The sequence below is a fragment of the Mytilus galloprovincialis genome, chromosome 4, assembly GCF_965363235.1.
Source record: "Mytilus galloprovincialis chromosome 4, xbMytGall1.hap1.1, whole genome shotgun sequence".
NCBI lineage: Eukaryota > Metazoa > Mollusca > Bivalvia > Mytilida > Mytilidae > Mytilus > Mytilus galloprovincialis.
The window spans coordinates 23,204,053-23,492,410 of record NC_134841.1 but is presented as its reverse complement, the minus strand read 5'-3'; the positions used below and the strand labels follow the sequence as shown (position 1 = coordinate 23,492,410).

The 288,358-nt window shown below is 31.8% G+C and overlaps 6 protein-coding genes and 2 long non-coding RNA genes across 11 annotated transcripts; 3 read left to right on the top strand and 5 right to left on the bottom strand.

The window, feature by feature from the left end:
• Nucleotides 1-35,505: 35,505 nt before the first annotated feature.
• LOC143070996 (semaphorin-2A-like) lies at nt 35,506-100,272 on the top strand. Its single transcript, XM_076245090.1, has 20 exons — nt 35,506-35,543; nt 42,017-42,057; nt 48,657-48,974; nt 50,138-50,219; nt 51,889-51,940; nt 52,711-52,773; nt 54,165-54,348; nt 55,558-55,683; nt 56,437-56,558; nt 57,076-57,196; nt 64,638-64,686; nt 70,937-71,078; nt 78,612-78,792; nt 79,068-79,174; nt 80,687-80,886; nt 84,361-84,422; nt 85,848-86,150; nt 87,217-87,360; nt 88,439-88,695; nt 100,027-100,272. Exons 2-20 carry the CDS (start codon nt 42,021-42,023, stop codon nt 100,270-100,272), a joined length of 2,796 nt encoding a protein of 931 aa, XP_076101205.1. The 5' UTR covers nt 35,506-35,543; nt 42,017-42,020.
• Nucleotides 100,273-103,253: 2,981 nt separating this feature from the next.
• On the top strand, nt 103,254-106,160 carry LOC143070539 (uncharacterized). The gene is made up of 2 exons (XR_012976571.1): nt 103,254-103,420; nt 105,895-106,160. It is a non-coding gene; the product is annotated as an uncharacterized LOC143070539 (long non-coding RNA).
• A 28,954-nt stretch (nt 106,161-135,114) lies between these two features.
• Nucleotides 135,115-156,278, top strand: LOC143071662 (semaphorin-2A-like). Its single transcript, XM_076246135.1, has 16 exons — nt 135,115-135,234; nt 135,821-135,942; nt 137,881-137,989; nt 139,252-139,303; nt 139,501-139,642; nt 140,344-140,524; nt 142,564-142,673; nt 143,492-143,685; nt 144,694-144,755; nt 145,599-145,901; nt 146,486-146,593; nt 149,746-149,790; nt 150,229-150,284; nt 151,011-151,131; nt 152,600-152,671; nt 153,385-156,278. Exons 1-16 carry the CDS (start codon nt 135,201-135,203, stop codon nt 153,429-153,431), a joined length of 1,758 nt encoding a protein of 585 aa, XP_076102250.1. The 5' UTR covers nt 135,115-135,200; the 3' UTR covers nt 153,432-156,278.
• A 4,480-nt stretch (nt 156,279-160,758) lies between these two features.
• Nucleotides 160,759-199,128, bottom strand: LOC143071661 (uncharacterized). 4 transcript variants are annotated; one of them, XM_076246131.1, is made up of 23 exons: nt 199,034-199,128; nt 196,019-196,327; nt 195,249-195,330; nt 193,340-193,394; nt 192,745-192,807; nt 190,892-191,078; nt 189,037-189,180; nt 188,428-188,549; nt 187,229-187,337; nt 186,468-186,516; nt 185,551-185,692; nt 179,560-179,737; nt 178,766-178,872; nt 177,885-178,045; nt 176,913-176,974; nt 176,057-176,377; nt 174,148-174,450; nt 173,509-173,823; nt 168,727-168,771; nt 165,107-165,220; nt 162,676-162,774; nt 161,959-162,108; nt 160,759-161,215 (listed from the first exon to the last, which is right to left on the bottom strand). In XM_076246131.1, exons 1-23 carry the CDS (start codon nt 199,089-199,091, stop codon nt 161,151-161,153), a joined length of 3,240 nt encoding a protein of 1,079 aa, XP_076102246.1. In that variant the 5' UTR covers nt 199,092-199,128; the 3' UTR covers nt 160,759-161,150. The 4 variants fall into 4 exon arrangements, with proteins under 4 accessions (XP_076102246.1, XP_076102247.1, XP_076102248.1 ...); XM_076246132.1 differs by having other exon boundaries at nt 189,037-189,177; XM_076246133.1 differs by lacking the exon at nt 168,727-168,771.
• Nucleotides 179,758-183,998, bottom strand: LOC143070916 (uncharacterized). The gene has a single exon (XM_076245013.1). It carries the CDS (start codon nt 183,996-183,998, stop codon nt 182,673-182,675), a length of 1,326 nt encoding a protein of 441 aa, XP_076101128.1. The 3' UTR covers nt 179,758-182,672.
• A 5,429-nt stretch (nt 199,129-204,557) lies between the features above and the next one.
• Nucleotides 204,558-211,418, bottom strand: LOC143071660 (uncharacterized). Its single transcript, XR_012976941.1, has 2 exons — nt 211,313-211,418; nt 204,558-208,790 (listed from the first exon to the last, which is right to left on the bottom strand). It is a non-coding gene; the product is annotated as an uncharacterized LOC143071660 (long non-coding RNA).
• A 6,011-nt stretch (nt 211,419-217,429) lies between these two features.
• On the bottom strand, nt 217,430-264,874 carry LOC143071659 (uncharacterized). Its single transcript, XM_076246129.1, has 23 exons — nt 264,788-264,874; nt 260,187-260,504; nt 259,539-259,620; nt 253,953-254,007; nt 253,359-253,421; nt 252,447-252,633; nt 250,590-250,733; nt 249,662-249,783; nt 248,200-248,308; nt 247,896-247,944; nt 246,806-246,947; nt 245,976-246,153; nt 245,403-245,509; nt 244,813-244,973; nt 244,274-244,335; nt 242,712-243,032; nt 240,928-240,987; nt 239,352-239,432; nt 238,298-238,420; nt 232,795-232,881; nt 230,216-230,317; nt 229,044-229,145; nt 217,430-217,715 (listed from the first exon to the last, which is right to left on the bottom strand). The coding sequence occupies exons 1-23, from the start codon at nt 264,837-264,839 to the stop codon at nt 217,573-217,575; spliced, it is 2,850 nt and encodes a 949-aa protein (XP_076102244.1). The 5' UTR covers nt 264,840-264,874; the 3' UTR covers nt 217,430-217,572.
• A 4,141-nt stretch (nt 264,875-269,015) lies between these two features.
• Nucleotides 269,016-285,770, bottom strand: LOC143071658 (uncharacterized). The gene is made up of 12 exons (XM_076246128.1): nt 285,592-285,770; nt 278,757-278,945; nt 278,132-278,260; nt 277,812-277,875; nt 277,306-277,451; nt 276,593-276,667; nt 273,916-274,065; nt 272,795-272,864; nt 272,299-272,351; nt 271,697-271,878; nt 270,732-270,886; nt 269,016-269,198 (listed from the first exon to the last, which is right to left on the bottom strand). Exons 1-12 carry the CDS (start codon nt 285,677-285,679, stop codon nt 269,138-269,140), a joined length of 1,362 nt encoding a protein of 453 aa, XP_076102243.1. The 5' UTR covers nt 285,680-285,770; the 3' UTR covers nt 269,016-269,137.
• Nucleotides 285,771-288,358: the final 2,588 nt, after the last annotated feature.

Below are 288,358 nucleotides of genomic sequence, written 5' to 3'. Positions count from 1 at the left end.
AATTCGGTTGCATTTACTGAACAAGAATCCTCACTGTTGGAAACAAAAACATGTGAATATGAAAAGGACAGTGAAGACAAAGCTTACATGCAAAACAGGATAAACAATTCGAATGAGGAAGACAATCATTTATCGCTGATCAACATAAATCCGCAAGAAAAAGATGTGGAATACATTAACTTGTCACTTAAACAATAACAGTTTGAATGTTATCGCAATGCTATCAGTAAAATAGCTCAATGACATCTAATTGTTTTAAAGATGAGTCGATGTTGTATTATAGATTCGCATGGCGAGTCATGCATGCATAGTAACATACGCTTATCATGTAGATACCTCTGTTCTCGATTTTATTTTTATTTTGTAAATCACCTTGATTAGACACCCTGCTACTTCTGTTTTAATGTGTAACAAATCTTTCTCAAATTATCCGTTGAGAAACTGAGAAATCATGAGAAACTTCGGCTTCAACTCACTCAGGCAAAGAAGACTTCATATTTTCTCCTTTATGGTTATATAAAGGAATAAAAATCTAACCGGTTATCAGTTTGAAGGACTGATTATCGAATACAATAAAACGCTAACCTGTTAAACAGGGCTTTTTTCAGTTCAAATAGATTTGTCATAAACATGTATTGACATCAGTATAAATACAAATGTTTAAAATAATAGGTGGGCTTATTAATTTGACTTATCAATTGTCCAGTATACTGATTACTACATGTATTATTAACCATGATTACACATTAAATTTAATTAGCATAAAGAAAACTTGTCTACCAGCACGGGTCGAAATCTAAAGTTAACAAAATAAGCTTACAAGTATCTTGAACTGTTGTAAGCTGGCTTAATTTCACGATTTACTTTATTATTTTGCTTCAATACAATATTGCCACCTCCACCGTTCAAGCAATTTGTCTGACTTTAAACGTAATGTCGATTCAAAACCGGTAAAACGCAATTAAGGTATAATACCGTGCTGTACGTTAATACGAGTAACAAGCTTAATCAGCTCTAATTCAATTCATCAGAAAAAATGTACGTTTCCTTAGTAAATAATTGTTTACCAAGTAAAATATATTGTATTAATAAACTGCGGTGATGCCTTACTATGTTAATCATGTACGAGCAAAGTGCACGACTGGGTTCCTAAAGAGGTGTTTTCAATTTTTTTCAAACCACTCGGTTGATGCCATTGCTGGTGGAGTTTTCATTCCCCGAGGGTATCGCCAGCCCAGTAGTCAGCTCTTCCATGCTGACATTAATTTTTATTGATATGTTCATATGTATAAATAAAATGTTTACAGACTTTTGAAGTTTTGAAATACTAAGGTATTTCTAAACCAGGAATAGATTACCTTAGCTGTATACGTATTTTGCAAAACTTTTTAGGAATTTTGGTCCTTATGCTCTTCAACGTCATGCTTTTTTGGCCTTTTTCTCTTATTTGGATTCGAGCGTCACTAATGAGTCTTTTGTAGACGAAACGCGCATCTGGCGTAAATTCAAAATGTTATCCTGATAACTACAATGAGTTTATTTACAACCACTGGTTCGATGCTATTGATGGTGGAGATTTCATCCCCCGAGGGTATCATCAGCCCAGTAGCACAGCATTTCTGTGCTGATATTGATATGGTCAAATTTATAAATTAACTGTTTACAAAACTTTTAAAATACTAAGGCTTTTCCAGTATACTGATTACTACATGTATTATTAACCTTGAATACACATTAATTCTTATTAGCACAAGGACAACTTGTCTATAAGCTCGGGGCGAAATCTAAAGTAAAAAAAGTTTTAAGCTGGCTTAATTTTACGATTCACTTTATTTACAAGCTCCAATAGATTATTGCCACCTCAATAGTCCAAGCAATTTGTCGGACTTTAAAAACGAAATGACGAATCAAAACCGATAACATGCACATTATGTGAACGCAATTGATATAATACCGTGTGGTACATTTATATGAGTAACAGGATTAATCAGCTCAAATGCAAGTAGACAATTCATAAAATCTAGTTTAGAACGCCACACAACCATTATAATATACTTTATATATTACTATATAATCTTTACCCTTTATTAGCCCTGAACACGATGTTTAAAACAATGTTAACTCGCCCCTTTGGCCACTCAGCCCACACTAAATCGCCACTTTCTTAGAAATCGCCAACTCTTGTTTACCAGCTCGCCCCACTTATGAAAAGGGTAAAATCCCAGTGAACATTCAGTCTGACAACTCGCCTTAATTATGAAAAGGGTTAAAATCTCACTGAATAAAGGTCTCCCCACTTATGAAGATATCTTGCTTCCTTTAAATTTGTTAAACTACTGAGAGATGGTATCCAGTCGACCTGTTTTAATGATATACTAAAGGTCTTGACTTCGAATCCAAGTATAGATAATGTTTTTTTTTTCTACATAAAGTGTTTCTTTTCTCAATAAATATTTCTAAGTTCTAACGTTATAATTCGAACGTTTTATTGTGGATTAGGCATTCCCGCCAAAATGTTACAAATTGTTCTCTACTTCAAACATACTTTTTTATATATATATATATCTGTATGTTTTGTTTTTTAAAGTATAGTTAATTTTAAGCTATTTAAATTGTTATGGAAAATCCAAATTGATATTTCTGTTATGGTATATAGTGTTATTTTATTATGTCGTTATAATGTGTAAATTACTAACAAATACTAATATATGCATATATATGTTATTTACTAATGTAAACGAGTCAGGGATAAGGTACCGGTATTCGATGTATTCCACTAACAAATGTACAGATTTCAATAACACATTTTTTTGGAATTTTGGATCCTTAATGCTCTTGAACTTTGTACTTGTTAGACTGTATACATGTTTTGATATGAGCGTCACTGATGAGTCTTATGTATACGAAACGCGCGCCCGGCGTACTAAATTATAATCCTAGTACCTTTGATAACTATATCATCACATATAAAAAAAATATGTAAAATTGATAATGCTGATAATTTCTAATCGTATCGAATGTCTTATAACCATTGATAACATTTCATCTCACAGAATAATGACTGAATCTAGGATTATTTTAGAGACCTCAATAATCGTCTTATGGATTTTGTATATAAAAAGTATGACTGTTTCTTATTCTGACGATGCTTATTTTAGAATAAGGATGTAAAATTCTTATTTTTATACATGTATGGTCATTAAGAATAATGCTGGTAATGAAAAAAAGCTCTTTTCAAAACCCTCCCTTGCTATATATACTGTAATATTGTATTGCATTAATTTTCTTTTAATATGTAATATACCGCAGTCTCACTAGACCACGATCGCACTACGATTTGCGAAAGAAACGAAAATCTAGGCGATCGTCGCAGTAATGTCGTAGTACGGTCGTGGTGAGGTCTTCATCATCGTGGCCAGCTTTAAACCTGTTCAAAACAATCGGTCGTGGCGAAATAATGTCGTAGTAGAAGCGTATATAGAGCGCAGTAAAGTCGTGGTAAGATCGTAAAGGTCGCTATACCATCGTTGCGACAGCGTAGCGAAAGTGCGATTCCAGTCGGGGAGACTGCGCTACGATCTCACAGCGACTTCAGTACGAACTCACTACGATCTCACAGCGACTTCAGTATGAACTCACTACGACCATCAAGTTCTAACTGCGATCAAAACACGCTACCACTACGACTATACCACGTTTATACCATGCTGTTCAAGACCATAGTACGCTTTTAGTACGCCCATGTCGTCCTTGTCATGCTGTTCTTACGATCCGACTACGTTCATATTACGATCATCAAGCTCATTATCATTGTCATATGAAAGTTATAAAAGCTCTCCAGCTTTTGTTTGTCTGCATGTAATTTAGACCTCTTGTCATTTATCTCCAACAGCTTAATCATTCTTGACACATCTGTATCATCCCTACTGTCTTTCACGAAACCATCGTCATTTGATCTTGATGTACCAGCAACTAGTAGTGATTCAGGTTGGATTGGTCGGTCCGACATATATCATCTAGGTCATAATTCGTTACTATCATATCTCCCCCGCCTCTACCTCTACCCTACGTAGATTTTGGTTGCATGACTGCCATATTTCCGTGAAACTCTACGAATCCATGGTAAATAGAAGGAATGATACAGTATGCATATGGAACACGATGTTGATGTTGTTCCTTGGAGCGTAGTAAGATCATGGTATACACGTGGAATGATCGTAGTATGGGCGTGATAAGAGCATGCTATAATCGAAGGAGAAGCGTGGTAAGATCGTGTTGCAATCGTGTAAATCGTGGTATGGTCGAAGTGAGGACATGGTGTGCGTAAAACGATCATTATTATCGTAGTGAGGTCGCAGAATAAGCGTAGTGAGAACGTGGTATAATCGTAACGGAATCGTTGTAGAAGCGTAATGAGAACGTGGTATAATCGTAATGGAATCGTTGTAATAATAATAATAATAATAATAATAATAATAATAATAATAATAATAATAATAATAATAATAATAATAATAATAATAATTAAAAACCAATTGTTCAGAGAACAATTGAAGGTCTTTCCATCAAAACAATGTATTTTGATATGAAAAGTTGTGAAACTAAGTTTAAAATGTCATTTCAATTGTCAAATGATAGCTCCTAGTAAGCTGATTCCAAAAATATATTGTTTCCATACATTTTTTTTTAAATAAGGGAGATAATTTGTTACTTCCGGTTTGAAAAAATGTTACTTCCGATTATATTTGAATATTTACTTGACACTGATTCCAAAAATATCTGGTTCTATATACTTTTATATTAATAAAGTACAAAAAGATAGCTATTTCCGGTTTACAAAAGGTCACTTCCGGTTGTTTTTTACAAGGTTAAATGGTTTGATACCTTTTTCTAAAAGTTGTATATCTTTATCATGTATACATATAGAATAAAAGCAAAGGTCAAAATCTAGAACGTCAAATTAAGCTATGACCTTGAGATCAATTTCAAGGTCATAAACCAAGGACCTCAAATCAAAAGACCATAGTTCTTAATTATATTTAGTTAATGAGTTATATCACCAAACGCGTATTTTTAAATACAAGAGGGGAGAAAACTCCCTTTTACATTCAACGTACGCTTGCAATCAAAATTTACATCTTACGACATGTCGCAACTAACAATTTAGTAAAAATAATTTGTTGATATCTTATACAGTCTTTGGATATAAGTGAAAATAAGCCAAATTCAAATATTAGAAGATGACCTTGACCTTTGACCTTGACCTAATTTTCATTTTTTGGGACCAAGGACCTCAGATCAAAAGATCCTAGGTCTCTATTACTTATGATTTATAAGATAGAAATTCATATCACTTATATCAGATGCATAAGGGGAAATAACTCTCATATGGAGCGGTCATATCGCTTCGGTCAAAATAGGACAAATCATGCGAAGGATATAACGAGCAATTTTGTAAAATAAATTTGTCATAATCTTTTACGGTTGCGAAGGAGATGCGCTAACAAGGAAAACAGTGTTTGGGGAGATAACTCCTACAAAGAAAAGTATTCGTTTACGCAGGGTAAATTTCAAAAGCGCATAAACTGTTCGATATCATATACCAAATATCTAAGCGACATATTGCGAAACAAATGTTTATCGCAAGAACAAAATTAGGCGGAAGAAAAAAAAAAAAAAATAATCAGAAGAAAAACAATAGGTCTTTCCACAGAAAAGTGGAAAGACCTAATAATAATAATAATAATAATAATAATAATAATAATAATAATAATAATAATAATAATTAAAAACCAATTGTTCAGAGAACAATTGAAGGTCTTTCCACCAGTAAATATCTATTTTGATATTAAAATATTAAAAATCAGTCTAAAATGTCAATTCCTATGGCTTTATGATGTATAGATATGAATTTCAAGCAAAGGTCATAATCTAGAACGTCAAATTTACCTATGACCTTGACCTCAATTTCAAGGTCACAAACTGAGGATCTCAAATCAAAAGACCCTAGGTCTCTAATATGTATGGTAAATAAGTTATATGACTTTACGCATAATTTTAGATATGATAGGGGCTAAAACTCACGTTTATTGACTACGCACCCTTTCAACCAAAATTATTAAGTTACGACATGTTGCAACTAACAATTTAGTAAAAATTATTTGTCGATATCTTATAAGGTTAATGAAAATGAGTGAAAATAAGCCAAAACCAAAAATTTAGAATATGACCTTGACCTTTGACCTTGACCTCAATTTCAAGGTCACAAACTGAGGATCTCAAATCAAAAGACCCTAGGTCTCTAATTTGTATGGTAAATAAGTTTTATCACTTTACGCATAATTTTAGATATGATAGGGGCTAAAACTCATATTTATTGTCTACGCACCCTTTCAACCAAAATAATTATGTTACGACATGTTGCAACTAACAATTTAGTAAAAATAATTTGTCGATATCTTATAAGGTTAATGAAAATGAGTGAAAATAAGCCAAAATCAAAAATTTAGAATATGACCTTGACCTTTGACCTTGACCTCAATTTCAAGGTCACAAACTGAGGATCTCAAATCAAAAGACCCTAGGTCTCTAATATGTATGGTAAATAAGTTATATCACTTAACGCATAATTTTAGATATGATAGGTCTAAAACTCCCATTTATTGTCTACGCACCCTTTCAACCAAAATTATTACGTTACGACATGTCGCAACTAACAATTTAGTAAAAATAATTTGTCGATATCTTATAAGGTTAATGAAAATGAGTGAAAATAAGACAAATTCAAAAATTAGAATATGACCTTGACCTTTGACCTTGACCTAATTTTCATTTTTTTGGACCAAGGACCTCAAATCAAAAGATCCTAGGTCTCTATCACTTATGGTGTTCCAGTTTAAAATACATTTCAAAATTTCAAATACAAAAAGGGAAATAACTCTCATATGGAGCGTTCATATTGCTTCGGTCGAAATTGGACAAATCAAGCGAAGGATATAACGAGCAATTTTATAAAATAAATTTGTCGTAATCTTTTACGGTTGCGAAGGAGATGCGCTAACAAGGAAAACAGTGTTTGGGGAGATAACTCCTACAAAGAAAAGTATTCGGTTACGCAGGGTAAATTTCAAAAGCGCATAAACTGTTCGATATCATATACCAAATATCTAAGCGACATATTGCGAAACAAATGTTTATCGCAAGAACAAAATTTGGCGGAAGAAAAAAAAAAAAAAAAAAAAATAATCAGAAGAAAAACAATAGGTCTTTCCACAGAAAAGTGGAAAGACCTAATAATAATAATATCTTTATTTAGAGAGAGTAACTCATTTGGATTACACCAATTTTCAATAAGGCTCTCTTAATACAATAATAATACATTACAAATAAACAATGCATCAATAATAATGATAAATAAAGATTATGTACAATTTAAAATCCAATAAACAATTATGATATGTCATTACAGTAAAAATATGATGGTAATGTTAAAAGTACATGTATTTGTATTTATGTTTAAATTTAGATACTGTATTTGATTTTTTATTGAATTAGGAAGAGCCTTCCACACTTTTGGTCCATTGTACGAGAAACTAGACTTATACAACTCTGTATTTGGTTTTGGAATAATAAAATTATCTGAGGATGAAAATCTCGTATTATATTTTTGGTTTGCAGAAGCTGATACAATAAGACTGGACATATATTCTGGAGCTAAGCCATGTTTTGCCTTATACATTATTAATGATTTGTGATAATGTATTCTTTATGTGATTGGCACAATGTTACATTCGTGAAATAATTCTCTTGAAGGTTTGGTGTAATCATGTTCGTCTAAAATTATTCTTGCTGCCTTTTCAGTTTTAGTAAACTATCTAATAGAAAGTTATTACAGTTTCCCCATATTGAACAACAATAATCTAAGTGAGGTAAAACGTAAGCGTTATAGTACATTTGTCTAGCTTTGTGATCTTAATATTTCTTCATCCTTTTTAGTAAATCTAAGGAAGAGTTAACTTTTTTGATTATGTAATCGATATGAGAAGACCAAGATAGAGATGTATCAATAAAAACACCTAGAACTTTTCATATAGAAGCGTAATGAGAACGTTGTAGCAACGTTAACGTGATTGAAATAAAAATTAACATTTTCATGCCGCTCCTACTGCGAGCTCACTACGATCTGAATTTATTTTAAATCGCGGTGAGCATGGTGCGATCGTGGGCTTGTGTGACTGGGGCTCAATAACATGAGAAACGTATACTTACTTCAATAGAGATATACCAAATTTAACTCAATTTAGACTAGTATGCTACATTAAGGAAATATCCTTTTAAGGTGGTACCCAACACTTTCACTAAAATTAATTTGGCTTGTTTAATTTTCAAAAAAATTTGTCAAAGTAAATAACAAAAATATAAACCGTTTTGTCAGAAAAAATACACTAGTTATATACCAGTTTGACAAACACCAATTTTGATCATTGAGAAGCTTAATATTCCCTTTACAACACAACGTAATTAAAACGTTAAGATGACTTTACAGAGTTATCTCCCTGTAGTGTTCGGTACCACCTTAAATAAGAAAAAAAAATAACCGAACAGCTCTTAAATATGTCATCAATCGCCATTCAAGGAGATTATCCGTCAGCAAGAGTCGTCTCGTACTTACAATGACAATTACGAAGATATAATTAGTTATTAAAAGTACCATTCTTATAATTTGATACGTCACACGTGCGTTTCGTCTACACAAAACTCATCAGTGACGCTCAGATCAAAATATTTAATAAGCCAAGTGCAAAGCGGAATTGCATTGAGGACCCAAAATTTCAAAAAGTAATGCCAAATACGGATACGGTAATATATGCCTACCTTAGATCCTGTCTGGTTTGTTCTGTTTTATCCATAATGATTTTCAAGATTTCAGACTAATCATCAAGATCTATGTTTAGCCAATGTGGCCATGTTAGGTCTTTAGGGGACAACACACACATGTATAATAAATATCCGAAGGACCATGGTTTGTGTAAACAAGATTGGGTAGTTTCATGAGTTTTACAATGACGACAGACTCCTAGTAATTGCTACTATGGCTAAGATAGACTAAGTATTTCGAAACAACAATTTACGCTGTTTATGTATGTATACATGTGTCTAGGTTGAAATAACTTGGTCTTTAAAAAATACATGCCCGAAAAACATACTAGCGTCTGATGAGTTAAGCCTTTTTCAACTGATTTTTTATTTAGTTCGTTCTTATGTTGTACTGTTACACCACTGTCCAAGATTGGGCAGAGGGTTTGAATCCCGCTAACATGTTTAACCCTGCCACTTTCTGTATGAATGTGCCTGTCCCATGTTAGTAGCCTGTTATTCAGCAGTTGTCGTTTGTTGATGTAGAACAATATTTGTTTTTAGTTCCTTTTTTTCTTCAACATAAATTAGGCCTTCAGTTTTCTCGTGTGAATTGCTTTTACATTTGTCATTTTGGGGCCGTTTAAAGCAAAAAATGTGGTATGGGCTTTGCTCAATGTTGAAGGCCGTAAGGTGACCTATCGTTGTTAATTTTTGTGTCATTTTGTCTCTTGTGGAGAGTTGACTCATTGGCAATCATGCCACATCTTCTTTTATATATAACAAACAACTGATTACAAAATAAATATTGTACAAGACCACAACTATAGCTGTGAACCCTTGGTCGACAAAATGAAAATTATAGATATTATAGACAATAAAACTATAACTTTTGTACTTAATTTGGCTTTAGTTTTATTTAAAACAAAAACACTACAGACTTTTTTTTAAACACAATAAAACATACGCAGGTAAATTCAAGAAATCGCCCGAAGAAAAACGTTCTTGCGTAAATCGTTTTCCTTTTCACACTTATTTTCTCCATAAACACACAATTATTAAAAAGACATCCGACAATATCAATTGTTACATTTTTACATCCAAAAAGGTATAAATTTCTTAAATCCGGCCATAAAAAAGACAGTTCTAATACAGAAAAATTATTGATGGATGTGTGGTCATAATGGCAATGTTGATGATTGGATATTGAATACGAGTTGTCGTTCGTAGCACGTTCACTTACAGTCACTAGTTCGGGTCGAATGGTGTCTTTACTGTCCAGTGTTTTATTTTTGTATGATATCCCAACACGTGATTCAGGGAATTTCAAGTCTGTGATTCCACCACATGAAGCACTGTTCAGTAGTTCCAGCCATTTACACGACTGTAAAAGCGAAGATATTCTTTTAGAAGTAAATTTTCCGTTATTCCAGATGTCTAACTTTTGGAGGGATGTACAGAACCTAGAGATGCTGAAAAAACTGTGATCTGTTAATTGTATACAGAAGTTTAAAATCAACACATGTAAATGTTTGCATTTCACACCAGTGATTCCACACCCGCGTCATCCATTTGTGCACATGCAATAACCGACAGCCGCTGTAGGCTTGGGAAACCTTTCTCTATCGCTACCAAGGTACTACCAGAGATCATATACGACCTACAAATATGAATTTGTTCGAGAAACATTATATTCACAATGTCTGCAATATTCACAATGTCTTCGTCTGATATATCCCCGCACCTGACTACGGAGAAAAACTTCAGATTCGGAACGTTACTTGCAATTAATTTTAAGCCAGCATCATTCACTCTTGTGTAATCTAGGCTTAAAGCATTAAGGGATAACAAACGCTGCATCGACATGAATGTGTCATTCTTTAAATAAGAACTAGTCACATCTAATGATTTTAAATTCTGAAAATTCCCCAAAAGAAAACGCACGGTGTTATTTTGAATAGTGTTACAATGTATTGATAATGTCTTGGAATATTTGTTTCGAGAAAGTTCTTCCAAAATAAAAAAAAATATTTAACGTCATCTCCACTATAGTTTATATGTAAATCTTTCAGATTTAACTTTGACAATGTTTGAAAAATATCACGGAATAAAATGCTATCATCAAATCGAACACTGATTGATTCCAGATAAGAACATTCGGAAATAAAATCGGAAATGACACTCGTTGTTGCCAGATATACATTTGATAAGTCCAAGTTTCGAAGATTCTTGAAATGTGGCTTTGGTGTTCGATGATTACAAACTTTCATTAAAAATTCCTCATCTGTAAGAAGATGCTTTATATGAATGCATATTAGGTCAATATTCTCCAGATATAACGATGTCGTTTCTTCACTGCGTCTAACGTCCAGTTTATACCATTAACGAGGTGCGTGTTTCAATTGGTTCCAATACTTGGAAACGTTTCTAATTCGTAACAGGAGGTCATGTTGTGGTAAGTAGGATAATATATTCAAAATGAATTCCGGCGGTAAAGAATCCATCCTGAAAAATAAATATATATATTTATATATAATCACCGATTGCCAGTTTACCCATAATATTATTTTTTACTGATTTTCAAATATTGATTGATTAACAGTAACTCGAATATCATAGATTGATTGTTGATTGATAAACGTTCAGTGGGAAATATTTCTTGCGTGTTCATGATCAGGACGAAGAATATCATATGATCAATGGACACAAACTGAAGGTTAAGCTTTCGATATCCGCTTTGTATATGTTTCCATGAGTAGAGGTTTCCGCTAGTCTAGGAATAAGCATACTAATCCTTAAGCAAAGTAGTTAAAACGTTATGAAAACAAATGAAGAAAACAAAGAAATACAACAAGAACTACAGAAATACAGAATCTTATTCAATATCTAAAACGAATAAAACACTTTGTTTATAATTGCACAAACCTTGAACGACAAAGATAGAGGGAACTTCAAGTCCTAAATTCGAAGCGCAAATAAACATTTGAGAAAAGAAATCTCAACTGAAAAAGATAGTGAACCTCCTTCGACAAAAAAATGTAAAATACCAGTGTAGAGTTATTTTTTATAGAGAACGTTCAGTATCTAGAATATTTTTGCCAACTACGTACTATTCTATATAAGATGTAATTTACTAGAAAATGACGATGAATGACGTCATTAATCTTACTGTATCTAGTGTAAGACATTCAATTTGGTCCAATTAGGTTGCTCTTTTTGTACTACAATTGGTATGTATTGTCTAAACTGATCAGCTAATATCAGTGGTTATTTTCGTTCGTTATATCTCGTTCTAACTTTATACCAACCGTTGTGTTGTTGATCGTGAAAGTTTTTTTTTTCATCACCATGATGACCGAGTATTTATTTAAAGTACGAATTATTTGAAAAACAGACATATTTACAATTCCAGGTCACTCTGGAATAATTTTATTCTGTTTAACTGATACACATTTGAAAATGGTTCCGAAGAACTCTGTGTCTCGGCTGCAACTTTTAGTAGAAGGAGTGTAAATGCATTTTAATGTTGACTAGTGACATAAAAGTCAGTAAGTCATTTAATTATTGTAAAACATATTAAACTTTAATCTACAGGTGTTTTTTATTTTTATTTTAAAGAATGTGCTGTCCTTGTTTTATTACATTTCACGAAAGTTAAAAATAGCAGTTGATGTCTGAAAATATTAAATACCATATCTAACAACAGACTTTTTGAAAAGTTAACTACCAACCAGATGCTCCGCAGGGTGTAGCTTTATACGACCGCAGAGGTCGAACCGTGAATAGTTGGGGCAAGTATGGACACAACATGCAAGCTTGATACAGATCTGAATTTTGATTGTGATTGAATAGGTTACACAACATAGGTTTCTGACACAGAATGAATGTGGTCTAAGAACTTAAACTTAAAAACTTAAATTTTTTTAATTGGACATATACTTATTATGGTCCAATATCCAAGTCTAAATACATGGTTAGATTCAGCATATCAAAGAAATCCAAGAATTCATTTTTTGATGAAATCAAATAATGTTCAATTTTGGACCCTTTATACCTCAAAATGGACCAATTTGATAACCGGGCCCAAATATTAAAAATCAAAATCCATGGTTAGATTCAGCATATTGAAGAACCCCATATATTCATTTTTTGATAAAATCAAATTAAGTTTAATTTTAGACCCTTTGGACCTTAATGTAGACCAATTTGAAAATGGGACCAAAAATTACGAATCTAAATACGCGATTAGATTTGGCATATCGAAGAACCCCAATAATTAAATTTTTAATAATTACTTAACTGTTGGGACCAAAACTCTCAAAATCAATCTCAACCTTCCTTTTGTGGTCATAAACCTTGTGTTTACATTTCATAGATTTCTATTTACGTATACTAAAGTTATAGTGCGAAAAACAAATGACTTCGGACGACGACGACGACGACGACGCCAACGTCATAATAATATACAACCAAATTTTTTTTAATTTGTGCGGTCGTATAAAAATAAAAAAAATAATGTACTATATAAAATAATAATTACATTAGATGTATGTTTCATTATAATACTTTATTCTTCAGCAATTGCATCACTCAATAAAACTTATCATACATGATAACACGTGGTCCCACAATAAAGTGCACATGTGAATTTAATAAATTTAAATCAATATAAAATTCGTGTTTTCATAATCATAGCTAAAAAATGTAATTATAAGTATTGAATGCTTCTTTTTGTAACTTCATAGGGTTGTACTTCGGTCAACGCTTTTACACCCCAATGCAGTTACAAAAAGAAGCTTTCAATTCTTAAATGAAAAAAAAAATATTGTCATTCAATACTTAGCTTTAGATATTATCTCTTGGTCATCAAATTAGATTCTGCTTAATTGAAATTCATTTATAATTCTATGTATATTTAACAAAGTTGAGTTAAATTGAAAAAAGTTAAGCATCAGATTGTAAAATGCAAACAGAACAAAGTCATTGTATCAGTAAAAACAGTGCTGTATTGATCAAAAGAACGCTTCGCCCAAGTTTTCTGTGTAGCGCTTCCACTACTATAATAAACATAGGTGATTATTACATTTGTGGTGTTCCATATAAAATAAGATGCAAGAAGCTTGTATTACAAAATAAAACGCATCAATAAATATATTATTTAATGAATGGCTATTATTTATTTTGAATTTATTGAACCATAAAACTAATTTTTGACTCTTCACATTGAAAGCGGATTATGTAAAATGTGAAAAGTCAAAAATTAATTTTATTGGTCAATAAATTCAAAATAAAGTATTGCCATTCATTATAAATAAATTTCTATGAAAATAAGGCTCAAAGATTTTTTTATATTATTTATATTAACAATAACAACGTACGTACACGCATGTTGGCGTATGAATACACAACGTCAGAGTGAGCGTGTCGCCATTAAATTGACAACATTGAAAATAAAACTAATACTTTAAACCAATCAGAAGACAGTAAATACACCAACTTTATTTATTGCAAAATGTGTCCTTAACGTATAAGATTCAAATTACATGACGTGATAATACATGCATCACTCACCTATGTAATGTGATATTTTACATTATTGATTTAACAATCGTTTAACCGTTCAGGTAATCCAAAGTTAACTGATTATTATTATGAATAGTATAAGCTTCTTCGTTCGGACCTCGTCGTTCTCTATACTTTCTCAACGGGTTTTGATCAAAAACCGAAAATTAGGAATTTGAAAATGAACTACCACAGTCATATAATTTAAAAAATCTATACAATCGGTATTTGAACAGAAAACTAAATGGATAACTGATTACTTTTATAATACTGAATGAAAAAGAGTGCTATACTAAATTCTTCTTTCTATTATGTATTCTCAACTGTGAACATTTTAAATGATCGATCATTTTACCCTACTTCGAGTAGATTTCTAGATATATCTACAGAGATGAGGATTCTCGGAAAGTTTACGCTTACAGTTAAATGTTATCATAAGTCGAATATTCTCAAGTTATCATAAGTCGAATATTCTCAATTTATACTATGTGGAATAAAAATAGATTTCAAATTTATTGTAATTATCAACAATTTGATGTTGCGTTAAAACTCAAAATTGAGAGACATAATATAAATGATTCATTATGACTTCAAGCAAAAAAATATTTTTCTAAAAAGACTTGAACATGGACATTGCGCGTCTCTTTTAAATTAATTATATTATAATGTGATGCATCTTGCAACCGATGCGGTAACTCATATATGCAGTTTGTTAACTCAATAATCATGGTCTAAATGTCTTGGTATCCTTTAGTTAAAATTTCTTCAGGTTCATATCCAAAGGAATAAGAGTATTTTCTTGAGATACAAGAATGCTTTAAGATCTGATTATCCTTCATGGTAGGAGTAAAACAAGTCAGAAAAACACTACTTTACATTTTGTCATGTGGGTCTTTTGTAAAAGATTACTTTACGGTATGGATGTTGCGCAGTATTGAAGGTCGTGTGGAGATCTTCAGCTGCTAAAATAGATGTCATTTTGATTTTTGGGAGAAAGTTGTCTCCTTAGCTACCATACCACGTCCAATTTGATTTTCTCCTAAACAAAATTAGAATAGAAATGGGGAATGTGTCAAAGAGACAACAATCGAACAAAAGAGCAAAAAACAGCCGAAGGCCACCAATGGCTTTTCAATACAGCGAGAAATCCCACACCCGGAGGCGTGCTTCAGCTGGCCCCTAATCAAAAATATGTACTAGTTCAGTGATAATAGATTTGTTGTAATTTGATAAGGTTCATTATAATCATTATGCGTTATTTAAATATGCCTTTATATATAAATTCTCCTTATGTTCTCTTTCAGGTTGTAACCAGTCAGATGTATCTTGATATTTTTGTGATATTATCACAAAGAAATATTATAGATAAAAGGTATTTAAAGAAAAGTATTCAATGATTTTAAATAAAAGTTACTTCCTTGATCAGATGTTAAACTGAATTAAAAAAAAATATATACACATGTTATAGCGTGTCTGCATTGAACTACTGACTGTATAATGATATAATATTTATAATTTTAATTCATATTGAAAACCTTCGATTCATGCTCAGTGAACATTTGATTCATATTCATTGAAGGAAAATTCAATGCATTCATAAATGATGTTTGATGCTGCATATTTAATTTTAAACTGTTTCATTATTTTTCATTTAAATATTTTTGCTGACAAGATTACTGATTGTTAGATATTCTAAGTTTGGGTAACTTTTTATATCTTTGATAAAGGATTGCTTTTGAACCAAGGACACCTATCAGTAAAAACAAAGTTGCCCCTTCGAAAGTTTTATTGACACAATATAATTTGGTTTACCGTTCAAAAAGATAAAATATGTGTGTCCAATGACCATAGAAATGTTCCGCTACTCGAATCCACAATCCCGACATCTCTTCTTCGATTTGGATATCACCGAAAGTGGCATTTGATTAAGTATTAATGTTCTTAATCTAGGGCACGACGATTAAAACTAGATACCAAGAACTTTAAAGTATTTCATTTGTTTTTTGTTTTTTTTTTTTTTTGCTTTTGTTTTTTTTGTATTGCACAATATGTTTAAAGTGTTACAGTAGTATTTTGTGAAAGGTCTTTCTGACATTTTTTTCTTTTCGGTTTTGTTGTATTTGGGTTTTTTTCTTTGACGTGGTTTTGTATTATCCCTTTACACTCTCGCCACTTTTTATCCAAAATTTTATCCGTTACATTCCAAATACATATTAAAATTTATCTTGCCATCAAATTCACGATTATTTTAGATTCCTTTAGCTTTGATATTATCTTCACGTGAAGAGGAGGGAATGTGACCATAGCTCTTAGTTAGCAAGGGTAATCAGTCTTGTGTAAATAATAAAACATATCAAAACGAAACACTATCATTTTAGATTTTCTTGAATCTACTTTAATGCCTTGATTAATATGATTGATGATGATTTATACATTCCTACTAAAATGATTTAAAATATGATTTATTTTAGTTCAGATGTTATTATTTTTAATTTTTTCTGTCCCTGTTACTGTACATTAGAAGTAATATTAATATATATGTACAATCTAAACTTGAAAATGGCTGTCGATAATTATTTTACCCAGAATCAACAACTTCTTTTAGTATGTTATATTTTAAGTCAGAACATCATAAATTACATGTATATGATCATGTCAATAATACATGTACAAAAAATATATATTTATAACATAAAAAAACAAATGCATACTAAAAGGGATTATATGAGTGTAAGTTAAAGTGAGAAATTAAATTACTTCAAGTAATGAAACCACATTGACAATCGTATTTGGTCATGGTATTTACAATCAAGGAAGTATCATTTGCGTTTAACTAACTTGATGAACCATTAAAATGGACTTTATTTGTGTACAAAAATAGCCCAAAAACATGTGATGTGTTAAGGTTTTTCCGGGTTCGAATACATGTAGTGTGTCAATTTTAAATCAGGTAAGTTCTAAATATATTTTTTCCCCTAGATGCTGTGTGATTTTAAAAAATACATCATTTGTTTGTATCTCTAGTATGAGTGCAAAATAGTGCGATTGTATCTAATCAAAATATTATAAAGTATAATAACATGCAAAGCACAAATCGAGAAGTGGTCGACATTAGTAAATATTTTTTTTCCGTGTGGTTAGTCTAGAGTTGCGTTTAACCTAGACCAACTTTAATAGTATACTGATCGTCAATAGAACGCGCCATTCTAAATTAATTTTGTCAACACATTTTTAGAATTAAAACAAATCTGTCCACTTTTTCGACTATTCCAACAGATAAAATGTAATTCTCATGTAGTTTCAGAAGCTAAGGTTTAAACTACCCTAGGCAAAGATTACCCAACATGAATTTGGCTATTTTTTTTGTTTTTTTTTTTGTTGTTCCTATTATTAAAATAGCTTTTTAACTGTTTAGGTCTGATATGTTCCAAATGCTTTGGTTTAAACGTTCCTGATGAGAGCAAATATTAACAACCAAAAAAAAAAAAAACGCTTTGAACGGAGGTTAATAATTTAAAAATGTTATTTTCGTTTTTAAATTCAAAGTTTTAACCAAAAAAATGAAATTTAGTCTTATTATTTCGATTAATTGTGGTCATAAAGGGAAACTTAAATGCTTGTTAACATAAACCAAAATCAGGTTTACACGCGTTACACTACAGGACAACTTGATAATTTAATCTGTGGACTATTTTGAATTTTTATTTTGACCTTCCGGGGTCTTTTAATAAGACTTTTGAAAGTGAAAGCAAACAAAATCACGACTTTATATGTCAAAACTTTAATCACATGGTCGACGATCATTTTATTTAATAGGTTTTGCTTTCTATCCATAAACAGGAAATCGATATATATGATTTATCCTTATAAGTACAAGGCCCAGGAAAATAATTCTTCCGTTAACAAAGAGGCGAAGTGAAATTCAAACAAACATTTGTTATTAGTACATTTTACTCCCAGTTGCGATTTGTACTTTCTATACCATCTTCTGTATTCAAATAAATGTCTACCATATCTTCTGATATAGTTTATGTCTTGCCAAATACATAGTAGATTTCATGCGTCTGCATACCATACTTATATTTACCTTCTTGTGAGTGTCTTTTACCTTTGATTGCATGTTGGAATTTAGGTAACCTCTAATTAATGCACTTTAAATTTTATACATCTTCTATATATTGTCATTGATTTATTATGTAACCTTTTTTTAAATCTTGTTGAATCATTATCTTTTACAAGTGATTCTTCAACACAAGTTTGCAAACTTTTCCAATCCCTTTTCACCATTATAATGAATACAAGACTAAGTGTTCTCTTAACCACTTATGATAAACGAAATATCGACTTTTACAGCAGATTCCATTGAGTGTGTAGCGAAAGGTAATATCTTTGGTTAGCTTGCTTGTTAGCTGAACCGTGAAGTCATTGTTAGGTTAGGTAAACTACCCTCCTTTCGAAGTAGCCTAGTCCAACAGACAGATTGATTTGTTTTCTGTAGGACTAGTCTATTCTTTAAGCACCTAACAATTACTTCAAGGTTCAGCTAACAAGCAAGCTAACCAAAGATATTACCTTTGGCTACACACTCAATGGAATCCGCTGTAAGTAGATTCTATGCTTACATGTAGCTGTTATTATTCTATTTATATATTTATACAATTCAAAAGATGTTTTACTGTCACAATATTTAGGTTATGTATGTATGAAGTTATTGTGAAAACAGTAAAAAAAAAATACATGTATATAATGTACGATTGATCTTTCTTCGCGTTTAAAGACTTTACACTTTACTAAAGTATCTTCATTCTAAACGTCGGAAGACTGATTGAACAAATATGGATTTCATATAAAGTGAATTGCAGGCGTGGATACAAGGTTTTTTCTAAGGAAGGGGCAATCGTACTTTCCATTCTGATATCTGCAAATTTTTATGAAACAGTGTGTTCAGTTTTGATTTAAATTCAATCATGAGGAAATAAACAATAATTGATTTTATCGAAACTTTGACTTACAGATACATGTATTTTGTTCTTTGCAATTTGTATGCCGCTGTTTGGAATCATTTGTCCTTATATTTTACTGTTTATAATACCATTTGTTAGAAGAGGGTTGGCATCCCGCTAGCATGTTTAACCCCGCCATATTATGTACATGTATATATTCCTGTCCAAAGTCAGGCCTGTAATTCACTGGTTGTCGTTAAACTTGTTGCTGTGTTACATATTTATTTTTCTGTATTTTTTTGTACATCAATTAGTCCTTTAGTTTTCTCGTTTTTTACATTTGTGATTTCGTGGCTTTTTATAGCTGACTATCATGCGGTAATGGATTTAATCATTGTTGAAGGACGTACGGTTAACTATAGCTGTTAATTTCTGTGTCAGATGATCTCATGTAAATAGTTGTCTCATTGGTAATCATACCACATCTTTTTTAATAAGCCATATATTTTTTTATGTCAGTGCAAGTAAGCTACATGAATTAGTTGACACCAGTAGTGACTAAAACGGTAGCAGATGATCATATTTCTTATATGGAAGAAACGAACAACAAACACAATACTTTTTGAATATGTATAACTTAAGTTAAAAGCTTCGGAGGCCAATTTCGTTTACGAAGATTACTTATTTTACTTAACAAAGGTATTTGCCTATCAATATATGATCTTTTTTTGTTCTCTAAACAATCGATTCTCAATTAAGTAAAAGTTTTCCTTTTAAAACACATATACCACGTAATATTTCTAGTCGTGTATCTAGGTAATGGTAAGGTTACTATTTGGTTAGTTAATTTCGAAAATGAATTGTTTTATTATGTCAAAAACCGATATACAGTTCATCATGCATTATCAGTGTATGTAAAGTGCGGATCCTAAAATACCATTTTCACTGTATATGCCATGCATTTCTGATGTAGAATGGTAAATAAACAGACGAAAAAATTATGATTTTTGAAGAAAATGAAGAAAATTATTCACATGTATTATATTAAGTAATAAATAATACAAGTTATACAAAGTAAAAGATGGAAACGGGTTTTTTTTTCGCGCCGAGAGCCATCCATACGTAAAATATATACCGAAATATGTGAATATTTAGGACGTTTTACGAACAAATCGTGCAGGTGATTAAAAACTGGCAGGAAAGATGTAGTTGCAAAAAAATATTCATTACAACACAATTATTAATGTTGTATAACGTAGAATAGCTTTTGTTTTTCAGTTTGCCCATATTGTATTGAATTCCACTATGATGCTATCTTTATGCGAGTCATGTTCACTGTTGAATAATGATACTTTACTTTCATTTTCACTGTAGAGCGATTCATTAGTATTGTATATGCGGTGCATTTTCACTGTATGAATTTTATTAGTTTTTATGCATTAAATTCCAAATTCAGCCGACTTGCTCAAACAATAATTAAAGTAAGAAAAGGATTTGATAGTGCCGACTTTGAGATGAAACGTTTGATTGAACACTCCAATAAATTCAATAGAATTAATATTTATTTCAAATAAAACACATCGTTGTCATAATATAACAATATGTGGATTATTTCAGAGTTGAAAGTGTTTTTAGATTCATGCAAAATATTTTCAAATGCATGCCAATTTGATAAAATTCATGTTTCTGCAGTAGTCATTATACGCATGTGCAAACAAATTTTAACATACGATTTCGAGTATGGGTCGATTTACCAATCGGAAGAAGCATGTCATAGATTTTTTTAAAATTCATCAGAATCTTTATTTAAAGTGTAGTTATAATTATCCAAAGCATTGAAACTTCATCACTGAATACGTACATCTCTCATGTCTATCGAAATAGAATGGGATAAAAAGGGATAAAAACAACAATACTTTCTAATATTTTTTTATAAATCACTTCTTGACCAATTTCAATGAGGTTTTGAAGTAAGATTTTTGATTTTGGGTCTGGTTTTAAATTGGCCCACAGGGTCCAAAATAAAATTTGAGGTTCTTTGGTAGGCTGAATCCATACATGATTGTGTTTATTATTATTTTTTTAATTTTTGGCCCATTTAACAAGTTTGTGGGGTCCAAACTGTCAAGAAATAAAATCTTTTGGATTTCATCAACAGTTGAGTATTTGGGGTACTTTGGAATGCTGAATCTTACCGTGTTTTAAACTTGGTATTTTGGTATTTTGGGCCAAGTTATCGAAATGGTCCACATTTAGGCCCAAAGGGTCCGAAATTCAACATTTTTTTATTTCATAAAAAATGAGGTCTAGTTTGAATGTTGTGTACATACCTACCCAAAACTGTTCAGGGTTCGACCTCTGCGGTAGTATCAAGGGTGCTCTACAACACGTACATCATGTTCCAATGCAACTTTATCAATATACGTTTTTGACAGATAACGTTTGCCCTACACAACTTGACTTGCATTTCAAGCTTTAATGACTTTGGATAATTATGTGTCACATTGTCGTTTCATTTTATACAGTAAAGAACATGCAAGCAACAATCGAGCTAAAAACTATCTTTCCTTCAGAATATGGATGTTGAAGCATTTGGGGGCTCAACAATAGGGGAGGCAAGTGAAGATGAATCACAAAAAAAGAAGAACTAAAGTGAAGGAGGGGTCTCCATACCAATGCACGTATTGTCCTTTCAAGACAAAATGGGTTGCTAGTTTTCCCAGGCATAAGAAGATCCACACTAATGGGTTAAACAAATGTGACAAGTGTGAATTAAAATTTTAAGACTTCTCAATAAGCATAACAACTGATAGCATGGAGAAAGCCTGATTTGTACTCATTGTTCCAAAAACTTCAAAAGCAGAACTGGGCAGTGGCGGATCCAGAACTTTTTGTAAGGCGGGCCCGATAGCTGATATAAAAAGGAGGGGCTAAAGTCATGCTTCAGTGATTCCCTATATAATTAACCACATTTTCCAAGGCCCCCTGGATACGCATAGGCTGGCATAGCTTACCATATGAAGAAAGTAACAGGAACTTTTAATCACATCTGCTCGTTTATAGTAAAACATTAAAAATGTTTCGCTGACCGCAGAGATTGAACCCTGAACAGTTGGGGCAAATTTTGACATAATATTAAAGCTTGATACTATCTGAATTTGGATTGTGATCAAATTTATGACGTTATATAGGTTTCTGACACAAGGTAAATGTGGTCGAAGATCTTAAATCGTATGCGCAATACTGTGCACCTGAAGGTTTCTTCCCGCCCATAACATTTTGTTTTCCTTCTAGGATAAATAACCATCAAACCAAATCCCAGTCTTTCCTTTCTGGTAATGAACCTTGTAGTACAATTTTAGAGAGGTCCATACACTTGAACACAAGATATTGTCTGGAAACTAGAAAAAATGTTTGTTTTGCCATTTCTTTTGCCCCTAATTTTTGCATGTTTGGGGCAATTATCCCCGAACCAAATCCCAGTCTTCCCTTTGTGAAAATGCGAAAAAGATCCAAAAACGTACACACATTCAAGTAATTATCCGGAAACTACAAACATGATTGTTTTTTGTCCCTTTTTGTTCCTTTATTACTAAACTGTTAGTACCATAATCCCAAAATGAATCCTAACATTCTACTTGTGGTATTGAACACTGTGGTACAATTCCAGAACAATCAAAATTCTTATACACAAGTAATTATCCTGAAACTAAAAACATGCTTCTTTTATGCCCCTTTTTCGTAAACGGTTGGAACCATCATCCCCAACATTATTCCAACCTTCCTCTTGTGGTATTGAACCTTCTTTAAAATTTATATAGATCCATTCACTTAAATTAAAGTTGTCCTGAAACCAAATGAGTCTTCGGACGACGCAGACGATAACGACATCATAGCAATATACGAACCGGAAAAAAAAACATTGCGCGGGGAAACATTTCAGTTTACAGTTCCAAATGTCAATACTGTTGGAAAACGTATAAATGGCCAGCCAGTTTCTATAGACATATACAAGTTATAAATAGATAAAGATATTAAAGTAATCAAATAAGTTTTTTCATTTGTTGCAAGTCTAATTATTACATTAATCTACAATAAAAATTCATCGCATTTTCGAAAATTCTACATCAGAAATGAATGCCATACAGTGATAATTCATCGCATCTATAGTGAAAATGGATCGCTTTTAATAACTGATATTCTATGTTATGTTGCTTTTATAACACATATTTGAACTTTAATACTGTTATTTTACATTAAAAAGACACATCATAATGAAAATATCTTAAAATTTAGTTTCAAATCAATTATTTTGGTATTTTCAAAACGTAAACAAATAAAGTTTTCCCATGATCCTTTATTCTACAACGAACATACTCGCATACAACAGTGAAAATGAACTGACTGGATTCGCACTTTATACATGTATACACTGCATTATTTAGAGTTAATGTTTTTAAATGGTTAAAGAATCGCAAATTATCTTTCATTTAGAAAAATACAATTGACATTTGATAGTATAATATAACAAAACATTACTATCGTATTATATGTCATCATTATTGAAAATTTATTAAATATTTTATGAGCCATCAACTTTCAAGTCGACATTTTTATTGTGCAAATATCACCTAGTATTGATCAGTATAATCTCAAGTTGTATGAATTTGTTTTTATATTTCTACTCACTTTCCGTCGAAATTTTCTGTTGTCTATTGTTCTTTCAGATTTAAAAAAAAGAAGTAAAAAAGCATATGTATCTTATTTCGAGGATGTGTTAATTAATATTAAAACTCAAACCGGTTTTTTCAAAACATTTTTTAAAATGAAAACTGTAATCATCAAAATCATGCTGTTAAAAATAACCTTGAGATAAGACCGAATTGTTTTTACGACCATTCAATTCTATTTAAATCAGTTTAATACCAATGATATATATTTTTGAACTTTATTTACCCTATTTGGATTCGGGTTTCTATGTTGTTCGTGTCAAATCCAGTGACAAATAAGCTTTAGATCGCATTCGGTGATGTATTATATTTGGAAAAAAAGAGGGGATTGTGAACGATTGTAACACATCCGCGGTTATCTTTAACTAAGATCATATATTCAATGAAGTCCACACAAATCCTGATGTCATCTAAACTACCAAAGGAGCGACTTCAGTTAATTTAATCATGTTATGATAATTAGTGTTCATCGATTTGACTCAAATTCTCATATTTGATTTGTTTCAATGTAAAACATTTACAATGTATATCCAAATAATTAAAAGTCTGAAATAATCAATTTACAGGGCATGGGTCCGATAATATGTAGCTTCGTTTCGTGTGTATTTTAGTCTTCACGTCATCTAATTAACTATCGAGTTGACCTCCAAATACATCCGATGGCAATTTAAGCAATATACACATAAAAATAGATATAAAATAAATCCCGTCTCCTGCAACTGGATTTTTCTAGGTCTGTTTAATTTCAGATTTAAAATATATGTTAATCATCGTTTTCACCTGTATAATAGATAAAGGAAGATGTGGTATGAGTGCCAATGAGACAACTCTCCATCCAAATAACAATTGATAAAAGTAAACCATTATGGGGTCAAGGTACGGCCTTCAACACGGAGCCTTGGCTCACACCGAACAACAAGCTATAAAAGGGCCCCAAAATGCCTAGTGTAAAACCATTCAAATGGGAAAACTAACGGTCTAATCTTTATAAAAAAACAGGAGACACGTAAAAATTACATGAACAAACGACAACTACTGTACATCAGATTCCTAAGAATGTTTGTTTTTGTGGAGCGAATCAGTTATTCAAATTATTTTCCTTTGTTTCACAATCAATGTTGACATTCTTTTCCTTTAAATAACCCAGCATGCACGATTCATGCATAATGAATCTCTAGTGGGTTAAATTAAGTATAAAAGTGTACATATAAAAACGGATTCAATGAGATCGAATTATTCACTTGCAAGTGAATATATAATTAAAATTTATCATCAATGTTTCTTAGCTTACTTTGACAAAATTGAACCATACTGGTGTTTTACAAGTGAATGATTATTTCATTATTATTACACTTTCATGAATGATTGGACAAAAAGAATAATTTTTGAATTTTTTATATATCTAGTAGCTAGTTAAATTAAGTAAAATCTGTTTTTAAACCAACTTGAATCATAATGTCCGCATCAGAATAAATTCTGCGCATGCTGTGCTTGGTTTTACATATATGCTTCGAAAGTTATATTAATATTATCCGTTTTATATCGTGTAATGTTACTCTCTAATTAGTGGCATACATTGTTTGCAAGGCCTTGAAATATATCTTTGTTCTAAAACCTTGTGTTGAAATCTATGCATGACCTCACAATGACAATGCAAAATGCAAATGACCTTTCTGTCAAAAATACATTTTATTCAAATTCATAGATTTGAATCTTATTAAATGATAAAATTATAGATTTATAACCAGTGAGAATGAGATATCGCTTGATATCAACTCGAGTTGTCAAACCCATCTCTTATGATTAACGCTCTCATTGTGTTAAATTAAATAATTCCGCAAATCGTTGATCTAGTCTTTTTGCACATGCCAGTATGACGTCATATGTGCTTTTCGCTGTCAAACTTCTACATCAGACATTATATACCCGGTATAAAAGGCTTTTTGTACGCTGCGCAATGTTATAAAATTAGAAAAAAGAAGATTGTCGGCTGAAAAGTGTGAGTGTTTTGTATATCATTTAAGTAATCACATATGTCCACTGCCATGGACGAAATGTACGTTGGTTTAACCTTGTAAGTCATCAATGATCTAAGAAATAACCAATGCAAATGCCGTGATATCGTCTGATGATGCTGCATAAGTCAATCAAATTAACGCAGACTTGTGTGTCACTTTGTATCTGTACGTTGTGATACAACATAATATCTTTATTGTATCTTAACGAAATTTTCACTTGATCCTACTGGCTGATAATTTCCATTCTCAGCACAGTAGAGTGACAAAAAATATCGTTAGTACCTAAGGCGCACGTGCCATTGTCCAAAGATTGAAAATATCGCCATAAGTAAAATAGCGATAAACAGATTATCATTGGTCATCTCAACTGGATTAATTTTCTCACTTTCGCCGTATCTTCAAGCGAGAAAATCAATCTAGTTGAGATTACCAAAGATAATCTTGAAATTTATACAAAAAAATCTATGAAAGGCCACAATCACAAGAGAACATTTAATAACATTTGAGAAGGAAACAATATAATTATCTGATTAGTTGTGCGGACTTCACAAATTGCGTTTCATGTGTACGATGTTTTGCATCCAGAAGGCAAATTCATTTTCGTCAACACAAAGCGCATACAAATGTTTCCTATAAATCATCTACACCCTCGATGACATGTTTTATACAGATCAGGTATTGAACAAGTCATGTGCTACCCTGATATAAAACAGTACTTTTGAAGTTTTATCATGTTTTTTCCACACACAGTGAAACGTGTTTTATATTTTTTTTGACAGGTTTGATAATAAAGTTTAAATCTACTCGCCTGTATTTACCTACTGTTTATCTGATTGGCAATTATACCACGTCTTCTTTCTTTATACTTGGTATATGATAGCCAATAAGACATATCTCCAAAACATACCAAATCACTGAGAAGTAAACAGCTATATGTCACTATATGGTCTTTAACGATGAGAAAAAAACCTACTGCATAGTAAGCTATGAAAGATTCCTAATGATAAATGTGGAATAAAAATGAGAAACATATAACAATCTAAAAGACGAAGACACCGACGCCATTATTATTGACGACTGCATAACTATTTGCTTTGTCTCACTTCAACGAAATCGATTTTATCGAAACTTCGACTTTGTATGCCGCTGTTTAGAATCATTTGTCCTTATATTTTACTGTTTATAATCCCATTTATAAGGTTAGAAGAGGTTTGGGATCCCGCTAGCATGTTAAACCCCGCCATATTATGTACATGTATATATTACTGTCCAAAATCAGGCCTGTAATTCACTGGTTGTCCTAGAACGTATTGCTGTGTTACACATTTGTTTTTCTATATTTTTTTGTACATTAATTAGTCCTTTAGTTTTCTCGTTTTTTATCTTTGTGATTTCGTGGCTTTTTAATAGCTGACTATCATGCGGTAATGGATTTAATCATTGATGAAGAACGTACGATTAACTATAGCTGTTAATTTCTGTGTCAGATGATCTCATGTAAATAGTTGTCTCATTGGTAATCATGCCACATCTTTTTTATAAGCCATATCTTTTTGATGTCAGTGCAAGTAAGCTACATGTATAAGTTGACACCAGTAGTGACTAAAACGGTAGCAGATAATCATCTTTCTTATATGGAAGAAAAGAACAACAAACAAAATACTTTTAAAATATGTATAACTTAAGTTAATATCTTCGGAGGCCAATTTTGATTACTTATTTTACTTAACAAAAGTATTTGCATATCAATATGCGATCTTATTTGTTCTCTAAACAATTGATTCTTAATTAAGTCAAAGTTTTTCTTTTAAAATTCATAATTATATCACGAAACTATTCTAATCGTGTATCTAGGTAATGGTAAGGGTACGTTTTGGCTCGTTGATTTCGAAAATGAATGTTCGTCATAGATTATTTAGAGTTCATGTTTTTAAATGGTTAAAGAATTGCAAATTATCTTTTATTTCGAAAAATACAATTGACATTTTATATTGTTAATAAGTATAACAAAACAATACTATCGTATACTATTTCATCATTATTGAAATTAATTTTATTAAATATTTTATGAGCCATCAACTTTCAAATCGACATTTTTATTGTGTAAATATCATCTAGTATTGAACATAATATTGATCAAGTTGTATGATCTGTTTTCATATTTCAACGATCCTTCCGTCCAAATTTTCTGTTGTCTGTTCTTTCAGATTTAAAAAAACAAAAATTAAAAAAACCTTTGTATCTTATTTCGAGGATCTGTAAATATTAAACTCAAAGCGGATGTTTCAAACGGTTTATTCGAAATGAAAATTGTAACCGTCAAAATCATGCTGTTCAAAATAACCTTGAAATAAGACAGAATTGTTGTTTCGACAATTTAATTCTATATTTATCAGTTTAATACCAATAATATATATTTTTGAACGTTATCTTCACTATTTGCATTCGGGAACCTGTGTTGTTCGTGTCAAGTCAAGTGACAAATAAGCGTTTAATCGCATTCAGTGATGTATTGTTTTTCGAAAAAGGGGACGGGATTGTGAACGGTTGTAACACACCTGCGGTCATCTTTGACAAAGATTGATATAGTCAATGAAGGCCACACAAGTCCTGATGTCATCTTAACTAACAAAGGAACGACTTCAATTAATTTAATCATATTCTAAACCTTTTAAATGAAAAAAAAAAACATTAAAGGGGCATTAGCTTTCTAATTCGTGTTCACCGATTTGACTCAAATTCTCATATTTGATTTTAATATAATTTTGAAACAATATAAAACATCTATCCAAATTTAAAAAAAAAGTCTAAAATAATCAATTTACAGGGCATGAATCCGAAAATATGTAGCTTCGTTTCGTGTGTATTTTAGTATTCACACCATCTATTTACCTATCGAGTTGACCTCCGAATACATCCGATGGCAATTTAAGCAATATGCAAATAAATATAGATATAAATAAAAACCGGATTCCTGCAATTGGATTTTTCTAGGTCTGTTTAATTTCATAGTAAAGATTAAAAATATATGTTAATCATCGTTTTTACTTTTATAAGAATGTCTGTGTTTTGTGGATCGAATCAGTTATTCAAATTATTTTCCTTTGTTTCACATTCAATGTTGACATTCTTTTCCTTTCAATAACTCAGCACGCACGATTCATGCATAATCCATCTGTAGCTAAGGGGTTAAATTAATTTTAAAAGTTCACATAAATAAGGATTCAATGACATCGAATTATTCACTTGCAAATTAATATATAATTTATAATTTATCATCAATGTTTCTTATCTTATTTTAACAAAACTGAAACATACTGGTATTCTACAAGTGAATGATTATTTCACTATTACACTTTCATGAATGTATGGACAAAAAGAATGATTTTTGCATTTTTTATATATCTCGTAGCTAGTGGACCTTTAATTAAGTAAAATCTGTTTTTGAACCAACTTGAACCATAATGTCCGCATAAATTCTGCGCATGCTGTGCTTGGATTTTTAATATACGCTTCGACAGTTATATCAATTTTATCCGTTTTATATCGTGTAATGTTACTCTGTAATTTACGGAAGCCGTAAGGGGACACACAAAACATAGAAAATATTTTTTTAATTCGAGATCACGATAAAACATTACCGTTTTACCGAGATATCGATGAAACATATATCGTTAACTCGATCAAACGAAATTGTTATATCGAGATCTCGGATTTTTAAATCGTTATCTCGATTTATTATATTGTTATCTCTGATCTCGATATGACAGTTACGTTTTATCGAGATAATGATATATTTTTTATCGAGATCTCGGTAAAACGGTAATGTTTTATCGTGATCTCGAATTAAAAAAAATAATTTTCTAATGTTTTGTGTGTCCCCTTACGGCTTCTGTAGTAATTAGTGGCATACATTGTTTGCAAGGCTTTGAATAATATCTTTGTTCTAAAACCTTGTGTTGAAATCTATGCATAAAACATTTTTATGACCTCACAATGACAATGCAAAATGCAAATGACCTTTCTGTGAAAAATACATTTTTATTCAAATTCCTAGATTTGAATCTTATTAAATGATAAAATTATAGATTTATAACCAGTGAGAATGGGATATCGCTTGATATCAACTCGAGTTATCAAACCCATTCCTTATGATCAACACTCTCATTGTGTTCAATTAAAGTCATAAGAAACGAGTGACTGGTGAAAAATAATGTTTATCCAATTCTTGAACCAATGCATGTATATATCATAAACTTAGTCAGAGGACTCTGTTCACGATTTTATCATTTTATACGCAAATATATCTTATAATCGTCAATTTTTTCTCTCTCTGTCTGTTATGATTTAACAAATATGGCTACTCATTAAATGCCGTGTTTTGAAGCCGAAGTTTACCGATTGTCACCTTATAGTAAAGAATCAACAAAAAGCATGGGTATTTAGCACGTGTTTAACATATACAATCAGGTAATTGTTTTTTTTAATGACAGATTCATGCGTATTGCTATCACCGGATTTTTACGAGGAGGGTCACGCTTAGGTCACTATGCATACGGAAAATATGTCGGCGAATTGCTTCCTGGCAGCAAGCAATTAAAAATAAGTAAACTTCTTCTAAATGTGGACACATTAAAGAATTTTCCTCAGAAAAAAGTATATGTACACAAGTTGTATAATGAAAACTATCCATTTAGTTTTAAAAAAATATATGCATAATTTTTTTTAATTTGAGGTTTCATATGACTTTAAATAATTCCGCGAATCGTTGATCTAGTCTTTTTGCCCATGCCAGTATGACGTCATATGTCCTATTTGGTGTCAAACTTCAACATATGACATTATATATATACCCAGTATAAAAGGCTTTTTGTACGCTGCGCAATGTTATAAAATTTGAAAAATGAAGATTGTCGGCTGAAATGTGTGAGTGTTTTGTATATTCTTTAAGTAATCGCAGATGTCCACTGCCATGGACGAAATGTACATTGGTTTAACCTTTGTAAGTCATCAACGATCTAAGAAATAGCCAATGCAAATGCCGTGATATCGTCTGATGATGCTGCATAAGTCAAGCAAATTAACGCAGACTTGTGCGTCACTTTGCATACGTACAGTGTGATACAACACACTATCTTTATTGTAATTTCTATGACATTTTCCCTTAATCCAACTGGTCAATAATCGGATCAGTTTAGCGTACTTCACATATTGATTTAAACATGTACGTTATTTGCTTTTCATAAGGCAAATTCGTTTCAGTCAACACAAAGCGCCTACAAATGTTTCCTATAAATCATCTACACCCTCGATGACATGTTTTATACAGATAACTATACAGATAAGGTGTTAAACAAGTTTTGTGCTACCTGATATAAAACTGTACTTTTGAAGTTTAATCAAGTTTGTTCAACACACAGTGAAACATGTTTTATAATTTTTCTAAATTGATTAGTTTAAATCTCGCCTGTATTTACCTAGGCCTCTTCGCAAACTAACAGGTCCAGTTGAAGCACAAAAACTATTTTTAATTTCCGTAAAAATAGATCCAAATGATTTAGGCAATATTTACAATGATATGATTTCATTATTATGCCAGCTTAAGTAGCGAAGTTGTCCCGAACATAAAACCAAATATTGCTTTCACACAGATTTCTGTCCGAATTCCCCTTTTGAAATTATTTGGAGTCGTACAATAACATCGAAATATTTTTTAGAAAAGCCTTCCAATAACACATTGTAGCTATTAAGATATTAAGTTATGTTGGTTTACTTATCCAAAACTAAACCTATCCCTAAAACCAAATTAAACAATTAGTTTTACAAAGATACTGATCTTGAATTTCGAAATGGTTTGTTGCAATGGTCAGTCCTAAGATGTGAAATGTTTTTTTTTTTTTTCGAAACACCTTTTACCTTAGCCCATTTAAACCAAATAAAGATAATTTTATAATGAAAATTTCAATTTTCACTTTATTTTAGACCAAATACAGTCCATAATGACACGTAACCTTTCGTTCTTTACATTTCACTTCCAGATTGGATTTTACACCGTAAACAATCGCTTATTTTTTTATAAATTTACAGTTACGATTTGTTTAATAATAACGACCTTCGACAGTGTTTGAGGGCAAAATTCATTTTATTTGGAGGGAGGCGTTTACAAATTAAACTGCAACTGTTGTATTTAAACCAGAAGTGACATTTTTCAAACTGGAATTAGCAAAATGTCTCCCTTATTATTTAGGGAAATTCATAGAAATCATATCAGGGAAGTGTAAGCTATCAGTGACACAAGCAATGACTAATTTAAACCGGAATATAGCAGTTTTCAGACATTAGAGCATACGCTATACATTCATTTGATTTGGATGCCAAACGGCATATTTTGTTGATAGTGAGCAAAAAAGTAAGACATGCTACACAAGAACAAGTGATCAGTGTGCTCGAGTGTCTTATTGACAACATATTTGCTGAGTTAGAAGGTAAACTTTTTCAACCAATTTTCGGCATTCCTATTGGAACGAAATGTGCATCTCTCCTTGCTGACATCTGTTTATTTACACATATGAGTTCCTTCAGATACTGGTAAAACGCAAGATATCCTGCAGAACTCGAAATTAAAGATACAATAGACACGCCTTTCCAGCCTTATTTTTAGACTTTAACCTCGAATTTGACATAAACGATAATCTCAATATCAGACTCTATGAAAACAACAGTTGTTTCTAAGGGCTTGCTTTCCGACTGATTAGCTGACCGTCTCTCTTATTTCGACGAACACAATTACAAAATTTCTAATTTTAGAATATGTGCAATTCATTTTAAATAAAATGGTGGTTGTGCTTGCAATTGTTCTTGGTCAGCACTTCACGATTTTTTGCATTACTTTGGTTGTGAAAAAGGAAAGAGGGTGTGCATCATGATTTGAATGCATACGTATTATAGGAACATTCAGCATTCTCTAAATTTGAAAAGATGATCTGATAGTCTACATAAGATAACCATACGTATCAATCTAAATAAAAATCTTGACGTGTAAATATGTCGACGAAGTTACAAATGCATGAAAGAGGACAGGGAATCTTGAAATATTCATAGATAAAACGTTTATTTGACCAGAGCTTACTTGTACGGAAACTAGAATGAACAATTCGATTTTCAGTTTATATCTGAATGAACGGCCATTGTGTTGGTCTGCAATTGACTATGTGTTATTTACTTTTCCTTGAATTTAATAAACAGCCTAAAAATTACATAAATAAATGTCTGTATTAAGTCAGATATATGACAGTTGAAATCAAATCTGAGCTTTTGGAAATATCCATTTGATATTACGAATATGGTCCGGCCCGTAAATAACCAAACGAGTATATACTCATATGGTTCGACCATACACGTACGGTCCTAATATTCATAAAATCCTGAATATAAATATAATGCTTTTATCATGCAACTTACACCAGACAGCAAATAAATAATTAAATAAATGCATTTTTAAAAGTTTCAAATATAATATAGAAGTTACTTTTAAAAAGTTGACTTTTCCAAATAGTGTCCATTATGTATACTTGGGCGTTAGTTGTTTAAATCCAAAAACAATCTGCTTCTAATTTTAAACTTATCGTCTAAGCTGAAACAATGAGGACCCCAAAATGAACTGTTACCCAGAAAGAAATATCCATATAACCGGTTGCTTAAACATGGAAGCGGGTAACATGAGACTATTTGTACAAATTTTGTATGAACCTTTTATTTTTACAATTGTTATCTGATTGCAGGATACATTACTCATTTTAATTGACATTTGAATGCCAATTTCCCAATCTGTTTGAGAGGTTTTATAAAAGGTTGCCTGTGAGTATTCCAGTATTTGACAGCTTTTTGATCATATGTTTGTCTCGACATCAGTTGCAATAAATAATCTAAATTAATGTTGTAACTTAAAAAAAAAATTCAACTGAACTGTCATGCATTGGAAAAGAATTCTAATAGTCCTATATATATATATGTATGCGAACATCCCCTGCCTCTAGGTCTTTTGAACGCTAAGATTGTTTTCAAATGACAACCTGTGCTTATTTTAAAACCAAATCAAAATTTCTTCTCTCCTTCTCTCGTTAGCAATTTCCTCCAAAAATGTTTATAATTAAAGGTTTTACATATTTGTTCGTCTGCACTTCTAAGGCTTATCATGCTCTTTATGAAGATAAATACCACTATGCATATTTGATTTTGTACATTGATATGTTTTATAAATAGTTCTCATTTACGATTACTATATGTATCAAATTCTTCTGTGTTCTCATTAACTGGACTACCACAAACCTATTTTCCCCATCTAACCTCGTATCCAGAAAATGTCTCTCACATTGGGGAACATGTAAAGATATTTCAGATCTCACATTGATATCAATGTTTCAAGAAAGCAATAGGCGACCAAAATCATGACCCTGGTTTGGTTCTAGTGATACAACTAGCATTGGGAGGTTAAATTTTTATAATTGTAATCAGATTTGGACAAACTTTACCTATTCTATTCGCTAGATGCATACAACTCAACAAATTTGTCAATTTTATTTTTATTAAAATAGTCTTTTTTTTTTTATTCAGTGTTCACAGTCTACGCACTTTTGTTGCCTGATTTTGGAAGCCTAGTATCATTTCACCTGTTGCCTTCTTCTCTAGTTCTAGAAATGTCTTAAAACTGACCTTCCTAGACTGTGACAAAAACATATTTCTTTCAACGTTACAAGGCCTAGTGAAACAGGTCCCAGCTTTTCAAATATCTCATCCATGTTGATAAATAACGATGGATAGAACAATTTATCGGTACTCAATTATGTACTTTTGATTTTGAACATAACAGCCATTCAACTAAATGCAAAAAAGCCGAACTTTCCTTTATTAGAGGTGAGTAGATTTCATGCATCACCGGATGTTTGAAATCTCGATCTATTGAAAATGGTTTTGCGATTTGTAAATACTAAAGAGCAGAATATGCTATATTTTAATCATTTAAATCAAAATTCATGGTTAGTATGTTTAACGAAATTTATATTAAACAAAGTTTGTTCGAAGTTCCGATATTTTACCTTTTCGCTTTTTTTCAATTTTAACTTTCGTAAAAATAAAAATCGTATAGCACAAGGTCAAGCACTTACAATAGACAATGTCTTGACAACATTCACACTGAAAAAACTTTTGGTACTTGCGCATCAAAACTTGTCACAAAGCATTTCTATTGAATCACATAAAATGCTTATCCGGAAATGATAGTATATACAATTCCATGAATACACGTACTATCATGAACTATATCTTTTTAAATTATCTTATAAACAATCAATGACTTTGAATAGATTACTCGTCTATAAATACATTCTTACTTGGTAGTTAGATATAGTATTATGTGCCGTTAGGACGAATACAAGGTAAGACAATGTTATTGTAGTGTTTATAAAATTATTAAGATTAAGTATAGCCATATATATTTTTATACGAAAGTGTGAATTCTTGTGTATAGCGGCTCATAACACACTAGTCAAACCTACTTCAAGGTCAAATAACACTATAATTTCTAGCAAAAGGAGACAATACAAGATATAAAAAGGAAAATGTGTAATGAGTTCAGATGTCACACATCGGGTGCTCCATAATTTAAATATGCACCTGCGTTTCGTACATTATGTGTTGGCTTTCAAGTAACTTAAAATTACACGAAACTGGTAAAAAAGGTGGTTGGACAAGCATTATCCACGATAATTTCAAATCAAAAGACTTTAGATGATCAAATTGCAATTCGTAATTAAAAAACTCCAGAAATATAGTAAAATTTATTGAGTAAAACATGACACGTATTTACATCTTAACATGAATATCTTTAAACTACAAAACCGAAACAAAATAAAATGCATTTTAATAATAAAAGTATATTTTTTAAAATAGGAACAGAAATCAACTTTTAGTGTAAATTCACATTGCGTTAAGACGTGTCACGGTACTTGACTATCCCAAATTCATGTATTTGGTTTTGATGTTATATTTGTTATTCTCGTGGGATTTTGTCTGATGCTTGGTCCGTTTCTGTGTGTGTTACATTGTAGTGTTGTGTCGTTGTTCTCCTCCTATATTTAATGCTTTTCACTCAGTTTTAGTTTGTTACCCCGATTTTGTTTTTTGTCCATGGATTTATGAGTTTGAACAGCGGTATACTACTGTTGCCTTTATTTAGTAATGTTTGCATCACTGTTTACATTCAACAGATTGAAAAAATAGTATGTTATTATATTATTGAATAAATACAAACTCACAGTTTTTGTTCATGTAAACATGTTATTTCTATCTATATAGCAGACTTTTTTACTCAGATAAATTTATCAATGATATAGATTTCTCTTAGAGGAAAATTAAAGGTCCCATTGAATATACTACTAGAGAACAAGAGCTATGGTATTTGTTCAATGGGACAAAAGAACTGCCAAATGTTTGAATAAACAGGTAACTATCAAGTGAATCTGTGCAAATGTATCATTGGGTTCGCAATAAGGGGAGAAGACAGGTACAAGCCGGTAAATAAATGTCAAATATGGAATATGACATTTTATAAAATGTTATTCATCTGAAACAGTTTTCAGAGTTACTCTTATTCAGGAACAGTAAATACTTGATGAGAGATAAGTTCAATAGGAACATAAAAATGGCAAATCCATTTAACGTCAATTTTTGCTAAATCGAATTTGTTTCAATGCAACAATTATAAAAAAGTATGATGTTATGAATAATTTTAGTGTGACACCATTGGCTATCGAGCTGAGGAGGTCTATGGGGATTATCAGTTAACCTTCAGTAGTAACGACCTAGTGATAGAATATGACATTTTTACTTTCTTATACACAAGTTGCGTTTAACCTACTTTGCTGGAAAATGTTTATCTTTTTAAGAGTACATATTAATCCCCATACTGTACTTCAAATTCATTGATTGTATGTTATCACGTTTTCATTTTGTCCATTCAGTTCTATCATGACACGGGGATATGTATGGTATCAAGCTGAAGTGAAACATGTTGGTTGTCGATAATAATATAAGTGGTCTTTTGCGTGTTCTTGTGACTTTTAAAATGTGTTTGGTATACGCTACATTTACAAATACGATTTTACTTTATAATTATACAATAAAGAATAATTTAAATCGGTAAATAAGCCAACAACAATAGTTCTATTTATACATGTTATAATGAATCAATTATTACCATAGACAAAACAAATATTTGTATGCAAAACCAGTCTTTAGAATACATGCCATATTTGCGATTGACAATTAGATTTGTCTTTTATTCCAAATATCTTTAAAGTCTCTAGTTTTTGTTACGACAATTTGAATGTCAAGGCATAACAGGTACACGATGAACTATTCGTAAAGTCCTTAAATCATTCGATATTGAACAGACAACTTGGTATCCGACGATGAGAACATTTTTTTTAACGAAAACGATTGCGTTTTATGAATATTTCTTGCACATCGTCTAACCATTTGAGGTTTCCTGAATAATTTAAGATAATTTACTCATTTTGGTCGTCGTTCACCTGTAAGAAATTTAAAAAAACAACAGAATTTTGGAAGATATTTTCAACAAATGCATAACTCAACATTAAAAAAATAGACAGCTGCAGTAAGCTATCGTAGCTCCCTGGTCATCTGAGCATGAGAGCACAGGGTTTTCAACCTCTATGCCTATGTTTTGAAGGGAAAATTATCTGGTATATGATTCTTACTCAAAGGGTTAAAAACGAAGAAAAATCTGAAAACGAGCATATCAAAGATTTTCAAAAAGGACTTGCATGAAGTTGCGAGAGAAAATAAAACAAGCGAGAAATAGACAAAAACAACAATACAACAATGAAGTATATTTGCAACAATAACGTGTCGGCGATGTTGTATGAATCGTTAACCCATTAACAATAACAGGGTTAAGTCCAAAGTTACAGCCACATTGGATATGACCACATATCATTATAGAAGATTATCCAAACTTAAACTAAAAAAGTATCGCGACATAACGGAACAATTGAATAGTAATTCAACATGACAGGTAGAAACTCTATTTTGATTCTCTATATACATTTCATAAGTCTACATCAGAGTTAATAAATAATCCTGAGCCGGATCTACTATTGTCACGACCTATGAAAAAGAACCAACATTAAAGATTACGTGTAATTTAATGTCTAAGGGAATAAATCTCCGACAAAAACTATAACAATTTGTAAACAAAAAAATCTCAGAGCCACTGATGAGTTTAATTTACACGAAACACACGTCTGTCTTGTCAAATTATAAGCCTGGTACCTTCGATAACTATTAATATAAAGCAAAATAATTTAAAAATTTAAGGGTTCAACTTATTTAGACCATTTCAGTCATATTTTAAATATAGTCTTATTGATCGGTTTTATCATCGAAAATTGTCCCGATCTACAATGGCACAAAAGGCACAAAAATGTGTTAAAATCAAAAGATTTAGCTTATATTTGTTGTAGTTACATGTATAGATATTTGAATTATTGAACTTGTGTGTAGCTCGTCCCCTCATCCCACAAATATATAATGTTAATGGTTATTACATGTAAAGTTAGCTAAAAAAATAATTATCTAACATATTATTAGTCAACTTAGACTTTAAAACCCTAATTTAGTCAATTTTTTTTCAAATTGTAGTACAATGGCAATTAGGAATATAAAATGTCTCAATGTTATCACGTACCTAGTTGTAAATATTAATGAAAGTGTAAACAAGGGCCTGCATGCATCATGAGTAACAACATATTTTTGACAAGAACTCACCATCACTAGGTAATACTTCATAATAATGTTATCAACGGTTTTATCATTTTTAACGAATAAAAATCAATTGATAAAAGATTTCCTTGTTCCCTGTCCATAATTGAAATTACTAAATATTTTGAGTGTTCTCTTCATAATTTATCGTGGTGCTTATAGTAACCTTTCAAATGTCACAATAAGTAACATATGTAGACACGATTGATTTTTTTTTAATGTTTAACCAAAATGAAAGTAGGCTAGAGGGTAGCTTTTGACATTTTATTGATGAATAAAATCATAAACTAACAATGACCCTAAAAAGAACAGCTCCGACATATTTTACATATTTAAATAGATTAAAAATTGTTTGTCAGCAGTTGAATTTATTATATGTTTAAACACTTTTTGAATTCAGTTTGACTTGAACTAAAATGTAAAGTGCAGTTAATTATGATAATCATTGTTTTTGACTGAAGCCTATGATGAATTTGACTATCACGCAGATAAAAATATCATTTACAGTTATTTTTTCAAGGAGGAAATTCCAATGAAACATATATAGAAATGAAAGACTTTTTGCCACTTTTGGGCACTTAAACCAGAAACTGCCAGGAAATCATATCACATCTTCTGACTGTATTTTTAACTTTAATCTTATACAATGTTTTATACTTTGTAGCTGGTCACATTTCGTACCAAATAATGCGTTAATTGTCAGGGAAACATTTTGAATGGAAATAGAAATTCTAAAAACACTTTTGCTCTTTTAAAAATAAACACAAAAAGCTTTCGACAGCTGCATACAGAATGAAAAATAGTTTAACATTTTTGTGAGTTTGAAATCCTCAATTTACTTTTTATTGAGGTTTAATATTACATCAGAAGAAAAACATGTAAACCATGCTTGTGATTACGTCTCCGTCTGACAAATACAAAGGTCTGGCCAGATCTTGTATTTTTTTCTACATCTAAGGTTGGAGTGGCTTAAAGCTTTTCGCTCGGAGGAAAACACAAATTAAAACACACCAAACGAATGGACAACAACTGTCATATTCCTGACTTGGTATGTGCTTTTTCAATTACAGAAAAGGAAGGATTAAATCTGGTTTTATAGCTAGCTAAACCTCTCTGTTATAAGACAGTCGCGAATAAATAAATTTCTTGTGTAAAAGAAACTATTGCAATGTTAATTTTGGCTTATCTAGAGGCAAACCAGAGACTTCAATTTCTAGATCTGCGAAAGGACTTATGCCTTCCTGTAGACTTTATGAAATTACTTTGAATTTGTTGTTGGAATATTTACACGTACATAACACAAGGCAGAATGCATCTGCATAAATTGATGGAAAAACGATGAGAAATACGTCGACAATCATGCAATTGTCATTATATTTTCCAAGAACGCGATATATAACCAGCCTTTATTATCAAAGTTGCTATTTAAATAAAGACAGTAGTAAACCGTTGTTCGAAAATCATAAATCGATTGAGAGAAAATAAATCCAGGTTACAAACTAAAATTGATGGAAACACAAAACAACGTGACAACTGAAACACTCATGTGCAACAAAAACAATCAAAGACAATGCAACGAACACAGAAACGAACTATAAGATAACAATTCCCATTTTTCTGACTTGGTACAGGGAGGGTTTTAAATTATTTGACATGTAATTCATCAGAGGTTAAATTGTTCATCCACATTAACCAAAATCAAGAGTTTAAACACACTTTTAACTGGATATATCTTCAAAATTTGTGTCTATCAAAACGACTTTACAGTTTCATCAGTGTCCTGCGGAAAGGAATCGTGGTGTAGTTGTTAGCGCATCGGACTACAAACATTTGAAGTTTGGTCTTGGAATCGGTCATTACTGTTCTATGGTTGATTTAAGAACGTAACAAAAATTTAAAAAAAATTGTAGACTCTCACGAAATGTTTATTGTTTATTGCGTATAGTGAAAAGTATATGCACACTGTATGACCAGCGGTATTACTTCTCGTAGAAGTAACCTTGTGAATGTTTTTACTTTCAGTTTGAGAATAATGTTCATAGAATGTCTCTGACAGTTCCTGTTAATTCTAAGTGCTACTTTGCCTAATTGTGACGACTAAGGACCTGTTATAATATATAATTTATATGTATATGAAGCTGTCTATTGTTGACAACCTTATTCTGAATTGAAGACATCTGTGTATTTTCTGCTAATGCATTGCTCTCTCATTGATGCATATGCCACATGTCTGTTCATTCAAATAAATGATATAAAAATAGGCAAAGGATTTGCATTTTACTTTTGAAGTAATTTTTCTCCGCTGTAATTTTGATTCCAAATGGTCAGAGTATAATGATAATGACAAACACGACCATTTCTTCTTTCTGTTGACTTCCGTATATGTTCAAACTTACGGTATTCTAAAAGATGCGTGGTACTCAATATATAATATAGTGTAGTTTTTTTTTATTGTTACCTTTTGTTGTCTATTTCATTTTTCTCTCTTGACCTTTTGCTAATGGTTGCATGCTGGTGTTTCCTCCATGCAGTTCTAGTATCAATGTCAACTATATTCTATATTTATTATGTTTCTTTCAAGATTATGATTTGTGTTAATGATTAACGAGAAAGCATCATATGTTTTGATTTATCTTCTTTTATCTATTCTAAAAAAAAACACCGGATTATTGATTGTATGCCATCGATGGTGGTATTTGATAGTTTTGATCTCTTAGGTGATGTCAAATTGACTTATGTGAACACCAATAAGAGATGAATAGAATAACTTAATGATTTAATAAACTCCTCGACGCAAAATACATAACTAAAGAGTAAAAATGATGAGACAAATAGACAATTCAGTTTTTATGTAAAATCTAACTACCAAAGAAATAATCCGTGATGTTACAACATTATACTGGTACATGCTGTTCATGGATATTTTGTTTACCTTGGCTTTATATTTAAATACATTTCAAGCACGTTTATTTACATTAAAATACACTGTTAGTATTTATCGATTGGAAAATGAAACATACTATTTATAAATGATGTTTTAACTCGTTTTTTCTTGTTTAAATTTTAGTGCAATGTGGAGATTAACTGTCTCATGTTTATCCATTTTAGGTAAGTAGTTATTTATTTGTAAACAAAAAAGACAAAGGGATACATGTTATATAAGTATACAAGTTAACGAATCATGGACTCTAAATTATAAAGTACTCCTTCTGAATTGTACATGCAACGCAAATAACGATGTAAAGAATAACTACAGATCTGAACATTCCGTGACAACCTTATTAACACTATAAACTCTTAGTTTATATGTGATACGTTTTCAAACAGCAGTTATACAACGATTTTATAAATAAAAGTATTAACTGAACATGCTGAAGATGACATGTTCATGGTCAAACAATGTATGCAACATTAGAGTTCTTTTTATGGTGTGCAATGGCAGATTAAAATTTATGAAGACAATAACAGGAAACTCTTTTTTACAATAAATCGTCTTTTTTTCTATGATGGTTATTTCGTTGCATTTGTAATTTTCCTTCTGATTGCTTCCTACGTATCTGTGGATTTCAGTTTTACACGTTCCGATTGAATATTAGTACATAGTGTACATTAAACACAACAAGAAATGCGTTTTTGTGCTTTCATCTAAAAAAATATGAATATGTTTCATTTTGTTTACCCTAAATGACTGATTGCCCCAGAAAATATCATTCCCTTTGTAGTCAGGTTTTATTATTTAGGTCACATTGTATAAAATACCTTATAATTTGTACATGATATTCATTTTTCAAGCTTAGGTTACGGATTAGTGTTGGTTGCTTTTAGGTACAAACCTTTCATTGTTATAATTAGACACTAAATTAATATGCACGCAAAGAATAAAATACTTTTTTCGAAAAATTCACTCACTCATTTTTCCGGGAAATTCTAGAATTCTTCTCTACATGCTTTATGAAACGTAACCTTAATCATGTTATTTTCGATAAACTACGTTTAAGTTAACATCATCGAATGTTTTGTAAGCAAACACTTTTTTGATTAATTATCAAAATACATTACAATTGTTTACTGAATGTATCGTTTTGTCAAACTGTAGCATGCTCACTGGTTATCAAAAGAGTCAGGTAATTAAATCCGAATCAATAATGCACAAACAATAAAAAGGTATCGTATTCATTCGTGTTTGTAAATTTTAAACGGCCATAATTGGCCAAGACCGAAATGTATATTTCGAACGTGTAAAAGAATCTAACCAGTTATGTAAATATTCATGGAAATCGTCAAATATACCCGGCATTATTACCTAGTATACAATTATAAATATGGCATAACACTAAAAGAGTATGATGAATTAATTTTCATTATCAGGACATGTATTGATTCAATAGTATTTGCTGGCTGACAAATATCAACGATTACATATTGTTTCTGATATAGTTTGTGCCTTAACGGCTGCCTGTATTACAAGTAGGAATTAATAAGTATTCAGTTTATGAATATGCAATATTAGTCAAATTTATCATAAAATAGCAACATATTTAAATTTTGTAAGTATCTTCTATAATGAGTGACTTAAGTTTGTTTATCGTCAATCAACTAAATTAAATTCTGATGGCAAATGGGAAGTATCGGTTCCGCTATACATTAATTTAATAGAAGATGTCTTCAAAAGTATGAATTTTTATACCCCCGCTTTAAAAAAGGGGGGGGTATACTGTTTTACCTCTGTCTGTCCGTCCATCAGTCCGTCCGTCAGTCAGTCCGTCCCATGAAACTTTCGTCACATTTTTCTCAGGAACTACACATCCACCCTTTCTGTAATTTGGTATCAACATTTATATATGTCAGCCATACCGTGTGATGCGTTTTCAGATTCATCACTTGACAACTTCCTGTTTACCGAACACTTGCATATTTTTACACTATTAATATTATCCAATTGCGGCGGGGGTATTATCAGTGAGCAGTAGCTCGCTGTTTCACTTGTTCAAAATACTATTGGATTTTCTTATTCAAGGCATAGATAACCTTAACGGTATTTGACACAATTTTTTTGGAATTTTGGGTCCTCAATGCCCATCGACTTTGTACTTGTTTGGCTTTATAACTTTTTGTTCAGAGCATCACCAATGAGTCTTGTGTAGACGAAACGCACGTCTGGCGCATTAAAATATAAGCCTGGTTCCTTTGATAACTATCAATCCACTTGAAAAAACTCAATGTTCGGAGACTATGTTGAACTCAACTATTCTATATTAAACTTAAGATCAGAGATTTCATAGATACAGTTAATTATGATTCTTATCTCGATTTACATCTTGATATCAACAAAAAGGGACGATTAATAATGCTATTTATAGACATAAGTGTCGATTTCAGATTTTCAATTTCAACTTTCATCTTTTATAGAGAAGAGCCTGTATATGGAGTACAATTGTATTGCATACATATTGACTGGGTATGAGTAGAATAGTAAGTTTATTGTCCCCAGGGTGCAATTATTGCTCTGAGGCGACGATGATGACAATAAACTTACTATTCCACGAAAATACTGTCAGTAAATGTTTTATTATATCGAAAACGACAACAGACAATAAATTGCAGGGACAAACCAACTATCGTTATATGCAACCATACTGTTGTTAACCTTTTACTTCATTTTAAATATTCTGAAATGCTAATGCTACGTTCTGCAGTGAAGTCGACCTTAGATACAATATGTAAAACGGAACGTCGAAACTCTAGCGGGATTGTAAAAATCCTCAAATCCCGTAGCTGCATTTGAAATTCCGCAAAATACTTATCAACGAATGTGCATTTAAATGAACTAAACGACGGGTGACATCTGTGGGGCATGATCGGCTTATCCTACTGGACAACTTTCGAATAATCTTGCATTTTTGGTGGGTCTCGTGTATTCTTAATCGTTTTCAATATGGTTTTTGTTTGTTTTTGTTTATCGTTTTTGACATGATATTGTCATTTTGTGACTTATATGTTTGAATATCTCTTTAATATATTCCGCATACTTTTAATAATGTTGAGTTATAACTGTACTCAATTTACATTTTCTGCATGACGACCGCAGTTCATTTAATTCTAAGATGTAATTGTCTATGTATATATTATAAGGAGATCAAATACACAGAATTTGTACTTTGATGTTTGTTGGTATTCTCTTCATTGAGAGGCCACTTACTATTTATTATTTTTCAATCAGCGATATATAATTCTGCATACTAGTATACCATATTAAGGGGGAAATATGAAAACTATCAATAATTTAAAACAATCATCAAAGATACATATATATTTGTAGTTGCACAATCTTTATGTTATTTTTTCTGAAGCCCACTGGGATAAATGTTATATTCCAAATAAATGAATTGAAAGAAATATACTAATTTCAACTTATATCATTTCCAAATACCTGTTGTAGTGCCTCACCTACAGGCTCATTGTTAGATGTTTATTTATGGGTAATTCATTTAAAAGGTGGGAGTACCGGGAAGACTAACTTGTTACTATATATATGCCAAAGGGCTTATATTTCGATCATTGTAAAAAGGCTAAGAAATCGATACGTAAACGAATTTGTTAAATTTAAATAGTCGGTCAATGTAATCGACAAATTGTTAATAGTTTGAAATGAAATTCATACTTGATGGGTTTTTTAAAATCTCTACCTATGGTGTATATGTATATTTTCAAACTCTTTCATTATGATGGTTTGTATTTAACAGGTCGAGAACTCTAGATTTCCTGACGTCAGAATATATTTGCATAGTAATTTCCCAAACACAAGGCCAATACGGCCTTGAAAAACTGAACAATCGACTCAATGAACTACAATGCATTGTGGGATACTACGAGTTGACTACAACTTGAAAACACGTGGAATTAGTGGAAAAACTGTCCACTAATATAGTGTCTGGGACTCTCAAAATAAATGTTTTTAATCTGCGAATATTTCTATTGTAAAATGTATAACATACTCTTCAATTTGCATTCTCAGATTAGAAAAATATTGTTTACGGGCTTCACGATTCGACGTTCTTTTTCGCCTTGGAAAAGTAGTTGAACAGGTTTTTTTCATTGTTATGCATTGTACTTGTGCAATAATTTCACGGCGTGAAACAGTGTAATTTTAGATAAATTGACCACTGTCTAGTATGAACAATTTTTGAGCTCTTTTAAACCTGTATATTGTCATTCCAACAACATTTCTTCCTCGAAAAACACGAAAACTGGCACTGATTAAAACATCTCTCTATACTGGATGTGTAAACGTATTTTTATCAGGACCTGAACTAAAAGTAAGAGCACCATAATATTCAGTATGCTAAAAATCAGTGTTTTTAAAACGGGGACGGTAAATAGCTTATAAAAAAAAAGAAGATGTGGTTTGATTGCCATGCAAAGAGAAACTCTCCAAAAGAAAACCAAAATGCCTGACACAGACATTAACAACTATAGGTCAGCGTACTGTCAACAATGAGCATATCCCATTCCCATTCCGCATAGTCAGCTATAAAAGGCCCCAAATGACAATGGAAAACAATTCAAACTAGAAAACTAACGGCCTTATTTATAAAAAAAAAAGAAGAGACCAAAATGCCTGCAAAAAAAAAGGAACAGTCCCAAATACTGAATTATGTCTAAAATCAATTATACCTATTTTGTTTACATTGTCAGATAAAAATCTAAAAAGGTCTTGTTCAGTTTTGTTGAAATATGATGGATGATATAGGTTTTGTCCATGTTCTGTACCTTTCAAATACTCAATATGAAAATATTACTTAGTGTTCTACAGACGTCAGTAAATATTTTATACTGAAAAACCGAACTTTCTGAAAGATGTTTGTATACAAAAATAAGGAGATGTGGTATGATTGCCAATGGGACAACTATCCATTTAAGCTCAAATGAATTGGATGTAATTAGTGTCATCATCAAACATATTAATGGCTGTATATCGGGTAATTCAAACACTTATTTCTTCGTATAGAAACATTTATTCGTTAATCTGAGCATGGAACGAATACTTTATAGTACGAACTATAAATGTGGATACAAAAAATGAAAAACCAAGCGAAATTGTGAATCCCGCATTGCATGAAAAAATGTGTTGTACTTCAGTAAATAACACGCGTGTTTGGTTGATAGTAAACACGTAGTAGTCCATCATGCATTGTTACTCATTTCGTGGATTGGCCAAAAACCCAGCTAAAAATAAATTGCGTCACACGTAAACAAACAATTACATGTGCTAGGACATAAGTATGCTAATTCATGCATTTCCATATAAGGTAGTGGTCCCGACCTGTTTAATCAGTGTGGAATCACATGGTGGACGCTGTATGCATAGCTGCAGACACTTACGATTTCTAAGAACACGTATGCATTCTTGCTATTTTCAGGCTCCTCCTAAAATATACCATTCGTCTCTAATTTGCAGTGACATTTTAGATTTCAATAAAACTAATATATATACATATATATATAAACGTATACAATATTTTTTATAAATATACAATACCTGTAAATAGGTTATCATATCACCCTGTTTACGGTTATGTTTTCTTTCCAATGTAGATAGTAAATTGAGATATTAAGTGTATCAACTAATTGTTTCTTTGGATAAATACATTTCAAATTATGGGCTCAATCACATATATATTTATCAAACCAGTTTTTTTTTATTCCAACCCCAAAGCAAGTAACACTTTATCCAATGGTTATTGTCTGTCATGTTTCTCATGTTGGATTTTATTTCATAAATTGTGATTTGAGTTTTGCTCACTGTTCAACCCTATAAGTCGACATTTATTTGTTGTCTTTTGATTCATTGCATTTTCAGTCGTTGTATTGGTAGCCATAACACATCTTCATTTTTACATGGCTAGACAAAAAACACAAGCACCAATCAATCAACCTTAACATATAAGTAAAAGTTTAGCAAAATGAGTTCCTCCAAATATAGAAGGGATTCAGATGCTCCAAAGTTCAATTAATGCTTGCACCACAAGTGAATATACCTGCTTTACCTGTTTACGTATATATGATGGTATACCGTAACCGTCCGTAAACAAGTCGGACAATAACTAAACCATGATCTAACAATTTACCTTAGCCGTATTTGGCACAACTTTTTGGAATTTTGTATCCTCAATGCTCTTCAACTTTGTACTTGTTTGGTTTTATAAGTCTTTTGATATGAGCGTCACTGATGAGTCTTGTGTAGACGAAACGCGCATCTGGCGTACTATATTATAATCCTGATACCTTTGATAACTATTCTAACAATTTGCGCTTTATTATTTCTATTTTAAAATTTTGCAGATATTAACGCACAACACAATAATTTATTGTTAAATTCCTCTTACATAGTTCGAGGACTTACCATTATTATGAATCAACGGTACAAGTCTACATTTTTACCCTAAAAGCTAGTCGAAGTTGAAAACTGAAATCAAAACAGTTTAATGTGAACAAATGATTGAAACAACCAGTACAGATAAATGCACTATGGGCATTGAACAGGTAAAATGGCATTAAGAAAAGCCCAAAAAATTAAGATGCAGAATAGGGTGTCAGTTAAAACGTGAAAATAAAACACATCATTAGTGAGACATGAGTCATATAAATTATAAGCTTTAGTTTATTAACTGGTATACCGTGAAATATAAGCATTTTGTGTATTTTAGGTTACTCTGTATGTAGCATCATACCCAGATATGAAACTCAGGGAACTTCCGTTTTGTTAGACTGTAGTATAGCTTCAATAGAAGTTAAATCAGTGGAGTGGAGAGGCCCATACCAAGAAAATACACTGTATGCGGAGTCAAACTATTCAAACACTAATTTACCGGATGCTCTGCATGATCGTATATTTGTAACAGGTGACCATAGTAACGGACATTATGATTTAAGAATTGTGAATGCCCAGATAAGTGACGAAGGATTATACCGTTGCTCAGTTCAGAATGGCGACACCATACGAATATTTAACCTGACATTTCCAGGTATAGAGCATGTAAAAATTATATACCTACATGTAAGACTTAAAAGATCATTATTAGGCTTAATTATAATGGCGATAGATCACAAAAGTGTAAACTACTTATGTTGAGTTGTATCCTGTCCGAAGACCTACGGTCAAAATTTTATTTTTTCTGATTAGAAATATGGTCAAAAAGGTTAATTTCATATTCAAATTTGTATCAGTGCTTTTATTGATAATTGTTTAATCTTGATGATTATCCCTCAACTTCAAACTTCAGGGTGTCTTTACTTGCATGGTCTAGTTACAAAAGTAGCCAGTTAAAAATGAATTGTTATGCATGTGTCGGTAGAATATTTAACATATTTCATAGTTTTAAATTTGCACATGCCAAATATTGAAGAAAAAAATGTTTGTAAACAGTTTTGCTACTGGATACTGGGAGAAAGTGAATATCATTAACAATGAGACAGACAATTGCAAAGAAAACATAGTCGAGACTGTAACCATAGAATACATTCTAATTGTCAACATAGATGGCCCACCTTCAATTGATTCAATGTCCCATATTAATGTAGATTATTTTTGGTTATTAATATTTATTTGACATGAATTCGTGACCATTCATCGAATTAATCTTCAAAAGTATTTTTTATTTTATTTTGTTTTATTGTAATATATTGAACTTAAGTCTTTATTTATTTTTCGTTCGTGGTGTCTTAAATGAGGTTTGCAAAGCTACAATATTACAAATAATTATACACCTACACACAGGTCAATGAGATGAATCATGGTTAAAATTGACGCACAAGACAATCTTTACTGTGTTGCATACCTGCATTAACAAATCTAGCATCAAATTGTATATTGCTACTAGTTAGAAATTAATTATCATGATATTTTCCATCAGAGCGCCATCCTATTTGATAAACACGTATTTTAACATATTCGATAAACATAGTTGTCTTGTTAAAATTATCCCTGTCAGAGGTATAAGGGGACAGGATAATTTCGTTTGAGTCCTCCCCCTTTCTTCCAAAATCCGTTACTCTGTTTTCTATGGATGTCTATTATATTTCGCGCTTTTGTTTTGTACTTAGTAATATGAAGTTCTAATATAATAATTGGTTTATCCTTTCAGTAAACTCACTATTTCAAACCATTTTCTGCATTTGCTTATTGCAGCATTGTTAACATCAACAGATGCTAGTTATAACAGATACATTCTGATTGATCCCGAAATGGAGAAACTTTTCATAGGACAAATGTAAGTAAGGCACACATTGTGAAGTAGAGTTTGTTGCTTTTTATATATCTATGTTGTACGTGTGAACATGAGGTTAGATTGAAGACTTACATGTAATTTATTACATGAGTCATTTCAGTATCGAACCATGATGTTTTCTTTAATATATGAATATTGTGCTGTGTGTTACTGGGGTCTAAAGCATTACCGATCTCTCTTCTTTATTTACGTAACCATAAGGGTTGATAGTATAATTACACTACTTCTCTTCTGTGGCAATTATACCTTTGTTGAAACAGGACAATCATTTTACTGTGTGCGATGTCACGGGTGTCATTCAGTATATCAAGAAAAAATGATCGCGAAATAATACCTAACAGGGGTCAAGTATTGCGATTGGCTTGTGAAAACTCTGGTATATGATCGTGAAGAAAATCGTATCAAGAAAACATATGCAAGGTCAACTAATTATATAATTTGATTAAGTATATCGTCAAATTTAAAAAAATAATTGTAACCGTCTGAAAAAAATGATTAACCATTAAATTCAGTATAAGAAAAAACAGATGTCTCCTTGACATTTTAATAACATGTTTAAAACATATAAACAAACAAGACTTTTTTCATAATTCAAATGTCGTGACTAGCAACTTTTCTGGTTTTTAAAGTTAATTTGTGTTATCATAATCCGAAATACTGCAAATATAAGGAAATATTTATAAAAAAATAAATCGGATCGTGAACGTTAGCGTATGACTTTTTGCAGAGAGAGAAAATTAAAGTAAAAAATCCGATGCTAAAACTTTCAAATGATATTTTTAATCATTAAAACATTCACTTTTAACTCCATGTTATACAGCAAATACAGGATTTGCATGATTCATTCCGGATCACTTTCATTTGTGAATAGAGCTTTAATCGGTCAATCCCATTCGTTTGATCATCTTATAATACCATACCGACTATCATCCTTACAACAATATCAGTCTATTTGTCAGTGTTCCGCATACGTTCTTTTAATGAATCACATATATTTGTTTTGCATCTTTTGTACTACATATCTTTTGCACAATTGAGAAAATTGAATTTATAACATACATATTTGTTTTCGTCGGATTTGTTCAGCGTTTGAAAATACAGCATACGTTTTTACAGATTTTAATGTAAATTTACAATTCATGAGAATCACAATCAGATTTGATCGAAATGAATGACCGTCGTTAGACATTTCTTTTCGCCCATTTTTCTCGATAACCTTAATTGCAGCCGTGGGTGTGTCAAATGTTAAAATCTAAACATAGTCATATATTGTAACTATAACAATGTCATGTATTGTCTGTTATAATTTTTTTAACAATTCATTGCATTTAACAAACAAAAAAGTGGTATGATTACCCATGAAGTGACTTTTCAACATAGAACATTATGATTCCCGAAGAGTAACATCATTTTTTAAAAACTTCCGGTTAATGAAACGTCTGTTTTAATAAATACAATGATATTCTGAATGATATTTTGTTTTTTCCATGTACCATACAACCCTATAGTTAACATTTCAAAATGTACGCATTATTATACCATTGGAGGTCTGTTGGTCTGTACCTTCAGCTAGTATTACAATGTACATGTAAAATGATATGTCCATATGATATTATCAGCTGTTTTGTTATTGGTGTTTCCTCTAATTCAGGAACAGACTCAGCATACTTGAACTGTCAGATATTGTTAATCCTGTCAATTCCGTACGTATCACAAGATTCATGATAGATAATATATTAGTACTTAACATTTTAACAAATAAGTCAAAGGATGAAAAAAAAAACCAAGTAAAAACGACCATTTAGTTAAAGGTCAGTAATATTTATATACACAAGATACACAACCAGTATCATACACACTTGAAGGTTAATCCAAAATTGGTTATTTCAGGTATGAATAAACTTATAAAACAGTTTTTTTAATTCACATATTACATATATAAATGAACCATCAGAAGTGTTTCAACTCTCATCTAAATGAGCTGTAAAATGAACCGTAATCGGAGAACATATGAAAATATCCATATTGCTGTTCTCGGGGTACACATGAAAAAAATATCAGACTACAATTTACATAGATATAAAGAGATGTGGTATGAATGTAAATGTCAAAACACTCCATACGCGACACAATGTGTAAAAATGTAGGTCAAAGTACGGCAAACGACACGGAGCCTTGGCTCACACCGAACATCATGCTATAAAGAGCAATAAAATAAATAGTCCGTTTTGTACTAGACCAACACAATAATTGAATATCAGCATGTTACAAATTGTAGCTCATGGACCAACAATCCACAAGGCGAACAATCCGATAAAAGATTGATGCAAAGCTATCTTGAACAAGACGCTGCTTAGAAATTCTGTATGAATCAAATCACTGTTTTTAAGCCAATACGTTACTTCGTAAGAACATGTATTTCATGTCTTTGTCATGTTATTTAATCATATAAAATGTTCATCAGTTTTTTAAGAGAATCATTGATTTTCAACCTGAACAAGATAAGCTGGATTACTGTGTTCTTTCAAATTCGAGGGTAAGTTTTTCTTATTCTTATAATAACAGCAAACAGTAGCGATCTGCTTGCATTGTTTTGTTTTGTTTTGATTATCAAGGATCAATAAGGGGGTATGGGAGTCTAAATTAAAAATGATAGAATTTGTTCATACTTTGCCAAACCGTATTATATATTGATATATGTTCAACATATAATACAAATGATAGGTCACCGTGCATTTTTTCAAGCTATAGATTGTGACAAAATGACAAACTCTGTATGAATTATACTGGAAAAAAACGTCATAATGTGATTAGAAGCTAAACTAAATGATAGAATTTTAAGATAAGATACGGGAAGATAGCTTTTAGAAAATGCTGTGAGAATATCAAAAGTACGTTATCGTACGTTTTTTCGGCTATTAGAGTATTTCATAGTTATCTCCCCTTAAAATGCCAACTTAAAACATTAAAAATCAAGCAAAATTATCTATACTTGATTGAAAATCTGGACCTTAGAGTCTCTTTTTTTACAATTCAAGATGGCGAAAGACACATAAACTACCTGCAATGTTATTTAAGATACAAATTAGTAGATACATGTATAAATTCGCTTATGTTACTCAATCATAGGTTTGAACATGGTTTTCAATTTAAGACTTGTTTATACTTTTTCGTGTATGCTTGTTTATATTTTCCTTCAGGTTTATTTCATTCGTTTATCCTATTTCGACTCTAACGAATTTCAGAGTCTTTCCTTAACTGAGGTAAATTGTATGGCGTTCCAAATACCGTTTCGATTGCTAACATCATTAAAAAGTCATTAATTGTCGAAATCCGGATATGGCGCACTAGTATTTGCACCTCATACCTTTTCAACAAGTTAATTGGTTTTTTGTGTGGTATCAAATTATCAAATTCTGCCATCGCTGTTTTTACCATTACTCGTTATTAAAATCTATAGTTGTAACACAGTATATGATATATTAGTTATGAAGATGAAATTGTTTGTGAATTAACTAAATTGTCTGTCACAGTGGTGGTGTAGATCTAGTAGGGCATATTTGTACAAAGTAACAAACACTGTTTCTAGTTAAGGGTTGTTTATACCTGGAATATATTTAAATTTGTTAAAATTAATCGAATTTACGTTGTCGTCTGCTCATGTAAATCACATCTTCAACACAATTACATTTTTACAAAAAATATGTTCATATGCTTTGCCGTGAATTACTTTATATTGAATATTACTCCATCGCATTCTACCCCCGTTTATAAAGTTATGGGGTATATGAGACTCCTTCTATCCAACCGAATTAGGACTTGATAAATATTGATGGAATTTTAACAATTCTTGAGAATATGATGAAAGAAATGTAATTCAGGGAAGAAAACCTTGAGTATATAGTTTACATTTTTTTTTTATTTTAGACACCCTATTGTCAAAATCATATACGATTTATAACTAAGAAGTCTACAGACAAGCTGATTTTGTGTGGAACAAATGCAAATTCCGCAAAAGGCTATGAACTCAATGTAACGGACATGACGTATAGCAGCTCAGTTGTTCCTTGTTCCAACGATCCATTTGACAATTTCACAGCTTTATATGCTAGTGAGTTCATATTGTATACCTTCGAAAAACGAATTCTAATATGACATGCTTCATTCGCTTTGTGAATACACCCATGCTCTAAATCCTATAAAATGTATTTGCACATGCGTCTATTGACTACTGCAGAATAGTGAATTTTATCAAATTGGCATACATTTGATATGTTTGATTAACTTAAAACACTTCCAATCTCTGAAATGAGGCACATTTTGTTACTAATTCATTTATTATGACGTGTTGCAATTCAAGATACGACAAAAATTCCTGCTGGCTGTTCAAAACTTCTTCTTCGGAAAAATCACATTGCCATTCCTTCGCTTGTTTACAAACAAAAAGGGTGGTTCATGGAAGAGCCTACACAATCGCTCCACATTCTACATATCGGACATAGAAATTAACTTATTTGTTCCAATCAGAATCGAAATAATTGATGCAAGCTATAGTTTATTGTAGTTTTAACATGGGTACAACTAATTACTCTTTTATTATTCTTTTTTATTCAGATAGATTTAATCTGATTCTGTCCTACAAATTGCTAAAGAGCCTTATACCTTTATTTGAAATGCAGTGTCGAGAGAGGGCTCTAATCTTTAATGTTAACCGGATAACATTTTCCCCTGAAAGAGTATGCAACCTGACTTTTGTATTGATGATTTATGCGTTTGACTGTTCCTATGGTATCGTTCGCCCCTCTTTTTGTATCAGTTGTTTATTCTACAATATACCAATTGAAAAGACTAAAACACTATACACAACACAATATACTAAACTAAGCACTCAGCAAAAGGAACCATACCAAACTAAAGGGGTGTAGGCAAAATAACTGTTAGAGAACAACCGCGCATCAAACATAACTGGTTTTGACGCACATGTGCACGTTAACATACAAACATGCCAGATACTTCCTATCGCTTGTCTAATCTAAAAAACAAAAAGGGCTGCTGCTTCAACCTTTAACTCATTTTCGGATCTGGACACTTGTTATCTTGTTTTGTATTAGAGCGAATCCTATTGTGTGTGTATTCACCTTTTCCTTCATTAATTAAGATACAATGTATAGAAAAAAACTCGTGAAATCGGCTATCAGAAGATGTTAGAAAAAGCAGGCTTTTTTTACTGACATCACTTGATTATTTCACATTGTTTTTGTGTTTATTCCGTTATTCTAGTAATACATTGTCTTATAATATTTTTAAAACTTCCATCCAGAAAGTCCAAATGGTGGGGAAATAATGTATTATGCTTCGACGTCTCACACAGAGTCTACTATTCAAAGGCCAATACCTGGTACAAATGATTATATGAAAGGAGTTATAAGTAATAAATGGATGAAAGGTAAGAGGACACAAGTTTGGTTGACTGTACATATTTGCATTATATTTGCATGCATTAGCTATGTATACAGAACGGAATGTTGGGACATATTTTAAAAGTAAATCATTATTTTGTTTTAGTGATAGGAGTGTTTTTCTGAATTTAAAAACTGAATATAAGGTAATAAAAAAGATATTTTAGGCAACTTCTGAAGACGCTAGAAAAGATCTTTTACATGAAATGAAAATGAAATATGAATTAATGCTTTCCAATCATCTTTAAAAAAAAATCAAAATCAAAATACGTAAACAATCTGATGTGATATTGATATCTCTTTGTTTTGGGGAAATTGAATATGAGATCACACATTTAAATGTTTTAACGGATTATCTTAACGTTTTTATGGTCCGCTAAATGCATATAACAACTTACACACATTAAGATAATGCAGGCCAAAAATGTACCAGTAATATCTTTAATGGATTATGATTGATTGTCCCCAATTGTCTGTATGTTTTTCCTTCAGCAATTTTTCTAGATAAATGCTGCATATCAAAACATGTGCCCAAAGTAGCGCCTCCATAACAATTACAAAATTCCGAAAGTTTCGTTTAGGATTAATACTTATCTACTACACTTCTTTCTACATAAGTGCATTATCATTTACCATCAAATATGAAATACAAATTTGTACGTCATACAAATGGAACAAATGTAATGATCATTGCATAATCAAGTCACTTATGTTGCTCATAAGTTTATTTACATTTATAGATCCACAGTTTGTTGGCTCTTTTGACGTTGATGATCGAGTGTTCATTTTCTTTCGTGAAACTGCAGTAGAAACTGATCCAGGCGAGAAGAAAATATATTCACGAGTAGCAAAAGTTTGCAAGGTATGAAAAAGATAAACAAATATTCATTTCTATACATTAAATGAACTTCATTCATATCAATATGTTGTAAACGATCTTTGTCAATGCTTTTCTTATTAATATGTATACATTAAAGGCTGTTTATGACTTATTAAAGGAAGCGAGATTTTCCAGAGACCAGCCAATTAAAATACTATAAAACCGAAATATACTTTACGATTTGTGTTCATAAAAACATAAAAAAAAAACAATTGTACTGTTTCTTTAAATCAGTTGACAACTACATTTTTATACCTATCAGATTTACACAAACTGGAGAAGAAAATGCTTCCCATTTGGAGAGTTTGTGATGGATTTTTTTCTAATATTTTTAAGGTGGTAGAAAAAAGCAATACCGTATATCACTGAATTTAAATTAAAAACATCATGTAGGTCAAACAATTCCGTTTTATATATTTCTTTCTTTTTTCTATATGATAATTGTTTCCAAAATAAACGTGTTTTTTTGTTTTATGTGACCCATTAATTTACCGTTTAGGATGATATTGGTGGTAACTCACTGTTAAGAAACAAATGGACAAGCTATCAAAAAGCGAGACTAGATTGTGTAATTCCAGGACACATTGCAAAAGACATACCAGTGAGGTTTGACTCTATACGTAAGTATTAATAGTTTATCATTAAAAGTTGAATTGCAACCAACGTCAAAAGTTTACCGTAAATACTTGCGACTCTGGGTAACCTTTACAGTTTGGAAAGTTTTACGGCCTGGAATCCACTAGATAGTTTTAATTCATGATTTATTTCAGAAAGGCAAATTTTTTTCCTTGAATTTGATTTGCATTTTTCTATATTCCTATACAGGAAAAGGTCAGTTTTTCTTTCCGAAACACAAAATGCATTTCTGAGGGTAGTTTAAAAGGTGTTAATAAATCCATGTTTGTCCATTTGTTATGATGAACCTTTAATTCAATGGAAATAATTCATTTCGATATAAGTTAAACGGGAGAAATCGTAAAAAGTAGTTTTTATCCGAATAAAAACTGCATTGAAAGCCAGATAATCTACCAAACGGAAAACTACAAAGAGGTGTTTGAGAAAACTGGGCACTGAAAAAGTCTGCTTTCGCTAGCTGGAACCAGATTATGGTTTGGTCCCTTCCGTGCAATCCGTTATTTGGTACTAATTATTCTCTAAAAAGAACATTTGGCACTTGAACTTACCTTGGTCGTTTTCCCCCACTTCAAAACTGCCTCGCCCGTGTCAAACTTAGCCGACACTTCACATGTGGCGTGGTGTTCGTCAAGGGAAACTTTTTACTAATTTAAGAATTATTGGGTTGAAAGTGCGATATTAACAATGTTGGCGTCTATGACGTTTATTGCTGAAGCTTAATTTCAGTTGTGGTAGAACAATTGTCATTATCAACATATCTTCGAAAAATATAATGAAACTGAAAAAAGAATCCCCATGAATCGTTGATAATAAACGATGCATATTGTTAAGTTAGTTTTATACTATTTTTTGTAGATCCTTTTAAGTGTAAAAGAATAAAGTATTGACTTAATCTAATATCGTACCATAGAAAACTACAGCAATAATATGACACATACACCCATGTTGATATATTTGTTTAAACAATATTTTATTCAAATTAATTGAATTGGATTGGACAACAGGCATAGCCTATGTTAGCCCTATCCACAAGATATATTACAATTGAATTCAAAAAGATTACTAAAATAAAAACAACAGAAGTACAATGTATACCAGTGTTCAAAAGTAATAAATCGATGGAGAGAAAAGAGATCAAGGTTACAAACTAACTCAGAGAGAAACACATCACCTATAAGAAGAAAACACAGGAACAAAAGGAACACTGTAGTGCGACAATAACAAACACCAACATACACAGAAACGAACTATTTGATTACAACTGCATTTTCCCTGCCTTGGCACGTTATTTTAAGACAAGAATGGTGGGTTGAACGTGTTTTAATAACCTGCCAAACATCCCACGTTATGACAATATTAAATAAATATCACTTAATTGACAACGCTTCAGGACAGAACTACAGCACAAAAAAAAACACGCAAGAATATTCATCACAGCAACGCACAAACAAATAAAACAACATGCAAACTGCAGAACAACAAGGAACATATAACATCAACGACAGATACCACGGGATATCACAAACACTGACGCCTACGTAACTAACATGCAATCTAGAACTTTATATAATTATTTACACAAAACTTGTCCAAACAATTTTCAGGACAATAAACCAAACACCGAGAAACGTCGTAGAGCAATGAAAATTCACATTAGTATAAAAGTCATATTCCTTATTATGATCATGATGGTATTGAAAGTTAATTTCATTATTATCTGGATAGCAAACGAAACGACATAACACGTTATTTAATCGATCCATAAAAGAAATATAAAAAAGATATGTACAAAATACCTCGAGAATTATAGCACATTTCTATTTTTTTTTAAATATTGATGAATACAGTTCAGACCTAACATGAGTTTGAGTATCCTTAGACTGAAGATAACTCGTTTTTATTGTCTATATCTCAAATGAATTGAGAAAAAAATTAAGGACACCACTATTTAAACTGATATGCGTAATTTATAGTCATTCTCGTTTAATACAGACACAAGAAAAAAACTAATTTTTTAATGTTGTCATATCAACGGTGCAATACTTAGTTGACAATATAACATTACATTATATGTAGTATACTACAATAGTATTGCAAACATGAACATTGATACATAGACCAAGTCCTCATCTAAGGAGAAACAATGATTTTCAAATCAATTAGTGAATGAAAAATTCTGATTTTATTAGGATGAGAGCCAACATTCTGTATAATACAATTGAGAATGTAAATAATTAATGTGTCAAAGAGACAACAACCCGACCATAGAACAGACAACAGCAGATGGTCACCAGCAGGTCTTCAATGCAGCGAGAAATTCACGCACCCGGTGGCGTCCTTCAGCTGACGCCTAAACACATATATATTTAGGAGTCTAAAGTGCGATGGTACTCTAAAGTGCGATGGTAACGCTAAAGTGCGATGGTCTATGCTAAAGTACGATGGTGTCTCACGCTAACATGCGATGGTCTATGCTAAAGTACAATGGTGTCTCACACTAATGTGCGATGGTTGTTTGTTCGCTAAAGTTCGATGGTATTGCACGCTAAAGTGCAATGGACCAAACGGGTATTGTTAAAGGGCTTAAAACGTTAAGGAACACGGATGTAATAAATAGTCTTTTTGCAAAAGCTAGTATGATAAGGTTTTATAACATATGTGATAGGCTTTATGGTAGGCTTAAGTGATTATTTCTAAATTAAGAAGAATGACCACTCCGTAATAATTGCTAAAATGGTAATTTTGGTGTGACTTTTTAAAATTCGGGCCGGTATCAAATATTTGGGTAGATGGTGTGGCTTGCCGTTCACACAGTCTATCACAAATACAAAATTCGTTCATTGTTGAAACATTTACTTGTTTGAAACATTCTTAATTTAAATAAGAGAGAAATGAAATGTTCTCCGAACTTTTCCTTTTTCGCAGCGAGTACAAATACAAGTTGTATTTTCCTACAATGTATCTCTATTTTACCGACGTTACGTTTATAAAAGTCGACAGCATTTTAACGGGGATCGCAAAGTAAACTGCCACATAAACAATGATGTAAATGTTTCCGTTTGCTCCAAATAGAAGCAGGATAAGTATTCGTATACTATTTTGTATTTATATAGTAAATGGTCGCCTTGTAGGATACAATTCCTTCTTCCAGCACTCGAAAAAATAAACATTGTGCTTCAGCCGATAAAGAATGGTTAAGTTTAAATCAATTACTAGTAAGTCATTGACATTTGGTTTAAAGTTGTTAATCAAATATTCTACATTTATCTTTCGGCATGTTCATTTTTGGTTTGTATGTACGACTATTAGCGTGATTATCAAACTAAGTTTCTAACGTCTATATTTTTGCAGACCATCGGACTTTAGCGTATGGAAGCATCGCACTTTAACGTAGACAATCGCACTTTAGCGTGACCATCGTACTTTAGCGTCCCCATGGCACTTCAGAGTCCTACATATATACTAGTTCAGTGATAATGAATGCCATACTTAACTCCAAATTGTACACAAGAAACTAAAATTAAAAACAATACAAGACTAACAAAGGGCAGATGCTCCTGAAAAGGGATAGCCGCAAAAATGCGGCGGGGTTAAACATGTTCATGAGATCTCAACCCTTCCCCTATACATCTAGCCAATGTAGAAAAGTAAACGCATAACAATACGCACATTAAAATTAAGTATAAGAAAAGTCCGAGTCTGATGTCAGAAGATGTAACCAAGGAAAATAAACAAAATGGCAATAATACATAAATAACAACAGACAACTAGCAGTTAACTGACATGCCAGCTCCAGACTTCAATTAAACTGATTGAAAGATTATGTCTTCATTATATGAATATCAGGCACAATCCTTCCCGTTAGGGGTTTAGTATCATACCATCATAACATATATGAGAAGAACATAACCCGTGTCATGCCAACAACTGGTTCTTAAATAAATGTGTTATGTTCCGATGCAAAGACCCTATAGGTTGAAAATATGCCGCACAGCCCTTAATTTTGACCTTTGAAAAATATTGTAGTGCATATGAACTCTCAATTCTAGGATAAGATTTTCATATTTACATATATGTAAATTAAATTGTGAAGAAATGCTTATGTTTACTATTCGCAGTCATTGAAACTCATCGATGCTTCCTAAATATTATATATATATGGGGTGTTTGTGTCCTGTCGATAACACAAAAGTAAGTCGTAATACCTAAATCTGCTTTTTTGTCAGTACAGCATATAAAATACAAGCTAGGAATGCAAAAATATCTCAACAAAACTAACAATAGTGTTTTCTATCCTAAATATGTACTAAATATTCCAAATTGATAGAAACAGCAGTATAATTCGAAGCCCCAGGGTCAAAAACATAGAAAATTGCCTAAACCTTGGTCATAAAACAAATAATTTAACATGAAAATGCTATGAATTTATGATTTTAAAGTTCTTGATATAGAAAACAATAACTATGCTTGAAAGTTATGCAAAAATAAGATGTTAGCAGTCATCTCTATAACATTTTAAGTGAATTTATATCTCAGACTGGTTTCTGCATACATACAACTTTTGCAAAAATGGCTTTGTCTGAACACTTCTAGTATATTTATTAGCTAAATTGTGTCAGATATATGGTTATAGATGATTCAGTTGTGACAAGAATTTTAAATTGACCATTTGAGGCAGAAAATGTGAACTTTGATTGACAAATAGGCATACAGTAAGATGGCAGGATTGGATACTTTATATAGACTGCTAAACATTACATTAATAGTATTTTGATATGCTTTCAATATGTCATCAAAGCAGTTTTAAACAGGTTCTAGGCATTTTATATAAGAAAATATGCAAATAGGGTAAGCTGGCAATAATTGAAGTCTTGTTTTCAAATTCTTTTAAAAATTGAAACTGGAGAGGGGGTTTAAAATATACAGTAAAAAAAAACCTTAGAGTATCCACAGTGATTTCTTAAAGGCTATAATTCTGATAAATGAATATTTATGTAAGAAAAACTGATTTTAGAGAGTTTTCTATTTAAATAAATGTTTGAATAAGTGAATAAATGCTAACGCCAAAATATGCAATCTTTAATGACCTCACAACAGTATCGTAACTATATCCCTTCTTAATAAGTCTATTTAAAGGTTTTGTTAGTTTCTGAGGTGAATACTGACATTTTTATGCTTTATAAAGAATATTTCCCTAAAAAATTGGATGTGAAATACCTGAACGTATAAGAAGTCTGAATGTTGAGCTATATTTACGAATGATCTCCTTATACCGATGATAGAATTTAGTAAATGTTTTGACTAGTTTGTGATAACGAAAACCCTGGTGTAATAATTTTTCAGTAATACATAAATTTTGTCTCGTTAAAATCTAAAACATTGTTACATACACGAGCGAATTGTACAAGTTGAGATATATAAACGCCGTAGGAAGGTGAAAAAGAAACGTCACCATCTAATAATGGATAATTAACGATAGGAAATGAAAAATCATCTCTTTTATCATATATTTTAGCATTGAGCTTTCCGTTAATGACATAGAAATCAAGATCAAGGAAAGGGCAGTGGTCATTGTTAGTACTAGCTTTATTTAAAGTTAGTTCAATAGGATAAATTTCTTTAGTATATATACTGAAGTCATCATTATTGAGAGCCAAAATATCATCCAAATATCTAAAAGTATTATTAAATCTGTGTATCAGATGTTGTTTCGATGGGTCTTTGCTTATTTTTGTCATCAATTATAACTCATAGCAATACAAAAAAGGTTCGCATTAAGTGGTGCACGGTTAGTCCCCATTGTTATTCCGATAATCTGACGATATACGGAATCTCCAAAGCGAAAAAATATGTTATATAGGAAAAATTCAAGGGAATATATAATATCAAAGCATGTCCAATTGACATTGTTTTTTTGTTTATTGCTACTAAAAATGTCTTAAAAGAGGGACAAAAGATACCAAAGGGACAGTCAAACTCATAAATCTAAAACAAACTGACAACGCCACGGCTAAAAATGAAAAAGACAAACAGAAAAACAATAGTTCACACGACACAACATAGAAAACTAAAGAATAAACAACACGAACCCCAAAAAGAGTTTGAACATATATATTCACTATCAAACATTTTAAATGCCCATTTAATTAGTTGAGTGAATTTTTTCTTAAAAACCACGCGTGAGGCAATGTGGTATATAGGGTAGAAAAATCAAAACTTTAAACAGATTCAAAATCACCAATATATCCATGCACTTTATCAAGTACTTCAAACGAGTTCTTGAAACTCCAAAAGTAACTAATTCCACTATTTTCGAAGGCCTTATTTGAACAATTTATTATCAGGTTTTTAATACCAAGTGAACTGGTGAGAATAATAGACAGTTTAGTAGTGGAATAATGGCTTGAAGACGAAATGAATCTATATTTGTAAGGTGTTTTGTGTAGCTTCGGAAGCCAATACATAGTTTGGACTCTCATTGTATTTGATTCTGCTTGTAAAAAAGGGACGAAAGATACCAAAAGGACAGTCAAACTCATAAATCGAAAATAAACTGACAACGCCATGGCTAAAAATAAAAAAGACAAACAGACAAACAATAGTTCACATGACACAACATAGAAAACTAAAGAATAAACAACACGAACCCAACCAAAAACTCGGGATGATCTCATGTGCTCCGGAAGGGTAAGCAGCTCCTGCTCCACATGTGGCACCCGTCGTGTTGCTTATGTGATAACAAATCCGGTAAATAGTCTAATTCGGTAGGTCACATTCATGAAAGGGAAAGGGATTGTAGTTACGACGTAAGGAACATATCCTATATCATTTGTGAAACAGTTATTCTATAACGGTCAACCAACTCGTGATGGCGTCCGTAAAATTTACGAAGGGATGATTTCAACTTCACCATTTGGAACTCTTGGTTTAATAGCTTCCTTGTGAGCAGCAACCCTCTATCAAGAAAATCATGATAGGAAATGCAAGCACGGGACATGCATAAAAACAACCAAAAATAAGAACCTTTTTTCATGATCAAACATCAGTTATTTTTTGGTAATTTGTTTCTAAAAAACATTATTGTCTTTTATGAGTTATTTTTTGCTGAAGGTAAATTTGTTAATAACTAATCCATTATATAAATTCAAATGTTTCATTTCACTGAAGTTATGCTTTTGGTTTGTCAATCTACATAATTTCCCCTTAAGCATCTTTAATTTAGTATTAAAAGAACACTGAATGGACGGTTTTCGACAGTTGAATTGTAATTTCAAAAATCCGTCTTGTTTTAAATATTTTACCGATTATTAAATCATTATACCAGTTTAAAATGTGATCTTCTTTATATGCAACTAGTCTAAAATTTAAAAAACGACGACAGCATCGTCTGTAATATCGCAATATATGTGTAATTTTCGTTTCCAGAAGACGTAACGATGAAAGAAAACGTGTTCTATGGTGTATTTATTACCACGTAAGTATAGTTATTATAGCTAAGCTTATCCCCTACATGGACATCGTACAAACAAAAATAGAAACGACATTAATACTGAAAAGATATGAATTGCATCCCAATGGGAACAAACTGTGCCCCTCTACTTGCCGACTAGTTTCTTTATAATTATGAGGCTGACTTCATGCAGGAACTTCTTAGGAAGAAAGATAAGAAGTTAACAATATCCTTTAACTCTACTTTCCGCTATATAGATGACGTTCTTTCACTAAACAATTCAAAATTTGGTGACTATATGGAACGCATCTATCCCATTGAATTGGAGGTAAAGGATACTACAGATACAGTTAAGTCGGCTTCATATCTTGACTTACATCTAGAAATTGACAATGAGGGTCGGTTGAAAACAAAACTTTACGACAAAAGAGATGATTTCAGCTTTCCAATCGTGAACTTTCCATTATATAAAGTAGCAACATTCCAGCAGCACCTGCATACGGGGTATATATCTCCCAATTGATACGATATTCCCGTGCTTGCATTTCCTATCATGATTTTCTTGATAGAGGGTTACTGCTCACAAGGAAGCTATTAAACCAAGAGTTCCAAATGGTGAAGTTGAAATCATCCCTTCGTAAATTTTACGGACGCCATCACGAGTTGGTTGACCGTTATGGAATAACCGTTTCACAAATGATATCGGATATGTTCCTTACGTCGTAACTACAATCCCCTTCCCTTTCATGAATGTGACCTACCGAATTAGACTATTTACCGGATTTGTAATCACATAAGCAACACGACGGGTGCCACATGTGGAGCAGGATCTGCTTACCCTTCCGGAGCACATGAGATCACCCCTAGTTTTTGATGGGGTTCGTGTTGTTTATTCTGTAGTTTTCTATGTTGTGTCATGTGTACAAATGTTTTTCTGTTTGTCTTTTTCATTTTTAGCCATGGCGTTGTCAGTTTGTTTTAGATTTATGAGTTTGACTGTCCCTTTGGTATCTTTCGTCCCTCTTTTAATCCTGTTTGCGATTTTAAAATTTTTGATATATAATATAAATATACTAAACACATGCTTGTTTTAAAAAAGCACACAAAGGGTCCTCTAGTTGATCAGGTACTGTTGTTTAGTCAGAATTCACTACGTACAAGTATATGTATGGGTTCATGGTGTTTACTCATTATCTTTCTGTATAATGTTAAATAAACTCGGGTTTGTCCGTCATATTTTCCGATTAGCCACTGTATTGACTGTTTTTCGTCTTCCTATGATTGTGCCTTAAGTATATACTTTTGCCTTGGCTTTTTTGAATACGATTTACTTCTTTTTAAAACGTCTTTCGTTTGCGATTTCTCAAAAAAATGTTTTTAATGCAGACTGAATAAAATATTTTGATTTGTTTTGTCTTCCGAATTTATGAATTCAATTCACAAGTTTAAAGTAAGGATGATTTTTTTTTTAGTTTTGGACTTTTGAAAAGATCTGTAGGTTCTTTTACAGCAACTGTAATGATTGTATCTTATTCATCATGAATGACCTTTAATTTCCCTTATAAGGTAGTATAAAAGCAGTAGGGTTCACAATACTCACCGTGTTGTAAGAGTAAAAATATATAGTAGCAATGAGTTTCACAAAACTCTTCATTTATCGCTTGATAGAAGATATTTATGTATTATATTTAATAAAAGTCCCATTATTGTTTGTTATTGTTGTGTATAATAAAACAGAATATTTGGTATGCTGATTCTTATCAGATTTAAGATTGGCTCATCACTATTCCGAATGTTTTTTTCTTCAACAAAGCTATGTAGAGACATTTTTTTGTTAAATAATGGTTCCATTATGCTCTTCGCGATCGATTAATTGTATATATATGTCGTGTACATTTTATTATTGTGTACAGGTTATTACTTGTACAAAATTTTCATACAAGTAATTACTTCTATGATGCCATCATACAGGTTATTACTTGTATAAATATAATTGTACAAGTAATAACCTGAACAAATTTTGTGGAGAAAAAGATAATAACTTGTACAACTCCTTATCTCTCGTATTTTTTAAAATTTATATTGTGTTTGTAATTCTGTTCTTATTTTCAAGTGTTTATCAGTATTATTTTTGAAATGTTAGAAGTTTACAGATGAACGAAGGACGCAAAGTAATGACATGTCGCCTTTGCGAATGAGTTTTTCAATGCCTGCTACACTCAAAAAATCATATTGCCTTAAGAAATATCTTTGAAGAGCAGTCTTTTTGGAACTTAATTTTGCTTTCTTTACATTCCCAATAGTCTCTCTGTATCTTTCACGTGTAAATAATGAATTATTAGAAGATTTATTATTGTCATCACACAATTTAATTATTTCATCATTAAATTTCTTTTCTATACTGTTTTCCATCTCTTCACTTTAGTTTTGACTACTTAAATGAATAGTTTTGCTCATATACTTGATATATTAAATGTACTTACATATTGAGAGTGTTTACCTTTAGGCAAAGTAATGAATTATATGTTAAAAGGGAAACAATTTATTGTGAACTTTAAATAGGCCAATGTAAAATAATGATTTGTACAAGTTATTATCTTTTTCTCCACAAAATTTGTACAGGTTATTACTTGTACAATTATATTTATACAAGTAATAACCTGTATGATGGCATCATACAAGTAATTACTTGTATGAAAATTTTGTACAAGTAATAACCTGTACAAAATAATAACATGTACACGACATATATATTGTTCACCCGTTACGTGCCGAGCAACTATTACAGCTTAAGTTAAACATTTGATCAATCTCGTTTCACTTTTTTCGAAAAAACATTCTTGTTTCTTTTGAAATACTGTGAAATAGTTTTGATTTACAATTTTGTATTGTCTCTGAAAAGTCTAATGACTGCTTTCGGAACAGGGTCGATTTGGAGTTTGCAGAATTAAATAGACACCTGTATTTCGTTGCCGATTCGATGCGGAGCTTAGTATATTAAATAAGCACCTCTATATCGTTTACAATATCCTTGATATAAGGACTTCCTGATTCGCTTTCGATTTTGTCTAGTTAAAATTTGGTGTCATTGATTATAAATACCCTACACATACAACTCATAAGAAACTGAACTCATCAACGCAAACGGTATCGGTTTTCGAAATTGATGTGTTTCCTAATTGTTAAACACTTGAAGTACTAAAAAGGAATTAGTATGATAACAAATGTTTTTCGCTGATCAATGCAAATAATGAAATGAATCTGGGACATAACGTGTGCTGGATATAAAAGGTAACTCACACTCAACAGATACCGATTTACCCTTTTTCGATGGCGAGTGTCAACTTTCTTAGTGACAAGTCATATATTGTTTATGCGTCTGTCAGCAATTTCTAGATTTGCTCTGTTAAAAAAATTATTAGGGATAATTACAACAAAAGAAGTCAACAAGAGAATATTATAATTTCCGACCATATTAGGGGTCAAGATTCTGCTTTTCATTTTTAGCTCAACTGGCCCAAAGGACCAAGTGAGCGTATCTCATTACTTGGCGTCCGTTGAAACTACTGGGCAAAATTTAACCAAACTTTGCAACAATCATCATTGGGGTATCTAGTTTACAAAAATGTGTCCGCAATGGCTATTAATATATCATAGGGTTTAAATGTAGATTTTGGCTTGTATCTCTGAAACCAAAGCATTTAGAGCAAATCTGACATAGGTAAAGTTGTTTATCAGATCAAAATCTCTCTGCCCAGAAATTTGCAGATGATTCGGCCAACTTGTCGTTGGGTTGCTGCTCCTGAATTTGTAACTTAAAGGAAGTCTTGAATATTATTATAGATAGAGATAAACTGTAAACAGCAATAATGTTCAGAAAAGTAGGATCTACAAATAAGTCAAATCACCAAAATGCTCATATGACCCCTTAAGCAGTTATTGCCCGTTATGGTAAATTTTTTACAATTTTTTGTAAAATTTGTAATCATGACAAACGCCATGATTTTAATTTCCCTATAGTCAACTTTTTATTTCTGTGCAGCAACATTCCAGTGCCCAGCATATTGAATAAATATGTCTCAATTGAAACGTTACTCTAGAGTTAGCTCAAAGTACGTTGATTTTGTTAAACGAGGAAAACTGCTTTCTCAAAAGTTGCTAACACAGGGCTTTAAATCAATCAAATTAAGGTCATTACTAATTAAAATTTACGGACGGTCGCCATCATGAGCTGATTGGCCATTATGAGAAAAGTGTGTCAGAAATCATATCTGATATTCTTCCTTAGTCATGATAACCTTCCATCATTACTGAACTGAACAGAGAAAAAAGTAAAATCAATTCGGAAAGTCCATAATCACATGGCAAAATCAAATAACAAAACGCATCAAAAACGAATGGACAAGAACTGTCATACTCCTGACTTGGTACAGGCATTTTCAAATGTAGAAAATGGTGGATTAAACCTGGTTTTATAGCGCTAACCCTCTCACTTTGATGACAGTCTCATCATATTCCGTTATATTTACATTGATGCGTTAACTAAACAGACACAATAAATGAAATAGTCAGAATATGGGTACACCAGTCATCATCATATAACAATTTAAAAAGGAACAATTTAACAGAACACAAATAACAGAAAACTTCTATCTACAAACACATTCATTGTTTTGTGTGTCTGACATCAGAAAATTGTATACGTCACATAGGTTTGTCGTTCAATGTGCATACAAACAATTCAAACATTTACCTAGGCAATGTTAGCATACAGGGTTAAAAAATCAAAAGTATGTAAGAATACATTTCAGAAATAGACCGAGATTTAAATAACACGACGGGTGCCGTATACGGTGCAGGAAATGCTTACCCTTCCGGAGCACCCGTTTTCACTCCCGGTTTTAAGTGGAGTTCGAGTTGTGTCTTATTATTAATTGAAACTGTTGATGTAAATGTCTTTTGGTTTTATGAATCTTTGTTTACTCCTTGGTTTTGATTGTTATTGTCTCTACACAAATCTTCTTCTCGGAAAATCCAAAGACAAATTTAACCAAACTTGTGCACAATTTTCATGAGGGTATCTAGTTTTAAAAATGTGTCCGATAACCCAGTCCTTGAACCAAGATTGTCGACATGGCTAAAAAGAATGTACATAGGGTAAAATGCAGTTTTTTGCTGAAATCTCTTAAACCAAAACATTTAGAGCAAATATGACAGTGGTAATATTGTTCAATAGGTCAAGATCTATCTGCCTTGAAATTGTCTAACCAATCAGGCAACCCGTTGTTGGATTGCTACCACTGAATTGAAAATGTTCAGTACATTTTGCAGCTTATGGTTATTATTTTCAATATTATTATAGATAGGGATAAACTGTAAACAACAATAATGTACAGCAAAGTGAGACCTACAAACAAGTCAACATGACCAAAATGGTCAATTGACCCCTTGAGTAGTAATTGCCCTTTATAGGCAATTTAAACAAAATTGAAAACAACACGTTTAATAATTTCTTGCGTCCGAAGCGCTTTTCTGGATTTACCTTCATCAGGACCGCTCAAAGCCTAATATTTGAAATCCGAAGATGTATAAGTACCGAAACAATTTTCATAAATTTTGTAAATTTTTGCAAAATATTTTCCCCTGTATCACTGGGCCAAGTTCAATATAGATAGAGATAATTGTAAGTAGCAATACTGTTCAGAAAAGTAAGATCTACAAACACATCACCATCACCAAAACACAATTTTGTCATAAATCCATCGATGACCTTTGTTTAATATGCACATAAACCAAGGTGAGCGACACAGGCTCTTTAGAGCCTCTTGTTCATATGGCTCCTCTTATTTATGTATATACATCTGCTTTGCCGACTATTCCCTTGTTCCAAAAAACGAAGCTTAATTACTCCCTCAGTCTATCATTTTCAGGGACGTACTTTTGATTTGTGTTCTGTATTCTGCGAAAATGTTGCATTTTCTGACAGCCATTATGACAAATTCCCTCCAGGAATTCTTAAAAAGAATTCAAATATGTTTAAAAAGGCAGTTTGTTGCATATAAATAATGTATGATGTTCAATTAAACTACAACTATGACATAGAAATTGCCACCGTAAGACTGGGTCAGTCTTGTATTTCCATTCTGTATAGACTTCTCTGAGACATCCAATAACACAAGAATGCTTCATTTTATGATATCTGACTTCTGGGCAATCTCAGACTTGATATTAATATACTTCTTATAATTAATTAATGGGATATAAATTATTTTAGAACTGGAACACCAGCATCAGCAATATGTGCATTTAATTTAACTAGTATTGAAACTGCGCTTGAGGGTTCTTTCATAGAGCAAACCTCTGCAAATGAATTTTGGAAAGAGGCTACAACTGTCCCAACTCCAAGACCAGGACAAGTAAGCTAATGATGTATTAAGATATGGTTTCGATATAACTTTCACGAAATAACGAATGAATTATATGAATTCACAATAATCTGTATCAATAAGTGTGATATATATTTATAGTTATCTTATAAAAAAAACATTGAAAGGACATGTGTATTCAGTTTAACAAGTACATAAAATTTAGGGGTTTCAAAACTTCGGAATATACATTGAATAATAACGAATGTATTTCAATCCGATAAGCTGATAGTAATCTGTGTTCTAAAATTCAAAGCTAAAAACATTTTTAACATCTTTTTAACGTTCGTGCTGTGATTGTATGACTTTAATAATGAGATCGCTACAAAATTAAAGTCATTTGAAGCGACCTTTATATGTTTTACCCGGACGTATCACCAAATTAAACGTAGTAATATTCGAATTTCAGTAAGAGCTTCTTGTTGGGACTTCTGTTTATAGACACAATTAATGATCTGCATTTAAGAGGATAATTTGAAACATGATGACAATTTCTTCAAAACAGACAATGAAATTTTTGTGCAACAATAAGGAGTTTGATTACATATTATCCTTTGCATCATAAAGAACTTTAACTGAAAATAAATAATTGCAGCAGCGCCTCATATCAGTAGCTTCGTCTAAACTTTAGCACCGTACGATTTCATACGAGTTCATTTGACCTAAGTGACAGTTGCAGTTTTACTTGCCAAACTACATATCTCAGTCGATGCAGTAATCAAGCTATACGGACTTTATTCTACGAACAGATCGTATGGCGGTCATGCATGTGTAATATAAGACGCCATACCATCTAGTGCTTTTTGTAGTTCCTTCGATTTCGTAATATGTTTTGTGATGTTTTTCATTGAACACAAAGTTATTCATAGACTTGGAATAGGGTTTACACAGAATGTATTTGCATATCAATTCAACCTACACTGTGTCTAAACCACACCAGCAAAATTTGTTCGGACTCGATGGTATCTAACATCCGGCACAATGACGGAACATTAATAGACAGAAGAAAGCTAGGTTTCTCCTTATTTTCTTATTTATTTTATGATATCGAAGAATACATATACATATACAACTATTTTCTATTGTGATATGTAATATTTTCTACAACCGTTCTATATTAACGAAGAAATAAGTAAAAATGCATGTCAAAATGACGAATTGAGTGAACCTTGCCTCGAAATTGTTTAATTTCTCGTTAAATTGTTCACATTGTACGGAATGAAAGGTACGGGAAGATAAATACTGACGCGGCGATTGCAAAACTAGTCATTATGAGCATCTCAATACTTGTATTTCTGTGTATGGAACGAAATACATGGGTCATGTCAAATTAAAATACACCGGTTTCGTCATTGTTGTTTACTACCAATCACCCGGTTTCGTCTCTATATATCACCCATTTTTTGATGTTTTTTTTTTTAAACCAACAATTTACGAAAAGCAACGTTAACACGGATCTGAACATTGTCTTCCGAAAGAATTTAAATATATATTTATTATAAAGTAAACTTGGCGTGTTTACATTTATTTACATGGGTAATTATAGTACTACACATTTTCCTAATGAAAGGCGTATCCGTTATTTCACTGATCTCCAAACTAATTTTAATGGAATATAAATACTCAATAGCAAACACTGATATCTAATTACTTTTTTAACATTAACATTATGATATTTTTTTATATAGGTTTTGAGATACATTGCAATATGTGACCCCCCTTTTTTTTACAGAAAAAAACTAAATGATGCTTAATAAACAAAATTTAAAACATAACCAAAAAGTATTAAGATTTATATTACTAAGAAGTGTGTAAAGTTTGATGCAATAATGATAAATCGTTTTGAGATATGGCGCGACATGTTAAAAAACACGCTCCTGTTTTACTTAAAGTTCTGTAACTCAAAAAGATTAAATTTGATTTTCACTAAAAGGTTTACAGATCGTTTGACCATTTCAAGAAATAACTTTGTTAAGTTTCATGAAAAATAGATAAGCTGTTCTCAAGTTACGGTGCGACATGTTTAAGCTGGACAGAAGGATAGACGGATAGATAGACGGACGGACAGAATGACTGATAGATGGAGGAACGGACGGATGGAAGGGAGGACAGACGGACGGACGGACGGATGTATACAATAATACGTCCTGTCAAAATTGTGACGGGAGTGTAAAAACGCAATGAAATGAAGAAAACAACCTCTAAATTAAAGGTGAATAAGTTTTATTAGATTATCGGCCAAGTCGATTTATTTGTATATCTTCTATTTTTGCTTTATGACTTTTATATATATGTTTGAAAATAATAGATAGAAATTGATAAAAAGAACTTCAAATTCGTCATTTAAGGGCAATGCAATAACTCATTTAAGAACTAATGTGAGAACTTTATAGTAAATTGACAAATGGTGGAGCTCAACATTTTGAAGATAATAATCTGGCCCTTTCGAATTGTCTATGTCTACGGCTGTTTTTAATTAATTGACATCATGCACTTGCATGGCCCCCTTTGTTTATTTCTTGGTTGACAAGCGGGGTCACAGTAAACTTTTTAAAACTAGATACCCTAATTATAATAAAAAAGACATATGATTTTAAATAAAATTTGTTAAATGCAGCCTAGTGATTTTAGATGTGAACATTTATGTAAAAAATTGTATTGAAAGATAATGAACGACGGTCGACCGATGCCAAGTGATGAAGAAAAACAACTTTTCCTGTTGGGTCCAAGTGAGCTGAAAACAAGAATTCCAAACAAAATTACACCGTTCTTGAATTAAAAAAAAAAATGTGTAACAACTGAAAATTTAAAATTTCACGAACCGGACCGGACATAGCAAACAACTTCACTGGCGGTTTTTTTTTCAATAAAAAAAAATAAGGCATATTATTTATATGTAAGTGTACGCACTGATATGTCACAAATGCTTAAATGGTCGCAATTCAATTTATGATGAAGGTCTGTGGCCGAAGGAAAAATAATATAGAATGAGGTCAAGGGCAAGGGCAATGGACATATGGCAAATAGGAAAAAAATCGTTATATCTGTGTTCCATATTTGTATATGTCACAGTCAAACCTTCTAACTTTTGACATATGCAGCTTTATACAAATAGTTCAAAACGCTAGGAAATTCGAATCACTTAGTGTCGCTTGTTTAAACATATCAATGAGAATGTTTATAATAAACATAATCAAACTCACATAATCCGATTTCGCGAGTGTCCCTGTTTTCTTATTTCTTATAATATTTTAATTCGGTATACATTTTATAAGATAAGTGGCGAATCTAGAAGACGTATAGATCCCCCCCCCCCCCCCGATCCCACCTTTGATGCATGGAAGTTGTAATCCTTTTCTTCCTATAAACATTCAATTTCCATGTCGATTATGCATGCATAATATACATTTGTCTTATCATCAACGTTTATCCTTAGGAAGATTTATTTTTAACGATCATAGAAAAGTTTATATACATAAAATGATTAGATTACTTATAAAGGTGCCTATCCTATTGTATGAGAAAATCACATATCAATTTTGTGTTTCGATTTTTTAAGACCGTAAAGTTTAACTCTAATTTCAAGTTTAAACATATTTTCCATAATTCATATAGAAAACGCATATTTGAGAGCTTTAACCTCAATTTTCGTTATAACCTTCGTTTCTATCTATTCTGCTGTTAAACATTTTTGAATGCAAAGTAAAATTAAAATTATTTGTGTTCTATAAGAGTAGGAATTCTAGTGTTTGCTTATTATTTATTTGAATCTGTGACTAATCATATAAATAATAAGCCGTTGTCCTGTGAAAGAACTTGTTTTCCAACGACCCGGTCACAAAACTCCTTTTTAACACTGACGTTAAATTATCAATTATAATGCAATGCGATTATGATTTTTTTTATTTGACTAAACCGGGTTATGCATTGTGAAATCTATGACCAAACCGGGTGGTAAACATTGACGAAACCGGCCAGTTCCATTTTGACATGACCCATTTCTTTCGTTCCATACTCAGAAATACAAGTATTGAGAAGTTCATAAAAACAAGTTTTGCAATCTCTGTGTCAGTATCTATCTTCCCGTACCTTTCTTTCCGTACAATGTGAACAATTTAACGAGAAATTAAACAATTTAGAGGCAAGGTTTACTCAATTCGTCATTTTGACGTGCCATTTTACTTATTTCTCCGTTAATATAAAACAAGTTGTAGAAAATATTACATATCACAATAGAAAATAGTTGTATATGTATATATATTCTTCGATATCATAAAAAAAAAATAAGAAAATAAGGAGAAACCTAGCTTTCTTCTGTCTATTAATGTTCCGTCATTGTGCCGGATGTTAGATACCATCCAGTCCGAACAAATTTTGCCGGTGTGGTTTAGCCACAGTAACCTATATTACTCATAAAATAAAAATAGAAAAGCAGGGAAGGCTGAAATCGTCCTACTACCAAATAAATGCGCTCGATTATCAAAACATTAAATCCATTTGAATCACCAACATCGACCATACATTATTAAGGGATTCGAATAAGAGGAACCCATTAGCTCCTCGAAAAACACAGAACAATTGTTCAATGTAAAGAAAATAACATGAAAGATGTAATATTATATTAAAAATGGGTTACATCATAGGAATAACTGTAAATTGGATTTGCTGAGATATTTTCAGTCGGAGAAATGAGATTTTATAATTTGAAACGTACGAAAAAAAACAATCGGAACCTACAACTAAGATACTTCAAAATGTGAAAAGATTGTGGACATTGTGTGTGTATCACATAAAAGAAACTTAAGAATAATATTACACTTAGTGTTATTACTTTTTTTCTCAACTGATATGAAAGGCCTTGGGTTTTTTTTTACTGTTTGTTCATCATCATAAACAGATCTGTCCATGGTATTGAGAAACGATGATTGTCTGTCACATAGGGGTCGTTAAATGGCTGGACCGTGTTTCGAGAGAGCAATATCTCTGCACGAAAAAAAACACCCTTGTAGATTAAAAAAAAAGAGCAGGCCAATGCCGCCACAAGGCAGCACTTGACTCGTAAAGTAGAAATGGATTTATATAAGTTGCAATAACATGTTTCCCATTCCCCTATGGATAATTATGTTTAAAACTACTGTTAGTCTTTTTTTCGTAATATCAATTTGTCTTAGCTCGGTACTTATGTATCCTGTCATTGTGTGATGGTGCTATGGTTATTTTGTATTCTTGTCTCTCGTTTTTGCTTATTTGTCTATATGCCTCTTGGTAAAGTTTTGTTGACAAAAGTGTTTGTGTTGTAGTGAATAAGATTATTACACGATGTTGACTGCTGTACCCTTGTATTTCACATTTTTACCTCGTATGTGTGTTTCTTAAGTATATATATTGTTGTCAATATAAGAAAATTTTAATCGACTGTCATACCAGTGAGCAGTTCAACTAGCTAAGAAACAAGATTCAATCAACCATGTTCTACATCAGAAAATGTCTGTACCAAGTCAGGAATATAACTCGCTGTCACCACATATAGAATTTACTGACCCCTTATATACCAAATTAGGTGACTAGCACACTAGGTAACTAATTATATCACCCATAATGTTGCCCTTGTATTGGCTATACATTATAAAGGTAGCAACACCCATACCTTGGATGTGTCGCTCACTTACTGAAAAAATCGCCAGTTTTCTAAATAGGACTTTTATATGTGTTCCAGACCATATGAGTATTTGGACTGTATACGTATACTCGTACGGTCGGACCATACGCATACGGTCGGACTGTATGATTATACGCGTACGGTCGGACTGTATGATTATACGCGTACGGTCCAGTACGAGCTGACCATACATGTTATTTCATCATATGGGTTAAATTGAAACAAGCATTTATCACAATCTTTATTTTTAGTTTTACATATTGTTATTATGATAATTTATTACAATTCGATCGATAAAATGAACAAACGAACAATTGAAATTAAGTATTTGTTTACATGTTTATTTTAATCCTATGTAGGTACTCTCGCCCAAGGTGACACAATTCAAGTAACGTAATTCATTTTCATGTATGCAGTTCATGCATGTTCCTTTGCATTTGCATTTTTTTGGTAAAGTTGCTAAATATTCTAAAACAATTTTCCTCCCACATTATGTTTACTTCCGATATCTTCAATTTCAGTGATCATAATTCAATTAAAGTATTACTGATCGACATGCTTAATACAAGAGATTAACAGATTTAATAAGCGTGAATTTAAAAAAAGTTAAAATATAATGCTTTTGTTTCAATAGGGCTCCTCACGGCCATATTGGATAGGAGGCAGATTTTTTAGAAAGAGGTGGAAATAGAATGAAAGTATGGGAAATCCTATGTGTGTTTCCAATCAACTGCTCTGTTTTAATGATGTTTTCCCGTATTTTTCACACCATATTTACGTCCATTATGAAAATCTGTCCCTAGCTAATATGGCCGAACTAACCATGAAGAGCCCTATTACAATTGAGCTTTTTTCTATTAATTTGATAGTTCAGTTATGTTGATCTGCTATATTCATTTGTATCTAATAAACTTGACCAACTTTTTAATATTAGTCAGACCGTACACGTACGGTCCAAATACTCATACGGTCTGGAACATATGCACACAATAAAGTTATTATTTGTGTTGCTGACCTTTTTTACTATTCACATGTTAAACTTATTTCCGACAGATCATAAATAATAGCTAAAATTGAAAATAAAAACTGTACAAAATCAACATGTCTGGACAATAACTAAAGTCTATTTATGATTTATATATTCTGTCCTGGTAATTATTTTTCAATTTACACTTTAAAACTAGCTTCTATTTTTTTCAAAAATATGCATATTTCAGCAGCAATAACTCTAAAACAGGAAACTCGATTGTTCTCCTAATTTTAGGATAGAAGCATCTTGTCGTGCTGAACCATTTTGTTATTTGTACATATAACCTAGATCTCTCAGTTTTCAGGATAACAACCAACTACTGCTAAAATTTAGAAAAAAATATCTTAATTGTATGCGCATATAATACTAATATTTCAAATTCCTGACTGCTGCAAACTGAATATAAATGTAAAAAACAAGAATAAAAAAAAGCTCCACATTCGCTTTTGTTTCTTATTTATTTTCTATGTATTATGCACATTTGCGGATTATAAACAAATGAGTTTGTGTTTTGTGAATAATAACAAGTGTAATTCCTTAAAAAATGGATATTATGTATTTAAGTTATATTATCCACTATACATTTGTACATTGTTATAGTTACGTTAAGGTATAAGAAGTATTCATCAATGTAAATACAACTTGGTATATTTGTGCGCATGAAATGCGTTAAATGGACGTTCCTTCATTTCGAGCGTACAAACACACACATTTGAAAACAATACATTTTGTGCATTACACTTTCATATTAAAATGTCATCTAATACAGACATCGACCATTTAACAGGTTAAACATTTAAAGATAAAATTAATAATACCAGCATTGCTATTGTAGTGTACAAACGATTCAATGTCTCTCAGCGAAAGTGTTCTGCAGTTTATAGCTGATCATCCATTAATGCATCAGACAGTGCAGTCAATGTATGAAAAACCAATATTTGTTTTGGACGACGAAGAACTTCAACAGCTTGAACTACACAGCAATATGACACAAATTGTATTCTATGCAGCATCAAGTAAGCATATTAAATCTAATTGAATCAAACATTGTTTAATTATACATTGATCACCGCTTGGAATAATAAGCATATCTTCATATTGTCTATAATACATAATTGAATCAATCAGAGTAATAAATGTAATCACGCTGTATCTCAAAACTATTGTCCTTGAATAACATATTATATGCGTTTAATTAATCCATTTCATCCTGTAATCAAGAACAATGATTTTAACGCAATAGTGTAGATAATGTCTGATATTTCTATTATCTCAATTTCTTTTATTCTAGATACAGGAAATCTTTATAAACTGTTCTTTAAAAATGGAAACACGTATATTACAAGTTTTTTCGAACCACTGAGTACTTCTGAAGTTATTTGGACGCTTAAACAACACGTAAGTTAGTTATTAGTTTTTGAACAAATGTAATTTGATGTGAGTTCACAAAACCTAGTGTAATTGTATTAATATTATTATACCACTGTCCTAGGTCAGGAGAGGGGTGCACGTGTTGGCACCAGAAAACATGTTTGTCCCAGGAATAGTTTTATGTGGATATCGCAAATTGGGAGCCAGTAATACAGAGGTTGTCGTTTGAAAAGATAATCATAGAATATGCAATGATTTCTTACCTGTTTCAAGTCATGTGGTCAAGCACATTTTTTCAATTAATTTTATTTTTGGTTTAGAAAATAAAAATAAAAATCCATACAGAAGGCGAACAAAACTTTGGATTTACCAAATATGTAATATATATATGTGTGCTCGTAGAAATACTTTGTAAAATGTCCCTTACACAAAACATAAATGTGTGATACTTTCGCTAATGGACTTCCTTGTTCCATAAGCAAATAATAACACAATGATGTACCTTAATGTTATTGGTATGGTCACAATTATGAGTTCAGCAAATAATTGTTGGAATTTGATGCGACTGTCATACAAGTGAGAGGTTTAACACTTTTAATCCCCCATTTCTATATTAGAAAATGCCTGTACCAAGTTAGGAATGTTACAGAAATTATCCATACGTTTGATGTGTTTTAGACTTTTGATTTTGCCATTTGATTAGGGACTTTAAGTTTTGAATTTTCCTCGAAGATCAGTATTTTTGTGATTTGACATTTTATCATTTTCCTAAATAGACTAGAATTTATCTCGAATAAATCTATTCAAATCATACGTATTCGTTATAAATGATGTTCCAAAATATTACTGCGAATAATGATATTAATAAACGTAGTCTAAACAATCATTTATACACCAGTTTTAGTATGCATACAAGTAATAACTAACGAATGAAAAAAATTGTGATATACAGGTTTCTCGAAGTATCTGTGATTGGCCTTTTACAACACAAAAATAGAAAGTTGGCTACCGTCTGATGTCTAGCACATATCATACCTAGCAGTAGGGTATTATCTTCATTTGTAGGAAAAGGTCAGATTCCGACTATGACTTCGAAAGATATCAACTGCAACAATTATTTAGATTTTGACAAAACCTTATTAAGACTCTCAATACAGTGGCATACCAAGAATAAGATTCGCAAACAATACAACATCCGATAGTAACAAGGCGTTCCCTTCAGGAAGTGCTATTTTTTTGTGACTTTCAAGTGTGGCATATCGGAAAAAAGATAAATATTTTAACTGATTTAAATTCATGGAGTGGACAACGATTAAATGATGAACGGATATTATTTGTATACATTTTTATAGGCAAATCATTTGTCTTCGATGTTTGTTTGAATTTTTAAGTCAGTGGTATATCTGTTATGTTTATTTACAGTTTTGGCTGATGGATCACAATAATTGTCACACTTAACTTTTATTTCTGTTTGAGTTGCTCACCAAGTTTTGTCAATGTACAAACTGTTGTCTTTATTATTGAACCAATATGTTATAGGATGGTGTAGTGTATATAGGTACTGATTTCTCTGTTAAAAGTATACGAGTTATCAACTGCGAGAAGCACAAATGGATAAATGAATGCGTAAAGGATCCTCATTGTGGCTGGGTTAATAAAACAGACTTATTGCCAGAAAATGAAAATCAGTATCACAACATGTGCCGTACCATAGAATATATAAAAGACAACAATCTCCAGTAAGTCAAGTCATGTATGCATTTAATATGAAATATGATGTACTTTTCATTTGAGTGCCGATCAAATATTTCAATCTTTAATTCAAATTGACATCATCGTGTCCCTTTGTACTATTTTTTAAACTTACACATACAGATCGAAATTTCAGTAAATGTTGTTATTCCATACGACTTGCAAAATTAGTATTCTTATCTTTTATAAATGTTTATGCCTCTGCTGTAACAGAGCAGCCATTCAGGTTTACACTTGTCCGTCTTTACGTCAGACCCTACGTTCAAAACACGGTTTCTCTAACTTTAGTTTGCCTCGACTAATCATTAGGAAATTTAAGCGTAATGCACTTTTTCACAAAACACAAATCGAGTGTAATTGATTTGCGTCACTTTTAACTTTCTAGAGTTATGCATCTTTACACATGTACAATTGCTGAATTAATCGTGTCCGTTTATAATTAGTAGTTTGCCTAAACCAAATGTTATGAAAATAAGTCATCATGTTATCTCCACAAAACACAGATCAAGTATGAAATTGGTTGGCCTCATTTAAATTTCATGTGCTATGCACCTTTTCATTTGATGAATTTCTAGTTCTGTTCTCTAACTTAAATGTGCCTCATTCAAATGTAATACTCTTTTACACAATGTTAATTTAAAGACGAAAAACACCCCCAGAAAAATGGTATGAAACTTATTCACATGTTATTCTACTACAAACCTCAGATCAAATACCGATTTGGGTAGTGCCACTTTTATTTGTCATGGAGTTTTGTTCCTCCGTAATGATACACTCCCCCTTCATTTTCATATATATTGCGGATCAAGATAATAGGGGAGATTACTCAATTAATGTAGTTTTTACAATGAAAAGTGTTGTGAATTTAACTATTTTAAAATGTAGCAAGAAAACAAGACCGATTATCCTACCTTTTCTTTGTATTTTCTGAAAGCATGTTTAAAGAGATATCTTTAACATTAATCTGAAACTCTATGGTGTAGTTGTTTTGTTTATCCCTTAAAAAATAAATTTTCGATTCATACTCTACATGATCTAGAGCTATACAAAATCGAACAAGTTTGCGCATCCTATAGTGGAAAAAAAGTAAGATGACCTTTACTTTTTATTACATTTGACCTGCTCAATTATAAGTTTTGTCGAGATGGCAAATTTGCCTACAGCTATTGACACAGTACAGGCGTGTTAATGCCAATAGTATGTGTTCGACACCCAGCGAGGGAAGAACAAAACTATTTTCGAAAATGTGCATATTTTACAATGCTGTGCTGTTATTTAAAGTAATTACCCACACTGTAAATAAGTCAATGATAATTCTTACGTTGGCGCTGGATTGTAACGAGTACCGATACATGGAAACACTTAATACATTATAAACGCTTATAAAAAATGAACAAAACAAACCCAATAATAAAAAGGAAATACTTAAAGTGTTTACCTATAAATAATTCTTATTTGATTTCCATAAATACTTAAATTGGATTGGTCAATTATAATTTTTCTCTTAGTTAACACTTCAATAAACCATGTTTCCGAAAAAACTTTCGTAATCTATTCATGCGCGATACACATGATTGCAGGGATTCCGGGATTTTCAGCAAATTGAGACTAAAAAATAAATACATAACATGTGTGTGTATTCTTAAGCGTATTTGATAAAAAAAAAAGATATAATGCATTAAAGCTTCGAAAATGAATATATATTTTAAATTTAAATGAAATTCCGTGACATGTCATGAATAATTTAGCGAATTTACGTCATGGCAAAAAACGACGTCATACGTATGAAAAATTTTAACGCAGAAAGATTATTTCGTTACTTGTAGGTTTCAAATTCGTAAAGTTTTTGAGGTAGGTGCTATTTCATTTTAGATGCTGTTGCATTTATCAAACATTTATAGATTTCAGAAAATCAACATGGCTGCCAAATCCTTAGTTACGACCTGTAAATTGTGCATTTGAGGTTAATTATAGTAGCCATTACACAAAACAAATGATAATGAACATTCCCGAATATTTGGCTTAAGAATTATAAGGATTAAACACATCATGTGTTACGCTGGCTCTTACTCACAAACTTTACATAAAAGTCCTAGTCCTTCTTACTTTTGTTAGTTAATCGCCCGGTTGATACATCAATAACCTCTTTAGTCTAGGAAAATGTGTTCAATTCTTTAATATTTCGAAAAAAACATATATGCATTTCGATTCTGTATGATTATGATGTAAAATTAATCATATCAATCTATTCTGATTAAAGTATAACAATCTTGAATTTTAAATTAAAAAAAAACGAACATAAAAACGCTTATACAGTAGACAATTTTTGAGTTCGATAAATTTCCGTAAAAAATTCTGGTTTTAGTGAACATCATTCGTGCGTTTAGGGATATCGTCACTTCCGTTCCAATGTTGAGCGAGTGGTTGGAAAACTATGATGCTATATTGCATGAATTATTCGGCAAATTGAATTTTCATAATTGACAGCAGCACTGATGTCATAAGGGAATTGTGATTACGGAACAAATATTATTTCTAGTTTATCCTGCAAAATGACGATCCCTGTGACTCTTGATGAACGTTATTAGTGCAGGGATACAGGCGATCCCCTCTATCCTGGTAAATGACGTCATAAAGGTGCGCATAAATGACGAATTTTTCTCCGGTGAAGGACACACTCGAAAAGAATCTATTTAAAATACATAAATAATCTGCGGGAGGTTTTAATAAGTATTCAGATCTTTAAAAAAAATCTCAACAATGCATTTCCTACGCAATCGACATTTCCGAACATCATCACATTACGGTTTTGCGAAATTAAATCTTAAATTAGTTATATCAATTCGTTTCATGTATTTGAGCTCGGAGTTCAGTATTTTTGTTACTTTTCTTTTTTTTCCATAGCCATTCCTTAATGTGCAGTTTTTTTACAAAACAAGGATTTAAGTAATATCAATACCGCATTTATTTCTCAGTTATATCTATTAAGAGATAAACATGAATAAATAACACATAAATTGTAAAATTGTAATCTCGTAAAATTCCGACAATTGAAATAAAAATGCAAATAAATGATGAATAAACTCTAGAGAGATATTATGGATTAGAATTGTACGCCAGTCATGATTTCAGTTTTAACAAACTCAACGGTGACGCTTGAATTAAAAGGAAAAAGGCAGATTTATGTCCAAATCTGAAGAAGAGCATCGAATATCCCCCAAAAAAACGTAAAATTCATGATTTGATATTCAAAGACGGGTTTCCTGGTTCAATAGGAAAAGAATATGATAGAGACCGGCATTTTAAGGTCTATATAACTATCTCTTTATGGCTGATCCCTTTTTTCTCCTGATGTTACTTTTTCATGTTTTCTGTTTCTTAACGTTTTCAAAAGCGTAGTATAATAATTTCTCTTTTCCTTGTTCTACAAAACTCAATTTGCTACTTTATTCTCGTCACAGGACTGTAAATGGTGTTTATACACATGAAAACTATGATATATCGATAACCACACCGAAATCCTGTAAGTATTTGTAAAAAGGCTCATTTGTTGTTCATTGGTAGTAATTTGTTTTTCCTTTTTGATTGATTGATTGCAAATATACGAGTAAAACAGCGTTTTTCCTAGTTATTATTATTTATAAAAGTGTTCTAGTTCATCTGAACTTTGATGAATTGATGTCATGGTGGTGATCATATCAAATATTCTTAGTTTTATTTGTAAGTGAATTATGTTAAAATGATCATCAAAAGATACAACTATAGGCATTCCAGTTTTAAACAAATTAAATTCAAATGACCTTTATGAATTGTGTACATGTAAATATAATATTATTGTAATCTTATTAAATTTGTTGACTTTTCGTCTCAATGAATTTTCAAATTAACCTTTTAATCATGAATTTACGAAATACCTAGAAACAACATGCATTACTTTATCATTGTCAATGTTTGGTGGTTTCTGTTTTTAATTTAGTTATTGTCAAGTAATTAGACAAAGAAGACGTCGACATATCACGGCCGCTTTTGCAGTATCTAAGGTCTTTGTGCTTATATCAATATATTGTTATGTATCTATTTTCTAAGACTGCATTGTCGTGTTATATGTACGGTATTCATTTGTTTTTTAACAACATAAATAAATATTTATTTCAAATATTGGCTCGTTACATTATCATTAAGGAGTCCAAACTCCTCCTCATGTTCCCTGTTACAATCCACTAATCACTCAGGGTAGTGAATAGTTGTAAAATACATAATACATTTTTTACATCATATATATATTAAAAAATAATAACGTACGGTATTCATCAAGACATAGAAGTTCGTTCACGTTCAGTTTTCATGTTGGGTAAAAGTATTTCGATATTGTTTTAATCAGATTGAAATTGTACGAGTAATAAACTTATTAAGTCTTATCGCAACTTTTTATTAGATTATTCGAGTTTTTACCAGGAAGCATTCAAAACAAAGACAAATTTAAAGGGTAATTGAATAAATAAAACGACAATTTTAGGTTAATATTTTGAAAACGTGTGTTTTATAATATGAGACACTATAGCTTCGACTTAAAACTCCAATGAAAAAATATATACAAATTCTTATCTATTATTTTATTGTGAACTTATGTGTTATTCTTGCTATGCAATACGTCTCCTGTCCAAAACATCGCAAATATGTCTAAATAACTTTGAAATATCTTAGCATTTTGTTTTAGTTTTTGAATCATGTTTTGACATATTTTTCTAATGTATATTTTGAGCATCATATTATTCTTCATGTTTTTCCCAATAAACAAATGACTGTTATGCTTTAATACATTTATTGTGCGGGGTGTTTTGTTTATCGAATGGTATCAACATTACATGTGGATATGCAATGATCATAATATCAACGTAATGTATTAAAATAGATATCAAATTAAAATTTGATATCTAATTCTAAATAGGTCCACCAGAAAAACCACAATATCTCCGTGTAGCAAATACCACTGACGATAAGCTTCAACTAAGATGGATACATGGCTTTGATGGCGGTCACGACCAGACATTTATTATAGAATATCGTAATGACAAAACGGGACCATGGACTATTACAACTGTTGAATCTACTATATCAAATTATGACCCACAAATATACGAACTGTCTGGTCTTCAGTCCTCGAATTTATATGAAATTAGATTATGTGCAAGAAACAAAATTGGAACCAGTCCTAACACAGAGTCTATCGTGGTATCAACATCAAATTCAGGTAAGAATTTGTCAAATAGAGTTGCATCATTAGTCCATATGCAAAAGCTTGGAGTAAAAGCTTTCGGATTTTCATGTAACGCGTTGAACGTTGTATGTATTTTGGTTGTTTGTCTTTTGTTTTGCAACCGGGCTGTCGGTAAGTCATCGACTTATGCATTTCCTTTTTTGTATATTTCACCTTGATTTAAGCAATTATAAAAACACTATGTTCAACTAAATTGTAGTTAAAATTGACTTTCAAATCAGAAAACTACATTTGAATAATTTTAAAATCATGTATCATGAATAAAAAAAATCGATTTTGCTTACTGTGTTAATTGCATTAAGTTTTGACTTAGTGTCGAAAAACATATCAAGTACTTAATCAATCACACATGTTTCAGTATGTAAGACTGGTTAGGAAAAGCAATGCCAATAAGTCAAGTGTTACATTAATTGAAACGGTTATGCCGTTTTATAATCCTTTACATACGGTTTGTAGATACTTTTTTTTACTCTGACGACATAAATCAAATTGTGTTCAATTGTTTTTCATATCATGTTAAACAGTTTAAATGCAGACAAGGTTAAATAATCGAATAGATACACTCACACTATTTAAAACATTGCTTGTACAATTTTGGTTAATTTTTGTATAAAACTTTCAGAAATTTCATTTTGCATTATGTATGCATGTTGAATCAAATTGACTTAAGTATTTTTATTTTTTATTTCACATGGTAAAATAAGAAGATCCATAGTGTAAATGTGGATATATCAGAATACACACAGATGAGTGATTTCTTCAAGAGTTAATTCAATCGCATTTTCTGTGTTTCTATTTGTATTATTTTCTCCTGAACAATTTCTATTTTAATCAAGGTAACTCTTAATATTGACTTTTTCTCCTAAAGCAAAATTCAAAATTAAACATGTCATGCTTTAAAACCAACTTTTTGGTAGATCTAATTCTTTTCAGAAAAATCCGGTTTTGTATTACATTACTTCAAATTTCATTTCATTATTTTTCAATAAGGTTGTATTAATCATTCAAATCAATAATTTTTTTTGGTATATTGATTTAGGTTCAATCATGGCGTCGATGAAAGAAGACGGAAATGAACCATATCACCAGACCGTCGCTATAGCAGTACTAGTTCCTTGCGTATGTGGTTTTGTGTCTGCAATATTAGCAACTGTTATTACTTTTCGTTTGACGAAGAGAAAATGTGAGTTTTCAAACAGTATAACGTTCAAATAGTTCACTGTAAGATGTAATCGGCTTACACTCGGTAATAATGTTCATCAAAAAGATGTGCAAGCACATAACATAATTTGTTTAGTTTGTAGTGAAATATCAAGCATTTAAATGCATCCAAGTTATATCCAAGACAGTATTTTCTTGTTCCTTGTTTGAAATTTAATACAGACTATAGCATGTGTTTCAAAATCTTTACTAAATCGACGAGATCACAAGTTGCCTTTATTTGCGGGTTAATTACAACTCTAAATATATTTAAGAATCTCGTACAAACTATCTGAGTAACTTTAATAGTGTTCTGACTGTGTTCGTTCTTTGATAAAGCTCACCATTCTTCTTCAATGTGTCTTTAATTTTTAAAGAAATTTTAAAAGCACTTCATTCAAATTTCTAGTATGTTTTTGTTACTTTATCGCTCTATTTTTGTTTTAAATTATGGCATTGTTTACATAAATGCAACTACAATCTAAATATAAATACTCTTGCTGAAGGCTTTTATACTTAAAGATCAATGCCAATTATTTTTACCTAGTACAGACACAGGTTTTTGTGACTTAGATGTAGAATAGTGGGATATTTTAGTGTGGACAGCAAACCATATATTTTTACTACCAATTCTGCAAACCAAACAAAATGGAAACTTGACCTCTATTATTTATCGCTAATATTTATATAGTATACTTGAAATATTGTTCGAAAATTTGAAATTTAACTGTTTTTATGAGTTTAAATGAAATGTGCTTCAAGATATATTTTTTTTATAACACAAACCGGGACGTCAGGATGGCCAAAGAAAGATCTCCTTCCGGTCGATCTTTCATTTGATCAATCTTGCCACCCTTCGGGGTGTTATACGACAAGAAAATCTGAAAATAAGCACAATTTATAATTTAAATATGTACAATACACTGGTTTTAAAGACAAAACATATCAGAAACTCCTCCTTTGATAGAAGTTTTTATTATTGAATAAATTTTCTGTATGTCTGTTTAATACAATTACTGAAAGTCAATATTTTTTCCATAAGTATGTATTCGTATTTTTAGACACGAAGAAAGTTGAAATACAAACAACTGAAGAAGAACCACACTTAACTAAAAAAGAACCACACACAACTAAAGAAGAACCACAAACAAATAAAGAAGAACCACAAACAACTAAAGAAGAACAACAAACAACTAAAAAAGAGCCACAAACAACTAAAGAAGAACCACAAACAACTAAAAAAGAGCCACAAACAACTAAAGAAGAACCACAAACAAATAAAGAAGAACCACAAACAACTAAAGAAGAACATGGAAAGGTAACACTGTTTATTAGTAGTTATTTCAATTTATTGTTTCTCATACATGTACAAGTGATTATGAGATAAAACGTTATGTTCATAACCTAACAAGGTTTTCAACAACATAAGTGAATGTTTCGGTAATTTACCATCTCTGATATCAGTTTGTAAACAGTTATAGCTTAAATAGAATGAAAAAAAATGTATCAAAGTTATTTTTTGCTTAAGAATACAGTTGAAGTCCCTTATATATTGTTTCTGTTTCAACAAGTAGGTGGACGCAAAAAATAGGGTAGTCACAGTCCGTCCGTTCGTCCCTCGAGCTCCCTTCTAAACCAAAGTGTTAACTTTTGCAGATATACCTACATGTATTAATATTCTTTTTGGTATATAAGTCTTTAGGTTTGAACTTTAGAGATGACTACTTATTAATATAATTTTGATGCATTCGCAATGTAAATCTCTAAACTTATTAAATGATAAAGCTTATCTACCAATGTTTCAAAATGTAAAATTGCAAAGATATAGGAAAATATGGTATGAGTGCAAATGAGACAACTATCAATTCAAGTCACAATTTGTAAAAGTAAACTTACGGTCTTCGACACAGATTCTTGGCCCACACCGAACAGCAAGCTCTAAAGGTCCCTAAAACAAAACAAGTGTAAAACAATTTAAACGGGAAAACAAACGGTCTAGTCAATGAACCACATTAACAAACATCATATGCATTATTTTGGAAATTTGTTTTTTGACATATGTTATACTAGTAAATTAAAGCATACTCAACAGCTAATGTTTTCTCCCCAGTCATATGTTATGCGTTTGCTTGTACCAATGAGTTACTATAAATTAATTTTTATTGCAGTTTTAAAACTCATGATTATGAATAAGCTGTCTTTAACTGTAATAGCTTTTGTAACTAAGTTTACCTCTGAACCTTAATACAAACAATCGTTTTTTTCCCTCAAAAATCCGCCAAGTTTGATAAACACTTTTTTGTACAATCTTTGGACACCTCGTACCTTTTCATAAAATGCCATATCAACTGATTTTCCAAAAGTGCAAAACAATTCATTATACCTCTTTTTCTTTGAACCTTACAACCGCGGAATATTTTCTAAATGGGCCCTTTATCTATGTTTTATTTAAAATCATTTTTTATTCATTTGTTTAAATCTATGTTTCGATTTATTAAAAAATTCAAATTCTCTTCCCTTATTTTTTTTTTTTTTTTTTACCTATTAATGAGATTCTTTAATTTCACACCAATGAACCGAACTACCAAACAAACTCGAATTTTGTTACATCTATACTTAGTCTAGTTAGATTGGGCTGATTTAGACCAGTCAAGACTAAATTCAAAGGTCAAGACTAGTCGAGACAGGTTGAGACTGGGTAAGCCTTGGTCGAAACCATTACAGACTACACAAAGATCATAAAGTACTGAATCAGTCTTATTAGGTAGAGTCGAGACCAAACAGTACAGTTAATACTGTCGAGACATTGTCGAGAATAGTCGAAACAATCTGTGCTCGATTTTAATGGTCGGACACAAAATATGTTTTTTTCAGAATCCGAGCAGTTTGTAGTGTACATGTATATTAATCGTATTTTTAATACATTCTTAAATTTTGATGTTATAAGTATACTCTAACGATGTTACCTTAATATGGGGACGAAGTCCCCTGTTACGGTAGAAAAATCAATAATAAATTTTTTTTTTAAAAATCGGGAAATTTTCATTGTACTAATGAACTAAAAATCGTTCAAACTTTTTTTGGTCGCTTTTTTTTATTCCCGCATTTGCGCAGAACGCAGACTACTACTTCCTCCATCCGGTCTCGTTATAGTGAGACTTTGAATAGTGTAGTAATATAAAGGAACTCAAGGAACACAATACCAATATTTCATTTTTAATAATTCTTTGTCTTTGTTATGAATTGTCACAAGTAAAATCCCTAAAAACAGACCCAAAATCGGAAACGTTACGGTATATCCGTTTCTTTTTTTTTTAACAAATATTAAAGTTACAAAAAAAAAAATTATACAGACTTCGTCCCTATTCATAGGTAATACCTGCCTCATATTATGTAACATTGTCTTCACTTTTTATGAGGTCCGAACTACTAAGTCTTTAGTTTTTTATGTAAAATATGAATACAATTGTTTGTCCTTTAACCGCCTTTCTTTTTTATTTTCCTTGACTTTGTTTCGTGTCGAAAAAAATTTTTGTATCTTTGCCACTTTTGAAACACCAGTTCGATTTACTGTTTTAGATGTATTAGTTGCCAGATAAAAATGTCACCTTTACTGCAATGAAACATATTGTTTAGTTTCTATAACCACTCATGGGTCGTAGTATTTTGAACGCCTCTTATGCATGCACAATTTAATAATTCTTTGTTCTAGGTGCACTTACAAAAAATCTATTTCTGGTTTTCTTTGTATATGCTGAATTAGATCTGTAAATTTGAGGAGGCTTTGTTCTTCCCTGACTAGGATTCGAACAAATGCTTCTGAGACATCGTGGCACCAAATCGCCTTGCAGTATGCCAGGCAAGCTAAACCACTCACTCACCTATACTCGACATTAATCAAGCTTTCGTTGGCTTGGTGTTACCTTTTCTTTCAGTTTTTATCTTAAGTCGTAACACTATTTGCAAATGACGTCATAACAACGTTTTACTAGTTTATTTTTTTTTTAAGAAAAACTTGTAATCAAAATTTTCAAACCCTGCTAAATATAAATAACAGAATACCTTTGTATTTGACCTCGACAAATAGCATTTCAGGGAAACTTTAGAATAAAAGTTTTTAAAATAGTATCCGGAATGCATTGTTGATAAATCAAACAAAATTTGCAATCATGTTAAATTTTGTTTAAGTTTTCCAAGCTTAATTTTCTTGAAATGATTGTCATAATAAATGATGATTTTTCAGATGATGCCAGTTTTATGATAATTCGACGTTACTGCAATGAGTGAAAGCATGTTGTATAACAAATACAAAAAGTGAGACATAAACATTTCCATACAAATTGAATCGTTGACAATATCAAAATAAAGTTATTAAATTTGTCACAATTTTTTTTTCATGAAAATTCTTCTGTGTCATCAGTTTTGTCGGCTGATTCATCTGTGTCATCATTTATGTGAGCTGATACGACCTGGATGTTGATGCAACTTCCTACGTTTTAGTGGGAGATATTATGGACATAATTGTTCAAATCGTGATACAAGCATGAAATTTGGTATAAAGGTTGACTAAATGATACTAAAAAAAATCTGCAGCTGGCCAGAATTTTTTTTTTTCAAAATGGCCACCACACATTTCGGGAATGGCGTCATTACAAATTGACAATAATTCGTTAATCCTTTAAAAGGTGTGTTATATGTAAAATCCAATGTTAGATTTGATAAAAAGTAAATGACAGTTCCTAAATTACGACAAGACAATACATTAATGAAACTAAAGGTGACTTCCGGTTTCAAAATGCCGGCAAAAACGTCAAAAATTTCAAGGGTTGTATAATTCAATGTAAGTTATAATAAACCGTTACAAAACGTTCCTAAGTATAAAGAAACAACACATAAATGAAAAAAAATAGTGACTTCCAGTTCCAAAATGGCGGCAAATACGTAAAAATATTTCTATAATTTCCATCAACTTAACAAGTGTTAACACTCTTTGTTAAGTTTAAATGCCTAGTTTGGTTAGACAGACAGATTGCTTTTTTTATAATTATCTGATAGTTGCCTATAAAACAACCCGTACAAGGAAGGCCAGTACGGTAGCATCTACAGTTACCAACACAGCTTGGTTTTCGGCTCCGCATTTCAAAATTTTCTGACACGAGGATGCAACGGCAGTCAAAGAAGTCCATTTTGGTTTCCAACTGTCATTGGTTCTTTCTTTCATCCAACCACAGTGTTCATGACTTGGAACACGTACCTGTCGAATACATGAATCAGGCTGAGCCCAAGCAATCCTCCTTGATATACTTCTCTTTTGATATGCTCTGGAAAAGAACCTCTTGTAGGCGGAATTGCATCACAATGCCACTGCTTCCTGGCAAACAATTTACATCGTGCCTCGCTGCATACTTAAGCCTAAAAAACATCCTTTACATCTGGAAAACCTTCCATTGTTAGCCAGGCTGACCTTTTGCCTTTCTCATGACAATTCGACAAAGTGCCACATCCACTAAATGCATGTACGAAAGGAAAAGCACCTACACAAGGACCAAACGCATTTGATATGTCACGTGCAGGAAGCCATCAAAAGTCGTTATTCCTTCTATAACCTATCCTCAATTTGTTCTACTTATTTTGCGATTGCTGCAATTCTTGATACTATTACATCTGTGTTAGAACTACCTAAAATTACATTTTACAACACTTTTCATAATCATGCCGAACATGGACAAAGATTCGTGTATCTGCTTCTTCATGATTACAAGGGGATATATAGCAAGTATCTTTATTGAAATTGCAAAGAATATTTTCACCATGAGTAACATACACATTTGTATTAGTCTCTTAAGAAGCAATTTTGTCAGCAAGAAACTTGAACAATTTCGTTTTGTTGTCATCTTCACAGAGAAAACTACTCCATACCCTTGATGTTCTACCAGAACCAACACCTTTCCATCTGGCACAAGAAACTTGCCTTTGTCTTGTCACAGCCTTTAAATTATTCATTTAGTAAACATCAAATACAATGTCTACTTTTGAATATTTATCGATGCAAGATTTTACATAAGGCAGTATGACATCATTAGCATACTGTATACCAACTTATTCGCGGATACTTTATTTCGCGTTTATACCCAGCTAGTCAACTTCGCGGCGATTTAATTTCGCGATTTTCTTATTTACTTAATGTAGTTTGATAAGAAAAGAATAAGAGGAGATCGTAAGGGGCCTTGTTAAATGTTCACGGACTTTTCAGAGCTCCCGAAAAAGTAAACTGATTTCATAGAAGAACTGTCTTATCAACGTATTTATTGCGACAAGTATTTGATAAATAATCTACCTAAAAGTATTTATCTTGAAGTAATGGTAAAAATGAGTAACGAAGAGTCCTTTAATGAAAACTCGGCAAGTGACCAAACAACAACAAAAATGGCGTCGTATGCGGATGCCTCAAAAACTGAAAATGATAAAAGTAAAGCTCAAAACAGTGACTTTGGGTTTTCTGCAGCCAAACCTGTATTTATATTAGAGACTGATCTCTTCGGTACTATAAAACCAAAACCTGTAGACTTTTTAAATCATGCAGAGTTGTACAGTGATATTGGCCATGTAGTTGAAGAAAGCCATTTGAAAGGTCTTCAAAGGGTTAATGGAATGTGGCGGATTTATCTTGATAGTGAGTCAGATAGGGAACATTTGATAGCTAATGGTCTCACTATCAGGAAAAAACACATCCATGTACATGATAGAAACCCAAAATTTGTAGTTAAAGAACACATCAACTACTTACGCATTCGGATAAAAAATGTACCCTTATCTGTAGACGACAACCTAATTGGTAGATATCTTGAGACCAAACATAATCTCATAATTCACAACTTCAATCGTGAAAGACTACGTATCAACGGATTTCTTACCAACTGTCAAACTGGAGACCGATTATTTATGGTAAGCCCAGTACCTGGTATACAGCTACCTAGATTCATTAGTATAGGAAAATACAAAGCGCTACTCATCCACAAAGACCAAATTGTAGTAAATCCTTATGCTAAATGTAACAAGTGTTTACAGACGGGACACAAACAGGAGACCTGTGACAATGACTGGGTATGTAACTCCTGTGGCAAATCAGGTCATAAAGCTAAAGAATGTCAACAACCGATGGACGATCCAACAGCAGATCAAGATCAGAATGGTGATTCGATTGTTACTGATAGTGTACCTGAAGCTGCTAACATTGATAACGCTAAAGATGAAACTAAAGATAAGCAACCCACAAATGAAAGTAGTGATGATTCAAATGATGACAGCGAAGATGATGACCAACAATTGGTAGTCCACAAAGAACCTGAACAAATTACTGCGATCAGTGAGCAGACAAACAAAAAAGACAAAAAGACAAATGGAAAAAAATCAAACAAAAATAAATCAAACAAACAAAATCTTCCCAAGTCAGCTTCTGGACCCTTGGATCACTATATGAACTTTAAAGATCCGAAAACTCCAAGCCAACCAACGGGGAAAAGGCAAGCAACAACGCCGACTGATGAATTACACAAACGAGTAGTCGAGCCGACAAAACAGAAGACAAATCCCTAACCAGTGTCCGAGTTAACTTTAATGTACAGTAGTGTGATTTTCAATGCACAGTTTTTGTGCTTGTGTATATAATTATGTTAGTAATATTTTTATCTTATCTGAAAAATGTGAAAAAAATAATTCATTGTGTGATACAATATTAGATTGTATACACTCTGTAAAGAAAAATATATTAAATGTTGATATGAAATATTTTATTTATATGAATATCATGAAAACAAATGAATATGATCAAATAGTTGATTCATTGAAAGTTATTATCATCTTTTTATTAACCATGAATCAATTCAAAACACCTGTAAATCCCAATCTGAATGGTGTCAGTTTGATTGGTAAATTGACTAACTTTAGCTGCGTTCCATATCACTTAGTTGATGAAATCACTTCTTTGAAATATAAAAAAAAGAAAAGATCCAAGTTATTCCTTTTCGCGACGATTTAATTTCGCGTTATTTTTTTACTCGCGAAAATCGCGAAAATAAATCTTTCGCGAATTTTAGTTGGTTTACAGTAATCATCAAATATTTTTGTCCAACTTTGTGACCTGAAATTAACCATTGCTGCCCCACCATCGATAAATGCGTCCGAAATCGGATCAGCAAATCGCAGTATGTTTCAAATAAACCCATTTTGCAGCGATTTAATACTACTATTTCAAGTAACATCCTGAGATAAAGACGGAGGAGCAGTTTGGTTTCTATGGATAAAGAAATATTCCAAGTAAAACTGTCTACTGTGACAAGAAATGAAAAGTCTAGAAAAGATATCGCAATCACTTTTAAGGTTCTCTAGCTTTGTTTTTGACAAAGACTTTCCAGTTTCATTTTGTGGCCAAAATATGAAGTTGCTCTTTTTTATTTGGTTATAAAAAGCAGGTTTTCCTTCGTTTTGCATTTTTACAAATCTGACGACTCTTCTAGAAATGAATTTCCAAACTCGTTCATACTTGCAAAGCCTTTAAAGCTGTTTAAAGAAATCTTTTTGTGTTTTCGTAGAGTCTTCATTTTGTCGTTCGTCTGTTTTAGAATGACCCAAACCACTAGATCTTTCAAATTAATCTTCTAGTATACTGACTCCTGGTCCAGCTACCATCCATTTGTCTAGATGGGATCTTCTGTTAATCCTATGGCACCAATATCGCCCTTCACAATTGCATTATTCTGTTTTTGTGCCTGATCAATTGTGTAACAAGAAAGAAATTTACTGGTCTTACGTACAGTGAAATTATCATTTTCAAATTCCATTGCCATCTGTGGGTGATGTTCGGGAATAGAAGTCATATTTCGGAGATGGGTCGGTAACGATCGAGCATAATTTACACGATCAAGACCTAAAACAATACGCTATCATGCGTATGAAATGAGCATAATACCAAAATCAGAAGAAGTTCTTAATTTATAATTGAACGCCAGGAATTAAACTGTGGTCGATATGACTCTGTTTCCTTACACCAGTCTTTTAAATCATTGAACGTCACAGAGTCATGACATAGTTATTTATTCTGAGTTTAGCTTTCATAATCTGAAATTAACATTTTTTAAGCAAAATACATCCAGTTGTCTGATGCGCCTGTCTAGTCCTAGGTACATTTGAACATACATAAAAAGAATCTGCCGTTCTTGGTGTTGCAATATTGGCTTCAGTAAGACAACATGTCTATCTCCTATCACGCATCTTAGGTCCGAGACCACAATTATTTCGTAGTGCATTTCTTTTAGAACATAAATGAAAATATAAAAAATCCCACCTGCGCTTTCTCAAAGAAACATTTACAGTGTGTTGTACTACTTTTGAGACAAATTATATCAAAATTATAGGAAAACTTCATCGGCTGTAACTCAAAATATGGACAATTTTATGTTTAGGGCGTCTTGATATCTTTTCACAGCTTCCGAAGTGCTAATTTTAAACCTTTTTCAGCTGGACCAAATCACTACTTTCCTTTAAAATTATGGACCCAAATTTTTTTACAGTGTAAAACCCCCCTTCTTGCAATTCGAGGCATTAAACATGGAAAAAATAAATTTGGAAGGGGTATAAAGGTTAATGGCAAGTAACCCACTATCAACACTAGGGACTATATTTGTATCCACCAAACATGACGATACACTTATATATTTCCTTACAAATCAGGCCATTCCCACTGAATTTTCTTAGGCATTTCCAACAGTGGCTGATGTGCAGTAGCATTTGATATTTCTCCAGATAAACTACATTTTCGCCTTAACCAACGAATACCTGAGAATTACCTGGTAGTGCATACAAATCGCTCTAAATGTCTATAAATAGTTTGCACATGCGCAAAAGTGTGAAACAAATGTGTATCATAACCTTGAAAAAAATGTTATTAAACCAATTCATAATATCATTAGAAATCCAAAAACACTAAATATATAGTAAATAGTTCAAATGTATTTGAAAGAATTTTGTTACAATTTCGCGCATGCGTAAATAATGTATATGTCAAATATTCATTTTTAATAAATATGTGATTTAAGGAAGGTAGCCACCAAACTTGGTAATTGGTTTTTACTAAAAGAAGTTCAAAGAAAAGTTTTCCAGAAAAATCAGTATTTTCAAACTAAAGAAAACAGTCATTTTAGAAAATGGCCGTGGCCATCTTAAAATAAATATTTTTTTTAATGGCCAGCAGTTATTTCTTATAAAGTATATAATAATGATGCTTTGTGGTAATTTTCATGCTTGTATCATCATTTGCACAATTCCCTCGATTTTGCTTGCTAATATCTTCCACTATTTTGACAAAAGCTCAAATCAGTGCAAGATTTGACCCTGATCCTTGAAACACATGCATACTGGCATGATTTTTCTCCTTATACGAGTAAGATATTGTAGGATGTCTGACTCATTTGTCCCTCAAAGAAAACTGGCTCCAGCTTGTCATTTTGCTTTATTTTCCAATCAAAGTCCCATAGTGAGCTATTATTTGGGTGGGACGCATTTGCCAACACTAAAACTTTGCTTTCCACATAACACGTAGTACGTGTTGGTGATTCACAGGGCAGAAGTTTTATACGATTTTTATCTTTATTGTCTCAGCAAACTTAAATTGTTGTGCGATTTCATAAATTTGTATTTCGAGTCGTATAAAGCAGTTACAAACACCTTATAGGTAGCACCAACTCAACACTATCAATATCATCCAATTTAAGGCTACAAAATTAATGGAGCGGCACGGTTTTGTCCTGAGTAGGTTGAATATTGACCTTTTATCGATACCCAAAATAAGTGGAATCACACCCACTCAAGGCATGAACGGACGACATAATAAGGTTTATGTATGTAGTTTCAACTTCTCTTTCAAACGCCAAATCATATGCAGAGTAATCAGTGGATTTTGGTTTATATGCCAACTGTATGTGTATGGTCAAACATGTTTATTAAAAGATGCATTATTGAGCAAATTTTATTACTCTAATTGTTAAATCATTTCAGCGTCGCATGAATTAAATCAGCATCGTTTAAATTGGCTAACCTTTCAACAGATGCAATGGCATGTAATTTTATCACCCTTTTATGAGATAGTTTTTCACAAATAATACACATTGATGTATTGAGAAGATGAAAAGAAATTTCAGACAGCAAAGAATTTGATAAATGAATTTTTGCCGAATAATGTGACACTGATTTCAAATTCTGCTTACTCTTACAGCTTTTTAACGCAAACTATAATACCTAAATACGGTTGAACTAGTTCCTGTATCATTTCATTAAAAAAAAAGAACAAATCATAACGTCACCTTGATACAGCACCTATCAGATATGTTGTCGACCAGAGTCTGTTGATGTTATAAATATTTCATCAACACCAGAATTGCAGATAATGCATTTGTCAACTACAAATACAACTCTCCTTTTCTTGACATCGGGATGAGTCAGTTATATAGAGACAGTGAAAGTCTCCATTAACTTGTTTTTTACTCTTTTTTTACTATAAATTATTTAATGGATGTAGGTAAAAACTAACAATGACTGAACAATTTTTTTCACTGGTCCATAAATAGTTAACACATAGTGGTAAAACAATGAGACAACATGATAATAAAAGATCTATACAGCTCATGATATGACACAGTTTGATGAACATTTAAAATGTCTATGCTGAGACTGCCTCTTCTTTCAGTTCATTGTCATTTGATTCAACTTTTTTCATCAGTTTTCACTTTTTTTGCTTGGACTGGTTTCTCTGAATCTTCTTCTACAGATCTTTTTTCAGATGTATTTTCCTCTTTTTTCTTTCCATTGAAGCATTCTGATTTGTATATTTGCCATTTTCTTGTGATTCTTTTGTTTTTGTCTCTTCCGTGCTTTCAGTCTCGTTTACCTCTGTTGTCTCAGTTTGTGGGGTCTCTTCAACCTCTTTTACTCCTTTTTCTCTTTTGTTTCAACCTCAGTGGTCTCAAGAGCGGTTTCCTTTTATACGGGCATTTTTGTATCTTTTAATAGATGTCATGACTAAGAATTAATTAACACAGCTTCTTGCTTTTGTAAACGCCGGAATGCAGATTACTTTTTTACTTGAATACAAAACAAATTTAAAAAAACAATACCAAACAACAAATCGAAATCACAAGGCTTTAGAAATTCTAAAATGACGAGCAGTCACCTTGATAATGACTGTAAATGACGTTCGCTAATCACTAATGTGGGCCTCTAACTAGAAACCGCAACAGCGTCGGTTAATGTGTGACAAATATTCGGACTCTTTATCCGGATTTAAAGCAGGGGTTTAGCCGAATATTATCTTCTTAAAAAAGTAGATTTCAGTATTTAGTTAGTGGTTTTAACATGTTTAAGTTAATACAAAAGAACATTCAGTGTTTCGTTCCTTTTCACATATTGAGTTATGGGCACTGTTTTACTACAACCGTATTCAATCCTGCTGAAGCATGTTTCTTCTTGAATACGGTTTAAGCAATAATGGCTATGCCTAGTTATACCTTTTAATAGTAATAGAAAATCATGTTAATACCTGCCTTTTTTATTTGTAGTGGTAATAAATTTGTATGATAATCTGTTTTTTCCATTATAGAAATTGGAGGAATGTCAACGCAAACGTCCTAATGATCGAACTGCCCCCTCGTCGCAATCTACTTTGTCAAATTTGCCATGTATAGTGAATTGTAAAGTTGGGCCTGTACAAGACAACACTCAAAATGGTAAATCTTTAATTCCTCCAATATTTCAAAAAGACAACAGCAAGATATGCACATACGATTTAAGACTGTACTATAGTCTCAGTTACTTGTTATGGGTTATTTCTATGATAAACATATAATCATATACATATCTAAATTAAGGAATAGAAAACTGTTTGTTGATACCACTGACAAAGACACTTATGGTTTGTATGATGGCCGGTTAAGGCTATTATTCGTTTTCCTTCATATTATATAGGGCGAAAACGCGAAAACGCAAAGTCTTTTGTCTGATATTGAGGTACTCAGACGTTTAGAAAACGAGGGCATTCGTTAAACATAATTAGCAGTAAAAAATACACTAAAACGTAAAAAACAAAATTGAATGGTATACGTATTATTTGCAAAACACGCATTTGCTGCTTCAATCTTCTTTTAGAAGTATTGCAATACTTAATAAACATATTGGAACTTGAGATTTTTTTCAACCTTAACACATTTTTTTTTTATTCTTATTCTTTAATTTCTTTCATGCCATGATTTTTCATTTTTCCATGGCTTGGCATAATGAAAGTCAATAGCTTTATCCTGAGCGATAGTAAAGTACACAATGTTGAAAATATTAGGGCTACTCATGATAAAACGAACATAGAGCATGGCATGATCAAATAATTTTGATAATTATAGAAAATTTGAACTTTTGTACTCTAAAGCGGACGGCATACCTTTTTCATTATATGAAGTTTTAATCTCATGCGTTGTAAAAAAAAATATACAACTAACGCTGCTATCCCAATTGTGACTTCAATCACGTGCATCCCATGTTTTATTATAACTAGAACTATGCCTTTGTTTCCAGAGCAAACGAAGAACGTCATACTAAAATGAGTTATATTAAATCTTTAAGGGTTATCAGCAAATTAAACACATTTATGCAAGTGTCTACCATTGATAACACATTATCCAAATAGAAATATAGTTTTCAGTCATAGAAATGTGCATTCTTATACAAAAAATATTTGGTTTATTTTGGTAATAACATATGCCTTTGTTAGTCTTGTATTATTTTAATTTTAGTTTCTTGTGTACAATTTGGAAATTAGTATGGCGTTCATTTTCACTGAACTAGTATATATATTTGTTTAGGGGCCAGCTGAAAAACGCCTCCGGGTGCGGGAATTTCTCGCTACATTGAAAACCTGTTGGTGACCTTCTGCTGTTGTTTCTTTCTATGGTCGGATTGTTGTCTCTTTGGCACATTCCCCATTTCCATTCTCAATTTTATATTAAGGTGGCTCAGCCAAATAAAGACCCCCGGTAGAATTTTATTATTTCACATATTTTGTAGATCTTTTTTTGCTGAAAATGCAAAGTAAAAGTCAAATTGAAGCGAAATGTGCGATTTTGACTCTATTTCTAAACATGTCCACCCTTTTAACAATGACAGCTTAATCAAATTTTAAGACTTTTGGAACCAAGTACGAATATTATATGAAAAAACAATAAAATTACCTTTGATCAATTTTCGTCTTACCTTAAAACAATATTCGGGAATAAATTTTAACAATATTTTAAAATTAAAAATATTTCAAGTAAAATAGAGATTTCTTATGACACTAACAAAATGTTATAAAACACCAAACGTAAAGCTCGGAAATGCACTCCTGTGTCTGTATAGCATACTATACGGGTTTTACTTGTTTTTGAAAGCCGTACGACGAAATGCAGTTGTTTACATCGATATCCTTTGTTTACGGTTGAACATTCCATCATTGGCAAAACATTTTCATATGAATTCAATTAAATTCAAATATTTCTTGCCATATAAACGATATCAACATTAAGTTTGTGACTAATACAAAAGAAGTAGATACTATAACTAAAATTCACATAATAATATATATACACAATCATTTAATTACATACATATTCCAGTGTCGCCTGTCCTTAGTTATAATGACTTTTTGATGTAGGACCTTAATTTGAGTATATAAATCACCTTTTTTATCAGACAAATCTTTGAAAGAAAAGTTTTGTTCCAAATTGTCAAAATAGTTGTATATTAATCTTGAAGATATCATTTAATTCAACCGGTATTTAAATGACAATAGGGTGTGAACGGACCCAAGAGGCGAACGTGTATGATGAGAATATGTTTTTAGGAGCGAACGCACCAGATAACGTCGACGTCGTACATGTCAGTACTTATATTTTCTTTTTCTTTTTTAAATGTAATGCTTAAAATAAAATAATGTGTATTTCTGGATTTTATGTAAACAATGCACTCGCGTCTGGCGTATTAAATTATAATCCTGATACCTTTGATAACAACTGACGTATTTCCCGTTTTGTAGAACTTTTGCATCGAGTATTAACATCGTAAAGGGAGCTCTCATACACGCCCGCGTTCCAATGTTGTGAAAGCTATTTTGAGAAGACCCCTAACATGCATTGAATGTTCGTTATCTTCCTGTGAAACAAACTAGTGTTAAGCTTGATGTACCTTGAGACAGAATAAGAGATAAACCAAGGTCAAACGCCTGCAGTTTTGACATTTTACAAATAGGACTGTACTGTATGGAAGCTCTGGAGTGCCACGCAAACATAAAATATAACTTGTGCGCACGAGTTACACGACTTGTGCGTACGGGTTACTATCTAGTGCGCTCGAGCTACAATATTTGTAAGTTGTAGGTTAGTTTGGGTTTTTTTTTTTGGCACTCACGGATTTCCGTACACACCAAACATGACTATATTTAGCTAATCAATAATAACATGCAACATAAGAAATGGAACATCGTCTATAAGCATTTTATGAATTCTAATGAAATGATTTTGCCAGATTCAAATGTTGATATAGTGATATTGTTTATCTTATTTGCATGTTAGTTTAGCTTATTGTTGTACAAGTGATACATTGTACATGTTTATATAAAAAAGAAATACGTCATTTCGTATCTGAATATTTATTGCATTTGCGTTATTTGTGTATTTGTGTTTACTTTACTGATACACCTAACCCGCATAGTTTTGCAATCTAGAGATGTTCCCACTTCGATTGCTATCCATATGCTGATTAACTATCAAATTATAGGTATGTTATGGTTAATATATTCATCATTATGCTCACTGGACATTTAGTAATCCATTCCTTATATTCATTACCACGATTTACTAGGTGAAAATCCAACGCTGTTGAAGAAAAACGAAGAGAGAAAAAAGAAAGACAAACAGAAACTAATTGATCGTATCGAATTCGAATAACACGATATTTACATGTATTACCAAGTAAGTCAATATAGGTACATAAACATGAAAAATAGAGTATCTACCTGTATGCAAACAAATTAAATAAAAACAACCAAAATATTTAAAACCCTTCTATGGTTGTTTTGAATTAGTAGTCATTTGCTTTTTTATATTTTTAGGCTAACTGGATAAATTTTGGTAATTTAAATAAGCTTGATCTTCGCTTCAAATCCGATTTAATTTTATCATAACTATATATGCACGTTTTTAACATGTACTTTCTCAAATTTAACATGCATCCCTGAATATCAATATTGGAATATGTAATGCTTGTTATATTATTTAACTTATTATACTTTTTCAATGCATGTACTATTTACCAAGTTTCTGTTTTTTGTCTCATTTGTTTTCTTTCAATACTTGCTTTCTATCTAAATGTGCTAAATTCATAATCTTGCATGTCGATTTTCTATAACAGTTATTGTCAACGATTAAAATTCTTCCATTTATAGTTAAGTCCTGTAATTTAAGAATGAATTAGTTTCAGCTTTTAACCTTCCTTTTTTATTAGCATTTAAGACGGTTTCTTCATCTATTGGTATTATTTTTCATAACTTTCTTTTAGTCCATACACATTAAGAAATGAAATATAAAACGATTTCACTGAATTTACACTAATGAACTTGCAAATGACAGCCTTACATGCTTTATAGTAGTGTGTTTTCCCAAAATATTGAACAAAATTATCGTTTCGGCAAAAAAAGAATGTGTCAATATTGATTAAAACCATGTGCGATTGTGGTATGATTGCCAATGAGACACCTCTCCACAGGAGACTAAACAGACACAGAAATTAACAACTATTGCTCACCGTATAGCCTTCAAAAATGAACAGTAACCCATACTACATAGTCAGCTATAAAAGGCACCGAAATCGCAATGTAAAACAAATCAAACGAGAAAACTAACGGCCTAATTAGTTATTTTTTGTCATCCACAACTGAACCGATTGCCTTCACATTTGTAATGCCTGTGTTTTTAAATAGTTCATATGTATATATATAAATATAATTGAGATAGAAGATACAACAGAGACATGTAGATATTGACAATGCAGGTCGGTTACAAAAAAAATTTAACGACAAAAACTGTTAAAGTCTCATAACTGTGATTTTTCAATTCTATGCAGAAACTTCCCGGCAGCGCTGCATAAGGAGTATATATATCCAAGCTGATACGATATTCCAGAGCTTGCATTTCTTATGACGATTTCATCGGAAGAATTTTAAGTGGTGAAAGAGAAATTATTTCTTCGTAAATTTTATTGTCGCCATCTTGAGCTAGTTGACCACAGATGTCGACAGATATGTTCAAATTGCCATTATCATAGTCCTTACATCCCAGCTCCTTTGTTCTAACAGGGGTGATCTGAGCCGGATCACCCCTATCAGATCACACCAGTTTGAGTGTCTTTGTTATGCATGCTTTCCTTTGTTCTGTAACATTTTGGCGGGAATGCCAAATCCACTATAAAACTTATAATTAATTATACGGAAAAGACTATCTATCAAAATTCACGTAGAAAAAATCCAGTGTACATGCTGGGATTCGAACTCAAGACCTTTAGCATATCAAGCCACGACACGTTCCACTACACCAGGACGACTGGATACGAACTACTAGTAATTTAACATACTTCAAGGAAGCAAGATATTTTTATAAATGGGGCGAGTTGTCAGACCTGTATTCAGTGGGGTTTCAACCCTTTTCGTTAATAAGTGAGTTGTCAGACTGATTGTTCAATTTGATTTTACACTTTTTCAAATTGGGGCGAGTCGGTAAACAAGAGTGGGGCATTTTTTTATAAAGTGGCGATACAGTGTGTGCCGATTGGCCAGTGGGGGCGAGTTGACATTATTTGATATCTACTCATCGTGTTCGGGGGTCATTAAGGGTATACATCATATAGTAATATATAAATTATAATATAATAGTTGTGTGGCGTTCTAAACTAGATTTTATGATTTGTAAATGGTTTTTCGTCTAATCTAAAACAGCTGGGATGTAAAATAGTTATCCCATTCGGACTTGGTGTGTCAGTGTTAGATCACCCTCTGGCCTCCGGCCATCGGGGTGATCTTACACTGACACACCGCGTCATCATGGGATAACTATTAATTACACTTAATTTCGAATTTGACCTTCAAAATAAGACTTACAACAGGATTTGTTCTTACAATATCAATACAACGTCTGAATAAGGATCTCCGTAGTAAATTTGATCACCACCGGTGTTTGCTGGGAATCGTTGGCTCAGTCTGCAGTTGTTTATGTGCCATTTATGTACTGTTGTTTTTTCATTCTTAAATTACTTGTTTTGCTAGAATGTTGCCATTTTCTTTTTGATTGTGAGTTTGAATGTCTCTTTGGTATTTTCGCCTTTCCTTTAACAATACAGAAGTAAAAGGACGGCTAATAACTGTCATTTATGCATTTTTCATTTATTATTGCAGAGGTCTAAAACTATGACAAGACTTTACAAAATGTTTAAACTCTTTGATAATTACATAACCCGATATTGGACAGAGGAAAAATGCAGAAAAGCTGAGGAATCATTTTGTTAAATTGGACCTAAAAAAAACAGAACTGCTTTTGCTGCTGTTGAATCTTAAGTTAATATATTTATTGAAATAATTTAGCATTATTGCTCCGCACCTTTTGAGATTTGGATTTATGACTGTGCATCTGTACTTTTTTAATATAAATTATCAAATTTAAATACATCATGTTTAAATTATTCCAATTACCACACGTTCTTTATTTTATAATCCATACGTTTGATATATTTCTGTTTGAATTTCGTATGTGTGTCAATTACAGCAAAAATTGTAATTCTAGACATTAAATCTTAATATAGTCAAAGCAAAACTTGTTATATATACGTGAACGTCTGGTAATATACAATAAGAATATATTTTGTATTTCGATGATGCGTATGAATTGATAATAATACTAATGAGTATTAAGCAGGTGCAACTAATGGCGTTTACCACATTTGATTTTTCTTCATAGTGATGCTGTTAAAAAAGATCGGTCCCTAAGTATTGAACACGGGCTAATCGTGTATTAACATTATCCCTAATTGCTTGATAAGACTTATTTTCACACAAAAAATGTGTTTGAACATTTCAACGAATGGTAGTCATTGTCAATTGATAGATTTTTACCAATTCTGACTTGACTAATATGAATTTGATTTAACTATATTTTATGACAAAGTTTTATAAAGTATATACATTTGTTTATAATCGTTTGTTTGTTATTACTACTTTATTATCAGACCTCTTACAAACTTGGATGACGGTGTCCCCTCAACGGAAACAAGAATTAGTTCGTTTAGAAATCCTCAAAAAATCTTTTGGAAGGAAACTTATTTTCCCGCACAATTTTGTCAATTTTGTAAAATGTTTGGATTATTTAAAAACCAAGATTTAGGTCGATTAAATAATTAATTTGACAAAAGGAACCAATTAATCTTTAAAAATCTTGCTAAAAACAAAATAGTATTTTCCTTTTCAAGCAGGTCTGTCCACTTTTCAAAACATTACAGGGCTAAATTATCATACGTATCTGAAGAAGGGACCATTTGTTTGATTGCAATATAAAAACAGTTATGGAATGACTGTAATATTTTCTTTTTGTCTTTAAAGAAATAACATTAAAAATATGGGGCACACTGAATAACCAGCGTAGCAGGTTATTATTAAGTGTGCACCACATTTTTTGGCTATTTCGAATAGACAGAAATACTATTAATGTCATTCTTTATCGTTGAATTGTAAATTTCATTCTAATCCGACGTAAACTATGCAAAAAAACGTTGGTGACGTCACGGTCACATGACAAAATTATGTCTATAAGATAATGAACAAAAGACTGTCATCCAATCATACGACACGTTACATCCAGAATTAATTATTCCTTATTATTCTAGCAAAAAATGCATAGGATAGCACAATCCTTGAGATGCATAAGGACACTTTATATCGTATGAAATTAAAAATTATAAGTTTTGATAAATCTGCCGTAAGACATTATTTTGTCGGACATTTTGTATTTTGTATTTTTTCTTACATATTGACAGAATAACTTAAACATTTTACAATTTGTGTAAATTGTATTTTTCAACAATTATTGTAACGATTGAACAATATCTTTTTATGATATGTTATTCATCATAATTATATAGTTTGACCCAAAATTATGTTCATAACGTTCGACGTATTTATAACGTCACAGATACTACAGAAGAAAACGTTCTGGCTTAAGCCCCAGTCCCACTTGATTACAATCGCACCACGCTCGCCGCGATCTTAAACAAAATCAGATCATGTTGAGGTCGCGTTATGAGCGGCATGAAAATGTGAATTTCCGTTGCTTTCACGATGCTACTACGTCCTCATTACGCTTCTATAACGATCCCGCAACGATTATACCACGTTCTCATCGCGCTTATTCTGCGACCTCACTACGCTTATCAAGATCTTTCTACACTCATCACGTTCTCACTGCGACCATACCACGAACTATCCGATTGCAACACGATCTAAACACGCTTCTACTGCGATTGTAGCACGTTCTTACCACGATTATACCACTTCGCGATCTTACTACGTTCTCAGCAATAACGTCAGCCATGTGTTCCATATCAATACAGTTCGATTCCTTCTATTTCTGATTAATACGTAAATTTCACGGAAACAATACAGTCATGCCAAAAAAATCTCCTAGAACATTGGGGCGTGGCGGTAGGGGTTGATGAACAGGCAGAGTGAGCTCTGATAGTAACGAATTCTGATCAAGCAGAGATATCAGACCGACCAACCCAACCTAAAATAAAAACTATTGCTGGTCCATAAAGCTGAAATGACAATATTTTAGCAATGATAGCAGAGATGACACAGATATGTAAATAGATATAGGAAGATGTGGTATGAGTGCCAATGAGACAACTCTCCATCCAAGTAACAATTATTAAGAGTAAACCATAATAGGCTGAGGTACGGCCTTCAACACGCAGCATTGGCTCACACCGACAAACAAGCTATAAAGGGCTCCAAAAATTACTAGTGTAAAACGACCCAAACGGGAAATCCAACGGTCTAATCTATATCAAAACAAGAACATGATTGAGATGTTAGAGAAATGGACAACAAGTCCTAAGCACATACAGATTTAACATGTTTTATGTAAAATGAGACAATGAGAATGATTGTCGTAGTATGAACGTAGTCAGGTCATAAAAAGAGCGTGGTAAGCACGGCAAGGGCATGCTGGAATCGTACTATAGTCTTGAACATCGTGGTGTTAACGTGGTAAAGTCGTAGTGGAAGCGTAGTTGGGTCGCGGATAATGTTATGGTTGTAGTGAGGTCGTATTCACCGGATTTGTAATAACATAAGTTACACGACGGAGGCCACATTTGGAGCAGGATCTGCTTACCCTTCCGGAGCACCTACGTCCACCCCGGTTTTTGGTGGAGTTCTAAGACACTAAGTTCTGATCTGAGAGTTCATACTCGAAGTTACTGGCACCTTGTTCTAATAGAAATACACATACAACATCCAATGGATTTAATGTAAAAACATCATAAACAGTCAGAGAAAAACTAGACCTTGTGCAATGCCAAGATACAGGTATGGACAGAATTTATATCTATGAAGGCGTATATGTATATTACAATAATATTTAGTTTGCTATTAATTTACTGATAACGAAATCAATATACATACCAATACAATCAATAATCAATGATCCAATTACAGTGTAGAATTGGTAACCTTTTAGAATAAGTTTATTTAAATGATCGTTTTCTAAATTTCCGAGCACGGTAAACAACATTTCTTAAAAATGACGATGTGCTTAACCGTTTGAAAAACGATTTCTAGATAGACAAACAAACTTTAAAAACAAAGCTTTTTATCTATGGAAGAATTTAGTAAAAGTGTTTAGTGATTTGTGGTCACGAAATCCCTAGCCTAATTATTTACCAGTATTACATAGATTACGTTTGTTAAAATCAAAAACGTCACAACATATATGGGAATGACGAACTAGTTGTAAAATATAAACACCGTAAGATTATGTCAAAGGAACATCACCATGCAATAAGGCTAAAATAGTAATAGGTGTGGAAAAATCGTAATTTTGTAAATTTTAGTTTTGAATTTCCCGTGTAAAACTAAAATATCTAAATTTAGGAAGAGGACAGTTGTTGCCGTTTAAATTTGCTTGATTTAAAGTAAGTTCTTATAGATAAATTTCGGCAATATATGTAGAAAATTCTTCGTTATTTAACGAAAAATTATCATCGAGATAATTATAAGTGTTGTTGCATTTGTCAATTGAATGCAGTTTAGACGGATCTTTACTGAGTTTGCTCATAAATTCTGATTATAAACAGTACAAAATAAAGATTCTAATAAAGGGGAGCAATGATTGTCAATTGAAATACCAACAACATGTTGATAAACTTTGTTACTAAAACGTACATAAATAGTATAAACGATACAACTAACAGCTTCAATCATCTCATCACTCCTTTAGTCTAGTCCTGTTGACCCCTGAAAACTGCCGACAGTTGTTTTTCCCCGATATAAAAATAAAAATGAATATTAATAGATAGCGAGCAGGTGCATTGATATTCTTACATATAAAAAAGAAGATGTGGTATGATTGCCAATGAAACAACTGTCAACAAGAAAGAAACCAAAATGACACAGACATTAACAACTATAGGTCACAGTACGAAATTTAAATTTATCAATATGTCACTTTGTTTTGAACAAATAAAAAATCATTTTGTATATATTTCTATGCATTATTGAACCTTGTGTTCAAACCACCATTTGTTACATATTAGTTTTACATTATTGATTGCATGTTTTTATGTTTTATATATGTATTTTCACGGGTAGTAAGGTCGTCATATCAAGGAGCGTTTAGTACATTTGTACAGTGATTTTGTCATAATTTGGTTAATTTGGTCATGAATAAGTTATGTTACTTCCCAAAACGATTGCCTCAGTTCTTTACAAATGAGGAAATAAAAAGCAAATTAAATGTAAATCTAAATTGAAATTGTTATTTTTAAGAAATGAACGCAGGATAACTAAAATATCCAAATTGGTATGGTTTGGTTAAGAGATTGACTTTGTTCAGTCTAGAAAAATCCTCATGGTTTTGGTTACATTTGTCATAGTTTAGATCTAAATTAATACATATTTGTGGCACCTTAATATTAATAGTTTGTTTGAAGGCAGTTGTGAAAAATTAAAGGAACACAATTAACTAGTTGTCTAAAAAGGAAAACAAGCCTTTTGACCAAATTTGGTGGGCATAAACGACAAATCGTACATTTATATTTTTGTATCCCGCGTAACGCATTGTGGGGTCAATGGAAATATCGGTTGTTCGTCCTACGTCCGTCCATCCGTCTGTGCGTTCATCCATCAGGTCTCACGTTTACAATTCTTGCCGGATTATTTATGAAACTTATATCATAGTTTTATAGTAATAATTTGGACTAGTTCGAAAATCAGTGACGCTCATTTATTTTTAAAAGAGTTATGCCCCTTGGAAAACATTAGCTATATGAAAATTGCACTGTTAGCACTCTCAAAAAACAATACTTGCCAGAATTTTATGAAACGTACATCCTAGGTTTATATTAGCAATGTCTTGGACGATTTCAAAAGTGCCTATTTTTCAATAGTTGTGTCCCTTAGAAATATAATTATATGGAGAACTGCATTTTAAGCGCTCTTACATGTATATGTACAATTCATACCCGAATTTTATGAAAGTTAAAACATAGGTTCATATCAGCAATGTTTTAGACTAATCAAATAAGTACCGAAAGATTATCTTTTTACTATCTAACTGCAACTCTAATACCGCAGTCCCCTAGGCCACGATCTCACTTTGATCAGTCAAGTCCTTTTCAACAATTTATTTATAGTTTGTTGTGCGGTAACCTGCATGCCCAATTTAAAGACATTGAGACAAGGGACTGGGTGGAGGCCCGCTAACATTTTAACCACGTCATATTCTGTATGAAATTGTATAAAATCTACAGTCTGTGATGCACTAGCTGGTTTTTTTTCTGTATATCATATTCATTTTTTGCTTATTGTTCTGAACCTAAGTCAAACTGTAAGTTTTCTTATTTGAATTGCTTTATCTTTAAATTTGTCGGAGTCTTCAATTACTTGCTTAGAGGTATGAGCTCTGCTAATTGTTGAAAGACGTACGGTGACCTAATTTTTACGTCATTTGTCTAGGGTTGATACAAAATGTATTTGTCTCATTAGAAAGCATACTATATTTACTAATTGTATATTAATATGTGCTTTCATATGTCAAAATCGAATTCCGAATACACCAATGTTTACAGAAATTTGCTATGATTGAAATTCATTAATATATTACTCTAGTGATCTCTTTATACGTGCTTTTATTATAATAATTATAATGATAATATCTGAGCTATACTGTAGACGACTTATTTTTCCCGAGCGGTATACTTTTGCAAGTAGAAGATCATCCTTAATATCGAAAACTTAGATCTACTCGTCTGGGAACAAAATAACAGCATAAGAAAATAAGGACACTATATTGACTCAAAATATGATAGAATAGGTTTAACACGAAAAAAAGTATCAGCCAAAATATGTTTAAACAGTCTTTTAATAGTTGTGCATAATGTCTGGTTACTTTTGTCGTTATATCTCTATTATTCACGACAGGAATCTCATAACTTGCTGAACCATGTCCAACATGAACTAAACCATGACACCGAATTTTCTGTAATCTTAAATTGTGTGCAAATGTAGATTTTTTTCGGAATAATTGACGGCAGATTCGAATTCGTACTATATCGAAATATGGGATGTAACAGACAGTAGAGAAATTACTGTACTTTATGCATTAGAAACGAACAACAGCTTATAAATTTTTTCTGCTTCAGATATTTATAAAACTTATAATTCAATGTTATTTAGTGTTCAAGCACAGATCTACAAATGTGATCATTTAATGATAATTATGATCATGATGATACCTAAACAAGTGAATAAAACCAATATGGCCACACAGTACAAATACCACACAACAGAAAAACATAACAAAGAAGAATATCAAGACAAATGTTATATAAATTGTTATGCAGCAGGTACGCAAATGAGCGATCTCTTGAGTTTTTCGTAATGATCATTTCTGATGTGGAAATCTCTTAGCTTGTGTGCTATATACAAGTTTTATGAACAATATATTCAAAATGTGAAATTATAACACTTATGCTATTTTATAAATTCCCGATAAATCCTTTGTTATAGATAAATGCGTAACCCATTCTGTTTATGATTGTTTACCAAATTTCTAAAATGTTTGACGTTACAGGAAGGAATAGTTTTCTTTTATTATGCTGTTTCTGTTTACCGAAAATCAAAATTAAAATTCAGAGAAAACTCTGATTTCAACTTTCTTAAGGAAGTTTGCTGCTCAGTTTCCAAATAAATAACTTTCCATAAAACTAGTATATATTAATAGGGGATAAATTGAGGAATAAAAAAAACCCAAAAATATAGGGGTTAATGTGCTTGTTTTCGAGATATTAGCCATTGGAATTTTGGCGGGAAAATGTTCTCTCTTGATTTTTCATAGCTTTATCATTGACCAGTTAAAGGTCTTCAAAACTATTAAAAAATAAATAAGATTTTATAAGACTTTTAACAAATGACTTATAATTATACATGAATAAGATTTATAAAAAAAATGGGTGTCCATGGGGAAATGTTTTTAAGGCATTCAAATGGATTAAACCAGAGGATTTCGAAAAGCAGACAAGAATTAAAAAAACATAACAAGCAAACATCCTTAAGGGCATACGATACAGTTACAGGGGAGGTAATGACGTTGCTAACGTAAAATGTTATTTTCGCGACACAGATAATATGAACTTTAAATATAGTGGTGAACGCCTTAATATTGTTACAAATTTTCAATACCTTGGTATTATATTTTCATGTAAGGGTAATTTTAATGACGCCAAAGCACATCTTGTACAGCAAGCAAGCAAAGCCATGTTTATAGTCTTAAGAAAGGCTAGGAAGTTGAATTTACCAATTGATATGCAATTAGAGTTATTTGATACAATGGTTGTACCTATTTTGTTATATGGTGCAGAAGTATGGGGTTTTGAAAATTGTAATATTATAGAAAACTTGCATATGCAATTTTGTAAAATAATTTTGAAGGTTAAAAAAAGTACTGCTCATTGTATGATTTATGGAGAATTGGGTAGAATGCCATTACATATTCTTATTAAAGCTAGAATGGTTGGTTTCTGGCAACGTATTATGTGTGGTAAAAGAGAAAAAATTTCATATACACTGTATTCTATATTGTATCAGCTTAGTAAAAGGGGTATCTATCACTCTAAATGGTTGTTAGAAATTAAAAGTACTTTATATGAATGTGGATTTAATTTGATGTGGGATGATCAAATAATTGCTAAATCTGATAATATTAGTAAGAATGTCAAGAAATGTTTAAGTGAGAAATTTATGTTGAACTGGAGTAATAATGTTATGAATTCTGCAAAATGTCTTAATTACAGAATATACAAATCTGATTTTTGTTTTGAGAAATATTTATCGTTGTTACCATCTGATCTAAGAATGTATTTATGTAAATTCCGTTGCCTTAGTAATAAATTGCCCATTGAAACGGGCAGATTTTTTAATATTGATAGAACTGAAAGACATTGTAATCTTTGTAATGCTAAGGAACTTGGTGTAAGTTTCATTACTTATTCAAATGTACCTTTTTCAACAATATAAGAACTAAAGTTTTACCTTTAAATATATGTAATAACCCAAATGTTTTAAAATTTAAAGAATTGATGAATACATCAGATTTATTTACACTTACTGGAATAGCAAAATTTTGCAAAAGTGTTATTCAAACCTTTTAATACATGTGCTTAATCATGTTACTATAATTTGTACTTCCTGTCAAATATCTGCATTAATTATATATATACTATTATTGCACCTTTGTTAACCATGTTGTTCTAATGTAAATATGTTCACACTTTTATTGTTTGTTAAAAATGTTGTACTAACATACCCCATGTGGGGGCTTTAGTGAAATAAAATGTCTTATGTCTTATGTCTTATGCGACGTCAAACTATGACATTTCGGGAAAAGATGCATTTTTCGACTGATTTTTATCATTCAAACTGATTTGATTTGAAAACGAGTGCATGGACCCCTATTCTTTAAAACGACATTTTGTTTTATTTTACAGGGAGATTATGTGGACCAAATTTTATAAAACTGTAAATATTGCAATTTTTTTTAATTTTGATAAATATACAGCAAACATAGACGGTTTTTTTCTCAATTCATGACTATTTGATAAATATGAGTTATTTTTGAATAAAAAATGCAAAATTTTGATGATACTTATAAAATACAGAAATTACAAATTATTTATCAAAAAACAATTTGTGTTTATCTTTTAAAACAAAAAAAGTTGTCTTTCTTTCGAAAATAAAAATACGGCCACAAATCCGAATTTTGAGCTAATATACAAAATTTTGACCTCATTTAACTCAAAAAGTAGCACATGGAGGTATATTTTTTATTACATATTTTATTTAATCAGGCAAAAAATAACCTATATGGAAATTTTCATCAAACTGTAAATACAGGATCAAAACTGTATCGTATGCCCTTAAGCAAAGTAATACTTTATATTGATTTGGCGTGTTTGGTTACAATTTACTCCTTGGACCCTTTAGAGCCTCGGTTTTCACTATACGGTTTTGGGCGTTTTTATGGAATCCAATTAAAAAAGCGCTTCGGGTGAAACTAGTTATAACTTGTTGTGTTTCTTTTTTATAATAGTATCAAGAACCGCCTTTAGTCATATTGATTTAGGGAGTACACTCCATAGTTTCCTCTAAAATTAAAACAAATATCTACAGAAAAGTTAAGAAATGTGTGTTTAAAGTAATTGGAACCCCGTGACTACAGGTTTATGAAACTCTTGACGGTTATTCCGGCAATTTGACTGTAACTTCTAATTGTTCGGTAAACAGTTATTGTGTATTCAACTTGGATGACAAAATGTTCACAACTATTTTGCTTTCATTGCATTGGACCGATGCAGACCTCTCACACTATATTCCAGAATATAGAATTGTTAAGGCGGACATTGTAGCGTATGATTTAATGTCTATGCAATAGCAAAATGAAATCGATTGTGTGCATCACATTGTATCTAAAATCAAATATCATCTATTTTCAAATGTATTACTCACTACACTTCTCATGCTTATTGATTAAGGCGTTGTCTCTTTGTTTTTTATATTTCTCATGTTTTGTTTTGTTTTAAAGTTATCTTGTTTTTCCAATCATAGCTATCTAATTAATCATTTATATTAGCAATAGTTATTTTCAAATGCAATTGAAACATCATTGGACATTCTATCATTCATGATGTTCATCCTTTTATATCGATTATCATCCAGGTAAAAATCTGAAACAAGGTAAAGATGTAATATTCAAATGTTCAATGTGTATTTGTGTGTAAATAGCTATGTATATATAGTTTGTTTACAATGTGGAATACTATCATAGCAATTCTTTCAATATTTGGTGAGTACATTTACCGAACATTTTTCATATCCAGTAACTGCGTTTGTCGTTCACTCTATATAACCAAACTAGATATCTAGAACAAGAAGACCAATTGACGTAACATTAAATGTGAATAAAAATAGATGACTTATTCCGTGTTCAATGATTAGACTTGACACGAAAATCTATGATAAACGGGACGATTTCAACTTCCCAATTATCAATTTCCCATTTCTCAGCAGTAACATACCCTCTGCTACTTCGTATGGTGTTTACATATCTCAATTAATACGTTATTCTTGTGCATTTTCACACTATACCGACTTCATATACAGGAGTGTGTTCCTAACGCAGAAATTGCTCCAACAAAGGTATGAGGAGGAAAGATTAAAAATGACACTCCGTAAATTTTACGGCCACCATTTGTAGTTGTAAATCGTATTTCTCTGTTGTATTTGTGTGTTGGGTTGGGGATAACTACTCATCTAGTTCATTTGGTAAATTTAATTTTGGATAAACGAAATTTACACGATATATTTGGTTTGCAGTTTGATCAGAAGAAACACCCACAAAGCTAGATAATACAATTAATTATCTAATTACTACTACAATTAAATATTAATAAGTATTATAATCTTCACTGTTATTAATATAGGTTAGATAAGTCATAAAAATATAATCTTGAAGTTCATCCAAATTCTTTCTTAATTTTCGGAACACGTTTTAGAAATTTATATGTGACGTCACTTTGGGCGTTGCATTGACTATAGCTAAGAGGGCTGTGATTTTGTAATGTATTCGTTTTTAGCTCACCTGGCCCGAAGGGCCAAGTGAGCTTTTCCCATCAATTGGCTTCCGGCGTCCGTCGTCGTCCGTCGTCGTTAACTTTTACAAAAATCTTCTCCTCTGAAACTACTGGGCTAAATTAAACCAAACTTGGCCACAATCATCATTGGAATATCTAGTTTAAAAAATGTGTGGCGTGACCCGGCCAACCAACCAATATGGCCGCCATGGCTAAAAATAGAACATAGGGGTAAAATGCAGTTTTTTGCTTATAACTCAAAAACCAAAGCATTTAGAGCAAATCTGACAGCGGTAAAAGTGTTTATCAGGTCAAGATCTATCTGTCCGGAAATTTTCAGATGAATCGGACAACCTGTTGTGTGGTTGCTGCCCCTGAATTGGTAATTTTAAGGAAGTTTTGCTTTATCTTGAATATTATTATACATAGAGATAAACTGTAAACAGCAATTATGTTAAGCAAAGTAAGATTTACAAATAAGTCAGCATGACCAAAATGGTCAGTTGACCCCTGAAGGAGTTATTGCCCTTTATAGTCAATTTTTAACCATTTTTTCGTAAATCTTAGTAATCTTTTACAAAAATTTTCTTCTCTGAAACTACTGGGCCAAATTAAACTAAACTTGGCCACAATCATCATTGGGGTAACTTGTTTAAAAAATGTGTGGCTTGACTTGGCCAATCAACCAAAATGGCTGCCACGTCTAATAATAGAACATAGGGGTAAAATGCAGTTTTTGGCTTATAACTCAAAAACCGAAGCATTAAGAGAAAATCTGACAGGGTTTAATTGTTCATCAGGTCAAGATCTATCTGCCCTGATGTTTTCACATGGATCGGACAACCCGTTGTTAGGTTACTGTCCTGAATTGGTAATTTTAAGGAAATTTTGCCGTTTTTTGTTATTATCTTGAATATTATTATAGATAGAGATAAACTGTATACAGCAATAACGTTCAGCAAAATAAGATCTACAAATAAGTTTTACATGACCAAAATAGTCAATTGACCCCTGAAGGAGTTATTGCCCTTTATAGTTAATTTTTAACATTTTTCATAAATTTTTATACGACCGCAAAATTTGAAAAAAATTTCGTCGTATATTGCTATCACGTTGGCGTCGTCGTCGTCGTCGTCGTCTTCGTCCGAATACTTTTAGTTTTCGCACTCTATCTTTAGTAAAAGTGAATAGAAATCTATGAAATTTTAACACAAGGTTTATGACCACAAAAGGAAGGTTGGGATTGATTTTGGGAGTTTTAGTCCCAACATTTTAGGAATTAGGGGCCAAAAAGGGCCCAAATAAGCATTTTCTTGGTTTTCGCACTATAACTTTAGTTTAAGTAAATAGAAATCTATGAAATTTTGACATAAGGTTTATGAATACAAAAGAAAGGTTGGGATTGATTTTGGGAGTTTTGGTTCCAACAGTTTAGGAATTAGGGGCCAAAAAAGGGCCCAAATAAGCATTATTCTTGGTTTTCGCACAATAACTTTAGTTTAAGTAAATAGAAATCAATGAAATTTAAACACAATGTTTATGACCACAAAAGGAAGGTTGGTATTGATTTTGGGAGTTTAGGTCCCAACAGTTTAGGAATTAAGGGCCAAAAAGGGGCCCAAATAAGCATTATTCTTGGTTTTCGCACAATAACTTTAGTTTAAGTAAATAGAAATCAATGAAATTTAAACACAAGGTTTATGACCACAAAAGGAAGGTTGGTATTGATTTTGGGAGTTTTGGTCCCAACAGTTTAGGAATAAAGGGCCCAAAGGGTCCAGATTTAAACTTTGTTTGATTTCATCAAAAATTGAATAATTGGGGTTCTTTGATATGCCGAATCTAACTGTGTATGTAGATTCTTAATTTTTGGTCCCGTTTTCAAATTTGTCTACATTAAGGTCCAAAGGGTCCAAAATTAAACTTAGTTTGATTTTAACAAAAATTGAATCCTTGGGGGTTCTTTGATATGCTGAATTTAAAAATGTACTTAGATTTTTAATTATTGGCCTAGTTTTCAAGTTGGTCCAAATGGGGGTCCAAAATTAAACTTTGTTTGATTTCATCAAAAATTGAATAAATGGGTTCTTTGATATGCCAAATCTAACTGTGTATGTAGATTCTTAATTTTTGGTCCAGTTTTCAAATTGGTCTATATTAAGGTCCAAAGGGTCCAAAATTAAACTAAGTTTGATTTTAACAAAAATTAAATTCTTGGACTTATTTGATATGCTTTATCTAAATATGTACTTTGATTTTTGATTATGGGCCCAGTTTTCAAGTTGGTCCAAATCAGGATTCCATATCAAGTATTGTGCAATAGCAAGAAATTTTCAATTGCACAGTATTGCACAATAGCAAGAAATATCTAATTGCACAATATTGTGCAATAGCAATTAATTTTCAATTGGAGTTATCTTTCTTTGTATAGAATAGTAGTTGATAATATATGTTGGAAATTTGCCAGACATGACTATGATGTCATTTTCTATTTTTATTTGCCAATAACTTTATGTAAATAACTTCATTGGAAATTTGCCAATATAAAATGTTGCTGATGAAGCTTTTTTTCCTTATCTTATCTAAAATGTTTTTAGATAATGTATGTTGGACATTTGCCAGACATGACTATGATGTCATTTTCTATTTTTATTTGCCAATAACTTTATGTAAATAACTTCATTGGAAATTTGCCAATATAAAATGTTGCTGATGAAGTTTTTTTTATTGTTTTATACAATAAACAATGTATATTCACTTTTACTACCAACCAATCTTTACCATTCAGTGATAACAAGCACTTTATTTTACATTTTAATATTTTATGATTTATTTAAAAGAGTAGTTATTGTTGCAAACTCCATTAGAAATTTGAATTGATATCAAATTTGGAAAAAGGGAAACGGGGATGTGAAAAAAAGGAGGGTTTTAAATTTTTCTCATTTCAGATTTCATAAATAAAAAGAAAATTTCTTCAAACATTTTTTTGAGAGGATTAATATTCAACAGCATAGTGAATTGCTCAAAGGCAAAAAAAACTTTTAAGTTCATTAGACCACATTCATTCTGTGTCAGAAACCTATGCTGTGTCAACTATTTAATTTTAGATTTAAAAAGTTTGAAGAAGAAATCTTTAATTGATTTGTAAAATCTTGACATTTGTTTTGTGTAAAAAGAAACCATGTAATGTCAAAAATTTGATCACAATCCAAATTCAGAGCTGTATCACGCTTGAATGTTTTGTCCATACTTGCCCCAACTGTTCAGTGTTCGACCTCTGCGGTCGTATAAAGCTGCGCCCTGCGGAGCACCTGGTTGTAAATTTTTAGAAAATATTTTCCACTGTAATTACTGGGCCAAGTTCATTATAGATAGAGATAATTGTAGCAACAAGAATGTTCAGTAAAGTAAAATCTACAAACACATCGCTATCACCAAAACACAATTATGTCATGAATTTATCCGTGTCCATTGTTTAATATGCACAAGACCAAGGTGAGCGACACAGGCTCTTTAGAGCCTCTAGTTATTCTATAGCTAGTCACCACTTCAGTTTAATCATGTATATCTATTATATAGTCATTTTATTAAATTTACTGTTTGCAAAACTATGTATTATTCTTGATAATAATGATGTTTTTGTCCCAGGCGGATAACCCTGGCCTCACAACTTTTTGGAAAGTTTGGTCCTCGGCGATCTTCAACTTTGTAGTTGTTATGGCTTTCAAACTTTTTATATCTGAGCATAGTTTTGTGTGGACGTAGCGCGCGTCTGACGTATTAAAATATTTGTTAACCTGTTAACTTTTGATGGCTATCATTCGTTTGTTTTTCTGTCCTATATTTTCTTCCATTTATCTGTTTATTTATTGTAACCCTGTCGTGTAATGTTGTCATTTTAAAATTATAAATAACACTGCCATTAAAGCGGGAGGTTTGGCATGCCACAAAACCAGGTTCAACCCATCATTTTTTCATAAAATGCCCTTTACCAAGTCAGGAAAATGGCCATTGTTACATTATAGTTCGTTTCTGTGTGTGTTACATTTCGGTGTTGTGTCTCTGTTGTGTAGTAGTTCTCTTATATTTGATACGTTTCCCTCAGTTTTAGTTTGTAACCCGGATTTGTTTTTTCTCTATCGATTTATGAATTTTGAACAGCGGTATACTACTGTTGCCTTTATTTACATCGAGGTAAACTTGGTGTAGTGTTAGATAGATTAAAATCAAACTGACAGCGTCATAGCAAAACCGAAAAACGTTGAAAAGACCAACAAGAGTACAAAAAACTCAACACAGAAAGATAAAGACTTCAAAACACAAGCACTCCTACTTATAAACGTAGGTTTTAGTGTTATCAACACGCAAAACCATACATAACTGTGTTCCCATTCTTACAAACCAATGTTTACATTCATTTTAAATCATGGTTGGATGATATGATGTCGCTAGTCAACGAATTTAAACATGTCAACGAATATGTTTCAACTTTCGTTACAAATATTATTCGTAGCTAACTGTTGCATTATGCGGGCATTACATTTCGGTATATCAAATATGCAGCGATGAAATCATATTTTCCATTTAAGTCTTCTCATATAACTTTGTAACACATACATATGTAGTTAATCAGCATAAATATGTACCTGCCTCTGTTTTATCAACTAACGAACAACTGAACACTATAAACATTTTATTGTAGCACTGCTCAATTGACCTAATGGAAGAAAGTAATAACCAGAGTCGTATATGATGTAATACTTACGTAGTGTTCTTGTTTGACAATATAAACCAGCACTCTGAGAATATTGCACGGCGATACGTAGACCCCTACCGCTTCAAATTCCTTGTAGTGGAACAAAATGCTACTTTTATCTATAACTTCTCACGGTGGAAACTATATAGCAAATTTCATATCAATAGTCAAAGTGCGAGGACCATAACTACAAAATAATTACCCTAACCAAAATAAATGCGAATTTGATATATAACTTGTCATGTTTAAACTATATATACCAAATGGCAAATCAATATCTTCACGCATAACAGAAAAAGTGCAGACAACTTATTATGTATTACGAGATTATTCCAAGTCCAATGAGTATTACCCTGCAAACAAAAACAATCCGAAACGAACAATCTGTGGTTTAACATGGGTTTACTATGCACAATTTCAATATCTTCAAACATGATGAAAAAAAAAACGCAGAAGACTAATTTTTACGTCCAAGTTCCAAATTCTGCAGGACATTATCACACTGGAACAACATTCACACTTGGCCTATTACTTGTCATGATAAAACTAATACCGAATATTGAATCAATGTATTTAAGCTCGAATCAAAAGCGGATAGAAAACTAATAAACAAGACTAACAAATAAGCAGATGGGCGGACGGTTAGAACATATATAACAAGGTTTATATTCGATATACTGAGTCGAACGGGCGTTTTTTTTCCATACTTTATAATTACTATATGGCTTATTGATCTTAGAAATATGGAGTTATTTTCCTTGATAACTTGGAATATCATGTTTTTACATGCATCATCCACCATGGTAATACATATTTTTCAAATCGTAACAATTGGGAATAGAACATGATTGGTAAAATTGAAGATGAAAATACTTTTATGGTATCTAAATATTTACTTTGACTTGACTGTATGTGTTGCTGTTTAATTTCAACTATTGTTCAACCGGATCATAAAATCGAAAATACTAATGAGACATTTGACCAGTCGGTATTGTTAGAGGTGAGTCTAATTTGATGCTACCTGCACTGCTTTTGTTTTCATTTTGCCCAACCTTACACATTTTTTTTTATTCAAGTAGTTGTCCAACGAGATTTATTCTATTATAAACTATACAACTTTATTATAAAGTAAAAAAATGTCATCGGTTTTCTTAGTTTTAAATCAGCAATAAAGTTATTTTTGTTATACCCAAAAATCTAAGTCAGTAAAAGATATTTATATTCAAGTGTTAGAAATCTATTAGAATCAATGTGCATAGTATATTGGGATTAACTCTACTTGATTTCACTTTTAAGATGCATCGTTTTTTAAACGACAAATTGTTTAACAAGAAGGAATTGTTATGAATGCATGTAAGAGGAAATACTATATTTAAAATGTTTTGTGTGACTTTCATATGATGATGATGACATGAGAAATTCTTCATCAATATGAAGTTTACTCTGATATATTTATATTTGGAATTCATTAGGATGTAATGCATTAAAACACTGTGTTCAATCAATGGAATTCATTTTTATAAAATGGGATTGAGTTAATTTAAAAGGTTTAAAAAATCAAAATTGGAATGCAAGTAGGAGAAATAAGCTTATACAACATGTTTTTGTGTTTTTTAAATGCAATTTAGAAAATAATAGTTCTAAAATTAGGTATCGTACATGAAGAGGATTCACATGTTTACATAGGACACATCATAAATAGTTATAACAGGTACCAGGGTTATAATTCAATATGCAAGACGCGCGTTTCATCTTCATAAGACTCACCAATGACGCTTAGATCTTAATAGTTATGAAGCCAAACTTATACAAAGTTGAGAGCATTTAGGACCCAAAACCCAAAAACGTTGTGCCAAATACGGTTAAGGTAGTCTATTCCGAGAAGAAGAAAATCTTTAAGAAAAATTTTAAGTTTTGTCAACAGGAAATTTACTTAAATGTCCATATAATTGATATTCATGTTATCACAGAAGTGCTGACTTCTGGCCTGGTGATACCCTCGGGAACGAAACGACCACCACCAGTGGTGTAAATAGTTATCAAAGGCAAAGAATTATTATTTAATAAACATTAGTTTAAATGTGAATACCGTGGAAATAAAAAAATCTAGTGAAAAAGGGAAAAACAAAAGTAAATATTCGAAAAAAATCCGAACATGATCATAATAATGTTGAATGTTATATCTTAAATAATCATTATAAAATTCGGGATTTAGAATCGTTTTTTTTTTCTTCAAATCAGCAGTTTTTGACTAATATTAGATCATAAAATAAGTTTATATCCTGTGGTCAAACTCCAAGCTTTATTTATACCATGTAAAGTGTATAAATATTAAGTTGACATGAGTTGAATATGCCCCCGAGATGCAACTATTGCCATAAGGCGTAGCCGAGGGAAATTGTTGTACCTGAGGGGACAATAATCTTACTATTCAACAAATATCCAGTCAGTAAGGATTTTATTATATAAAAAAAGACAACATACATTAAATGGCGGAAACAAATCTAATATCGTTATATAAAAAGCTGAAACCCAACCATACAGTTTACTTCATAAAGTAATGCTAAGGCTACGTCCTGCAATCCTAGATACAATAAGTATAACGAGACGTCATAACTCCTTCCTAAATCATCGAATCCCGTAGCTGAATTTGAAATTCATCGAAATATAACGACGCTTGTGGTCAAATAGTTTTATCGTTTTACGTTATATAACAAAGAATTAACAAGAAGGGATTGTCATGAATGTATGAAAGAGGAAATTAACTATTAAAAATGTTTTGTTTGACTTTCACATGATGATGATCATGATATGATAAATTCTTCATAATTTTGAAGTTTACTTTGTTTTTTTTTCTTTGGAATTTAATGTCACATATATTAGTTTTGGCCTATTTCAGTTACACATCAACAGTAACATTGAACAGGTGAAGGAATGGGACAGCCACCAGTTAACTCTAAATGAATAATGAATGATATATTAATCAAGTCTTACAATACCAATTGGTTAATTTAAAGGTCTCAATTGGATTGTCATTTTTACAATCTGGCTGATCAATTGGTGAATGTTTACGGCTACCCCGACTGTCAAGTCACAGTACGACTGTAAACATGTGTTGATTCTTGACTGCATGAACATTGTCTGAACAGTACTGAATTTACTGCAGTAAACAATATTGAAAAATTACCAAAAGACTGATTATTCTCATATATTTTATGATGGTATGATACTAATATAAGGGATATTGCTTGATTTTCATACGATGAAGACATCATACTTCAATCAGTTTAATTGAGGTCCGGAACATACTAGTCAATACCTGCAGGAGTCCCCTGTTAATTTATTTATCATTATCACTTTGCTTAGTTTCTTTTGGTACCTTTTCGGAAATCGGATGCGGATTTTTTTTTTCAACTTAGTTTTAATGTGCATATGGCTTTGTATTTGTTTATTCTACATTGGTTAGGGGTATAAGGAGGGTTGAGAACTCACAAAACATGCATACCGTTGCAAATTTTCGTCGAGTCAGTAGCATTTGGCCTTCTTCAGTCTCGTTTTTTTTTTAATTTTAGTTCATTCATGTTTTGGATTATTGTGTGCCGTCCATTTTAACTGAACTAGACAGTACTCATTGTTTTAGGGGCTAGCTGATACACGCCGCCGGATGCGATAATTGTTTGCTGTTTGAAGACCCATTGATGGACTATTTTCTTTTCATTTGTTCGGTTGTTGTTTCTTGAACACATTTATCATTTCCATCCTGAATTTTGAAATTTGTTTACTATTGATTTGTTGTTAGGAAGATGTGGTATTAGTGCCAATGAGGCAACTCTCCATCCAAATAACAATTTATAAAAGTAAATCTTTGTAGGTCAAAGTACGGCCTTTAACACGAAGCCTTGGCTCACACCGAACAACACGCTATAACGCGCCCCAAAATTAGTAGTGTAAAACCATTCAAACGGGAAAACCAACGGTCTCATCTATATAAAAAAAACCGAGAAACGAGAAACACGTATAAATTTCCTAAACAAACGACAAACAACAAAATATGTATGGCTAGTATTTGAACGTGTGCCAGTAAAACGATTTTTAAAAACTTAATTAACTAAGTGTTAATAAACATTATGTTTAAATAAAATAACATTACCTTACAGTACATTCAAATAAAGTCGAAACAGCATCCTTGTATTGTGATTTACTCACAGATTACTTTCAAAAAAAGGAAAGCAACAACATTTTGTTTATATACTTATGAAACGTAAATAAACTCTAATTTTATGAATACGAATTCGATGATTAGATTGATTAACACATACAAGCTATTTATTAATGTATTTTGAATACTTTTCAGATGTTGTTGTATGTGAAACAGTTAACCAAGTGATAGGTTCAACTGTATCATTTGCCTGTGATGAAAACAGTGATGTTGTTTGGAAAGGGCCATATGATGGTGGTACGATATATGCAGAAACAAATCAAATTAATGAAAATATGCCAGCACATTTAAGCAGTCGTTTATTTACAGTTGGAAATATTCTGAGATTAGTTAATTTGCAGTTAACCGACACTGGTTTGTACGAATGCTTCGACGACATCAAGAAGACAATTCCAGTGAAAACCTTCAATATGTCGTTTGAAGGTAAGTGCACATGTAAATGAGGTAGTTAACAGTCACTGATTGCATGTAAAACACACATGCAGTATTGGAACTTTTTTTAACAATAACATTCGAATAACTGGCTTTGGTAATGACAAAGTTTACAATAGAATCTTAAGCGACTGTCCTACAAATGAAAGGTTTAGCTAGCTATAAAGCTAGGTGTTAGCCATCGTTATATAAATAAGGATATATTCTGTACCAAGTCAGACATAAGACAATTGTTTTCCATTCATTTGGTGTGTTTAAGGTTCAATCTGTGCAGTTTGTTGAGGATTTGTCCATTTTGAATTTTCCTTTCAATTAGTTAGTTGTGTTAGTTTACTTTTAAAAACAAGATAAAAAGTAATCGTGTACAAAACGTAAATTACATGTATGGGATATTCAATCCTATATAAAAGACATATTTTCATCTATCTATAGTCATATGACACATGTAATTTATAATTACCAATTGATGTGTGATAAAGTTGACATCTGTACAACCATACTGAATCATTAAGCTTATGAATGCTATATAAAGTTATTTCATTTGATTTTTTCAACGACTTTTTCTGTATTCTCATATCTGTATTATTCAATTAAGAGTCGAGTGACCTAGAGTTGTTAATGTCTATGTTACTTGTTTTCTTCTTTTTTTGTGGGGAATTGTCGCATTGGCAATCATTCCACATCTTCTTATTTTTGAAAATAACAAACTCAATTTGAACATGAATTATTTGAAGTATTTATATTTGCTTGAAACAGCAATTGTTCACCTCCTTACACACACTATAATGAAAGCCTGAAAAGAAAGTACAATTGCAATCAACATTCGGTCAGTGGTCAGCCTACTATTAAACAAATAACAAGAAAATACATATATTTGGAATCACTACATAACTCGGGAAACATAAAATGTATTTATACAAGCAGTAAAGATGTTCGTTTTGTGTCTCAACTCGTACTTATAGTGATATATTTTTCCGAAAAAACATAAATATTGTGTATATTTAGAGATATGTATATTATGTATATGTTTAACAGTGTGTCTGGTTACATACGAATGTCTCATTTTAGCGCTTTTAAGCTCATTAACTCCGTCATACTATAGATATATGATGTTGGATGCCGATTCACAGAAACTTGTTGTAGGTTATATGTAAGTAGACTAAATCTACTAAATTTCTATGAGTTATTTCTGTACAGCAATTTAATCCTCCATGTTACATAAAAGGAAAATGACTATTGTTTACAAACACAGAGTTGCTTATGACCGGTGAATACTTCAACATGTAACTAAGCATCGAAAACCACTGCAAAGGAGGGTAAAGGACTGTATAGTTTTCAACTCTATTAATATACAAAAAGAAGATGTGATATGATTGCCAATGAGACAGCTCTCCATAAGTGACCAAATGACACAGAAGTTAAAGACTACAGATCACCTACGGCCTTCAACATTGAGCAAAGCTAACACCGCATATATCTTCTTACTTTGTTTATCAAACAAGTCAAGCCTGCTGTACTACACAGTTGAAAGTCTACACAGTAGCTCTGATGTATTTTTCTTAATTGAATAATTGAATAACATTTTTGGTACCAATTTCACTACACCAGATGCCCATTTATACAATACAATTGATGCTCGAGTTGAACATATTTGATTATTCCAAAATTCAACAAATATTTTGCGTACTACAGAACCTCGCTAAGTATCATTGCTACTTAAAAAAACGTTACAAAGAATGGACACAATTGATGTTGCATTCGATGGATTTACAGTCGGTATTATATTGGCTCACGGAGTGACACTGGTGGTGAATATAAAGTTTTAATTATATGAAGCAAATTATATAATGTACAAAACTGTATTTGTGATGGGAATGTGAAAAATCTAACAATGTTATTTAATTTCTTTTGTTATGCCCCATTTATTGGCATTATGTTTTCTGGTCTGTGCGTCCGTCCGTCCGTCTGTCAAGTGTTAGGTTCAGGTTTTTGGTCGAGGTAGTTTTTGATGAAGTTGAAGTCCAATCAACTTGAAACTTAGTACACAAGTTCGCTTTGATATGATCTTTCTACTTTTTATGCCAAATTATAGATTTTCCCACCATTTTCACGGTCCATTGAACATAGAATATGATAGTGCGGACGGGGCATCCGTGTATTTGGGACACATTCTTGTTTCGGTTATCTTTAACATGTTTAATTTAAATAGTATTTACGAATCTGATACGATATTAATATACCGATTTTCCATTTTAATGCAGCCACATATAATTTGATCAAGCTTATTGCGTTTTAGATTTTTAATTGACATGATACTTATTATTTTTCTAGCAGATATAGATGTTCTACCTTAGCAAAGTTACGGGGAAAAAACGATATTATTATATTATATAACATATTATAGGTAGTCTTAATATTTTAACCCGATGAAAAACATGTCAGTTGTTTTAAATATATTTGTCTGACATTTATGGATATATCATGTACCTTAGGCATAACACTAAATACAACAAGCTACAACAACTGAATATAACTTTTGAAAAGCAATAAATATGATGCATATCGGGTGTATGTTTGACCCGTAAAATGTGTTGGTAATCAAATGTTATGGCAAAATGTCCTCGTTATCATGTTGAACGAGCACGTGTATGTGAAAACCAGATTTGTACTCATTTTCGTCAAAATTGACAAAAATGTTGTCTGATTGTCGTTGAGAGAAGTTAAATAAAGTCATCCATTTAAGCATCAATATATAATATATTTCATTCATTTCCTAATATCTTTATTTGCCATTATATGAATACGTTTCATTATGAACAATGCATTTTGTACGTAACATGATAGCATCCTAACAACAACAACAAAATCTTAACAAAGACATCTATGAAAAAAAAGTATTTTGTTACACACCAAACGTGCAAGTGCATAGCACCGAATGTCTTTAAGGCGAAAGTAGACAAACCATTTTGCTGCCAAAATATCGTTTGGTTATTTCCAACCTTCATTTTAGAATAATATTGAAATATTGGAATATTTTATTTAGCTTTCTTTTCACAGGAATCAGTTAGCTTTATTTGATATTTCCGACAAGCTAGTGTTCCCAAGTCTTTCGGTAAGTTAAATAGCTGAAAACATTGCTTTTTTTTGCATTAAATAAGGTATATTTCTAAATTCGCAAACAGATATCTAATTATAGAATTATAGCAAAACCGTATAAGCCGGCCGTCTATTGCACTAATAAAATGCTGGTTTGTAAAGTGCATGGGTCGTATAATACAGGTTTTTGTTTGGACAGGATGTTTTTGATTTGTAAAAAGTGACATCACAAAAATACTGAACTCAGAGGAAAATCCAATCGGAAAGTCCATAATCACATGGCAAAATCAAATGACAAAACACATCAAAAACGAATGGACAAGAACTGTCATACCCTGACTTGGTAAAGACATTTTCAAATGTAGAAAATGGTGGACTGAACCTGGTTTTATAACGCTAAACCTCTCACTTGTACGACATCACATTTTATGATATTGACAATGATGCGTGAACAAAACAAAAAACACAATAGGTAAAAATGTCACAAATAATGGTAAAAAGTCTAATTCGGTAGGTCACATTTGTGAAAAGAGAACGGGATGGCAGTTACGACATGAGTAACATATTCGATATCATCTATATACCAGATATTCCATAACAATCAACTCACTCGTCATGGCGTCCATAAAATTTACGTAATGATGATTTTAGCTTCCCAAAGTTCCACTTTTGGGAAGCTAAACTCATCTCTTTTGTCGAAAAGTTATGTTTTCAACCGACCCTCAGAGTCAATATCTAGGTATAAATCATAATCAAGTGGCAAAATCAAGATCTCAAACACATCAAACGAAGGGATAACAACTGTCATACTTGGTACAGGCATTTCTTCTGTAGAAAATGGTGGATCAAACCTGGTTTTAACGCGCTAAACCTCTCACTTTGATGACAGTCTCATCAAATTCCGCTATATTTACAATGATGCGTGAACTAACCAGACATAATAAGTAAAATAGTCAAAATATGGGTACAGCAGTCATCATCGTGTAACAATTTTAAAAGGAACAATTTAACAGAACACAAAAACATCTATCTATAAACACATTCATTGATTCGCGTGTCTGACGTCAAAAAATTAAATACGTCACATAAATTTGTCGTTTAATCTATATACAAACAATTTAAAAATTTCACATTGGCAATGTTAGCATACATAGTTAAAAATCAAAGTACGTAAGAATTAATTTCAGAAATAGACCGAGATCCAAAATAGTCTAAAAGTTATATAGAATTTATAAAAATCCACAAATAGCTCATTCCACTACGCGATTGAATAACCCTGACGTTTGTTGTTTAACGTATTTTCTAATTCATAATAGAAATATATCATAATGACATACAATAGAATAATATCATACTGACGGGATGTTTCAAAGCATAGAGTCACATTATAAGAACCAAAGAAACACAAAAAGTCGCATAGACAAAACACACCAGCAAAAAATGAAAGATAATACAAACACATTGACGGGATGTTTAAGTACCGAGCCACGTTAAATGGATATCACGTAAAACAATCCAACAGTAAAAGTAATATTAATAATAGAACAAAGACAAATGAAAGAACAATATAACACGATGTTAAGATGATAAACAACATCAGTACGCAGAATATATACAGCAAGACCATCATGTATTATTTGTGAAGTTGATACGGAATATTTATCCACAAGGTCTTGGTACGTTCCGGTGAACTTTTTTTTAGAAAAAGGACGAGACGTTCTTTGACATACCTCTGGTTAATCAACTTTCTACTCAGACACTGATGACGTTTTACAAAGTCTGAGTAGTTTAATATTTTGCATGTAAAAGTTCTGTCTAATTATAAATTGTAAACTAATAAATACAAATACCGTAATAATCTTTTTATTAAAAATCATGACATTCTTTGTATGGAAATATCATGACTGAAACATATTTAACATGTGTTTACTGATTTATCACTATTATCTACTCCCGACCGTTATGGGCTTTCGCATTCATTAGCTAAACAAATCACAGAATTGAATTGTACTCCAAAATTACAAAAATAATATCTTAATTTTTAACAAATTATCGTGTGTCAAATCGACCTCTGTAGCAGCAGTCTCCGACCGGTCGTTTAAACTTTAACACTTAGCTTATCGTTTTCGTTTGTTTTCGAATCCTAGCGCTGTCTTAATTGTTCAACACGAGTTTAGTTTTATTTCCATCGTATATTTCCTACGTAGGCATAGCCGATTAAAAATCTGGAACTTTTGCAAACGAAATTTCATTATGTCGAGACATTGTTATACAATATGTAGGAGACCCATAACTCGGCAAGGGAATGCTTTCATACGGAACTTCTTAATTATAAGGGTCGTTGGTTTCGGGGTTCACAACCGGGATTGCAGCATTTCGTACACAATATGTGAATGTCTTACTCTGCGATTTAAAAAAACAATATAAAAGTTACAACCAAAGTTCTTTACGAGATATATTCGTCGTTTCTTTCATTTATTTCAATTTAAACTTTATATTGTTTCTTTAATAGAACTCACTACTGTAAGTTCACGGTTAAACTCACTGTTACCTGAATATCCCGAGAAGAATAAGAAATCTTGTTTAAACAATTATTTTTTTTTAAATGCATATCGATCAATACTTTATTCTGTAAAATTAATTTAGGAAACCGGTTTTGAAAGGTAATACATTTATTTAGAGTATTGGGACAGTCCTGTTTACCCAAATTTGACTGTAAAAATATATTCTGGTATTTTGTTTTACGGTTTATTTACAGTATATTGATTGATTTATAATAAAACAGCTGTAGTGAGTTACAGATGCTATCATGATTATGTTGACCATTATTGACTATATAGGTTATAAATAAACAAAGTTTTCTTCCTATTATTTAGAAGCTTAGTCCACTTTCTTCGTTTTAAACATCACCAAATTCGATTTATCAAAGCATTTGAACTTACCAGTAAACAACCATTTAAGTATCCCTGATGTTTGGCTAGAATATTAAATTTTGTTTTTGTGGATGATGGTTTTATGGTGAACATTAGTTTTCAAGTCTTGGTGCCGTCTTTCATTGGCTATTGTATTTTGATTTTATTCTTTGCTTGGTTATAATGAAACTTTTGAACAGAATTTATTGGTTTTATACAGGTTTGTTTAAAAGAAATCCGACATTTTAAGAAAATACGAATAATAACACCTTACAAACACAGTATAAATTTTATATCTATTTTTGGAAAATTACGTGTGATAAAATTAACGTAAAATAAATTGCGTCACGTGTCGTGACAATTACAATGCCAAACAAACAGAACAAATCGTCAAGTCAAATGTTTTTTTTTTACCAATGCTGACAATATATACGACAAGCAATATAGATATACATTTTGATCAGTATCGTTATCAAAATCTTTTGAATTAACGCGCAAATATAAAATTACGAATACATTTGTTTGATTATTAACTTCAAATAAATTCGTAAGTATAATTGTAATTGAAAGTTTAATTTTTAATTTTAAGAAAAACATTTATTCTTATTGCAGAAATACACATTCACATCTATTAAAAGCAACTTAGACTACTGTAAACTTTCCAAACCAGAGGTATGTTATATTTTAGAATTAATATAACTTATTCATAGAAGCTTATCATAAACCAACACAGTATAAAATTGTTAAATATCATTACAAAATCAAAGATTTTTGTCACATAGCGTGTCTAATATAAGAAAACGAACTCATTGACAGGTTGAAAAATGTATGTAAACGGTCGATATCTGACTGCACGTAATTTGTTTTTTAAATAAGCCTATCAATAGTATGGCAGGTGTTTCGATCCTGATGATCACTGGTACAATGGATAAGATACACATGATATAATATTATCATATATATATGTCAACGTTACAAAATTGTATTGTTAACTTGAGTTGCACCTTCACTAAAATCTGACTCCAATGAAATAGCACAATTTTAAATGATGAACACCACCATCAGAATAACAATTTAAAATGAATACTATCATAATCGAACATTGTTTTGCAAAACAAAGACATTGATTAAAAAGCCTTATTTATGATCCACTACCTATTATCAGTTCGGATGTCATAATGGTCGATTGCAACGAATAGCATTATTGACATTTATTTTGTTTACAATGTCATAAAATTAAGTCGATGTGGTATGATTGTGAATTAATCAACTATCCATAAAAACATCGTGTTTGTTTTCACGCATATGAAGTTATCAACATAAAAAAATGAGTAGGAATTATGATGCTAAATATGTTTAAGCTAATTTGTAAAATCTATGCAATAATGAGTGATTTTGTAATATCCCTTACAATTTCGTTTTATGAGTTTGAGCTTTTGATTTGCAATTTGAGAAAAGACTTTACGATTTTAATTTTCCATGGAGTTTGGTACTTTTGTTATTTTACTTTCAGTGATATTGTAAAATCCCTTGAATAATTACCGATTTTGTAAAATACCTAATTTTTATGAAATTTATAATTTTGTAGGATTTTAAAAGCAAAATGCCCAAATATACTTTAACATATCAAACGTTTTGAGAGATTAAAAAAAGGTACTGAAACTGTTATCATGGTTATTGATTTTCCAAAAGTTGCTGATTATTCCAGAGATTGAACCTAATCCCTGATTTTACAAACGCACTGCAACTGAAAATACCATTTTCTACATTATACATATCCCACACTCAATTATATAATAAAAAAACCCTTCGTTTTGCTAACAGGTACCATATTGTCAAAATCATATAAAGTTTATAACTAAAACGAAGGACGATATTTTGTTTGTTTGTGGAACTAACGCAGATGCACCTAAAGGCTTTGAAATCAATACAACCAGCGGCGATACAACGTATGGATCTGGTGACAAATTCACAGCCGTACCTTGTTCAAATGACCCATTTCACAATTTTACAGCTATCTACATAAGTGAGTATAAATAAAGGCTACAGTAGTATACCGGAATTGATGTTTATTTCCATTATTCGTGTAATTTAATGACAATTTTTCTTGATGTACGGCATAGAAGGGGTTATACATGAGATATAATTGTTTTTTTTTCTTGCACATGTCTATAGAAAATTACAACACCTGCTCCATAATCTGTTGCTTTGTTTGACACTCGGACAACTAAACAATAATAGGATATTTATTAATTAATTCCAAAGTAAAACGCAGTTCAAGATCATGAATATACTTTAATTCCTCCTTTGTTAGGTGACAGTACTAGTTTTTTTAGTACGAGCCGAATTTACACATGTTACGTCAATATAGTTATTATTGAGAGTACATTTTGCTAAGCTCGAGTACAGTTATACTTGAAATACATCGAATCTCCTTGATAGGTTCATTGTAAAATCTAATACTCTGCTTTATTAACTAGTTTATATGATACAGTAACGTTTATGAAAAATTAAAATGTCATATGTTGTATTTCAAAAAGTAACAACTATCAAATGTACAATTAATAAAATACAGAAAAATGTACACAAAAGAGGATTTTTTTTTGTCATTTTGATATAAAAGCATTAACACGAAAAAATTTTTTTTTTTAGTTTTAGAAAAATTTATGCTTCACAATATCATACAGTATAATACTGTGCATGTTTTAAAATAATACTCTATGAATTAACACATTTTTTTGAATTTTTATATCTGCCTGAAAGTTATCAATATATTACGTAATTTTTTTTTAGAATCCCCAAATCCTAGCACAGAAGATAATATCTATTATGGGAGTACATTACATTCAGAATCGACAATTCAAAGACCCATTTCTGGTACTAATGATTATATGAAAGGCGTTATCAGTAGCAAGTGGATGAAAGGTACAAAGAAATCTTTTCTTACAATTAGCTTGTATTTTTTTTTTATAATTAATGGAAGATGATGTAGGCTTTAGAATCGGTTTGAAGTAATATAACTTAAAAACTCAGTAGATATTATTCTATGAAATAATCAATTGAAACGTATCTACAAAAATACCGAAATCTAAAGTTAATTCGAAATGGGTGATGTATTAAACCGGACAAAATAAAACGCTCGACTATGTCATCAAACGGAATGAGTGGTAAACAGCTATCTAACTTTATACAATCATTTTTGGTAGTACATAGTAGGTCAGACCTAGATCATAGCTAACTTAACAGCTTAAGAGACTAGGTTGTCATGCTGATAATTATCTGAATGTAACCTGACGTTTAGATTGGTTCATCAGCTGTATGTATGCGCCTTTTAGCCATGCCGTTGTCAGTTTATTTTCGATTTATGAGTTTGACTGTCCCTCTGGTATCTTTCGTCCCTCTTGTGTAACTAACACTAAGAGAACTAGAGAATAACTTTAACTTCAAGTTGTATTAATGTCCCCAACGATATATTGAAAAAAAAGCTTATCATTTTTTTTCTGTCCTGTAGATCCACAGTTCGTAGGCTCTTTTGATGTTGAGGACAGAGTATTTTTCTTCTTCCGAGAGACAGCTGTAGATGTACCCCCGGATGAATACAATGTTTACTCCAGAGTTGCCAAAGTTTGTAAGGTAACACATATATCTACATATATGTCATTAAATTATGCATCAAATGTATGTTTATCCTATTAAATCTATTAAGCCGACTTCAAATTCAGAATAATGGAACAAACAAAAATTTTACGCACAAACTATCTATTGGGTCTTAATGTTGAATTGAACTTTGTTGATACATTTTCGTATATTTGTCACGACTTTAACAACAATAAGACTTAACAATTGAACATTTTTTTCTTTATAATATACTTCTAGAAATTGATTTTATATCTTTTAAAATCTTTATTTGCAGATCCAAATACAATTTTGTATAAATTGGTAAGAGTTTGAAAGTGTGATAGTGTTATATTTCCTTAACCATACTTACTTCTTATACTCAAATCAAAGATCATGTACATTGATGGTGTACATATTCATATACATCGTAACAGTTTCATTAATCAATAGCTAGATATTTCTAAATTCACTAAGCTTGATGTTTTTGAAACGATCAACGCACTTTTGAAATCTGGAATTAGAATACACACCTTCATATTTTACAACATTTAATCATTTTCAGAACACTTGCATTAATGCGCATTTTGTTAATACGGTCTGCATTTAATTGGTATCCTGACCAAAGAATATAATATATATTATGTAATTTACAAACTCTCTTCTCACATCACCTTTTATATATACACCATGCATACAGACTAATGAAAAAAAAACAATGATTAGCAAAAAAGGTTAAATGTATGTAGGATCATATAGAACGTCATTTGTGTGTGTATTTATTTATTACGTCAGTAATATAATCCGAGTTAATACAACGAATTAGTGTTTTTGAAAATACATGTATGTCTATCTACAACTCTACAGGTATAGCAAGAAAACCATAACATCGTTTATATTGTAAAATTCATAAAAAAAAATACGATTTATAATAGTAAAAAAAAAATATTTAAAAAAATCGACCACCTGAGACAATTCAAAATGGAAATTCCCTTATCAAAAGGCAAAATCAAAAGTTCAAATACATTATACCCGAAAGGAACACAACTTCTATATTCCTGACTTGGTACGGGCATTTCATTATGCAGAAAAAGTGAAATTGTACATATTTTTATTAAATTGATATTGTAGAATTGGTCGTCCTAATTGCGCGCTTACGCGCGCCTTATGACATTTTTTCCCTGTTTTATATTCAAGACAAATGGTATATACGTCGTAAACCAGAGATTGATATGCAAAATATTATTCCTACCTTTCGACTTAAATTCATTTATCCCATGCAACCAACCTATATATCCAACAGCCTTGGGTCATCCAACAATCATTAGACGACTCTGTTAACTACATATATGCGCAGATTTTTCGATCATTAAAACACTCAAAAGTCCGTGCAAAAAGTTCATGAACAAGTATATCATAACAAACATTAACAGTACATTCATAAAATTTGTAAGTGATTGACAGCTTATGGGGGCGTGGAAATATTCTTGTCGCATGCGAGACTCGAATATTTCCAAGGTAGATCAACTTTTAACGTGTATTGTAACAAATGAGTGACTAATACAATTATTCCCTAAAATCGTGTATGTTACAATGAATTAACTATTCGTTTGTGTCGAAGAAGCCCCAAAAATGTTTAATCTTAAACTATGAAGCATTACATGAGTATTATTTTGAAACAGTTTGAAAGAAGTGCGGACTATTGTCACGAATTCATATATACTTTCATGTTTTACATCTCCACAATTATGTTTTCAGAAACCTCTTTATACATATTTAAAATCATCAGATCTTAAACTGGTGCATGTTGGAAATACTAGCTGGATATACTTATCTTTAGTTTTGTTAACAATTACTGTTAACAATCACTGGCCTAATTACCATCGTAGATACATGTAGCATTGATGTTTTGATACTACTTACTAAAATATGTACCATATCTATCATAATTTATAGAAAGATATCGGAGGAAACTCATTACTGAGGAATAAATGGACGAGCTACCAGAAGACAAGACTTAACTGTTCCATTCCTGGGGCATTCCCGATATATTTTGATTTCATACGTAAGTGTTATTATACTTTAATGTAAAATATATCATAATGTTTAGCTACCTTTTTTTTTCTTTATCTCATTTTTTAAAACTGTTATACCAATTAAAAAAGTGAACGGCTTATTAAAACAATGTTAAATTCTGATACACATGCAATATAGTTTGTCTTTGATATTTTTCACCTATCCTTTAATTTATTAAATGGAAACATTCCAACTGCATACTTTAGTAAGTGGGAACACGGTATCTCTACTGTAAGGATAACTGAAACTTGGTTCCATAGACTATTCATTTTCAGGGCTTTAAGATAGGGATGCTACCGTTTATCATTTCACTGGATGTATAAAAATGCGTCACCTTTCCATCAGAAGGACGATAAATCAGATCCCCATGAACAATTAATTTTTAGTTGCATAACTTCCGGTGGCAAATATGTTCATGAATATTCAGGACAAACACTATAAGATTATTGCCAAACAGAAATCTTTCAGGGTTTGTTGATGATAAGCTGTTATTTTCCAATTTGATCTTAAATAAAACATTATACATGTAGAAATCAGTCAGTTGCTTGACCGTAATATGTTAGAAATGTGTCACTGGATGTTAATTAAACATATATATTCTCTAAAGTAAACTCTATGTGGTTTCTCAGTTTGATAGTATACTGTCCACAAAACAAACGGAAACACAAAAATTTACACAATCTACATACATCAATACGAACATGTAGTTTTTACGGTTTTCTAATTCGTAGAGATAGCAACCCTTAGAAAGTTGAGTCATCAATTTGATCGTTTTTTGTTTCGTGTTATATTTGCCTCAAGATGAATTTACCTATTAGAATTGATATAATCACGTTTACAGTTAATCAAATTTCTAAAAGTATGTGTGTATGTCACAATCGTACTTGTCTTTTTATTTAATTATAAGACGTCGGTATACACAATGTATATTCGAAGTTTAAAATGGGACAAACGAGTGTTGCATTTATGAGATCAACAACATTACGTAGTTAAGAGACATACAAATATATGTTTATTGGTGGTGGTTGTGTAGGTCAAGTACTTCATCATTAGTTTTACTGCAGCGTAAAAGCCCGAGTTATTAATACCATATTCATTTATAAATACCCATTATATTCAAAATGTGATCTACCTATACAACAATATGTTGCGTCGTTGTCATTATTATGAAATTTAAGAAAGATCTTTTAACTATCTTAAACATGTTGATTATTTGTTAATAATTAATAGCGTGTTCCACAATATTTGTAGAGGATGTAGTGACGATTGATAACAGCATTTTCTATGGGTTATTTACAACAAGGTTTGTAATTTTATTTTTTTACGTTTGTTTGTATATTAAATATTATGTCATGAGTTGTAGACTGTTAAATATTAACGGTTACACGCTTGTTAAAATTAAATTGTCATCAGTTTTGCAAAATTAAGGAGTAGAAGTAGCAGATACATTCTTTGATTCGAATTAAAGAATATATTTATTTTTCATGCATTATCTTTCAGAACTGGAAATCCTGCCTCAGCTATATGTGCATTCAGTTTAGCAGATATTGACAAAGTTTATAAAGGTTCATTTAAATACCAGCCCGAATCTAATAGCTATTGGCAGGAGAAACCAACCTCTCTAGACCCAAGACCGGGGCTGGTAAGGCTTTAATAAAGTAATGATCGGTCAATATATTTTGACAGAGAGGCAACATAAGAAAAATTTGGATATTAGTGTATGAGATAGTTACCAAATATAAAAAAGTTGACATAATGCCAATGGGTCAACACATCCAAATGTTTATATTTAACCTGCATCTTGAAAAATATACAAACATAACACATCCATTACAATATATTCAATAGAAGAAAAATAAAACAAAGAGGAAGACATTATCAAGATGAAGACATGGATTTTTAACAATCACTTACAAAGATTTTCTCATTTCAGACAAGCACATAAGCATATGTTTTAATTAACGACCTTTAAAATTCATACAAAATATAAATAGATATAGAAGCGTAATTAATTTATTGTGATCATTTGACATTCTTCATTCTTTCTCTTACGTTTTTGTTTATCGTAAATCTTCCCGGCAAATCTCAGGCATGAACCTGTGAATTTATTACGATAACTGAACTGTTCGTTAAATACGTGACTGTTTTTGTGGGGTTTTTTTATTTTTATTTTTGTTATTTTGTTTCAATTTAATCAAAATACATAAAAACGAAAATGTAGGAACATTTGAATAACAATTGATCGATTGATGAGACATATGTATAAATCAAAACAGAACATACATGTGATAAACAAGAAGTACAAAATAAAATATATTATAAATATTGATCCAATTTTTTCAGTGTGCGAACGATTCAATGTCTCTATCTGAGGCCAACCTCCAATTCATTGCTGACAATCCTTTAATGTATGAGACAGTCCAACCATTAAATGGAAAACCAATTTTTGTTTTGCAACAGACGGAATTACAACATTTAGAGCTTGATCGAAACTTAACCGAAATGGTATTTTATGCTGCATCAAGTAAGACATTTACTGATATAATTACAGATTTGTAGTTTTACAAAAGTCGAAAAATGTGAAAGAGGTTTGACCAATTATACCTAAATTTAGTTCACGCCAAGACCAATAACCCATGAACTCATTTCACGCTAAAGCCATTGTTAAACAACTTTCAAAGCTTGTTCAGTTGTCAGTATCACAGATAAATAAGTTTTATTTAAGGTTCTAATCATAAAGTTAGCCTATTAAAAATAGATGAGCATATTATACGCGCAAACAGAATGCTCAAAATTGCAGTTTTTACAGATTTTGAAAAAAATGTGAGTAGTTTTCAAATCAACTGTATACGAAGAAAACAAATATCAAAAACTACATGAATTGGAAGTAAAATTATTCATGTAATCTGTCATTTTAATAAAAAAAACATTTGTAGCTTTAATTTGTATCAAAATTCCTTCACTAGTAACATACAGCGTTGCATATTTAAAAAAATATATACAATATATACAATTTTTCAAAAACATGTTATAGATATATGATATAGAATATATTCGAATACCAATAGCCCCAAGTGTGACTTAGATATATAGAAATATGGTCACTTAGGTCTTCTTTCAATTATTATTAAACGTTTGTGAAAATGGGGCGTCAATGTAGATGTACAAGTATATCATTATCTACACGCAGACACGGAGGATAGAAATTGAAATGTTAACTCCTATGCATCGCGTTAAATATAACGAGTGCCGCGATCTCTTCGTTGTGACCTTTGCAACAAATATTAGAGTTGTCCGTAGGTGGCCCACATTTCTGTCCCTGTCCAGTTTACTCTCATATTTAAAGTAGCGTATCATCGTTCCGGTCTGTTCCTTTTTAGGGAACTACTTCTTGAATTATTATTGTGTCTTTGTACCAAGTCAGAAAAATGGCCATTGTTACATTACAGTTCGTTTCTGTGTGTGTTAAATTTTGGTGATGTCTTGCTGTTGTGTCGTATTTCTCTTATATTTGATACGTTTCCCTCAGTTTTAGTTTATAACCCGAATTTGTTTTTTTCTATCGATTTATGAATTTCGAACAGCGGTATACTACTGTTGCCTTTATTTGTACTGGCTAGCATGCCATATTTGCTAGTGGATGTTACGTAACAAAAAAATCATAAACAATCAACCAGTACGATTTAACAACTCTTTGACTTTTGACCTTCGGACAAGACAAAATTACAAATTAGGATTATTGGCCCTTCTTTAAAATATGTATGCCACTTTAGTTTTAACAAACCACTGTTTAATCACCGATGATGTACTAAATATGCATGCAGCATTGAGAGTTATGAATTATAGGAACTAAAATTTACTCAATGAAGAAAAATGTTAACTTATATTCTGATGTGGGACACATCTCTTTTTAGGGTTAAGCCTTAAAACTAACAAAACGATTATTATCTTCTTAGCGTGGGAAATCCCTTTGTTTATGCCCAAGCTAAAACATTTGATTACTATAGAAAACAGAAAAATCACAAAAAAAAATGAACTTAGAGGAAAGCCAAACTCCAAGGATAACACGAAACGGAAACGGAATCTCCTATATCAAAGTTCAAAATAAATTGCTCTGAAACATCAAATGAATGGAAAACAAGTGTCATATTATATTACTGACTTAGTAAAGACACCTCCTTCTGCAAGACTTTGGTTATTCAACATTGATTAATAGCTAGTTGAATCTCACACTTAGCAAAACACAATTGACATAATTTCATTCAAAAAGACAAGTATACGTTTTTATTTTCGAACTTTAGGCAAGGTTCACCTTATAAATGTTATATAGATTTTGCTATTTTTAGGGCAATTTTGGTTATACAGCTCCTCAACTGTATATGTTGTTTTACATTCTTGGCTGTCAACTGGTCGGCTTTAAGCGTTCCGGATAAAGGTGAATCCGAGAAAGCGCTTCGGACGCATACAGTTTATAGTGTTTTGTTTGAATTTTTTAATCATATGTGCTAATTGATTGAATATGTATAGAACATTAGCTTATCAGTATATACATGTACTTTTAAGATACTGGAAAGATATACAAACTATTTTATAAGGATAACAAGAAGACATATGTCTCAAGTATATACTCGGTTACTCTGGATCAAGATGTTATTTGGTCAATGAAACATCATGTAAGTATGAATATTAGAATAATCATATTCAAAATACGTCTGATAATGCATGATCGTGTTTCTTACATATGTAATTCTAACTTTACTATAAACATGATTTACAGCACACAAAAAAAACACTAGCTAACAAATATCTATCATCTCACATATGTATAATACCCTGTATTTAAAATGTTCTCTGCTCTAAATTCTTTCTGGGAGCTTTTTCTCGGTCGATTAGCGCACAAAAAGAATGCATTTTTTTTTAATTTAAAGTTTGTTAGTCTACAGGTTTATTTTTACATCAACTGATCATGTTTATAAAATAAAATTGTTTTAACCTTATCAATCTTCCACAAATAGTTGACATTATATGTGTCCCTCCTCGTTTTAATTTCTTAGAACCCAATGATTCCACTCATGAGTATTACGCAATAATATATTTAAGTGAAATATAAGTGTTTAGGTAAGTAATGAATTTAGTTTGCGCAAAATGGCCTGTCGATGTGTAAACCTCGAAACAAAATTGTAATAGTATTACCAAAATATTTGCAAAATACATAACATATTAAATTCTTGCAAAGCTTATAAACCTTATAGAACAAGAGTAAGAAGCATAAAATATCAGTTGTATAGCTTCAGCAGAAGTCGACATGTAAAATGTAATGCTCGATGTAAATTGAAGCAAAATTCATGTTGCCACAGTGTTATCACGATAATCTTTAAACTAGGGAATGTAACATTTACATGAAGATACCTCGTACTTTTAGACTACGGGAAATGTAATAAATTGTATGATTTTGAAAAATAAATTTGCAATACATCATTTAATTTTTTAGAAAGGTTCAGTTTATGTAGGGACGGACACTAAAGTTCAACAGATAAATGTGATCAACTGTGAGCAGCACCGACGAGTAGATTTCTGTGTTAAAGATCCGCATTGTGCTTGGATAAACAAAACAAATTTATTACCAGAAACTGAAAGAGATCTCAAGTGTCGTGATCTGGCCTATATTAAAGATCTTAATCTCTTGTAAGTTGTTGTTTATATTTATTTGTAATTGCCTTAAACAAAATTTTAAATTTTCCGTTTCCTAGCATGTTGATTATATTCAAACATATTATTTTAAAATACATATTATATATATATATATATCACTATTAAGTTATTCAAATGCATGGTAATAGATCCTGTGGAAATTTTTATTTTCAACTGATTTCGACAGTTTGTTGTACAAAACCAAAACTCCAAAATAATATTTTCCTGAACACCTTAACATCAATTGGTGGGTATGAGAGGGTTATCATTAATCGTTCGACTTTATAATGTAGAAATGGTTTAATAGAAGATTTAAGAAGCAAGCTTTACTATGCATCCGTCCTATTAGTATATAAATAAAATTAAAAACAATCACTATCGACAGAAAGTTACACAAACCGGCTCGACGTTTAAAAAATAATTAAATTGCACTTCGCGCTCATAGATGAATTAAAATAAAAAATAAACACTTAACCTTAATTCAAATGATAATAAGATGTGTTTGGAGATTATTGTTATCAGATAGCAAATTGTTTGGAATACATTTTTGTACGTTTACAAAATTATATTCATGCGCCAGGCCAATTCAAGACACAAATATATAATTTGCGCGTGACGGAGGTTGGGAGGGGGGATATTAAATTCCTTGTCTCAAATTTTTAAAGAGTTATGAGGATTGAACGCAATTTTAAAGGAACTTATTGGTGTACATACACTGTACTGGACCAAATCACTCACAAAATTTCAACCATAATTCTTTTAAAAATGCGTTTAATCCTTTATTAATATGATAGTGATATGAAAAGATAATACTGCCTTACTTATCCTCTTCGTGAAATGAAAGACAAACATTAAATTATGATATTTTACGTAGTCTTCGGCACGTACGTTTTTTTTTATAGAACAAAACATAGCTAAAAAATAGGAATTACATTATAATTATTTTTTGTAGTAAATTTATTTAATATACATATATATTTACTTATCATCTTTTTTCTAAAGAAATGAAGAAGAAATTTACACCCACATCAATTACAACCTATCCGAGGATACTCCGTATGTTGGTATGTATTAACATTTTAATGTCGACTTAAAAAAAAACGTAAATTGTTTTTCAATCTAAGTAAAATATTGTTGTTCTTTGTTCTAATCTGTCATTGCATTTAGTTTGCTCAAAGCGTTAATATTTCTATAGCTGCAAGATTGTTTTTCATAGTTTGTGTCTGTGTGTCTTTGTATATTACGTTCTTTTCAAGGGAACACATGTAGCGATGATATTCCACATCTGAATAATTGCAATATTTATTCCTTGCATCTTTAAATAATTATTAAAGCTGTGGTTTCAAATGGTTTTAATTTCTTGATTCTTAGGTGCTAAATTAAAGATCATTTGATTAAAAATAAGGAATGAATTAGGACTGAAAACATGATGGAAAAAACTGTAATTTAAGTCGTCTTATGGATAGTGTTTAACTACACTAAGTATAACACCACCTTTTACTGAAAATAAACTCAACCGAACAAGCAGTGCAAACTTATTAGTCTATTTTCTTTCTGTGAAAAGTTTCTCCGCTTAACCAAGTGACCAAAAACCATAAGAATCAAACCTAGTTTTAAAATTACTTCTCTTGAATTTTCTTCATAAAACCAGCAGTGTGAAACCTGGTTTAACCCACTATCTTCTTGTAGACAATTTCAAACCAAACCAATAGTATCAAACATGGTATCAAATACATCGAAACAGTTATATAAAACTTGGTTTTATCTACTTATTTACTGTTGACAATGTCTCATCCAAACACATCAGTATAAAAGAATATCGCTATATACACTGCCGATTGTTTATATAATAACTATTAATCTTTAAAAATAAATGATACATAAACTATTATTTATTTAAATACAAGATCCACCAGAAAAACCAAAATATGTGCAAGTCATCAAGACAACGACAGACACAATTGATCTACGATGGTTAGCAGGATACAATGGAGGATACGATCAAACGTTTGTTTTTGATTATCGGATCGAGAAAACAAGTTCATGGAATACACAAGAGTACAACCCAGACGACAGTGATAAAAGTGTACAAACCTATCAAATTAATGAACTTGCCAACGGGAAATTATATGAAGTAAGAATGTGTGCAAAGAATAGGATAGGTAGCAGTGGATATACATCTACCATTTCCGTATCGACAGCAAGCACAGGTATACATTTTATTTTAATAATTGAAAATCAGAATATTCTTCACTTATTGAATTCCAAAACGTAATAATGAAGTAACAGCAGTTAATATTGTAAGTGACATAGCAGTCTAATTAAGCAGGTTAAACATATAAGAACATGTATTAGTCTAATACATTGCAAACATATTGTTGAAGACTCATCACCCGATGGAGCTTTTGATGATACGTAGGTGTGTGAGTGTGTGTGTTATTGAATAGCTGTTTTGTTGACCTGTACATACCACCTTTTTTTTTTATTAATTCCTAAATAATGTTGAAAAGTTGAAAAAAAAAACATAATAAAGATGTAACATGTAATTATAAAAAAGAAGATGTGGTATGATTGCCAATGAGACAACTCTCTACAAGAGACCAAAATAACACAGACATTAATAACTATAGGTCACCGTACGGCCTTCAACAATGAGCAAAGCCTATACCACATAGTCAGCTATAAAAGGCCCCTAAAATGACAATGTAAAACACTTCAAACGAGAAATCATTTGTCAAAAAATATATTATTAGAAAACGTACATCAAGTTAAGCTGTTCTTTTTATATTTTCAGAATCAGACCTCTATCATGTCTATATTATTCTGTTTATAACTACAATATGTGTCCTTGCATTCATTGTCATTTCTATATGTTGCAAATGCTACTTTGATACACAAAAAAGTAAGTAAAAACATTTTAAAAACTGCAGAAGTAAGATTTTCCAATGTCTTTATTTATTTTGATTATTTGAATAATGGCCTTACATCTGTTATAAATATTTTGCAGTAAAATGCATTGACTAATTATTCAATAGGATATTAACTAATTATATATATGTAGGACCCAGAGGTGCGATGAGGACGCTGAGGTGCGATGGCTTACGCCGATGTTTGATGGTATGATCGCTGATGTGCGATTGTCTATAATAGTTTATACATGTAATTACAGTTTGATACTGAATAGAAGATCGTTCTCTTTACATTCGCTGCATTAGGACAGTATTTTGTAGTTTGATTTATTAGCTCTTAACACGGAAAGTCTCTTTGTTGACTCATATATATGTAGTAAGATAAGTTCTTCGTATGTATACACAAAACCTCTGTAGATGATGAAATAAATCTCATCGTAATTTCATCAGTCTACTTATTATTTCCTTTTTCCGGTAAAAGCAAAAATTCGTTTACCAGTTGTGTTCATGTTGAATATAAAACATTCAATATTTTCACCGGTAAACACTATCGACGGTGTGAAGTATATAAGGTCCTGCTTATATTGCATTTTGACCAGCTATCATATTTTAGCCATTATTTAGCATATTAATCTATTGTAATAAAAATTCATAATATCTAATAAAATGTGTAGATTTAGCTAACAAAGTCCTTATATTTGTATAAAGTAACATTCGTTTATAGTGGAAAATTGTTTTAACGTTAAATAAGCTACAGTTAAAAATTGCTTTCTAGTCCCTCTCTGTGCTTAATATTAGATAACTCTGGTTAAATTCATAATCAATCTATCATGAACGGGAGATAAATATTTCGACTTTTATTCATAGTCTTTTTTTTTTCAAAAATGATGAACGTTTCTTTATATTGATACGTAATCATTTTAAACGTTTCAAATTTTTGAAATTAAAGTCGTACATCAATGTTTTTGATACACCAATAACAAATCTGAAATATATTGAATTGATACATTTTGTAATTATTCAAAATTATATCAGAAACCTATACTTAATTATAAAATAATGAACCTCTTAAAGGGAGACAATACTTGCAGAACTATTTTTCGAATCGGCACATAATACAAAGGAATGTCACTCTTGCATACAAATGGCACATCGATATAATTGATTAACTGTGCATTCGTGCTCTACCTTCAATGAAGATTTTAAATTATAAATATAACCAAAAGTTGTTAATCTATAGGATAACGAAGACTAATGAAAGCTAACCCACTGTAAAAAATATTTCTTTGAAATGTTTTATAACTTCCTCAGAAAAAAGCTCGAGCCACTTGACTTTCATAGCTCATAATTAACGTTTTTACACAATATTTTAATAAAGTAGTAAAAATCATTTGCTTCTGAAAGTGTAAGACGCAATAAAAATCGTATGCTTGCATCATATTACCCAAATACAGATTTAATTAAGTCCTGAACATTTCGACAAGTGTTTGTTTATTTTTTAAAATACCGGTTTGTCACAAATCACAAGTACATGTTAAGATCTGACTAAATACCGATATACCGATATCGTCATGTAATAATGCTACATTATTCCGTATAGCGGGATATTTTTGCGGGGTGTAAAATTTCGTTTATTTCCGCGGATAGAACTAAATCGCCAAAATAAATTCCTCAAATTTAAAATTCTATATACAATGGTAGTGATAATAGTTTTGAATTCCCGAAAAGAATAACTGCCAAAATATTTCGTATACCTTATCTAAAAGTCGCGAAATTTTACACCCGCAAAAATAATCCGCTTAACGATAATTAACACTGCTTTTAACGGAACATAACTTGTGTATGAAGAAACTTGAATTATTGTATGAATGCTGGCTTATTCTTTGGCCGAAATAAACTACAACGTTACAATTATGACTGAAAAAGGAGTAGGTCCGGTAAGGACCGATTTTGGCCTCAAATTTCAGGTTCATCTGACAAAAGATTTTGATCACTTTTTAAACACTTAAGTGTCTATTTTATTTGAATTTATAAGTTTATGTGAAAGATTTTAACATATTTAGTCATTAAAAACGATCCGATTCAAGCTCAAATATGAAAAATTCACCTAATATGCCGAAAAATGTCACTTTTCAGATGGTTTTTGGTAAATATGAAAGTGGCCGCATCCGTGTTCATCCTCAACCTTAATATATGTTATGTATTATCATACAATACAACTTACATTTCAATATTAAGGATGAACACGAAAGCGGCCACTTTCGTTTTACACGAAAACGGTATAAAATTTAACTAAAATTCTAGAATTATGAGGATTTCAGTAATTTAGCATGACTTAATGGTGCTAGTACCGGATATATGTGCATTGTATTGTCAAAAAACAGCCAATATATATGTAGCAGAAGCATTCTACTGTCCAATAAATAACTAAAGGTTTTCATTTTAACAATTTTGTAAAACTGCTATATTTTTGGGCCAAAAAGGGGTCTTACTGAACCTACTCCTTTATCATGACCGTAGTCAATTAGACGGGTTTATATTCTGGATGATTTATTTAATAAACGTGAGACTTTTTCATAGACATAAAAAGCTTAGCTGTAAACAAAGATAGCGTTACAATGGACTATCGCACTGTAGGGTGACCAAATATGTTTAGCGTCCAACAAACGCACCTTCAGTGTTCTACAATATATAACTTTCCCTGTCAATAAACATGAATATTACTGTTATGTTGAGTGCCAAAAAGTTTCCAGAATGTAAGAATGTACAATAAATATGCACGAAACTTCTAAATATGAATTAGACATTATCATTTATGCGTATAATTCTAACATAAAGTAACATGGCATCATCACAAAAATGCATGTGTGATAAAATATGTGCAAAAGCATGTTCTTTAACGAACTTTGCGACATGCTAACTGTCTCAGTATATTATGATTTCAGTACCACTGTCTTTTTGAAGTGTGTCCATTTGTATAAACTTCTTTACAATATATAATTGAGAATTTAAAATCCATAACCATTTTCTTTACTGCCCGTGTGTTAACCTTTGTAAATGGGCCATCTCCTATATCCTACAAGCATAGTGAATATTATACTTTGTTGTTCAGTCTTAAACTTATTTGAGATATTCTTTATTGCAGGAAAGCTTGCTGATAATCAAGTTGATGCAGACATTCAAATCAAAGGTATGTTAGTTCAAATAGTGCATTGCATAATGAATGAAAAGAAATGGTAATAAGAAAAATGCACACTGTATATTAAGAATGGTGCTAACGATACACTATCATTTATCATAAGAACTGATAAAAAATTCAGCATGAAATATCCTTATATCAAGGTTAAGATTGGGCATCGGTTCCTCTAGTTGTTTAAGTAACGCTTAATTGAGCTGAACACAGTTTATTGTTTAAGTTTGTATAGAAAAATCTTTAGAGAATATATGGTTTAAGTATCTGAAGATATTTTAATAACATATTTTATATGTTTTTTCGTTTAGCTTTGGTGAAGCTTTGTCAACAATAAAGAAATAAATTTAAAATATTGAAATAGATTTCATATGTTATATTAAGCAACTAGTCTATTTTTTAAACTTTAATAGATATTAGGAACACTATACTTTTTAGCAAATCCTTCAAATGAAAAGATGGTTTTTCAAACTGAAAACGAGACGGTCATTACGGTATGTAGTCAATTATTAAATGATGTTTGATTTTTAATGAATTCAGTCAAGCTCAAAAGGGGTAATAAGTTATATTCCTGGTGCCTGTTATGAGACATCACCAACAGTAACAATTGTCGTTAACATATATAACAATATCATAATTAACATGAATTTAAAATTAAAAAAACATATTCACTATCTATAACATATCTTGCTTTTAATTGTATTTTTATTCTTGGGCATGTATCAGTATATAATTAATATGCATGACACATGACATTGGCCCTATTCAGTGTGGTAGGTTATAATATCCCTACAAATATATACTGTATTGGTCCAATAAATGTTAAATACATGAGATACTCGCCGATTCATTCAAGTGAAAGGTAAACCTTTCGTTGTTTGTTTGGGTTGAAGGAGGAAAGCATAAATACTGTTTGTGGTATTGCAAGTAATGTACAACACAGATTTTCGTTTTCGTCAAAAAGGACGTGGAGAATCGAAAAACAAACTGAATATGTGTCACATAGTTCCAAATAATCGGAAAGGCTAATATCAAATAGAATAAAACGTTTAACTGTGTTATCTGAGAACCCTGTTACCGAAATCTGATACATATATAGCAACAGATAGATAGCCGAAAGCAATGTTACCCTAAGAGGCGATGTTTTATGTACGATATATTAGTTTAAGATGACAATATGGAATATTGACCAAATTTATACAAGATACATATAATTTCAGAAATCAAATAACTTAACACAAATCAAAAACTACGAAGCAGAAGACATAAATCAGAAACTTGAAGACATACTGTGCAGTGAATGCATAACGAAGTCGGATAAAATCAAAATGTGTTTACACGGTAAGCTTACGTATGTACCTTCTTTTATATCATAGTTATAATTCCTTTTCGTCAAATGCAAATTTATATTTATTACGGTCAAAAGTCCTGGGGTAATTTTATCTTGTAATACACCTGTAATTTTTACTTGAAGTAGATTATACGAACAAATGACAAGAGCGCCAATGAGACTTACTTAATATCATTCAAACAAAAATGTAAAATTGAACCTAATAATTCAACAAGAAAATCAAATCTGAATGCTTCCATATTTGTTTTAGATATATTTTATATATATTCACCATATTAAAAAAATGTTTCCGGACTTACATTGTCTTATTACCAGGTGTTTAAAAAAAGGACAACGCGTTAAAATGTGACGGAGAAAAAAAAATGAGGAAAAAATCAAACTGTTAAATTGATTCATTTTACGATATTATTTATTTAATTTTACCTACAATTAAGTAATGTTATGTTGTTAATCTTATTAGTCTATTTGGAGAAATAACAATGTCATTCGAAGAAAGGATAGTTCCTACACTTTAACCGAAACGTCAACAGTACATGGCCCTAATACCAAGGAATAATTGACTTAAACTAATAAAATTATGGTGCAATGGAAGGCTAGAAAGCTCTTCTCCCCTCAATCATGTTTAATATGACGAATAATGCGTTGTTTCATTTTGCGCACCTTTAAATTAACTGATGTCTACCCGGAAGGAGCTTACCGGATTGTGGCCACAACCAAGAATATCATATGTGCTCAATATATCTTAATGTTCAACCAATCATGGCAATGTTATGTTAACCGTTGTAGGAACGAACACAACTGTGCCACCTTTAAAAGTAAAATCCCAAAAATACTGAAGGAAAATCCAATCGGAAAGCCCCTAATTACCTGGCAAAATCAAAAGACAAAACACATAAACAACGAATGGACAACAACTGTCATATTCCTGACTTGGTACAGGCATTTTCAAATGTAGAAAATGGTGGATTAAACCTGGTTTTGTAGCGCTAAACCTCTCACTTTGTACAACAGTCTCATCAAATTCCGTTATATTTACAATGATGCATAAACTAAACAGACATAATAAATAAAATAGTCAAAATATGGGTACAGCAGTCATCATCGTGTTACAATTTTAAAAGAAAATAATTCGCGTGTCTGACGTCAGAAAATGTATACGTCACATCTTTTTTGTCGTTCAATGTTTATACAAACAATTTTAAAATTTCACATGGGCAATGTTAGCATATAGGGTTAAAAAATCAAAAGTATACGCCTAAACTTCTCTGCCGTTAAAGTATAATTTGACTTCATATGTTCCTCTCAAATAATTGCATATAACAAAACAGTTAAAATTGTTAATATAAAAACATGCACGCATGAAAAGTTCTAATCTTACTGAAATATTTTTATCGTGGTTTTTTATTATCAGGATTAATTTTTCCGATGTGCATCTTAATAGTTCTTTATTTTTAACAGATGATAACAAACAGAAGAAGAAAAAAACAAAAAAATCAAAGAAATCCAAAAATGGAGTTAACGGATCAGCAAGTAAGTCACATTAATTTTTAATTTATAATCTTTTAGTCACAGCATATTTTATGTTCGTGGTTTTTAAATATGATAACGTAATAAAGATCAATCTATGTAAATGCTGTGTTTCTATACTGATTGTACAAGGAAAATGATTGTACAAGTATATACACATTTGTGTTAGTAAAAAAAAAGCACATACAATGTATTTATTTTTTAATTACATATTGAGGTGTTCAATACAAATAACAGCTTATGTATTACATGTTGTTAGGCAGAAAGAAATTTGAACAGGTGTTTTATGTATATGTGCATTAAACCAAGTAATAAGTTCATTGACCGAATGAAAAACAAATGCCACATAAAAGTGCATAATTAACATTATCTGTTTTTGAAGTTATTTCTTTGGGAAATACATTTGCTATAACCAACGCAAATCTAGGCTATTATATGCAGCCATGTGTGAATGTTTTGTATTACTATATATATTTGGTGATTTCAAAACCATTCTGTCATAGTTATTTGTAACTGCTGTTTTGCTGAACTCATGGAAACTGTTTGACACTGCTGAACATCAAAGCACAGAATAAATTTGTTAGATTTTGTAATGGAAACATGATGTAAAATGTTAAAACCACGTCGTATTTTTAGAGTTATGATGCCAAGTAAAAAAAATAATGCATTTGCTTTGATGATTATGTACTTAAATTATACATTGATTTTTTTTGTAGATCCTGCTTATGCTTATGCAAAAGAAAATAACACAACTTCGTTTTGAAGCATCTTCACGTACACCGTTGACCCATCTGCATATTCATTAGGACTCTGTTGACTTGGTATTTTTTCAAAAAGTATTAACAAGTTTTAATTTTGGTCCTTCGATGTGCAGATGGTTCGAGACTCTCTACAAAAGTGCTAAAGGATGTGTAATCAACAACGGTAATTTGTCAATTTTTTTCAATCTTGAGAGAGGTTGCAGACAAGGTGACACGCTCTCCCCTTATTTGTTTGTTATTGGTGTAGAGCTATTATCGTTGAAACTTAAGCAAACCCCAAATTTCACGGTATCCTCATTAATGAAAAACACTTTTAAGTCAGTATGCAGATGATACTTTTCTTACTTTAATGGTAGTGAGACATCACTACAAGAAAGACTCAATTGTTTTGATTCTTTTTATATGTTATCTGGATTGAAAATGAACCAATCAAAGACAAGAGCTGTTTGGATTGGTAACAAAAAATATTCTGATCAAATATTGTGTCCTAATTACAATCTTGTGTGGTCACACACAAACTTTAGACTTTTAGGAATAGATTTTTCGCTCAATTTAAAAAGTATTCTTGATATTAATTTTAGAAAAAGATCAAAGAGGTTTCAGCTATACTAAAAAGCTAGCAACATAGAACATTAAACTTACTAGGTAAAATTACTGTAATTAAGACTCTGGCACAGCCGAGACTGATTCATTTGTTGACTGCCCTGCCAAATTTACATCACTTACAATTAAATGAGCTGAGTGCTATGTTTTTTAATTTCATTTGGAATGGCAAGACTGATAGAGTAAGGCGTAGTACTCTTATTGCAGATTTTTCACAGGGAGGATTAAGTATGGTGCATTTGCAGTTTTTCTGTACATATCTTGAATTATCTTGGGTAAAGAGATTTTTATCTAATTCAGATGGTACTTGGCAGAATTTATTACTAGCAGAACTAAAACAGTTTGGTGGTGACAAGATCTTTACATTACAAAAGGATAAGATTAAAGAAATTTCTAATCGCTTAAATAATCCATTTTTGAAAGACATATTTGAGTGTCTACACATGGTAAAGCCTTAAACAAAGTTATGTGTTCCAGAAATTTTGTCATTGGATATTTTAAACTTTATTCCAATATCTGAATACCCTGTTTATATGAAATGGAAGTTATATGGTATACAGTTTATAAGGGACATTGTAGATAGTCAAAGTAAATCCCTGCTAACATTCCAACAAGTAAGACAAAAACTTAATTTGGAAATTTTTTTGAGATACTATAGTTTATTATCTAACATTCCAAAATATATCAAAAAATACATCAAAGATTATTGTGATTTGAACTTAGAAAATTTTGTTCCTTTTGATGCATTTTGTAAAAGGATCTTTGAAAATAAGAAGTTAAAATTTGTATACAGAGATCGTGTAGATAAAATATGCGTAGTCCCATATGAGAAATTTTTAAAATGGGAGGATGTAACAAATTCTGAAATCTCAGAATGGTCTAAGTATTTTTCTCTTTTGAAAAGGTGTTGTAGGGATACATATTTAAAGAATTTTCAATATGAAATATTACATAGAATAATACCTACTAAGACATTTTTATATAGAGTTAAGCAAAAGGAAACAATTATATGTACCTTCTGTAATGAGGAAGAGGAAACAATAAAACATTTATTTTATGATTGTAATGTTACATACAATTTTTGGTTGTCATTTTAACAGAAAATTAAATTATTTGATGAGCATTTCAGCATTAGTAACTCGGAAATTTTATTGGGATATATTACTAAGAGTTTGTTTATAAATTTGTTAATAATTATAGCTAAAAACTACATCTTTAGATGTAAGTTAAAAAATATAGCTCCTAGTTTTATAGGACTTAAATTCAGAATAAAACAATACCAATCTAATGAATTTTACATTGCAAACAAAAATAATAGAGCAGCGTCTTATGAAAGATTCTGGTCCCCACTTAGCTGGATTTGGCAAAACTTTTAGGAATATTAGTCCTCGATGCTCTTCAACTTCGTACTTTATTTGGCTTTTTTTATTTTTTTGGGATTCGAGCGTCACTGATGAGTCTTTTGTAGACGAAACGCGCGTCTGGCGTATATACAAAAATTTTGTCCTGATATCTATGATGAGTTTATTTACAACCACTGGGTCGATGCCACTGCTGATTGAGATTTATTTCCCCGAGGGAATCACCCGCCCAGTAGTCCGCACGTTTTGTGCTGACATGAATTATCATTGATATGGTTATATTTATAAATTAACTGTTTACAAAATTTAGATTTTTTGAAATACTAAGGCTTTTCTACCTCAGGCATAGATTACCTAAGCTGGATTTGGCAAAACTTTTAGGAATTTTAGTCCTCAATGCTCTTCAACTTCGTACTTTATTTGGCTCTTTTAATTTTTTGGGATTCGAGCGTCACTGATTCAGTCTTTTGTAGAAACGCGCGTCTGGCGTATATACAAAAAATTTGTCCTGATATCTATGCTGAGTTTATCTACATACAATTTTTTTTCATAATTTATTATCATTATCAATACTTTAACTTATACTATAGTGAGCAGTGGTATTTTGAGTTTTTACTTTATATATAGACATGCATGCATACTAATGGTAAGATTGCAGCGACTGTGTGTAAGTAGTGAGATAAAGTGTGAGTGTGAGCAGCTATATTATTTTTTTCTTTAATAACTATATTCTTGTATTATGAAGATAAATTAAAAAAAATTTTAAAAAATGGATAGTCTTGTATATAACTTTCAATATTTACCCCCAAAATCATAGTCAGGTGGTGATTGTAGGGGTATTGTAAAATCCTGACTATTGAAAAACGAATAAAAGATAAAAACAATTATGATTCGTTAACCTTCTGTCATGGAAAACAGTGGAAAACCTATTAGTAAAAATGTATGAAATTATGCTGCGAGTCTACTTCTAATGAAGAGATAATGCAATATTTACATATAGTTTTTGTAAGAAATTTCCACTGCATATAATGAAGTGGTTATTTAATTTGCATTGACTGATGGAACATTCAGATAGTAAAACTTCGGAAAATACGAAGGCTTTCTTTTGAGCTCACCTGGCCCGAAGGGTCAAGTGAGCTTTTCTCATCACTTGGCGTCCGTCGTCCGTCGTCGTCCGTCGTCGTCGTCGTCGTTAACTTTTTACATTTTGAACTTCTTCTAGAGAACCACTGAATGGAATGAAACCAAACATGGCATGAATGTTCCTGATGAGGTGCTGACCAAGTGTCGTTACTTTGTAGCCGATCCATCATCCAAGATGGCCGCCAGAGGGGGACTTAGTTTAACATAGGACCCTATGGGAAATGTATACAAATGACTTCTTTTAGAGAACTCCTGAATGGAATGAAACCAAACATGGCATGAATGTTCCTTATGAGGTGTTGACCAAGTGTTGTTACTTTGTAGCCGATCCATTATCCAAGATGGCCGCCAGCGGGGGACTTAGTTTAACATAGGACCCTATGGGAAATGCATTCAAATGACTTCTTTTAGAGAACCACTGAATGGAATGAAACCAAACATGGCATGAATGTTCCTTATGAGGTGGTGACAAAGTGTTGTTACTTTGTAGCCGATCCATTATCAAAGATGGCCGCCAGCGGGGGACTTAGTTTAACATAGGACCCTATGGGAAATGCATACAAAAGTCTTCTTCTAGAGAACCACTAAATTGAATGAAATCAAACATAGCATAAATGTTCGTTCCTTTCCTTATTAGGTGCTGGCTAAGTGTTGTTACGTTTAGCCAAATTTTATATTTTTTATATGATTTCAAAAACCCATTTAGAATCAGGTGAGCGATACAGGCTCTTGAGAGCCTCTAGTTTTATGAATTGCTGAATGATCGCACATTTATCTTTGTTTGACTGAAAAACGATGATTCGAAATATAAAAACAGATCGAGGAGCTTTTAAATAGCTTTGAAGAGATTGTACTATTAAGAAATAAAATGATTAGAAGCCACGGCGTTTGTGATATAAAATAAAGAATGGAAATTGTGAATGTGTAAAAGATACATCAACCCGACCAAAGTGCAGAAAATATATGTTGCAGTTTTGAATATATACTGACAGACTTCAAAAACTCATATTTTGTTATTTTTTTTCATCAAATCATGACTTACATTGCTTATCATGCTTTCCGTACTCCTTTTTAAATAGAAAAATCAATATCTGGATTTCATCAGACATTCAAACATTGCGGCATTTGACATCTCACGAATTTCTTAATACAAAATTAGAAGTAAACACATGATTTTTTAAGATTTTTTCTTCGTTCAAGTTTCCCTGAATCGACTGCCAAGTCCTGATCAGTAAAACATTGTTAATTTTCCTTTTTGTCATGATTGAGAAATAAAAATTGAAATTAAGTATGTTCGATAAGGTCCTAAAATGGCCCCCTTTTTTAGCGTCAATTTCAAATTCGGATTTATTGACCAATATCACGGTAAATTATAGCTAATACATTGACTAGATAGGATATAAGCCATTTTATTGAAAATTTCACGTTTCTGCGTTTCATTATGACGTCACAAGTTGTACTCATATTGATTTTTCACGAAAAATCAATGAAAATGGGTAAATTTCCATAGATTATTGGACAGGAAACATAGAGTGCATACGTCGACAACAAAGATCTTTTAAAATAATGTTTGTGAAGAGATTTCAAATGTCTTATTTGAATATTAAGCTTGTCGACGCCTGCGCTCTATGTTTCCTGGTCCTTTATTTGGTTGAAATCCAGCTGATTTTGTCAAATTTCACAAAAATCCCTTATCTTGACCTTTTTGGGATGTAAAAATCATGGTGTAAGAATTAAACTTTGACAAAAACAGTTCTGTTTAACTTTCTCACATGTCTTTAAGGCAACTTAAAACATTTATTGTCTTGTAACTATGAACTTTATAATTGGGGCCAAATATGGCCCTTACCGAACTTACTCCTTTACAAACAGGATCAAATGCATGTTCTTTGGAGAACAATTTCGCGCTTTAAAATTATTTAAAAATTAATTAAACTTTAGAGACCAGGTAGTCATAACTCGTAAGTGAACTGCAGTTCACGTTAAGTCATTTCAATCAAATAAGGCTACGTCATTTGCAACAGAGTATAACGGCTACAACGTCAGTTTTTACCAATTCGTTGGATGTCGTAGTAGACAAATTTAGTTAACGCATCAATGTAAATATAACAAAAATTAATGAGACTGTCATCAAAGTGAGAGGGTTAACGCTATAAAACCAGGTTTAATCCACTATTTTCTACATTTGAAAATGCTTGTACCAAGTCAGGAATATGACAGTTCTTGTCCATTCGTTTTTGATGCGTTTTGTTATTTGATTTTGCAATGTGATTATGGACTTTCCGAATTGATTTTCCTCTAAGTTCAGTATTTTTGTGATTTTACTTTTTAGATCAGCAATGATTCTCGTATGCTTGAATGACACGTATTCCCCTTTTTTAATGGTTTATAAAGGTTTCAGTGTTCACCTCATTACTTCAAAACAGACTGAAGTTGGTTGGAATGGGAAAAATCAGAAGAGGGAAAATTTGACCAAAAACATTTCCAGCAGTATTGGTTAACCTTTCTCTCAATCATTTAGAGATTTTTGTACAGCTGTCTTTGCCTTTGACGATTGATCCGACCACAAATTAAGAGAACAACAGGATTTTAGCGACTATCACATGATTTAAACGAAAGCGTGACGTAATCAATTCAAATTTGAATTTCATACTTACATTGGACGATGAAGAAATCAATCAATTTTTTATTCAATTAAGTATTTCCTGCCTAATTTGTGTTCTAAAATGAAGAACTCAAAAGCTAATCGAGTGTTGCGTTTCTAAAGACCGTATATAACTTCCTGGATGGTGAGATCAATTGTCCTTTCTTAATATTTTTATACAAAGTTAAATGTTTCGACGGATCACTAGTTGAAGATTTAAAAAAAAAATGTTACATTGACAGATTATGTAAAATTGATAATTTAATTTCTTCAACACTCTAGTGTTTTTTGGAATGTATAGTAGTTCAGTTAACAGTTAAACATATTTTTGTATATAATCGAAGTCATTCGTTGGATGATAGTGTGCAACAATTTGTCTTTCATGTTTTAAATTGCCATGTTTTTCTGGTTGTAAGAAGGTTAAATTGTATAGAACTAGATGTGGCCCCGTCTCAAAAAGTTGAAAATCTGCAATTTCAATAAAACATGTGGACACAAACATGATTGTAGTCTCAAATATCACAAATCAGCTAAAAATTTGGAGGGGTACACATGTATAGAAAAAAAGTCTGTATAACTTTAATTTTCAACAATTTTCAAAGTTGTAAACCCTTAATTTATGCAAAAATTAGCGCAGCGGATAGAAACTTAGACTTGATCTGTAACTCATCATGAGTACCTCACATACAAAAAATCAGCCCAATATCTGAAAGCGTTTAGAAAAAAGTCTGTATAACTGTGATTTTCAACAATTTATCGAAGGTCATAGCCCGTAACTTCAGAAAAAAATAGCCAAGCGGAACAAAACTTAAACTTGATCTGTAACTCATCTTATTTAACTCACATGCCAAAAATCAGCCCAATATCTGAAAGCGTTTAGAACAAAAGTCCGTATAACTGTAATTGTCAACAATTTAATAAAGTCCAAAGCCCGTAATTTCCGCAAAATTTAGCAGAGCGGAACGAAACTTAAACTTGATCTGAAACTCATAATGGATAACTCGCATACCAAAAATCAGCCCAATATCTGAAGGTGTTTAGAAAAAAACTCCATATAATGGTTTGTTGCGGAATGACGGAATGACGGAGTTACGGAATTTCGGAATTACGTAATTTCGGAATTACGGACAAGGATAAAACTATATGGCACCGACAACTTCGTTGCGGGGCCATAAAAAGTTCTTTGACAGAACGACAAATATTGGAATCAAGCGTATTGAAGAAATTAAATTATTATCATACATTGTAGCATTTCTAGATTTTACCAAATTCGACGGAGTAATTCATTGAGAAAAAGTAAATAAACAAAAAGAAACGTCTTCGAAGAAAAATCTGAACCAAAAATCCCTAATTAAATTGGCAATGGACCTAAATGTTGGCAGATCTTTGATAGTACTGTTCAGTTTATTTACAACTGTTTTACACGCGATGTCTGTTTTTGGCGACTTTATTATGTCTTCTTACGTGTTTAGTTATACTGGTCGCTGGAAAGCTGTCTCATTGACGTATACACTGCATCTCCTTACGTCATAGGGATTACTAGATATCAGACAGCAAATACAGAGAGGTATAAAAAAATAGCCTAGACCCTCGTTTATTGCATTAATAGTGAATGCAATTTCTATTGCAGACAAGTCGGCTTCAGCAATGCAGGACGAGTTATACATGTTATGTTACACTAATTTAAATTTTAATTAATGTCTTTGTATGTTTTAAACAATACATTTACACAATAACTTTGTTTTAAAATATCTGGAAAAGCTACTTGTAAGGTGTAAGTCTTTGGTTTAAATTTGTTTTCGAAACCGTTCATTATCACACGTGGTTTTCCTTTGTGCTGTTTATCTCCTGTCCAAACATGGGTCTTTTATAGTCTATAGTATTGCCATAGTATTAATTATAAGAATCAGTTGAATAAAAAGCAGGACTGTTTTCTATTTTGACGAGACAGCTGCTTTGGTAGATTAGATTTACATCTTGTCAGAACTGTAAGATTGATTTTCAAGTGCTTGGCCATTTGTTTCATTCAGTTGGTCTATTTAAAGATAAAAATAATTTACATCAGTATTCGACAAAATACAATAATTTTGCATACATTGAGAAATTCATAGTAAGACAGTTATAATATGAGTAATAAACAAAACCGCCATCAATTTAAGATGTGAAGGTCATACAAATTAGTACTGTTTTAACTATTTGAAAAAAGTAATTAGTAAAGCATTAAACGGACAATATCTTATCTAAATCCATGGCAAAATCCAAACCGTACATTTCAAAAGGAACACGTAATGTTTATACTTGCCAAAACCACGTAAAAAAATCTTAGACATCAATAGTTATTTTATACATACATATAATTTAATTACAAACAATGTTCCTAGTAACTCAAAACCGTTTAAGTTGGACATTTTGAAATACTAAGGCTTTTCTACCTCAGGAATAGATTAGCTGTATTTTGCAAAACATTAAGGAATTTGTGGTCCTCAATGCTCTTCATCTTCGTAATTTATTTGTTTTTTAACATTTTGTTATTCGATCGTCACTGATGGGTCTTTTGTAAACATCACGCGCGTGTGGAGTAAATAAAAAAAATGCAATCCTGGTATCTATGGTGAGTTTATTTACTACCTATAACGTCAGACCTTGTTGTCTGACAAAACATCCGCTATCAACAATATCTTTTTCAAAATTATGTATAGTCTTTTAAGGAAAAATGTGCATAATTTAAAGGATAAAACAGATATTAATCTTTGATGAAACGTAAATATTTGTACTCACCACGTGTTTTATTTTCTTGGCTTGATGTTGTCTTGCTAAGACCCTGTTCGTCTTTTTCCTGGGCTATTCCCTTGTGTTCACTGTTTTTATCACCAGATTTGCTGATTTGGACAGAACAACTTGGTTCTCCATTTATGTCTATGAGTTTTACTTTGTTGAAATAGATATATAAAAATTCGTTTTGTCAAGGTTTTGATACCATTGCACAATGTCACTGAACATATTTTTTAGTGTAATTTGCATAAGCAGTACCTTCAATTGTCAAAATATAAGCAAGTTCGTTCCTATCATTTATTCACTTTTTGTACATGTTTACCAAAAGTTCAATTAATTTTGGTAGTCCATCATTTTAAATTGCTTCTGCCGTTCTTGTCGTGTTTTTCGTTTACTTTTGATTTTGATGACACTGTGGACTCATCTATTTTTGTGAGTACCAATTGTCGCGGATTGCTTCCATATTCGTGGATATTTGATTTTGTCGTTTTGCCAATCTCTATACAAAGCAAAGAAAAAATATGTTACCCGTTAAACACTTGAATTCGTGGTTCACCTGTACCCACGAAACCCACGAAAATTGGTATCCAACGAATAATAATGAATCCAAAGTATAGAAGGTTCACAAAATTGTTCTCGAAATTATCTGCGCGATTTAAAAATCTTAGTATAATGACAGCAACGAATCAATTATAATATTTGTTTTCAAATTGTAAGTCTTACCCTGTTCTTCCTGACCATGGTCATTTTCTAAATCGGTGTAGCTTATTAATTTGGTATTGCATTTTTCTGTCGACTTGGTTGTGTCTTCAGTCTTTTGTTCTAGATAAATATATGATTTATTTTTTTTAAATTATCACTAATATAACGTTATCTGAAACATAATTTGAACACATGAAAAAAATGTAAGTTTCAAAGTTTACAACAGACATTTGTCTGCATAGTAGTGCAATGGTCCAATGTCAAATTTTAGATGATTTCAGCTTTCCAATTGTGAACTTTCGATTTCTAAGTAACGACATTCCAGCAGCACCTGCATACGTTGTATATATCTCCCAATTTATACGATATTCCCGTGCTTGCATTTCCTATTATGATTTTCTTGATAGAAAGTTGTTGCTTACAAGGAAGCTATTAAATCAAGGGTTCCAAATGGTGAAGTTGAAATCATCTCATCGTAAATTTTACGGACGCCATCACGAATTGGTTGACTGTTATGGAATAACCGTTTCACAAATGATATCGGATATTTTCCTTACGTCGTAACTACAGTCCCTTTCCCTTTCATAAATGTGACCTACCGAATTAGACTATTAGACGGATTTGTTATCTCATAAGCAACACGACGGGTGCCACATGTGGAGCATGATCTGCTGACCCTTCCGGAGCACCTGAGATCACCACTAGTTTTTTGGTGAGGTTCGTGTTGTTTATTCTTTAAATTTCTATGTTATGTTATGTGTACTATTGTTTGTCTGTTTGTCATTTTCATTTTTCGCTATGGCGTTTTCAGTTTATTGTCGATTTATGAGTTTGACTGTCCCTCTAGTATCTTTCGTCCCTCTTTTATGGAGTTTACTTCTTTAACTAGAATGCAATCATTATTATATCATTATAATGTTTTCTTTAGTTTAATTTAAACATATTTATTTATAGGGTTTTTTTGGAAACAAGTTATTACAAGTTATATTAATCCCTTTCCACTTTCCTTTTACATAGCAGTTTCTAATATCATACAAAATAAAAACCGGGTATGTGTCAATACTGGAAATGAATTCCAGTTCAAAACGACAAGAAGAATACTACAGTTCGTTCATAGAAATGTCAAATGCAACAATCTGTTAATTAAATATAATGATGAGGTGATTTTTTGATATCTTCGAGTTTACAATTGACTGTGTACTTTAAGGAGATGCAGTTTCACAGTCTCTCTTTTTTCAATCCTGATTGGTGATGTGGAAAAGAGCCTGGACTGTGGGGACAAAAATATGTTTGGCTTTTGTTTTTGATATGCATATCTTTGATGATAAATCATCATTTGTTCGTAAACCTATTTCTTCATTACCTCATGTCTTGCGTCTTAAAATAAACTTGAACACGCTCAGATAGACTTCCCATTACCTTTTTTAAGTTACAATAGTTAATATACTTGATAAATGCCATGATATTGTTGATTCAAAAATACAAAAACAAATGTGATGGTGAGGAATAATTATTGTTTACTATCTTTTTCGAAATTTAATAACAAAGCCATATAATATTCATGTTCATTGTGTGATTTTGAATTAACTATCTAGTCTTACATACATATTTTTATTTTGTTATTGGCTTCAAACAAGCGGTCAGTAACTGAGAGTAATCTCAATGCAGCACTCGGTGTCTTTTATGGTTGGGATGTACAAGTATAGATTCAGTCACGTCCACATTGTGGTTTTGTAAGATGTATTTCTATTTGTATTCATTTGAAGATTTAAACCTTTTTCAACTGATTTTACAGTTTGTTAATAGGTTTTACTCTTCGGCACTCTCCCACGTTAGAAGAGGGTTTGGATCCATCTAACATGTATAAACCCGCCATATTCTGTATGTATTTTCTTGTTCCAAGTCAGGAGCCGTAATTTAGTGGTTGTTGTCTGTTGCTTTGTTACATATTTGTTGTTTTGTGGTTTGTTTTTTTTGTACATAAATTAGGCCTTTAGTTTTCTCGTTTGAATTGATTTGCATTTGTCATATCGGAACCTTTAATAACTGACTATGCGGTATGGCTTTTAATCATGGTTGAAGGCCGCATCGTTATCTATAGTTATTAATTTCTGTTTCATATGGTATCTTGTGAAAAGTTATGTTATTGGCACTCATATATCATACCATATCTTTTATTTATAGAGAAAAAAAGCTATTCTGCAAAATGTTTACTAATTATTGTTTTCAGTTTGTGAAACAATGTTAAAATATAAAATTGATCTTCAACAAGAAACCTTTTTTCTATTCGAATAATCTTTTAACACATGTAAACAAATTAAAACTATTTCAACATGTTCAAATTATTTTGTCATAATTTATATTTATATTTTCAAATATATATAGAAATAAGAAAATTTGAGAACGTTATAATAGTATTTTTTATCAAAGACTAAAATATACATAGTCTTACCAGGTATATGTTCTTTCTTGTGAAAATATTTGTAGTAAACTATTACAACTACAATAACAGCAGGAACAATCAGAATAATGATTATCGCAAGCGGCACATGGTATTCCTGGGCATCTACAACATCACAATTAATGTTAATCAACATAACGTAAATACAATCATTGACATCATTTGATATATAATCGTATACTAAGTAGGTGGTATCAAAATAATGAATCTCTACGAACGTCTCCCTAATCATTCTTTAACAATTTGAGCAAACGTTTGCATACGCAGATATTTCATTGATTTTCAATGTTAATTTGTAGCATCCTTCTTGTAAAGCGACGTTTTTTCATCTAAGACCCGTATCGACCATGCAAGACCATTTATAATTTGGGCTAAACAAATGACATTTTTATGAGTGTGTATTGAATATTCGGAATAGCATGCACAGTTTGAGATGCTCACACATTCAACATACTCGATCATATTTGGTTTGAGTCGTTTGGAATTTCAAGTTATACGGATTTTTAAGTTTGGTTGTTCACCTTGATTTGTATTTTTTGTATGGATTTACCAACTGCTATTGATTTTAAAATATAGGTGAAGGGTAATGATAGGACATACCAGCTTGAAAATTAGCTGACAACTTAGTGCTAAACATAGAAAAGGACCAAACTAAAAACAACTGTTTCCAAAACCAATCAGAGAAAAATGGAGACTTAGCAAGACGAGCCCAAATAAAACAGTTGTGATCGCATGTGTTCCAGACGGGTGAGCTGATCCGGCTTCACATGTGGCAGTGTAGTATTGCATATGTACGAACATCTCCAGTAATAAGTCTAGGTCGGTAGGTCAGTTTCGGGAAACAGATACTATTTGATAATCAACCAACACATGATAGCATCCCTAAAATTTTAGAAGGGGTGAATTCAACTGCCCTTCATTGATCTCTTAGTGTGATAGCTTCCCTTTGAGATGGTAATTACCCCCTAACAAGGTATTGTTTTGATAAGGAAATTAAAGTTCTAGAATGTTATATTAACTCGGAAACATACACTCCATCTGCTATAATGTTGCTTCGTAGAAATGAAATGTTCACCATTGGGAAGCGGGCATTCATTTCAAAATGAAGCGAGTCATTCATGTTTGTTTTCAGATAAGTATGATGGTTTGCACCTATTAAAACATTGAAACGCACTGCAATTGTTTGCACCTATCCTAAGTCAGAAATCTGATGTGCAGGGTTTCCCGTATAACTGGTTTTACATTAGTATTTTTGGAGCCCTTTATAACTTGCTGTTCGGTGTGTTCCAAGGCTCCGTGTTGAAGACCGTACTTATCCATAATATTTTTAATTTCGTAAATTATGACTTGGATGGAGAGTTGTCTCATTGGCACTCATGCCACATCCATCATTTATTTTGTCTTACTTTTTGTTCTCAATCGACAATCGTTGTTAATTTGTAAGCTAACCTTAACTGTATACATCATATGTTGCATCTTGTATTTAAAATATAATGGAATAGATGAGTTCGAAATGGTCATCAAACTTTGTAGTATTCAGTGAGTCGATAAGAACAGGACTACAGCTGGTTCTCATTGTAATGCCGACTATTTGTTGCACAAAAAAGGGACGAAAAATACCACAGAGACAGTCAAACTCATTAATCGAAACAAACTGAGGACGCCATGGCTAAAAATGAAAAGGATAAACAAACAAAAAAATAGTACACATGACACAACATAGAAAACTAAATAATAAACAACACGAACCACAAATATGTTGTCAATTAAGAGAGCAAGCATCTGTGTAATATAAAAAAGGAGATCTACATGTGGTATGATTGCCAATGAGACAACTATCCATCAAGGTGTCAGTTTTAGATAACAGTTTATGATGTATGATGTATCCCTCTTTGACACACGACCTTTTTCTCAATAAAACAAAGCACGACCAAATCTTTCAATTTTAATTTGTAATGGGGAATATGTAAATGGTAGAGAGATCAACTGTTTTTTTGTCAAATCGATTTATGATTATTGAACAGCGGTATACTACTATTGCCTTTACGTCTTCAGTACTACTGCAGCTGTTCTCTTACAGCTCTTTGGAATATTTTAGTATCCACATCTGCTTCACACCGCTTCTAGAGCAAGTAGTTACATAACAGCTTTGAAATTCAATTATGTAAATTGTGTAACCAATTCTACGAAGGAAGACCAATTTCCTACTCTTTGTAGAAATCCGTAAGAAACATAGAACAGACAAATGAGTACCCAAAATTTCCCCCTTAATAAGTGTGTCCGGTGTTTTACGTTGAAATTCCAAGTAAATTGTCAAAACTTATTTACACACAACCATGATGTTGTAGGGATTTATCTGCAGGTACAACACCAGATTTATCATAGAAGTAGACGGGTGCTTTACAACATTTCGGTCTTTCAAGGATGATGTAGCTTGTGCTATTCTTAGATCCATTAATGTTTGTTTTAATTCTGATTTGTATCAACGTCCCTACAGCCTTAAATAAAGGCAACAGTAGTATACCGCTGTTCAAAACTCATAAATCCACATCTGAATCTGATCAACTGTTTTTGTTAAATCTGATCAACTGCCTTAATCCATTCGTATCCATTTAATTTAAAAGGTAAGACTTGTATTAACTATTTTCTACAAAATATCAAAACTAATTAATATTTTGATTTTGTAACAAAAACAAACTACATGTAAGAATTAAATCATCATTGAGACCAGGATTACATTGTGTACGTCAAACCAGCGTTTCGTCTACAAGAGACTCATAAGTGACGCTCAAGTAAAAAAATCTTTGAAAGGAAAATCGTAATATGAAAACTTATCATACATACTAGGATTAAAATTTTGTAATCAGTTGAATCAGTTGCTTCAAGTATTCTTATCATTACATAATATTTTTCAAAATATTTTCTTTGTACTACATTTTCGATTTTCAAATTTATCGCTGACGTTAAACAGCCACCTATTATCATCATCAATAGTGAAGTCTTCTATACATGAATGATCAACAATGAAGCAATTTCTTCATTATTTGAGTTATATTACAATTAATAATGAAGAAACATTGTTTTTAATCAAATGAACATTTCGATTTTATATGAATATTTGACTAATTTGTCAGTAGTCAGCGCTTCGGTGTTGACATGAATATCAATTATTTGGTTTATTTTTTAATTTCCTGTTTAGAAAAGTATGAACTTTTCGTAATACTAAGGATTTTTTTATTCCAGGCATAGATAACATTAGCTGTATTTGGTACAACTTTTTTGGGAATTTTGGGTCCTCCATGTTCTTCAACTTTGTACTTGTTTGGCTTTATAATTATTTTGATCTGAGCGTCAATGATGAGTCTTATGTAAACATAACGAGCGTCTTGCGTATCAAATTTTAAGCCTGGTACCTTTGATCACCATATTAATCAGTTATTTTTTTACCGTTCACCTTCAATCTAAAATATGACAGTTTTGTGTATTTCATGACCAAAATAATAAAAGTCTCAATTACACAAAATAAACATACTGAATTAATTTGAACGATTGAACATTGGTGTACTAAATAGTACTGATAACAATATGATAATATGCTGTAAACTACAAACCTTTGTTTTCATTTGTATGTGAACCTTGTGATGTGACAGATTTGTCTGTAAATAATTAAAAGAGTTCAAATTTAGTATGTAGTTAAACATCATTGAAAAGGCAAAAATCCAGAAGTATAAGCACAGCTAAAGAATTCTATTCCTGTTGTAGAAATGAAAAGTAACCTACCATAGATACTAGAATTTAAAAAAAACATAGCTGAATCAGGTGATTAAATCATGATGATGATGATGATGATGATACAGATTATTTTTTAATTTTCTTTGTACTATATTTTAGATTTTCAAAATTTGCCGCTGACATTTAACAGACATCTGTTATATTTTATTTTTTTTATTTCATTTAAATATTCCGGAGTTAAGTATGACGTCTATTATCACTGAACTAGTACATTTTTTGTTAAGGGGACAGTTGAAGTAGTATTTTCTCGCTGAATTGAAGACCCATTAATGGACTTCGGCTGTTTTCCACACTTTGGTCAGGCTGTTGTCCCTTTAACACAACCCAATTTCCGTTCTTCATTTTACCTATCTCATCATCAATTGAGAAGTTTTCTCTTACTTAATGATCGATAGGCAAGCAATTTCTTAATTTTTTTATTTAGAATACAGAATACTACGATCATTTTTTTATTTTTTTAAATTAGAAATATCGATTTATATTAATATTAAATTTCCCTTACAATTTCAATTAGATATTATTTTTTTTTTTTGTATTTCTTAACTTAAATTCTAAAAGTATTGATAGCAAAAAGACACATTAATTAAAATGAATGAAACATCATTGTACTTTAAATTACTGATTTGCATATAGGCGAGTGACATTTAGACCTGAAAAATATTATTAATGCACCTATCTAACACACAGCTATATTATATATCATTCGAAAGGAAAACATGTGTAGATTCAATTTTTCCCGGTCGTAAAAGTGAAATATGGGGCATTTCTTTTTTTAAATTGGGGCAAAGGTCATTCATAAAAAATTGAAAGAATAGCACTTGTGTAGTATTATTGTCTTATTTGAAGCAGCTGGTAATATAGTATATTCAAATTTTACTTTACACGATAATATGATAACGTCTCTCTGATTCTTAGTTGCATATCGTTCATGGTTTGGCGATAATTGACGTCATTTTGACGTTTTCACTCTGCTATAGGTAAAACGGTATTTTTTTTTACAAAAACGACGTTTAATAACAAATATTTGACCTTTAATGTGTTAATATTTACTATAATTGATGGTGTGCCATGCAAAATAAAAAAAAAATATGATGAAATATTTGTAAGCTCGACGAATAAAAAGGAGACAAAACAACGTAATAAAGAGAGTAAAAAGTAGACGTCTTTGTCACATCAACAGTGACAATGGTCTCCTGTTTCTTAAAAACCTACAAACCGTGTCAAGATCAGAAATCACTATCTTACATGTTTAATAGAACCACAAGCAAAGTTAGAGAGGATATACGAATCACATTTCAAGTCTGTCCGTCCGTCATTCCCCACTTGTTTGCGGCCCGTGTCGAATTAAATCGGGTAACTTATACAAGTATACAGATATACCGTTCATCCAAAAACCAATGATTTCAAATAAAAATGCATTGCTTTGACCTATAGAAATGCACTGATGTTAAACACACTTAGTTCAGAGATGTATTATGAGATGGCACGTGGTTCTTCATAAATTAAATCAGTTCAGTTTGACATCAAAAGCCGTCAAGTTTTCAAACGTTGTTTGGTCCGTGCTTGTCTGGTTGTGTCCGGTCCATATCTTTGAACCGTTGAACCTGGGTTTTCCAAACTAAGTATGCATATACATCATGTAATAGGGGATGGCAATAAACTAAAATCAGGTCACTGCGATATGGATCTAATGTAATCCTGCCCATATATAGCTGCAAAACTAAGGTTTGCCAAACTTCAGATACAGAAGTCGGTTCACAAAAAATTTAAGACAAGATTAATCGTAAGTAAACTGAACTTTTAATGACTGAAGACCAGCTTTAGTCGTAAGATTTGTTGTGAAACTCACCCAAGATGCAACAATTAGAATGCGGTGATTTACAAATTAAAGTTAGGTCCGACGGTGACCTTGAATTTGACATTTGGGATTTCTTAACGTATTTGTTTTATTGCGACTGCATTTATTTTCACTCACATTTGTGCAGTCAAAAGGTTGCAGTTAAAAATGCAAGCATTAATTTCTTACCGGTATTCAAAACTTATATATATATAGATATTTGTCAACTAATATGAATTTGCGGGATTTAGTTCGGCTAAACCTATATATAGTTTTTTTTTTGCCATTCTGGAGGAGTTTCTGTGAATAATCTATTTCGTTAAAAGAAACGAAATAAATCTAATTAATTACAAATAATTCAATTTTCAATTTTGTGATTTTTAACAATATAAGACAGTCGAAATTCATATTTTAAAACTCAGCCTGTGAAGCTTTTGCTGTACTGACACTTCCCTGTTATTGACATAATTCAGTGTAACAGAGGCTTACAATGATTTCAGTACATGCACAAGTTCCCTAATGCATATATTTCCTTCACAAGAACAAATTTATCAAATCCTGAAGAAATTATGACGTATTAAGACCACTTTTGTCATCCGTACTCTTACTTGGGTAAACCTACCGCCGTGTTTAGTTGTTATGACGCCATGTCTTTGTTTGTTAGCTTTTAGAACATGTAGTTTGAATGATGATGCACTTGGTGGCAGGAGGCGTGACACGATGGCAATCTTTTTGGTTGGAAGTCTGATATGTAGCTTGCTCAAATCGTCTTGATTAGACTTATACATACTTATTTTTAGTTTCGGACACTTAAGAGTTTTCTTGTCGCACCGATCTACGAGTCCATATGAATTTTGTATAATTTGTAATAGACCAGCCATCTATTGATGATTTCGAAAGCGTTAAAAGAGAGTTTTCTTAGAAACAAAGATGGATGATAAGTGTTAAAACATATAAGAGCATGAACTGCTGGTAAAGGTACATATATTTAATAAAAAAAATCAATACATGCACAATAAACATGGTGCATCGCAAACCATAATTCCCACTTGTTATAGAACTTGTAAACAGCACACAGTTGTTCAATGTCTATAGAATATAACGAAGTGTCAGGTCATCATTGGAACCTCTGACATTACTTCTCGTAAATTGTTAAACCGTAGTTAGAATGAGAGGCCTGAAGATATCATATTATAAGCCCGGTACCTTTGATAAATATGATTAAATATGATTTTGACATCTGTATACCAGAGACTAACTGCTTTGAGGTAAACAACTATAGCTTATCGTATGGCCTAAAACAAGAAGCAATAGCCAACACTGAATAATAAGCTATAAAGGTTCTGAAACAATTTTAATTAGATACCCAAAAGCTTGATTCATGCTCGAAACTATAAACAAAAGCAGAAAGTTTTTAAAAAGCATCCTATAACGAAAGCAATAATGAATAACAAATCAATTTGAAAGATATCAGGCATATGATCGATTGCTTACGTTAGACACGCGTTTCGTCTACATACATATTAGACTCATCGGTGACGCTCGAACCAAGTAAAACTTCGAAGAATATTTAAAATTCACGGATTAGGTAATATATACGCCTGATGTTGAACATTTAGTGTATTTCAAATATTTACGAAGAATTCAATTTTTTGTCAACTGAATGAACAGATATCCCCATTTATTAAAGTATTTATAGCATGTCAACATGCAGGCTCTTGACGTGGCCCTAGCACATATATATATACTATGCTTCCTCTAAAATACTGACCAAATTTGCACCATCAATAAGTCTACCGTAAGCGATGGTTAAAACGGTAGAAAATTTAAAAGGTGGACATATCTCATGTTCAAGTTCATGGGGAAAATATCAGATTTGACACATTTTTGAGTACTTTTAGTTGCAAAACTAAAATGTGCATTGATCCAATTTAGAAAGAAGTATTTTTCAATAGTTATTCATAATCTCTGCCTTTTGTAAGTGCAAAATGACTAAGAATAATAAGATTTTTGTTTTCTACCAAGAAGAAACGTTGACATCTCAGCTTCCATGGTCCTTTGATTTTTTTTTTTTATAATTTGTGTAATATTTGTACCAAAAAAATTGCCTTCATGGTTATTCATACTCTATTTCGAAGCGATAAGATCCGTTAACTTGAGGGAAATTAACAGAGAAAGCGATTTTAGAAATTTGATTGAAAAGGGGGAGTGTGTAAAAGTGTATAAAATCAAGAATAATACAGTGATAACGATATGTATTAAACACGTAATAAACTTTTGAATTATACGCACATCATTAATGTTGGTTTCAAGCCGAAAATATCTAAGAAATGAAAAACAAATATGAAAATTGGCACCATTTTTATAAAAAAAAATTCCAAAAATGTCACAAAAATCTTTTTTTTTTTCGCAAACATTACTTCTTTTATTTTTGAAAAGTATTGTTTTTACATTGACATGTTAAACGTACATAATTTTTGCATTGTGAGAGCAGAAAAAAGAGCTACATGTTATTTTTCACGCTTCAACACTGTTTGTCATTTTTCAATTTGGAATTATTTCTCGATTTTAATTCAATTTTTATAAAAAAAAAAAATGAACCGTACGATTTGTTTACGACCGATCAAAAAACGGAAGTTCATATATTATACTATTACATATAAAAAATTTAGCTGTGTGTTAGGTGGGTGCATTAAAGTCACTAACTAAACGTCTTTTCTGAAAATGTCACTCGTCTAATAGAAAATATGTTAAAACTACAAACCTTCCTTTTCACTTGGATGTGGACAGTCTGTAGTAAACGTGATGTTTTCTGTTGGTTGACTTTCGCCATAGACATTTTTTGCGGTCATTTGTAAGGTATATGTCACACATCCATTTAGGTTTGATAATTCAAAAGTGTTTATTACGTTGGTTGTATCACTTTGGTTTAGTTCAATCAATTGCCATAAAAAGAAATCTTTCTTCACAAATTTTATTATGAATGTTAGATTAGTTCTAGAACCTGGAATCCATGCAATCAAACACTTTGTTTTGAATGTCTGTATAACTCTCATATGTTGTGGCTTTACTGGTTGGCCTAAAATATAAAAAAAAACATGTTTCATTCAAAATACCACACAAGGTTTATTCAAGAAACATATGCAATTACGTAGAAACATGTATATTTAGAGTTGCGCGTTTAAAACATGCACGTTTTAAATAAACTAAAAATATATCAACTTTTTTGTCTAAAAAACATATTGTGAAAAAGAAAATATTTCTACCGGGAGAGTATTGGTGTTCAATTAACTTTCGAAAATCATTACCTGAACAATCTGTTGTCACAGTGATATTTTCTGTATATTCTGAATATTTCTACCGGGAGAGTATTGATGTTCAATTAACTTTCGAAAATCATTACCTGAACAATCTGTTGTCACAGTGATATTTTCTGTAGTGTAACTTTTACCCACATCATTTTCTGCATACGTATACATTGTATACATCTGACATTCCGTTAGGCCTGTTAGCGTTATATTTTTTGGATCAGTTGACATTTTCGTTTGCTTTATTTCTACAGATGTCCATTCGACTCCATCATTCTTTGTATATTTCAAACCAAATATTTGATCGGTTCCTACATGTGTTCCAGGTATCCATTCAATCATTAACCTTGTTTTCCATACTTCTATGACTTTTAACTGGGAAGGTCGATCGGGTAGACCTTAAATCATGATTAACACAATTATATTGTTCATAAAGGAATGGATAAGCTGATTTTAATTTATAAATGATTATAAATCTGTTGCAATAATCAGTGTGATGTCGTTTGTTGCTGTTTTGTATATATGTGTTTTGTTCCTTCTGTTGTACATGAATAAAAATGTTAGTTTTCGCGTTTAAAATGTTTTTCCTTTGTAATTTCGCGGTATTTTCTAACTAACTATCCGTATGATTTTGTTTATTGTCGAAGGCCGTACGGTTACCCATAGTTGTCATATTTGTTAAAATTGACTTGTTTAGTTAATATGTTTGGTGAATTAAAGTAACTTTTCTATACAGAATTAGGAGATGTTGCATGATTACTAGTTAATAAGATCACTATTCAATAGGTATCAAATGTAGTAAATAGTTTTTAAAGGTACAAGGATTATAATTTAGTACGCCAGACGCACGTTTCGCCTTCAAGACTCATCAGTGACCCTCATATCAAAATATATATATAGCCAAACGTGTACAACGTTGAAGATCATTGAGGATTCAAAATTTCAAAAAGTAGTGCCAAATACGGCTAAGGTAATCTATGCCTGAGATAAGAAAATCCTTAGTTTTTCGAAAAATTCTAAGTTTTTTAAACAGGAAATTTATAATGTTAGCAAATGTAGGCAAATGCTCGAATTTTCACAATGGGTTAAAAAAACATACAGTTTATACACATTGTAGTCAGACATTAAAGGCCTCGACATGAAAAATGTAAAATAATTCAAAGGAGATAAATTTACGGCATGATTTATAACAAAAGAATTGACGGTTTTACATGCAAAGGACAAACAAAACAGCAGCAATTCATAATAACATGATTATTAATTCTAAACTGATATGCAAATAATTCATTACAAAAACGAATCTCATCTTAAAACCAAATAAAACAATGTTTCGTGAAAAACTCGGAAGAAAATTTTCTTAGCATACCCACTTTTCCTTTTTGATTTATAATTCTTTAGTTTTTTCATTTTCTTTAGTAATACACATAGTATATCAAAAATACAAACATCCCTCCACAAAGAATTACATAAACTAGGATAGAAATATTTCGAAAACATTTTCCTCTATAGTTTCAATGTTTACTGACGCTATAATGAGCTGGTGTACATTTTAATATTTAACATCGATATCAATATATTAAATACCCGTCTCTATAATTCATGTAATTACAAAGATGCCAACCTAATGGTAGTATGATAAATATGTGATACCGATCTACATATGAACGCAATGCGTTCCTAGATTTAAGATTTCTTTGTACATACTAAGATGATATTTGTTTTATACACATTTCGCTGTATGCCCTTTCAAGCCTTTGTCAGAGTACCTAGTCGAGTAATTACTGTTGGTTTCTTTAGTTAATTAACAAGAAGTGAATGAGTGTTAAGAATATTTTGCCATTCAACATTAGATTACAACAAAAATAGTCAAATAAGTTATACAGAATCCGTCAAGCTTTAGGTGGTATTAGTTAATCTATGTTTGATACTTAGATAATGTAATTAACAAGAATACCTCAATGAATTGCTAATGCATTGATAATTATCACACCTTTAAATACAAACCTTCTACTATATCGTCTGCGAGATGACGTGTTGATGCAGTAAGTATTTCTGTAAATTGACTTCTTCCAAATGAGTTTTCTGCGCAAATTCGTATTTCATAAATTTGACCCTCAGTTAGACCAGTTAGCTCGAAACTTTGTAAATCATTTTGCTTGTCTGTTTCATTTACTTCAGCACTTGACCAGTGAATTTCATCATATTTTCTGAACTCTAGTACAAAAACTTGTGACTCGTCTCCGCTAAATCCAGACATCCATTCAATCACAAGTTTCGTTTCAAATGCACCAATAACACGTAACCATTTTGGAATTTCAGGATGATCTACAAATAATATTAATGCACTCACTTTTTACAAATATACTAAATGAATATTGACAGACATGCATCTACGTATGTGTGACACAGACTCAGCGATAAACATAGTATTATTGACTGTTACCGTTTACCTCATAGGTTACACAGCATGCATCGTGACCAAAATGCAATATTTATCTCGATAATCAAATGTTTTTATACCACTATATGTTGTTGATACATACATTTCCCTTTTACTGATGGGAAATGATAAAAGGGTTTTGGTTTTAGCGGTAAAAAATCAAGCATACTTGGAAAAAAACATACCACAAAATGTCGAAACTCGTTACTGCATCGCGTTAGATACAATAAATCGTCGATATTTGGTATCTGCTCTGTAGCTGTCCCGTCGATTAAATTAGTTAACAATTGTTTTTCTAAAATATTACAATGAAAATGAAAATTTAAATTATCTTAGAAATTGGGATATTAGATTTATCAACTTAGCTTCATGCTGCCTATAATGAAATTGTATAACTATATTAGGTTTTTTGTTACTCACACATATATGGGAATCGATCTGTTAAACTAAAGTTGGCATACGTATATATTTGCATCCGATTGCTAGAAAATATATACAACAAGAACAACTTCATTCAGGTTAAGTTCACAAATGTAGGCGCGTTTGCAAAAGCGAATAATAAAATCTCTAGAAACTTCAAACAGTGGCGTGCCCCATATCCCAATGGATAATACTTTCAAAAGATACACCCAACAGCTGTAAGAAAGTTTTAATGTCAATTGACCGTAGACGAAGTAGAAGCTCCTGGAGAACAAACGATTTGCATTAAATCGTTCTATGCATAGGAGATGTGTTGTATTGTTATGCCATAAAACAGGAACTTTAAAACACAACGAGAAAGGAATGGATGTTTCACCGAAACAACGGCGGTTTGTTAGTAAAGTGCCCATTCTGGTTTTAGACTAAGCACAAAGGATTTTAACCTCGCTCATATACTAAATAAATGGATTCAGTGTAGAACAAACTATAAGAAGTTTTATTTAAAATTATCATTATTTCAAAATACGTCTTTGAATCATAAGCAACTAAACAAAATAGTAATCAAACGAAATCTGGTTTTGCTTTTCTCGTGTGGTTTTAAAAGTAGTCTGATATGTTATTCTACCTATTATTAAATTTTGACTTAAGTGCGAAGGCGCATTGTTGGAAATGCATACACTGCAGGAGACGCTTAACGTGTCAACGCACCTAGTCACACTTCTTTTGACGTTGATGTGATTCCCTTTGTCTTTATTTTTTCCTTGTATTATCTCTTCGTTATCGGGTTACTATTTTCAACATCTATAAACTACTTTTGCATAAATACATTAAAACGTGTGGTAGTTTATGATAGTTAATCAGCAGTACTCGTCTTAGCCTTTTAACATACCTTAATGAAGTTTAATTTTTTCATTTACTTCTTTTTGATTATTTGAAACTGTGTGTAATCTACAGTAATTAATTTCTACTTACACGTGAGGATTTGAATATATATATTTTGTAGAACGACATACAGTGTCCAACCAGGCACAATGGGGATCCTTTACACAATTATCAATCTTCATGTACTGCTCACAGTTTATCACATTTATTTGTCTCACTGAATAATCCGTTCCAATCAACACAAAGTCTCCCTGCAATTTAATTTGCAATGAATATTAGAAATTATATACATATAAACTTATATAAGTGTGCAAGAAGTTACAATTAGAGTTTTTATATGAAGATATTTTGGCAACAAATGAGAACGGAAGACCCAAGAGGAATATTAACACTTTACGAAGACAAAAAGAAAAAGACATGAGAAAAAAATGACAAAAGACGAATACAACAACGGCATGTAAAAAGTAAAGTCACAAAAAGACAGAACTCAGAGAAAAATCAATTCGGAAAGTCTATAATCACATGGCCAAATCAAATAACAAAACGCATCAAAACGAATGGACAAGAACTGTCATATTTCTGACTTGGTACAGGCATTTGCAAATGTAGAAAATGGTGGATTGAACCTGGTTTTATAGCTAGCTAAACCTCTCACTTGTATGACAGTTGCATCAAATTCCTTTATATTGTCATCGATGCGTGAACAAAACAAACAGACACAATAGGTAAAAAGGTAAAAAAATAGGGGTACAGCAGTCAACATTGTGTTATCATCTGAATCACTATTAAACAACAAATGTAACTTAAGTTAAAACACAACGACATCAACAAAACTAAAAAGTGTGCAAAACCAAATCATAAATTGTAAAAATAAATCTTTGTTGAAGTTAATATAATCTAGAATCGCAATAGGTTGTGTTAGGTCAAGGTTTGTTCCTTAATACTGTTTACAATTACAAAATTGAACTTACAATATTGACTAACGACCAGATGGCTTCATTCTTTGGAAAAGGTGAGAAAACATTTGACACGTAAGTATTTCCGATTGTCGAAAATAATTTATAAACCTTTCCACCACCTGAAAATAATCAAAAACATATAATAAAACAGGTCAACTACAATTTAAAATAACATAATAGAAAAACAAAGGATATGGAGTATCTATTCATGTCACAAAACCAGTATATGCACAACAAAAAGGCAAAGGATCGGCGCTTTTATTGCTGTTCTTCATCTCAAATGAGACATTCAACACGGAGCAAAAGACTTTCACACCTCACTGCAATTTTAAATCTATTCATATATTATACAAATCATATTTATTTATTTTTTATTTCTAATCTCCAATGTTATTTTACGCGTACATGAACAGGAGACTTAATGAACTTGTTGACCGGATTTTCCTGCAAAGCAGGACATAGTTTTCTTGTTAACAATCCTGTTGACATTTTTTCTTGGTTGTTTTTTTTTATTATTATTTGCTTGGTTTAACCTAACATGACATATAATGATATGCTTATTAAACTTATTTGCGTCATTTTATCGATTTGGAGATCCAAATGATGTATTCATATTTCTTTGTTCCTTTCTCTTTTCAGTACATTTTCAACACATTTTGATAAAATAGTTTCTGCTAAACAGGAATAAGCAATACTGATGCACACATTACTTCCAGAACTTGTTGAATTTTAATACATTTGTATCAATAACACGATGGCTTTGTTATCTCATTAACATTTTAATATGCATAATTTTTTATACATACTTGAGCCTGCATAAAACACAATTTCCGTCATATTCTTGTGTATTTCTAATTTCTGTAGATGATCATATAAAACAAATATTGGCTTTCCATACAAAGGCTGAACATTTTTGTGCATTAGAGGATGGTTGGCAATAAAGTTGAGAACATCTTCACTTTGAGCCATTGAATTATTAATACACTGAAAACAAATTGATCATTAGTTATTTTTTCTTTGACCATAATGTTTCGACAAAAATTTATAAATCGAAAAATCCGTATACAGTCAAACCTGCTTAAGATACCACCTGTGTTAAAAGATCATCAATTTTAGATCCCTCTGTAGTACATTTCATATAAATTGAACCTGTATTAAAAGACAACCTGTCTTAAGAGGCCACTTTTTTGCGCTCTTAAGTGGTCTCTAAAAACATGTTTGACCTTACTTTTGTATTCAAAACTCATTAACTTGGGTTCCTCAGTGCTCTTCAATATAGATATTTTGATCAGCACTTCGGTGTTGACATGAATATCAATTATATGGTCATTTTTATAAATTTCCGCTTACAAAACTTTGAATTTTTCGAAAAACTAAGGATTTTTTTATCCCAGGAATAGATTACCTTAGCCGTATTTTTCACAACTTTTTTTAATTTTGGGTCCTCAACGTCTTCAGCTTTGTACTTGTTTGGCTTTATAACTTTTTTTATCTGAGCGTCACTGATGAGTCTTATGTAGATAAAACGCGCGTCTGGCGTATTAATTTATAATCCTGGTACGTTTGATTACTATTGTTCTTGTTCTAATGTATCCAATTTGATTAAGCATAACTCATTCTCGTATGTCTCACAAAATTTGTTGATAGACACTTTAACTGTGTTAAAATATATCAGAAAGGCTTTCAGCCAAACATTTTGAAATATGACGCGTTTAGTTTTAAATCATAATCTTGCCATCATAAAGTTGAAACATACCTTTAAATTTACTTTAAACATGTATTTTATCATGCCATATCGTATATTCTATAAAGATTATAAAATAAATCGTTCGTGCTGTTCTGTGTTCATGATGTTGTGTTGTTTGGCCTTATTTTTAAATTATTGTTTGACATGTGCGTTTTTGGATTTTGTTCTGCCTCCTTTGTAAAATTATGCTTTACCGTTTGATCGGTAGTCATTAAAAAAGTATTAACAAAAACACTGGATTACAAAGTAAATTAAAAATGTGGAAAGTCCAAAAACCAAGTAACTTCTGAGAAAAAAAACCCAGTAAATTTTCAACTTTGTAAATCCATTTTTCGAAGACAAAAAGATTTTATTGCTCGCTTGACCTCCCACTTATACCTGCTATTCATAAATGACGGACGAAAATTTTAATAATCCATATCAATGTTGTGATCCCGAGTATAACTAAAGATCAATATATACCTTGGATGGTCGTTCCTGCAGTCAGGAACGGCCGATTGCTCTTCTGGTGAATTCGTCTGCTGTATAGCCATTAATAGTTTCAACCGGAAGAGAATGCTTTCTGGGTAGTTCTTCGGACATCTCTTGATGGTCTGTCTGATGACCTAAAACTAACCCTACGAATACTACACTCCCCCCAGTTTTATTAATAAGGCCCCCTCTACTGAGATGGGGCCTGTGAATTTCGCCTAAAATTAATAAAATACGGCAATAATACCAAATTTAGAGAAAATATGCATCAATTTAAAAAAGTATATACCCTATCCCCCTACCAATTTTGAAAAGAATAAAACCTATCCCCCCAAACGGACCCTTTGTATCCATGGGTCTACTGATTAACTAAAAGCTAGTACAAAGGGTTCCCAACCAATTGGGAACCCAGACAACTGTGAATTGTTCTTGTCTGGATCGTATGCAAACTCTTCCCTGTCTTTATACAAACTAGAACCGGGCCATTTAGTGGCTGCATGTCCACTATATAGTTGCACCCAGGAGGTTGTGCTGATCCATTCTCCATTGTGAAGAGTTTGGTTTCATTTTTCCTCACTTGCACTGTATTCATACCTTTGTTTAGGTAGGGAATTCCAGGGTCCAACTGTCTTCTGTTGGGACCCGATCTAACTGTGCTCACACAAAAGACTGACGTCCCACTGTCTACTGGTGGCGGCTTTTGCTGATTGAAATACCTAGTGCCAACATTATCTGTTTTGAAAAGTAGCCCCAATCCCAAATCGGGGCTTTCTGGATTAATGTGTACAGATTCCTGGTTGACAGAAGATTTGAAAGTTATAACTTTTTCATTGTTGATCAGACTGTTAATTTCTGTTGCGACTTTTCTGTCAGTTTCTCCCGTTGAGGAAGGGTCCTCAAAAGTGAGGGATGTATGACTGTTTTCAGTATTGTCAGTCTCTCCTTCGTCAACAACAGGAGTAGGGAAAACTGTGACTTTCTTCTCATCAATGGCTCCTTCTACCAAAGTGGTATGAGCCGCACCGTCTGAGGTGGAGGCCCAACTTTCTTGGGCCTCCTCATCACTTGCCAAAGTTGTCTCTGTTGGGGCAGCAACCTTTTGAATGCTACTGTTATTCTCAATTGCCAAAATAGCTCCTATGGGTTTCCTCGTAATATTGGCTACTGGACCCTCCTTGTCGCCTGTGAGCAATGCTGCAGTAACTAAGTTGCCTTGGGGCACCTCGCATTTCTCTATTAACGGTATGGCCGGGGTATCCACCATCAAGGAATACCCCTGGTTGGCCCTTATTTTCCAACAACCACTGTCAGAGTCCCTTATTAAAGTGAACCTCCTATCCACATCAACCTTGATCAGTTTATGAATATCAGGTAAGGAGTACCCGGCAAAGCCTGGGTCCCTTTTAAGGATTTCCTCAACCAACAAATACCCACCTGGGAGAAGGCTGTGGTCCAACTCCCGTGCAATATGCCCCAATATGTTCCAGAGACATTTTAATAGGTAGCAGTCCAATCCATCTGAAGGATTTGCCTCTTTGTCAGAATTTGAGCACTGCTCTGAATCAATCTCTGCTCTAACCTTCACCGACACTCTGGGTTCTCTGTTCCCCTTTCTGTCCCTGGCACTTACCTCTGGGCCCACTATAGCTACCTCCGCTACTCTGCCTTGGGGTACAGACTCAACTACTGAGAGACCTAACTTCATTTGCGGGGACTCACTCCGGCCTCCTGAGTAGTCCCGTTTAAGTTTAATGGTCCTGTTGCAGTTCTGCTTGACTGATTCATGAAGGGAACAGTTTTATCCCTCCCCTGTAAATCAAGACAGTCCTTCCTAACATGTCCAGGCTTTAAACAGTGGTAGCACACTCCCTCCCATGGAGGTCCTCTATCAGTGGAGGGACTCCCTGAGACGGACTTACCTCTTAAGTTTGGGCATTCCATTTTGGAATGGCCCCTCTCCTCACAGTGGTGGCAACTTTCTGTCCCTGTCTGTCTGCCAGGTGAGCGACTACCTGAAAAGGGGCTTGTGAGGAGTTGCTTGAATTGGTCCATCATGTTGTCTAATTTTTCATGGACTTGACCAAGTTTGTTTTCAAACTTCTTATTAGACTTTTCTAACTCCACTTTCCATGTACTGGCTGGGGCCCTCTCAAGGGCCATGGTATCCCTTACATGGGGCCCCTGATACTCACGGAAGGCCTCATGGTGGTCTCCATACTGCCCATCAGTTACCTGTCTAACCTCACGCCTATTTGGCTTACCATATATTGCCTGTGTGTTGTGATGGAATAGCCGTATTTTATCTATGGCCTCCTCAATACTTTGGGGCTCAAGGTTAGAGATTTGCACTCCCAACTGTTTGTTTTCAATACCCTGGCACAGCCGCATTACGGCTTGCTCATACATATAGCCGTCAGGGAGGTTTCTATATGCCCTGGTGGCAAAGGACAACACCCGATTAGCCCAGTCCTCAAGAGACTCCTCAGGGGCTTGCCGGGCATTGTTAAACTGGACCCGGGCGGTCTCAGGGAGTGCCTTGAAACTAAAGCGCTTGTGAAGCTTCTCCACAAGCTCCCTATAACTCACCTCCCAATCTCTTTCTGTTAAGAGGGCATAATATTCGCTGGCCTTTCCCTCAAGGCACCAGCAAAGTTGGTCCTTGCATTCCTGGGGACCCCATTCACAAAACCTTGCAAATTTTGTGAAAAAGGCCTGCCAGTTGCCCTTTCCGTCATACTTAATATTTTTTGGGGCATTGGTAACTTTAGAGACGCCACCTAAAGTTCCTCGTACCCCATCACTGTTGTCAGGTCCCCTTGGGTTTTCCATAGGCTTATCCTCATTATAGGGTACTGGGTAGGTCTGTTGTCCATAGCTCAACCCTGCGGTGACCCCTTGTGGGGGCACCCCTGTATACCCTTGATTATACTGGTTCTTGGGTTGCCTATCCCCATAGTCATGAGATGGGGTCTGCCTTGTGTCCGCACCCCTATTGTCTTGCCTCTTGCCATACTTACTGCAGGCCATCTCATACTGTCCCCCACCAATATAAGCTGGTTGGGTACAGGGTGCTGACCCCTGACCTGCATAGTTGCTTGCGTGACCCTTGGGGTGTGAATGTGTGCCCCAATAGTTCGGGGTAAGTTTGTCCCACGCACTGTCTTTAGCTGGACAATACGGCTTGTTCCCAATACTACCCCTGTACATGTGGTTAGGGGGACTATCTTGGTTTGGGTCACCAATAATATGGTGACTCCACTCTTTTGTCTGTAACTGTTCTCTGTAGCCCCCATCCCAATTCCCTGTGGGTTCAGGTCTAGCATTAGCATCACCGGGATATGAACTATATTCAAGGAAGGCAGAGTCCATCTGGCTGGGCCCTTCCAAGGGCCCGGGACTTTGCCCCTGGTGCCATGCTTCTTGCCTAAATGCAGATTGGCCTTGTACTTGGGAGGGTGTGCCCTGTGGGGCAATATGTCCCCTGTCTAACATCTCACCATGCCTGCCTTGGGCCTGAGGTGGTGGCCCAATATTTTGGCCACCTCCATTTGGGCTGAAGTCCAGCCTGGATAAGAGGCCCCTTGTTACTCGTAGGTGGGAGATAGTGGACAAGTCTGACTCGGTCACAAAGCCCTTGGTCTCCCTAATGTCCATTATTTGTTCCCCAGTTTTTATGCCTATACCTGGGAGCTGGAGTAACTCTTGAAAGCTACAAGTGTTTAGGTTTACAACCGACATTTGTGACTGTAAATCACTGAACAACAATTTATAACAAAGTTTATTTATTTAAAGAATAAACAACAACAAACAACACACTCAATACCACAATTTATTTATTTAATAACAGAAATACTACTGCTTCGGATAACCCCTCCTTCTGGTCTGCGGTTAACAAAAGTAAACAAAACAATAACAATAACAATACGACTGGTAACCCGTCCTTTTGGTCTGCAGTTACCGGTGACTGGTACCCAGCTGTCCCTTCAGGGTCAGCAAGGTAACCTGACGTCTTACTCTACTTTCACAATCCTTTCTCCTAAACAACCGTGAAGTATTCCTCCAAAATACTCCACGAGTGCCTGAAATGACTTATTCCCGCGCTGGAATAAACCAAATCACCTTACCCCTCCTGCCTTACTATGTTTTTTTGCCATACACTACCGGCACGGCAAAAATATAAAAAAAAATGTCCATTAAAGACGTAACACTGCCCGCTGATTGCTTGCAGCGCCAATGTTGTGATCCCGAGTATAACTAAAGATCAATATATACTTTGGATGGTCGTTCCTGCAGTCAGGAACGGCCGATTGCTCTTCTGGTGAATTCGTCTGCTGTATAGCCATTAATAGTTTCAACCGGAAGAGGATGCTTTCTGGGTAGTTCTTCGGACATCTCTTGATGGTCTGTCTGATGACCTAACACTAACCCTACGAATACTACATCAAGATAAGGTTGACTGAGTGCTTAAATCGATCTTTTATGGATAACGCTTTTTTTCAGTGTTGTTTAAATTAATTATGTTTCGACCCTTCAGAATGTCAAGCAAAACTGTGAAGATAAACATTGAAAACATACTTACCATCCCTGGTCTTGGTTGTGGTATATTTCTGGCCTCTGTCCATAATGAATTTGGTGTCACCTGTGTCTTAAATGGCCCATTAAATACAGCTTCAATGTCAGAGGTGTTAAAGGCACATATTACAGAGACCGGTGACTTTATTCTACAAAGGTGTGTAGTATTTAGAACATACTTTCAGAAATTGAAGATTTCTTAGTATATCTTTTCCACAGTTGAATAAACATCAAGCAAAAGGTTACAGTTTAATGTTATCAATCAAAGTAAACATTCAGTCGACTTGAGCGTTTCTGATAAAGGTAAATCCATTAAAGCACTTCGGACGCAAGAATTATTAAACGTGTTGTTTTCAATATTTCTGCAAAACACAATTACATTTTACGAGTTTGAAATATAATTGGAATAAACATAACGCTTATTCACTTAACGCGTCTGAAAATATAGACGACGCTTCCTTCTTGTTGTTAAATATGTTTTACATTCTAACTATATCCTCCAAAGTACTTTTTGTTTGAATTGAATTTGAGCGCGTATAAAGTAGCTGTTTTGTATTTTCTAAACCGGAATCTAAATTTCTTTGCATTCCATTCTTTTAAAAGACCAGGATTTATAAAACTTAAGTTAATTATTAAAGGCTTTAGTTAAACTATTAGGTATTGAAAGTAGTAAATTGAAGATCGTTTTCAAAAATATTGGTCAATAATATAGTAACTACATTACCTAAAAAATAAAACCGATATTAAGATTGTGGTCATTGTCGTGAAAGTAACTTTTTTCACATTTTGAAATCTTTAGAACACCATATTATAGATTTGGCCTTTCGACTATTCGAGGGCCACGGGTGAGTTATATCTCCTTAATACTATATCTTTGTTGGGTTTTATCAAGAATGCCTTTAAGCTTGCTATTTTCTAACTTGCCTTGTCGTAAACAGACCATAGAATATGCCATCTTTTTCAACTATGTCCTCTGAAACAACATAGAAATATACATTGTTTTCATCAATTTGTTTAAAGTTACTCATTATTACAATGTATTAGTTATAAAAAAATAATACCAAATAATACATATATAACGTTATATAACCAACAGCCCCTTTAAAGACAGTGGTTACAAAGTATACATATTTATATGTGGGCGATTTAATGAATTTTTTTATGTGAAGGAGGTTGATGTTAAGATGTTTATTTATAACTGTATATTATTAGAACAGGGCGTTACTTCTTTTCGTAACATTCGATGACATGCACGCCTTAAACTTCCGAGTGTGTCTTAAAGAAATAAAATATGGACATAATTCCTTTTAACAAACCATATTAAACAACTAAAACACGATACTGTTTTTGTTTAGTTGAATCTTTTTTTTTACCGAACACAGGAGTTCAATGTCATTCCTAGATCAGTAGTGGCATATAATTGGCTTTTAACTTTATAATCAATTAGTAGGTTTTTTTTATATCCCTACCTTTCCCCATTCGTGTAACGACAGACAACTGATCAATGTGTATATCAATTAATCGTATATATATACAACTAATTTTCATATATAAATTTTCGATTAAAACAAAAATCGACGTCTAAGACATTTTAATGTTCATTTTTGCTTTTAACAATTGTTTCATTCCAGCAACTACACACTTCTTGAGAAACCTCTGCTAATATAAAAAAAATATATACATACGTATGTCATCAAAATAAACTGGCGAACTTCCTTTAGTAAAGCACTGTAATCTAGCTTTTTGAAAACTTGTCCATTTATTTCTTAAAATTGAATTTCCTCCAATATCAGACTACAAAATCAAAGATATATAAAAAGAGATTTATCGGAGTTAAGAATTTAGAAGTTTCAAAGACATGTTTTCTAATTACATGCTATAGAAAACTACAAGCAAAACGTCGCTGGGATTCCAAAATGTTGTTTATGACTTTTTTTGGCTAAAAATACTTATGGACACCAATGGTCTGGGTGGAAGGAAATCTTTGGTATTACAAAATAGCATATAGTTAGACCAATCAAAACGTTTGAAATAAGACATATTACAAAATTGCCAACGTCAGTTATTTGTACAGTTTACTTCTGAAATGTTGTATGAAAACTTGAAAATCGTTGTATAATGGCTTTGGGAATGAAATAATCATATATTTCTTTATTTCTGTGAAAATAATTTAAATTCTTAGATAATCCAGATATGTCATAGTTTTTATTTCACTGCTATTTACATAAAAATGTGTTCCACATATTCTATTAATAAATTTAGATATTTTGTTTCTTTCAATATGGATTCAACTTTTTATGAGTCTGTGCCATACCTTATGTAATGCAGACAAGTTACATATGTAGACATTTAGAAAATGCATTATAAAGTCCACTTATTGAAGTAATTCCAGTTAATGACAACACTTTTTGTTAATTTCCTAACATCATGATAATCAAATATCGAACATTCTACAAACTAATGCACTGAACCATGATATGTGTGTATTCTATGCATTTGACATGGAACAATAAGCATTTTCTGTTGCAACTGAAGCACATTACCGCGTTCTTCAGTAGTGACAGAAACTATTTATACAATATTGTGTCTCAACACGAAACATGTAGCGAAATATGATTTCCCTTTTGTGTATGGGAAAAAAGGTTAAATTTGTAACGCAACATCATATTCTTGTATGTGGTCCACACGAAGAAGTCAATATACCGAGTCAAATTGGTCGAGATATCTGCGCACTTAATCGGATTTGTTCATGTTGTTTTTTTTTTCTCTCTAGCTGTGATACATCCTTTTTGTGCTGATGCGGCATAAAGCAATCACCAACCAATCAATGATGTATTTTTCCTTTTTTTTTTTTTAACTTATTACAATACAGGACTCACCGTACCTTACAAACCTTTGCAACCCTCGAGTAAATTTTGTTTTCAGAGGGATAAACTTCAGTAGCGGTTTCGCGGAAAAAGAAAAGTACTGTTTCTTTTACAGAGAAAGATCCGACAAATTGGGGATCTGGAAGAAAGAAAACCGATATCAGTATTTACGTATGTTTTTAATTTAAAATGACTCTTACATCACCTGAGCAACATAGTTATAATGATATTTCATTTCTTCTAGTTTGTTTAGGTTCTTTTTTTGTTTTTCTCTCTTGGTATATTTATGTTCTCTTTTTCTAACTCTATGTTTTGCTTGTATTGTTTACAAGAGGCATTAGCTCAAAAATAATGTATAACATAGATTTATGAAATGTTATTTATAACTCCTGCGGCAATACGGGCGTTTAATATAACGTTTAAACAGCAAACCTCAAAAAAGATATAAAACAAAATTTTTAGAAATAACTACAACATTCTAGATTTTATCAGGGTGGGGTCGGGTATCACACCGTTTCTCGTTTTTTGATCTTTAAATGTCTTGCGTAAACTAATTCAACACAGAAGTAATAATTAAGGGTTTAAAAATCATTAATTCTATTTAATTATTTATCATTTACTGTTACCTTTCATCCAGTTTGAGCTTATGACACCTTTTTGGTATTCGCTAACCCTCCCAGCATCATCATACATTGGTCTAAATATTGTAGCTTCAGTATGCAACGTGGCACCATAATACATAATTCCTTTGCCATACTGACTATGATCTGCTGAAGATAAAACAAAATGAACTATGAATCGAGTGTAGCCTATTCAGGCATTATAATAACTCTTACAGTTTATGTTGCCCTATCAACATGGTACTACATGTGTACTAAAATAAAAACATATGAGTCAAATTTATTGAACAGATTATTAGCAAAATCAATATTTTCGTCAATCATTCGATCTTTATCAGACCCGTCTGTACTCCGAGGTATAAAAAAAAATAAAAGAGGTTTCCGTAACTGCAGGATATTCACGAGGATATCTCCTTCGTTGACTGATCCTGCCCAAAAACTATTATTCTTATACATATACGTGTGAAAAGTGATTACCTAATAGAAAGCACGAATTGTTGTGACACTTTACAGAGTCATTTTTGTACTGTTTATTTTGAACTTTTTCTAATTCTATATTCATTTTAGAATGTTATAAAACAAGTATAAGATTTTGGGTCAAATCAGTGAAATTTGTCATACATAAATTAGGCCGTTAGTGTTCTCGTTTGAATTGTTTAACATTGTCATTTCGGGGCCTTTTATAGCTGAATATGCGGTATTGGCTTTGTTCATTGATGGAGGCCGTACGGTGACCTATATTTGTTTATTTCTGTATCATTTCGGTCTCTTGTGAAGAGTTGTTTCATTGGCAATCATACCAAATCTTCTTTTTTATATTTAACTTGCTAGCGTATTGTTTTTTGTTTTTTTTTTTTTTTTTTTTTTTATTCGGTTGGATAAAATCTGATGGAAGCATGAACATAAACAATATAGGTGTTTAACACATATATAATTTGAACATGGTACTAGTGAATTGTCGGATTTATCAAATCGAGATAGTTAGATAATCGAATGTTTAAGTCCGAGCATTGGCGAGGACCTTTAAATTGATAATTTAGCTATTAAGATTGAATGATTATCAAATAGATTTTCTTTTTAATAACTGTTAAAGTATCCTCTTTTTACCATACAGGCCGATTGTAAAAATAACTTCAGGAACATAACAATTTACGAACGATTGCCTATATTTGTTTACGTCCACTTCATTTTGATTCTTTTGGAAGATAGCTGTTTCATTGGCAATCTAACCACACTTCCTTTTTTTAAACAAAGCTATTTAGAAAAAAAGGCCTCAGTATAATATGAACACAGATATTTATAGATGGGTTTTCTTCGATGCACCAAAAATACCTGTAAAACATCTATCCGGTGGTCCATCAAAGTAAACATATCCTAAGACAATCTAATCAGAAGTAAATATCTTATTGGTTAAATGTTGGATGAACAATTGAAGCACTTTATGAAATATCAACTGTCATCAATTGGACTATAATCACTCAATAAGATCGAGGAACCCTTGCGGACCTTCACAAAACTTTGTCAGCAAAGCAATGAATATACAACATGGAAAAAGATATTTATTTCACAGAAATTTACCCTATTCAGAAAATCATTGTATTTTAATTTAGTTAATATCTTAATACCAGATACAAATACTTGACTGGTGATCTCTTAAACATATGAGGCAAATTAGCATATGTATGCTCGTTCTTGACAAATAACAATAAATCATTGACAAATAACAATAAATCAAAGTGCAAATATCCAATACAAAAAAACATGGAAGTAAAAATGCGCCATATTTCTCATTGTTACCTCTTGTTGCTTATTGGTCACACAATTGTACATTGTACCTTCTTTTATATAATGCACTACTTACTTATATATGTAGTTGTAAAATTATCAAATGGATCATTTGCACACGGAACAGAACCTAAGCTTATATGTGAATTATCTGTAATGTTTAATTCAAAACCCTTTGGTGAATCAGCGTTTGTTCCGCATAATATGACGGTGTCGTCAGTTCGAAACTCTAGGACTCTTATGTGATTCTGACAATATGGTACCTACAATGAAATACATCAGTCGTATAAGAAATAATAAACAGGACTTTGTTATACAATAGTGTAGATTTATCTAAACGTATTAAAAGAGGGACGAAAGATACCAAAGGGACAGCCAAACTCATAATTCGAAAATAAACTGACAACAGCTTGGCTAAAAATGAAAAAGACAAACAGACGGCAAACGATAGTTCACATGACACACCATAGAAAACTACAAAAATTAGCAACACTAACCCCACCAAACACTAGGGGTGATATCATGTGCTCCGGAAGAGTAAGCAGATCCTGCTCCACATGTGGCACCCGTCGTGTTGCTTATGTGTTAACAAATCCGGTAAAAAGTCATATTCGGTAGGTCACATTCATCAAAGGGAAGGGGATTGTAGTTACGACGTAAGGAACATATCCGATATCATTTGTGAAACGCTTATTCCATAATGGTCAACTAACTCGTGATGACGTCCGCAAAAATTACGAAGATTTATTAAGATGAAGCTGACATTATCTGATTTTTTCTATATTGTATACACCTGTATTAATATGGACATATGAGGTAATGGACAACAACCATCAACATGATTAAGAATTAAAGACACGTCCAGACAAAGACATTTGCACCAATAGTAGAGAAGTGTCCTTATTGTTTTTAAAACTAAGACAATAATATGTGTTTGCTAGTTTATTGGTTTCCTGTTTCCCTTTGTTTGTAACATGTCCTGTACCAAGTCAGGCATATGACGGTTTCTATCAAATAAGCCGTGAATATCAATCATAGTGTCATTCTTTTAAATTTCAGTTTTAAAGAACGAATTTTTCGAAATACTAAGGATTTTCTTATTTCTGGAATAGATTACCGTAGCTGTATTTGGCACAACATTTTGGAATTTTGGTTCCTCAGTGCTCTTCAATTTAGTACTTGTTTGGCTTCATAACTATTTTGATCTGAGTGTTACTTATGAGTCTTATGAAGACGAAACGCGCGTCTGTCGTATTTAATTATAAGCCTGATACCTTTGATACTTATTTACACCGCTGGGCCGATGCCCTTTCTGGTGGACGTTTCGTCCTCGAGGGTATCACCAGCCAAGTAGTCAGCACTTCGGTGTTGACATGAATATCAATAAAATGGTCATTTTTATAAATTTCCTGTTTACAAAAGAATGATTTTTCGAAATACTAAGGATTTTTTTGTTTCAGGGAATAGATTACCTCAGCCGTATTTGGCACAATTGTTTCAACTTCGTTCTTATTTGGCTTTATAACTATTTGTTTAACTAATTATGCATGTTGGCGTTTGTTTATGATGCAGTTTAGTGTTTCTGTTGTTCCATTGTTTTCCTCTCAAAATTAATGTGTTTTAGTTTGTAACACGGATATCTTTCCTCTTAATCGATAAATGACGTTTGAATAAAGTTATACTACTTTTGCCTTTAATAACTGGTTATTTCTTATTGATATTTTTTTCAAATTTATGTTAAAATCTTACCACTTGGTTAACATTCATCATTTTATTTAAAAGTGCACACATTTTAAGAAGTTGTGTTGTAGACTCATGAACATTTTTAAGAACAACAGAAAGGGAATGCCAATTGAAAGCCAATGCTCGGTCTTGCTTCGGAGTAGAATATATTCATTTTTGGTAACTGATACAGCTACCATAAATTACCTTTTCTTTTGATAAGGTGCAGTAACTAAGCTTGTTTGCTTCAGATGGAAACTGTATAGAATTCTGAAAAAAACACAGTGAGTACATTAAGACTAGATATTGTAGATTTTTAATTTACCTAAAACTGAATTCTTAAGCATATGTTTCAATTCTTAAAACATTACATTATTAATACACATCTGAATCATAAACTGATAACTCAACCATTGCATTTGCCACTGTGATAAACCCAAGTTCTTGAGGGTTCATGTTGGGCAGTTGATAGTTTTCTATGCAGTGTATTATTGATCATCTTCTATAGATTAATTGCATGACAATGCCAGTTGTTGTATAACTTATGGGTTTTTCCTTACACTATATAGTGATGTTGGCGACAATGTTGCACATGTTCACTAAGTTTTTTTAGTCAAAGTTGTGGTACGTTTGGATAATTGGTCTGATATAAAATATATTGAGTTTCATTTATGTATATTAGCTGGTGCACATTTTTATTATTATTCTGATTTGTTTGCTTGAGACGTGATATTTCCTGATAAGAATAAATGTATTTACATTATTTTTTTAAGTTGACACACTATATGATTGTACTACTCACATTCTTTACTGGAAATCGAGGACTATCTAAAATGTCTATAATACTGACATAGTTCCTATAAATAGAATAGAGTAAATTGTCTCAAATACTTCACGGAAACACATGTCAGATCAAACTGTTAATCAATGTTAGCTTTTAACATTGGTACAATGTATTGCAATACAATTTAAATTATCTGATCGAATAATGTAAACATCTGATCGGGTAATTTATATATCTAATATGTTAGGGTAATTTCATCTTTTGAATTCAAACTAAAATTTGATAGTAGGGATAGGCTGAAAACTAAACTAAAACCTTCAATTTGTAATCATTTTAGCCAATTGTGAAGTTCAATTTTCTATGGATCAACATTGTTTACCATCATAACCTACACATGGACTACATAGCCAGAGCAGCCATGCGCCTCCCCCATAATGAATTAACTCGTATAGAAATGCGTTCTAAAATAAACATTACTCAACGGAGGTTCTATGTGGTAAAGTTGAATAGATCTTTGGAAAGTTTATCCGACTATATCAGGATTCGAATCACAATACGTGTTCTGTTCCTGTTTGATGACAACTTTAAACGCCATTCTTATATGCAAGAATCGGGTTTTTTTTATGTCATGGTTATTTGGATTTGGAAACATTAAAGTTCACCGTAGGTTTTTCGTGGGAACCATTTGCTTAATTTACGCTTGTTGTAAATTGCATTGTATATTATATATTTGTTTTTGTTGTCTCTTAATATAGGAAGAAGTGTTAAGATGGTTAATCAGACAATTCTTCACCATACACCCAGTGTAATCCATGAACATATCCACTGTTTAACCTTGGTCGTCTCTTTTCTTTAATTCGAAGTGTTTCTTTTATTTTGAATTTTGAATTTCTGATAATGGAGTTGGTATTGTTTGTTTAATATCTTTCCATTTTCTCCTACATTGAAATAATATTTACATATTAAGGATATCATCTGTTTTACTAAATAGCATAAGTCCTTATTTTTGAGACATAAGTTATTGAAAATTAAGCGCAAATTTAAATGATCCCCTCTACATTTCTCATAAATAAGGGTTTGGTACCTTTTTTATTTCAAAACGTTTAAAATAACAACAAGGATTTTTAAAAGATCTTCAAGTATAGCATTTGAAAGTATGCGTTAAAAAACTACGAAAGAAAAAGTAGGGGTAAGTTGGAAAATGATTAAATGGCACTGCATTGATAAAAAAGAGGGTTCTTATTACCTGACTAAAAATAAAAAATAGAGAAGAGAACATACACGATGAACAAAACATAACATGGACAATTAAGATTTTACATTAAAAAAAAATATAAGATTGTTTGGACGTATACGTTCATACAATAAACAAATTTAAGTTGTAATATTTTGTTAAGAATAATGTTTGTTAATTTTATAACTACAACATTAACAAGCATTTCAATGTTCAAGGTTTATTCAGATAGGGAAGTAAAAAACATAACATGGTGTTTCATATCTTACACTCGCCCCCTGCTTCCTTGATTTTATCTTTAAACCAATTGACATTCAACATTAACTTATAGTAATTAGAAAATTAAATATTAAACAGGAAATAAATCGTACAAGATATCATGTTGTGTAAACATTTATATACAAACGTATAATGTTTCCGTTTTCTTGAGAAGTGTTATAGAAATGTGTATGATCTCTTGTAGCGTATTAAATACTTCTTGATATAAACAGTTTCTGTTAACATCTGTGTGTTCATGAAAATTGTTAGGCAGTCATTTGAAACCATATGTAGTTGCTCTATTCATGTTAACCTTCTTGCTAAGTAAGACATGTTTGAATATATTGACGCACTAAGAGAAGTTCATAACTTTGTATGCTGTCTGTAATCGAACATATTTTTGGCATAAATAAAAAACAAAGTCATGCTACTTACATATGGCCTACTATAAGCTTCTTGGCACTTGGATCAAGTTTTAAGTATCTATAATAAGACGGCTCCGAAGAATTGAGTAATACTGGAATACAAGAAAAACAGAATCTCAACTTGACCAAAATATATTTGTTATATAATGAATATGGTGGTTCTTAAAATACTTCTAGCGTGCACTTTTGAAAACAAACAAGGGTTTGTTAAGAAATGCAAACATGTCAACGTAACGTTGACATGTTTGCATTTCAGGTGTCTTTAAAATCAAAACTTTCACATATCAACTGAAAAATACTTTTCACTTAGTATAACAGTATAAATAGAACAGGAACATTAACAAATATCAATCAACAACTAACATGCATTGTATATTTGCACCCAGATATAAAAAAAAATACTCTTTCTGAGAAAGTTGACTTTAATAGTTTAAATTTGACTATTCAATTTAGGTCCTTTTGTGTCATATAAATCCTCAATGTATTCGAGTACTTATGCATCCTTGGATGCTAATGGCTTTTGAGCGTTTCTAATGATTCTGAAGCAAAAATAAAGGCATCGTACGCAAACAATGCATAAAATGTTAGTTTCATTTTTAAACTGCTTGTTGGTTATCGTTTTGAAATTCGACTATATACCATACAGTTTGCATGTAATATCGATAAATGATGTTTATCAAAGAGTGTAAAATACAACAAATTTTCCACAAAAGAAGTGATGGATTGTTACTTTGACCCTCGCATTAGAAATACTTAGAAGATAACTAAATATATAATTACCAGGTAATAATAAGTGAAATGATTTTGATTTTTTCGTTCCATTGTTAGTTACTGAACAATTGTACTGGCCTTCATCACTGTATTTTAAATTAACAATTTTCAAATCAAATCTGCCAACACTGCTGTTACTTATGATGAATAAACGGTTATACAAGTCACTAGGTAAATGAGTATTCCGATGGTTTGAATGTGCATAGACACCAACTGGTCCTTTCCACACAACTTTGTTGAAGTCTTCTTGAACATACGGGCATTTCAAAGTAACTGTAGAACCAACGAACTCGTAAACTGTTCTAGTATAAACGCCATCTGAAAAAAAGAAATCCTGGTTACTAAAAAATAGTTATCTTAACTCCATCATCCAGTACTAAATAAACCTTGAATACCCAAGATTTCAAAGTTTTGAAATGAGCAGAATGTATATAACAAGCGTCATTAATGTTTCATTTGAAATTTCAATTTGTCGAAAATCCGTCCTCAAAATTTGTTCAGATAAAACATAGTGTATTGCTATAATTATTTTAGAGTTAACGACATGAACGATGTGAAACTAACTTATTCCTGGTTTATGTCTTGCTCGAACAAAGCATGGTCAAATATTGTGAATATTGTCTGCCTGTAGCTGACTTGGACTTACTAATTTCAGCATGTTCAGTGTTTCGTGTTGCATCTGATTACGTTTTCTGTGTGTTAATGTCCTTTCGTTTCATGTGTCGGTGTTGTTTATATCAGTAGCCATGTCTATCCTTGGTCATAAAAATAATGTTCTATTTCAACCTTTCCTATCAATAGGTTAAGTTAAAGATTTGTCGTTTTTCTTTTCAACAAGAGTGTCAAATTGTTTTAATTTTGCTCATCTTTTTTGTATTGGCCCTTAAGTTCATTCTTTGTATTGTTCTTTAACTGTCATCTGTGTGTATCGGAAAAGTATGGATATGATTTTGCAAGTGTGTCTGCTTATTTTTGATAGATGATCTAAATTAAAACAGCTGAAATATCCATTTGGCACATGCACCCGTTCTCTTTTCGGCGACTTGTTCTTTAAAGAAAGGCAACATTAGTCAATTGCTTTTCAATAGTCATAAATAGATTAAGCTCGAAAAACGAATCCCAGTCTCAATTCAAAACCGAGGAAAACATATTTACTATTAGTGGGAAACAACGGAATAACAAAACACTGAACTGCTACAAAAACAAACAGACTATTTGATTATAAGTGTCATATTTCTGAATAGGTACAGGACATTTTAGAAAAAAAGGTTTTATGACAGGGGACTCACATTAAGGTCTTCATGTACACACAGTTCACATTATCAATCGACTCCTTTAAGCTATAACATATTTTTTTTTATTATTAAATATACCTTTTTCCCGTTATATCATTGAAATAATAATTTATGGCCAAAGTTTTGAACAACTAGCCTGAATATTAACACAAAATTTAGAAATAATCAACAAGAAGAAAAAATGATTAAATGGTTCCTCATGGTTCCTCTCAGAAATTGTTATTCCAAGATTACAGTTAAAATGTAAAAAGTTTTTTTTTTAATTAGGCTAAAAGGTTTGTTGGATCTATCTGATTATTCTGGATTTTAAGAATGCAGAATTCTGACTCCTACACTTACAAAAATGTATTTGCAAATACTGTTTCTTCATGTTCATATGGCAAGTAAGAGAGAGGACTGATACAATACGAGTATGAGTTACAACAGTTTCTGTAAGATTCCAAAGAATTACATCTGAGATGTGAGTAATTTTAGGAATCTACTACACTTTAATTACTACACTTAGTCGACCACAATATATATTCTGTACTACATTATTGCAGCGATACTTTATCATATAAACAAATACACAATACATGTCCTCAAAAGTAAACAAAATAAAGTAAAGTGTAATAAAATAATTACATTCGATCAACACTACATAAAAGTATCTGTGAATTATTTGTCACTATATGAATGATAAAGGATTAAATATAATACAATATAATACTTGTTACTAGGAAAAGAATTTAGACAGCAATCATTTGATATTCGAGGGGGTTGGGGTGGGGCTGTGATTTATTTTGGAAAATAAAGTTTCGTGAAGAAAAAATTCACAAATTACTGAAGAAAAAAACGTTACTTTTAATAAAAATACAAAAAAAAAAATAGTTCCTGGTGGTAAACATGTATCTATGTTTGAACACAGAAACTCCTAGAAGCAATAACTTATAGTAAACTTTTGAGAGACAAGCATGGGATCGAATCCTGCACATGGAAGGTGCGATCGAATCCAATCTAAAAAGACTAGGAATGTCAGTTTTCATATGTAAGGTCGTGGTTCTCTACGAGCATCACCAATGCAAACTGATGGCAACAAAATAGCCATTACTGCTGAAAGGGGCGTAAAACACTAATCAATTAATTAAACAGCTGAAAGGAGTATTTGAAACAAACAAAAAGAAATGTTTAATTGAAGTTTCTATCCTTTTGTTGAATAATATTTAAAATCTTACAATTGTTACTTGGTATTATCTTTATGAGAAAGAAATTGTGTTTTGACACAATATTTCGTGATATTAATTTAAACCAGGTTCTAATGGTTGTTTTAAAATGTGTTACTGAGGTTGCTATATATACATACATAAGGAAATATTGTTTGCAAATTAACACAAATATTTTGAAATTACTCCATGTAGTTAACAATACATGCTCCTCTGAGCCTCTAGTTAAAACTATCTTTATTCATGTTTTAGATTTGTGGTGTTTTAGAACTATGGTTTTTTCTTCAAGTTTTTAAAATGAAAAGCGTAAACAACGAAAGTGATTCAAGACTTAACATATTGTATGTGTGGAAGGCATAAAGAATGACACGCGTAAGTTTGACTAAAAGTGTTTAATTCTGGTTAAATGAGTCAAGAGACACATATATAACTACACTTATAAAAAAAAAATTCAGACAAAATAGAGATATATAGCTGCATTAATCATTTCTAATTGAGTTATGTATTTTACAAACAGATATACTTACGAATAGTTATAACGGCAAAAAGTAGAATCCACATTTGATTAATCCTAGTTTTAATCATCTCACAAACGATCAACTACAGACTCAAGGTCACTGCATCTCGGATGTTATAGATCTCTTTATAAATACATATTCAGTCTCTGGAAAGTGCGAATCTACAAAATTGTTTTTTATGTTGAATAGCGATATTTTCCTTTGTAAACGAGATGTATTGTGTAATTATCACAAGCACATGCTTACATTTGTAAGAACAAATAACAATTTTCGATATTAAGTAGTTGTTAAACAGGAAACACATCTGTATAACTGTGTATGCGTTGTGTACATATAATGATGTTTTATACCAGAAAGAGACATATGGAATTTACAAATAATTAATTTTGAGGTCTACATATACAATAAACAAAGCCAGTGAGGAGCATATTCAATGGTGTCCACAACATTCTAAGCCATGGTTACTTACAATAAAATGACAATGCTACATGATCTAGTCAATTTTTGATTGATAGTTTTAGTAAAAACTTATTAAATAATGCTATTTTTTTAAAAAGAATAAAGATGTTTTGATCAATATGAAACCAATTACGGCAGTATAGGTGGAGATTACAGTATAGCACAACACTTTCAAAGCAAGTATGAAACTTTAGCAATTATCAATGGCAGGTCCGAAGAAATAAGAAAATTGTCGCCGTCACTGATTATCTTTTTAAAAGAAATAAATGAGCAGTTATTGATTGTATATTTGGTAATGATATAACATTTTTCTATTTGACAGAGTCTAACTGACATCATTTTCAAATCATTTTCGTTTTCGGTCCGTTTGTCCGTCTGTCCCGCTTCATGTTAAAGTTTTTGGTCAAGTTAATTTTTGATGAACTCCAATCAACTTGAAACTTAGTACACATGTTACCTATGATGACATTTTTCTAATGTAAAGGCCAAATTAGAGTTTGACCTCAATTGAACAGCCCACTGAACATGACATGATAGTGCAAGTGGGGCATCCGTGTACTATGTATTTTTTTTTTAATATTTAGCATTTTTATTTTAAAGATAGACAATTAAGTCTCTTGTGGAGCGTTGTCTCATTGCAAATCATATAAGATCTTCATTTTATATGTTCTGACATGCGCATGATTACGCATGATTATAGTTCCATATACTGTAGATTTGACAAACAGTGATGTTGAAGTACAACTTGAAGATGTACATCCAGACTTCTATTGCGTGTAGAAACAACGTCCAAATTATCAAAGCTGTAGCTCAAAACATGTTGAAAAAGATATTGTATATATAGTTATCCGGACTGAAGAACTGACGGACGCCACGGACAAGGGAAAGATAGACAATATAAAAATGAAGATGTGGTATGATTGCCAATGAGACAACTGTCCACAAGAGACCAAAATGACACAGACATTTAAAACAACTATAGGTCACCGTATGGCCTTCAACAATGAGCAAAGCCTATACCGCATAGTCAGCTATAAAAGGCAGTCTAGTTTTGGAAAGTTGTCTTATTAGCTATCATACCACATCATTTTTTTTATGATATGCTCTACCATAAGAATGATTAAAGCTCCACATACTTTATATTTGAAAAGCAGTGATTGACGTACAGGAAAACCATGGCTACGTTGTCTGTAAGATAAAAATAATACCCCAACCTGTCTATAGAAATTTAACACCATGCAGTTGTTTATTTTTTTATGTTTATTCTGAGTAAAACACAAATGACTGAGTCCAATTGCAAATACCTGGAGCTTCAAGGATATATGTAAAAGGAATCTGCTCTTTGACATTTTGTCAAGACTTATACTGATTAAAACCTTATAAAAACTATATGTAGTGTTTAAATTAATTTGTTAAGAAGTATTTTATTGAAAGGAACCTTACGTTTGCTTACGATTGCATAAATCGTATTGTAATCTTCGTGGTTTAAACAACGTTTCTGTAAACATTATATCCTAATATCAATTCTTAAAAGATATCTAACTGGTACAGTCAACTTCAAAAGTGAAACTTATTTTTAATCGTATGAAAGAATTATGGTTCAGAGTAAACTACAGTATGGCGTCATAATTCGGATTGATATTTTACCAGTTATACATAACGTCACAATACTCAAATTGCTTTAAGGACCCAAGTTGCACCCATTGAGGTGCTAAAATATCAATACTGCACAAACACACGTTTTTTCACGTTTTTTTTTCGATTCGCACTTTCAACTGACTGATATCACTTCAAATATTTTACAGACATTTGTTTTCAATTTTACCAATTACATTTTAAAGTAGGATTCTTTTCAAATGCGTTTATCTATAGCCACTCCTATTATATCAATTAGTTGCATATTACATAGAGGTGTTGTCATTTATCATAAAAAAAAACCTAAGGTTTAAGCAATTCACCAAGACAAAAGTCAAATTAAAGTACTCCCATGTTGATTGAATGAATGTTACAAATCAGGGTGTTTCACAAATCAGTTTCACAAATCAAGATGTTTTAAAAATCAGAAAAAAATAGTTCCAAAATATTCCACACCTGATTGAAATTAGAAACATGTCAACTCATAACTTATCCAACTCGTACTCAACCAACTCACATCTATACTAACTCGTACTGTCAAATATTTTATTATTTATATGCATTAAAGTTGTTATGTGATTTATCTATTGATTAACATACAAATATAATAAAATACTACTTATGACACTACTGTAGATGATGATTCTATATAACATTGGAATTACAAATAAGAATTGAAATTGTGTTAAAGGGGGCTAATGGGTATAAATCTTCTTTTTTTTTTTCTTATATAGGATTTCGCTATATTTTTCTATATATACCTAATAGAAAAATGAAATAAAATAAAATGGGATCACCGTTCATTTAAGCTCACAATCTGCCTCCGAAAGAAGCATACATTTTTATTAATGCCCTTTTTATCTGTTGAACTAATAGGAGAAATATTGGTGCATCGAAATAAAAAAAGAACTAAATTGGACTTTTTACAAACAGATGTAAATACATCAAATTCTTGTTTTGCCAAGTTTTTAGTTCATCTTTGGTCTTTTCTTTGCCAACACAATAAGCCATATCTTGTTGAAAGGGTTTGGTTTATTCGGAAAAGCAGGTTCGTTCCGTCTGAAACTTGATTCAGATCCGAAATGTTAATTGCTTGTCCTTAGTTGTAAGGGGCAGTAATTTCTGGTTTACAGATTCAGTTCTCCGACTCTCAGTATCATGGTTTTGGGGGAAAAAAATAATCTTCTAGGCATGGGAAATTGCCTAAAAATGACTTATGTAGTCACAATTAAAAAACCAGGTGTCAACTAAGAGTCTGAGATCAGCAAACATGTATTACTTCGACACATTCTCATAGTGGTCGTCGTATGTTGAAGTACATCATATTTTCTTTTCTTTTATTGATTTCTATATTAATCAGAAGTTTGGTTTTCTCGTTTTAATATTTTCACAATTGCCATTTCGCGGTTATTGCTTAACATGCGTATAGGGTTTTGATCATTGTTGAAGACCTTTAGTTATGAACGTCTACATGAGTACATCATTTGACAGATGCGGAGAATTCTCTCATTGTAATATTACAACACATTTATGTATGAGTTTTATTATTATGAGGAATATGATATGTTATAGATAATGCATACATATAGGTCAAGTTTTTTTTATTTAAGAATTGAATGCTTCTTTTTGTAAATTTATTGGGGTGTAAAAGCGTTGACCGAAGTACATTTTGTATGAAGCGCGGAAGCGCTGCGCTTCATTCTAAAAATGTACGCACGGTCAACGCTTTTACAACCCTATAAAGTTACAAAAAGAAGCATTCAATACTTATAATTACATTTTTTTAGCTAGGATAATGAAAACACGATTTTTATCAAGTTTTATTTAATTCACCTGTGCACTTTATTGTGGGACCTCGTGTCATCATGAATGATAAATTTTATTGTCTAATACAATTGCTTACGGAATAACATGAGATGTGCAGTTAGCCAATCAGAATAACGTATTATAATGAAACATACATCTAATGTAATTATTATCGGATAACAACTCGAGGCATTTCAGGATTAATAAAACGACATAGAGTATTTACCTGACGATAGAAGAATATTTAGTCAAATCTTAACAGGAAGTTGTGATAAAAGAAAAGTAACAATGTGCAGTCTTTAATTTAACCTTTATTTGGGTACGTTTATGCAAATCTACGATCTGTAGTATGTCTTATACTGTAAGGGTCATATAATTTTAAACGACCGTATTGTATTAATGTATAAAAATGTTAATTATGAGCAATGAAAGTCAAGATATAACAGTTTGACAAATACTTATTTTGATAATTGAGAAGCTAATATTTTCCTAACAATAGAACATGATTATAACGTCCATGTGAGTTTTACAGAGTTAGCTCCCTGCAGTGTTATTCACCACTTTAATGTGTTCAATGTGTCATTTTAAAGGGTGCCACATGTGAAACAGGATCTGCTTACCCTTCCAGTGCACCTGAGATCACCCCCTGTTTTTTTGTGGGGTTCGTGTTGCTTAGTCTTTAGTTTTCTTTATTGTGTCTTCTTTACTATTATTAAAATTGAGAATGGAAATGGGGAATGTGCCAAAGAGACAACAACCCGACCATAGAAAAAAAACAACAGCAGAAGGTCACCAACAGGTCTTCAATGAGCAAGAAATTCCCGCACCCGGAGGCGTCCTTCAACTGGCCCCTAAACAAATATATACTAGTTCAGTGATAATGAACGCCATACTAATTTCCAAATTGTACACAAGAAACTAAAATTAAAATAATACAAGACTAACAAAGGCCAGAGGCTCCTGACTTGGGACAGGCGCAAAAATGCGGCGGGGTTAAACATGTTTGTGAGATCTCAACCCCCCCCCCCCCCCATACCTCTAGCCAATGTACAAAAAGTAAACGCATAACAATACGCACATTAAAATTCAGTTCAAGAGAAGTCCGAGTCTGATGTCAGAAGATGTAACCAAAGAAAATAAATAAAATGACAATAATACATAAATAACAACAGACTACTAGCAGTTAACTGACATGCCAGCTCCAGACTTCAATTAAACTGACTGAAAGATTATGATTTCATCATATGAACATCAGGCACAATCCTTCCCGTTTGGGGTTTAGTATCATACCATCATAACATATATGAGAAGAACATAACCCGTGTCATGCCAACAACTGGTTTTTGAATAAATGTGTTTAGTTCTGATGCAAAGACCCTATAAGTGAATCAATATTAACGCCAAAATCTTTAATGACCTGACAACAGTCTCGTAACTATATCCCTTCTTAATAAGTCTATTCAAAGGTTTTGTTAGTTTTTGAGGTGAACACTGACACCTTTGTGCTTTATAAAGAATATTTCCATAAAAAATTTTCCCTTTGTACGCTTGGAAAGGTTTACAGTTTCATCAGTACGTATAGTTTTTTTTTAAACTGTTTATTTTTAATGCCGTATTATGGTTTTACAAAACATTACAAGTACTCTTTTAATTTGAAGTAAAATGTTAAGGTGAATGACAAATACGTGGTTGGAGTGTAACAACCTTTAACACAAACACAAACAAGATAGACATACGCACACACACAAAACAGATCTACAGAACATTGTAATCCAGAGCTAAATGCTTTACTGAGAAATTATCATTGGAACCTACATAAAATATTATTTTTTTTTGAAAAAGACTATCTCAATGAAAACCGAAATGATCTCGTCTCCCCACGATAATAGAATGTTTGGAAAATTAACAAGTTACCTTACTTTAATCACAGAGAGGGAATGGTGAACAATTTGTAATTAACGTTAAAACATTTTTCACTTAAAATAAATGTTAATGTATGCAAATATATATAAGGACTAAATTAGCGGTATCTATTATATTTGATATTATGAATCAATCTAGATACCAACGTTACCATCACTGTCCAGTTGCAATATAAATGATACAGTAATTGTACGACAAAAACAAATGAATAGTTAAGATTTTAAAATACAAGGCTGTTTCTAGGTTACTACTCACATAAGCTTTTTATTGTTCTCTTGTTTCAGGACATTCATATCATGAAAAGGAAGATCATTATTTTCAACAATTTTTAATTTAGAATAATCCTTTACACTCTGAATGCGTTACAATACAATTTTGTAAATTCTAAAATTGCACTAGTGCAATAAATCTTCAAAAAATTCATGACGTCATCCACGACAAAATTTTAGTTTAAACCAATTTTTACTTTTAAATATTATATTGCTATATAATAAAAGGGTTATTGCATGAATATTGGGAAATATTTTCCCTCGTAGAACATATATTGCACTCGCAAGCTAGTGCAATATAAAATTCTACTCGGGACTATATTCCCCAATTTTCATGCAATAACCCTATATTATAAGGTCTTTCCACTTTTCTGTGGAAAGACCTATTGTTTTTCTTCTGATTATTATTATTTGTTTTTTCTTCCTCCGCCACTTTTTTCTGACGGTGCTTTTTTGTTTCTCAAGATGTCACTTAGATTTTTTGCGTATGATATCGAACAATTATTACGATTTTGAAACTGACCCTGTTAAGCCGAACACTTTTTATTGTAAGAGTTATCTCCCCAAACACTGTTTTTCTTGTGTACAAATCTCCTTCGCAAACGTTAAAGATAACAACAAAATTATTTCACCAATATGTTCGTTATATCCTCAGGATCTTAAAAATAATTTTGACCGAAGCGGTCGGAAACTCCATATGAGAGTTATTTCCCCTTCTGTATTTAAAATAAGTAAAATGTAAGTGTTATTGGTAAACCATAAGTGATAGAGACCTAGGTTCTTTTGTTTTGAGGTCCTTGGTCCGAAAAAAAGAAAATAGGGTCAAGGTCAAAGGTCAAGGTCATTTCTAAATTTGGATTTTGGCTTATTTTCACCTCTTTTTAAACACCATATAAGATATCGACAACATATTTTACTTAATTGTTAGTTGCGACATGTCGTAACACATACATATTAATTTAAAGGGTATGCTTACTTCAAATTAGAGTTTTCTCCCCTCTTTTGTTTAAAAATATGCATATGGTGATATAACTCATGAACCAAATATAATTAACACCTAGGGTATTTTGATTTGAGGTCCTTGGTTGATGACCTTGAAATTGAGCTCAGGGTCATAGGTTAAATTGACGTTCTAGATTTTGACCTTTGCTTTTACCTCATATGTATGCATGATAAAGCCATGAGAATTTTTGCATTAGAATTCAAGCCATTTAACCTTGGAAAAGGCAACCGGAAGTGGCCTTGTGTAAACCGGAAGTAGATAAAAAAAATTATTAATATAAAAGTATATTAAACGAGATATTTTTGGAATCAGTGTCAAATAAACTTTCAAATAATACCAGAAGAAACCGGAAGTAACAAATTATCTCCCTTCTTTAAAAGATATATCATAGAAACCATATATTTTTGGAATCAGCGTTCAATAAGCTATCATTTGACGCTGGAAAATACATTTTAAACCGAATTTTACTACTTTCATATCAAAATACATGGTTTTTGGTGGAAAGACCTTCAGTTGTTCTCTGAACAATTGGTTTTTAATTATTATTATTATTATTATTATTATTATTATTATTATTATTATTATTATTATTATTATTATTATTATAACAAGGCATTTTTATAGCGCATTATATAAAACTACAATTACTCTAAGCGCGTTACATGTTAAAACAAAAGTACACAAGTTCGTACATACACGAAATTACAAAGTAAAAAATTGCCCAAAATTTGTTTAAAAGCATACAACATCAATTCAACTATAAAAAGTTAAGACTCCAGAAACATAAATTAAAAGAATACTAAATGAGTTAATGAAAATGTGAAAACTTGTTATCTTAACTAAATATTTCTAAAATTGCTGACTTTTATATTTAAAAATAAGATACTAAAATACTCCAGCTTGTAAAATAAGATAAAAATAAAAATGTTAGATCGAAGTATACAGAAACACAAAAAAATCAGACAAAAATGTGCAAAATAATAAAAATCACAGTTCCAGGTTTTAATTATGAGCGATCCACAAAATAATGCAACTTTGAATAGATGCGTCTTTAGTCCTTTCTTAGATAGTTCAAGCGGTTGTCCATTTCGAAGATTTGTTGGAAGTCTATTTCACAGAGTCCCAGTCGCCACATCGAACCTCTGTTCACCATACATTTTTGTTCGTGCATTTTTTGGCATCTCGATTAAAGATGCATGTTCAGATCGCAACGATCGTGCTGGTTTGTAAATATGTATTAGTTCACTAAGATACGAAGGTGCAAGTCCATTCAAGGCTTTGCATGCGTAAAGAAACAGTTTTTACTGGCATCAGAATTTAAATGGTAGCCAATGAAGAGTCATAAGTGTTTGATTTATATGTTCAAACTTCTTTTTGCGGGTTGCTAGTCTGTCAGCTGTGATCTGAATACGTTGAAGTTTGGTGAATATCATCAAAAATTGAGAATCACGATCAAATATAATATCTCCCTTTTTTAAAGATCGTGGTTGTTCCCTATAGAAAATAGCAATATGTTGTATTTAAGAGAGTAACTGTTATTTATTTCAGCCAAATAATTGCGGAAAGAATGGTTTGGAACTTTCTGCATAAACGTCATAGAAAAAGTGAAATTACAAAAAGTCTGAACTCCGAAGAAAATTCAAAGCGGAACGTCCCTAATCAAATTTAATGGCAAAATCAAAAGATAAAACACATCAATCAAATGAATGGACAACAACTGTCATATTCCTGAATTGGTACAGGCATTTCCTTATGTAGAAAATGGTGTATTGGACCTGGTTTTATAGCGCTAAACATCTCTCTTGTATGACAGTCAAATCAAATTCCATTATATTAACAACAATGCGCAAAAAAAGTTCAAAATAGATGATTGTCAATAAAACTCAATTGGAAACACGTATTAAATGTGTAACTACTCCAAATTTTGCACTCAATCAAGGAGTATAATGACCTTGTTCACGTCATTGTTTTATGCTTTGAATCACATTTCATCGTCTATGTTGTTTCTTCAAAAGAATAACATGTCATACTCAAATGCAGTATCTCCATCATGGTATAAAATAACACAAATTCAACCCTGTGTACAATTTACGGGCATATCTACGATTCAAGTGACCAATACATTGAATCTGTCTCTCAACACAGCATAGACATGTTTTCTCGAGAAATCCGTCTCTTATCCCACCAAAGACATATTGTCGCTGTGATAGATTTGTAGGTAGTAATATAGATGTTTGATATGATTTAACGGTTGTATAATATTAACCAGCTTTAAATTGATTAAGTTTGCATTTCATGGTTGCGTGATCCATGCATATGAAGACGCCTATCAAATTGACGAACCCGGTCCTAGTCGTTATCGAGTTAATGATTTCCATCAGTAGTATATTTATAATATATTTAAGAGACGTTCATGTAAGCACAAGTAATATTCTATTGATCCGAAGTGTGTACGATACAACTTAAATACAAGGTTATAATCCTGGTACCTTTGATAACTAATTATAAAGATGAGTTAATGGTTCATGAAAACACGTTTAAATTATCCAAGCTTGTCCTATTTCTCAGTTTCTTGGCTTTTCATGGATTCGTTCCAAAAATAAATTGTTAATTTTGCATCTCATTCGTTAATGTTCTGGTTTCAGTTCAGCATTACCACAACATGAAATATCTACAAAACACATGCAGTATAGTATTATAAAAGCAGTCTTTTCAATATTTTCACCATATTTGAAAAGGCAAACATCAGTGTTCGTATTTATCATGTTTATATTATATTCACTTCCTTTACAAAATATATTAAATCTAAAACTGTCCTTCACTTTTGTCAAGTTACTTAGTTCTATATCCTCTTCGTTTGCAATTATTTGAACTACGGCTAAATACTGTTTTTTTTTTAACTCGTTTGAACACAAACGATAGCAGATAAGTCATAATAAAAATTTGAACGATTACAAAACACGCGAGACAAATCGTCAATATGAAATGACATTTTCGATAGTATTCAACTCACAACACTCCTTACATTCTTGTCTATTGGTATTATTGATTACAAAATCTTTGAATTTGTTTTGTGTTCACTGTTTTGTTTTTCTGTAATAAATGCAGAATAATCTTATACAGACAGTAGTTTTAATGACCGGACTAGTTACTAAAGTCATCTGTCTGTATTACTTCATTTAATTAACTTGACTGGGTAAAAAAATAACCAAGGGTTTATCCGGCTCGCTTATCATAGACCAGTCCATCTATAGATATATGTTTTGGATAAACTCATCAATGAAGTGTCCAGTTATTATAGTTATTGATCCGGATAAAAACGTAAACACTATGTATGTGTATTCGTGAAGGAAATAATCGTTGATTTTCTTGTATAATATTATTACATTTTTAAAATTCTGGATATAAAAGGATAACTATAACAATGGCAATTGCACAATGTTCATATTCGTTTTTCTATAACATTTCGATATACCTTTTTCACCCTTTTATTCCAAAAGATAATTTTGTTACAAATATAGAGGATACAGCGGGATAAGTTGAAAATGGTTCTTCGGCCTTATTAATTTCCTTTATAGTTGCACAGCAAAAAGATTTTTAGTTAAGGGCATACGATACAGTTACAGGGGAGGTAATGACGTTGCTAACGAAAATTGTTATTTTCGCGACGTCAAACTATGACTTATCGGGAAAATATTCAGTGTTCGACTGATTTTTATCATTCAAACTTATTTAACTTTTAAACGAGTTAATTGACCCCTCTTTTTTAAAATGCCATTTGGTTTGATTACGCAGGAAGATTATTTGTGACTGTTTTCATGAAAACGTAAAAAGTGCAATTTTTTTTAACTTGATAAATATACAGCAAAAAATGATGCATTTTTTTACATTCATGAATATTTGATAAATATGAGTTATTTTTGAATAAAAAATGTATACATTTTTAGGACACTTATAAAATACAGAGACTACAAATTATTTAACAATGAAACAATTTGTGTTTATCTTTTAAAACAAAAAATGGCTTTCTTTCGAAAGGGAAACACGGCCACAAATCCAAATCCGAATATTGAGCAAATATACAAAATTTCGACCTCGTTTTACTAAACAAGTGGCACAATTTTTGTACGTATTACAAAACTCTTCCTAGGCTCACTAAACAGATCAATTGCATGGTCTTAGTAAAAAGAGTTTTTTTTCTACAAAAATCGGATACGCAGATAAAAGGTTAAAGGTCGTACACAATCTTACTTAAATCATCGCTTCTAACAAATGTGTTTTGGTTTTCATATGAAGCAGAATGCATGAAGAAACTTTTCTAAACAAAAACGAAAAGACGCCCTGCATAATTGTTTAGTTTCACTCAAAGATAGATCGACGACGTCCTGTCACTACATACAACCATGATTTAAAATATTTTAACGAGTTTTTACATCTTGCAGTTATATACAAGTGAACTTGATAACGGATACTACTAAAAGTACAAAGTCTGCTTGTTTATTTGATCTTTCGACAAATTTGAAAATTTGAACTTTCGTTTTGACTATTTCCCATTTTCAGCAGTAATATACTATCTGCAGTAGAGCGTATACGAATCGTAGTTATATGTTACGCTTATGCATAACAATTTGCAGATTTCGTTGACGGGGTTGTTCTTCTACAAAACATATGCTCTATCAGAGTTGTGAGGAAGAATTACTGAAATTGATACAACCACATTCACAAATTGGTTGACAGACACGATGTATCGATGTCCAATTCACTAGTAGCATGATTTGTTTGCAATTCTATATCTTTACAATCAGTCGTCTGATATGTAATTTAACTTATTGTAATCCCGATTGTGATATTTTAAAATGAGTGAGGATTAGCAAGATGGTTCGTGAATACAAAGCAGTTGATGCTTACTGTGTACAAGCACCCGGTTTTCCAAGTTTATGCTAATCACTCATTGTGTGTGTGCTAAATGTTTCTATTTAACAAAAGCCCTCCGGACGAATGAAATATAGAACGCGCTTTTTCATTGTTTAAATCTATTTACGTAATATGGACAAATGCAAACTGTTACTGTTGTCGTTCAATTCATTTGGTCGCAAGTGACAGCAGATAAGCGGGTATAAAGATTTAAACGTTTACAAAAAATCAAGATAATGCATTAATATGATATTAGGATCTCGATATAATCAAACTCACCACGTTCCTCACCTTTGTGACAACTTGTGGTATCAGCTACGTTTATACTATCAGGCATTTCTTCTGATTTCTTCAAATTTATTTTAAGGTCACTGTTTTGTTCATCTACGAAACAAATATAGGATAATATCATGAAATCATTAGTATTTATGGACGGACAAATTATTACAGTCTTTTTTTCTGTATAGTAGAACAAAACACCTCAGATATATTTATTAAATAGTCATTTGCTTTACAACCATATGAAAACAATTTTCAAATTGGTCAAGTTCGTTATTTTCTCATTCCTTTTGGAGTTTCTTATTTTTCATTAATTGTTTGTGTTGACATTGTCTTTATCAATATTTCCGCTGATGTTAACAGCGAATTAAAGTGTATCACTATAATAATTGGTGTTATCGATTACAAACTAACGGTTATTTCTTCTGTTTTCTCTAAACATATGTTGTGTTCACTATGTTGTTCATATACGAAGTAATTCTTGGATATGTAATCAAAACAGATGTATCCTGTTGAACTTACTTTGAATAAAGATAATACTAACGATGAACACTGCATTTTCTTTGATGTTGATATCTATATTGTAAACGGGAAGCTTTATACCAAACTTTACGATAAAAGAGATGATTTTTCATTTTCTATTGTTAATCTCACAATTTTGAATGGAGACATGACCTCACCACCATCTTATTGTGTTTATTTATTCTAATATGTTTCTCGATATGCTCGTGTATGAAACAATCTGTTTGATTGTAACGAAAGAAATCAGTTTACTGAACATTATAACATCAGGGTTTTCGATATCACACACTTGTCAAAACATTTGATAATTTTTATCAACGATACAAGGATATTATTCGTAAATATACATCATTCGTAAATTCACACCAACGTGCAGACATCTTACAGGTATTTCGCATCGAATATTTGAGGTAATTTTCTATACAAAGCTTAAACATGTCTTCATTCACATAATAAGCTAACTAAACCTCTGAACAGACTTATTCATCAATTAATATAGTAACGATACTGTTGTCAGGTAATTAAATGTGACAATTTTGAAATTAATATTGATTCACTCATATGGATGTGCTTCGGAAATTAAATAAACAGATTTATTCCATAAAAAAGTTGCTGGCATGATATGGGTTATGTTCATGTCATACAGTTGATCATGTTCATGTCATACAGTAGACCAGTCCCTCTATAGATATAAGTTTTGGATAAACTCATCAATGAAGTGTCCAGTTATTATAGTTATTGATCCGGATAAAAACGTAAACACTATATATGTGTATTCGCGAAAGAAATAATCGTTGATTTTCTTGTATAATGTTATTAAATATTTAAAATTCTGGATATAAAAGGATAACTATAACAATGGCAGTTGCACAATGTGCATATGTCGTTTTTCTATAACATTTCGATATACTTTTTTCAGCCTTTTATTCAAAAAGATATTTTTGTTACAAATGTAGAGGATACAGCGGGATAAGTTGAAAATGATTCTTCGGCCTTATTAATTTCCTTTATAGTTGCACAGCAAAAAGAATTTTAGTTAAGGGCATAAGATACAGTTACAGGGGAGGTAATGACGTTGCTAACGAAAATTGTTAGTTTCGCGACGTCAAACTATGACTTATCGGGAAAAGATTCAGTGTTCGACTGATTTTTATCATTCAAACTTATTTAACTTTTAAAAGAGTTCATTGACCCCTCTTTTTTAAAATGCCATTTGGTTTGATTACGCAAGAAGATTATTTGTGACTATTTTCATGAAAATGTAAATAGTGCAATTTCTTTTCACTTGATAAATATACAGCAAAAATGATGTATTTTCCTACATTCATGAACATTTGATAAATATGAGCTATTTCTGAATAAAAAATGTATAAATTTTTAGGATACTTATAATAAGATAAACACAAATTATTTAACAATGAAACAATGTGTGTTTATCTTTTAAAACAAAAAATGGCTTTTTCTCGAAAGGAAAAATACGGCCACAAATCCAAATCCGAATGTTGAGCAAATATACAAAATTTCGACCTCATTTTACTAAAAAAGTAGCACAATTTTTGGACGTATTACAAAACTCCTTCTAGGCTCACTAAACAGATCAATTGCATAGTTTTAGTTAAAAAAAGTTTTTTTTCTACAAAAATCGGATACACAGATAAAAGGTTAAAGGTCGTACACAATCTTACTTAAAGCATCGCTGCTGACAAATGTGTTTTGGTTTTAATATGAAGCAGAATGCATGAAGAAACTTTTCTAAACAAAAACGAAAAGACGCCCTGCATAATTGTTTAGTTTCACTCAAAGATAGATCGACGACGTCCTGTCACTACATACAACCATGATTTAAAATATTTTAACGAGTTTTTACATCTTGCAGTTATATACAAGTGAACTTGATAACGGATACTACTAAAAGTACAAAGTCTGCTTGTTTATTTGATCTTTCGACAAATTTGAAAATTTGAACTTTCTTTTTGACTATTTCCCATTTTCAGCAGTAATATACTATCTGCAGTAGAGCGTATACGAATCGTAGTTATATGTTACGCTTATGCATAACAATTTGCAGATTTCGTTGACGGGGTTGTTCTTCTACAAAACATATGCTCTATCAGAGTTGTGAGGAAGAATTACTGAAATTGATACAACCACATTCACAAATTGGTTGACAGACACGATGTATCGATGTCCAATTCACTAGTAGCATGATTTGTTTGCAATTCTATATCTTTACAATCAGTCGTCTGATATGTAATTTAACTTATTGTAATCCCGATTGTGATATTTTAAAATGAGTGAGGATTAGCAAGATGGTTCGTGAATACAAAGCAGTTGATGCTTACTGTGTACAAGCACCCGGTTTTCCAAATTTATGCTAATCACTCATTGTGTGTGTGCTAAATGTTTCTATTTAACAAAAGCCCTCCGGACGAATGAAATATAGAACGCGCTTTTTCATTGTTTAAATCTATTTACGTAATATGGACAAATGCAAACTGTTACTGTTGTCGTTCAATTCATTTGGTCGCAAGTGACAGCAGATAAGCGGGTATAAAGATTTAAACGTTTACAAAAAATCAAGATAATGCATTAATATGATATTAGGATCTCGATATAATCAAACTCACCACGTTCCTCACCTTTGTGACAACTTGTGGTATCAGCTACGTTTATACTATCAGGCATTTCTTCTGATTTCTTCAAATTTATTTTAAGGTCACTGTTTTGTTCATCTACGAAACAAATATAGGATAATATCATGAAATCATTAGTATTTATGGACGGACAAGTTATTACAGTCTTTTTTTCTGTATAGTAGAACAAAACACCTCAGATATATTTATTAAATAGTCATTTGCTTTACAACCATATGAAAACAATTTTCAAATTGGTCAAGTTCGTTATTTTCTCATTCCTTTTGGAGTTTCTTATTTTTCATTAATTGTTTGTGTTGACATTGTCTTTATCAATATTTCCGCTGATGTTAACAGCGAATTAAAGTGTATCACTATAATAATTGGTGTTATCGATTACAAACTAACGGTTATTTCTTCTGTTTTCTCTAAACATATGTTGTGTTCACTATGTTGTTCATATACGAAGTAATTCTTGGATATGTAATCAAAACAGATGTATCCTGTTGAACTTACTTTGAATAAAGATAATACTAACGATGAACACTGCATTTTCTTTGATGTTGATATCTATATTGTAAACGGGAAGCTTTATACCAAACTTTACGATAAAAGAGATGATTTTTCATTTTCTATTGTTAATCTCACAATTTTGAATGGAGACATGACCTCACCACCATCTTATTGTGTTTATTTATTCTAATATGTTTCTCGATATGCTCGTGTATGAAACAATCTGTTTGATTGTAACGAAAGAAATCAGTTTACTGAACATTATAACATCAGGGTTTTCGATATCACACACTTGTCAAAACATTTGATAATTTTTATCAACGATACAAGGATATTATTCGTAAATATACATCATTCGTAAATTCACACCAACGTGCAGACATCTTACAGGTATTTCGCATCGAATATTTGAGGTAATTTTCTATACAAAGCTTAAACATGTCTTCATTCACATAATAAGCTAACTAAACCTCTGACCAGACTTATTCATCAATTAATATAGTAACGATACTGTTGTCAGGTAATTAAATGTGACAATTTTGAAATTAATATTGATTCACTCATATGGATGTGCTTCGGAAATTAAATAAACAGATTTATTCCATAAAAAAGTTGCTGGCATGATATGGGTTATGTTCATGTCATACAGTTGATCATGTTCATGTCATACAGTAGACCAGTCCCTCTATAGATATAAGTTTTGGATAAACTCATCAATGAAGTGTCCAGTTATTATAGTTATTGATCCGGATAAAAACGTAAACACTATATATGTGTATTCGCGAAAGAAATAATCGTTGATTTTCTTGTATAATGTTATTAAATATTTAAAATTCTGGATATAAAAGGATAACTATAACAATGGCAGTTGCACAATGTGCATATGTCGTTTTTCTATAACATTTCGATATACTTTTTTCAGCCTTTTATTCAAAAAGATATTTTTGTTACAAATGTAGAGGATACAGCGGGATAAGTTGAAAATGATTCTTCGGCCTTATTAATTTCCTTTATAGTTGCACAGCAAAAAGAATTTTAGTTAAGGGCATAAGATACAGTTACAGGGGAGGTAATGACGTTGCTAACGAAAATTGTTAGTTTCGCGACGTCAAACTATGACTTATCGGGAAAAGATTCAGTGTTCGACTGATTTTTATCATTCAAACTTATTTAACTTTTAAAAGAGTTCATTGACCCCTCTTTTTTAAAATGCCATTTGGTTTGATTACGCAAGAAGATTATTTGTGACTATTTTCATGAAAATGTAAATAGTGCAATTTCTTTTCACTTGAGAAATATACAGCAAAAATGATGTATTTTCCTACATTCATGAACATTTGATAAATATGAGTTATTTCTGAATAAAAAATGTATAAATTTTTAGGATACTTATAATAAGATAAACACAAATTATTTAACAATGAAACAATGTGTGTTTATCTTTTAAAACAAAAAATGGCTTTTTCTCGAAAGGAAAAATACGGCCACAAATCCAAATCCGAATGTTGAGCAAATATACAAAATTTCGACCTCATTTTACTAAAAAAGTAGCACAATTTTTGGACGTATTACAAAACTCCTTCTAGGCTCACTAAACAGATCAATTGCATAGTTTTAGTTAAAAAAAGTTTTTTTTCTACAAAAATCGGATACACAGATAAAAGGTTAAAGGTCGTACACAATCTTACTTAAAGCATCGCTGCTGACAAATGTGTTTTGGTTTTAATATGAAGCAGAATGCATGAAGAAACTTTTCTAAACAAAAACGAAAAGACGCCCTGCATAATTGTTTAGTTTCACTCAAAGATAGATCGACGACGTCCTGTCACTACATACAACCATGATTTAAAATATTTTAACGAGTTTTTACATCTTGCAGTTATATACAAGTGAACTTGATAACGGATACTACTAAAAGTACAAAGTCTGCTTGTTTATTTGATCTTTCGACAAATTTGAAAATTTGAACTTTCTTTTTGACTATTTCCCATTTTCAGCAGTAATATACTATCTGCAGTAGAGCGTATACGAATCGTAGTTATATGTTACGCTTATGCATAACAATTTGCAGATTTCGTTGACGGGGTTGTTCTTCTACAAAACATATGCTCTATCAGAGTTGTGAGGAAGAATTACTGAAATTGATACAACCACATTCACAAATTGGTTGACAGACACGATGTATCGATGTCCAATTCACTAGTAGCATGATTTGTTTGCAATTCTATATCTTTACAATCAGTCGTCTGATATGTAATTTAACTTATTGTAATCCCGATTGTGATATTTTAAAATGAGTGAGGATTAGCAAGATGGTTCGTTAATACAAAGCAGTTGATGCTTACTGTGTACAAGCACCCGGTTTTCCAAATTTATGCTAATCACTCATTGTGTGTGTGCTAAATGTTTCTATTTAACAAAAGCCCTCCGGACGAATGAAATATAGAACGCGCTTTTTCATTGTTTAAATCTATTTACGTAATATGGACAAATGCAAACTGTTACTGTTGTCGTTCAATTCATTTGGTCGCAAGTGACAGCAGATAAGCGGGTATAAAGATTTAAACGTTTACAAAAAATCAAGATAATGCATTAATATGATATTAGGATCTCGATATAATCAAACTCACCACGTTCCTCACCTTTGTGACAACTTGTGGTATCAGCTACGTTTATACTATCAGGCATTTCTTCTGATTTCTTCAAATTTATTTTAAGGTCACTGTTTTGTTCATCTACGAAACAAATATAGGATAATATCATGAAATCATTAGTATTTATGGACGGACAAGTTATTACAGTCTTTTTTTCTGTATAGTAGAACAAAACACCTCAGATATATTTATTAAATAGTCATTTGCTTTACAACCATATGAAAACAATTTTCAAATTGGTCAAGTTCGTTATTTTCTCATTCCTTTTGGAGTTTCTTATTTTTCATTAATTGTTTGTGTTGACATTGTCTTTATCAATATTTCCGCTGATGTTAACAGCGAATTAAAGTGTATCACTATAATAATTGGTGTTATCGATTACAAACTAACGGTTATTTCTTCTGTTTTCTCTAAACATATGTTGTGTTCACTATGTTGTTCATATACGAAGTAATTCTTGGATATGTAATCAAAACAGATGTATCCTGTTGAACTTACTTTGAATAAAGATAATACTAACGATGAACACTGCATTTTCTTTGATGTTGATATCTATATTGTAAACGGGAAGCTTTATACCAAACTTTACGATAAAAGAGATGATTTTTCATTTTCTATTGTTAATCTCACAATTTTGAATGGAGACATGACCTCACCACCATCTTATTGTGTTTATTTATTCTAATATGTTTCTCGATATGCTCGTGTATGAAACAATCTGTTTGATTGTAACGAAAGAAATCAGTTTACTGAACATTATAACATCAGGGTTTTCGATATCACACACTTGTCAAAACATTTGATAATTTTTATCAACGATACAAGGATATTATTCGTAAATATACATCATTCGTAAATTCACACCAACGTGCAGACATCTTACAGGTATTTCGCATCGAATATTTGAGGTAATTTTCTATACAAAGCTTAAACATGTCTTCATTCACATAATAAGCTAACTAAACCTCTGAACAGACTTATTCATCAATTAATATAGTAACGATACTGTTGTCAGGTAATTAAATGTGACAATTTTGAAATTAATATTGATTCACTCATATGGATGTGCTTCGGAAATTAAATAAACAGATTTATTCCATAAAAAAGTTGCTGGCATGATATGGGTTATGTTCATGTCATACAGTTGATCATGTTCATGTCATACAGTAGACCAGTCCCTCTATAGATATAAGTTTTGGATAAACTCATCAATGAAGTGTCCAGTTATTATAGTTATTGATCCGGATAAAAACGTAAACACTATATATGTGTATTCGCGAAAGAAATAATCGTTGATTTTCTTGTATAATGTTATTAAATATTTAAAATTCTGGATATAAAAGGATAACTATAACAATGGCAGTTGCACAATGTGCATATGTCGTTTTTCTATAACATTTCGATATACTTTTTTCAGCCTTTTATTCAAAAAGATATTTTTGTTACAAATGTAGAGGATACAGCGGGATAAGTTGAAAATGATTCTTCGGCCTTATTAATTTCCTTTATAGTTGCACAGCAAAAAGAATTTTAGTTAAGGGCATAAGATACAGTTACAGGGGAGGTAATGACGTTGCTAACGAAAATTGTTAGTTTCGCGACGTCAAACTATGACTTATCGGGAAAAGATTCAGTGTTCGACTGATTTTTATCATTCAAACTTATTTAACTTTTAAAAGAGTTCATTGACCCCTCTTTTTTAAAATGCCATTTGGTTTGATTACGCAAGAAGATTATTTGTGACTATTTTCATGAAAATGTAAATAGTGCAATTTCTTTTCACTTGATAAATATACAGCAAAAATGATGTATTTTCCTACATTCATGAACATTTGATAAATATGAGTTATTTCTGAATAAAAAATGTATAAATTTTTAGGATACTTATAATAAGATAAACACAAATTATTTAACAATGAAACAATGTGTGTTTATCTTTTAAAACAAAAAATGGCTTTTTCTCGAAAGGAAAAATACGGCCACAAATCCAAATCCGAATGTTGAGCAAATATACAAAATTTCGACCTCATTTTACTAAAAAAGTAGCACAATTTTTGGACGTATTACAAAACTCTTCCTAGGCTCACTAAACAGATCAATTGCATGGTCTTAGTAAAAAGAGTTTTTTTTTCTACAAAAATCGGATACGCAGATAAAAGGTTAAAGGTCGTACACAATCTTACTTAAATCATCGCTTCTAACAAATGTGTTTTGGTTTTCATATGAAGCAGAATGCATGAAGAAACTTTTCTAAACAAAAACGAAAAGACGCCCTGCATAATTGTTTAGTTTCACTCAAAGATAGATCGACGACGTCCTGTCACTACATACAACCATGATTTAAAATATTTTAACGAGTTTTTACATCTTGCAGTTATATACAAGTGAACTTGATAACGGATACTACTAAAAGTACAAAGTCTGCTTGTTTATTTGATCTTTCGACAAATTTGAAAATTTGAACTTTCTTTTTGACTATTTCCCATTTTCAGCAGTAATATACTATCTGCAGTAGAGCGTATACGAATCGTAGTTATATGTTACGCTTATGCATAACAATTTGCAGATTTCGTTGACGGGGTTGTTCTTCTACAAAACATATACTCTATCAGAGTTGTGATGAAGAATTACTGAAATTGATACAACCACATTCACAAATTGGTTGACAGACACGATGTATCGATATCCAATTCGCTAGTAGCATGATTTTTTTGCAATTATATATCTTTACAATCAGTTGTCTGATATGTAATTTTACTTATTGTGACATAATCCCGATTGTGATATTTTAAAATGAGTGTGGATTAGCAAGATGGTTCGTGAATACAAAGCAGTTGATGCTTACTATGTGCAAGCACCCGGTTTTCCAAGTTTATGCTATTCACTCATTGTGTGTGTGCTAAATGTTTCTATTTAACAAAAGCCCTCCGGACGAATGAAATTCAGAACGCGCTTTTTTATTGTTTAAATCTATTTACGTGATATGGACAAATGCAAACTGTTACTGTTGTCGTTCAATTCATTTCGTCGCAAGTGACAGCAGATAAGCGAGTATAAAGATTTTAACGATTACAAAAAAGTCAAGATAAAGCATCAAGATGATATTAGGGTCTCGATATAAACAAACTCACCACGTTCCTCACCTTTGTGACAACTTGTGGTATCAGCTACGTTTATACTTTCAGGCATTTCTTCTGATTTCTTCAAATTTATTTTGAGGTCACTGTTTTGTTCATCTACGAAACAAATATAGGATAATATTATGAAATCATTAGTATTTATGGACGGACAAGTTATTAAAGTCATTTTTCTGTATAGTAGAACAAAACACCTCAGATATATTTATTAAATAGTCAATTGCTTTACAACCTTATGAAAATATTTCAAATTGGTCAAGTTCGTTATTTTTCTCATTCCTTTTGGAGTTATTAATAATAATTAAAAAAAATATGGTTTCTTATTTTTTCATTAATTCTTTGTGTTGAACGTTATCAGAGGTACCAGGAATATATTTTAGTATTCCAGACACGCGTTTCGTCTACAGTGACGCTCATTTCAAAATATTTATCAAGCCAAACAAGTACAAATTTGGAGAGCATTGAGAAACCAAAACTTCAAAAAGTTGTGTCAAATATGGCTAAGGTAATCTATGCCTGGGTTAGAGATCCTTAGTTTTTCGAAAAAAAATCAAAGTTTTGTAAACAGGAAATTTATAAAACTGACCACATTATTGATATTCATGTACTGAAGTGTTGACTACTGAGCTGCCGTCGGGGACGAAATGTCTACCACAGTGACATCGACCCAGTGGTGTACATTTTTTGTAAATATTTTCAAAGGTACCAGGATTATAATTTAGTACGCCAGACGCGCGTTTCGTATACACAAGACTCATCAGTGACGCTCATATCAAAATATTTATAAAGCCAAACTGGGACAAAGTTGAAGAGCATTGACACTGTCTTTATCAATATTTCCGCTGATATTAACAGTGATTTAAAGTGTATCACTTTAATAATTGTTGTTATCGATTATTTCTTCTGTTTTCTCTAAATATATTTTGTGTTCACTATGTTGTTCATGTACGAAGTAATTCTTGGATATGTAAACTAAAAAAATGTATCCTGTTGAACTGACTATGAATAAAGATAATACTAACGATGAACACTGCCTTTTCCTTGATGTTGATATCTATATTGTAAACGGGAAGCTTTATACCAAACTTTACGATAAAAGAGATGATTTTTCATTTTCTATTGTTAATCTCACAATTTTGAATGGAGACATGACCTGACCACCATCTTATTGTGTTTATTTATTCTAATATGTTTCTCGATATGCTCGTGTATGAAACAATCTGAACATTATAACATCAGGGTTTTCGATATCACACACTTGTCAAAACATTTGATAATTTTTTTCAACGATACAAGGATATTATTCGTAAATATACATCATTCGTAAATATACACCAACGTGCAGACATCTTACACGTTCAGGTATTTCGCATCGAATATTTGAGGTAATATTCTATACAAAGCTTAAACACGTCGTCATTCACCTAATGAGCTAACTAAACCTTTAAACAGACTTATTCATCAATTAATATAGTAACGATACTGTTGTCAGGTAATTAAAGGTGACAATTTTGAAATTAATATTGATTCACTCATATGGATTTGCTTCGGAAATAAACAGATTTATTCCATCAAACAGTTGCTGGCATGATATGGGTTATGTTCATGTCATACAGTTGATCATAGTATAATACTAAACCCCTAACGAAAGGGATCGTGCTTGACTTTCATATGATGGGGACCTACTCATTTAATCAGTTAAAATGACGTCTGGATCTGGCATTTGAGTAACTGTTAGTACTCCTTTGTTGATTTATATATCATTTGCATGTTGCTTTAATTAGTTTTCTGTTATATATTCTATCATCGGACTCGAACCTCTTTTAAACTAAGTTTTACTGTGCGTATTGATGTGTGTTGGTTAAGGGGTTAGTTGAAGCCCGCCTCGCTCCGGATGTGGAATTATTTCGCTGTGTTAATTACACATTGGATTTTGACATTTTATATCTTTACATTCCGATATGGTCGTCTGATATCTACTGTTATTTGTGACATTTTCAAGATTTTCATATTTGATTGAGTGTTGATTCGCAAGATGGTTCGTGAAAAAAAGCAGGAGATGCTTACTCTGTACAAGTACCCAGTCTTCTATGTTCATGCATTTCAATCATTGTTTGTATATATTACTTTAAAATGTCTCTATTTTACAAGGTTCTCCCGATGAATGAAAATTATAACGCATTGTTTTCTTTTTTTAATCTATTTAAAGTGATATAGACAAAATAAAATTGAGAATGGAAATGGGGAATGTGTCAAAGAGACAACAACCCGCCCAAATAAAAAACAACAGCAGAGGGTCACCAACAGGTCTTCAATGTAGCGAGAAATTCCCGCACCCGGAGGTGTCCTTCAGCTGGCCCCTAAACAAATATATACTAGTCCAGTGATAATGAACGCCATACTAATTTCCAAATTGTACACAAGAAACTAAAATTAAAATAATACAAGACTAACAAAGGCCAGAGGCTCCTGACTTGGGACAGGCGCAAAAATGCGGCGGGGTTAAACATGTTTGTGAGATCTCAACCCTCTCCCTATACCTCTAACCAATGTAGTAAAGTAAACGCATAACAATACGCACATTAAAATTCAGTTCAAGAGAAATCCGAGTCTGATGTAAGAAGATGTAACCAAAGAAAATAAACAAAATGACAATAATACATAAATAACAACAGACTACTAGCAGTTAACTGACATGCCAGCTCCAGACTTCAACTAAACTGACTGAAAGATTATGATTTCATCATATGAACATCAGGCACAATCCTTCCCGTTAGGGGTTTAGTATCATACCATCATAACATATATGAGAAGAACATAACCCGTGTCATGCCAACAACTGTTTTTAGAATAAATGTGTTTAGTTCCGATGCAAAGACCTTATCAATGACTCAATATTACCGCCAAAATATGCAATCTTTAATGACTTGACAACAGTATCGTAATTATATCCCTTCTTAATAAGTCTATTCAAATGTTTTGTAAGTTTCTGAGGTGAATACTGACACCTTTGTGCTTTATAAAGAATATTACCATAAAAAAATTGGATGTGAAATACCTGAACGTATTAAAAGTCTGCATGTTGAGCTATATTTACGAATAATGTCTTTATACCGATGATAAAATTTAGTAAATGTTTTGACTAGTTTGTGATATCGAAAACCCTGGTGTAATAATTTTTCAGTAATACATAAATTTCTCTCGTTAAAATCTAAAACATTGTTACATACACGAGCGAATCGTACAAGTTGAGATATATAAACACCGTAAGATGGTGACAAGGGAACGTCACCATCTAAAAACGGATAATTAACGATAGGAAATGAAAAATCATCCCTTTTATCATAAATTTTAGTATTCAGCTTTCCAAAAGACTACTTATAACTATTGTCGTTCAATTCGTTAAATTTAACAATTAAACGAGTCTTGCCTTGGTAAAAGGCGAAGTTTAATTGTAATTTTATGAGTTGTGTAAACACTGAAGGGATTAAATGAGATTGTGCTGCGCATGTGTGAACTTCAGTCTTCAAAGTAAAGTTTTATCAATATGACAAACAACGAAAAAAATATATACATATGACCCACAATAACTACATATTGGTCTCCCTTAACTAGGGAGGGAGGGTGTGGCATTTAATCCCTTCAGTGTTTACACAACTCATAAAATTACAATTAAACCTCGCCTTTTACCAAGGCAAGACTCGTTTAATTGTTAAATTTTATTTCGTTGTAACACTTCCGGGACCAAATGAGACTTTAAAGCCATAATGATAAAACTGAATACTAAGATAAGAAATATATAATGTCTTACCTTATGATTAATTCTTCAACACATTAAAGCTGAAAGAATTTTCATCTTTTTCAATCTTTTTATTATAAAATTTTGCAAATGTTTTTGCATCTGACCATCCTGCTTTTTGTAAGATACAAGAAATAGGCACTGCATTCATCTTTGCTTTAGAAACTGATGCAGATCTAACACTATGAGCTTTGAAAATTGTTGTGTCAATATTAGCTTTTGCCATTACTACTTTTATCCATCTAGAAATTGTATCTCTTGAAACAGGCTGATGTGGTTTCACATAACTTAAAAGTAACGGTTCATGTTTCCCTCTAAACAATTTGGTACGAAATACATATTCTTTATACACAGTATATACACAAAGTCTCCTATCTGGAGGGTAAGCCTTTATATTTACAGTTGGCTCCTTATAACCAGGTCGGCTTTGTTTAACAAGTTCATTCAAAACAAAAATAAATTCTCCCTTCACTTTATGTACATGATTAACATTCGTTAAATGAATTGATTGAGCTCGGGCTGCATTTGTCAAAGCTATTAGCATCGTAAGTTTTAATGTTAAATCTTTCAATTTTAAATATTTCACTGGTGATAGGCTACGCAAAAAATGAAGTACTTTACTAACGTCCCATGTAGATTCATATCTAGGTCTGGGTGGACGAAGATTAAAAATTCCTTTCATGTATCTTATCACCATTGAATGACGTCCAACTGGAATACTGTCAATAGTAAGTCCTAAAGACGAAAGAGCTCCTCGAGCTAGATTTAAACTACTATAACCTAAATTACCTTCCTTAAATAAAGTTGTAAAAAATTCAAGCACTGTTCCTACAGAAATTTGAAAGCAATTAATTTGTTTTTTGTTACAATATTTGAACCATTTCCTGATATACACTTGGTACTGTTTCTTTGTACTTGATTTCCAAGACGACATGAGTATGTGGGTTGTCTCTTTAGAAAATCCTCGTTCTCTGAAGCTACTCCTGACACTGGACATGCAATTAGTTTCAATTTCTTGTGTAAAGGATGAACAGATTGTGGATCGTGAGGAAGATTCAAAATCTTCTTGTTCTTTGGAAGAACGATTGGATTGTCTGTTAACAACTGCATTAGTCTCGGAAACCAAGTTTGTGTCTGCCAAAATGGAGCTATTACTACTCCTCTTGCACCGTCCTCTCTGATTTTGAAAATGCACCGGCTCAATAAACTGAAAGGAGGAAACAAATAGACAAACTGAAAATATGACCAATTTATACTAAATGCATCAATAAATGCAGATAATGGATCTGGCTTCCAAGAGCAGTAATTTTCTAATTGGAAGTTTAATCTAGATGCAAACAAATCAATATCTGGCCTTTGCCACAAAGTACATAATTGGTCAAAAACAGACCTTTCCAATTTCCATTCTAATTTGTCATCAAATTCTCTAGATTTTTTGTCTGCTAGATTTTCTTTGCCTGCTATATGAGTGCATGTCAACCAGATGTCATTATCTTTACAAAACAACCAAATCTGTCTTGAAATTGTATTGCAATCTATGGACTTTGTGCCGCCCATATTTGATATGTAGGCCACTGCCGTAGTATTGTCTGTAAGAACCTTCACATGCTTATTTATGATCAGATGAAGAAAGGATTTTAATGTAAAATATATAGCTAATATTTCTAAATAATTTATGTGATTTTTTGATTCTTCATCTGTCCATCTACCTCCAATTTCATTATCACTTAATATGCCACCCCAGCCTAATAATGAGGCATCTGTCTGAATCACAATTTGTGGACTGCCATGGCTTATATGTCTTAATTCAGTAGACACATTAGCAACCCACCATTCTAAATCTCCTTTCATCTGATTAGAAATAAGCATGCTTTGTTCAAAGTCTCCTTTTGAGTTTTTTAAAGCTATAATTTTTTCCTTTTCAAGGTTACGATAAAACAATTTACCGAATTCAACGGCAGAAAAAGAGGATACTATAAGTCCAATGACTTTTGCTACATCTCTAATCTTAGCTAAGTTTCTCTGCAGTAACCATTTACATTCTTTTACTAGGTTTTGTTTTTTGTCTGCAGTAAGGGTTATAATCATATTTTCTGAATCGATAATGTTACCCAAGAATATTATTTGTTTTGATGGTTGAAAAACAGATTTGTCTTCATGTATGACAAATCCTAATTTTGACATTAATTCAATTGTGTCATTTACATTTTTATTGCATTCTTCTATAGTCTCTCCTAATAAAAGACTATCGTCTATGTAACCAACATTCACATGACCTAAAACTCTAAGGCTAGAGTAAACAGGTTTTAATAATTTAGTAAATATTCTAGGTGCGGAGGAAATCCCATTAGGTAAGCATGTGTATTGAAAAAGTTTTCCGTTCCAATAAAACCGTAAAAACTTTTGATGTTCCTCTGCAATTGGAACACTATAATAAGCATGTCTCAAATCAATAGAAGCCATATATGATTTGCTAGTTACAAGTTTAATGGCACTTTCAAAAGTGTCCATTTTAAAATGATGATACTCAATGTATTCATTTAACTTCTTAAGATTCAAAATCATTCTATAAAAACTGGTCTTTCATTGACTGAACTTCTTTGATAACATCAATTGCCAGTAATTTTTGAATTTCATTTGAAACAATATCACTTTCTTTTGAGTTAAAGACAGATTTTACATTAAAAATGTCTTGCTTAGGTTCAACATTATCTATGAACTCTATATGACAATGGCTTACTATATCTAAAATAAATTTGTCAGAGGTATTTTTTTCCCATTCATTGGAAAACTTTTTCAATACACCAGCTTTAAAACAATGACTTACTTCATTTGATGTATCTAATACTTCTGTGGATTTCCTCCTCTCTGGGAGTTTTTTGGAATAGGGCCGGAACCTCGACCTCTTCCTCCTCGGGAGCCACCTCTTCCTCCACGGTAGCCACCTCTACTAAATGTACCTCTGTGGCCTCCTCTACCACCTCTGAAGAAGCCTCCGCCTCTACCTCTGCCATTACCAAACTTCAACTTGTTTCCCACTTTGGAACAATCTTCAATGTCCTTTGCAACTTTGGAGACATCATCTCCAAAAAGGTTGTTTATGTAAGGAACAGAGTGTGAGCAGAGAGGCACATATTCTGCCATCATTTCGGGCTTTAAAAAATCCCTTCTAGTCATATTCAATTGGCGGTTTGCATGGCCCAACAAAGCCAATACATCATTACATTTGTCAATGTATTCTCCACTACCAGAGTTACCATTGGCATTGTTGTTTTCGTCAAGAGCCATTTTGTTGACAGTTTTTGTTAGAATTGTTGCTGCTTTTACAATAGTTCTTTCAAGAAATTGTAATTTTTTATCAGCAGATTGTGCTCCTGGTGAAATTACATTCCACATGAGCTGGTTTATTCTTACTATAGACAAACCTTCACAATTTTCAGGTCTGGCATTGTTTTCATCTTTAGTTAAATCAGAGTATTGTTCCTCATTCATACCATTCCTGAACAACTCATTGACATTATTTGCCAAGACCTAATCAATTTTGACATCACAAATTTCTTGAACCTTACATCTCTTTGACATAGATGAAAACCTATTATCATCTTTGTTCTGCTTTTTAGCAGGTGGTTCACTTTCATTGTCTACATTTTCTCCATCATCATGGGGGTTTTCTTCACCTTCATCATAATTATCATCATAATTATTAACCTCGTCATATTCTTCAATGTCTTGTACGCGGTCTTTTAAAGACTTTATATCGTCAGATTGTCTTTTCTGACCTTCTTGGATTGAGACTAACATTGACATGATTGCATCATGATTGTCTACTTTTGCAGAGGTAGAAGGGCCAGGGTTTTGAGTGTCAGTATTACCAGTAACCTTCGCTGGTTTCTTACCCTTTACACTTGAAGAAGTGTTTGCTCCGCCACCCGCGGAAGCTTTCGACTTTGTCGACTCGTGTTTCCTTTTACCAGCCGCGCTGGAAACGGAATTAATCTTTTCGGACAGAAGTTCATCTTCGTCCGTATTACTGATGTCTTCATGCGAAGACTTTCTTTTTGAGGCGGACCCCTTTTCTATCATTTTCTCCGCCATGTGTTTTCTTTATAACAGGTTTACGGCAAAGTGCCGAAAACAGGTAAAAGTCGTAAATTTTCCCCGAATTACATCCGGTGATTACTAACTTTTATTTATATTTTATATCAAATTTTATTAATGATAAAATGAAAACCAACTACGTTGGTTTAATTTAATCTGAAGTTAGAACAATTCAAACTACGTCCGAACTGCCCAAGAGCTATCAGCACACTGAAGTTCACACATGCGCAGCACAATCTCATTTGGTCCCGGAAGTGTTACAACGAAATAAAATCTTGAATAACAGCAGACCAGCGAGTACAAAGATTTTAACGATACCAAATCAAGGGAGATGAAGCATCAATATGAAATGAGTCTCGATATAATTAAACTCACCACTTTTCTCACTTTCTTGACTACTTGTGTTATCAGTTTCATTAATAGCTGTCATTTCTTCTGATTTCGTCGAATTTATTTTGTGGTCACTGTTTTGTTCATCTACGAAAAAATGTAGGATGATATCATAAAGGCAGTAGTTTTAATGCATTGCCGGATAATTTATTACAGTCATTTTCCTGTATAGTATAGGAAAAACCCTCAGATATATTTATAAAACAGTCATTTGCTTTACAACATTCTGGAAACTTTTTTCAGTTTGGTAAAGTTCGTCTTTTTTTTTTCTCATTACGATTGGTATTATTAATGAAAAAAATATGGTTTCTTATATTTTTATTATTTTTTTGTGTTTTCATTCTATTTTGATATGTACAGCGAATTTAATAGTTTCACCTCAATAATTGGTGTTATCGATCAAGTCATAACTAGCATTTCTTTTGTTTCTCTTAAATATTGGATACATATACTAAAGAGATGTATCCCGCTGAACTGACTTTGAATAAAGATAATACTATCGATGAACAGTGCCCTTTCCTGGATGTTGATATCTTTATTGTTAACAGGAAGCTTCATATCCAACTTTGAGATAAATGAGATGATTTTACATTTATTATTGTTATCATTCATTTTTGAACGGAGACGTGACTTTGTTACCATTATTTATGATGTTTATTTATCTCAAGATGTTTTTTTCGATTCGCTCGTGTATGAAAGAATCTGTGTAATTTAAACAAAAGAAAGCTATTTAACTGAAAATTATAACATCAGGATTTCCAAAATCATTAATTTGTAAAACACTTGATATTCTTTTCGTAGGTACAAGTATATCATTCGTAAATATACATCAACGTGCAGGCATTTTACACTTTCAGGTATCAAATCAAATCTGTGTGATTTAAACAAAAGAAAGCTATTCAACTGAAAATTATAACATCAGGAGTTCTGATATCACTAATTTGTAAAACACTTGATATTCTTTTCGTTGGTACAAGAATACCATTCGTTAATATACATGAACGTGCAGGCATTTTACACTTTCAGGTATCACATCAAAATTTTATGTTCCTTACAAACATTCAACTCATAAGCTTACAAAACCTTTAAACAGACTTAATCATTTGTGGATATAGTAACGATACTGCTGAAATGAATCTGTATATATTTAAACTCACCACTTTTCTCACTTTCTTGACTACTTGTGTTATCAGTTACATTAATAACAGGAATTTCGTCTGATTTCTTCGATTTTTTTTTGTGGTCACTGTTTTGTTCATCTACATAATACACTCAACTCAATAATTGATGTTATCGATCAAAAATAAATGCATGTTTTTTCTAAATTGATTTTTTGTTCACTATGTTGTTCATCTACGAAATAAATATTGGATATGTAAACTAAAGAGACGCATCCTGCTGAACTGACTTGAATAAAGATAAGTATAGATTATCGGGTTTTTCTACACATTGATATCGTACAATATCAGCCGCGAACCACAATGTGGACCTTTTTGGTGAGTAAGCGCAGCTGGTCTTTTCCCTATTCCTTAGACAACTTCACGCTTGACGAAGGCAAGCTTGATAACGTCTCCTCTAACATTGTGAAGTCGATGATAACTTCTCCTCTCAAATTATGACGTCGCTGATAATGCCTGGTCTAGTTTTGAAGCCATGATACGAGAATTACGGAGCAACAGAGCAGGGTGATAGCTTTACAACTCAAAGTCATATGAAACCTCAAATTAAAAATGAAAATGATGAATACGGTTTTTTTGTAACTAAATGGATAGTTTTCATTATAAAACTTATGCACATATACTTTTTTTCTAAAGAAATTTCTTTAATTTTTCATACTTAGAAGAAGTTATATGTTTTAATTGCTTGCTTCAAGGAAGCAATTCGCCAGCATATTTTCTGTATTCAAGTAACCTTAGCTTGAACCTTCTCGTAAACATCCGGTGATCGCAATATGCCTGAATCTGTCATTGAAATAAACTTTAATCTAATCGAACATGGTCTACAACTTTCAAGCAGTACCTGCATACGGGGTATATATATTTTCCAATCGATACGATATTCCCGTGTTAGTATTTCCTATCATGATTTTCTTGAAAGAGAGTTGCTGCTCACAAGGAAGCTATTAAACCAAGAGTTTCAAATGGTGAAGTTGAAATCACTCTCGGTAATTTTACGGACGCCATCACCAGTTGGTTGACCGTTATGGAATAACCGTTTCATAGATGATATCGGATATGTTTTTACGTCGTAACTAATCCCCTTCCCTTACATGAATTTGACCTACCGAATTATACTATTTACCGAATTTGTTATAACATAAGCAACACGACGGGTGCTACATGTGGAGCAGTATCTGCGTACCCTTCCTGAGCACATGAGACCAACCCCAGTTTGTGGTAGGGTTCTTTTTGCTTATTCTTTAGTTTCATATGTTGCGTCATATGTACTATTTTTTGTCTGTTTTTTGTTTTATTTTTAGTTATGGCGTTGTCAGTTTATTTTCGATTTATGAGATTGACTGTTCATCTGGTATCTTTCGTCCCTCTTTTATACACGTTCACAATATCCATGCTTCTTTGTTGATTATTTACTATAAGGTAACAATCGGTAAACTACAGCTTCAAAATACGGCAATAAATGAGCCGCCATATTTTTACATAATAACAGACAGAGAGGAAAAAATGACGATTTTGCGATATATTTGCGTAAAAAATGATAAAACCGTGTACAGAAGACTACGTTTATGATATAAACATTTATCTTACCTCCTATAAAATTTCTAGGAATGTGGTTAGTTAAAAGTGTCCTCGTGGAGACCGTGTATGTTAGGTTAGTAGGGAATGGGGGTTTATCTCATACACGATTAGTAGTGGTGTTACGTCCCTTTATAAAAACAAAGCGGTACTGAGAAAAAATCGTAAAGGTTTCAAACAGACGAAGAAATTGATGATTAAGATTGAAATAATTTCATAAAACACATTTAAACCTAACAAGTTGTTATTGTTGGTATCTAATTTTTTAGGATCAATGGAAGTAGTTTCTTAATGATAACAGTATTGAAGACTTGCTCGTTTTGATAGGTCACTAGCTTCGCTCTCATCCCATATGGAATTTACTGACCCTACATATACCGTATGAGGTCATATGACTTTTATAAAACATTCCGCAGCTTTGTCAAGTTCGTTATAGTTCTCATTTTCATTACACTTGGTGTCATATATATATAAAAAAAATCGATATCGTGTCTTATTTTCATGAATTTATTGTATTTTTACTATTTTCAACAATATTTCTGCTGATGTTTACAGCGAATTTAAATGCTGTGCTGTAGTAAAGTGATTATCTTTGTCCTAAACAACGCAGAGTTATTTAATAAGTTAAAAGTCTACACTTGTATCGCAGTTTTTGTCAAAAAAGACGCGTCTTCGTATTTTATATGATGCAAAATAAAGGCAACAGTAGTATACCGCTGTTCAAACTCATAAATCCATGGACAAAAAACAAAATCGGGGTAACAAACTAAAACTGAGGGAAACGCATTAAATATAAGAGGAGAACAACGAAACACCACTACAATGCAAACATTCTTATCTTGTGAAATTTCCTTGATTAACTCACAGCTTGTTTTACAAAGGAGGAAGACAAGAAAAATGGTTTTAAAAAACGTAATTAAAAATTTAAATGAGTGAATCTTTTAATTGTTTTTTGTTTCTATCAAAGTCATCAATATACTCACTGTCAAGACTTTTGGAAGACTTGATGACACCCATTTCCTCTTCCTCTGAATATGCTGTGTTTTTTTTACCAGAGGGATTGGTGATCGCTATAACAGATTCAGTTTGATTCTTTTAAGTTCGTCATTTAATTATTTTAATTGTTTTCTGTTTTAGTTTCATACCTTTTTATTCATTTTTTGTCTTTCAATTAAGAGGCAGCAATGGAGTATTATTAAAATCTTTCACAATCTTTGTCGAAAATGACTGCAATTGATTGATAATTTTAGTAGAATAAGAAATTAGTTAAGCAGTAATTTAACTTCCGTTTTAATGACAACAATAACGGTTGTATCGAAACAAAACTTGGAAAGATCCCAGGTGCTTTCAAAAGGTAAAAAAATTCATCTCCACATGTTATAATTTAGAAATATTTAGTATTTCGTTTCTATTTGGCCTGTAGAAAGAAATCAAGTATATTATATTTGACATTTAGTTGTCTTTCTGACCTTCTTAACTGTTTTCTATCTACACTACTTACAAGGAAAAATGCAATGAAAACAGTTTTACATCTAAAATTAGTTCGAGAACAGCTGATTGACTTGTCAAAAAGATGTTAACATTCATTTTGGACGAATATTTAAATGTCCTTTACCAAGACAGTAATATGGCAGTTGTTATCAAATAATTGTTTCCATGTATGTTGGCGTTTGCTTTTGTTGCAGTTCAGTGTTATCGTGTTGTCCTTTTTTTCTAAAAGTTTATGTTTTTTCCTTGGTTTTAGGGGATTTGTTTTTTTTTTCTTCATCAATTGATGACTTTTGAAACATAGTATACAACTGTTGCCTTTGTTTACTTTGCTTTCCGATTACAAACCCGAATATTAAGATTTCAGTCAATGAAATATTGTTTTTCCTTACATCTTTTAATCATTTCTTCTGCGAACTATTTACCACATTGTATTGTATTCAATTGAAAATTAGGATATGCAATCAGTTAATGACTTTATAAATCATGAAACTACGACTTTTTATAATTTTAGCAATTTCAAGAAACAAAGACAATAACAAACAAAGACTCATAAAAACCAAAGGACATTTACATCAACAGTTATAAATAATAATCAAGAAACAACACGAACTCCACTAAAAACCGTGAGTGAAATCAGGTTCACCGGAAGGGTAAGCATTTCCTGACCGTATACGGCACCCGTCGTGTTATTTCTTTGTTCAGTTCGGTAATGATGGAAGGTTATAATGACTGAGGAAGAATATCAGATATGATTTCTGACACACTTTTGTCAATACAAATCAACAATTTTATCACATATTTTTGTCCGATTTCAAAAAACTCATAACCCTATGTAAAATGTAATACATTAGAGAGAGCTGTGATACTTTCTTATTCAAATATTTGTTAAAAAAAAGGGGCGAAAGATACCAGAGGGACAGTCAAACTCATAGATCGAAAAAATAAAAAGACAAACAGACAAATAATAGTACACAAGATAAAACACAGAAAACCAAAAGACTAAGCAGCACAAATCCCGAAAAACAAAAAAACCAGGACTGACCTCAGATGCTTCGGAAGGGTGAGAAGATTCTGCTCCACATATGGCAGATCATGCTCAGCATTTGTAATGTGAAAGCAAATTTAGTATAATAAAACTTAGAGTTTTACTAAGTTGGAAGAACTGTTGTTTTTTTTTTACTACAAAATGGGAAGAATAGTTTCTTGGCTACCTAACAGTCATGTAGAGATATTTATTTAAAAACCTTTCAAAAGAATAGAATCAAAGCATTATTTTTTATAAAACGAGATTAAACGATACAAAGTTAAACACTTTTTGTAAACTTGGTGAAGAAACCATTAAACACATTTGTAATGCCAATAACTTATCAATTGTGACAGTGTTTTTCAAGTATTGTAAATTATTTTCAATAAAGATAATATGTTTTTTGGTTGCAATGATGTACGTTTATTATTGATTCTGTTAGACATGATAACGAAGAATTATATATACATATATATTTAAAGAACATCAGTTGTTCGACCTGTTAGTCAAATGCGTTTTGTTTAAATATACTTTTTCACTTTTTTGGGTCTTTTGGAAAATGTTGTTTGTGCTGTATTTAGACCCTTCTACAACGAATTTTTTTTAACATGCACACGTATAAAAATTGCAGTTTTTATCCCACGCAATCATAGGTTTGAACGTAGTTTTCAATTTAGACTTGTTTATATTTTTTCGTTTGGGATTGTATCATATTTTCCCTCCGGTTTATATGATCCGTTCATCCTATATTGACTCTTAAAATTCAAGATTCTATCTAAAATTGAGGGTAAATTATATGGCCTTCCAAATACCGTTTCGATCCCTAACATCACTGAAGAGACATTTATTGTCGAAATCCGGATCTGGTGTACAAAAAAGATATTGACACCTTATGTTTGTGGCATATTATCTTGGCCACAAGTTTATATTTTTCTGTTTAGTATTAAATCTAAATTAAGATCCATTTTGTTACATCTTGTGATCAATTTTATTTGGCAATCGCCAATGGCAGTCAGCAGGGTTAAAGAACATCAGTTGTTCGACCTGTTAGTCAAATGCGTTTTGTTTAAATATACTTTTTCACTTTTTTTGGTCTTTTGGAAAATGTTGTTTGTGCTGTATTTAGACCCTTCTACAACGAATTTTTTTTAACATGCACACGTATAAAAATTGCGGTTTTTATCCAACGCAATCATAGGTTTGAACGTAGTTTTCAATTTAGACAAATTATCCTAATATATTTTACATTTGAAATTATCAAACCAACAGATGTCCATATTCAATATAAACGCCTAAAAAGTGTCAAAACAACACCAATAACAAAAAACGAAACATAATATGTATTTATGAATCAATATTTCGGATAACGGATATCCTTTGTTAGTATGATTGTGATGTAAAATGAATCATATCTATTCTGATTAAACTATAACAATATTAGTACTTATACAAAAAAAAAAAACAGTTGAAACCAAGCACAGAAAGGCTTGTACAATTCGAAAATTTTAAAAATGACGTAGGTTTCATAACTTTTTACAACAGTGAACGAAAGATATGCTTCAAATAGAAATACTCATGTGCGATATAAACTGGTCAAATTTTGTAATTTCAAAGGTAACAACCGTTAAGCTGTTACAACAACTATTGCGTGGAAATACATTCCCGATAAACAGCACTGACCGCTTTTTTTTCGCGAAGTTTTCATTTTTAATACATTGTTACCATTTTAAATAAGCAAAACTTTTTTCCCGTGCCAACAGTTGTTCAATTCAATTATCGTCTAATTTCAATTACAAAATAAATATCTAAGATTTTTTATATTAGTTATCAAAGGTACCAGGATTATAATTTAGTACGCCAGACGCGCGTTTCGTCTACATCAAACTCATCAGTGACGCTCATATCAAAATATTTATAAAGCCAAACAAGTACAAAGTTGAAGAGCATTGAGGACCCAAAATTCCAAAACGTTGTGCCAAATACGGCTATGGTAATCTATGCCTGGGATAAGAAAATCCTTAGATTTTTTGAAAAATTCAAAGTTTTGTTAACAGGAAATTTATAAAAATTACTACATTATTGTATGTATGTACACAGTTAAATGACATCTTAACTTATAAAAACTGTTACATGTAGCTTAGTCAGGTTTCAGGCGATGTCATTCATGTCAAATCGTCCTATTCATTCTAATTGGCGAATGGTTAAGATATCGATAATGAAGATAATAGGTTCTGTTCTTTTGGATTTCAGTAATTCTTTTCATTTAATGAACAATTATGGTATATTTTTAGAAAGGAGGAGGTTCGATAAGGTCCTAAAATGGCACACTTTGTTATGCTTAATCTTAAATTAAAATTTTAGACCAATGGCACAACGAATATTAGCTAATAAAAGAGGGACGAACATACCAGAGGGACAGTCAAACTCATAAATCGAAAATAAACTGACAACGCCATGGCTAAAAATAAAAAGGACAAACAGACAAACAATAGTACACATGACACAACATAGAAAACTAAAGAATAAACAACACGAACGCTACTAAAAACTAGGGGTGATCTCAGGTGCTTCGGAAGGGTAAGCAGATCCTGCTCCACATGTTGCACCCGTCGTTTCGCTTATGATATAACAAATCCGGTAAATAGTCTAATTCGGTAGGTCACATTTATGAAAGGGAAAGGGATTATAGTTACGATGTAAGGAACATATCCGATATCATTTGTGAAACGGGTAATATATACATTGTATACAGGTGCTGCTGGAATGTTGCTACTTAGAAATGGAAAGTTCACAATTGGAAAGCTGAAATCATCTCTTTTGTCGTAAAGTTTTGTTTTCAATCGACCCTCATTAGGTGACTTGAAAGGAAATAAGCTTTTGTTGAAAATTAACGTACTAGAGTTTTATTCTTGACAAATAGTTCTCATTTTGATTTTCCATGAAAAAAATCAATAAAAATGAATACATTTCCTTTGATTATTGGTCAGGGAATTTAGAGCGTATTAGTCGACAAACAAGATATTTCATAATAGTGTTTGTAAAGACATTATACATGTCCTACTTGAATATCTAGTTTGTCGACGCCTGCGCCCAATGTTGTTTGTTTTATCTACAATTTGGTTATGATCCGGCTGATTTTGTCAAATTTTGCCAACATATTTCTAATACGTATTTGCAGTGTGAAAATCAACGCTTTAAAATTAAACTTTGACATAAACAGTTCTAGTTAACTTTCTCAAATGTCTTTCATTCAACTTAAAAAATATATTATCTTGTATCATTGAACTTTATAATAGGGTCAAAATATGGTTCTTACAGAGCTTACTCCTTTTATCATATCGGAAAATTTAAGCTCAAATGCGTAAAATCATATTAGTCTGAAAGAAAATAAAAACGAATGTGATTCACCGAATTAGACTATTTACAGGGTTTGTAATAACATGAACAACACGAATAGTGCCACATATGAGCAGAATCTGCGTAACCTTCCGGTTCACCTCAGATCACCTCAAGTTTTTTGTGGGGTTCGTATTGTTTAGTATTTAGTTTCTATGTTGTGTCTTGTGTACTATTATTTGTTTGTTTGTCTTTTTTCTTCTAGCCATAGCGTTGTCAATTTATTTTTGATCTGTGAGTTTGAATGTCCCTCTGGTCTCTGTTGGAAAAATTTTTTATTCACTTATCCTTACCGTTTCTCGTAGTGTTTTTAGTTTGTTAGCCCGTAATCAACTGAAAAACTCGGAAAACAAGTAAAGCATTGATAATTTGTGTAGACCATCGCACATCAGAGCTACCACAATTCACCTCGGCATAACTTTCTACAAGATAGCGTAAAAATGCCACCATCACATTTCAGTATGATCTATAATGCACTTAAAAGAGTCAAAACACCGCGGTTCGGAGTACCATCACAGATCAGAGTTATACATATATTTACAATCTTAAAAGCTTAACAAACAGTTTTGTCTTACCATATCCATATTTAGTAATTTTCTTCCTTCTTATTATAACTATGATAACCATCATTGTAATAAGTGCTAATAAGACAGCCAGGATAACAGCAAGTGTAACCACCAAATTGTTAATGCTCCATTCTGCATAAGTAAGGTTAGCATGTTTTATTACATATGATTATTTTGAATAAGAGTCATATCTTATATAAATGTACGAGTTGATAGTGAATTTTTAACTATTATGAATTAATTCATTGTCATATTCTTTTGTTGAACGAATACGTATGCAACCGTCAGCCTGAAATAAAGACCAGGTAGTAAATGGTCTTTTATATTTTAATCGTTTATGACATTTTAATTTCTCCTGAAATACTTTGAATAATGTTTATATGTAAGATATTGGTTTTTAATGAATATTTGTCTCAATAGAACATTGTTTCTGTAACAAAAAGTGAGCTTTAATTGAGAGATGTTGGATTTTACAATTATACAACTTTGAGTTAGGATCTAAGATCCATAAACATTTCATTATTGGGTATCATTATTAGGTCCAAACTTTTTTGTAATAACACAAAATATTGCATTTGTTCGGACGTTTTGGCAAAACAAATTAAAGCATCATACATCAGACAATTATTTCATAAGCGTTTGCGTCATCAAATTAATAGAACTAGTTTGAAAGAAAGAAAATATTATCTAGTCTTGTTTATTTCCGTTTATCTTTCATCTCCACGTCGATGGTATCATATTTCCGATGGCAATGATACACTGTGTATTTATCTCTTGATGCTCAAAACTTGTGCTAATAAAATATATAGTTTGTGCAAAATTATTGTACACTTCTGGTAAACTGGAGACAAAAGTTTCTTACCGTAAAGAAAGGAAATATGTCGATAAAATTTTACATTTTGTACGTTGCAATATATTATATACTGTCTCTAGATATTTAATACAAACTACACAACTGTAATTATATATAACATGTAGAATACATTTTGGCCTCTGCTTGTATTATTTTTCGTGTATTCCTCTAACAAAAAAGGTATAAAAACACATATGTCAAAATACAAACCTCCATTTGGATACGTTTTCGAACACTCTGTTATCGTTTTCACACACTCTGTGATCTTTTCTGTAGGTTGACTTTCACCGTCTGAAATTTTTGCATACATTTTTATAGTATATATCGCACATCTGATCATTTTTGTTAGATCAAAAAAATGTAATTTATTGTTGGCATCAGTTTGGTTTATTTCCAGCAATCGCCATTCGGGATTTTCTTTTTTTGAGACTTTTGATATAAACTTCAGCTTTAAAATTGCGCTTAATTAAGGGACCCATTCAATAAAACATTTGGTTCTGAATATTTGTACAACTATGATGTTTTGGGGCTTTCCTGGTGGACCTAAAATTCAAAAAGCGTTATTTAAATATTTATTTTTTTGTGTTTTTTTTTCTTCTGTTGGATGTTTGGTTCCAGATAAAATAACCAGCCCAGTTTTATTCATATATCATCTTCGTTCAAATTAGTGTACATAAAATGAAAACATCATTCTAAACACAAGGGCTTTTCTACCCCAAGGCTGTAAACAGTCTATGCAAGATTTACCACAACGTTTTTGAATTTTGTTTTATAATGCACTTCACAACTTCATAACTATTTGATGATGAATGTTGAATGAATCAAATGTGCGTGTGTGTGTTTTGATAGGTTCTTGAACTGGTTTGACTTAGAGTCCATGACAGTATCTTACTGTGGATTTATTTATTTTTTTGTGCGCGAATTTTCGTGGATTGAGAAAAACTTGCATACTCGTGGATATTTTATTTCGTGGTTTTAATAAAGTCTGCATACATTCATAAAGAACATTTGTGTTTCGATGAACAAATAAATTCGTGGTTCTCCTGTATCCAAGAAATCCACGAAAATGTGTTTCAAACAAAAATTAAAGAATCCACAGTTTACTAAAGAAACTAATTCAATTGAACAAAAGGTTCTCAATTTTTAGTCTTCCATTAGGTAATTTATCAATTTAATTTTATGGGGGAAAAAATAGTTCATTAAAGTCATGTGAAACGAGTGACAGGTGAAAAATAATGCTTATCCAATTAAAAAAAAGCGCGTATATATCATAGACTTAACCTTCTGTGAACGATTTCATCATTTGTTACGTCCAAATCGTATAATCGTCAAAAATATTTATCTGGTTATGCTATGATGTAAAAATATGGCAGCTAAGTAATTATCGTGTTTTGAAGCCGTAGTTTACCAATTGTCACCTTTATAGTAAACAATCAACAAAAAAATCATGATTATTGAGCACGTGTATAACATGTACAATAAGATAAAAGTTTATTTAACAGACACATACATTCGTTTTGCGATCACCGGATTTTTACAAGAAAGGTCACATATCGGTGAATTGTTTACTGGAAGCAAACAGTTAAAAAATAGTAAATTTCTTCTAAAGGACAAATTATAGAATTTTTTTGAGAAAAAAAAATATATGTACAGGTGTATTATAATTAAAAAAAAACAAAGTAACAAGCCAATAAGTCATAAAATTATATGTTTTTTTTTTTAATTTGAAGTTTCATATGATTATCAATGGTAGAGTATATCGGTATAACACAGCCTTTACTATTACCTGAACGAGTTGTTGCATCATTGATATCAACTGTAGTCACACTAGTCTGTTGGTCGATATCTAAAAACAAACAGGATATATATTTGTCATTTAATCAGACCTCTTCGTGTATTGCGTAGTGTTTCGTTTAACGAGTTCATTTGGTTTATTTTAACGGATGCCCATTGGAGCTCTACATATAATCCATATTTCAAAACAAGCGTTTTATAGGTTTTTGGTGTGTTTAAGCTTTGCATCTTACATAGACCTTACTCCTTTCCACAACGGTACACCCGTTGAAGTAAATGCAAAGACGGCTAGTAAGAGCTAAGTCTTGATTCTTTGAAAGACATATGTGATAATTATCAATGGCCCAAAATAATTCCATTACTTAGAATACCAGCAATGCGATTCAATATTAACCAAATTTCTATCATTTAACATTTGATGTCGACATGCCTCATGTGCAAGTATATAAAGGTGCAAAAAATTATGCTGTGTATTTTGAAGAATATTATAAAGATAATAAATTGCATTTGTACAAAAATTATATCTATTGTTCTTAGTGTATTATCGCAGTCACAAACTTGGAATGCACTGACAATTCGTGGTCATTGCCTATAGAATTTATTGAAAAAGAGACAAATACATAATCAAAAGCTTGATAATTTATCAAATATGTAACAAAACATTGTTTTTCAAGTGTTTGCTTATTTTTAAATGAAGAAAACTGTATATTGTAGGGGAGAACAAATTATCAAGTATGAAAGTTTACAACGACATTAGGCATATAACTAGTTAGAGTGCACAATTTTGAATATGTAACACCTTTATCATATCAATAACAGTAGACGGATGTTTGAACTATTGAATTTATCAGTTCTAGAAGAATATTCCTTACTGTAATTTAAAAATGTCAAAATAATTTTGAGTCTACGACGGCTCGTTTATGCAACACATGTTTATTCTCACCAGTTATGACTTGGAAAGAGTCATTTTGAATGCTATCCTCGGCCCTTTATAAATTCTCAATAGTTGATTCCTCGATGAATCGCCTATCATAGCAGTTTTCATGATTTTAACACACAATATGGACGTCATCTCTATTAGAGCTGCTCAAAATTATCTTTAACGGTGAATACTGAAGTTATTTATCACTTATCATTAATTAACGGTTTGTTAGATATTCAATTCATTAGCTTTTTAAACTTTCTAAGTAATTTCATGTCGCCCGGTGATGCATTACCAAACATTGTATTTTTCTTTTACATTTATGGTATCATAATAGTATTTATTTTATTTAATTGAATTTTTATTATAATTTTGCTTTCAAAATCAAATAAGATATATCGAATGTAGTTAAATTCAAATGTTTTTGGTTGTACCTTGACTTATCTTACAATTTTAAAATAATGAATAGACATTTGATGTTTGAATTTTCCGAAAAACTAAGGATTTTCTTATTCCAGGCATAGATTACCTTAGCCGTATTTGGCACAACTTTTTGGAATTTTGAATCCTCAATGCTCTTCAACTTTGTACTTGTTTGGCTTTATAAATATTTTTATCTGAGTGTCACTGATGAGTCTTATGAAGTCGAAACGCGCGTCTGGCCTACTAAATTATAATCCTGGTACCTTCGATAACTATTGTTACGTTAACATCATTGCATCAATAGCCCATATAATACCTGATTCTCCAACAGTGGTGTTTATACGCGGTTCCAAATGTAAATGGAAGAAACCATATATAATTTTTATTTTCATTCTGTATTGCTAATGATAAAACTACTCTTGAATACAAACCTTTAACTGTATTTTCATCGAAACAAGCTGTTGATACAGTAAGCAGTTTTGAAAGGTGACTTCTTCCAAATGAGTTCTTTGAGAATATTCTTATGTTATATTTTTGACTCCCATTTAGGTTAGTCAATTCGAAACTTTGTAAATCGCTTTGTTTATCTGTTTCATTCACTTCGACACTTTTCCAGTACATCTCATCATATTTTCTGAACTCTAGTACAAAGACACGTGACTTGGCTCCGCTAAATTCAGACATCCATTCAATCAAAAGTTTCGTTTCAAATGTATGAATAACACGTAACCATTTTGGCATTTTCGGACGATCTACAAATTAAGTAATTGTACACAATATATCCGTATTTATTCTAATAAACGCCCCGGGGGCGAAGACAATTTCCGAAAGGGGGGCGTCAATTAGAGAAACGAATTTCGTACCTTACTTCATTGACCTTTACCTGAATTTTGTTGAAACAGACTATAGTAAAATACACGTGTTTCTTATTGTCTCCATAATCTATAAATAGCGTTCATCGGTAATGTGACCTCATCAAATAATTTGTTAAAATTTTCGAATGAACAAGCGTGTACATCAATGGAACATAATTTCAACAGCGTACTGTGTAACTGACAGATCTATTTTTGGAACTTGTACACACTGTAGGGGGCGTTAATTAGAAGGGGGGGCTTTAAATAGAATAAATACGGTACCTTGACCTATTATTGTTTAATTTGAACACATTGTCAGTTGGTTAGAGTCTAACTGGCACTCTAACCACATCTTCTTATTTCTATATTTTAAAGTTTTGAGTATTGACAGATAATGTAAATTTGTTTCCCTATTGTGTCTTTCTTATTTTCTTCAAATGTACATTCCTAGATAATATGATAGGTTTGTATTATGCACTTCCACAATTATTTAAAAAGACATTCTCTTTGGAACATTGCAGATGATTTTGTAGCAACTGTCTGATGAGATTTATACAAAACTGTATCAGTTCGTTATCAAAAATCAAACTAATTATTTTAAAGCATATAACTTGCAATTGAAATTGTTTTTTTATTTGATTTATGTATTTGTTTAAATTAAACATTGATTTAGCGACGATAATCTGAACATCCGTTAAAACAAATCACAAAAATACTGATCGACGAAGAAAATTCAAAACGGAAAGTCCCTAATCAAATGGCAAAATCAAAACCTCAAACACATCAAAAGAATAGAGAACAAATGTCATATTTCTGACTTGGTACAGGCATTTTCTTGTGTAGAAAATGGTGGATTGGACCTGATTTTATAGCTAGTTAAACCTCTCACTTGTATGACAGTCACATCAAAGCCCATTTTATTGACAACGCTGCGTGAACAAACCAAAAAGACATGATATGTAGAAATGTATAAAATAGGGGTACAACAGTCAATCTTGTGTTACAATCTTACTCACTATACAACAAACTAATATATCACAAACTAATGTTGTGTCTTCAATTTTTGCCATACTTAAATTATTTGAAAGTGATGATGTGAGACGAAGCATCTTTGCCTTGTTTTGAATTCAAATACTTACACATATATGGCAAAGGATCTGTCGAACTAATGTTGTCATAATAATATACTTGTATACCATTGCTACAAAATGTATGCATAGGAACAATTTTCATTCATAAGAAAGTTACTTAAAAATTGAGAAAATATGACAAGCTTGCAATACAGAATATGAAATCTCATACAAGCTTTAAAGAGTGTCGTGTTCACGTAGATTGACCAGAAACAAATGCAATGCTCCTGACGAACAAAGAGTTTACCGAAACTTTTGTACTTTGAATATCAGGTGTGTTGAGTTTCCTTAAATTGTCTTTTCCTACTTGATTTTCGAGATTTTAATAACGCCCTTATAAGTTAAAACTTCTGCTATTTTTTTCAAAATTAATCCACGACAACAAACAAATGGAATGTTTTAACTACCTTGCCTGGCTATACAGCCCTTGCACGGTCAGATCCACAACACCAGTCTTAGGACTATTTTAAAAACGATTGAATTTCTATCTACTGTATAAGCTTATGTATGCTTATTGGAAACTATACATTACAATGTGTTTGACTTACGCATTATGATTTAAAGGTACATATTTTTTGGAACAACATACGGTGTCCACCCAGGCACAGTGTGGATCGTTTATACATTGCTCAATCGTTATGTACGGCTCACAGTTTGTTACATTAATTTGACGCACTGAGTAGTCTGTTCCAATCAACAAAAAGTCTCCCTGTAATTCAAATTTAATTATCATAACAAATCACAGACGCATTTAACCTGATATCAGTGCATACGACGTGTGTTTTTGACATAAATATGAAAAAATCTTCCACAATACACTTGTAGGTTTTTTTAATCTTTTTTATTTCTAGTTATTTTTACACGTTAACTTTTACAGTGAAGTTTGTCTTTTTTGCATGAATTTCATCTATGAATCTCTGTCATTGGAAATTAAGAATCTATATTCCAATTATAACAATAGTGTATACACATTGACTTAATTTAGAGATAGAATGTTTGCTTTTGAATTCAATCGATTTTTTTTGTTTTGTTTGTTTTCAATATATTTCAAGGCCAATTGCTTTTACTCTTGTTAATCATCTATTTCCTTTCTTTAACAATTGTAGTAATTGTTCATAATTGAAAGTATAAGACTTACAAAACTGACTAATGACCAGATGGCTTCATTCTGCGGTAACGGTGAGTAGATATTTGACACGTAAGTATTTTCGTTTGTCGAAAATAATTTATAAACCTTTCCACTCCCTAAAAAGGACAAACAAACTACAATAAAACCTTTTAAAGTTGTATTACTAACAGCGACTATACGTTTTATAAGTTAAGGTTTGGTTTTTTTCAATCTTCAATTTTTGTTTACATGTAAATGATTGGGAAACATACTGATATCATTGAGCTTTTCCTCAAAGCAAGGCATATATTTCTTGTTCAATCCCATGGTTTGCGTTTGTATTTGTGGTATGTGGAACTGCTTTGGTATTACCATCATTCTTATGTCAAGCTAGCGTAATCGGATAGTATATTCATTTTTTTTCTTATACATTTTGCAAAACCTTTTGATAGAAAAGTATATGCTGAAACCGGATAACAATTGTGATTATACCATATATCTTTTAGAATCTTAGGGTTATTAATACATTTGTATCAGTATGCCGATGGTTTCTTTGTCTCATATACATGTATATGTCCATGGTGCATCGGTTTTTATACATACTTGAACCTGCATACAACACAATCTCCGTCATATTCTTGTGTATTTCTAATGTCTGTAGATGATCGTGCAAGACAAAGATTGGCTTTCCATACAAAGGCTGAACAGATGTGTGCATTAGAGGATGGTTGGCAATGAAGTTAAGAACATCTTCACTTTGACTCATTGAATCATTGATACACTGGAAAACAATTGAACATTCACTTTGCTTTTGATACCACATGGGTCTTTATTCTTATTGTAATTATTTACAGTAGATTGTGGTTGTATCCTTTAAAATGAGCGAAAAGCCGAGCGTACAATTAGTTTCCAACTGGTGTTTCTGATGATCGAAGAAAATTTGATGAATGTCAAATTAACGATGACTGTGTACTGGTACATACAGCACTTGGATGGTGTTAACTTCTCAAAAAACGTGTGAGGTGTAATAACGTATAGCAAATGGTGCAATGGTAGAAGGTGTATGGTGCTATGGTGCAATGGTAGAAGGTGTATGGTGCTATGGTGTATGGTGTAAGGGGAATGGTAATATGGTGTAACATGTATGGAAGCAGCATCTCTGTTAACATTAATGTTATGTGTAAGGTGCACGTGTATGGTGCAACGGTGTAACGTGTATGGTGTAATGGCACAGGGTGTGTGGTGTAATGTTGTATGGTGAATGTTGTTATGGTGTATGGTGTTAGTGGGGACTTTACACCATCCAAGGACTGTATCTGGTGATTCCATCTATGATTGATAAAGGAAATGTAAGTGTTGTGTCAGATCTGTATATTTCGGTTACACAAGATGATAAGCAATTTTGAAAAATTAAACATTGGACACACACTTACCATACCAGGTCTTGGTTGTGGTATATTTTTTGCCTCTGTCCAAAACGAATTTGGTGTCACCTGTGTCTTAAATGGCCCATTAAATACAGCTTCAATGTCAGAGGTGTTAAAGGCACATATTACGGAGACTGGTGACTTGATTCTACAAAAGTATTTTATATTCTTTCAATATACTTGCAGGCAAAGTTACTGTCTTTAACCCATTTCTTTAAAATTCCGAAATATGAAGACTCATTTATGGGAATGGGCTGTTTTCTGTTCTTTTGTTGGGTTGTTGCCCCTATGATCCATCCCCGTTCCATACGAACTTTTAGAAATATTCAAATGGTGCGTTTATACGTAAACATCAAAATAGAGAAGAATATTTAATAAATTGAATCTTTTTCTGAAAAGACTTAAAATTCATCTACCGAGTTTGATATGAAATGAGAAATAATACAAAATACATTTACTAGTACAATGTATACATTTCGTGGGTCTGAAGTATATATAGACTACGATTGATGGTAAAATGTATTGAAACTTAAACTTTCTAACTACTTTCTCCATATTCCTTTATGTTTGAATGAGATTGGGGCTCTGGTAAAGTTATTGTTTTGTGTTTTGTAACTTAATTTTTGTATCATTGCTATCCATTCTTTCAAAACACAAAGATATATTAAACTCTTTGGAATTTAGCATAACAGACCATAGCATAATTATAATTAATGATTAACGTACAGAGATGAAGGTAGTAGCGAAATTATTTCGCAAAATTAACACTATAGTGACCTTGTTACAGTACAAAAAATTTATTTCTTGCAAATGTTACCAATGTTGAGGTTATACTATAGTTATCTTTGAAATTATATATTTATCAAACTTTAAAATTGTTGCTGTTACAAAGTGTCTTTTCCACCCCAAAGCACTTTGATGTTCAATTTAGATTAAGCACAATTACTTTAAATTTGCAAAACGATTCAATTTCGTGTTTGATTTGCACTTCTGCTATGTTTATTCGAGCGCCACTGGTGTTTTTACATTCCTTAAAATCTAATATCGTCGATCTGTTGTATGAAGGTTGTCAAAACGCTTGCTAGTTTGTACTTACCTTGTCGTAAACAGGCCATAGAATATGCCATCTTTTTCAACTATGTCTTCTAAAATAATATAGAAACATAAATATTTTTTCTTTGATTAGATATTTAAGATTACATATAAGCCCAGAATGTTCATATCTATACAAAATAAATATGTATATAAATAGGTTGTCATATTAATTTTGGTTAATTATATAACAGTAATAAGTTTCGGATTGGAAACGCATTCGAGTAAGACTTGCTTTAGGTAAAAGTTTCATTCTAGTAACCACACAGTACGAGAGAAACAATGTTAATATAAAGGAGTATACATACGTATGTCATCAAAATAAACTGGGGAATGTCCTTCAGTGAAACACTTGAGTCTGGCCTTTTGATAACTTGTCCATTTATTCCTTAAAATTGAGTTTCCTCCAGTATCAGACTACAAAGTTATAGATAAATCAAGTCAGGTGTATTACAAAAAAAGAATTAAAAAAGATTTCCGTAACCAATTTCAAATGTTCACGTTTTTTTTTTGTGTTTTTTCCTTTTTCTTTTTCTTTTGTTCAATGTTTATATTTTTTATCAAAATAATACGATGGTTGTATTAGACGAATGATTAAATATATCTATAAATATTACAATTTCTTAATGTAAAGCAAACGAATTATATAGTCGGTTAGTTAATAACTTAAAGTTGAATAAGAGGTAAAAAAAATATTAACAAATTCTTTCAATAATCGATTTAATTGAAGTTCTCTTGTTCTTGATTTTCCTATATGAAATTCAAAGCACTAAACAATATTCTTTGTGTTTTATATGAATGAACAGGTTTGATAGAAATCTAGAACAAAAAGCATACTCTGCTGCAGCTCAATCACCCAGTAGTCACAGCAACTATTTTTACAATATAGTTAGGTATTAGAGGAAAACGTTGCGAGAAAATGTGATCAAATATGTTTACGGCCTTCAAATCTTATTTAAAACACGGTACAGCAGGTTCCGTATTTAGTCCACATTAATAAACAAACAAACGAAAATGTTTCATTGGCCCGATACTTTAGAAATAATTTAGGAGAATGTCGAATAATTGGCTTGGCAGTTTGTTTCAGTATTCATCGATTCGATTGTTCTATTCTAGGGTTATGTAGTAATCATTCTGCTATATTTTGCTTTTCAATACAACATGGACATTTTGAATATGTATAACTGCAAACGAGACGGTTACCCACAAGAGATAAACCGATTTAAATTTAAGTAACTATAGTTCCACAACAATGTGATACATTTCAAACAAGACAACCAAAGACACGATTTATGAACAGTTAACAAACACAAATATTACAAACAGCCACACACGACAACCACAAAATTACTACTTTATTACAATCGTCTCCTCTTATAATCTTTTTATTCATTCTTTCTTTTCAGATGTAATGTATGCACGACGGTATTACTAGCCCACTAGTTAGTACCTGTGTACTTCTATGAAAATGCGGACATAGTGTTATTCAAATTAGTGCCAAAAAAATAAATATCAATTTCAACTCAGGAATATATCTCTGGAATTCAAAGCTCTGATTCTTTAACCGCCTTTAGCTGTATGTTCTGTCCGTTTCAGTTTATAGCTGTTTTGGATTTTCAAATATGTCTGTTCCGGGGATTATCAATGAAGAGAAATTTATTGTTGAAATGCGTAGCTGGTGCAGAAACGTTGGTATCGTTGATAATACTTTTTAAATATTCACGTTTTTTATTTATCTAAATTATCTAATTGTGTCAGTACTCACCGTACCTTACAAACCTTAGCAACCCTCGAGTACACTTTGTGTTCGGATGGATCAATCTCAGTAGCAGTTTCACGAAAAAAGAAAAGTACTGATTCTTTCAAGGAGAAAGATCCGACAAATTGGGGGTCTGCAAAACAATATATATTAAGAGGCAACTGCAATGCTTGAATTTTGAATAGCAAAAACAGTTTTTGCATGCTTATGAAACTTTCATGATATCCAGTTTGTTTGTTTTTTATTTAATTTTCTTGTTTGTTTGTTAGTTGCAGGTTCTTGGTTTTATTCTTTTATTTTTTTATTTTATTTTTTATTTTTTTGTGTTTTCATATTTGATTCTAAAATCATGTTTAAGCGTAAAGTACTGACTACTCGATAACGGTGCATGCTGAGATGAACGATTCATCGGCACATTAAAAAAAAAACTATATAAATTGCATGTGTCTTAAACGCTTTTCTGGATTTACATTCATCATAAACGCTCAAGGCCGAATACTGAAGGCCAAGGATGTATAAGGACCGAACACATTGAAGAGCTACAAACCGAAATGAGACCTACAAACATCCAAAGTTGTACTCGACCTGGGAAATATTCACAAATCATATGTTTAATGAAATGTACAATACATAAAATACCAAACTGCAAGGAAAATTAAAAACGAAAACACCTTTATCAAATGGCTAATTATCACAATTCCGTACTCTTTACCTCGAATGTGACCTTCGAAAGGAAATTTATACCGGGTTCGTACTTACAGTATCAACTCAACGCGTCCCATCTGAAGCACATGAGATCATCGCGACTTTTGTTTGTCGTCTTGTAGTTTTTATTTTTGCAATGGCATTATATAGTGCAGTTCGTTTTCGACTTATGAGTTTGAATATTCCTCTGATATTGTTTACCTCTTTTCCACTGCATATCAAATCATCAATTACCTTTCATCCAGTTAGAGCTTATGACACCTTTCTGGTATTCCCTAACCCTTCCGTCGCTATCATATATTGGTCTAAATATTGTAGCTTCAGTACGCAATGTCGTGCCATAATACATAGTTCCTTTGTCATACTGATTCTGATCTCCTGTAGATAAAGACAAATACCTATGGCTTGATGATTAAGTTTTTGTCATGTAATCTAATTGCAATTTATATGCCCTTTGTCTCTTCATATTGCAGCATTATCAACATGGCACATTAAATCTGAAATCACTACATGCGTATTGAAATAAACGGATAAGAGTCACCTTTATTAAAAACAATATATTGATATTTTCAACACAGTCCTGACAGCACTCCGTGGACAAAATCAGACTGAACGGGTTAGAGCCCTCGCTAGAGGAATTTTAGTTTTGCCTTGCAATAGACATACTCAGACTCGATGTAAAGAAAGTGTCTTTCAAAGAACATTGAGGAACCATATACCGACTCTATGAGATATCTATCGATTGTATTCTCCTGATATTCAATATTCCGTCTTTTTCCGATGTGTATTCGTCTTTCATTCCGTTTGTTCCACTATGCAGAACATAATATCTGTATTTCATGTATTATTTTAAGTTGGTTGTTGTCTTGAAGACTTAAGAATATTTTGTAACTTAATATTGGGCAAACAAATATCCTTATTTTTACCTTTTTAATCAATCCATAAAATGCTGTCTGCTAGAAAATCTGTGTTGAATGCTAATTAGATAGTATTGAAACAATGTCAAAATCTTATTTTATAAACATTTGCAATTGTACATTTCCAGACGCGCTACCTTAGGTTCATCCTTGAAAATCAGAAACATTTTTTTTCTTTTTCTTTTATACAATAACAGCCCTTTGTGTCCGCTATGTTATACTACATAGAAACTGTACATACTGCATTCGGATAATATATAGAGGTGTTGAAGGGCCGTTATTTCGAGTACATATATTCTAAACAAACGCACAAAATGCTGATGAATTATAACAAGTGCATTCTTTCTGATTCTTTTTTTAGACTTTTCTAATTTTGATATTCGTTAAAGTATGATATCATTCAACTGCGAGAATGAAGGTCAAGACATTGAACCGCAATTTTACAGCCTATGGAATTTCCGTTAAAGATGTACACAAGACCTTGAAAAACCTTGACTCAATTAAGTTTGTCTTCTTTAATATTAGGCAACAGTAGTATACCGCTACTAACACTAATTATGCATTGAGAAGATTAATATTTTCTTAACAATCGAACGTAATTAAATCGTTCAGCTGATTTTTGCAGAGTTATCTACCTGTTGTATTACGTTCAATCTTGAATATTATTGTATTCGCATACAAACCACTGAAATTGAACCGATAAAGAATTATTTAAAATAACTGTTCCTCAATATGACATCAACTCAGGCATTCTTTAACAGATTTTCACCGATGTGCATAAAAAACGGTGAAACTTGATTTAGGGTCAGTCAAATTTGATATTTATTATCCTTCTTCGCAATCGGCATCTAGTCAGTCGTCACGTCATCAGGACACAGCTAATGTTTATAAGGTAAACAATTGGTAAAAGATATCATCTGTCATCATTTGGCTTACAAGTATGGTCATCAAATAACACATTATTTCAAAAGCAGAAACAGCTTGATAAGCACTCGAACATGTGGTACAATGAAGCATATTCATGATAATTCTTGACAAATGACAGTACATGTAATTTTAACTGCAAATATCCAACAAAAATAAACAAAATTAAAATCGAAAAATGCATTCATTCTTACCTTTCTTGCTATTTTGGTCACAATGTTTTTTTTAATAATGTTTACGTAGTACTTACTTATGTATGTAGTTGTAAAATTATCAAATGGATCGTTTGCACATGGAACGGAGCCTAAGCTTATATACGAATTATCTGTAATGTTCAGTTCAAAACCCGTTGGTGAATCAGCGTTTGTTCCACACAGTATGACGGTGTCGTCAGTTCGAAACTCTAGGACTCTAATGTGATTTTGGCAATATGGAATCTGCAATGAAATAGATTTGTGAATTGAAAGAGTAATAAACACTACAGCGTACCACGCTAAAGTAAGGTTTCGCTTAAGTCTAATTATGTTTTAACTGGCATTAAATATAATATACGATATACTATATTATATAAATCTATCCTTAAATGAATTTAAGTTTTCTAAAAAGCAATTTAGTATAGAGATATGAGTTATACGTCAATGAATCAACTAAACCCAGCAATACAACATTCCGAAAAGACAGACATCTACAAAAGTTTTTAATATGGTTTCAATGACAAAAAAGTGTGTTCACTACTTTCAAAACAATATGTATTCTATATGTTGGGCTAGCTGACTGATTAACTGATTACAACTCCTGTCTATCTATCATATTTGTGTATGGTTTGCATAATGATATTAACAGCGATGCTCCTTGGTTTAGTGGTCTGAAATTGTTCACATTTCGTTTAATGGAAATTTGTCTCGTTATAAATCATACTATATGTTAACATTGGTAGCCACATTCTTTGATGAACTAAAATATAATTAACAAATTCAAATATAAACAAGCTTCTGACCACTTATGTCAAACCTTATTTAGTATAACACAATTTTTTGGTAGTTTTGTGGAAAATAGAATATGTTTTAACGTTTTTTTTTTTATTAAAACAGTTCTTTTTTTATTATGATCTTTAACTTATTGTTTTTTAACGAACTATAAGCTTTGAAGTACCATAGCTTACCTTTTCTTTTGATAAGGTGCAGTAATTTAGTTTGTTTGCTTCAGATGGAAACTGTATATGAGTCTAAAAAAAAACACCACAGGCACAGTGAATAAGTTAATGCCGGATATTGTAGTTTTTCCCTTCACTAAAGACTAAATTATTTCCATTTGTTTAAATTCTAAGAAATAACGTGGTGCATACAAATGTGGAGCTTAAACTGCTAACTCAGTCTGGTAAATGTAGAGTCTTCACCTGGATTAAGTGTGGTTCGTGTAGCTCGTCTTTAGATTTCTATATAGTGTAAAAATATGGATGTCCTCGTTTTTTTGTAGTATTTATTATACTTTATTGACGTTGCTAGGTTTTTTTTCGACTTGTTTTCTTGGACCCAATATTTCTGAAGAAGACAATATTACAAATGGCACATGGTTTTGAATTGTCAGATAAAAATTAAAGAAGTTTGGGATACTTAGCCGGTTGTGAAACAATTTCAGTATATTATTAGGGTTCACCTTTTTCTCTTGCGACGTTTTATTACACGATGAAATAAAATGTATGTACACTTTTTTACAAACGTCGACATACTTCTTAACATGTGTGTGTGCTACTCACATAATTTACAGGAAATCGAGGAATATCTAAAATGTCTACAATACTGACATAGTTCCTGTAAATGGAAGAAAAGTCACGTGTCTACAATCCTTGAAAGTAGTAATGTTCTAATTAAACTGTTGATATGGCATCTAACAACTCTAAATATGGATCGTTTCACATATTCAATAACTTATTATTAAATATAACTTGTGGTGCTTAGTGATCGTCCGGTGAATTAGACTTTATACAAAGAGAGAGGCATCTAAAAAAAATAATGAAAACGAAGCTGGCAATATAATATATAGAGACATGCGTCTAACAAGAAAATGTTAATTCAAAGATTTGGCTGACAAAGTTAAATGAATCACAGTTTGTTAACCTTGTCTTAGCCACAACCCCGTATGCAGTTAATTTTCAGATAATATATGGACTGAGTCGGATAAAGTCGACTTTGCGAACGAATAATATAACATCTCTTAATAGTACGGTGACCGAGTAAGGAAAAGTCGCTTATTTAAGGAGTTTAATTGTCATTCGGACTATACGGCTATAAATCACAGTATTGGTAGTTCAAAGGTTAAACTTAACATTTTGACTTGTCGTCAAAAAATCGTACGGTGCAATTTTCGTAAAATGGGCTTTGAAGTACGTTAATTAACTTGAACAAAAAATCGACTAAGAAACGTTTTGAGGTCACCATTGTAAAATAACATCCGTGATATGATTTCTGTTATTATATACATTGTTGTTACACCTTATTCATATTATTTTAACGATTTCAAAGAAAGTTTAGCAAAATTAATTCGTTATAAAGGAGATTTTGTAAAAGTTTAACACTACGAATACTTTGCATTTAATAGAGTACGTTCCAATTTAATTTCATGATTTTTTTAACGCAAAATGTAAAATAATTAACATTTATATGTTATTTCATACATTTGTACCTTTATTAATCAATAATATCAAATTCATTTGTCTCAGAAGCACTATTTCAGCAATTGAAACCAGACAAAATTCATAACGCTCATATGACGGAGCTATTCGAAGCTCATATACAGCCTCTTATAGATACATATACGCTATTGGGATGTGATGTATTACTTACATTTACATACTGGGATATGTTCCCTGAAGCAGTAGACATTTAGCTGTCAAATGTTAGAGCAGAACGAGAGGGAAATTGGTCTCTTCCTTGAGATCGTCATCTCAAATGCAAAATTATATTTTTGTAACCAACCGTACTCCATAGAAGGTGGATGCCATTTTACATACTCGATATACTTCAATTTTCTGTGAACATTTGATCACCTTTTATAGATGGCTACTTTGCTTTTTAGACAGATTCTTGGACATTTTAAAAGTACTATGACATGGCAACAAAAAAGACCGTTATAAAAGCCTCAAGGGGATTAGGTGGCAATGTAGGCATAACAATTCAAAAGTCTGCGCTTGTTAGATGGGCCCTTACTAGACATTTCATAGAATCCATTAGTCGTGTAATACTGAAAAGGGATGGAAATGCTGAAAATTATGCAAATTCGCAGTAAGAAACAAAGCCAACAGCAATGAACAGAGATGAAGAACATGTTATTGCCATTGTGAACCATCTAAATGATCCATGACTGATCCCTTTGGTGTGGAATCCCACCCTCAATGTCTTATCAATATCTCTTCTTAAATGCATGCTTCAAGACATATTCGAGGTTCTTTGCTCACAGTTGTCGAAGAAGGCTTGAAAATGTCTAAACATTTTATCATTAGTGCTCTTTCTTAAGATCACAAGGAGTTTTTATAGTCCAATATCAAAGTCAAACACAAACCTGAAAAATAATCGGGGGAAATACTTTCAGGTCGCATAAATCCATAACTTGTAATAAGACGTGCACTAATTTCGGCAAAATGTAGAGATGATGTTATCGTGTTGTCGCACCCATTCCATTATCCCCTTTTCAAAATGACTGCACCATGAGAAAATCATGCAAGTCGGATTTTGTGAAGCAATTCGAATCTTAAGTCTCTTGTGCACTTTCCCTACCTTTCTTTATATCATCGCTCACAACTTACATAAGAGATGGCATGGCATTGGTTCAATTTATTAATGCTAAGAAAGGTAAACATGCGGCGACCTTGCAGCTTACTATTAAAAAAATATGTCCCAATGAGTTTCTATGGCGCACATAGTAGCACATGTTTTTGACCGCTACGACACGAACAACTCTATAAAGTCTGCCGAAAGGGAACGCCGCACAGAGACTACAGCTTCCATCAAAGTGTATCAGATTATAGAGCGGAGAAGTATTCCTGACTGGAAAACCTTGACAAATCCGATAAGATTCCACCTGATGTGAGCTTTACATAGTCAGAACGTTTGAAACTTAGTTATTTATACCAACACTGTTCATGGCTGTCGTAACTTGTTCAGCACTCAAGAGAAGGCCTATACCCAATGCCTTAAAAGTTAAGGGAAATGTGAAAGAGTGGAAGAACAATCATACAGACCTCTTATACAGACCTCTTATACAATTGTAATTCTTTTGTGTGTTCGCTACTATAAAAATAGGACACATACAAGCGAGTTGTGGTTGCAGATGTGGAACATTAGCAGTGTAAATGATGGGCGGAGATTTTCACCGATTCAATAACTATGTGTCTGTCTTTCCCCAACAATTTGTAAACTATTGCCTGCTGCACATGTACTTACCGGATGCGACGCAACTTCGTCTCTGTTTGGAGTAGGTATACAAACTGTCTACAAGACTTCGAAGGACACGCACGACTATTTCAGTTGTGTTTAGAGTTTCGGTAATATTGACAATGCTGAAGCCCTTGTTTTGGCATGAAAGATAATTTCAAAGGTTTATGATCAAAATTATCTCTTTAAAACCACTCCATCATAATAATTATTCAAGTTTACCACAAGTAAGATGTAAGTTTAGTCAGGTTACCTTCCTGCGAGACGGCACTGAAACAGTATGTTTTACGTACTTCGTAAAAATAATATTCATCATTTATTGATGAGGTTGGATGTTAGCCGGCAAGGTAACTACAGTAATTTTAACAGAATATGTGTTGATCTTGTGTAATAGAACAAATATTTGAAAAACGCCAATTTCCAGAATAAATCGATTTCTTTTTCATTTTTTTTTTAACATTTTCGAGATGATTCATTGAAAATTGATATAAGAAAATGTATGTATCTAGAATTTAACCTAAATGTTGTATATTTCTTCAAATTTTGAAAGTATAAAAGAAGAAAAAATAAAAACAGAATTTGATCTTTGACCTCATTTCATGCAAAACTGTTACCACATTTCTTTTTGACGACATCGATATTTCAATAGTACTCATTTTTCCGAATCCAATGATATATAATATAGCCATATAGTATGTTTGACGGTTAAATCTAAAAAATATTAGGTCTGGTCACCGTACTATAATCAGAATCGAAAAGAAAACAATTCAAAGTCTGAAAAAAATAAAATTTGATATAGGAATCCTACAAAGCAGACCTGAATATTTTTTTGTATTTGAATGTTCCAAAATCAACCAATGTCTTAGCTTATACATGTACACATATATTGTGTACTTGCATAAGATCGTGTTTTAGACGACGCAGCTCATACACTATATAGAGAATATCATAGGCTTTTTCAATATCGCATCCGTATCAACCCGGGACACCAATATAATCACAAGAGTTCTGCTCGAGGGATTATATTGGTTGAGGGTTGATACGGTGTGTGATATTGAAAAAGCCATATCATATACACTTTGTTATATACATTTACCTCAAGTAGATGTTTTTTTATGTGACATGACGTCATACAGAAAAGGAGTTTGGATATTACGTCCTACAGATTATAGGTTTGACATGACGTCATACAGATTAGGGATTTAATAAAGCTTTGCAACAGTGATTGCAATCGATGACGTGACGTCATACAGATTAAAGGTGTGATAAAGCTTTTGCAACCGTGCTGATATCGATATCATCACGGGTGGCTGATACAGCACGCTTGCCATTGATTGTATTACACATACAATTTATCTGTATTTACTACTAAGTATGTAATAACTAGAGGCTCACCTTGGTCCATGTGAATATTAAACAATGGACACAGATGGATTCATGACAAAATTGGTGATGGTGATTTGTTTGTAGATCTTACTTTACTAAACATTCTTGCTGCTTACAATTATCTCTATCTATAACAGTACTTTCTGTGGAAAATGTTATTGAAAATCTTCAAATTTTAAGAAAATTGTTAAAAATTGACTATGAAGGGCAATAACTCCTTAGGGGGTCAATTGACTATTTTGGTCATAGTGACTTATTTTTAGTTCTTACTTTGCTGTACATTATTACTGTTTACAGTTTATCTCTATCTATAATAATATTCAAGATAATAACAAAAAAACAGCAAAATTTCCTCAAAATTACCAATTCAGGAGCAGCAACCTAACAACCGATTATCCGATTCATCTGAAAATTCCAGGGCAGATAGATCGTGACCTGATCAACAATTTTACCCCATGTCAGATTTGCTCTTAATGCTTTGGTTTTTGAGTTATAAGCCAAAAACTGCATTTTACCCTTATGTTCTATTTTTAGCCATGGCGGCCATCTTGGTTTGTTGGCCGAGTTACCGGACACATTATTTTAACTAGATACCCAAATGATGATTATGGCTAAGTTTGGTTAAATTTGGCCCAGTAGTTTCAGAGGAGAAGATTTTTCTAAAAGATTACTAAGATTTAAGAAAAATGGTTAAAAATTGACTATAAAGGGCAATAACTCCTAAAGTGGTCAACTGACCATTTTGGTCATGTGGACTTATTTGTAGATCTTACTTTGCTGAACATTATTGCTGTTTACAGTTTATCTCTATCTATAATAATATTCAAGATAATAACCAAAAACAGCAAAATTTCCTTAAAATTACCATTTCAGGGGCAGCAACCCAACAATGGAATGTCCGATTCATCTGAAAATTTCAGGGCAGATAGATCTTGACCTGATGAACAATATTATCCCTGTCAGATTTGCTCTAAATGCTTTGGTTTTTGAGTTATAAGCCAAAAACTGCATTTTACCCCCATGTTCTATTTTTAGCCATGGCGGCCATCTTGGTTGGTTGGCCGGGTCACCGGACACATTTTTTAAACTAGATACCCCAATGATGATTGTGGCCAAGTTTGGTTAAATTTGGCCCAGTAGTTTCAGAGGAGAAGATTTTTGTAAAAGTTAACGCAGGACGACGACGACGGACGACGACGGACGCCGGACGCCAAGTGATGAGAAAAGCTCACTTGGCCTTTCGGCCAGGTGAGCTAAAAACGAATATTACCGGTAATGACTGTCTACCACTAACCTGCTATCCACGATAAATGGTTTAAGAACTGCTTGTAGGTTGATAATCATAACGATCATAATTTAACATAAAACCCTATCATTCGTATTATGCAACGTTTGACCATTACACTTCTATTGTATAACTTTTGATAATGCTAGGACGCACATGTTGTATCCAGAATCACATATCAAAGAACGAATGTTGTCGTCTAAGAACATTTGTGACATAAATAAAAAGTCATGTTACTTACATATGACCTACAATTAGCTTCTTGGAACTTGGATCAAGTTTTAAATGCCTATAATAAGACGGCGTCAATGACTGGAGTAATGCTGAAATACACAACAAAACTAATTCTATACTAATGAACACTGATGTGTAGTCTGGTCCTATCCCCTGTAACATACGGATAACAGATAAAGGACAGAGAATCAGTCTACACTGATTTGTTAAGAAATCGGAATATCCGAACGTAACAGGTATACTGAAAAGAAAACAACCAATAATTGACATCCATTGCATCTTTCCACGTGCACCCAGCGGTAACACTTATATTTCAATGAAAATAGGCCTTTAATGGTTTTGGCTATTTTACTTTGGCTCCTTTTGGTCATATAACTCTTAACGTATTGAAGTACTAATGCATCATTAGATGTCAAACCTTTAACTTTTGAGAGTTCCTGGTGAAGGTTCAGTAAAAAAAAACGCATCGGACGCGTACAATTTATTATTTTGTTTCAAATCAATGATTTAATTTTATTAGATGAACCCCTGCAGTCAAATTGATGTTTGTAAATACAAGTAACTTAAATCCAAGTGAAGAAAAAACGTGTTTTTCACAAAAGAAGTGATGGATGTCTCCTTTGAAGTATTTTCATTACTAAATATGTATAATTACCAGGTAATGATAAGTTAAATGTTTTTGTTTTCGTCGTTTCATTGTAAGTTACTGAACACCTGTATTCTCCTTCGTCACTGTGTTGTAGATTATTAATTTGCAGATTATATCTGCCGAAACTGCTATTACTTATTATGAATAAACGATTATACAAGTCACTAGGTAAATGAGTATTCCGATGATTTGAATGTGCATAGACAGTCTGACCACCATATGGTCCTTTCCATACAACTTTGGCGTAATCTTCTTGAACATACGGGCATTTAAAAGTAACTGTAGAACCCACGAAATCGTATACTGTGTTAGTATGAACGCTATCTGAAAAAAAAGGAAACTTGCGGTTACTGAAAGTGTGTTCTTAGCCTATTTCCACTGAGAAATATTAGTATACTATGTTTTTCGAGACGAGAATATCAAACTATTACTTTCCAGATCCTGCAAATCTTGTTCATTTGTAAAAGACTTGACCGGGCAAGTCTGGTCCGATACGGCAAATCTTTCTAGGTTGTTTTTTTACTCGAAAAAATTAAGTTAAAACAAAACAATCGTGCTTGTAAAAATTTGGGTCGAGCAAGTATGGTAAGATATTGTAAATACTGGCTTCTTATATCGGACTCGGATAAGCCAGGTCATTAATGTGGCTTGCATGTATCGGTCTATGAAAGGTTGAGTCAGATAATGAATATTTTGTCTGTTTGTATCTACTTGAGACAAGCGTAATCAGATACAGAAACTCTGTATCTGGTTCAAGCAAACCAATTTTATGATTATATGCTAATTTTTCTTGATTTTTCAGTTTTTGACATGTTCTATTTTATCTATGCTATTTATTTCGTTGATGCTTTTAGTGATTACAGTCAGTGTACTTGGTCTTTTTTCTGCTCTTTTGTCGGGTCTTTGTTACTTTGACACTTCCCCGCTGTAAATTAAATTTTAGTATTTGTCCTTTTTCCTAAAAAAAAAGTGTTTAACTTCAACCTTTTACTTTCGATAAAAGCTCGTTTTACGTTTGGTTGTACTTGACTTCATGTAGGACAAACATTGTACCATTATTTCCTGTTTAAACAAATTATTTAAAAACAAACAAGACAACTAATTATGTCCCTCTTTTGGAAGTCTAGTTTCTTTATACGTGGGTTACACAAGAAGAAATAACGATTTGAATATATACTCTCTTCTATCTTCACGTTACTTTATTACGATAATGTTAGTTTGCTTTAATGTGTATATCAAAATCCAGGATACAATAATCTGTTAAGTTAAACATATATCAAAAGTGTAGCAGGAATTGATCGGGACACTCATTTTGTGTCCATATTTCATCGTCCGTTAATATTTCACATACTCTTCTGAAACTACTAGGCCAATAAGCCATAAACGTCTTTAGGGTATTGAGTCAAATGTGCCCTTCTATACGACTGTCACCAAATTTGGCAACTAAGACAAGCACAGAAGATAATGGTAAAATTATGGTATTGTTTTCTTATTCTTTTAAACCTGTAGAAATAGAGAAAATGTCAAAACTTACCTTATGTCTAGCAATACCAAAAAATGCATACCACTCATTATAAGAGTTTGCCTCCTCTATAATCACAATTTGTATTTGTTGGGTCCCTTTAAGTGGTTAAAAAATATTATAAATTAAGGAATGTATCTCCCTCGTGCAAAGCTCTGATTCCTTTCACGGATTTGGCTATACTTTTTGGAACTTTTGGATTATATAGCTCTACATCTTTTATATAAGCTTTGGATTTTACATATTTTGGCCACGAGCATCACCGAAGAGACATTATTTGTCGAAATGCGCATCTGGTGCAGAAAAATTGGTACCGTTAATGTTATTAAGCCTCAACTTTGAATTTTGTTTCCTTTAAATGTTGATTTTTGACAAATTGTTGCCGTTTTATTTTCTTTCAAATTCAAGATTAGATAGAAATAAGTTCTGTACAGCAAAAACATGACCAATTTATAAAATAAAAATAGTCAAATGAATGCAAAAGTAAAATCACAAAAATACTGAACTATGAGGAAATTTCAAAACGGAAAGGCGCTGATCAAATGGCAAAATCAAAACATAAAGCACATCAAACGAATGGACAACAACTGTCATATTCCTGACTTGGTATATGCATTTTCATATATGGAAAATGATGGATTGAACCTGGTTTTATAGCGCTAAACCTCTCACTAGTATGACAGTCGCATCAAATTCCATTGTAAAGATAACGATGCGTGAACAAAACAGACATAATTGGTAAAAAATGTCAGTATAGGGGTACAGTAGTCATCACCGTGTCACATTCTCAATCAGAACAAAAACAAACAAATTTTAACAAAAAACAACCAAGTATATATCAAACTTATATAGGACGGCTACGGGAGTTTCTCGCTACATTGAAGACCCATTGGTGGCCTTCGGCTGTTGTCTGTTCTATGGTCGGGTTGTTGTCGCTTTGACACAGTTCCCATTTCCTTTCTCAATTTTATTAACAACCACGTTCATTGCTTTCTTATTTTTGTATTTTAAATCAACCCATAAAGGATTGAAATAAATTCATGTGACTGTATGGCTAGGTTCACATCAACTCTGATGTAGAATCGCGTTTGACGTCAGAATGTAAAGTCGCACAGGTAGAGTTATTAAAAAAAGATTGTCGTTCAACGTATTTTCAAAATTATAATTTAACAATAATAAAATAATGGCATTATAATAGAACAATTACATAATGGCGGGATGTTTAAAAGTACAGAGCCACGTACCAAAGAAACACTAAAAGTCACGCATTCAAAACACACTAGCAAAAATCAAAGATAATACAAACAACTCATTGACGGGATGCATAAGTACCGAGCCACGTCAAATGAATATCACTAAAATCAGACCAAACAGTAAAAGTAATATTAATAATAGAACAAAGAGAAATTAAAAAAAATATAACACGTTATTAAGATGATTAACGACGTCAGTAAGAAGAATATATACACCAAGACCATCATGTATTATTTGTGATGTTGATACGGAATATTTATCAAAAAGGTCTTGGTACCTTCAGATGAACGTTTCAAGTTGAAAAAAAAGAAAAAAAAGGACGAGACGTTATTTGACATACCTCTGGTTCATCAACTTTCTGCTCAGAAAATGGTGACGTTTTCCAAAGTCTGAGTAGGAGTTGCAAGCTCTTGAATATCAAATAAGTTTGGAAATGAACATCCCATATGCAGGTGAAGCTGGTATAAATTCACAATTGACTCATTACATAAGCTGATGTCTCTACATAACATTTTTAATCCATTTTTCCATTTTTCTTTTTATCTTGCAAACCAATAACAACGATGTTTACTGAATTTGCTTTAAGTATTTGCTATTATCTTTAACAGATATGGAGACACTTCTACAGCAAAATAATCTTTTGACATGTTCTTGTTTTAGCCATGGCGGCCATCCGGATTGTTTTTGAAACTAGATACCCTAAGGGTGATTTAAGCAAAGTTTGATTTTATTTTGCCCAGTAGGACTGGAGGAGAAGACTTTTGTGAAAGTTAAGGGACGACGACGACAACGTACATCGACACCAACGTCAGATGAACAAATTTCACTTGGCCTTTTTTGGGCCAGGTGAGCTAATAATTTAAAGGATTAATTGATATTAAATTAGATGCCTACATGACGAGTTAAATAATTTTGATATTTTTTATTCAATATCCTGAAAAAAATGTTATACGGTTAACTATAACTTTGAACGGATACAGTTATCAGGTCTTCAAATTAGTCAAAATGATAGAAATCGTCAATCGATACCATCCATTATTGATGTCGATTGTAACCCATTTATTTTCATGTTTGCCTATTATCCTTTAAAAAAATCGTAGACATAAACAAAATATGATCAGCAAGACACGATATAAGCCTATAGTTCCCAACAACAACACAAATATTTGTTATATTGTGTCAATTTTATGACTAAATGTTAGCTCAGCAATACAGACTACTTGGAACATCAAGTTTATGTATTTGTGTTTAAAAACGTTTTATATTTTGCATTCCAAACTAAAGTAATGAAGTTTATTCCAGATACAAAGTAAACACTGTAATCAAAGGTGTATCATACGTATAATAACCTTGTCATTTAATTATCATGGTTAGATAATACATATTCACTGTTTATTTATGTTATATATATAGTCGTATGGTTAGAGAATAGACATTTAACTATATTTTTAAATAGCTGTGTTCAATATTTCTGGTATATTGTGAATAAAAAGAGACATAGGTTAAACGCATATGTAGGTTCAAATAAAACCACTTGTGAAAACAGTTAAATGTGTAAAATTATTGTACAGCTAATATGTATGCATAAAGACCAAAACAGATCACATGTCTTCTCTTTCATTTGACTATGACAGATTGGTTTCTATATTGTGATACCTTATATAGGAAGGTAAATGATGCGTTAATATATCAATACGTTGGACAAAGGCTAACACAATTATTAATCGTATCTTCTAAAATTAAAATCCAAACAATCTGGAAAAAACTGACAAAATTGAAATATTTAGCAAAATAAATAACTAATCAGTACTTTACAAAAAGATATACTTACGAAAAGTTATAACGACGCAAAATATAATCCACATCTTCTCTATTATAAACATTAAACAAGGAAGTCGATATATTACACCGTTTAGAACGCCACTTGCGGGTAGTTGGCTATGTTTGACACGGGTAAGTGAACATTCAAACTTTGTTTGTTTTTGGAGATTTATAAGCAACAAACAATTAATTGCACGGATGAAATCGAACTATAATCTATTTCCTCAAACAATATTACTCGTTTCAAGTGCTCGATTTTCTAAAACAAATTTTGTATTTGAAGGGGAATGAGGCACTAATTAGAAAAAGGATAGATTAACCAATAATAAAGTCTTTATCTGATAGTTTGTAATTCGAAAGCACCTACATATACTCTGTTACAATGACTAATCACAAATTTATAGTACTTCATTTGGCCAATACTGAAGTTGTTTGAGTAATGTAAGTTAAATTATAGAAATAGAGAAATAGCCTCCAGGTATATATTTGGGTTTATACCTGGACATGATTTGTTTTCCTTTTAGTTTCCATCTTTTCTTTTATCAGTTTTCCCTACGAACGTTAAAAAGCACACTAGCAGACCACAAAATGGAATTACTCCTAATTAAATTTGCTTACGCACTCCTCGAAAATACTCACCGGCATCTATATCTAATCAAAGTACTGGATAGCACCTGTTTAAAGATTGGAAGAGTAGTTTGAATAATTCCATATTAAGGTATGGTGGGGACAAAAGAACATTAATAAAACAGTATTGCTGAAAGTGGCATAAACAGCAGGGTTCTAGCAGGAATAAAAGTAATTTTCCAGTACGAAGATAAACTGAGCTCAAATTAAATGGGTCTCTTAATTTGCACAATTGTATTTAAACTGCTGTTTATATCTTATCCAAATAATGTTGCCTGTTTTGAACATGTTTTTAAAAAAAAAGTGCAATTCCTTGTAAGAGATAAGTTCTCGACCAACAGCTGAGAACTTTAAAGTGTCAACAAATATAATCTAAACATTTTGTTTTGGAGCATTTTGTTAGTTGAAATATAGGTTATATGACATAGAAAATTCCTTGTAAGAGATAAGTTCTCGACCAACAGCTGAGAACTTTAAAGTGTCAACAAATATAATCTAAACATTTTGTTTTGGAGCATTTTGTTAGTTGAAATATAGGTTATATGACATAGAAAATTAAAAGTTGTAGAGTGCCTTTTGATCAATTTATAAAGTATTTTATCAGCACAGGGCATTGAAAATGTACTTTTTCAACGTAAACAAATTTAAAAACTTATTTTTTTGAAATGCAGATTTTTCTTGATAGCAAAAATATAAATTCACTTCTTCAAATGACTAAAATAGACATAATGACTGATGGGGAATAAATTAATAAAAAATGGTTTGTTATATCAAATAACAGTTTTAAAATTTTAAAACTGTTTCATGCCAATTTCTGATAAAAAAAAAGTGAACTAACCTAAATTGCTGATTTATTACAGATGATTATTGGAAATTTATCAAGTAAATTATAGACCTTACTTGAATACCTTTTATATATTTATATTTATATTTCATTTTTTTTAAAGATCGTGTTAATCCTTAATTAATCATTTATCTTTCAGACATAATTTACAGAATCACTTTATGTAATGTAGATCAAAAGTAATAGGCAATAAATAGATATATCATCCTTATATATCAAACATCTAATATATACATTTGTGTATTCTATTATAAGGTCAAATATTTGTGTATTGAGATGATTATTTGGTCTGTACAGTTAAGTAACACTGATGTTCAGTAATGTGGTCAATTTGATTGACAGTTTAGGAGGTGGGGCATTGTAATTTAAGGTCCAACTTGTCCCTGATTGTTTGGTGATAATGACAGTTGTCAATCATACCAGTATTATATCAATACTCAATTACCTAATCAAAATGCTATAAAAAAGCCTGTACGTCAACACACCTTAATTACATACATTCATGAATGAACTGCTCCAAAAATATACCCATATTTCACAGTTTATATGTGTATTATGTGAACATACATGAGAACTATAGGGAACTATATTTCAGTTTGAACATGCAGTGATAGTAGCTAATCTGTCGTGTTGTTAGGGAGGCCAGTGCCTAAGGAAAACTTTAGAACAAGTTCCGATCTTTCCAAAAATTACAATAACGCTCTCATAAGATGACACATCAATTAACGCGTTTTTAAGCGATTTTAAAACAGCAATTAAATATCTAGATGAAAATAATTTGGCGACTGATTTCCTTTCATGCATCAAAATTAACTGTATAAGGAAATAAATTCCCATTAAATAATATTTTATTGTTGGTGGCTTGCATAGCTCAATACTACAATATATGTATCAATAATCATAATACATAATACAAGTATAAAAATGTGCTGCTCCATTTTAATTTTAATGACCATAGAGACAGATATATCTTTTTAAAATACTTTCTTTAAGCAAAAAAGTGTAAATATATATGCCATTGGGTACTTGTTATAAGTAAATGTTTCGTAGTAAGTAAAAATTGAGAAAACCTTTGCAGAAATTTTACGAAGATTAGGTGTTTGTGGTTTTCTCATACGGAGGTCTACTGTGCATGTGCTTCGCTCAATGTCATGGTTCATCAAGCAATATTGGTAACTTCTTTGAATTCCTCACTGTGATAGTAACTTAAAAAACAAATCATGGTTGAAAAGGTATAAACAAAATACGTAACGTCACTTTGAGTATTGTTCACTATGTCTATAACATTAAAAATGCACATTACTCAAAAGACAAAAATATAAGCGAAATAAAATACCTAAATAATTGTGTGATAAGTCATCATAACAGAGTGTGTGTGTTTTAATTACAAATTATCAGATAAAGATAGAATTATAGGCATATTTATCCCTCTTTTCATCAACGCATCATCCCCTTGATACGCAAAATCTAAAACCCCGCACGACACATTACATTTCCAAAATTATACAATTTCTTTTAAACTAATATATTTTGAATAAAAAGCTATCATTCGGTTAAATTCTATGATAGGGATTCATTTCTTTAAAAATAATATAAACAAAAATTACTAAAAATCGTTTTTAACTCGAAATTGCATATGAAGTCTCTAAATCTACAACTTGGAAAACTTGAAAGAAGTGTTTGAGGAACCATTACACTACGAATGTCTGATTCTGCTTAAATATAGGAAGATGTGGTGCGAGTGCTTGAAAAAAAAATTATGATTCGATTCATTGCGTGCTATACATTAGTTGGTGCTGACAGTTCTCAAGCAATAAAATATTGATATTTTTACTTTCCTTGATCGCCTTTTATCTGCTAAAAAACTATCTATTATAGCCAATTACCTACATGTTGCGTTCGACACGATGTATTAAAGTAAAGTGGCATGTAGATTAAATTTTTAAAAATCAACCTGACCACATCCTTAAATCGAAGATTATCACATACATGACAGAATGACAGAACATGAAACGAGAGAAAACCTTAACACTATTTCCTTACATGTTGTTAGGATGTTTATTCAAATATCGAAGGGAACCTTTGCATTTTATACAAACTTTGCAGTTGTGAAAAGCATGACATTGATCAGCACACTTCTCCCAGTGCCTTGCACATCATACAAATATTTATATTAAGTAATTGAAACAAACAGAATTTAGTTTTGGTTTATTAACAAACAGAATTTCGTTTTGATTTTTAGCAAACAGAATCGTCTATTTCCTTTACATGTACATATACAATAACTCTGTGAGGTCAAATTCCTGATGTATTTAAGTTTTCACATATTCAATCCACAATGTAAATGACAGTCAAAGATATTGAAAAAAAGAATCCTAATAGCTAATTGTTCTTGGTAATGTTGCCATTTCTGATACTTCACCTGTAACGCGCCTCGAATTCAAGTTGTTATTATTTTTTCAATCACTGACACAATACCCCTGTTGGTTGACTGTTGATCTCCAAAGAGGATCATCAGCTCAACAATTAGTGCGTTGCTAATGACATAATTTAAAACCTGTTTTTAATTATATATTTTAATGCTAAATATGGGAATAATATAAAACCAAATGTTCCAACTCTCTCTTGGATTAATTTGGATATTATTTGCGACAAAGAACCACTCACGGATGTAGGTATTTATAGTCTTGGTTTTCAATGTTATGACTTTCAGCGTTCTGTGTGATTACAGTCCGCACTAAACTGATGTTGTATTTAAATTGCAAAATATCAATATATTTTTTTTATTACAACAGTTCATCTAAATATAATAAAACTTCATGTACGTTAAAATTTGAAATATACAATTTGCGATTAATATTGATTGTTCCATTCATTAGCATTGGTTGTCTAGCGCCATCTCCGTGATCCAATGTAAGAGGTGTATAATGTTAAACATCGAGGAAACAATCTGAAATTAAGAAATTGTAGGTTTAATTAATTTATGAATTGATTTATATTACAATGTTACCAATCATAAAACAACATGTTACCCCCGCCACTTTCTGTAATTACTTGTTGTATTGTATTATATTATAAGTCAGGAGCCTGTAGTTCAGTGGTTGTCTTTTTTTCATGTCTGTCATATTTGTTTTTAGGTAAAAAAAAAATTCTTCTGTAAATTAGGCCGTTAGGTACAAAATGTTCATGTCTGGGGCTTGTATAGCAATCACTTATTAAATGTGGTGATTTAAAAATAACAACGATCGAGAAACTGATTTAAAGTTAAAATGAGATGAAATACGAATTAGTATTTGTTATATAGAGAATAATACATGATGATGGCAAAATCCGTATCATATGTCGTATCATCCCGAGACATCAATATCAGCCCAAGGGCCTTTAGGCCCGAGGGATGATATTGGTCGAGGGTGATACGGCATGTGATACGGATTTTGCCATGTATTATACACTTTATCATATATTTCAACAGAAAAGTATTATATTATATGAACTGTTTTCTGATCCATAGCACTTGGTTACTTTCAGTTCTACTTTTGTCTTGTTTCAAAGGCCTTAAAAGAACTGCTCAATTACTTATCCGAAGCACCTGGGTTACCTAACAATTTGCGTGCTGTTGTTTTAAAAATATTTTGTTTATTATTGTATTAATTTGTGTGTTTTGTATTTTTCATAGTTGCATTTAGTGTGCCAAAAAATATGAAAACTTGACGTTCGTGACGTCACATACAATATGAAAACTCGACGTTCGTGACGTCACATAACAATGACGTCATTCAAAAAAATTACCTATTTTGAGGAAAATTTTTCTTAAGCCAAAAAAAACCCCAAACTGACTTTATGTAAAAAAAAAAAAAAAGTAGGGATGTGATAAAGGGTATGCGATAAAGGGTGCCCATCAAAGTTGAGCGATATGGATTAAACAGCAGGCTATTTATCACATATGCAACACTACTGTATTTACTACTAAACATATGATAAAGTCTATATAATAAAAGTGTCACAATATATATTAAATAAAATACGAGTATGTAGTTCATGGATGATTTATTTATATCCGTGTGGCCGATATATCTCATGAGCTTTACAGTGTTTACCATCTAAACTACTGAAGATATGAATATAACAAAACAAAAGTAACCTTCCGATATTTTTTCCTTGTTCGTGGTGCATTTGAATGAAATTTCACAATGTATTATTATTTGGAAGAAAAGAATGATGATCGTTCTATACATATGAACAACACTTTAAATATGTAATAAAAAATACCGTGACGGTCAAATAATCGTTTACCTAGCTAGTTATAAAACCAGGTTTAATTTACCGTTTTCTACTAAAGAAAATTTCTGTACGAAATCAGGAATGACTGTTGTTGACAATTCGTTTGATGTGTTTGAGCTTTTGATTTTGCCATTTTATAAGGGCTTCCCGTTTGGGATTTTTCTCGAAGTTCATTATTTTTGTGATTTTATTTTTGACCTACTTGATATATACGTCCGGTGTTTCTATTTGGTGACTCTCTCCATCAATGTTGAACCTTAGATTCATTTCATTCTGGTTAGGGTCATTGTTTTCTGTGGCTCTAATATGTACGGCTTTTATCTTCTTGAAACTCACAAAATGTTTCACCGAATCCAGCTATAAGAAATTCAATGAATGTAAACAACAAAAAAGTGTGAAACGAAGGAAAAAAATATTTTTGGAAAATATATGTAATGATTATAAAAATCGATTTGATTTACTGACAAAACATTGACTTTCCATATACACAAAAAGGAAAAAAAAACTAGATAAACAACAGCAGCCTTCCAAATCCCATCTGGCAAAATCCTTTGAACTGTGCACACTATGTTGTGTTTGTTAGGCATTTTGAACATTGTATATATATAAAAACAACAAAATCTGACTGAAATCTCTTTTATCATGTAAAATATGCTAACACCTTTTTTAAAAGACTTTCGAATTCAAACAGGTTGAATTGCTTTCTCTTTTTTGTCTTCGAGAATATTCTGCATGAATTCTGCATCAAATAAGTAAATAAAAACATTCGGACAGAAATGGTGAACAACAAGTATCCATTCGAATACCAAATTTCAGCGAAAAAAATCAATCAACAAAACTCAAAAAATATGTCCAGCAATTTGATGAAAGAAAAAAGCATTATTCAAAGATCTATAATTCTACTTTCAGACATTATGGTGATGCCCTGTCACAAAAAAACCCATATTTCAATAAATGCTTGCATATCATACATGTATTTCCCAGTAGAATTGATTTTAATAATACCTTAATTTCCTATTTAAATACATTTGTATATACATATATATTCGATGCAAATGAAAAATTTCAGAAATAATTATACCCCCGCTTTAAAAAAGGGGGGGTATACTGTTTTACCTCTGTTATTTTTCTCATACACTTTCTATACAACTACTATGCATAACTTACATGCTCCTGAGAAAGTTGATACAGATTGACAAAATGCTTGGCCATAGCCCATCTACCGCACATAGTATAATCTAACAAAAAGAATTGGTCTTTTTTTGGCGGCTGTTTATCATAAGGTCGGTCTTCAAAATCTAAGTCGTCCGTCCCACCTATTATATTTGTTATTCTTTTCGTCTCGGTTACTGTAAACAAACAAGTATACATGCAAATATTCCAAAATAGCTCACTGCTACATAAAATATTCTGAAAAAATTGAGAAAACTGGTGAAGGACAAGGATTGTTTTAGAGCTCATTTGTTCCTGAAATTACAACACCAGGTTTTCGGTGATGTTTGTGTTTTCCGAACAGCCCTTTTCTTTTCGTCGTTTTTTTTTTTTTTTTTATTTTGTCATGACTATGTCAGTTTGTTTTCGATATACAAGTTTGAGTATCACTTTATTATTTTTTTATTCTCTTTCTTCAAACAGAATAAGACAGGTGTAATCATTCAGGTACGATAGAAATAGCACCAAAACTTAAAATAACATGTTACTCAATATCATATTGCATCTGACATTTCATGTTATAAGTTATTTAAACTACAAATATCACTAAAACTAACCTTTCAAATTAGCCTTTGTCTCATCAGTTGTATCACCTGAATCTCTACCTTCTCTAGATAACAATAAAACAAACACATATTACACAACGCATTCTTTGTCTGTTCTGGAATCAACACTGTTTATAGCGGTATACTACTGGTGCCTTAATTTACATTGGTGGATGAAACAGTGTAAATTGTACAAGTTGTTCCTTCAGATTTGATGTCGCATTTTTTTTTAAAATTCTGTCTTTTCGTTTTTGCGCATGTGTAGATTTAAGTAAGATCGAACCTTTTACTTTTTCAAATACAATATGTTTGCTTTTCTCTGCGTTATATATATTCAGTTCACAGTAATTGCGTATTCATTTGACACAGACTTTATTGGAAACAATAACAAGGAAATCAATGTAGTCGATGGCGGAATGTATTAAATCATTGCTCATACATCACTAGGTCATTTATTTAATTTTAGGTTGAACTTTAAAATGTATATCTATATTACAATTTAACTTACAAATATTCGTATGTTATTTCCACTTCCAACTCTCTGAATTGTTTTAAAAACACGCGCATGAACGGCACATCTACAATTGTAATTTAGATACACGGTATAGAACAATACAGTACAATAACAATATGCGTATTATGATGACATTGTGTATGACAAAAATATGTACAATATTTCAAGTACATTTCACACCGCTAAAAAGACCTTCAAGTTACTTTAAATAGATACTACTATTAATTCAGATAGACAACAGGAATCTTATATATAAATGTTGATTGTTCAAATATAAAAGTTGTCCGAATATCAAGACAATTTAAAAGGAAACGAAAAAGGACAAGTTTAACAAAAATTATCGAAATAAATTTTAAAAGATATATTATTGACAACTATAATCCAAATTAACTCCTCTGAACGTAAAAGGTTTAATATTTGTTGTATAATACTTAAGTTATAATACTTATGATCTACTGATCTCTTCTTCGGTTCCCAAATAAACTTGTTTTGGGAAACAAGACAGACAAGAGTTGAAGTAGGAAGAGTATCTTGTTGCAAATTCATTGCTGAACACAACTTTTATTTTTAAAAAACAACCACATATCAACAAAACATTATGGCAATCGGCATCTGAAAAACTGACAAGTCGCCTGAGAACTGTAATGCATGTAACGATGCAAAGAGACTCTGTGGATGGGTATATTAACATTATAATATAAGTATACCAAAGAAATCTAGAGTATGCAAGAATGTCTAGGTTTTAATAAAGGCGTAATGTAGACCGTTCCTCGGACACACCAATACCGTTTAACGTTTAAAAAGACTATCTAGAAACTTTAAGAGGTAAAACTCAAACTAATAGTGACTATAGCTACCATAAGATAGTCCCTACACGTATAAAGGAAGTGAAAATATCATAAACATTATTTAGATTGTAATGAAGGAAATAAAGATGGAAAACTTCAATTGAAAAATATAAGTAAAAATATGTGAAGCAAGAGAGGTGTATTACAATATATAGAGCAGTAAAATTGGCGCCACAAATAATTTTATTAGGTTTATTCAAATATCTGCCAAACAAAAACTTGCTTTCAACTTATTTATCTCTAGTAATGTTCCTAATTATGGCTTACATAAATAACGAAATGTTTTCATCCATCTATAGTTAACATCAGTATCATACATCAAATCTGAGTAGAGGACATAACCAAAACATATGATTCCATATCCAATCAGTTTGTCGTTGTTATAACAACCAACTGTGTTATAGAGGTCTGTTTTACCTACAAATAAAAACAAACATGGTAATAATGCCATGCCCCTGCCACGTGGTAACGTTAATAGTAATAAAAACGAATGATTTTTGTTTCAAAAGGCACGACCTTCATGTTATAACATCATTATGATTCATGAAATTTAGGTTGACATTTTTATGATGCCTTGCTATTTCCAAGCAAATTATTTTAGGTATTAACCTGTTGGCAAAATGTGGATAAGAAATATATATAAAAAAGAAGATGTGGTATGATTGCCAATGAGACAACTGTCCACAAGTGACCAAAATGACACAGACATTAACAACTATAGGTCACCGTACGGCCTTCAACAATGAGCAAAACCCTTATCGTATAGTCAGCTATAAAAGGCCCCGATAAGACAATGTAAAACAATTCATACGAGAAAACTAACGGCCTTATTTATATAAAAAAAATGAACGAAAAACAAATATGTAACATATAAACAAACGACAACCACTGAATTACAGGCTCCTGACTTGGGACAGGCACATACATTAATAATGTGGCGGGGTTAAACATGTTAGCGGGATTCCAACCCTCCCCCTAACCTGGGACAGTGGTATAACAGTACAACATTAGAACGAACTATAACAAGAGTGCACACATTGAAATGTCTCGCCTTCTTTACTAATTATTGATATTATGTTGATAGTCCTAAGTATAAAGCGTTATTACACCTGTCACATAAACTTAACATTAAACAAGATAGTTAAACAAAGACCAATGAACCATGAAAATGAGATCAAGGTCAGATGAACCATGCCCGGCTGACATGTACAGCTAACAATGCTTCCATACAACAAATATAGTTGACCTATTACTTATAGTTTGAGAAAAATAGACCAAAACACAAAAACTTAACACTGTCCAATGAACCGTGCAATTCAGGTCATGGTCAAATAAAACCTGCGGGACTGACATATAGATCAATATATATTTCCATACACCAAATATAGTTGACCTTTGGCATATAATATTAGATAAAAAGATCAAAACTTAAAAACTTACCTTTGACCACTGAACCATGAAAATGAGGTCAAGGTCAGATAACATCTGCCCGCTAGACATGTACACCTTACAATAATTCCATACAACAAATATAGTAGACCTATTGCATAAAGTATGAGAAAAACAGACCAAAACACAAAAACTTAACTATAACCACTGAACCATGAAAATGAGGTCAAGGTCAGATGACACCTGCCAGTTGGACATGTACACTTTCCAGTCCTTCCATACACCAAATATACTAGCCCTATTGCTTATAGTATCTGAGATATGGACTTGACCACCAAAACTTAACCTTGTTCACTGATCCATGAAATGAGGTCGAGGTCAAGTGAAAACTGTCTGATGGGCATGAGGACCTTGCAAGGTACGCACATACCAAATATAGTTATCCTATTACTTATAATAAGAGAGAATTCAACGTTACAAAAATTCTGAACTTTTTTTCAAGTGGTCACTGAACCATGAAAATGAGGTCAAGGACATTAGACATGTGACTGACGGAAACTTCGTAACATGAGGCATCTATATACAAAATATGAAGCATCCAGGTCTTCCACCTTCTAAAATATATAGCTTTTAAGAAGTGAGCTAACACCGCCGCCGCCGCCGCCGCCGCCGGATCACTATCCCTATGTCGAGCTTTCTGCAACAAAAGTTGCAGGCTGGACAAAAATCAGTTGAAAAAGGCTTAACTCATCAGATGGACAAAAATACAAGTGGTCGTGCCCGGGTATGCATGCTTGAAATTATAAAATGTATCTTATCTCATTATATTTCTAAAAAGAACTGCGTGTAGTTGTGTCCCTGTAAAACACAATCTAAAAACTTTATTGGATGGAATTAAGACACTTATAAAGAAACTACGGTTTCACCTCTCTCAGGCACAGTTGGCCTTACATGGATTCGGCTATTTCACGTTCATTTTGATCATATAGCATTTCAATAGTTTCGGTTCTAATACATCCTCGGCTTTAAAATAGTTGGCTTCGATCGAACTGATAAAGGTAAATCCAGAAAAGCGAGTCTGACGTATGACATTTATGTAACGTGTTGTTTTTATTATTAGTAAGAAGTCAAAAGTAACAAAACCTTAAAATTGACTTTGAATAAATTGTGAAAAACAAAACGTATATAAGATAACAAAGTATTTGCATTTACGTTGGAAGGTTATTATTTCATTATAGTAGTAATTCTTATAAAGTGTAAAGGATATTAAGGCACATGAGTTCTAATAGTATAAGGTCTTCAATGCAGCTTACAGTGCATGTTTAAATCCATTAAGAAGATTGAGAGAATTTGAAAAATCAATATGCTACAAATGTCTAGTCAAAAAGCATGAATAATAGTTAAAAAAAGTGCCCTTAATCAATAGTTGTTCCCACCACATTTGTACTAACCGTATTGAATTATACATGTAGATTACAATAGGTCACTTTTTTTATATAAAAAGTACACAGACCTATATTTTCTGAACAAAAATTTAAAGCAAAATAAGAAAAACCTCTTATAATGTGTAGAACTGATGTCATTACATCCATTACTCCATGTGCAAGTCTAGCAAGTCCACAAGCAGACCCTGTAAAAGAATTCGAATATAGTCATTGTTCAAATAAAATGTTATTATTTTTTTACACACTCAATATGTTTCCTCTTTGAGTTAACTGAATGATATGCAGATACTTATAAAGTCCAATAGATAAAGCTAACACATGCATTTGTTTATGTCTATTTCTCGATCAATAATCTTATATATCAATCTTATGACCAGGGACACTTTTGTGTGAGTTATACTATATTCCAATAAGCTTACTCTAGGATAAGGCGAAAATTTATAACTGTTCTAAAATGTATAAAATTCAAATATTTTAATAATAGTAATCCCAACAAAGATATTTAGTCATAATTCCCGTTAACAGTTTCAATTGGTGGAGAACAGACTTTTTATTTTTTGAATTTTCCAAAATCTACCTCAATTACGGTACTTATCAGTGATATTAAAATCTCATTAAGAATATATAATTTACTTATATTTTTAGTAGCAATAGTTCAAATTGTACTTGAGCACCTCTATGCAATTAATAATAATGTTTCTTTCGTTCTATGATGTTTTACATATAACTAAATGGTTTGAACCTTAGTATGACAATGCATGTACTAAATTGTATATCAAATTTAAAGTTGTATATCTCCTTTAAAATTAAAGCTTTCCCTTACCTGTCGGTATAACCCCAATAGGGAAATCCATCTTTTTCAAAGGAGTAGAACTGCTGTTGAAATCTACACCAGCTTCCTGTTGTCTTTTTCTCATTAGAACATTAATAATTTCTGAACATGTTCCATCCCCTCCCATTATAACTAACCTGTCAAATAAATAATTCACGGATTTTTTTCTGGTATTTTACATGGACTGAGGGAAAACTTGACTAAATTAAAGATTTCGTTTATCAACTGCAAATTAAATAGAAAATTCCAATCAGATGAATATTTACAATGCATGTTTTCATGACGAGGAACCAAAGACGATATCTTGACCACTTGTTTAATTACAATGCATGTTTTCATGACGAGGAACCAAAGACGATATCTTGACCACTTGTTTAATTTTGGTACATTACTACATTATTCTTTTGCAATGATGAATTATTTTTTTTGCTTTAAATAATATTTCATCTTGTTATTCTATTTAAAAAAAATGACAAGTTATGTTTATCTGAAATTACCCGTCCACCGAATTAAAGTCGTAGTTCTCTGTTATTTCTGTAAAATGGAACGCTCTTTGTGAAACTGGAAAAAATAAATCATGTCATTTAAACAAAACTGTTAAAAGTTGAACTATTTCGTGCAAACGTACGAACCATAAGATGGATTTTTGACTTGAACGGATAACTTATTCCAGTACGGATAATTAATCAGAACTGATATATCGGATATTTGAACAGAACAGATAACTTTCTAACACAGCATGTACATAAAAATAATGTACCACTTATAAACAACCATTCTAACTCTGAGGAACTCCGTGATTGTAAGATTTACTCACCAACAACATCTGTTTGTATCCCTGCAAGCTGCAAAACAGGAACCACCGTTTGATCACAAACTTGTTTACCTTTTCCTTTTCCACCAATTGGATTAACAAACACAGCTAATTTTCGCGGTCTTTTTGTAACTTCGAAAATGTAAAATAAAATACTGAAATAAGTGTTTATTGTCTGGGACATGTCGTAGCTTTTGATACGGACTGATTTCGGACTGCTCATTGTCGTCAGACGATTCATGAAATATTTGCGACTGGAATTAAGCAAGCAAGAAGAAACAAAATCAATCAATTACTGTGTAATTGAAGGATTCTTATGTATTTGTATGTTCGGTTTCTTACGCTTATGAGGAAACTTATTTCTTTTTATGTTCATATGATGCAATAAATTAGCTGCGGCGTCTTTTTGTTTATGTTACGATGTTCTATGACTTCATTGGGTTCTTTCCCTTGTTTTGGTCTTGTATATTAATACTTCATTTATTTATCCTCCTAAGGCTAATGATTGTTTATAAATGCAATGTAAATTTACAACTGTTATGTGTTTATCGTTAACAACTGCTTACTAGTATTGTGTTTATCGTTTACAACTGTTTATCAAATACAAGGACATTAATACAAAACACACCTGTACTGATTTTCTTTGAAAGAGTTTCCTGGAAATCTCTTAAGACATGTTCCTCTGATTTAATATCTAAATGCTCTTTCGTCAATTTGTGATTTGGAAACGGATGATCTTGTATGTAGTGAAGTCTGCATGCTTTCCAGTCACTCGATACTTTTTCCAATGATATAATATCTGCGTATGGACACTTATCTGTAAAACAGAAAAAAGCCAACATAAGAGGTCCTTGTTTTGAAGATATATTAACATCACATGTTTTTATGAACTTGTGCTTTCCTTGCGAGGATAAAAACCTGAGATTGCTATTTGAAGTAAAAACAGTCTCCGGGACAAGTTTGCAATTCCGCTGAGTGCAAAAGTTGTCACCTTAATTTTTGGAATTAAGTCAAAATGAAGTTGATAACTTGGTTGGTATTGGTTCCCTGATATTTGTCCTAAATTGTTTTGACTCTAGCACCACTGTTGAAAAAGTTATGCCCCTTTTTTTCCACAATTTCCTCAGAGGAAAAGTAGTTTTCCTCAAGGGAAATCAAATTTCCCTAAAGGAAAAAGATTTTTCCTCAAGGGAAATTGTTTTTTCCTCAAGGGCAACACGTTTATCAAGCACTCATGGTATAGATTTTTATTAAACACACATTAATAAACATCATTTACATTAAACAGCAAAAAAATATTGATGCAAGATGTCATTCAATAATAACTTTTAGTCTTTTATGTATAGGACAAGAACTATAGAAGATACAAAGAAATTATAAACAGCAGAAATGATAGGCAATTTAAGATTTGCAGAAGCCAACTAAACCTTAATGGTAAGGCCACTTTTATTTTTAAAAAAGTTATTGAACTTGAAAGATGATTACTATAAAAATAAAAAGATGTGGTATATTAAATATGAAAGCTATTGATCATGGCTTATAGAAAGCAATTGTAGGTCTGTGACAACCTTCACTAATGAGAAAATCAATAACCTATAGTCAAAGTAGGCACCTATAAAAGACCCTTTGATGCAAAATTGAAACAATCCAAACTGTAAAACTAATTGCCTAGTTTATAACAAAATAAATTACAAAAAATATATATGACCGGTATGAAACAACAACAACAATTACTAAATTTTAGTGTCAGACTAAACTACAGGCTCCGAACTTTGGACAGACACAATAGGAATATGGCAAGGTTATACTTAATATAAGATGTGGCATGATTGCCAATAAGACAACTCTCCACCAGACAATCAATGATGTAAATTTCCTGCAAACACAGACTGGTCTACTGTAAACCAACTAATTTTTCGCGAAAACTTTAATTTGCGTTTTATACTTTCTAGTCTACTTCGCAGCTATTTATTTTCGCGATTTTCAAATTTACTTTTTGAAAGTATTTTAATACATGTAATAAGGAAAGATACATATGAAAAACATTCACAACGAATTATATTCGCGTTATATTTCTAAATGCGAAAATAAATTGCTTGTGAAAATAAATCGCTTGCGAAGATAAGTTGGTTTACAGTTAGCAAGAAAATTATACATTTCCCTTAATTGAAAAGACACAAAATTAAGTACTCACATTCACTGACAGCTTAAGTTAAAAATCCATAAAAACTAATGCATGTAATAAAAAACAAGTTTATGAGCACTCAACCCTACCCTAACTTTAGACAGTGGTTTAACAGCTCAACACACATATATATATATGGGTTTAAGAACATAAATTATTCGACCTGTTAGTCAAATGCGTTTTGTTTAAAAATGCTTTTTGACTTTTTTGGTCTTTTGGAAAATGTTGTTTGTGCTGTATTTAGACCCTTCTACAACGAAATTTGTTTTACATGCACACGTATAAAAATTGCGTTTTTTATCCAACGCAATCATAGGTTTGAACGTAGTTTTCAATTTAGACTCGTTTATATATATATATAAAGAACAAACTGCCTCAACTTGAAAGATTGATAAAATGCACAAAATCAACTAATATAAGAACTATAGACAAAAGCATTCACAAGTACAAAATGTAAGAAAGGAAATATATTTAAAATGTTCATTAACATGACAAAATTAACTTTTGTATTGCTGTTTCTCTCTCCATTTATAACATTTTATTTGTTTATTTTGTGTATTTATAGGTAATCAGACATATTGGTTTTCATGATCAACATGATCAATAGGTCATTACTGAAGAGGAAACTTAAAGTTGAAATTTATATACATAGTGCGCAATTGGATTAATTTGAACTGAAATGTGTGCTTTCCTGCAAAAAAGAAATAAGAAAATCATCATAATCACATGATAATGGTCATAAACAAAATGGAGTTCTATCATAGATACACAAAAACACTATTGTATAAAAGCAACAACATATTATATATATTAGTCGAGAGAAGGGAGAAATGCAGAAAAAATACTGTTTTGTTGTTGAAAAAAGGAACACCCGTTTTATCCACTCATTTACATCGCTCCCTCATATCAAATATACGGAAGAAGATCGTTGAAGAACAATTTGCAAAAATGTTTTCTCTTAAGAGAATTGAAGGAAAATGTTCAGTGAATGGAATAATGTATTCACTGAATTCTTACGTAGTGGATTGAATAACTGTACACAAGCTGAAACAGAAGAAAATTTTAAACTAAATTAACAGGAAAAGTGTTTATTTTATTATTTAATCTGCAAATATAAACAAATTCTTTAGAACACCACAAATGGTATGACATTCAAATTGGTTACTTTTATGTATTGCATTGAAACAATTACAAAGAAAACAGAATCATTTACTATGATTTATTATACATTAAAGTTTAAGTTATATAAAAAGTATGAACAATACCTAGACCTAAACAGTCAGACTGTATTAATTTTCAATGTCATTATAATGTTGAGTCAAACTTTTATTAAAGTTTTCAATATCATTTGTATCAATTATTCAGTCTTGTAAAAATCATCTTCTGACATACTGTTTGTATACATGGTATAGTGAAGAAAATAATGTTTAATGAGTAAAAAAAAAGGGAAAACATTTCCTTAAGGGAAATTTGATGTTGAGAAATTTCCTTAGAGGAAATTTGAAGAACAATGATTTCCTTAGAGGAAATTTGTTGTCTTGAATTTTCCCTCAAGGAAAAGTGCTTGTTAAAAATTTCCTCACAGGAAAAAGTATTTCCTCCAAGGAAAATTTAAAGCTGCAAATTTCCTCACAGGAAAAAGTATTTCCTCAAAGGAAAATTTGAAGCTGCAAATTTCCTAAAAGGAAAATTTTAAGCTGCAAATTTCCTCAAAGGAAAAAGAATTTCCTCAAAGGAAATAGAATTTCCTCTAAGGAAATAGTTATACAGCAAATTCCCTAAGGGAAATCTTTTTCCCTTGAGGAAAAAACAATTCCCCTGAGGAAAAAACAATTCCCCTGAGGAAAAATCTTTTTCCTTTAGGGAAATTTGATTTCCCTTGAGGAAAACTACTTTTCCTCTTAGGAAATTGTTGAAAAAAGGGGAATAACTTTTTCAACAGTGATGCTAGAGTCAAAAAAATTTAGGACAAATTTCAGGGAACCAAGAAAAATTTAAAGCTGCAAATTTCCTCACAGGAAAAAGTATTTCCTCAAAGGAAAATTTAAAGCTGCAAATTTCCTCAAAGGAAATGGAATTTCCTCTAAGGAAATAGAATTTCCTCAAAGGAAATAGTTATACAGCAAATTCCCTAAGGGAAATATTTTTCCCTTGAAGAAAAATCTTTTTCCTTCAGGGAAATTTGATTTCCCTTGAGGAAAACTACTTTTCCTCTGAGGAAATTGTTGAAAAAAGGGGCATAACCTTTTCAACAGTGGTGCTAGAGCCAAAACATTTTAGGAATATTATCATGGAACCAGTACCAACCAAGTTATCAACTTCATTTTGACTTAACTCCAAAAATTAAGGTGACAACTTTTGCACTCACCGAATTGCAAACTTGTCCAGGAGACTGTTTTTACTTCAAATAGCAATAATGTAAGTCCAAACTAGTTTTCATTATAAATCCATATCGGCCTGCCTAAATGCAATGTCGATTTTGATTTCGAATCCATCAAAGTGAGTCATCATATTATTAACCTCAATATATATTTAACAACAAGAAAAACATACAATCATTATTATGATGAGCTTTTTCTCTATTATGATGAGCTTTTCTCTATTATGATGAGGTTTTTCTCTGTTATGATGAGTTTTTTCTCTGTTATGATGAGGTTTTTCTCTGTTATGATGAGTTTTTTCTCTATTATGATGAGCTTTTTCTCTGTTATGATGAGGTTTTTCTCTGTTATGATGAGTTTTTTCTCTGTTATGATGAGGTTTTCTCTGTTATGAGTTTTTTCTCTGTTATGATGAGGTTTTTCTCTATTATGATGAGGTTTTTCTCTGTTATGATGAGGTTTTCTCTGTTATGATGAGTTTTTTCTCTATTATGATGAGCTTTTTCTCTGTTATGATGAGGTTTTTCTCTGTTATGATGAGTTTTTTCTCTGTTATGATGAGGTTTTCTCTGTTATGATGAGTTTTTTCTCTGTTATGATGAGGTTTTTCTGTTATGATGAGATTTTTCTCTGTTATGATGAGTTTTTTCTCTGTTATGATGAGGTTTTTCTCTATTATGATGAAATTTCTCTATTATGATGAGGTTTTTCTCTGTTATGATGAGATTTTTCTCTGTTATGATGAGATTTTTCTCATCATAATAGAGTAGATCCTAATCATAATAAAGAAAAGCTCAATCAAATTTAGCCGATTTTATTCGGTCATCTATTTATTTTATGTTTAGTGCATATTTACATACCCTTATTATATGCTATATATACTCTAGAACAGTTTGAATTCAATAACACCAATAATGTTCGTTTTTTCTCTGTTATGATGAGGTTTTCTCTGTTATGATGAGTTTTTTTCTCTGTTATGATGAGTTTTTTCTCTGTTATGATGAGGTTTTTCTCTATTATGATGAGTTTTTCTCTGTTATGATGAGCTTTTCTCTATTATGATGAGGTTTTTCTCTATTATGATGAGGTTTTTCTCTGTTATGATGAGATTTTTCTCTATTATGATGAGCTTTATCTCTGTTATGATGAGGTTTTTCTCTATTATGATGAGCTTTTCGCTATTATGATGAGCTTTTTCTCTATTATGATGAGGTTTTCTCTGTTATGATGAGGTTTTTCTCTATTATGATGAGGTTTTTCTCTGTTATGATGAGATCTTTCTCGGTTATGATGAGCTTTTTCTCTGTTATGATGAGATTTTTCTCTATTATGATGATCTTTTCTATATTTTGATGAGCTTTTTCTCTATTATGATGAGCTTTTTCTCTATTATGATGAGATTATGATGAGGTTTTTCTCTGTTATGATGAGGTTTTTCTCTGTTATGATGAGGTTTTTCTATATTATGATGAGCTTTTCTCTATTATGATAAGGTTTTTCTCTAATATGATGAGTTTTTTCTCTGTTATGATGAGGTTTTTCTCTATTATGATGAGATTTTCTCTATTATGATGAGGTTTTTCTCTGTTATGATGAGATTTTTCTCTGTTATGATGAGGTTTTTCTCTATTATGATGATATTTTCTCTATTATGATGAGGTTTTTCTCTGTTATGATGAGATTTTTCTCTGTTATGATGAGATTTTTCTCATCATAATAGAGTAAATCCTAATCATAATAAAGAAAAGCTCATCATAATAGAGAAAAAACTCATCATAATAATGAAAACCCTCAATATAATAGAGAAAAATCTCATATAATAAAGAAAAACCTCATCATGATAAAGAAGGAAGTACCATAAGGCAGTTACGGCGTTCCATACAACTCTGACAATGACATGTGATTTTTTAATAAGACCAACGAGTTGAAAGATAGTGTCCTAGTATATCGAATAACCCGTCAGTTGATTTTGACCTTCACTAGCAAACAGATAAAAAAAAAACTTCAGAAGGAGAACTATTTTTGTGTAAGGGACTTTAATTAATATGGATTAAGAGAAATTGAGTTTGTGATATTAATCTCCTATTTTAGGTACTAGTAGATCAATGTTTTAAATTAATAGAAAAAATAGTCGACAACAAAACACATTCAAGATCACAAACTTATGAGATGGATGATTTCTGAAAATTCAATGCTATATGTTGCTCCATAATATACTACTCATGTTGATGAATTTTATAAATATAAATTATAATATAAAAGTGGGTGTGCTACAATAATATAAGTACACTTAAAAGACCACGTACAAAAACAAGAAGATATACACTTAGCACATGTTTGTTACAAGTTAACGTTCTACATTATCTTTTTACAATCAAATTTAGCCGATTTTATTCGGTCATCTATTAATATGTTTAGTGCATATTTACATACCCTTATTATATGCTATATATACTCTAGGATAGTTTGAATTCAATAACACCAATAATGTTCGTTTGCCCTAAGCAAAAATAGCCAATTTGTTGGTAAAGTACTTGAGTTTTTATCAAGTGACATTTTGATATAGCTATCGAGAGTACTTTCTTCACTTATTATATACATTCATGACATTTGTATCGAATACTAGATCGAATACAATCCTGATATCATGATGCTCTAAGACTACATTAATTAAAACAATACGTTGTCTCTTCAAATTAATGTAATTTTCAATATTTATACATCATATATATGCATTAGTTGTGGGCTACACAACTATCTTGTTGATCATCTGATCAAAACTGTATCATTCAAGCTATACTTTTAATCTATAAATAGCTACTATCTCATATAGAAAAAAATATATATGTATAACTGTTACCTGTATTTGATGGCTATATACAATGATATATACTTACGTTCTTCTTTTCTCGTTGAATACACAATGCCTGACTCTCCTATTTGTATTTCTGTTGAAGCACCAGATATTTGAACGTTAAAACTCATGGCATCTCTTGAGGCGCGATAAACAGATATTTCTGATAATTTAGATTTGTTTACATCAATATGCTAAGTATGGCTAATGGTTAAAAAGAACGATAACTCTACTACAAACTATAACAATAAGGCGTATATCTGGTTTGGTGTCATTCAGACTATATATATATCCGTGTAAAATCTGAACAGTTTATATCTTAGCAATTTATATAGCATTGTGTAAATGAAGATATAAGAAATGGGTAATCTATTATATAGCTATGTTTGAATGGTTTCGAAAATAAACTAAATGATAATGGAATATATAAGTATTATTCAAATCTACCTTACACCCTCTACAACTTGTCAAGAACTTATTGTCCCCAAAAATCCCCAAATACGTCTGTAACGGACAATATACACACACAACCTACCCTGTTGACCTTGCTAAGGTAAATAAAGTTGGGATATCACATTGCATGAGAGCACAAAAAAGTCATTCTCAGCATTCATAGGGTTTAATATGAAGTACTCCGTATCTATGTGAAAAATTTATTGCTCATTGCTCATTGATTGGTTGATTGATTGATTGATTGATTGATTGATTGATTGATTGATTGATAGGTTTTAGTTTTCAAGAAATAAGTAGATACCGGATGAAGAACTAGTCCATTTTTGACAGCCTATAAAAAAGGGTGATATATATATATATATATGTATATAAGAAAATTATTAAAAGATAATAACGGTTTCAATTCATCATTTTTACTAGTACTTTCACTGCTTTCACAGATCTTCAGGAAATGTGACTTGTATATATATATAAAACAATTGATTGACGTTAACAAAGACAAGGGCGACTACTAATGTCATTTTAAATCTATAAAATGAAACGTTAAAACTAGAATATCATTTATCATTTAATCCCGGGTTGAGAATGTATATAAATAAAATTAAATTTCAAAATGTTCTTAAAGTCCTTTAATTCGCTACATTTTTCTCCAATATGGTCAGAAATAGTATGTCAATTGTATTATTTCCCCTTCTTTTTAGCGTTCAGTGGAAAATATGTTATGCATATTTATGACGATAATCTAAGTAAGATTTGGGCAAACATTTCCCAAGTGTATAAAACAACGTGCGGACTCTTTAAGATGTTTGTAGAGGCCTTTTAGCAAGCAAAGAGTTATGACACCCTTCATTCACGAGCAATCGAATTCAACATCCTCGTACATTCAAAACAGCCAAGCTGACACCCCTTTTTAGAATAGGTTTTACTGTCTATTGGGAAAGCCAAATGACGATAAGAAGACGTGAATACCCCAGAAATCTCTTCCAGTGTGGGCCAAAATTAAGATATTAAAAACCTCTCTGATAATTTTTTCCAAGGTATCCTTGATGTTCAAGAACAGTGAGGCTCTCCATAAACCTCCGGGATGAGCATCCCTATATTCTATCTGGATGAGGGAGAAAATTTATACATTCTGTACAGCGGTAAAGCCATTACCTCCCATAAACATCTGTCTCACTGTTGTGAGGATGTACAGAGGACCTTTAGACTCGTCAATATTTAAGAATAGTGTGTGAGGGAACTATGAGTTCCGCCTAAAGTATAACAATTCATTTTTAATTATTCTATATATTTTTTTTATATTTAATTTAAAACTATTTTATCTGTTTAACGTTTTACTAAATGACCATGCGATGTCTGATTATCTTTGAATTTTTGTTTATTGAAATATCTATATTGTATAAGAGATTGAGTCTGATCAAAAATGATTCCCGGATCGTTAGAATATGCAAACTACACTTGTATATACTAGTAGTATGAAATTGATGATGTGTCCGTCCGCAATGTGATGGGTTTGTTTGCCAGTTGCCGCTTAGGCAGAAGTATGGCAATTTGGTTTGTGAAATTATTCAGTGTTGTTAATGTTAGTGCAAACCCGGTGATAAGAATAATTCGGTCGGTCATTTTCGTGGAAAGAAGACGGGATTGTAGTGATGACAATAAGAACATATCCGAAGTCATCTCGTGGACAGATATTCCATAACTGTAACAACTCGTGATGGCAACCGTATAACTATCGACGTAATGATTTCCACTTCACCATTTTAACTTTTTCTTCAATAGATTCCTTGTAAGCAGCAATTCTCAATCAAGGAAACATACTAGTAATATGAAATGAAATTAAAGCATTTTAAGTCGTACCAACTGGCAATATAAACTCCGTATGTAGACGTTGGTGGTAGCTGCTACATAACAACGGAATGCTTCAGAATCTGAAGTGATTTCTGCTGTGATCTCGCCCGACCATATTTGTCAATTTCTAATGTAGGTAAAGATAAGATGTAGGCTTTACTTTTATCTACTAATATATCTACGAAAATAAGTTCAAAGACAACGAGGTGTAAATCTTGATACAGGTTCAGGTTTAGTTAAAATGACCCATATAAATATGAAATTCCATGAACAAAATCTGTTAAAATAAAGGCAATTACAGCTAATAATTCCATTTATGAGTGCAGGCCTGAGGGGTACCATTACACTAACTCATGTCTGAACTGTCTACGAGTTTCTTTCCATGATGTCAGTTTAAATGCATTACTGAATGGCTGACAAGTATAAAAGGCACAACTAACAGAGAAAGACTATGTGCATGTTTCGTTTTATTTAATAAATCTCATTAGCAAAGTGTCACAGCATAA

Excerpts from the sequence above, each read along its gene's own strand:
- LOC143070996 (XM_076245090.1), top strand. The coding sequence starts at position 42,021 with ATGTGGAGATTAACTGTCTCATGTTTATCCATTTTAG. Across the intron at positions 51,941-52,710 it reads TTGTTAATCCTGTCAATTCC|AGAATCATTGATTTTCAACC; the intron begins GTACGTATCACA and ends CAGTTTTTTAAG. Across the intron at positions 87,361-88,438 it reads TCGTTTGACGAAGAGAAAAT|ACACGAAGAAAGTTGAAATA; the intron begins GTGAGTTTTCAA and ends TCGTATTTTTAG.
- LOC143071662 (XM_076246135.1), top strand. The coding sequence starts at position 135,201 with ATGAAAGGCGTTATCAGTAGCAAGTGGATGAAAG. Across the intron at positions 139,643-140,343 it reads TAGACCCAAGACCGGGGCTG|TGTGCGAACGATTCAATGTC; the intron begins GTAAGGCTTTAA and ends CAATTTTTTCAG. Across the intron at positions 142,674-143,491 it reads TTTGGTCAATGAAACATCAT|AAAGGTTCAGTTTATGTAGG; the intron begins GTAAGTATGAAT and ends TTAATTTTTTAG.
- LOC143070916 (XM_076245013.1), bottom strand. The coding sequence starts at position 183,998 with ATGGCCTGCAGTAAGTATGGCAAGAGGCAAGACAATAGGGGTGCGGAC.
- LOC143071661 (XM_076246131.1), bottom strand. The coding sequence starts at position 199,091 with ATGATTAAAACTAGGATTAATCAAATGTGGATTCTACTTTTTGCCGTT. Across the intron at positions 186,517-187,228 it reads AGTTTATTTTGATGACATAC|AGGACATAGTTGAAAAAGAT; the intron begins GTATGTATATAT and ends ATGTTGTTTCAG. Across the intron at positions 176,378-176,912 it reads AGATCGATTCCCATATATGT|ATCATCCTGAAATTCCAAAA; the intron begins GTGAGTAACAAA and ends TATTATTTGTAG.
- LOC143071659 (XM_076246129.1), bottom strand. The coding sequence starts at position 264,839 with ATGTTTATAATAGAGAAGATGTGGATTATATTTTGCGTCGTTATAACT. Across the intron at positions 260,505-264,787 it reads TTGCGTCGTTATAACTTTTC|ATAGCGTTCATACTAACACA; the intron begins GTAAGTATATCT and ends CTTTTTTTTCAG. Across the intron at positions 250,734-252,446 it reads TTTTACAACTACATACATAA|GAGATCAGAATCAGTATGAC; the intron begins GTAAGTACTACG and ends CTTTATCTACAG.
- LOC143071658 (XM_076246128.1), bottom strand. The coding sequence starts at position 285,679 with ATGAGTTTTAACGTTCAAATATCTGGTGCTTCAACAGAAATACAAATA. Across the intron at positions 277,452-277,811 it reads GACTTTAATTCGGTGGACGG|GTTAGTTATAATGGGAGGGG; the intron begins GTAATTTCAGAT and ends TTTATTTGACAG. Across the intron at positions 269,199-270,731 it reads ACACCGGACGTATATATCAA|ATTGTTTCCTCGATGTTTAA; the intron begins GTAGGTCAAAAA and ends TCTTAATTTCAG.